We start from the raw sequence: 288,358 nt of genomic DNA on the forward strand, positions 1-288,358 counted from the left end.
AGCTCGGGCTGCGGCGGCCGTGCGCCCCAGGGCGGCCCGTTGTCGGTCTCCAGGCGCTTCCGAGGTTTCCTCGGAGGTTCCCATCCCTGCGCTCCGCAGCCCGCGGGCAGGCGTGGTCCAGCCCAGGCTCTGCGGGTCTGCGCTCTGGAGCTCACATCTTCACCGGGGCTCGGCTTTCGAAGCAAGCACATCACTTTCCAGGGGTGGGGAGGACTGGAGAGAGGGAGCAAAGACCAGCGCGGGCGCCTGAGCCAGGAGGTCATCTCAGCTCCATCTGAGCTTGCCCTTTGGCTGTGACTCCGGGTAATTTAAGAAGAGCCTGCACAAAGTTCGGGGCCGGGGAGGAGTCCTGGGGTGGAATATAAAAAAAAGTCAGCTGTGCCGGCCAAAAACGGAGAAAGGAATTCTACCCTGCACCCAGCCCTGGCTCTGAAATTCTGAACTTGAGCTGGTGGGTGTTATTTCAGGTCAACCACGGTTCTGAGAAGGCAGGAGGGCCAGTTTCTCCCTCTTCTACTTTAAAGAACAAACCATCTGAGCCTCCAGGGCAGTCATTGCTCCAGATCAAAACCCTAACATGTGCTCTAGGGATTTCCACTTGCTCAGGGTAGGAAGGAGGGTGGGGAATAACAACTCTGTAGGTTTGGTCTTATTTTTTCTGAATCAACATTAGCAAAGACTTATTTCATTTATTAGATATTTATTGACCATCAGACACTGTGCCAGGCAGAAGCCTGTCACGGTTCAGGTAGTTTTTAAAAGCGTTTTATTTTGTAGAAAGCAGTGAGTGGCTGCATAACAATACGTAATGTATTTTAAATACGTGCACTCCAACTGGCTGTAATAGTTTCCTTAGAAATCATCTGAACTAGACTGTCACCGATGGTTTAAAGATTGTGGATCTTAGAAATGATCAACTACTAGGTTCTGCCCTGAAAAACGATCTCAACTCCCTGCTTGGAGCTCTAACTTTTTAAATGTATTTAAAACTGTAACCCTTAATAGATCAGAAGCCTGGGAATTCTAATGAGTTTTGACATAGAACATATTTTGACTATACAGGCATCCCTATGTTTGAAACGGTACGTTTTAAGAAAAGAGTTTTATTTGCTTTTTCCAAAAATTGCCAAAGGCCAGCATGTCCATGAGGCAGCAATTTTTCAATTTTGAAATATTGAGTTAAATGTAAACCTCAAAAGGAACAGGAAAGCAACATTTGTTCTGATCTTTGCTCTAAAAATGCCTGAGCCAATATATTTTTTAGTTGTTGATTTTTAAAGGAACACTTTCACCAAGAGGTGGCATGTCTAGGAGCTGGGCCCATTAGGTTTGCATTTTCTCAATCTGAAAGCGCATGTAAAGCAGCAATATTTGTAAATTCGGCATTATGGTGTATGTAAATTGAATACTTAACTTCAAGACCTCGTTAAATATTAATAGTCTGATGTGTAACGTAATATGACAAAAATGCAGATTTATGTTCCTCAGTCTGTTTTTTCTGATGTCAAGTGAATTGTATTGAAGTCTTGTAATACTGAAGATACACTATTGGTACTGAAAAACTGAAGATTTTCTATCATCGGCCTATATTTTCTTGATCTTTTTTTGAAAGTTATGTTCTGTCATGTAAATGTTTCTTCTGGTCTGCATATTGGATGACAGGATTTGGAGAACAGTTGGTAGGAATACAGGCATGTCTCGTTTTACTGTACTTCACTTTATTGCATTTCATGGATATTGTGTTTTTTACAAATTGAAGGTTTGAAGCAACCCTGTGTCGATCATCCTTCCGTGCCATTTTTTTCTAACAGCATTTGTTCACTTCATGTCCCTGTATCCCATTTTGCTAATTCTCACAGTATTTCAAACTTTTGCATTATCTTTACATTTGTTACAGGTTATCTGTGATCAGTGATTTTTTTTTATGTTACTACTACACTCATTGAAGGCTTAGAAGATGGTTAGTACTTTTAGCAATAAAGTATTTTTAATTAAGATATATAATTTTTTTGACTTAGTGGTAAATAATCTGCCTGTAATGCAGGAGATGCAGGTTCAATCCATGGGTTGAGAAGATCCCCTGGAGAAGGAAATGGCAACCCACTCCTGTATTCTTGCCTGGGAAAACCCTTGGACAGGGAAGCCTGGCGGGCTACAGTTCACAAGGTCACAAAAGAGTCGGACACGACTTGGAGACTAAACAGCAAAAGCAATTTTTTTTTTAGACATAATGCTATTGCACACTCAACAGACTACAGTATAAACATAACTTTTATAAGCTCTGAGAAGCCAAAACATGTATCCCCTGCTTTATTGCTGCATTTGCTTCATTTTGGGCTTCCCTTGTGGCTCAGCTGGTAAAGAATCCGCCTGCAGTGCAGGAGACCTGGGTTCGATCCCTGGATTGGGAAGATCCACTGGAGAAGGGAAAGGCTACCCACTCCAGTATTCTGGCCTGGAGAACTCTATGGACTATATAGTTCATGGGGTCGCAAAGAGTCAGACACGACTGAACAACTTTCACTTTTGCTTCATTTCAGTGGTCTGGAACTAAATCCCCAATATCTTCAAGGTATGCCATAACTAAAACGATCAAAAAACAGGTTGCTACTCTCAGTATAAGGCTTACTTCCTTTTCTAGTGGAGTTTTTCTTCCTCCTCTGTCCTTCACATAGGTTTTAAAAATAGCCATGTGCATGAATACATTTAACACACAAATATCACATTCCTTTGCTTTTAAAAATCGAACACTGGGAAATAAGAAGCAGCATTAATGGAGCTGTCACTTGCCAGGTAACTGTGAGAGTTACTTTGGAAATCAGGCCCTGATGGTTCTCTAGGTGAAACATTTCTAAATCAAAAGCTGGCCTGGAAAAAAAAAAAAAAGCTAGTCTGACCATCAGCACCAGGACCAGGAAGCACTTAGGGTCTCCATGAAGGCAGGGCTGTGTCAGTGACACTGACCAGAGAGGAAGCAGGTGTCCATCTGGAGAAGATGAGAATCAGCCAGAAACTCTGCAGAGTGGATCCCACACATCTGAGTTCCCAAGGACGGGGGACCAGCTGCCTGGCAAATAATCATCCATAGAGAGTAGTAGTTCTGCCCTGGGAACATGTACAGAAAACAAATGACACATGTGTTCATGATTAGCCTAGATGAGGGAGTTCTGGCAATCTTTTGCAAGGAGGTAGGAAAATCCATGAAAAAAAAAAAGTATTTTAAAGGTGTGGGTGTAAATTATAGGAATGCTCAAAATTGGATGAAAAGGTAGAGAAGAGAAAAGATATCAGGACTTGGGCGCCTGTTTGTTAATTCATTTGTTCAGTAAACATTTACTGAGCACCTACTAGCTCCAGGCACTGGTCAAGCTTTGGGGATATGGCCCCTTCCTGAAAGGAGCTAATGTTGCATTCATTAAAAGCAGTGCCTCCCATTGGTTGTGTTGCTCAAAGAAAAAAGCAATTTATCATTTATTACTAGGTGCTGACTCTGTGCTTTGCTTTAGGACTGGAGTGTCCCTCTGGTCAAGAAAACCAAAGAAATTCCAAATGGAGTTTTGCCCACTGATTCATTCAAATTCAGTCCCCAAAGGCTGTCCAGACTCATCAATTTTCACATAGAGGAAAATTTACATTTCAAGCCCCTACATCTGCAGTGAGGGTATTAGAAATATTAGCTCATTTAATCTACAAATGACACTTCAAGACTGTTTTTATCACTTTCTCACAGGTGAGGAAAATGATGCTCAGAGATGCTACATTTCTTACTCAAGCCGTACAGCTGTTTAGTGAGAGAAGTACGTTTTGAATCTAAATTGATACTCCCAAAGCTTAACTCTCCTCCAGTGTTAGAACCCATGGAACTGTGTGGAATCACCTTATAAACTGCAAGGTATTATGTAAATATAAGTGAGGAATCTCTATTGGCCATTAGCTCTGAGTTTATTTTAAATACCAGTTCTTCTAGTGATGAAATAAAAGACGTGATTATCATTTCATTATTGTTAGTGAAATGATTCCTAGGCATCTTTCTCTCATGTGAATTTTTTCACTTGAATTTTTGATATAGACATGGATCAAAAATAACTTATCTTTCTATCTATAGATATCTATCATTCCTACCCCAAGATGGCTTGTTCTGAAAAATCTGTGTTCTCAAGCTAATACCTCTGATGTATGCTCTCTGTGTTATTCTACTGTTAAAGACTGGGTTCCTTCTAATTAAGGCACTCCTCCAAAAAGAATTCAAATAGAATGAAAACTTCAGAATCATTTCCAATTGCTTACCAATTGCAACCCCACTAAGTAAATTTTATTTATCATCACCGTCTATAATTCTCAGAATAATTAAGTGTCATCTGAATGCCAAATAGCATTCTTGGGACAGAAGGGATCTTTGCAATTTACTTATCAACTGTAGAAAAGTACAAATGAATCTTTCAGTTCAGTTCAGTTCAGTCGCTCAGTCATGTCCGACTCTTTGCGACCCCATGAATCGCAGCACGCCAGGCCTCCCTATCCATCACCAACTCCCGGAGTTCACTCAGACTCACGTACATCAAGTCAGTGATGCCATCCAGCCATCTCATCCTCTGTCGTCCCCTTCTCCTCCTGCCCTCAATCCCTCCCAGCATCAGAGTCTTTTCCAATGAGTCAACTCTTTGCATGAAGTGGCCAAAGTATTGGAGTTTCGGCTTCAGCATCATTCCCTCCAAAGAAATCCCAGGGCTGATCTTCTTTAGAATGGACTGGTTGGATCTCCTTGCAGTCCAAGGGACTCTCAAGAGTCTTCTCCAACACCACAGTTCAAAAGCATCAATTCTTCAGCGCTCAGCTTTCTTCGTAGCCCAACTCTCACAGCCATACATGACCACTGGAAAATCCATAGCCTTGACTAGACGGACCTTTGTTGGCAAAATAATGTCTCTGCTTTTGAATATGCTATCTAGGTTAGTGATAACTTTCTTTCCAAGGAGTAAGCGTCTTTTAATTTCATGGTTGCAGTCACCATCTGCAGTGGTTTTGGAGCCCCAAAAAATAAAGTCTGACACTGTTTTTACTGTTTCCCCATCTATTTGCCATGAAGTGATGGGCCCAGATGTCATGATCTTCGTTTTCTGAATGTTGAGCTTTAAGCCAACTTTTTCACTCTCCACTTTCACTTTCATCTGGAACCTGGGCAAATACTATGGATGCGGTAAGTTTCTCAGCACGTTGGTCGGTGGAGCAGGCACTGACGACAGCATCACTCAAATGAGGAGCACTGTAAGTCTTATTCCATTATTTCCTTTTTCTGAGGAGGTTGGAATCAACCAAGCTGGTAGAATCAACTGTAGAGATTTTCATTTTACGGAATGAATGGTTTATTAAGGGGAACCCAAGCTTCCATAGCTCAGTTGGTAAGGAATCTGCCTGCAATATGGGAGACCTGGGTTTGATTCCTGGGTTGGGAAGATCCCCTGGAGAAGGGAAAGGGAAATTCCCACTCCAGTATTCTGGCCTGGAGAATTCCATGGACTAAGTCCATGAGGTCACAAAGAGTCAGACACAGCTGGGCGACTTTCACTTCACTTCACAAGATCTCATAGATAATCTAAAAAAGAAAGGCAGCTGCAATAGTGAATGATTCACCTAAGTTATAAGGCATTAAAGACGTAAAAATAAAGGTTAAAATGTTGATTTCCTTCTCTAAAGTCTTCTTGCCAGCTCCCAGCCTCATACAGTTGAGTCCGTGGTGAAAGGTACTTTGTAGGTTAGTTCTTAATCACTGTTGTTGAGCTGTTGAACCTCTATGGAGGCTTCCAAAACCTCTGTATTCCTTTTGCGACATCCATCTGAAGCTGAGTTTTCTGTTAACCTAATAGCATCTTTTCATGAAAGATGTTTTGCAATTTACAAAGGGCTTCCACGAATGTCTTCTCCTCTCGGTCTTCATAACACCACTGCAGGGTAGGAGGTTTTCTTCAGTTTTGCAAATAGAGACAGGAGGCAACTGAGATGCAGAAAGATGCCCTAACTCTTCCATTGCAAGACAGCCAGGAAGTGCCAAGGCCAATGCCCCTCCTTCCAAGGCCAGTAACCCTTCCATGCCTCTACATGGAAACCAATTTGGGTTCCCCATTGAGCTGTCAAATTTCCCGTTGAAAAGTTCGAAGATCTACAGGGACATATAAATGATAGCATGATCGAGCTTTATTAACAGAAAGAGAGAAAGTTCAACACTCCACTTCCCATGAGACCTTCAAAAACGACCTTTAATTCTTCAACTCATTTTTCACTTCTGACCAGATGGCGTAATATACAATCTGGGCTTGATGGAAACATGATTATTTGCAGTCAGCTTAAACTCCTGCTTCTACTCTGTAGGATATTTCAGGTTCATGTTCAAAAGCTGCTTAGCTGCCTAGCTATTGGTCTCTTGGTCAGTGGGGGTGAGTGAATTATGCTAAAATAGTGCCAGCTTAGCTGAATTTTAAGGAGTTATTCACAGGAACAAAATGTTTGCAGCTTGCATTCTACTGGGGGAGTGTATCTGACGGCTAGGTGCTGGTTTGTTTTGGGTTTTTTATGGGTGTTTCTTTTTAGTTACTTAAAGAGATTCTCTTTCTTTCCCCCTCCCCTTAAATATGCATCTTGAGTTGGTCTGTCTTCATCAATTTAACACTTTTGAAGGATATTCCACAGCCCTGCTCTAAGATGATGGACACTGCTGATCCTGCATGCAGCCACATCTGTAGCATCTCAGCCTCCACCCAGGGTGTTAACCAGATTATTTTTCTATCACTCTCGCCCACACTGAATATGCTGAATACTGTATCTCTAAACTGGCCAGCCCACTCTCACAGCCTGAGTCTCTATTATCGGCAGCCACAGCATGCATGTCTATTTAGTTTCTAGTCCTGAGGGAATCCTCTCCATGTACCCTTCCCCAAGTAACAAAATCTTTGGATTTTTCCCTTTTCTGTTACATCTCCTGAAATGCTCATCGTCGTACATGTATTCGGAATGGTTACAGAAAGCTGTCCCACAAGAGTTACGTGTCCCTGCCTGCTTTGAATTCTAGCACACGATGACAATGCGATTATTTAATGCATGCCTGCCTTGTGTCTTCTGGGCTGGTTTCGGTCCCAGTGCATCCCCTGCTGCAGTCTCGGTAAGCACAGCAGCTCACAAGCTATTCGAAAACGTGTGTCCTTCTTTATTTCACATCCTTGCCTTGCTTGCTCTGGATGTGCATTTCCGTGCCAGGCTCCTGATCAGCGCACAAGCTGACGATTCCTTAACTGCTGATATCAGGACAGTTCTGTAAACCAGCCCACGCAAGGCAGCAGATTTATATTCGCACACTGAGCGCCTTAGTAGAGACGGTAACAGAGGTGCTAAAATGCCATTGAGAATGATGGCTTGAGTGTAGTAGATGCACGGTAACTAGGCTGGTTTCCCTGTAAACAGCACACTTCATTGCAGAGGCAAAACTTGGGATTTGGAAAGAAAGGCTGGAGTGGGGAGTACCTACCCAAAATGCCCCTAGATGGCATATGATTTCTTTACAATTGAATCTGTAATAGGATACATTTAATCCAGTGTTTTTCTGTTTTTGTTGTTGTCGTTGTTTTTAAAAAACAACTATTCTTGGGAATTCCCTGGTAGTCTGGTGATTAAGACTATGCACTCTCACTAACAAGGACCCAGGTTTGACCCCTGGTCAGGGATCCCATAAACTTCCCTAATAGTCCAGTGGTTAAGACTCTGTACCCCCGCTGCAGGGGACAAAGGTTCGATCCCTAGTTAGTGAACTAAGATCCCATATGCTTTATGGCCTGGTCAAAAATTTTTTTCTTTGTTTTTTAAATTCATGGGAGATCTCACAAACTGTGCAGCGAGTCCGTAAACAAAAACAAAAACACACACACAACTGTATTGAAAATATCATTTTGAAAGAACTATTCTTTATTCCTACTTATGTTTTCCAAGCTGCTATAAAATTGCTAAAGGCATTTATTTATCCTGATGATTTTGATCCTTGAAAGAGAGCAGTTGATGAGGTAGGATTCTGAGATATGATTTTGTTTCCTCTCTAGAGCAAGATTTTAGAAACGAATGAGCCTTTTGCTGGCTCTGATATACCCAGGAGAAAGTGTGACTAAAAACATCTGAAGTACAAGAAGCTTCTTCTGACTAAACAGAGGAAGCAGGCTTGCTTTTCCACAGGAGCAGACTCACTCAAATGGCCCTGCTTTATCCTCACTCTTCATTGGTGAGAATTTGCACTTAGACCTGGTGAAGAAGGATGACAGGCTTCCCAGGTGGCGCTAGTAGTAAAGAACCTTCCTGCAGGTGCAGGAGACATGAGAGACGTGGGTTTGGTCCCAGGGTCAGGAAGATCCCCTGGAGGAGGGCACGGCAACCCACTCCAGTGTTCTTGCCTGGAAAATCCTATGGACAGAAGAGCCTGGTGGGCTGTGGTTCTTAGGGCCACAAAAAGTCGGACACAACTGAAGCGACTCAGCACACACACAAAGAAGGATGACAAATCCTTGCTAAATCATTATCAGGATTCCCACATTAGAGGCAGAGCACTGAAGGCCCAAGAGGTCAAGGGATCCATCGAAGGTCCTGGAAGAAGCATATCTTTCTCTCGGTGTTTTCATGGCACCCAGCATTGCCTGGGGGACAAGGATGGATTCCCCCTGAGCAGGCAAGGCCAAAGGAAAAGGGGTGCCTTCTGATACAGAGAAACAGGGAAGCCTGGGACCAGAAGAAGGGGGGCCAGGCCAAGTCTGCCTCAGGGAGACTAGTGAATTGACTGGTAACCAACAACTCATGTTTACTTGCAGAAAGGGGATAACAAAAATACATCCTATTATTGAATATATTTTTACCAAGGGGCTGCTGTGTAAATAGCATTGTTCTGGGCATCTAATGACTGAATGCATGCAGAGCACCAAACCATGAAGTTCTAGTACCTAGTGTAATTGCTGAGCCATAGTAGATGCTCAGTAAGTTTGTTGTAATAGTTAGTCACTCACTCAGTTCAGTTCAGTTCAGTTCAGTCGCTCAGTCGTGTCTGACTCTTTGTGACCCCATGAATTGCAGCATGCCAGGCCTCCCTGTCCATCACCAACTCCTGGAGTTCACTCAGACTCACATCCATCGAGTCAGTGATGCCATCCAGCCATCACATCCTCTGTCGTCCCCTTCTCCTCCTGCCCCCAATCCCTCCCAGCATCAGAGTCTTTTCCAATGAGTCAACTCTTCACATGAGGTGGCCAAAGTCCCTCACTACTAAGCCTGAACTCACACTCTGCCAAGGGGGTGGTATGTGTGATTTGACAGGCTAAATTTTATATAGCAGATTTTAGGGAGGTAAGATTTAAGTTGGTTTTTGAAGTAAGCTTTAACAAAATTTTTAATTTTCAAATAATTTCTGGCTTAAAAGAATTGCAAATACAATAAAATTCCTGCATACCCCTCACTCTTGTCTTCTTCAAATGTTAACATCTTACACAAACGCAGAATGATCATCAAATTAAAACCTGCTGTTCTATTAAAGGTTATTATCTGGTCTAGGATCCAGGATTTAATCAAGGATCAGGCCTTGTATTCATCTCTCATGTTTCCTTCTAATCTGAATCAGTTCCTTCCTCAGGCTTTCTTTGTCTTTCGTGATCTTGACACTTTGGAAGAGCACTGGCCAGTTATTTTGCAGAATGTCCCTCCATGTGAATTTGCCTGATGTTATCATCTTGATTAAATTTAAATTGTGTCTTTTTGGCAAGAATTTCATGAATCACTGTTGTGCCCTTATTAGGCACACTGTCACACCATGTCTCATTATAAGTGGTGTTGAAAGTGAAGTGAAAGTTGCTCAGTCTTGTCCAACTCTTTTCAACTCTGTGGACTGTAGCCCACCAGGCTTCTTTGTCCATGGAATTCTCCAGGGAAGAATACTCAAGTGGGTAGCCATTCCCTTCTTGAAGGGATCTTCCCGATCCAGGAATTGAACCTGGCTTTCCTGCTTTGCAGGCAGATTCTTTACCATCTAAGCCACCAGGGAAGCCCATAGGTGGTGTTGCTGCTGCTAAGTCACTTCAGTCGTGTCCGACTCTGTGTGACCCCAGAGATGGCAACCCACCAGGCTCCCCCGTCCCTGGGATTCTCCAGGCAAGAACAATGGAGTGGGTTGCCATTTCCTTCTCCAATGCATGAAAGTGAAAAGTGAAAGGGAAGTCACTCAGTCGTGTCCGACTCCTAGCGACCCCATGGACTGCAGCCTACCAGGCTCCTCCATCCATAGGATTTTCCAGGCAAGAGTACTGGAGTGGGCTGCCACTGCCTTCTCCAATAGGTGATGTTAGTTGTGACCATTTGGTAATGGTGGTATCTGACGGGTTTCTCTACCAGAACGTTACTGGTTTCCTTTTGCAATTAATGAATTTCTCATGGGAAGATATTTTTCTCATGGGAAGATAGAGACCATGTAACATCCTGTTTCTTATTATGCTTTGCCCACTAATTTTATCATCAACCCATGATTCTTGCCTATAACAATTATTACTGTGGTGTTTGCCAAACGGTAATTTTCTATTTCCATTCATCATTCCTTTCATACTTATTAGTCAGCATTCTGCTATTAAAGAGGAGCTGTCTCTTATTCCCTTTACTTATGCATGTGTATGCGTGTGCACAGTCTCTCAGTCATGTTTGACTGTTTGCAACCCCGTGGACTGGACAGCACCAGGCTCTTCTGTCCATGGAATTATCCAGGCAAGAATATTGGAGTGAGTTGCCTTGCCCTCCTCCAGGGGACCTTCCTGGCCCAAGGATTGGACTTGCTTCTGCATCTCCTGCATTGACAGGTGGATTCTTTACCACTGTGCCACCTGAGAAGACCATGTAACCCTTTCCTAATTCACCCATATCTCCTAAGATCATCCTGCATGGCCACACCACAATATATACTTTGTTCCTTTATTTTTACAAGTGTGGTTTAGTTTCAATTATTTGTGATAATTCTTAATAGCATATATTATCCAAATAATGATGGCCTTGTATTATGAGACCTTACTGAAGATCACTGTTATTAAGTCTTGCTGAGAAGTGGGGCATGGTTGCCAAACTTTTTAATAGGAATTATAGGGTTATGGGGCTGAAAGCAAAGTATGGCAGGATTCGGCAGTTCAATCAAATCTGTAAGACTGTTAAAGGTGATTAGTGGCAGATCTGGGAATGAATTCAGTAAATGGAAAGTATAGTTAAGGAGCTAAATGCCAAGAATCTCACAGAATTTCTGAAAAAGAAACACTTGCATGAATTATGGGGCTTCCCAGATGGCGCTAGTGGTAAAGAACCCACCTGCCAGTGCAGGAGACATAAGAGACACAGGTTCGATCCCTAAGCTGGGAAGATCCCCTAGAGAAGGGAATGGCAACCCACTTCAGTATTCTTGCCTGGAGAATCCCATGGACAGAGGAACCTGATGGGCTACAGTCCTTGGGCCCGCAAAGAGTTGGACACGATTGAGCAACTTGGCACGCACAGATGAATTATGAACTATGATTACCTTATACTAAGAGTAAGAAGTCTTTGCCTAATTCAAATATATGCCTAGATTGAGTGAATGAATAAATGTGTGTGTGTGCTTCCTCTAATTACATGCAGAAAATAGAACAAAGAGAGAAGGTCAGAGGTATTGCACTTAAGATTCTTCACCAATAAGTAGTACTTTTAAAAGCCCAACCATGTGTGGAGTTTGGAATCTTGCCCTGAATATTTCTCAGGACTCTATTGAAATATCCTCCTTGTCAGTGAGGTTTCTCTTACAAGCCCTGAGAAGGAATTCAGAGGTACAGTTTTTAGGCCAGTTGATATCTAGAATGACTCTGGGTAGAAAATAGCATGTGCTCATCTCTTTTGTTGTTCAGTCACTCAGTTGTGCCTGACTCTTTGTGACCCCATGGACTGCAGCACACCAGTCTTCCCTGTCCTTCACCATCTCCTGGGGTTTGCTCAAACTCATGTCCATTGAGTCAGTGATGCTGTCCAACCATCTCGTCCTCTGTCATCCCCTTCTCATCTCTTTAGTTCTTTCCTAAAAAAAGTAATTTGTGGGTATACTCTTGCCTAGCTTCTTAATATGTGCCCACTGAGCCTTTGGAGAGTAACAACTTAGGTCAGGCAGATAGAAAATAATAAAGTTTTCATCATTTTATTATATGTGCACCTCCTAGTGGGTGGCAGGGTGATTTAAACTTTCTATGGCCTGATTTATTTTCATCCTGATTTGCAAGGCTGTGTTAGGACTTCCACATTCCTTATAATTTGGGCATTTATGACACACTTTACAAGGCATTTGTGTAACGCAATATCCAACTTAAAAGTGGTATTGTATATACAGAAACTCTATTATTAAAAATTACTAAGTAGCTCTATTTGTTTACAGTAAAAGGAGACTCGCTTATAAACCAGATCGAAGATTCCTCTAGGCATAAAGACTTAATTAGCAACCTGGAAGATAGTCTCTCTTGTTTCGCTATCTAAGTGACTTATTGCTACAAAATTCCTTGGACAAACTTATCTCAATTATTCATCTTTCACTCCCAGATCAGGTGTATATGTAAGTCTTTATTGAATTTGTTACAATATTGCTTCTATTTTTTATTTATTTTTGGCTTCTCTGGGTCTGTTGCTTTTCTCTAGTTTTAGCGAGCATGGGTATCCTTCATTGTGGTGCACAGGCTTCTCAGTGCAGTGCTTCTCAGTGCAGTCGAGCATGGGCTCTAGGTACACAGGCTTAGTTGTCCGTGGCATGTGGAATCTTCCTGGACCAGGAATCAAACCTGTGTCCCCTGCATTGGCAGATGGATTCTTATCCACTGTACCGTCAGGGAAATTTCAAACCAGGTATTTTTGTCTTGGACACATGAGTCTCTATACAAGTCTCACAGGTTTGGATCCAGATATGTTTGAAAATCATCCTACAGAAGGCTGACCAGTCAATGCAAATGTGTTGACTGTTGGAACCATGTCAGCAGCTCTCTCTCTCTCCCCATTAATAAACCAAACGGATCAAGCTGAGCTTGGGTTGTCTCTCTCATGGTGCATCCTTCCAAAGCTTTGTGTTCCTTCAAAGAATTTTTAACATTCCTCTCAGACCCCAAATTCCATGAAATAAGTAGAAAGTGAAGCCATCTCCTCATTTGACTCTATCCACAAGCAATACAATTGCCACCCTTCCCTTTTGCCCATTTTCACTGGAGATATTAAATTAGCAAGAAATATTGAGTGGGCTCTACTATGGCCAGGCGAGTGACCAGGGCCAGGTACACCCTGGATATGATTTCCAAAAACATTTATCTCTTGCACAGTTTCTTATTGTTACTCTCATTAAATCTCTTTGGCAGAAAAGATCTAAAACTCTGGTTCTCAAGGTTTAGTCCTCAGACCAGCAGCATTGGCATCATGTGTTAGAAATGCAGATCCTCAGGTCTCACCCCAGATTTGCAGAATCAGAATTCTGAGGGTTGGGGTCTCCCACCCCAGCACCTGTGTGATTAAGATTCACCCTGAAGTTGGAAAACAACTTAGATGTGCTCAGTCACTTGGTCATGTCCGACTCTTTGCGACCCCATGGCCTGTAGCTCGCCAGGCTCCTCTGTCCATGGGACTCTTCAGGCAAAAATACCACAGTGGGTTGCCATTTCCTCCTCCAGGGGATCTTCCTGATCCAGGGATCGAGCCTGAGTCTTCTGCATCTCCTGCATTCCAGGTGGATTCTTTTACCACTGAGCCACCAGGGAAGCCCAGACTACTAGCATATGGAGAACTACTGGTTGAGACGAATGCACGTGTGCAGGGACTGGAAGCAAGTCTCTCAGTTGTCTGGGCTTTTTCTGATAGCTTCTCTTGATAAGGGAGCGCTTTGCCACCAAAATTTCATGTTATCTGCATACTAACCCTGTATCCAAAACTGAGATTCTAGGATTTTCAAAAAAATTAAATGAGATTTTGTTCATTTGTACATCTTTTTTCTGATACTTGGCTAATCATGCCTAATTCAAATTTGGAGGGAATTCAGCTTGGCCAATTCCTGTGTTTTGAGTTTAAATTCCAGATAAATTGTTACCTAATCCTTTTTTTCTTTTCAAACAATTAAGCATTCACCCATTATTCCTCTTACTAACACAACTCAGAGGAAATAAGAAAACAGAATCAATGTTTAAAAAACAGAGGAAACTGTCAAAGACCTTGTACCTCCCACACACCACTCAAAGTATCTGCCACATTTATCTGTACTGTCCCATGAATTCCGTATCATCTTGCCAGTTGTTTTACATGGTTAGGAGTCATGTATTACCAAACGTTCAGAAAAAGCTGAAGTAAAGCCAGTGAATTGCCAGAGTAGTAATTAGTAAAAGTTTATGTGTATACACCAAAAAGACAGTTTGCAAGCCAAAGCACTCAAATCAAAACATGAAATGAGTCTCAGTGTGATAAAACATGTCGTTATCAAGCAGCTTATATAGTCAGAAAACAGGGACTGCTTATTCTTCTATGTGATTGGTTCGAATATTAGAATTTTCAGTGGTTACCTCATATCAACTTGGGAAACAGTTCAAATTTTGCTTATAATTTCCAGAGGCATACGTGAAAAAATGATCTCGTTCAAGTTAAATAAGTTAAATGAAGCTTTATTTACTTGACTGAACTGGTTTTGTCTGCCCAGGGAATTTTCAAGACTGGTCTCTGTTTTTTATTTCAGCAGCATAAAAATCAAATATTTAGTCATTACATGGCAAACCACTTCAGTATTCTTGCCTTGAGAACCCCATGAACAGTATGAAAAGGCAAAATGATAGGATACTGAAAGAGGAACTCCCCAGGTCGGTAGTTGCTCAATATGCTACTGGAGATTAGTGGAGAAATAACTCCAGAAAGAATGAAGGAATGGAGCCAAAGCAAAAACAATACCCAGTTGTGGATGTGACTGGTGATAGAAGCAAGATCCGATGCTGTAAAGAGCAATATTGCATAGGAACCTGGAATGTCAGGTCCATGAATCAAGGCAAATTGGAAGTGGTCAAACAAGAGATGGCAAGAGTGAATGTCGACATTCTAGGAATCAGCGAACTAAAATGGACTGGAATGGATGAATTTAACTCAGATGACCATTATATCTACTACTGTGGGCAGGAATCCCTTAGGAGAAATGGAGTAGCCATCATGGTCAACAAAAGGGTCCGAAATGCAGTACTTGGATGCAATCTCAAAAATGACAGAATGATCTCTGTTCGTTTCCAAGGCAAACCATTCACTATCACAGTAATCCAAGTCTATGCCCCAACCAGTAACGCTGAAGAAGCTGAAGTTGAACGGTTCTATGAAGACCTATAAGACCTTTTAGAACTAACGCTCAAAAAAGATGTCCTTTTCATTACAGGGGACTGGAATGCAAAAAGTAGGAAGTCAAGTTTACCCCTGTACACCTGGGGTAAACAGGCAAATTTGGCCTTGGAATACGGAATGAAGGAGGAGGACAAAGGCTAATAGAGTTTTGCCAAGAGAACGCACTGGTCATAGCAAACACCCTCTTCCAACAACACAAGAGAAGGCTGTACACATGGACATCACCAGAAGGTCAACACCGAAATCAGATTGATTACATTCTTTGCAGCCAAAGGCGGAGAAGCTCTATACAGTCAGCAAAAACAAGACCAGGAGCTGACTGTGGCTCAGATCATGAACTCCTTATTGCCAAATTCAGACTTAAATTGAAGAAAGTAGGGAAAACCACTAGACCATTCAGGTATGACCTAAATCAAATTCCTTATGATCATACAGTGGAAGTGAGAAATAGATTTAAGGGCCTAGATCTGATAGATAGAGTGCCTGATGAACTATGGAATGAGGTTTGTGACGTTGTACAGGAGACAGGGATCAAGACCATCCCCATGGAAAAGAAATGCAAAAAAGCAAAATGGCTGTGTGGGGAGGCCTTACAAATAGCTGTGAACAGAAGAGAAGCAAAAAGCAAAGGAGAAAAGGAAAGATATAAGCATCCGAATGCAGTTTCAAAGATTAGCAAGGAGAGATAAGAAAGCCTTCCTCAGTGATCAATGCAAAGAAACTGAGGAAAACAACAGAATGGGAAAGACTAGAGACCTGTTCAAGAAAATCAGAGATACCAAGGGAACATTTCATGCAAAGATGGGCTCGATAAAGGACAGAAATTATATGAACCTAATAGAAGCAGAAGATATTAAGAAGAGGTGACAAGAATACACAGAAGAACTGTACAAAAAAGAGCTTCATGACCCAGATAATCACAATGATGTGATCACTCACCTAGAGCCAGACATCCTGGAATGTGAAGTCAAGTGCGCCTTAGAAAGCATCACTAAAGGAGGTGATGAAATTCCAGTTGAGCTATTTCAAATCCTGGCAGATGATGCTGTGAAAGTGCTGCACTCAATATGCCAGCAAATTTGGAAAAGTCAGCAGTGGCCACAGGACTGGAAAAGGTCAGTTTTCATTCCAATCCCAAAGAAAGGCAATGCCAAAGAATGCTCAAACTACCGCACAATTGTACTCATCTCACACGCTAGTAAAGTAATGCTCAATATTCTCCAAGTCAGGCTTCAGCAATACGTGAACCGTGAACTTCCAGATGTTCAAGATGGTTTTAGAAAAGGCAGAGGAACCAGAGATCAAATTGCCAACATCCACTGAATCATCGAAAAAGCAAGAGAGTTCCAGAAAAACATCTATTTCTGTTTTATTGACTACGCCAACGCCTTTGACTGTGTGGATCACAATAAACTGTGGAAAATTCTGAAAGAGATGGGAATACCAGACCACCTGACCTGCCTCTTGAGAAACCTATATGCAGGTCAGGAAGCAACAGTTAGAACTGGACATGGAACAACAGACTTGTTCCAAATAGGAAAAGGAGTATGTCAAGGCTGTATATTGTCACCCTGCTTATTTAACTTCTATGCAGAGTACATCATGAGAAACCCTGGGCTGGAAGAAGCACAAGCTGGAATCAAGATTGCCAGGAGAAATATCAATAACCTCAGATATGCAGATGACACCACCCTTATGGCAGAAAGTGAAGAGGAACTAAAGAGCCTCTTGATGAAAGTGAAAGAGGAGAGTGAAAAAGTTGGCTTAAAGCTCAACATTCAGAAAACTAAGATCATGACATCTGGGCCCATCACTTCATGGCAAATAGATGGGGAAACAGTGCAAACAGTGTCAGACTTTATTTTTTGGGTCTCCAAAATCACTGCAGATGGTGATTGCAGCCATGAAATTAAAAGATACTTACTTCTTGGAAGGAAAGTTATGATCAACCTGGATAGCATATTGAAAAGCAGAGACATTACTTTGCCAACAAAGGTCCATCTAGTCAAGACTATGGTTTTTCCAGTAGTCATATATGGCTGTTAGAGTTGGACTGTGAAGAAAGCTGAGTGCTGAAGAATTGATACTTTTGAAATGTGGTGTTGGAGAAGACTCTTGAGAGTCCCCTGGACTGCAAGGAGATCCAACCAGTCCATTCTAAAGGAGATCAGTCCTGATCTTTGTGTTCTTGGAAGAACTGATGCTAAAGCTGAAACTCCAATACTTTGGCCACCTCATGCAAAGAGTTGACTCATTGGAAAAGACTCTGATGCTGGGAGGGATTGAGGGCAGGAGGAGAAGGGGACGACAGAGGATGAGATGGCTGGATGGCATCACCGACTCAATGGACATGAGTTTGAGTGAACTCTGGGAGTTGGTGATGGACAGGAAGGCCTGGCGTGCTGCAATTCATGGGGTCACAAAGAGTCGGACACAACTGAGTGACTGAACTGAACTGAACTGAACTGGTTCAATCTGGAAGAAAGCATCAGGATTATTTGAAGAAACCAAAAATCTCATAAACGAATATCACAACTCCATTTCTCAGATGAGTTAACTGAGGCATAGAAAGGTTGATTGGATATTAGCCAGAATTCTCTGATAATCAGCTCCAAATGCAAATCCCTTTAAATCAGATTTCCAACTCAAAGATATTTTAATCAAATAAATTATAACAGAAAATCTCCCTTCTATTTATGAATAAAATTCAATCTGAACATAATCCTTGTTAACACCTGCACTTCATAAGCAGCTGGATAGGATAAAGCATTTTACTTTGTGGGAGTGACAAACGAGGTAAGGGTTTTGACCTATGATTTGGAAACAGCTAGAGGAAATGGGGGCTTCCCAGATTGCACTAGTGGTAAAGAACCCGCCTGCCAATGCAGGAGATGTAGGAGTTGAGGGTTCAATCCCTGGGTTGGGAAGATCCCCTGGAGGAAGGCATGGCAACCCACTTCAGTGTTCTTGCCTGGAGAATCCCCATGAACAGAGGAGTCTTGTGGGCTATAGTTCACAGGGTCTCAAAGAGTTGGACCTGAATGAAGTGACTTAGCACAAATGCAGAGGAATTGGGAGCAAATGAAAATTACCCATACACAGACACGCCCACAGACATACACACATGTACACACACACATGCACAAGACGTGATATTCAAATATACGTAGACTTGAGTGGCAAGGAGGTCGTGCTCCCGAATACTCTGGGTCCTTCTCCACTTTGCCAGCCTCTCTTCCAGACACATGATTAATCCTAATTAACTGAGCATGAAGACCAAGGCAGTTAAGACTCAGGTGGTTCTTCCATTCCTCTCTTCCTCTTCTCTGGCCACCTTGGAGTGTATTTCAAACCTGCATGCTCAGTCGTGTCTGACTCTTTGTGACTGTAGCCCATCAGGCTCCACTGTCCATGGGATGCTCCAGGCAAGAATACTGGAGCTGGTTGCCATTTCCTTCTCCAGGGCATCTTCCCAACCCAGGGACCTAACGCATGTCTCCTGCATTGGCAAGAGGATTATTTTACCACTGAGTCACCTGGGAAGCTCATATTCCAAACAAGGAAGCTACAAAACCAGGAAGGAGGACTGCCCAACTCACATAAGTGCTGACCCGAGAGAGAAATCAAACACTATCGTACTAAGCCTTTGTGATTTAGGGACTTTTCTATTGTAGCACCTAGCGTTACATACCCTTTTGAATTCAACCTGGAAACCTGAAGTTGATTTGCACCTGGACTTCCTCTCCAGCCACCTGCTTCATCAGTGATGGGACCAAATCCTAATCTTTAAGTCAAATATTGAGTCATTCATTCATTAGATAAATATTCTTGAGCACCTACCAAGGATTCAACTAAGACACACACACCTGCCCTTACATTGCAGAAGAAAAGAAAGAAAATCTAACAACTCTGAGCCAGCCACCAAACAGAAGTAATTTCTTCCCCTTCTGAGCTCCGGTGGGGTCTGTACACACTTAGGTCTTCCACTCCCAAAATGAAAGTGAAAGTCGTTCAATCATGTCCAACTCTTTGTGACCCCAAGGACTACACAGCCCATGGAATTCTCCAGGCTAGAATACTAGAGTGGGTAGCCTTTCCCTTCTCCGGGGGATCTTTCCAGGTCTACCTGTATTGCAGGCAGATTCTTTACCAGCTGAGCCACAAGAGAAGCCCTTCCACTCCCGGGACTGCTGTAATTAGTAGTGTCAAAGTGAAACTGTTAGTCACTCAGTCGTGTCTGACTCTCTGTGGCCCTATGGACTATAGCCCTTCAGGCTCTTCTGTCCTTGGGATTCTTCAGGCAAGAATATTGGAGTGGGTTGCCATTTCCTTTTCCAGAAACAAGTAGTTCAGTTCAGTTCAGTTCAGTCTCTCAGTCGAGTCCGACTCTTTGCGACCCCATGAATCACAGCACTCCAGGCCTCCCTGTCCATCACCAGCTCCCGGAGTTCACTCAGACTCAGGTCCATCGAGTCAGTGATGCCATCCAGCCATCTCATCCTCTGTTGTCCCCTTTTCCTCCTGCCCCCAATCCCTCCCAGCATCAGAGTCTTTTCCAATGAGTCTACTCTTCACATGAGGTAGCCAAAGTACTGGAGTTTCCGCTTTAGCATCATTCCTTCCAAAGAACAGCCGGGGCTAATCTTTAGAATGGACTGGTTGGATCTCCTTGCAGTCCAAGGGACTCTCAAGAGTCTTCTCCAACACCACAGTTCAAAAGCATCAATTCTTCAGTGCTCAGCTTTCTTCACAGTCCGACTCTCACTAATGTTTTGGAACACTGCCTCTTTTCTCAGTAGGTGTAACCTGTCTGATGGTGGTGAATTTACCATATTTATCTATGCATTGTCTGTACATAAAAGACTCTCATGGGCTTCCCTTGTAGCTCAGCTGGTAAAGAATCTGCCTGCAAGGCAGGAGACCTGGGTTGCATCCCTGGGTTGGGAAGATCCCCTGGAGAAGGGAAAGGCTCCCCACTCCAGCATTCTGGCCTGGAGGATTCCATAGACTGTTATAGTCCATGGGGTCGCAAAGAGTCAGACACGACTGAGCGACTTTCACTCACTCAAGGGGCTCTCCATAAATAATGAAAAAACTTCCCGGGTGACTCAGACGATAAAGAATCTGCCTGCAATGTGGGAGACTTGGGTTTGATCCCTGAGTCAGGCAGATCTTCTGGAGAAGGGTAGTCCTTGGGGCTTCCGTAGTGGCTCAGTTGGTAAAGAAAGTGAAAGTGAAGTCGCTCAGTCGTGTCTGACTCTTTGTGACCCCTTGGACTGTAACCTACCAGGTTCCTCCATCCATGGGATTTTCCAGGCAAAGATACTGGAGTGAGTTACCATTTCCTTCTCGGTAAAGAATCTGCCTGCAATGCAGAAGACCTGGGTTTGGTCCCCAGGTCGGGAAGATCCCCTGGAGAAGGAAATGGCAACCCACTCCAGTACTCTTCCCTAGAGAATTCCATGGACAGAGGAGCAGGGAAGGCTTCAGTCCATGGGATGACAGAGAATCTGACATGACTGTGTGACTAACTTTCATTTTCACTTTCATAAATAATTATTGATGACTTATATGGAGGGATATGTTACGTTTGTGAAAGCAATTGCCAGGATTGTTTCTGAGATGTAGGGACTAGGAGCAAGTGTGTCTAGGAAGGCTTTGTGGTGATTTTCAGGAGCATCTGATTGTGATCTAAGATTTTGTAATTAAGCATTTTCCTCCTGTGTGCGGGCACATAGGGAGCACTCAGTAGGATGTTGAATGGATAAACTAAATGAATGAGGTTCCCACTTTCTATTGATCGGTGGCTCTCTTGATTGAATGAATTCCTACCCTAAGGTACTGTCAGTAATTGAATGAGACATAGCCTGCATTTTTGCAGCAAATAAAGACATTAACAAATCCACAGAATGACAGGAATATTTCATTTTTTCTTAACATCTTGAAAAATCAATAGACTTATATAGTTTCGGTCATTTAAATCATCTCAAATATAATTTTCTTTATAGATTAGAACTCCATTGGCAAAGTTTAGAGGATTTTTATTTAAAGTTTACTGAACTTATATAAAATATAAATTGGTAATCTTAAGATTCTGCTAACTAACAAAATTTTTCCAAGTGAAAGAAGTGTATAGACTTTCATAGTAATTTAAAGAGTTCAGTTTTCCAAAACTTCTACCTTTCATAAAAAGCAAACTGAAGACTAAAGGGAAATGAGATGATCATATTTTTCTTCTAGTTTTAATTCCATTTTAGGAAAATAGGCTACATTTTTAGCAAACTAGAATTAATTTAGCAAGAGATAATTAAAAATTACAAAACATTTTGAGAAAATGTATTTTTATTTTGTTTCCCCTTTCTTCCTATTTTTTTTTCTGTTGAGGAACACCACAAACATCATTGTTTTGTAAGTTATACTTTTATATTTTCTTATATTCTTTTTTGTTGTTATTGTTCTAGCCATGATGTGATATTTTAGATGAAGTTTTTGAACACTATGTAGCAACATCATTTGGGCATATTAGCAAAGTAGTTATCTGCCTGTATTGATTTTATATTTCTAGATACTAATACTTTTCTTTTGAAGTATTATTTTACTCTGCATCTTAAATTTCTATAAGTAGTGATTAAATTATTAAGGTTGGGTTTGCTCTCATATAGAAATAAAGAGATTAATCCTGCTCATAACACTATTCAGTAAACATAAAAGAGAAGCTGCTGGTTAAAAAAAGAAAGAAGGCTCAGAAGCAGCAGAAAGTTTAACCTGGCATAACGAAGCAAATGTAAATTACATTAAAGTACAGAGTAATAGCAGTAACATATGCTAATGACTTGCACCTTTTAATTAATGGAGTTGTTTATCGGGCTCCAGACAGCCAGGCAGGAGTCTCTCCTATTATTTTTGGAGGCGTACAATCTTGCAAATTTAAAGTTGTTACATATGGAACAAATCCAGTGATCTCCATGTAATTCAGAGGAGCCCTTCCAAGCCTGAAGTTTTAATTGCAGATGTTAATAAGATGAGTAAGAAAAGTGACCAAGAAGTAATGATAAAGGAAGAAGCAGAAAGTAAGGCTGTGTATGTAGCAAAATGACAATTGCTTTCTTAAAAAGTCTTTAAATAGAAAAAAGTTAGAAATAATGAAAGTTATTTTGGGCGTATATTTGACCGGTGGTAGTAGCAAGTACAGATGTGAGAGTTGGACCATAAGGAAGGCTGAGCACCAAAGAACTGATGCTTTCCATCTGTGGTGCTGAAGAAGACTCTTGAGGGGCCCTTGGACTGCAAGGAGATCAAACCAGTCAATCCTAGAGGAAATCAACCCTGAATATTCATTGGAAGGACTGATGCTGAAGCTGAAGCTCTAATACTTTGGCCACCTGATGTGATGAGCCGATTCATTGGAAAAGACCCTGATGGTGGGAAAGATTGAGGGCAGGAGAAAGGGGTGACAGAGGATAAAGTGGTTGGATGGCATCACTGACTCAATGAACACGAGTTTGAGCAAACTCCGGGAGATGGTGAAGGACAGGGAACCCTGGCGTGCTGCAGTTCATGGGGTCACAAAGAGTAGGACACGACTGGGCAACTGAACAACAACAAAGGCAAGAAATATTTTCCTTTATTCCCACTTTCCGATACTTCTCAACTTCTTTTTCAGCATATCTCATTTTAAAGTGGAAATGTGACAACTGCTCTGCCATATTCAAAGATAGGTAAGGCTTTCTGCAGTGGGTCTGAAGACATTTTTGGAGCAGAAGATACCTCAGACACAGAGAAGAGCAAGCAATCCCCTGAAGAAATTGGAGTGAGGGTGCAGTTTGCTCTCTTCTCAGCTTGCTTTCATGGGGAACCCAGGTCAGGGAGTCAGGAGAACTCTCCCTACCTGCATGCAGCTTGAGCCCTGGAAGAGAGGAGCAATTAACAGGAACATCCCAGAGCATCTCCCAGATCAGACAAACCAATAACAAGGATCCTCTGCAAGCACCGGAGAGCAGATGTGAACAATACCCAGGAAGGCTCCCGACCTGAGAAATGAGCGCCTGATTGAAATGGGGTAATCCTGTGTATCACTGCACTGCTCAGTCACTCTTTCAGATCATTACTGTGAAACACTACGAAACATCAACTTTCATTAATGCTCTGATGATGCTGACCCAGAACTCCTGTCCTTCCATCACTCCTGTCAGTCAATTCTAAATTCTCTCAAGTTTTGGATTCCCAATAGCTTTCCCATTGGTCTACTTGCTCTCCTAGAGATGGGGGTTGAAATTTCTTTTGTAGTATCGTTACTGAGCCTGAGTTAATAAGAAATGAAGTGCACATTTTAAAAATATGCATTCGGAACAGTTTTGACAGATTTATACAACCAAGAAATCACAACCACTTCTAAGACATCAACATTTCCATCCCTCCCAAAGTTTTTTATTTTTTTTAAATTGAAGTACAGTTGATTTACAATGTTGGGCAAATCTTCTATATAGCAAGTGATTCAGTTATATACATATATACATTCTTCTTTTATATTCTTTTCCATTATGGTTTATCCCAGCAGACTGGATATATTTCCCTGTGCTATACAATAGGACTTTGTTGTTTATCCAGTCTAAATGTAATCATTTGCATCAACTAACCCCAAACTCCCAGTCAATCCCTCTCCCTTCCCTTCCTTGGCAACCACAGGCTGTTATCTATGTCTGTGAGTCTGTTTCTGTTTTGTAGACAAGTTTATTCGTGCCATATTTTAGATTTTATGGGTAAATATCACTCCCAAAGTTTCTTTGTGCCCCTTTGCATGTGATCCCTCCCAGCTCCCTCTAAATCTTTCACCATATCCTCATGCAACCATCCATCTGCTTTCTGTCATTATAGATTTTTCATTCATAAAAAATGTTTTCATTTTCTAAACACTGATATAAATGGGATAATACAGTGTATATACACTCTTTTGTATCTTGTCTTTTTAACTCAGCATAATGGCTTTGATGGGCTTCCCAGGTGGCACTAGTGGTAAAGAAGCCGCCTGCCAATGCAGGAGATATAAGAGATGCGAATTCAATCCCTGGGTCAGGAAGATCCCCTGGAGGATGGCATGGCAACCTACTCCAGTATTCTTGCCTGGGCAATCCTATGGACAGAGGAGTCTGGTGGGCTACAGTACATAGGGTCGCAAAAAGTTGGACACGAAGTGGTTTAGCTCGCAGGCAAAGGCTTTGATATTCATTCAGGTTATTAAGGGTAGTAGCTGTCTCCTCTTTTATTGATGAAATGAAGTGAAGTGAAAGTTGCTCAGCTGTGTCCGACTCTTTGTAACCCCATGGACTATACAGTCCATGGAATTCTTCAGGCCAGAATACTAGAGTGGGTAGCCTTTCCCTTCTCCAGGGGATCTTCCCAACCCAGGGATCAAACCCAAGTCTCCCACATTGCAGGCAAATTCTTTACCAGCTGAACCACAAGGGAAGCCCCGTCAGTATAAAAAATACTGATTTTTACTGATAATCAGTATTTTATTGTGTGAATGGGTATCATTTTGTTTATCTCTGCATCTGCTGATGGACATCGAGGTTGTTTTCATGCAGAGGGTATTACAATTAAGTTGCTATGTAAATTCAGGAAAAGTCTTTGTGTGAACATGTATTTTCATTTCTTGTGGGTAAATATCTAGGAGTGGAATGGCTAGCTTACATGTTAGATGTATGTTTACCTTTATAAGAGCATACAGTTTCCAGTTTTAGTACCCACAGCTGTTTCAGTAGCCCAGGATCCTCACCGTCACTTGGCACGTTCGGCGTTTAGCCCCTCTGGTGAGTATGTCATATACACATAGCTCGCTGTGGGTCACGCCTCTGCATCGCTTCCCCGTCGCCTTGTGGCAGAAAGCCTGGAGAAGAACTTCCAGCTTCCTTCTCTCTGCATGGTTTGTTCTCTGTATCTGAGTCTTCGTTCTGCTCCAGAAACATCTTTAGACACACCATCAAGAGGCTTTGCTTCTGCCTGGAAATGATCCTCACCACTTCCTTTCCAGAGCTTTCTATCCCATCCTGACTGTGAAACAAGGCCACATTCACTGAATTCTTGCTGTGTTCATTTGCTAGGGCTGCTGGAAAAAATTACGGCCAACTTGGGGGCTTAAAAAGACAGAAATGTATTCTCTTGCAGGTCAGGAGGTCAGAGTCCAAAACAAAGGTGCTGGCAGGGTGGGTTCTGTGGGCTCCGGGGGAGTCCGCTCTCTGAGGGGGTTCCAGGGCTTGGAGCCACGGCACTCCAGTCAGGCCTCTGTCGTCACATGCACTGCCCTCTGCGTGCACCTTCTCCTCTGCGAGTCCTCTCTCAGTGCCCCCCCACCCCTGTCGTCTCTCTTATAAGGACACTTATACAATTTAGGGCTTACCTGGATAACCCATGATGATCTGTCCATCTCAAGATCCTGAATCAGAATGGCAAAGACCCTTTTTGCAGACAAGATAATGTTCACAGACTCCAGGGATGTGCCTTGAATACATTTGCCGGGGGTGGGGAGTCATTTTTCAATGTCCCACACTCGGTAAGAAGGAGGCACAATGCTAAACACTGTGTTGACCATATCATTTCCTCATAAAACCTTGTGAGCTGTTTTTCTTGTTTGGGGGTATTATGGGCGTAAGGAAGTGCCTTGGACAGATGAACCTATTTGCAAAGCAAAAATGGAGGCAAAGACCTGAAGAACAAATGTACATACACCAAGGTGGGAAGAGGGGGTGGGATAAGTGGAGAGATTGGGACTGACATACACACCACCATGTATTAAATAGGTAACTAATGGGAACCTACTCTATAGTACGAGGGGTAAAAAAGAAGGCACAATCTGTTTGTAGGACATGTATCAAGTTAACCTTATTACAAATGCATTCTGATATGCATTAGGTGCAGACAAACACTTTGATTCCCCTTATACGAGGTACCGAGAGTGGTGAAATCCACAGAGTCAGAAAGTACATGGGTCGCTGCTGGGGGCAGGGGGACAGAGGGGTGGGCAGAAGGGATGGGGAGTTAGTGTTTGATGGGGGAAGAGTTTCAGTTTAGGAAGGTGAAAAATTCAGGAGATGGATGGTGCTGAGAGTTGCAAAACAAAGTGAAAAAACATTAAACAAAAAAAGAAATATCTTGTCAAAGGCAGGTGCCAGTGAGAGGTAGAATCAGGCGGAATCCTACAGCATTTCCTGTCTCCTGTGTCACCCTTTGCTTGTCCCAGAAATTCTGAAACCGCCAGAATACTGACAGTCTCACCAGAAACATGTTTACTGAGTAATTTCTTAAACTTAAATCTACCAACTTTGCTTCATTATTGAACGTTATAATTGGTCTTTGGGTTGGTGATTCTTAACCCTGGTGACATATCAGATTCACCAAGAGCTTTTATTTATTTATTTTTAACTGAAGGATAATTGTTTTACAACATTGGTTTCATTTCTGCTATACATCAGCATGAATCACTGAGAGCTTTTAAAAAGTGACTCAGCCCAGTTCACCCCTGAAACTTTGAGCCAGATTTGGGGGGAGGGGTGTGAGGTGGGGGTCGGTGCGGGGAATGTCCAGCTTTTGAAAAATCTTCTCAGGTAATCCTTTTGTACAGCTAGAATTGAAGAATCCCGGGATTCTCAATTGAACCTGTGACTTACCCGCTGTATTCCATTTTCCTGGGAAGTCCTCTATAGTAGGTTAATTTAATGATCAGCAATGACCCTCAAGATCTTCCCTTGTCAAAGTCTAAGTCCTATTTTACACTTACCCACCAAGTCTCTGGACACTGCAGGAGAGGTGACTTAGAGTGTCACCACTTAAAGTGCTCATCCATTCAAAGTGTTATATATAGGGATAAATGAATGAATGAGTGAGCTTATTCTACAGCTCTATCCGCCTTCTCTGGTTAGTAACCCCCCAGGAGCTTGCTGAAGAAAGAGATCTTCTGGACCTTTATCTGTAGAAAGTTACATATCAGAAATACATCAGCAAAAACTTCACACACAGAGGCAAAATGAAAGACATCATATTCATCAAAGGAACAATCATAATTTTTTTTCTTTGTATTAAGAAAAGTGTATTATTTCCTTCTTTCACATAATTAGACATGGCTGGATGGATTTCATCTGATTTTTTTTCTCTCTGAAAACTGCCTAAGGATTAAAAGTAAGCATAGAAAGATTTATCCCTAAAGTAAATATTTGGGAGACAGTTATGGCACCTTAATATTTGCTCCTTTGAACACAGTAATTAAGGAATTTAGATACACATGCTGATATACTTCAAGTGTTCACTCGGAATATCTTATTCACCACTCTGTATTTGCCTTTCCCACAGACCATGTGCTTTTGAATATGAGTCTTTGGGACTTTGTGGTGCTTGATGTTTCACTACAATTTCTCCCACCTGCCACAATTTGGCTGAGGAATTTCCAGTTTTCAGGTTTGTCTGTGAAAAACTTACTGTGTACAACGTTATTTGTTTTGCTCTTTCGTATTATACTAGAGTCTGTTTGCATGTTTTCCATAGGGAACTAGAGGCTACTCAAGCCTGTTCTTGGATTTACCTTTTTTTTTTCCTGTGTAATCTACACTCTTTAGGAAGACACAGAAAGATAAATTTAGTGTGGTTGCCAAGTAATCTCTGAGTTTCTTCCACATTGACGTCTCTTTTGCTGATAATAAGTCATAATCAAATGCCTGCATTTAGGTCTTACCAAATGGAAGAAACATTTGACAAACATATGACAAACCAGGACAGTGTGTTAAAAAACAGAGACATCACTTTGCTGACAAATGTCCATATCGTCAAAGCTGTGGTTTTTCCAGTAGTCATGTACAGATGTGAGAGTTGGACCATAAAGAAAGCAGAGCACTGAAGAATTGATGCTTTTGAACTGTGGTGTTGGAGAAGACTCTTGAGTCCCTTGGACTGCAAGGAGATCAAATCAGTCAATCCTAAAGGAAATAAACCCTGAATATTCATTAGAAGGACTGATGCTGAAGCTGAAGCTCCAATACTTTGGCCACCTGATGCGAAGAATCGACTCATTGGAAAAGACCCTGATGTTGGGAAAGATTGAAGGCAAAAAGAGAAGGGGGCAGCAGAGGATGAGATAATTGGATAGCATCCCTGACTCAGTGGAGATGAATCTGAGCAAACTCCAGGAGATAGTGAAGGACAGGGAAACCTGGAATGCTGTAGTCCACGGGGTTGCAAAGAATCATACATAACTTAGCAACTGAGCAACAACAGCAACAACAAGTGGAAGAAATGGTCCCCGAGAGGGCCCTTCTGTGGAATATAAAAAGTCCCCAAGTTAAGAACATGTCATGGATCTGTTCTCTGGCAAGATGCACAGAAAAATGGGCTGAGGGGTCCTGCATGATTTCATACAAACTTATCCTCTAGTGCAGTTCCAGGGAATTTGAGCAGGTACGCAAAAACAATGGCTCCCTAGGGAAATATTTTCTGAAAGAATTGTATAACTTGGTATTTTCCAGAAAGGACTCAGAAGGAAAATTTCTTAAAATTTCCCCTCTGAATGTGTTGAGCCCTCACTTGCCTGAATGGTTAGGAAAATGAGCTCTAGAAAGTTTGAACAAAGGCTTGCCAAGAGAGTCTGCACTATAACTCTGTCCTCAAATGCCCAGTGGGTGGAAGGTGTGGCCTTGAAAAAAAGCTGACACATACCAATTTTCCCTGCTGTCATCATAATAAGTACAGTTCCCACAGTCGGCTGATTTGGATTGTTTGGGCCATTGCTGAACTGATGCAAATGCCACATATTCGGTCTGATTTTGTTATGAAGGCAGAAAGCAAGAGAAACTACCATTTCAGAGATCAGTGATTTAGGGGCCAAATCGATGACTCAATCAATTTCTGGGGAGGGTTAAGGTGACTCTCCGGGCATCAGACTTCATAATGTTGAGCACCACTGATCAACTAGGCAAATTAGCATAGTTATACTCATGACGAGTATAACTCATGAGGAGTGTAACTGAGGAGCCTGGCAGGCTACAGTCCATGGAATTCTCGAGGAAAGAATACTGGAGTGGGAGGCATTTCCTTCTCCAGGGGATCTTCCCAACCCAGGGATAGAACCAGAATCTCCTGCATTGTAGGCAGACTCTTTACTGTCTGAGCCACCAGGGAAGCCCAGTTACGTTCATAATTGATCACAAACTATGTGTATCTTTCCACTTTGTCAAAAAGTGCTAGCCAATGTCTCAGTTCAGTTCAGTCGCTCAGTCATGTCCGACTCTTTGCGACCCCATGAATCACAGCGCTCCAGGCCTCCCTGTCTATCACCAGCTCCCGGAGTTCACTCAGACTCAGGTCCATCGAGTCAGTGATGCCATCCAGCCATCTCATCCTCTGTCGTCCCCTTCTCCTCCTGCCCCCAATCCCTCCCAGCATCAGAGTCTTTTCCAATGAGTCAACTCTTCGCATGAGGTGGCCAAAGTACTGGAGTTTCAGCTTTAGCATCATTCCTTCCAAAGAAATCTTGAGCACTTAATCTGGGGAAACACACTGCTTCCAGGGAGCAATGAATATTCATAAAATGTGGCCTTTGCTTAAGGGGATTTTACTGTCTCTATAAACAGCACACTGTTAGTGCATTGATGGACCGTGAATAAAGAACAAAATGTGAAATAATGCCATTTGCAGAAACATGGATGGACTTAGAGATTATCATACTAAACACAGTAAGTCAGATGACTGTCTTCTTGCTGTGTCCTCAGAAGGCAGGTATTGGGAGATCCAGGGAAAGAGAAAGAATAATGGGAGGGAAGAAGGGGAAGGGGAGGGAGGTGATAGGCAATCTCTGGTATCTCTTCTTATAAGGGCACTAATCTCAGCTTGAGGACCCCACCCTCATGCTCTAATCACTTCCCAAAGGACTCCCCCAAAATTGGGTTTGGGGCATCAAGATATGAATTTTGAGGGGGACACAAACATTCAGTTCATAACTCTATCCCTCTAACCTCAATAAAAGAATGTAAGTAAAGTTCTTTACAATAAGGAAAATAAAGTTCAGGTAATGGAGTGAGACTGGTAACAATGATAGGCCCAGAAATTGGGTAATGAATATTGGTGAAAATTAGCAAATATTTCTTGATAAATTTAACTAATTTCTGTGAAAGAAAAATAAACAATCTCACTGTGTTTTTTAAATAACAGAGCTTTTAATAACAAGATAATAAAATAATCTTTATTTTAGATCTAATCCATGCTAAAATTTAATTGACCACCACTTCATTTTATTCATGGTAGCTATAGTTTTTTAGAACCTCAGGTTTATAGAACCTCAGGCTCTATAATAAACATATCCATTTTCATGACCAGTTGTTTTATATTTTTTGCTTTTTAAATAAAACACTTATTATTGAATAGTTTTAGATGTATAGAAAAAATTTCACAGATTTAGTTTTCCCTGTTGTTAACCTCTTACCTTACCATGATATACACTAGTTACAACTAAGGAACCGACATGAGTACATTACAATTAAGTAAACTCCATACTTCATTTGAATTTAACTGTATTTTCCCCCCAACTCCCCTCTTCTGTTCCAGGACCCATCCAGGACACCACGTTACATTTAGAAGTCATGTTTCCCTAGGTTTCTTTGGCCTCCAACAGTTTCTCAAGCTTCACTTGTTTTTGATGACTTTGACCACTTAGAGACGTACTGGTCAGGTAGTTTATATAACGTTCTATGGTTTTTCCAGTGGTCATGTATGGATGTGAGAGTTGGACTGTGAAGAAAGCTAAGCACCGAAGAATTGATGCTTTTGAACTGTGGTGTTGGAGAAGACTCTTGAGAGTGCCTTGGACTGCAAGGAGATCCAACCAGTCCATTCTAAAGGAGATCAGCCCTGGGTGTTCTTTGGAAGGAATGATGCTAAAGCTGAAACCCCAGTACTTTGGCCACATCATGCGAAGAGTTGACTCATTGGAAAAGACCCTGATGCTGGGAGGGATTGGGGCAGGAGGAAAAGGGGACGACAGAGGATGAGATGGCTGGATGGTATCACCGACTCTATGGACATGAGTTTGAGTGAAATCCAGGAGTTGGTGATGGACAGGGAGGCCTGGCGTGCTGCAATTCATGGGGTCGTCAAGAGTCGGACATGACTGATTGACTGAACTGAACTGAATGCTAGTTTGTCTGATGTTTTGGTTATACTGGGATTGTATGTGTTGGGGATGAAGACCACAGAGGTGAAGAGCCATTGTCATCACATCAGGTAGAGTATACGCCAGAAACATGACTTACCACTGATAATGCTCATCTTAATCACATGGCAGAAGTAGTGTTTCCCACTTTTTCTCCAGTCTCCTTTCCATAATCTCTTTGGAAGGAGGTCCCTAGGCACAGCCCATACTCAAGGAGTGGGAGTTAAGCTCCATCTCCTTTAGGGGGGATTATCTACATAAACAATTTTGAATTCTTCTGTAGTATATTTCTCTCTTCCTCCCTTACTTTTTATTCAGCCATTCATTTCATTCACTGTGGACCCATGGATTTTTATTTTGTACTTTATACTTAAGATATAACCCAACATTGATTTTGTCATTCAAATTGTTGCAGGTTTGGCCACTGAGAGATCTTTCAGGTTGGCTCATGTGTCCATCTCTGTGGCCCCCTTGTTTTGTTTCTGTGTACTGTCTTTCTTTCAGTTACTTCGAGGCACTCCAGGCTCATCCTGTATATACTATGTCCCGACCAGAGAATTAGCCGTATCTCCAAGGAGCCCGGTTCTATTACCATGACCAGTTTTCAAACAACTGCAGTACAAAACAGGGGTGTCTAGGGAATTCCCTGGTGGTTCAGAGGTTAAGACTCCAGTACGTTCACTGCCCAGGGATCTAAGATCCCACATGCCCCACAGTGCTACCAAAGAAAACAAAGAACAGGTATGTCCTTGTTGACAATAGTTTTAATCAAGATCACAGCTCATTCTCGACTCTCTGCCATGTTGTTTCTCATTTAAAACTTTTTCCTTTAAAGCAGCTTGTAAATTACTCCCCATAGTTTGCTGACCACTGGAAACACTTCACCACATTTCATGGTCACTTATTCTTTTCCACAGTAGTTGAAGTAATACACAGTGTACAACTGAATAGCCAAACCAGATTATCCTAGATGTTGACAAATTTGCGGCTAAATGCTACTTACTAGAGAAAGGGGAAAGTTAAAGTGAAAGTGAAGACCAGGGAGACCAGGAGGAAAGGCACCTGAAGCATCATGTACAATGCCTGTGGACAGGTAAGCAGCATGATGTTTACTCACCAGTCACCTGCCTGTCATTAGTCCTATAACCTCAGCACACATTTCTGAGAGTATCAATGTTCCTTGTATATTGCAACATTTATTCTACTTGAATAATTCTATTCTACATCTATTCTACAACATTCTATTCTACTTCTCTCATGGATGAACCTAAAAGATGGCAGTTTTATTTTTTTAATTAATTTATTTATTTTAATTGGAGGCTAATTACTTTACAATATTGTAGTGGTTTTTGCCACACATTGACATGAATCAGCCATGGGTGTACATGTGTTTCCCATTCTGAACCCCCCTCCCACCTCCCTCCCCATCCCATCCCTCTGGGTCATCCCAGTGCACAAGCCCTAAGCACCCTGTCTCATGCATCAAACCTGGACTGGCAAGAAAGATGGCAGTTTGAAACAAAAAGTCAATCTTGTAGCTCTGAACAAACAAAAAGTTGAATAATTCAGAATGAAGATGAATAATTTCAGCCTTCAGATCCTGAAAAACTGGAAGGAGAGCTATCTAAGATGAAATCATTAATGATTTTTGGAGCAGCTTATTGCAAAGATGCCCAAATATTGCAAAACATGCCGTTTGTGTTCTTCACCTCTTTGCCACAACACCCTCTGTGCTCCAACAAAAACAGAATAAATGAAGAGACTTGATGTTGCACCCGATATGAAGTCTGACTCAGCCCTATTGTTCCAAATGTTAATATCTGATAAAGGGAAAGATATAAAATAGAGTTTGTTAAAGATGTATTCAGTATGTTGAGTTATAATGCAAAGTATAAACTGAAAGATGTTTTGTTCTTTATACGGGCTTTCCAGGTGGCATTAGTGGTAAAGAACCTGTCTGCCAGTGCAGGAGATGTAAGAGACATGGGTTTGATCCCTGGGGATCTTGTTCTCAATAAAATAAAGTCATATTTGTATAAGTTATAGTATATGTGAAGTAAAGTGAAGAGAAAGTTGCTTAGTCGTGTCCAACTCTTTGTGACCCCATGAACTGTAGCCTACCAGGCTTCTGTGTCCATGGAATTCTCCAGGCCAGAGTACTGGAGTGGGCAGCCATTCCCTTCTCCAGGGGATCCTCCCAACCCAGAGATCAAACCCAGGTCTCCCACATTGCAGGCAGATTCTTTACCTTCTGAGCCACCAGGGAAGCCATAGTATATGTTAAAAGTATCTAAGTTATCTGTAATGAAAGACAATTCATTAAAAATTGAGCAAAATATTTGAAAAAGTATCTCACTGAAAGAAAATCTGTATGGCAAATGAATAGATAAAAAGATGTGGAACATTACTAGTCATTAAGGATATGAAATTAAAACCAAATGAGATACCATGACACACCCACTAGAATGGCGAAAACTAAAAAGACTGACAGTACCAAGTGTTGGTGATGATGTGAGGAATACGGACTTCTCATTCATTTCTTAGCACAGAAGAAATTTATTCTCTTACAGTTCTTGAGCCCTGAAGTCCAGATTCAGGGTGCAGGCAGAATCACATCCCCTCTGGAGGCTCTAGCAAAGAATCTTTCCTCTTCCATCTTCCAGTGGCTGTTGGCTTTCCTTGGCTCCTGGCTGCATCTCTCTCTGCTCCACCATCATGTCACCTCTCCTCCATTTGTCTATCTCTAAAATCTCTGAGTCTCTCTTACAAGGATACATGTGACGGTACTTAGGATCCACCTGGATAATCCCGGATGAATTACTCTTCTGGAGAGTCTTACTTAATCACATCTTTTGCCACATTAATTTTCACAGTATCAAAGGATTAGAATACAGATGTATTTTTAGCCCCTTACACAATCCAAATGTCTATCAATGAGTGAATGGAAAAACAAATTGTGATATATCCATACAGTGCAATACCACATGGGCATAACAAAGAACTAGCTACTGATAAATGGAACAGCACAGATGCACTTCAACAGCACTTTGCTAAGTGAAAGAAGCAGGATTCAAAAAACTACAGACTGTATGATTTCATGTGTATGATATACCAGAAAGGAAACACCATAGAGACAGAAACCTTACCAGTGGTGGCCAAGGGCTGGAGGTGCAAGGAGACTGACTTCAAAGGGACATACGGGAATTGTAGGGTGATGGAAATGTTACATATATTGGTTATGTGACTATATGGGCTTCCCTTGTAGCTTAGCTGGTAAAAAATCTACCTGCAATGCAGGAGACCCTGGTTCAATTCCAGGAAGATCCCCTGGAGAAGAGATAGACGACGCATTCGAGTATTCTTGGGCTTCCCTTGTGGTTCAGATGGTAAAGAATCTGCCTGTAATGTGGGAGACCTGGGTTCAATCCCTGGGTTAGGAAGATCCCCTGAAGAAGGACATGGCAACCCACAGCAGTATTCTTACCTGGAGAATCTCCATGGACAGAGGAGCCTGGCGGGCTACAGTCCATGGGGTCACAAAGAGTCGGACACAACTCACAGGACACAGCACGTGTGACTTTATACACTTTAAAACTCATCAAACCGCACACTTAAAATTGAAAATTTTTCTTTTTCATAAAAGAAAGTGAAAGTGAAAGTCACTCAGTCATGTTCCACTCCTTGCAACACCATATAGTCCGTGGAATTCTCCAGGCCAGAATACTGGAGTGGGTAGCCTTTCCCTTCACCAGGGATCTTCCCAACCCAGGGATCAAACCCAGGTCTCCCTCATTGCAGGCAGATTCTCTATCAGCTGAGCCACCAGGGAAGCCCTTTTTCATAAAGTATACCTCAATAAGGGCTTCCCTGGTGGCTCAGCAGTAAAGAATCTGCCTGCAGTGCAGGAAGCACAAGAACTCTGCAGTTCTTGTGCAGTTCAATCTCTGGTTTGGGAAGATTCCCCTGGAGGAGGGTGTGGCAACCCACTCCAGTATTCTGGCCTGAAGAGTCCCACAGAGAGAGGAGCCCTGGAAGGCTGCAGTCCATAGGGTTGCACAGAGTCGTACACAACTGAAGTGACTTAGCACAGCACTGCATACCTCAATAAACCCACTTTTAAACTAGCATATCAATCAAATTTTGATAATTTCATGTGTTTAATCTGAGACATCTTTGAGCTCCTGAAAATATTCTTTCCATATGGTATGTGCTTAGTCGCTTAGTCATGTCCAACTCTTTGCAACTCCATGGACTGTAGTCTGCCACGCTCCTCTGTCCATGGGGATTCTCCTGGCAAGAATACTGGAGTGGGTTGCCATGCCCTCCTCCAGGGGATGTCCTCCACCCAGGGATTGAACCAGGGTCTCCTGCATTGCAGGCAGATTCTTTACCATCTGAGCCACCAGGCAAACCCCTCAATATGATATAATTTTTCATTATCCTGTGGTTTAAGAAAAGTTTAGAAACCTCCTTCCTTCCTGTCTCTCCGCTCTGGAATACATTTTCAGCCACTGTGAAGAAGATAAGTAAAACGAATTCTATCGCAAGACCACATTTGTCCAAGAGACATGGAAGGACTTTCAGTTTCTAGAATGTCTTGGAACTCCCCAGACCTACAGAGTTTCTTCCCTAGCCGCTACATCCACCTCTTAATCAGCTTCTGGTGTTCTTCTCTATTTCAGTCCCTTCTCCATAGTGACACCCCAAATTTTCCCCCTGTCAGAGGAATTCTTGTGCAGTGCCAGTTAGGACTCTTAATAATACACTCTTAAACCTGTCTTCCAGCCTCATCACTACCACCTTCAACAGCGTACCCTGTGTTTCTGGGTTCAGAATGTCTCATGTTTCTTACAGACAGTGCATCTCATACTCATGGTTTTGCTTTCATTCTTTCTGGTCTCCTAAATGCCCTCCCTGCCACTCACCTCATCATATGCTGATTGGTTCAGGCCTCAGGCCAATGCTAGTCTCTGAAACAGTCACTATGGTCAGAGGATGAGGGTCCTCTTATGGGTGGTCCACTGGATGGGAACCCTTGTATTCCCACGGGAGCTGCCAGTTGACCTCCGCCTCCCCTAGAGATGATAAGGTACTGGATTGTCGTGGTAGGTACAGGGCCGTCTATAGAGGTGAAGAGCACTAGGCACTCCCTCTTCCTTGCCACTCAGAAGATTACCTGTAATTGTGTGTGTGTGTGAGAGAGAGTGAGTGTGTCTACACAGGCCAGGCACACTCACGTGCACACGTGTGAGAGCACATATGCACCACACACACACACACACACACACACCGCTGCCCTGAGTGCCTGCGGGTAACAGAAGGGGAGGCAGCTCGGGAGCCCACCTACAGCGCGCAGATGAGGAGTAGCTCCAGGTGAGAACCACTGGGCACCAACACAGGCACCTTTGTGGTCAGGACCAGCTCCCTTTAAACTACATCCAAGCCGGCCTTGTCTATTCCATGTGCATTTTATTCTTTCTTTTCTTTTGACCAGGTAACTAATAGTGTAGACGCCCCTCCTCTCCCCCAACTCCCCCGCCAAAAACAATGTTCTAGAAAAGCCTATCACTCGGTGACTACCTATGCAGCGTCTACACGGCCCCTCCTGGGGCCAGTGAGCCCCGGCCTCCCTTTCTCCGGAGAGCCGAGGACTAACCTCCTTTCCCCACGCCGCCTTCCCACCAGGAGGACACCCTGCGGGAAGCCGAGAGAAGCCCTCGCTCAGCCCCGGACATCCCCGTGGGAACCCGCCCGCGATCGCTGTCCCCTGCGGCCCGTGCGCGCCCCGCCCCGCCCGCGGGGCTCGGAGGCCCGGCCTCTGATCGCGTTCCAGGCAGCAGGCGGGCTCCCTGCCGCCCGGCGGAGCGCGGGCGCCTGTGATGTGCGGCCAGGGAGCGCGCGCAGAGTCCCGGGCGCCAACCTGTGATCGCCCGCCAAACGCAGAAGCGCAGCTCGGGCCCGCGCCCCAGGCTGCCGCCCGAAGCGCCCCGGACCAAGGAATCGGGAAACCCGGCTCAGGCCGGCGGCCGTGGTCTGCTGTGGCCCCCAGAGGCTTCGTGCGCCCACCTGCACCGGGCCACCGACCAGATCCAGCGAAGACCCCCAAACTTGCCCCGCAGGGGTCCTTAATGTCCACTCGCTTCCGGACAGAGCGGGGGTCGGGGCGCATCCGGACACAGGACACAGAGCCCGAGCTGCTTGTCACATGAGCTGCAGGAGAGAGAAGGTGGACTCCTGCCTGCTCGCCGTCCTCTGGGCCTCTGCCTGGCTGAGCGTGTGTCCACTTCGGGGAAGACCTCTCTGGAATGGTGTCTTAGCTCGCCACAGGTGGTTATCAGGACAGGTGTGAATAGTTTAGCAAGAAAGAGACGTTTCTGCGTTTCTTAAACGCCTCCCTGTGCAATCTCAAAGCAGACAAAAGCCTGCCATTAGCGTAGGTGGTGCAAAGCCACCTGTTCAAATAACTCAGATCAATAGTGAAAAACAGCCTTAGAAAGAATAAAGGAACCCAAAACCAGTGCAAATACTTGAATACAAGTCGAAGGATTAAGCTTCATCAGCAGGGTAACTAACAGGCAAGGAGCGGGAGAGGTGTTTCCCTGTTTGTAATAGAAACTTGCAGGGGTTATTTTTAGCAGCCTATTTGATTCCATCAGATGATGAGAAAGCAGCTTTCTTAGCCTTGTCAAAATAAAAATACCGGAGAAAAATCCAGTCTGCTCTGATCCAGCAAACATTTGTGTTTGGAAATCCTGATTTCAGGTGAGCAGTAGGATTCTGTTCAGGAAAACAGCCAGGCGCTGGAGAGGTTGTATCTCTGGTTGTTGTTACTGCCTGCTTACATCCCAAGAAAACAAAACCATGATTTCATCAGCATTAATTTTCAATATTTTTGAAATGTTATTTTTACATTTGTTTCTTGGCGTAAGAGAAAATCAGGGGAGGGAGTGGGAACACCGCAGAAAAAGGAGCCAAAAGAAACATGACTTGGGAAGAGTGGGTGGGAGATCAAAGGGCTGCGGTGGCAGAGCTGGTAGGGGAGGACGAGGGCCTGCAGTGTGGGAACAGAGCCCACGGATGCATCAGGACGTGGGCAAAGAAGGGACCAGACCTCCCTTAGAGCAGGGCAAGAGGCCTCTGCCCTGAGACTCACAGTTTAGAGGACCCCAGTCTAACCCTCCTCTAACACCCCTCCCCAGTATACATGGGGTGAAACCTCTGAGAACCAAGAGGACACACGTGTCCAGAGCCCTCTCCTCCAGATGCTCGCTTGACAAGAGTGTGGTCCACAGACCAGCAGCATCAGCATCACCTGGACACTGGTGAGACATGCAGGCTCCCATGTTAATAAGAGTCTGCATTCTAACAAGATCCCTGGGGGGATTACTGGCACCTTAAAGATCCAGAAGGACTAATGTAGACACTCAGGGTACTCAGGACCCAGAATGGCTGTCTCAAATGGCTCCAGCCCACATGAAGAACATGCATGGGCCTGTTGCCCAAGTCCATCCTCCCAAGGTTGATAGCACCATGCAACACCGCAGGTGTGAGTAGTCCTGGGCCTGGAAGGGCCCATTTTTCAGGGTAGGGAGCGGTGGACAGAACTTGCCTGTACCAGCTGGGGTGTCTCTACTACTGTGAGGGAGGCTCTTTTAGGTGTGGGCTGTGGGCATGGGCCTGCTTGCCCCACACCTCCACGTTTCAGCAAGAACTCTGAGAATCCAAGAATTCTAATTCGAATCGAGCCAATTCGAATCGAGCCTTCCAGGTAGTTGGGAAGGATTATCAAGGTGGGAGGATAACACATTATTGAACACTCTGTTAGGTTGATTCTACCTATTTAGACATATGTGGGCCTCCATTTGTGCGCCTGTTCTGGGCTAGAAAATATCAGGAGCAAGCCCTGCCAGCAATAGAAATTTCCTATAGTAAAGTAGAGGGAAAAAAACAAACAGAAAAAGTGTTGGTATAACATAGCACATTGGCCCAGAAATACATTGTCTCTATTCAGTTTTTCTAAAAGTTTAAACTACATCTGAATTTTTTGTTATTGAGATGTAGGTGACATTTGTTTGCCTGAAACAAGTATCAGCTTGTTCAATTAACGCTCAGTATGAAAGCCATTCATTTTCCTCACCAACATTGGTTATTCTTCTATGGCCCAGATGCCATATTTAGCCAGGCTCTGATGAATGAGACCCAGCTGCTCTCAGTAACTCCTTTGGTACCTAAGCTGGCTGCTGCTGCTGCTGCTGCTAAGTCACCTCAGTCGTGTCCGACTCTGTGCAACCCCATAGACGGCAGCCCACCAGGCTCCCCCGTCCCTGGGATTCTCCAGGCAAGAACACTGGAGTGGGTTGCCATTTCCTTCTCCAATGCATGAAAGTGAAAGGTGAAAGTGAAGTTGCTCAGTCGTGTCCAACCCTCAGCGACCCCATGGACTGCAGCCTTCCAGGCTCCTCCATCCATGGGGTTTTCCAGGCAAGAGTACTGGAGTGGGGTGCCATTGCCTTCTCCGCCTAAGCTGACCAGCCCTCTCCATACTAAGCAGGTCTGGTTCTTCAACTTCCTTCTTCCCAGAATGATGAACTCAAAGCCAAAGCCTACAAGATCCTTCAACCAATTCTGCCCCAGGGCAAATTTGAGTGATAATTTGGTTAAATAGGCAAGGCTGAAGGGCTTCTTATATGGCAGTAATGGTAAAGAACCCACCTCCCAATGCAGGAGATGTAAGAGACTCAGGTTTGATCCCTACGTCAGGATTACCTGGAGGAGGGCATGGAAACCCACTCCAATATTCTTGTCTGGAGAATCCCATGGACAGTGGAGCTTGGAAGGCTACAGTCCATAGGGTGGCAAAGAGTTCTACACGACTGAAGCATCTTAGCACACATGCATGTGTGCACAAAGAGTGGGTGGTGCTCAAATTTTTCTATCTGGATCCCCAAAATGAAGCTGAATTCAATTGCCTATGTGTTATCCAGGGTATTGACAATTTCCTTATTGTGATTTGATATTACTGGGCAACCTGGTTGTTGAAATATATTTACTGGTCAAGTTTCCTGTCATACTTAATGAGGATGAGTTCTTCCCTTCCAGGTAGATCACTAACACCCACCCTTACAAACTGTGGGTGGTATCCACTGCTTCTTCTATTAGAGAGAAAGTGATATGGCAAACTCACTTGAGTTAAAGTGTCAAAGACTTAATGTTTTGTACTTTCATGAGACTATGGGATCTCAGTTCTAAAAGAACCTCAAGGAAAGATAGCCACCTGAATGAATCAACAATGACAGCCTTTTAAGCATCAGTGGAAAACATAGTTTGTATAGAAGATCTTCCCCAGAGCTCCTTAAATCACAATGCTTGGGCAGCTACCTGGTCTATCTCTTCAAAAACTAGCCTTGAAGAGAAGCTCCTGGCTCTGATGAAATCAACATAGTGATATCTTTATCAGGTAGGGTTAACTACTGCTGACTCCAACATAGAACTTGTTCTCAAAAAGACTCTACTGCCTCCATCCAAAAGACTAATAGTCAGGAGTTCCAAATAGAAGGGGAGGAAACCAAGATGAGAAAGCAAGAAAGAGGACAAACAGCCGTCTACAAGTAGCTAGTCCTCCTTTGTGGATTGGCTACTGAGGTCCAGCCATAGACATCAGGGCTGGGCTGGCTTGTTGATACAGTTTACCCGCCAGTCCTCACCTTGGCGCCCAGCTGCTGTAGAAACACCTGAAAGTCCAATTCCACCCAAAGAAGTAATTGTCTCAGATTCCCAATTGTCATCTGCATTTTTACCCCTACACATGTAAATCAGAAGCTGGAACATTCATACAATATGGAAAACCACCAACTTTTTCAGGGAAATTTGCCTAACTCTTCTTGTTGCCTGATGACTGATCTTAGGTGCCTCCCCAAGAGACATGTGTCAGCATATCTAGACCCATTGTGTTATTTGGAAGCCAAAATTATCAGTGAAAACTAGATCATATAGGACCATTATGTGGCTGTTCCGGAGCTGCAATGACAAAGTAGTTTGTGTGTATCACTGGGTTTTCTTAACACTTTCACAGTGATATGTATGTATTTATTAAATAAGTTTTCAAAGTTTTAGAAATGAATGATTATCTGTCCTAAGCGTGTCCTGATGGTGTGGGGATATTGAAGCCAGGAGCTTCTGTGAAGGTGGATAAGATATTGTTCATACATAAAACACAGAAGAATTATATAAAAAAGAGCTTCATGAGCCAGATAATCACAACAGTGTGATCTCTCACCTAGAGCCAGACATCCTGGAATGTGAAGTCAAGTGGGCCTTAGGAAGCATCACTACGAACAAAGCTACTGGAGGTGATGGAATTCCAGTTGAGCTATTTCAAATCCTAAAAGATGATGCTGTGAAAGTGTTGCACTCAATATGCCAGCAAATTTGGAAAACTCAGCAGTAGCCACAGGACCGGAAAAGGTCAGTTTTCATTCCAATTCCAAAGAAAGGTAATGCCAAAGAATGTTCAAACTACCACACAATTGCACACATCTCACGTGGTAGTAAAGTAATGCTCAAAAAGCAATATGTGAACTGTGAACTTCCACATGTTCAAGCTTGATTTAGAAAAGTCAGAGGAACCAGAGATCAAATTGCCAACATCTGCTGGATCATCGAAAAAGCAAGAGAGTTCCAGAAAAACATCTATTTCTGCTTTATTGACTATGCCAAAGCCTTTGACTGTGTGGATCACAATTAACTGTGGAAAATTCTGTAAGAGATGGGAATACTAGACTGCCGGACCTGCCTCTTGAGACATCTGTATGCAGGTCAGGAAGCAACAGTTAGAACTGGACGTGGAACAATAGAGTGGTTCCAAATAGGAAAAGGAGTATGTCAAAGCTATATATTGTGACCCTGCTTATTTAACTTATATGCAGAGTACATCATGAGAAACGCTGGGCTGGATGAAGCACAAGCTGGAGTCAAGATTGCTGGGAAAAATATCAATAACCTCAGATATGCAGATAACACCACCCTTATGGCAGAAAGTGAAGAAGAACTAAAGAGCCTCTTGATGAATGTGAAAGAGGAGAGTGAAAAAGTTGGCTTAAAGCTCAACATTCAGAAAACGAAGATCATGGCATCTGGTCCCATCACTTCATGGAAAATAGATGGGGAAACAGTGGAAACAGTGTCAGACTTTATTTTGGGGGGCTCCAAAATCACTGCAGATGGTGATTGCAGCCATGAAATTAAAAGATGCTTACTCCTTGGAAGGCAAGTTATGACCAACCTAGATAGCATATTCAAAAGCAGAGACATTACCTTGTCAACAAAGGTCCATCTAGTCAAGGCTACGGTTTTTCCAGTAGTCATGTATGGATGTGAGAGCTGGACTATAAAGAAAGCTGAGCGCCAAGGAATTGATGCGTTTGAACTGTGGTGTTGGAGAAGACTCTTGAGAGTCCCTTGGACTGCAAGAAGATTCCACCAGTTCATCCTAAAGGAGATCAGTCCTGGGTGTTCTTTGGAAGGAATGATGTTGAAGCTGAAACTCCAATACTTTGGTCACCTGATGCGAAGAGCTGACTCATTTGAAAAGACCCTGATGCTGGGAAAGATTGAGGGCAGGAGAAGGGGATGACAGAGGATGAGATGGTTGGATGGCATCATCGACTCCATGGCCGTGAGTTTGGGTGAACTCCGGGAGAAGGTGATGGACAGGGAGGCCTGGGATGCTGCGGTTCATGGGGTTGCAAAGAGTCAGACATGACTGAGTGACTGAACTGAATTGAACTGAACCCTTATTTAATTTAAGCTTTGTTTTTTATATTGGAGGTGGGTGTAGGAATACCATAGCAATGATTCTATGTAAAGTAATGATTCATTACTTTACACATCAAGAGTCAAGGGTGTCTGTTGGTCCCTTACTGATGAAAATAACTCTGATTACTTGGTTAGGGTGCTGTCTGCCCGATTTTTCCACTTTAACGATATAGCAACTCTTTTATTAACTAATTACTCTGGGAAATCAGTCCATGAAAATTCCCTATCTCTTCCATCCCTCAAACATCACTCTGTATTCATTTATCAGCCAACTGCTGAATTTTATCAGAATTACTTATGACAGCAATGACTGCTATATGGTACTTTATCTGTCAAACACTTTTCTACATTTGTTAGTTGGCATTCTACTGGAAAAAAGACCTTTCCATTCACATTTTTCTATCTCTCTACCTATCTTATATTTTAGTAAAAGTATTATAAACTCTTGGATTAAAAAAAAAAATCATTGTTAGGGAATTCCCTGGTGGTCCAATTGTTAAGACTCTGAACTTCTACCATAGGGGGCATGGGTTCATGCTAAAAAAAAAAAAAAAAAATTCATTGTCATAAAATGTAAAGTTTTAAAATTCTCAATCCTCTGTTGACTGTTTCTTTCTTACTTACAACACTTCTAACATGATATAAACTTTGTCTCAGAGACATATTAATTTTTGTTTAGGTAGTCTGAAAAATTTAATTAAAAAAATGTTTTTCACATAATGTACTCCAAAATTAAATAGCTTTTGGATCAAACACTGTTTTGGAATACTCAAAGCTTCTACCTATTGGGATGGATAATTGTAAGTTGGCTAGTTTTAGGAGCAAGAATTTAGTTGCTGAGTGAAAAAGTAAATTAAGTCAGAACCGTCCAAAGTAAGCTTTCCATAAAGCATTCTTGGTGTATCTAAGTCTTGATCTTGCTTCTTGAAAAATTATACAAATTCCAGTGTTGACCCCTGAGGCGAGTTAGATGGGCCTGGAGTATAGATTGAGGTCTTACAGGGCTGGGGCATGTTATTTCTTCTATTAATGTTCTATTTTCAGTTCTAAATTCAAATAAATATATATTTCTCTCAGATTTTTCAACACATAGACTGCTGTTTCAGTTTTTTGAAAGAAAAGTGAGGTGAATTTCCTTTAGAACATTAGATTTAAAAAGCGGGAGCTTTTTAATCCATATTCTGTTTTTAAAGAAAAATCAACAGCTTACACATAAAGTCCTGTGTTCTCCGAAAGGCTTTTAAAGGGGCCTGCTGTGTTTCCAAGTACTATCTTCATCAGGAGCATGCTACTCATTCACGAATAGAGTGGGTACAAACACACCCAACAAACACACCCAACAAACACACTTAAGAAAAAAGCCCTCCTAATGTTGAGCAGGAATTTAACTTTTTAATGCTATTAAAAACATTGCTAATGTGCAACATGGATGACCTAGAGATTGTCACATTGAGTGAAGTAAGTCAGACAGAGAAGGTGAAATATCATATGACCCTTATATGTGGAATCCAAAAAGAAATGATACAAATGAACTTACAAAACAGAGACTCACAGACTTAGAAAACAAACTGATTGCCAGGGTGGGGGAAGGATAGAGGGAAGAGATAGTTAAGGAGTTTGGGCTAGATATGTACACTCTGCTATATTTAAAATGGATAACCAACAAGGACCTACTGTATCAGTTCAGTTCAGTTCAGTCGCTCAGTTGTGTCCGACTCTTTGCGACCCCATGAATCGCAGCACGCCAGGCCTCCCTGTCCATCACCAACTCCTGGAGTTCACTCAGACTCACATCCATCGAGTCAGTGATGCCATCCAGCCATCTCATCCTCTGTTGTCCCCTTCTCCTCCTGCCCCCAATCCCTCCCAGCATCAGAGTCTTTTCCAGTGAGTCAACTCTTCGCATGAGGTGGCCAAAGTACTGGAGTTTCCACTTTAGCGTCATTCCCTCCAAAGAAATCCCAGGGCTGATCTCCTTCAGAATGGACTGGTTGGATCTCCTTGCAGTCCAAGGGACTCTCAAGAGTCTTTTCCAACACCACAGCTTATGGAATTGCTCGATGTTTTGTGGCAGGAGGGATGGGAGCGGGGTTTGGGGGAGAATGGATACATGTATATGTACTGCTGAGTCCCTTCATTGTGAAACTATCACAACATTGTTAACAGGCTATGTGCCAACACAAAACAAAAACTTAAAAAAAGAATTGTTAATGTATAGTGGGGCCTTTTGAAAGTTTATATGGTCTAATTTTAAACGTAAATATCATGAAACAATGAATAAAGACACTAGTGTTATAGAGAGTTTCTAAACTGTCTGGGGTTAAGAATCAGTTTTATTTATATTTTCATTACATTGCAAACTAATCAATGACCCCACTGTGCATGGCTGGTGTGCGGCTCAGCCACGTGCACCTCCCCTGCAAGTGTGACACGCTGGTCTATGGCCTGTTCAAGATCCGACCCATCCGAAGTATGGCTGTCACTACTTTCTTAAAATTCCTGTACTTACTTCTAACCTGGTTACAAACAGGCTGTGGACTAACATTAGCCCACAGGCCACACTGTGAGTGTCACTGTCGTATTTAATCTTGGCAATAACCCTCTGAGAAACATACTACTCTCCTCTCAACGTTACAAAGAAACTGAGGCACAGTGGGGTTCCGAACCTTAAGACCCAGTGAATATCAGTTAACAGAACTTGAATCCAAATCCAGTTAGGGTCCAGAGGAGCTGGTATGTGCCCCTGGAAGACTGACTCCAGAGCTTGTGCTCCTCCCCGTGTGCTTGTATCATTTTAATTACATGTGAAGGAGGAACAGTCTGGTTTAGGCCATCAGATGAGGACCTCCTCAAATACACCTTCTACAGTCTACACACCTCCTTCATCCACACTCATCTTGTTCTCCTCTCCTGGTGGTTAGGAATCACCAAGGTCAGTGAGTCCACCATGTCTTTGGATGCTCTTGGTTCCTCCATCACCCCAACCAAAGCAATGGTCCAAGGGCAGGAACTGTATTCATTTCCCAGATGAAGGAAGTGAGATTCAAAGAGGTTGAAACACTTAGCCAAGCATGTAACTATGGCTATATGGATATAAGGTGACCAGAGCCCATTTTGTCAAGGATGATGCCAGTTTATTATCCTGGTACCTTTGCTGGTTACTGCTTTCCTTTAACTCTCAAGTGTTCCACTCTGGACAGTACATTCTCTGGACAGTACATTCTCTGGACACCCACGCTGCTAGTGAGCAGTAGAGAAAGAACTGACAGATCAGTGTGACTGATTTCGAAGTCAGGGCTTTTCTGTTATCCTAGGCTACCTTAGAATTTCAAAATTATGAAGTTGAGAAGATTTATTCTCAGTTGTCTATTCATCCACCAAACATTTACTAGGCACCACACCCTCTATGTGACAGACACGGTGCTGAAAGATGTAATTAAAAACATGAATAGGGCACAGTTCCAAGACTTTTTCTCATGTGGTTTAGTGAGAAAACAGACCACATATGAATACTCATAGTCAGCGAAGGCTACATAATTTATAGGACAAGATCAAAATGAAAAGAACAGAGTCCCTTGTTCAAAAAATAAGTTTTCTCAGGACAACAGGACACTAGCCAAGCATGGTTCAGTTTAATGAGAGGTGCTCAGGATATTACAGAAATCTGAGTTACCTAGGATGATGATTGACCTTAAGTTGACTTCCTAGAAGATGTGACAACTGGGCTGACCCTAGAGAATGAGGATATCTCCCCTAGATGGAGCTTCTCTGTTTTTTAGACCATATAGTATTGAGGAGAATGACTAAGTCATCATTTTGACTTAAATGTTAAGTCACCAGCAGTTTTCTGTGACTGTACATCCTAATCACCAACCACTGGAGCTGTGACACATGCTGTGGGGGGACATGGAAACATGCTGCCCTGACCTCCCTTCAAGGACTTGTTGTCCAGCTGCTGGAAGTGCTGCCAGTGGGCAACCTTAAACCACCAGCCCCTATGGGGGCAGCTTCTGTGCAATGACCCATCCAGGTGAAGGTAAAAAGGCCTGGCCGATGGACGTGTCAGGATAACCCTGAAGAGCCATCTTCTCTTCAGAGCCCCCATGGGGACATCTAAGGTCACCTGGCCGGTGTTCCAGCTCAATTTTTTCCTCTGCTCTGTCCCTTCTGATTCCACCAGTGGTGATATTAGGGGTGCCCCTAATAAACATTCCAGCACTAAACTCTATCTAGTACATCCCAGAGAACCAATCTGCAACCAGTATCCAAAAAAATCCCAGTATTTGGGGAGGATTTTTATTTGACAATTATTGGATATTTACATACTTGTAACATTTTAAAATCCCAAAATAGAATACAGAGTGGTGGAAACAAGGACTTTGTGTGTTATGTGGTCCCTCTTTGGCTCAAAATTCTTAATTTGATAAGGATGAAAGCACATATGCCACATAGTTCGTGAATATTAATCTATGAATTTACTGAAATTTGAGGCAACATGCTAACCTTTTTAAAAAAAATTTGTTTTTGAGGGATGATGAAGTCTGTAACTTTTTAATGGAGAATATAAACGGGATAGACTAGAGATTTCTTCAAGAAAATAAGAGATACCGAGGGAACATTTCATGCAAAAATGGGCACAATAAAAGACAGAAATGGTATGGACCTAACAGAAGCAGAAGATATTAAGAACAGGTGGCAAGAATACACAGAACTATAAAAAAGATCTTCACGACCCAGATAATCACGATGGTGTGGTCACTCACCTAGAGCCAGACATCCTGGAATGAGAAGTCAAGTGGGCCTTAGGAAGCATCACTATGAAAAAAAAAAAAAGGAAGCATCACTATGAACAAAGCTACTGGACAAAGTGATGGAATTCCAATTGAGGCCTTAGGAAGCATCACTATGAACAAAGTGATGGAATTCCAATTGAGCTATTTCAAATCCTAAAAGATGATGCTGTAAAACTGCTGCATTCAATATGCCAGCAAATTTGGAAAACTCAGCAGTGGCCACAGGACTGGAAAATGTCAGTTTTCATTTCCGATCCCCAAAAAAGGCAATGCCAAAGAATGTTCAAACTACCGCACAATTGCACTCATCTCACACGCTAGCAAAGTAATGCTAGCCAGGCTTCTGCAAGCCAGGCTTCAACAGTACGTGACCCATGAACTTTCAGATGTTCAAGCTGGATTTAGAAAAGGCAGAGGAACCAGAGATCAAATTACAAACATCCACTGGATCATCAAAAAAGCAAGAGTTCCAGAAAAACATCTACTTCTGCTTTATTGACTACGTCAAAGCCTTTGACTCTGTGGATCACAACAAATTGTGGCAAATTCTTAAAGAGATGGAATACCAGACCAGCGGATCTGCCTCCTGAGAAATCTGTATGCAGGTCAAGAAGCAACAGTTAGAACTGGACATGGAACAACAGACTGGTTCCAAATCGGGAAAGGAGTATGTCAAGGCTGTATATTGTGACCCTGCTTATTTAACTTATATGCAGAATAGATCATACTGAATGCTGGGCTGGAAGAAGCACAAGCTGGAATCAAGACTGCCAGGAGAAATATCAATAATCTCAGATATGCAGATGACACCACCCTTATGGCAGAAAGTGAAGAACTAAAGAGCCTCTTAGACTAAAGTGAAAGAGGAGAGTGAAAAAGTTGGGTTAAAACTCAACATTCAGAAAACTAAGATCAGAGGATATGGTCCCATCATTTCATGGCAAATAGAAGGGGAAACAATGGAAACAGTGGGAGACTTTATTTGGGGGTGCTCCAGAATCACTGCGGATGGTGACTGCAGCCACGAAATTAAAAAGACACTTGCTCCTTGGAAGAAAAGCTATGACCAACCTAGACAGCATACTAAAAAGCAGAGACATTACTTTGCAACAACGGTCTGTCTAGTCAAAGCTCTGGTTTTTCCAGTAGTCACATATGGATGTGAGAGTTGGACTATAAAGAAAGCTGAGCACTGAAGAATTGATGCTTTTGAACTGTGGTTTTGGTGAAGACTATTGAGAGTCCCTTGGACTGCTAGGAGATCAAACCAGTCAATCCTCAAGGAAATCAGTCCTAAATATTCATCGGAAGGACTGATGCTGAAGCTGAAACTCCAATACTTTGGCCACCTGATGTGAAGAACTGACTCATTGGAAAAGACCCTGATGCTGGGAAAGATTGAAGGCAGAAGGAGAAGGGGACAACAGAGGATGAGATGGTTGGATGGCATCACCGACTTGATGGACATGAGTTTGAGTAAACTCTGGGAGTTGGTGATGGACAGAGAAGCCTGGTGTGCTGCAGTCCATGGGGTTGCAGAGTCAGACACAACTGAGCAACTGAACTGAACCGATTTCCTTTAGTGACACATACTGTACTTATTCAGTTTCAATAAATGAACTTCGGAGAATTAGGTCATTTGGAGACTAAACTGGGTTGATTATACGAACATGGATTTTGGAGTTTTGTTTTGAATTTGAACTGTCTCTGTTTTCCTCATTCCATGTGAAAGATTTCCTTGCTTTTAATAAAAGTTCATCCGTTCCCTGAAATACATTAGTGAAATTACAAAGAAATTTTCTCTTGAGATGTGGTATCCAGAATGTCATACACATTTCTAGGTAAAGACCTATTGAGAAAACACTACAAAATAGAATCATAGTGAAAGCCTGACTTACACACACAGGTGCTCAATCTAACACACTCAAGCCCTAAGAATCTGAACATCTTTAAATTTCTCAGAATTCGATATGAAATAAATACTCAGATTTGAGAAGAGAGGCTTCTATTTATCTCTAGACAAACTATCCGAAAGAAAAACCCAGATTTTCATCAATTTACATAAGGTCATATGTACCTTATGTAAAGGTACATATTAATATTTAACTCACCAAATCATCATACTTAGTCTAAATCACTGCCTTGTGGAATTGACTTCAATTGTTTCTTCAGAAAACACATTTATGCTGTTATTGAAAGCAGTTAGCATTAGACTGACGTGCTTGTATCTTTCCTACTAGTGGAGATTAAAAAGGAGGGTGGGAGGAAACTTTTGGAGGTGATTGATATGTTTATGGCATAGATGGTGAGGTTGATTTCATTGAGTGTGTACTATCTTCAAACTTTTAAAGTTGTTTCCATTAACTATGTACAACTTTTGGTATGTCAATCATACCTCAATAAAGTGGTTAAAAAAAATAAAATCTAGAACCACTTGGACAGAATTGGAGAGACGAAGTAGGATTTACTTTGGTTGTTCAGACAAGATGCAGACCTTGAACTCTATTATACCAAGAGCTTCACATGAAGCCATTTGCTATGGGCTAGAAGACAACCGTTGTGCAGAGTTCATATTTTAACAACTCAGCAAAAATAACTCCTCAGGTATAGATTATTCACCTTTAGATGACCGGACCGCTGCATTTGAATGTGATTCTACAAGAAAAATGAGGCCGAGAACTTTCTTTTTAGTTAACTCAATTGTGATTTATGACATGCAACAAAGAAGTGAGGAAAAGAAATGAAGAGCCCAACCAATATCCACCTAACCCCACTCCCCCCAACAAGAGATTTTAAGTAACTCAGAAGCTGACTTTGAACACTATGATTTGATTGTAACTATGTCTGAACTTTGTGTAAAGGGAATCATACATTTTCTTTGGGGTCAGGCTTAAGTTTGTGTTGCACCTGTGTGGTTGATGTTCAACTGCTATCATTGCTGGGTGATATTCTATTACATCACAGCCCATTTTCCTTCTGCTGTTGAAGAGCATATGGATAATGTCTAGTTTGTGGCTACTAGGAATTAGGTTTCTAAGAACATCCTTGAACAAGTGTATATGTTTGGAGCAGAATTAATGGATCTGAGGGCGCACAGTATGAGTAAATGCTGTCAAGTTGTTTTCCAAAGTTTATGTCAACATATACTTTTTTGCACACGCAGCAGTGCACAAGAGTTCCCACTGCTTCATCGGCACTCAATTCTTATTCTCAACCTTTTTAATTTTAGCTACTCTACTGGGTGTTTAGTGGTATCTTGTTGAGGTTTTAATTTGCATTTCCTTGGTAACTAATGAGACTGAGCCCTTTTGCAGTTTTTGGCCATTTGGATATTCTCTTCTGTGAAGGGCCTATTTGAGTCTCTTGTCCATTTCTCTAATTGGGCTTTCTGTGTTTTTCTTAATGAGTTTTAGGAGTTCTTTATTTCCTGTGTTACTGGTTCTCAGACGTTGGACTGCATCACAATCACCCTTAGGCCTTGTTAAGGCAACTGGGGACCACTGGTCCCCACCACCAGTGTTTCTGATTCACTAGATACGGGACACAAGAATCAGCATTTCTAACAAGTTTCCAGGTGATGCTGCTGCTGCTGGCCTAATGACTACACTTTGAGAACATATATCCTGTAGGCAATTTAAATGTAGCAGCAGTAGGTTTCTTGTTAGTTTGGTGCAAAAATAAAAACCCCCAAACTCCAACAATTTAATACTTGATTCAATCTTGGGACCGGAGAAGGCAATGGCACCCCACTCCAGTACTCTTGCCTAGAAAATCCCATGGACGGAGGAGCCTGGTAGGCTGTAGTCCATGGGGTCGCTAAGACTCGGACACGACTGAGCAACTTCATTTTCACTTTTCACTTTCATGCATTGGAGAAGGAAATGGCAACCCACTCCAGTATTCTTGCCTGGAGAATCCCAGGGACGGGGGAGCCTAGTGGGCTGTGGTCTATGGGGTCACATAGAGTCAGACATGACTGAAGTGACTTAGCAGCAGCAGCAGCAATCCTGGGACATAAGCTATGATTTTCCCTTAATGGAAGGGATACAGCTGGGCTTACTTCAGTAGCAACTGTTTAAATCAGTGCCACCCACCTCTCGGCATAGAGCATCTGGTGTACGTTTAACCAAGAAGAGATGGGAACGGATCTCAAGGAAACACACAAGCTTTCAATAGGAAGGACATGAGTCAGACCTCTAAAAATGAAAACACAGATCGTTGGAGATGAAAAAATTTATTTCAACTAAATTTTGTTCCATTTAAAAAGTCTATAATGCCATTGAAGAAGAAATAAAATAGAAACATTTAACTGCCTTTAAAGATAAAAAAAAAACAAACACCCAAACAAACCTCTTAAGGCCAAATAAACACATACATATACATTTCAAATATTTCCACTGTTTTAACAAACCTCAATATTATCCTTGTTGTCATTTCAAAGTCTCCTGAAATAAGAACGATGACTACTACATAATTATTGGACTAAACATTAACCGTATTATTTCTAAATACAAACTACACTCAATGTATTTGGGTAGTTTGCTGAGTATGTGGTTTTTAAGGCTTGATTCTATGAAATATCTGTTTCTCTCTGGTAAAGAGTCCAAATACCAGCTATCAGAAGGCACATATATATATAAACATATGCAATTTGAGGGTGGTTATGCCTTATTGAGAGGTCATGAGAGTACACTTAAAACCAGGGCAGTAACTTTAGTAACTTGAAATCAATACACCATAGCCACCACCATGAAGAAAAGCTAAGGACCTACAGCTCAAATCAAGTACTGTAGGCCCTAGAAGTATTGTGGTTTGTTGATCTACTGATCTGAAAGATCTAGACAAAGTGCAATTAGTGGTCAGAAGTAAACTAACCTGGGCAGGCTCATGAAAGTGAACCTTCCTGATGCATCCTGAGAACACAGGGCATAAACGCAGTCAATGTAGGCAACGGCTTTCTATTTTTCTCACTTTCTATTTTTCTCTTTCTATTTAGACAGGATTTCAATGATGGCTAAACCAAAAGGCTTATGTCAGTAGAGGGTCAATCGTCATGAGAAATCCAGATGAAATCACCACCACATACTCAGGAATTTCAGTTAGCAGCATGGCCTTTTTGAAATATCACCAAGCTGAATCTAAAACTGCAACAGGTATATCAAGTCAGAGCCATGGACTCTAGAAGCTGATCAATGATCACTCATGTGTCTATCATTATCAAATTCCCATAGAGTGGCAATTTTCTGAAAGCATTCCTTTCTCTTCCATCTCTTTTAGAAGATATAATGAAATACTGACCTTCATGTATTTTAACCATTTATCTTGGGGGGTGGGGAGGAGGGGCTCTCCTAGGTAACGCGTCCTATTGTAATTTCAACTAAAGTGTATTTTTTGTTTTCCCTATTTTGTACTAGCTAGAGGTCTTTGGTGGGGAATAGTGGATCCTACTTATGTTAAAGAAAGTGGTAAGGCAAAATGGCAACTTTCACAGAGTCTTCAAGTAAACAGAATCCCTGATATAACTAGAAAGGAATATGTAATTTGGGGACAGTAAAAAACATCTATGACAACTTTGTCTTACACCTTAGAAAATGTGCTTTGGCTCTGGAGTCTCTTTAAGGCACGAAACCTGGTAGACAGTTTTTATTGGTGGCCCGTACCTCTGATTTAGATAAGACAAAAATACTATTAACATATAAATAACAATAATAATTTTTAAGAGCCTGAAACCACTGGGTGAAGTTGCAGGAAAAAAATCCAAATAGACTAACAATATTCTATGTGTAAATATCTGCTGCTGATATAAAAATAAGTAAAATGTAGTTTACACAGTGCAAAAACTATTGGAAAATTGCCTCTGGAACATACTTGACGTCATGGTAGAATCACAGTGCTGTCTCAAAAATCGTTAAGGCTGAGGGCTGTCCACTGGAAGCGTTCATAACCACATGGCCATTGTGAGTAATATCTGGATAATTCCTCTTGAAGTACACCTAAAAAAAAAGACAGGTATAAAAACATGTTTAAAAGTTTTCAAGTCCTCCTGCCTAAGGCAGTGCATTTCTCTGTCCACTTTTCATATGAAGCAATCACTAGCAGAGACACAATATTAAAAACCAGGGATGTATTTATTCTATGGAGGAAGTAGCCCCATTAAAACCCTCAGTGGGGCTGGGCTTAATGCCAAACAACCTGTAGATCCACTACAGTTCTGATCATTCTGATCCACAGATATGCTTTATCAGTACATTAAATTGATAAGCAAAATCATCTTACTGACTCAAAGCCTGGAGAGAAATTAAAAACGTGACAAAGAGGCTGGGAATCTAGCGTCTGCATGAGGCTTTCTCATTTTCACACATAAAATGAGCACAATCGATTTGGATGTTAATATCAGGTTGTAATCCCTATATTTTATAAACTCTGATTGACAAGCATTGAAACGCTGGCGTATATGTATGAAATATCCTGGCGTTTAATTTGTGCGGCAAAGCAGTTATACAGCCTATAGAAATGTGATCTGTGGATAGTGGGTCCCAAGAATGAAAAGAGAATCAAAAGCTTTAACAATGACTCAACCAAGCAACTTCTCTAAAATGCAAGATGATACCAAATAATACGACAGTTCTTTGCCAGGCCTTTGAGTTCTTGAATTCTACCAATTTCTAGCTGAACTGGAAGAGATACAGGTTTTCTGATAAATGTATAATCAGAACACAAAGGAAATGAAATGCTGTCAAGTTTCTCTGTTCCACAATCATCACTTTTTAGTAGCTGTATCGTATCTTGGTTCCTTGACGGATACACATAACAAAATGAAATAATGTCAAGACTTGTGAGCTCTTATCTCCAAATGTGTTTAGGTGAAAAAGGGCTTCAAAAGTAATTTTTTTCCTCCAAGGAAGAATGTGAAAAGTTTTGTTTAAGTCTTTAAAACAGAAAATGCACCATCTAGCTGAGGCTGACTCGTGTCACATGCTGGGTTGCTTAGACACACGATTCTTACTAAACCTCACTCTAAGTCCATTTGTGGATGCTGTCAACAAAGTTATCACGAGAGATGGTGGGCTTCATATTTGAAACAGAAAAGCTCTGAGACACCTACTTTCTTATTAGGTGTACCTTTTCTCTTATTGCCTGCATACTTGCTAATCTCAAAACCACACTGCATATGAAATGCTGTATATTAAAATATCACTTGAGAAAAAGAAGAAATTCTCCAAGAATGCTTGGACCCCACTGGGTAAAATCTGAACCTATTTCCATTATAATATAAGTATCTAAAAGTAAGGGTCTTGGGGGGGCCTAACTGCATTTCACCTTCCTCTGCAATTTTTACAAAAATTGCCATACTTGAGTTGTTATATATTTATGTACAATACTGTTAGTGAAACTAAAAACAGCACTCCCTCAAAGGAAATTAGTTTCAATTTCTAATGCTTGACACACCACCCCCATCAACTGGTTCTTTCTCCAAACCACTTGTCAATGTCACTTTTTATTAAAAAATTTTATTAGCAATTTTTAACCAAAATGGTCTAAAATACTTGAAACCAAATGAAAACAAGCTTCCTGTGTGCATAAGCTCCTTGATTTGATCTTTGTCTCATCTGTTACCCTGGTGGAGCCCACACTCTGACAGCAGGAGTGAGAGAAGGCATCCTTTTCAGGGTGGGTTATGAAGGGAGTTGAGATGACTGAACGCTTGTCAAGCAGAGTCCTTGTGGATGGGCTGAGCCTGGGATGGAAAAGCCCAGTCTCACCTCTCTCTCCTGGGACCACTGCTGACCCTGGAAAAATCACTTAAGCTCTCTCCACATCGGCTGCCTACTTTGTGAAATGAGACAACGACCTACCTCATATGAACTAATTGATGGCTACAAACTGCAGGATGAAAACAGGGTAAGCTAAATGTTGGGTGTGATTACGATGGCGCTCAGAGACATGGCCCCTTAGCCCACGGAAAGTAGCAGCATCATCTGGTTTGAACAATGAAAACAAAACATCTAGGAGTCCCTTGGTGAATCTTCTGATTTTATCGTCACAGTAGGGCAGGCTTGCAGTTGAAACACAGTTGAATCAATAAATATAGTAACCCAAGAGGCAGTAATCCAGGGCTTCCCTCATAGTTCAGTTGATAAAGGATCCTCCTGCAATGCAGGAGATCCTGGTTCAATTCCTGGGTTTTGAAGATCCCCTGGGAAAGAGAAAGGCTACCCACTCCAGTATTCTGACCTGGAGAATTCCATGGACTGTATAGTCCATTGGGTCGCAAAGAGTTGGACACGACTGAACGACTTTCACTTTCAGGAGGCAGAAAGGTAATTAAAAAGACTTAACACTTTCTAACCTGTGACTTTGAGAAGTTACCTAGGCCCTTCTGCCTCAATTTCTTGATCTGAGGAAAAATACTACCAGATCAAAATGGTTTTAATGAAGATTAAAAAGACACAATGCCAAAGAAGTTCAAATTCAGGGCAAGCAAAACCTTAAGGCCAGTGAGTGCTGGGTTTCTTGAGACTTTTCATGTCCTACTCCGGTTTGGTTCATTAGACATCCTCCAATGTAGGTTGAAACAGTGTTTCAACTCCAACATGGAAACAAAGCTATAAACTCTCTCATGCATGGCTAAAGGTCAGCAATGGATGGTTCAAAAATATAGAGTTAGGAGTCAAGACTCTGTCCATTCATTCTCACTGAACCACGTGGCCCTAGTTTAACCTCAGCCACCCTCTAACTCCTCATCTTTAAGTCAGGTATAATGTTAGTACACATCCTGGCAGGTGTATTATCAAAGTTATCTGGAGAATTAGAAAGGATTTCTTCTTTTCATTTAACAGAATTTTGGATTTCCTCTCTTATCCTCTCAGAAGCAAGGACACTGGAGATTAAAAAGTAAGCCCAATATATGATGAAATCAGGAATGATTTGAAATCACAAATGACAAAATATCTGAATGAACTGCCTTATGCAACTGGATCCAATGGGCTGCAGCCAGCCAGACAGAAGGTACCTAAAGAGAACAGATCTGAGAAACAATGGGAGAGCAGGTCTCCAACCACCTGGTGAATTCCAAGGTGCCAATGAGGAATCATAGAGAATTGCTGTCTTTGCCTAAAGCATGTCCTAGGTGAGGTCCTAGGACAAGAGAGATTCTGAAATACAATCAGCATTGTAGCTGCCCAGCTCTATAGGTTAGGGAAAAGTTCAGGCTAAATGAGTATGTATTCTCAGTTTCTCTCTAGCACACACATGCTCACTGTCTTAATCTGGGTCATGGGGAGCGCTTCTAAGTTAAAAGCAGAGGGAATTCCCTTAAGTCTGAAATGATGCGCTAGCCACAACTATCCAGCAAATATATGGTCTTAAAATAACAGAATTAAAAAGTGAGTAGTAGCAATAATAATAAATAAAAGGTAATACAGTTTGTAAAACAAAAAAAAAGGAAAAGGAACAGGATAAGCACATGATGGATGAAAGAAATACTCACTGAACAGACAAATATTATGAAAAAAATAATGTATTGAAAGAAAATGTAGTAGGATAATCATCGGTAAACAACAGAGATCTGAGTACAATGAAACATGCAATAGTAACAAAAGATGAAACATGACAAAGTAAAAGGGAAGATAAAAGTAGTGAATGGAAAATCGGGGCTCTGAAACAACCTAGAGGGGTGGGATGGCGGGGAGGTAGGAGGGAGGCTCAAGAGGGAGGAGACCTACGTATGCCTATGGCTTATTCATGTTGATGTTTTGGAGAAACCAACACAATACTGGAACGCAATTATCCTTTAATTAAAAACAAGTTTAGAAAAGAGAAAGCAAAAAAAACAAAAGAAAAAGAAAAATGATAAATACTTTTTAGCCATTAAATAATGAGATAACTATACACATAGATAGTAATAATGAAAAAAGGAACAGCTATCATTGTGCTTAAAAACAGGAAGGCCAAATATGCACAAGTTCTTACTGGTACACAGAACAAGTCAACAGAATAGTCAAAAATGGTACTGGGGCTCCACCCTGGGAGAGGAGCCCTGTAATGACAGGAATGGTAAAGTGACTTTTTAATTTATTAAGTAATTTTATAAATAAAATTTTAAAACGTTAAGATTTTAAAATGTAAGATTTTTGAATTTTGTAGCATTAGATATATCATTTCTTTAAAAACTGATTATTAAAAATAAAATTTAATTATTTTCTGATGCTACTCAGAAGAACTGTGGGCACATTTTCTTATTGTTGGGAGCTAAGGGTTCAATATACACCCTTTTAAAAAGTGATCCCACTTCTATATTACAAAACACTCTATATTTTCAAAGCGCTTAAGCACCTGCTCTCTCATCTGATCCCTGTAATAAGGGAAGAAGCCGGCAGGGCTGTAATCCCTGCCCTACACACAGGTGAGGACCTGAGGTTCAGAGGCCTTGGGGGACACAAGGCTACATGGATGCTAAGTGCCAACTCTATCTGTTCAGACTGGTCCAGGCTCCTAGATCTAGGATATGACATTTCATAACTTTTGGGTTGTATCTGGTGATAACATGAATAGATAAAATGAAATTTCTGTTACATACTGGGAACACAGAAACTTCAAAAAACAAAACGAGAAAAAGAAAGAAAAAAAAAACCCTCAATCAGGTCTGCTTCATCACAGAAGAAAATGAATGACAGGCAATAATCCTTTGTTACATGATGAACTGGGTCCCCTCCAATTTTACATGTTGAAGTCCTAAATCCACCAGTCCCCCAGAATGTCATTTTTTTTGGAGACAGGGTCTTTAAAGGGATGATTCAGTTATAATGAAGTCATAAAGGTGGGTCCTAATCTAACAGACTGCAGTCCTTATAAGAAGAGGAGAGCAGGACACACGCACACAGAAGGAAGGCCATGTGAGACAGAAGACGGTGCCTCCAAACCAAGGAGAGACCCCAGAGGAAGCCTCCCCTGCCGACACCTTGACCTCAGACTTCCAGCCCACAGCACTGTGAGAAATGTTTCTGTTAAGTAGCCTACTCTGTGGTTCTCTTTATGTAGCTAGCAGGTACTTTTCTTTACTATTTCATGGATCATTTAAAAGGGTCAATCAGACAGTGATTCAGCTCGCCTGTACCAACATTTTCAGATATCAACAACGAAGTCAAGAAAACGTGACTTGGAAGAACCCTTTTGCAGATGTTGAGTTTTGTTTTCAAATGATTGAATTCTGTTAGAGTGAAAAGCTTGTTGACTCAGGCTAATCCTCTTGGTGTTACAGCTCTGAAGTGTACATTGATTTCTGATGGTTTTACATATTAAAAGTTGACAATCTGACAGCCTGTTCTCTTACGAGGACCAGGTATATATGCAGAAATGATGTTAAGAAAATACTCAACTGGGATGGGAATCAGGATATGTATTTATGTCTTTCTGAAGAAAGTGAAAGAAAGTGAGATTCCTGGCTGTTTTGTGACGAGATTACACAGGGAATCCCAGAAGGATGATGGGATCTTAGCAGGAAGTTCTAACCGGGAGACACTCTAGTGGATCAAAGTGTTTCGTGATGTGAAATTTCAGGGATAAGAAAATATAGTGCTCTGAGTACAGCTTCTCTATATTTGCATACAATATAAGTGATTAGGAAAAGTTCAGAACACAGTCTCTGTTGTCCCCAAACTCTTTTAGCCAGCTTGGTGACCCTGCCCAGGTACTGGTCTTCATTTCTAAGAGGATGAATGAGATAAAACAATGACAGAGAATTCAGTCCACAGTGTGAAGGCATTGTGAATCCTGACTTATCCTGATGACAGTTTCATCTTCTAGAAGGCAAAGGAAGCATGGGGGAGTGGGGGGAGGTAGGGGGTGGGGGGGTGGTGGGGCAAATGGACCTAATTCTAAACACTGAAGAATCAGGAGGAAAGTGACATACCATGGAGGAGATTCCCTTACAGATTAGAAAACAGAAGTGATCCACACATTTCCGTGCTAAATCTTTCTAGACTGATAAACAACATTCCATTTTTTTTCTCTTCCAACACTCAAATTTCCAGGATATTCCTCAACAGCACTTGCATCACAAATGTGCTGAGCACCAATCAGAATGAATGTAAAGGGTCTGCAAAATGAGACTATTCTGTGTTCCCTGAGAATCTGAACCCAGAGTCCCAACGTGTGGCCAGTTCAATCCGAAATCTCACTTGTGTGAGCACATCCTGACCCCTCCCCCACCTCTGCTGTAGATTCTCAGCAGCCCTGTCTTCCACCTCAAAAGTATTCTTAAGACCTAGTCATGAAGCTTTGTCTCTGAAGGCTTGTAATTGAAAAGGGCACAGAGTGCTTGTTACCAGACCCCTGGTGCCAGAGCATTTGAGGAGTGAACCATGGAGACGAACTTTAATTACAACTCCCCACAGTGGGCTCACCTGTTTTGCTGTTTCAGTGAGGGCAGCGGCCTCGGCCTTGCCCAGTTGTTGCACCATCTTATAAAATAGGCTGTCTCTATTTTGCAGCAAAACATATGGCTCATCATATTCTTTCAGTCTCCCTGAATCCAAAACCTGTAGATCAGCAGAAAGAAAGCATTAGCACACAATGTTTTGCAGTAACGTATTATAATGCAGACAATATTTCGGAAAGGGGTAGGACAGGGAGAACAGAGAATCTATTTGGGTGGTAGCACTGGCTGGTGTTTAAACGGTTTGATTACCCTGTTTTACCAGGCAGACAAAGGCCTAACCCGACCTTTTATTATTATAATGTTAAAGGAAGAAAATGAAAGTTTCAGACTATGATTACTTGCACTCGCCATATTATATTCTGCCCCATGGGGTTGTTATCATTAGTAAGTGCTTTTAGCTCTCAGACTCTGAGCTTTGAAGGCTGTTTATACAGATACACAGAGTTGGGAAATTTTTTGATTCAAGAAAATCAAACTCAATCTAGCTACAAAGTAGGTTGATGTCATATAAACTGATGGCAGTAACCTGACACCAAATTAATAAACTCCACGTTGGTTTCACAGAATCTGAGCAACACTGGGGGGACAAAAAGTAAATGCTTCTGGAATTTCTTTGGGTTCCTGGAATATTTCAGGTGCTGACTTTGGCTGTAGCTTATTGTTCTGAGTGAAAGACTGACAAAAACAGCTGCTACGTCAACAGCTTTAGCTGAACTGCTCAGCACAGAAACAAATCTCTAGGAATCCAATTTTCTCTTTGGATGAGACTAAAGAAGCAATTAAAAAACTGAGCTCTAAATTCCAGCGATCCCTGCGTGCACAGCACACGAGGACAACCCAATCTGAATTCCCGAGCATCTGAATTTGTTGTCGCAAATTATCTTTCCTTGCTTCTTGTTCTTTCTTCAGCTGCCGGCCTTTTGGGCATTTCATTGCTCATTAATATGTCCACTAATTAGAAACTGAAAGGTAGAGGAAGGGGCTCTTAACTCTGCCTTTCTGCTTATTAGTGGCTTTGCTTAATGGTTTCAGAGGGAAGGAAGAGTCTGAAGCCATTGGCCCAAATGACGTACCTAGGAAAACAGTTCTGATGTTAAGTGGTACTTAGTTCTTCATTTAGGTCATATTTAGAGTAAATGCATCTTTGGAGAATATGCTGAGACGCTAAGCAGGACACAGGTTGTTTTTCCACATCTAGGTATTATAGTTAACTCTGTCCCAGGGTATTTAATCGCAAACATTTTATTAAGTCTCATAAAGGCCATTTTCCTGTTAAACTTTTGTTTACTACTGGGAATCCCTGCTAAGAGGAGGCCCCACAAAAGAGTTCAAAAATAAATGAATCTGTTACATCTACATAATTATTAAAATGTCCTATAATTTGACATGCCAATTTCTTTGCCCTGAATGTGTAATTTTACTTAAGTATAGCATTATACAGCATAACCATTCTTCCTGATGTTGAAGAAAAAAAATGCAATTTTAAAACATAGGTCTCTCTCATGCCAGAGACTAAATTACTTTATACAATGAAGAGCTTCACATTCTTCAAAAGCCACAACTTTTAAAAATCACCTCTGAGTTCTCTGACTATAAAAACTATATATTTTTCAATAGAAAGCAGTAACATTAATATTTTTCCAATGTTCTACTTTATTCAAAGTTCATTCAAAGTGTTCATTCAAACACTAACTCTTTCCATTTTCTTTCATATTGTCTAAAACACACGATGTCATGGACATAGTAGTTCTCAGCACTACTCAATACCTAAGAAAGGGAAAGGCAGGAAAAAAGTAACGCTCTCAAAAAGTAATAAGATTAACAATATAAAAGGCAGAAAGATCTGTTTGACCCTTAAAAGTATTAGCAATGTAATGATTGTGCATAAAGGCAGTTTTTTTTTTTTTTGTGGGTGGAGACAAATCCAGGTGGACATGTGACAATAGTTCCTGGTTTTTGGTTACCAGGAAAACCTTACTAAAACAAGGTTTGAATTGATAAAGAAAAGCAAAGAATATAAAAACCATAAGATTGCCTACAAACAGAAGAGGTGGGATCTGAGTTTCTCGCCTCTTGTTTTTTACATCATAGATTTCCAAAAAATTCTCTAACTGCAGACACTGAAAATACGGGCAACAATACTGTTAGGCCAATAGTAGATTTTCATAGGCCAACTTTGCTCATATTATCAAGGAGAATCTGGGGTGATCTGAAGACTGGAGTATGCAAGGATTGGAGGGAAAAGCTGTGCTACTGGCTGAAGACAAAACAGGACACAAGCAACCAGCTAATTCTAAACGGTATACGAAGGAGCATTTAATGTAGAGATAGTGCTGAGTCGTAGAAGAAAGAGGATTTCTCATTTGTCTGTCTTGCTCCACTGTTTTTTGACAACAGAGAAAGTAAGGAAGATTACATTAGCTGTCATTATGACTCCATCATGTTTAATAAACTTAAAATTGAGAGAACATCTTTGTAAAATAGAATTCTTAGCCTAACACATTAATGGTGCTTAATGAACCAAAACTGGGTAAATCCCTTTGGAGAGTCAACACATAAACAAAGCTATTAATTAGGTCACAGTTGTTTCCCAACAAGCCTTCTGCTTGATGTACTTACAGTAAACAAAACCATATCCATCCGTCTTTGTGCAGAAGTATTCATCAGTGCAACAAAATGTGATTATTACACCGTAAGCGCTTGTAATTACACGACCTTATGGTGACAACACTGTTGGCCCTGCCCTTCATCAGCATCTGTCACTTCCCCAGCCCCTCCCCGACTGAGGCTGGCCGCCCGCTTTCTGGAGCATTGGGCTTTGTAGCAAATTGACTTGTCTTTATGTCCACATTAAAGCTTTAGGAACACTTCCTGGAAAAATTTCCAGAAAGTAGGAATACTTTCTGAAAAGGAATACTTTCTGCAAAGGATACAAGTGGGGGCATCCCTCAGAGAATTATGGGATTCATTTCTAGAACACCATGAAGATGTGAATATCACGATAAAGTGAAGCACTCAAATATTCTGATTTCCCAGGGTGTATTGAAGTTATGTTCACACTACATTGTAGCCTAGCAAGCCTGCAACAGCATTAAGTCTGCCTTAATTTAAAAATACTTCATTGCCAAAAACCTGCTAACCATCATCAGGGCCTTCAGCAAGGCAGACTAATAACATCAAAGATCAGTGATCACAGATCAAAGATCACAGATCACCATAAAAAAATATGATAGTGAAAGCAGTGAATGTGGAATAGAGCTGAGAGTTACCAAAAGGTGACACAGAGACATGGAGCAATAAGCACATGCAATTGGAAAATGGACTTGATAGACTTTCTCGACTTAGGGTTGCCACAGACCATCCATTTGTAAAAACTACAACATCTGCAAAGCACAGTTAAACCAAGTATGTCTATATTTCTAAATCACACAAGAAAAAAACTGTCTCAAAAATGAAAGCTTTGAGAAAGAACATTATTTATGGTGTTTCTTTTTTGCCGAATTGAAAAGTTGACTGGTAATCAGAAGTTTTAGAACAAAACACAAGGTTTAAATCTGGGGTGGGTGGAGCACAGAGGACAATACCCCACCTCTGAAGCTGCGGTATGCGCATCTCTTAGGTCCCATCAAGTCTAATCCTGTCCTGCCTACCAAAGGAGTCAGCAACTGCCACCAGCTCAGACCAAGATGTAAGCAAGTGGCCAAGTTTATACTTCCCCATAGGACCTCCCCGTCACATCACTGATGACCCAACCAGGGAGCCCTAAACTGAAGGTCACCCAACACAGGAGTGGGAAGGGGAGCTCCACAGTGAAGGGCAAGGTCAACCACGGAAAAAAGTCCAGTCACTGCAAAGGGGAGAGGCTTCAAAGAGAATCCTTGCGTTTCCCTTCTCTCTCCATCTTCCCCATTCACCCACGTGCTCAGTCTCCACACCCGGACACTAGCATTGACTTCTTTCTCTTCCCTCAGATCCCACGTTCAATCCATCACACAGTCCACTTGGCTCCATGTTCTTCTCGATCCCAAATCCAACCATCTTACCATTTCCACTGCTACCACCTTAGCCTAAGCCACCAGAGGGCAAAATTATGAGAGCGATGTCTGGAGATCTAACCTAGATAGTTGCTAACTAACACAATTAGCACAGTGTATCTTTTATTTTTCCATGCCTCCAATTCCTATGTAATAAGATTTCCTAAATTAAATGCTATTTGTTGAAATGCTTCGTTTTTCTCACTAGGCCTTTTCTCAAAGACTCCCCTCAGGAAATCTTGTCAATATTCCAAAAGCTGAGAAATTCTGCAACCTAACCTGACAACTTCTAGGCAGTCTAAATGAAAGGCTGATTTTATGATTAAGGGAATCCAAAAATCCAGGGAAAAAAATCTGTGACATAGGGGAAATGACTGTGTTCTTGAACAGTGAAATTTGAAGCCTTGCCTAACATCTGAATTATTTTTCTGGTTTTTCATCTTAATGAAAAATAACAATTCAAACAAACTTTTAATATGAAAATATAAAATTACTATATATGTTATTTAATAGCACATTCTAAAAGTGTGGGTCCATACTGGAGTTACTGTCAAGAATAAGAGGAAAAACTAACTAACTGGACATTACTATCATGTTTTACATGGAAAGATACATTGAAAAATGGAAAATAAATGGAAATAACTGAAATAACACAGGAGAGCGTCTTACCATTATCTTGTCGCTATCAATAATAGTATTCAATCTGTGTGCTATGGTTAGCACAGTGCAGTGGGCAAATTTCTCACGGATTTTTTTTTGTATTAACTCATCAGTTCTAGAAACAAAGAAGTTGAAGTTATTAGTTTGGTAAAGACAGAAAGAGCAGACTTCAGAAAAAATTACCACATAATATTTTCATAAGACTTTTAAAAATCAATACTTTAAGACATAATCTTGCTCGTCAAAAACTGAGTAGAAAAAAGTCTCTTTAAAAGACTTTTTATAAAACAATGTAAAACAGTCTTCCTTAGAAATTTCCTGAAACTATCAGGAGCTGGACTAGAAATCAAACTCTCTTAGGATGCCTCATAACAACATTAACACATTTTGGTATCTTTCTCTGTTTTCTAAAATTAATGTGATCAAGAGATAAATGTGGGCAAAAGAGAGCACTTAGAACATTTCTCAGCAATATTCCTTTATTTTCCTTTTACCACATTTAAACTTCACATTTCAATTTCATGGGCCAAAGCTCTGTACCTTGGATCCACATTGGCCGTGGCTTCGTCAATAATCAATACCCGATTTTTCCTGAGGATAGCCCTGGCAAGGCACACCAGTTGTCTCTGTCCAACACTAAAGTTTGATCCGGATTCTGCTAATTCAGTATCCATTTTACCAGGAAGATCTTCGATGGCTTCCTTCAGTTGCACCTGTGGATACAGAAAGAAGGACATTTTCCTAAAGGTACTACTACTAAAGGGGACAAGCCTCTTAGACTTAGTGCTTTGAGGTCATCAGGACTTCTTACATGTCCTACATGTACAGCCAGGTGATAGGGAGAGCTCCTTCATATCAGCAAGGAAGACAGTGGAGTCAGTGAAGGACAGAAAGGTCTCAGTGACCTATCCTGCCACAGGACACCTACTGGGGACCTCACCTAGGGACTGGTTCAGAAAGTCTCTCAAAAAATGAAGCTGTTTCTCTCAGTGTGATTTAATCGGGATCTTTATGGCTGACTCAAGTTTCCCAAACTACATCCTGCAGTGGAGTCAGTACTTTACAGAGAAAAAAAATGTTTTTAATTCCTACAGGAAGTATGGTTCTCTAAAGACATAATCCTACAAAGAATTCATTTTGGAAGGTCTGAAAGTTTAAAAAAAAAAAACTCAAAACAATGACTAACTGTACAGCTGTAACCCTTAAGCCTATTCAGGGGGCTTCTTTCCCAAGTTTAACACTATACTACTAGGCCACTCAAGGCTGTTTAACTTCAACATCATGAAAGTTTCATAATGAATGAAAATCTTGTGAAACACAAGACACAACATAATGTTTTATTTCCCCCGCCTATGGGAGTGGATAGTGTTTAATCTATTGTTACAAGATTAACCAGTATTACAAAATTAAAAAGAAATAAAAAAAACTTTGACTGCCAAAGATAATCTGCTTTCAGAAACTAGAATTACTGTCAGGAAATTGTGACACCTCAGAATCAAAATGCTCAGAGTCGAATTCCATATAAATTGCAGATTTCAGAGCCTGGAAGACTGACACTAAATGACAAAAGGTACAAATTCAAAACAACAATGTGAGCAATTGGTCACTGGGATTTGTACAACAATGACAAAAATATGACTGTTTTAAAGGAAATAAGCCACACTTTTCTGAAATGAAGAGATCAAGCAATTATTCAGTAACTATTAAGTGCTGACTTTTTAAAAGCAAAAAACTGAGGCTGGGTCACATGAGGAATATTTAAGAACCTCTGTATGGTTTAGAAACCTAGAAAGAGTTTCTGCCATAAGTAGCTTAGAATCAATTTTAGAACTAGGGCAAATATACAAAATAATTAGTATTAAAATATACAAACCATTAGCACGCTAACAGTCAAAATCTATTTCATGCAAGGGTAAGGAAATTCAAGGAAGTGGTAGAAACTCAAACACAAATAATAGAAAATCCTCTAGAAATGAACCTATCCATATAAAAACTGAGCAGAAGCACCAGGCTTCTTCTGTTACCTGTATTCATGTTACAGCATTAAAATAACATGACTCATAATAAATAATTATTATCACAATCCAAATGTGTGATTTACCATTCTGAAAAAAGTTTTCTGAAACTTCACAGCATTTTATTACCAGAATTTCGTTTATCTTTCAGTTAATAATGAAAAATTACTATTGCCCACACTGAGTAGATATTACCTGAACAGAGGAATACAATGATGCTACAGGTTTCAGTTCAATTCAGTGCAGTCACTCAGTCGTGTCCAACCCTTTGCGACCCCATGGACTATAGCATGCCGGGCCTCCCTGTTCATCACGAACTCCCGGAGTTTACTCAAACTCACGTCCATTTAGTTGGTGATACCATGCAGCCATCTCATCCTCTGTCGTCCCCTTCTCCTCCTGCCTTCAATCTTTCCCATCATCAGGGTCTTTTCAAATGAGTCAGTTCTTTGCATCAGGTGGCCAAAGTATTGGAGTTTCAGCTTCAACATCAGTCCTTCCAATGAACACTCAGGACTGATCCTCTTTAGGATGGACTGGTTGGATCTCCCTGCAGTCCAAGGGACTCTCAAGAGTCTTCTCCAACACCACAGTTCAAAAGAATCAATTCTTTGCCACTCAGCTTTCTTCACAGTCCAACTCTCACATCCATACATGATCACTGGAAAAACCATAGCCTTGACTGGATGGACCTTTGTTAGCAAAGTAATGTCTCTGCTTTTTAACATGCTGTCTAGGTTGGTCATAACTATCCTTCCAAGGAGTAAGGGTCTTTTAATTTCATGGCTGCAGTCACTATCTGCAGTGATACTGGAACCCAAAATAACTATCTGCAGTGATTCTGGAACCCAAAATAAAGTCAGCCACTGTTTCCACTGTTTCCCCATCCATTTGCCATGAAGTGATGGGACTGGATGCCATGATTTTAGTTTTCTGAATGTTGAGCTTTAAGCCAACTTTTTCACACTCCTCTTTCACTTTCATCAAGAGGCTCTTTAGTTCTTCACTTTCTGCCATAAGAGTGGTGTCATCTGCATATCTGAGGTTATTGATATTTCTCCCAGCAATCTTGATTCCAGCTTGTGCTTCTTCCAGCCCAGTGTTTCCCATGATGTACTCTGTATATAAGTTAAATAAGCAGGGTGACAATATACAGCCTTGATGTACTCCTTTTCCTATTTGGAACCAGTCTGTTATTCCATGTCCAGTTCTAACTGCTGCTTCTTGATCTGCATATAGATTTCTCAGGAGGCAGGTAAGGTGGGCTGGTATTCCTATCTCCTTCAGAATTTTCCATAGTTTGTTGTGAGCCACACAGTCAAAGGCTTTGGCATAGGCATAGTCAATAAAGCAGTAATAGATAGTTTTCTAGAACTCTTGCTTTTTCAATGATCCAGCGGATGTTGGCAATTTGATCTCTCATTCCTCTGCCTTTTCTAAATCCAGCTTGAACATCTGGAACTTCACAGTTCATGTACTGCTGAAGGCTGGCTTGAAGAATTTTAAGCATTACTTTACTAGTGTGTGAGATGAGTGCAACTGCATGGTAGTTTGAGAATTCTTTGGCATTGCCTTTCTTTGGGATTGGAATGAAAACTGACCTTTTCCAGTCCTGTGGCCACTGCTGAGTTTTCCAAATTTGCTAGTATATTGAATGCAGCACTTTCACAGCATCATCTTTTAGTATTTGAAATAGCTCAACTGGAATTCCATCACCTCCAGTAGCTTTGTTCATAGTGATGCTTCCCAAGACTCACTTGACTTCACATTCCAGGATGTCTGGCTCTAGGTGAGTGATCACACCATCGTGATTATCTGGGTTGTGAAGATCTTTTTTGTACAGTTCTTCTGTGTATTCTTGCCCCCTCTTCTTAATATCTTCTGCTTCTGTTAGGTCCATATCATTTCTGTCCTTTATTAAGCCCATCTTTGAATGAAATGTTCCCTTGGTATCTCTAATTTTCTTGAAGAGATCTCTAGTCTTTCTTTGAACTGATCACTGAGGAAGGCTTTCTCATCTCTCCTTGCTATTTTTTGGAACTCTGCATTCAAATGTGTATATCTTTCTTTTTCTCCTTTGCTTTTTGCTTCTCTTCTTTTTATAGCTATTTGTAAGGCCTCCTCAGACAGCCATTATGCTTTTTTACATTCCTTTTTCTTGGGAATGGTCTTGATCCCTGTCTCCTGTACAATGTCACGAACCTCTGTCCATAGTTCATCAGGCACTCAGTCTATCAGATCTAGTCCCTTAAATCTATTTCTCACTTCCACTGTACAATCGTAAGGGAGTTGATTTAGGTCACAACTCAATGGTCTAGTGGTTTTCCCTACTTTCTTCAATTTCAATCTCAATTTGACAATAAGGAGTTCATGATCTGAGCCACAGTCAGCTCCTGCTGATCATATAGGCTTCTCCATCTCCGGCTGCAAAGAATATAATCAATCTGATTTCAGTGTTGGCCATCTGGTGATGTCCATGTGTAGAATCTTCTCTTGTGTTGTCAGAAGAGGGTGTTTGCTATGACCAGAGCGTTCTCTTGGCAAAACTCTATTAGCCTTTACCTTACTTCATTCTGTCCTCCAAGGCTAAATTAGCCTGTTACTCCAGGTGTTTCTTGACTTTCTACATTTGCATTCCAGTCCCCTATAATGAAAAGGACATCTTTTTTGGATATTAGTTCTAGAAGGCCATGTAGGTCTTCATAGAAGCGTTCAGCTTCTTCAGTGTTACAGGTCAGGGCATAGATTTGGATTGCTGTGATATTGAATGGTTTGCCTTGGAGATGAAGAGAGATCATTCTGTCATTTTTAAGATTGCATCCAAGTACTGCATTTTGGACTCTTTGGTTGACTATGATGGCTACTCCATTTCTTCTAAGGGATTCTTGCCCACAGTAGTAGATATAATGGTCATCAGGGTTAAATTTACCCATTCCAATCCATTTTAGTTCACTGATTCCTAAAACGTTGACGTTCACTCTTGCCATCTCCTGTTTGACCACTTCCAATTTGCCTTGATTCATGGACCTAACATTCCAGGTTCCTACGCAATATTGCTCTTTATAGCATCGGAACCTGCTTCTATCACCAGTCATATCCACAACTGGGTGCTATTTTTGCTTCGGCTCAGTCTCTTCATTCTTTCTGGAGTTATTTCTCCACTGATCTCCAGTACCATACTGCAGGGTAGTTAGGATATTAATTCACTAGGTCACTAGTAGAATTTGAACCCTTAATGTTAACTTCTAGTTCAGTGCTCTGCTAAGGACAAAACCATGTTATCTAGTTGCTTTGGGTTCTAGGGAAAAAGCCAAAAAATGTGAAGCATTATACTGCTGGTTTTCATTATCATCAGTACACATATTTTAAGTGCACCAATGTCATCAACATTCTTCTAGGAGGTAAACAAAGCCTGTTAAACTGATAGGCTCCCATTAATTACCTGCAATGCTACAAAGGTACACACACAGGAACTGATGTTAACATGTTAATTACACTACATAAATTACCTCTTCTAAGGCATTCCACAGTTCCTCATCTGAATGCTCATTGAAGGGGTCCAGATTCTTCCTCATTGTTCCAGTGAATAAAACAGGTTCCTATATACCCCAAAATAGGAAATGTTATTTCAGTAAACTACTTTTGTCTTACACAAATGCTTACAGAAAATAACTTAAATTCAAAAATTACCCAACATTCATTATAATCATTAATAACAAGGTTACGGGACCTTCGCTGTGTCACGTGGCATGAGGGCTTAGCTGCTCCACGCCATATGGGATCCTAGGTGCTAAATTGCAGATCGAAACCACATCCCCTGAATTATAAGGCAGATTCTTAAGCTGGGCCCACCAGGGCAGTCCCAAGAGGTGTTTGTTTTGATGAAGTGATCTGCTTTTCATATTATACTCTAGAGTCATAACTTAAGCTAATCTATGGAATAAATTGGTTTTGAAAGGCAAGACTTTTTGGATGTGCCTAGTGGTCCAGTGGCCAAGACTCAGTGCTCCCAATGCAGGGGGCCAGGGTTCAGTCCCTGGTCAGGGTACTAGAGTCTCACCTGCTGCAACTAAGGATCCTATGTGCTGCAACAAAGCAAGCGCACAGCCAAATAGACTAAATAAATACTATTTTTTAAAAAAAGATAGACCTTCCTTCCTTCCTTGAGCAATAAAAGGTTCCACAGGATCAACATGTTTGGGAACGGTGTTTGGGTGGTTCCAGAGAAAAGGAACGGGGACCCCATTTGAAGTTCAATCACAGATTTCATAATAAGGGCCTCGCTCCATTGTCATTTCCTTCAACTTCTTCTCTTTGGAAATCTTGTTGGAGTGAATGAGTCTCTCCAAATACTAGGGGACTAAAACGAGATTCTTTGCAGAAAGAAGGATCCTTCACTTCTGAACCCTTGACCAAGGCCTGTAGTTGATTTATGCTAAGTGTTAAATGGACCCCTCAGACACTCTATAGGCTTCAGGGGGATTCTGCTAATTGTCACCAATTCACTGTTGACTGTCACAAAAAGAAAAGAAATTAACATCTCAAAATGCTATAAGGGTGCTCACCTAAGTCTATATTGTTGCTCTCAGAGGATATAGTTGGCAGCATCTATTGTTTATTTAGCAGCAATGGAGGAGAAACAATTGCTTTGTACCTAAGAATATTTCTGTTTGCTATGACATGTCAAAAACATATTTCAAAATCAGTAAAATTTCAATCAAAACTTGTGGAATGAAAAGAATGATTGAAGCTATAAAGACAACAGGCAATTTGTGAACAGTGTCTGTTTAAATATGTCAATGTATTTTATGTGTGGTGATCATTTTGGTTTCTACTCACTCTACTTTCATCCACTTGACAAATACGAAACCATTATATTATCTTCAAAAGGTAACAAAAGTGCTCACAGTAGACACATACTCCGAGGGCAGACAATGGTCAGATTAATGATCATTTCTGACAGATATTATTATTAAAGTACCCACTTATAACCAACAGAGTTAATAATCATATAAATAAGTGTTGTAAAACTATTCTGCAGGCAGAACACTTCAGTGCAGAGATTTATGGTAGGACCTACAAGCTTCATGAAAATATACACTAAATTTATTAGGCTAAGAATCTTCTTTTCTGAAGGCACAGAATTAAACCTCACTTAATAAAAAGTAGCTGGCACAGTACAGTTGAAGAACAAACACTCTTGTACAACGTAGTATTTTAAATGAAGCATCGGTTTCCAATCTGTTTTTCATCAAGGTTTAAAGTCAGATGTAATCCTTTGTGCCATATTCAACAGTAACTTTTTCCTTCGTTATGAATATGACACGAGTTCATATTAGGTGTGTGACCCAAAAATGGCCACGCTGAATCACACCATTTAGTTTAGTGATACCCTTGACACAACAGAAAGACTAAAAAACGGCAGTCTTAGTATAGGCTGCTGGAAGAAAGGATTGTCACCTTTGTAGGATAACAATCCTACAAAGAAACCCTACCTACTAAACTTCTAACGCTTAAAATGACCCAGGACCAAGACAAAAAGTGTACAAACGGTAACAAACAAGACAAAATAAAGCACAATCATTTCAGTCCCAAACTAAGACTATCATGAGTGGCTACTACTAAGAAATTAACACAACACTGTAAATTAACAATTGTTGTGGTTTAATCACTAAATCGTGTCTGACTCTTTCACGACCTCACAGACTGTAAACTTGCCAGGCTGCCCTGTCCATGGAACTCTCTAGGCAAGAATACTGGAGTGGGTTGACACCTCCCTCTCCCGGGGATCTTTGCAACCTAGCGATTGAACCCGCATCTCCTACATTGGCAGGCGGATTCTTTACCACTGAGCCACCAGGGAAGCTTCATAAATCAACTATGATTTAATTTTTTTTTAAAAAGTATCTACTGCTGCTGTTTACTGGTGTCCTAAAGCTCTGTTCTCTTTTCGAATCTGAGGACTTTTCATAAGTGGAAACTCATCTCCCTGTTTCAAGAATAAGAGAAGCACCTGAAGTCACTTTAAATTTTGGTACCCTCATCTTTTTTTTTTTTTTAGATCCTGGAGCCTCTGAATGAATTAATCATCATCCATATTCAGAAGAAAAGGACATTGTTTGCCAACAAAGACAGAAGAATTTAAGTCATGTAAAGTCCTCTTTCAGGAGCTCCAGGGAGCAGTTCCAAGAAGAAGACTTCAGTGTCAGGAACAAAGGGTGACTACTTTAGGCTAGAATCCAGTTGTATTTCTTTACTAGTAACAGCATATCCTACTCTTCTCTTTCAGTTTAATTCTCAACAAGATAAAAAGGGAAAGAAAACCAGAAAACCACGGAGAAGTCAAAGAGATAGCTCTGGTTCACCTTCTTCAACTTTACTGAAGAAAACGCAAGGAACAGAAATACCAAAAGAGCAGAGGGGGCTGTTTAGAAAATACCAAGCTTTTGCTTTGACAGAGAGAAAAACTATTAAATATAGGAAATGAATCTAATCATAATTAAGATGATGGCTGCTGATCTGTGCTGACCTCTGGGCTACAATCATAAACACTGAATTGACATGGAATCCCTCTTCAACAGAAAACATTTCCTTGTGCCATTTTCTGTAGGTACAAAGAACCATCCAAAGAGGCTCATATTAGCGATTAGACTCGGGGTAACTTATTATTCTTCCCAAGACCCAAGTTTCCTTACTGGCAAAAGGGGCTACTGGTGCAAGGCTGATGTGTGAAGCTGGAACAACAGTGATTAACACTGACCAGGAGCCCAGCCCAACAGGGGACAGGGAGGGGCAGGATCTATCCAACTGCAAGCTCAGTCCACGGATCAGAAAGTCAATTTTGTGCCTTGTGACTGTCATTTTATCTTTTATATTAGCTGGAACAGAATGGATATCCTAGATGGTTTTAAAATCCATTTAAAAAAAGAGCAAAGCTAATTAGAAGAATGGGGAGTGAAAAGCAGCATAAAGGGTAATAATGTTCTTTTAAATTTTTGTGTGTGTGTGTGTGGACATGAAATCATAATACAAAGCAGTTCTACTGTGGATGACAGTCAACAGGGTATTGAAGTCCTCACAGGGTGATCAGCTGCTCAGGCTCTGGAGTTGGGAATCACCATAAAATACATACGAAATTCAGGCTCTGGTGCTTACTTGCTAAGTGGGTTAAGCTCATAGTGCCTCAGTTATCAAATCTTTCAGATAAGGAAAACAAGAGAATTATGAGGATTAAGGAGGAGAGGGTAGGAAAGAGGCCAACGTGTGTTAAGAATTCCACAAGTGTTAGGAATTATTATTAATACTGTGTAACTTGTCAGGGGCTGCAATAAAAACTAGAGCAATAGAAATAAGAGACAGAAGTCATGTCTTCAAGGAGAGCAAGACAGCTGTCAAGAATGTTGAAAGCATTGAGAAAAATGCCAGAAGTCTTCGTGGGGGACTGAAAAGTATGACTGGGGTACAGGGTGATCGTCAGGAAAGAACCTGGTGGGAGGGGAGCCAATAACTAAGAGAAAAAGTGATATTCTTTCCTCTTGCTCCTTGGAGAAAAGACATTTCATAGATTTTTCAGTTAGGCTTTTCACTAAAACTCTACTGCATTGCTTTTTAATTTTGCTTCGCTCTTTAAATTTCTATAAACAATGTGGTTTACATTATAAGCAATAAAAGTAATGCAAATCACCAAGGACTACAAAAACATGAAAAGAAAGAGCAAAGCCTTTCCAAAATGTGTTAGTCTTTTAGAAATAACACCTGAAAGGTCAGTGCCTTCATTCTTAAGAATACGTATAATTACTATTGACTGACTGGTGCCAAGAATCAGCCATGGGCCACAAACATTTTCTAATCTAAGTTACATTTTTAGTGTTAGTCACTCAGTCATGTCCAAATCTCTGTGACCTCATGGACCATCAGGCTCCTCTGTCCATGCAATTCTCCAGGCAAGGGTACTGGGGTGGGTAGCCATTTCCTTCTCCAGGGGATCTTTCCAACCCAGGGATTATACCCAGGTCTCCCACATTGCTGGAAGATTCTTTACTATCTGAGCCACCAGGGAACCCCACATATTTTAAAAAAGTATTTGTTTAATTTATTTGTTTGGCTGCACCTGGTCTTTGTTATGGCATGTGACACCTAGTTTCCTGAACGGGGACTGAACCTGAGCCCCCTGCACTGAGAGCAGAGTCTTAGCCACTGAAGCACCAGGGAAGTCCTTAGTCATATCTCACAACAAATCTGTGTCACATTAGTTTCTAGACCTGGTTCAAGGACCAGGACGCTGGACCTCCAGACAAGTGACTTCCTCAAGGCTCTACAGTCCTATGAGACAGAGCAGGAATTAAAAGGTGGCTCCTGTTGACACTCAGTCTATGCTCTATCCATGGCTGCCTCCTGAATAATCTCCTGGGACACTTTACACAAACATTCTCTTTTATCAAATAGCATTGCGCCTCAAAAACAAAGACATAGAGAGTGAAAAAATAAAGTTCTGTGTTTACAATGGTTAGTGATCATTATCTACATGGATACAAAGCTTAGCACTGTTTTGTAAGCACGCTCCCTGGAGTGTGTACACAGAGCATGCTCAAACGTAGGGTGGAAACTGATGGAACAGAACCAAAACGTGGTGATGTCAAGGGATGTTTAGTCTTTGCTCAGATGTGCTTCCAAAACATTATTGGCAGAGTCAAGAATCATCTAACGTTATTTCTTTATTTATAGAGTTCTTTTATGTACACAAGCATACAACCTTTTCTTATTAAGAAGCATTAAAAGTAATACATGGCACGTTTCTGAATCCTTTTATCCAAGGACATAAAAGTACTTAACAGACACACCCATTATGTCTTAGAACTAATCTCATTTGGCCCATTTCAGAGATGGGTAAAATCAAAACTTAAAAGTGGGAATCTAGAAACATTTATTTTCTACATTAATCACCAAGTCAGCCACCAAGAACTGACTGCTCTAAGTACTTCAGGTAAGAATCCACCTGCCAATGCAGGAGACTTAAGAGATGCAGGTTGGATCCCTGGGTTGGGAAGATCCCTTGGAGGTAGACATGGCAACCCACTCCAGTATTCCTGTCCAGAATCCCATGGACAGAGAAGCCTGGCAGGCTGCAGTCCATAGCATCGCACAGAATTGGACATGACTGAAGTGACTCAGCACGCACACACACCAGCAATGCACAAGGATTCTAATTTCTGCACATCCTTGTGAACACTCGGTTCTTTTTTTTTTTTTTCTTAAAAATTGTTGACATCTTTAGAGGTATGAGGTGGCATTTCATTGTGGTCTAAAAAGAATATCTTGATTCCAAAAGGACTTATACTAATTCCAGGTATTTTAGAGGACAGGGAGCAACAGTTGTACAGTCATAAGACACAAGTCCATGTTCTCCTTCCTTTGGGTGCCATGTTCTATATGCTTCCTAATAACATTTCAGAGCTTATTATACCCGCATTCCAGGAAGCACATTTGCCTGGCTCTTCATCTCTCTTTTCTATGGTTCTCTTAAAGGTAGCTATTTTTCTCAGCATTCCTTGATGGTCAGCTGATTGTAGAGAATTTTTTTAAAACACCGAAGATAAAAAAATAAACCAGCAGGTTTATCATAGCAGAGGGCAGATTAAAGATGAAGGCACAGGGTCTATGCTGTCCTTGGCTATATACATGGAGGACAGTAACTGATCAATAGACATCCTCTGCATTATTTTAAGTGGATGAAACATAAGGAATGACAAGAGCGTCTACTATGCAAATAATCAAGCACTCCTTAAAAAGCATACATATTTAAGACGTTAAAAAAAAGGAAGAATCAGAAACCAGGAAGAGATGGTTAATTCAATGTTCCACCAACACAGAAGCCATGTACTGGGCCTAAGTGAATCGATCCACAAGAACTTACCTATTTAGTCCTCACAGCAGCTCGAGGAGGTGGTACTGTTAGCTGCCTTGTAAGGGACAGGACATGGAATTCCATGCCCTGTGCTTTTCCTCACTATTCTGTACTGCATACCTGGTTAAAACCATTTACTAACGGCTAATTTCTAAAACTTTGCCTTGTCCATCTATACACACTGTAATTCTCAAAGTCCTACACTTTCACAGAAAGCCTTCAACTCTAAAGACGCAGCTTATTTCCTATAGCAAAATTCCATCATTAAGACATTTAAGATGCCTGTTTTTCCCGACAGAAACCTTTCATATGTTAAACAAACCGTTTATAATTGTGTTCCCAGAATTATGTGCTTATCAGTGGGCAAAATAGTAGTACCTGAAGAAGCTTAAATCCAGAAATCTTATCAGGAAAAGTTATTAAACCATACACACACACAAGAAACAAACTAACAACACAAAAAAACCTGATACCTGAAAAAGTATCTGTGAAAATACCTGTACTTAAAAATATGCTCTACCGGGGGAAAAAGAATCAACACTTTCATCCAACTACAAAACAAGAAATCAAAAGAAATTAAACTTTAGATGGTGTATAAAAAGAACATGTGAAAATGCTCTGATGTGCATACCTGAGGTATAATTGACATTTTCTTCCTTAAATCATGAAGACCAATTTCAGTTGTCAAGATCTTATCAATCCAGATTTTACCTTCAGGCTCCGACAATCTAAAAAGGGCAGCGATGAGGGAACTTTTTCCAGCTCCTGTTCTTCCCACAATGCCAACCTGTAAAGAGATCCAGGAGGGATTAAGAACTAACAATATGCAACAAACCTAGGAAAAACCCTAGTTGCTGAAGATGAATTTTAAAAGTTCTACTGAGTGTAGTCTCTCTAGTTCCTCAACTGTGGCACTGTTGAGATTCGGGGTCAGGTAATTCTTTGCTGGGGAAGGGAGGCTGTCCTGAGAATTGTAGGATGACCAGTAGCCATGGAGTCTACCCACTTGATGACAGGAGCATGCGCCAGATGGTGGAAACCAAAAATTACAGACAATGACAAATGTGCCATGGTTAAGACCCCTGGTTCGAAGAACAGAATCAGTCCACTCACTATCAGCAAAAAGTCAGAAGCTTTCCAAGTGTTCCATTAGAATTCAACTTTTACATTAGTTGTATTCCTAGTGTCTAGATATTTTAAACATTGAGAATTATGTGAGCAATTTTGCAGATATGTCAACAAGTCAAGTCAGAAGTCTTACATACAAACAAATATTCAGATTTCCAGATTTCTTTCAGTTAAGAGAAGTATTCTTTCGTAGACAAACTAAATCACTTCCAGATAATAAATACCTTACTAATGACTAGTCTTGAAAGGAAACATCTTAAAATTTTAAAACCCAAGTCTCAGTGTCTTAAAAGGCAGTAGCCAGGTAGACAAAACACACATAATGAGGTCAACAAAAACAACAACACAAACAACACTTTCTATTTATATGGGACCTTTCATCTCAGGACTTCAAAAGACATTTTACAAACCAATTAATACTTATAATTAAACCCTGGAAAGATACGTGTCAAGTATCAGCCAAGTTATTAAAATCTAAGCAAAGAGAAATTAAGTGCATTAACAATAAGATCAAAGATTCAATATAATGCATGTAAAATGCAGATCGGGAGTAAAACTTCACTGTAAAAACTGGTTAGTTGTCCGAATTCAAACATGTATGCAGAAATCCATCTTTTTTACCAATTAGATGGCAGACTACATATTCCCTGGTGGGGCATATTATATGCTTTCACGTGTGCTAAGTCACTGCAGTCGTATCTGACACTCTGTAGCTCGCCAGGCTCCTCTGTCCGTGGGATTCTCCAGGCAAGAATACTGGAGTGGATTGCCATTTCCTCCTCCAGGGGATCTTCCCAACTCAGGGATCAAACCAGCATCTCTTCATTTCTATCACTGACAGGTGGATTCTTTACAACTAGCGCCACCTGGGAAGTCCACGATATTAGCCAAACCCAGAGGGCATAGCCAGCACTGGCAACTTGTGACCAGCAGTGCCCCCTCTGCGGGCTTCTGAAGTTGGCTTTATTGACGTTTGTGTTTTGTCTTCATCATCATCTCCCTCACCACCAAGCTCGCACTCACACAGAGGGGGACGTGCTTTTCACTCACTTGTAAATAAATTTTAAAAACAGGGCAGAACCAAACCACTTTGAGCACTGATTATACTATGGTAACTTGACTTAGTTTCTCATTAAATACTTCCAAAGTTTCAAACCTTAAGTCTGTAAAGACAATAATTCAATTTCAAAAATTTAACTTTAGACACATTAACAGAAAGAAAAGTGGCTTTTCTTTGTACCTATTTTGTACGATATGATAAATCCCGAGTTATATAATATAGATGGGACACTTTCTGCATCTAGGCAGGTCCTAGGGTCGCAAGAGTCGGACACAACTGAGTGATTTTGACTACTTGACTACTATGCTACTCATATTGGTGGTGGTTTAGTCGCTAAGCTGTGTTCGCCTGTTGTGACCTCATGGGCTGCAGCCTGCCAGATTCCTCTGACCATGGGATTCTCCAGGCAAGAATACTGGAGTGGGTTGCCATTTCATTCTCCAGGGGATTTTCCCAAATCAGGAATTGAACCTGGGTCTCCTGCGTTGCAGGCAGGTTCTTTACTGAGTCACCAGGGAAGCCCATGCTATTAATATCTATCCGCTATACTGAAACTGATGCATCTGTGTAAACTGGGATATTTGTAGACTTTGGGTAAATAGCCAAGATGTGGCAGGGGACACTGAGGGCTGTGCAGGGCTATAGGAATGCAACTTCAACACTCTAGTGAGGAGAAGTAAGAAAAGAACAACTCAAATAAAACCCAGACCAGGCTATCTCTACCGTTCACTTATCAAAACTATCATCTGAAAGTCTTTCCCAGGTCACCAATGGGTTTTCCGAATTGCCCATGGAGAGTGCCACCAGTGTCACTGAAATTTACATTCCTGAAACCAAAGACATTCAGAGAAACTCTTTACAGAGGTCTTGCTCAAATGCAATGCTGAGAAAAGAGGGCTCTTTGGGCCTGAGACTCTGCATTTCTGAGAGGCTCCCAGGTGTTGTAGGTGCTGCTGGCCCTGGCAACACAGTCTGAGTTGCAAGGAATTAGGAAGCTGGGACAATCTGGGAGTGAGGGGAGGGTTTGCTGAGGATATATTATGTAAAAAGGAGAAAGGTAGGAAACTAATATTTTTGCACATTATAGCAAGGTCTAGTAAGCATCTGTAAAAATGTATTATCCAAGTAATAGCTCCGAGCGAGAAAAAAATAACAAACCAAAATCAATCTACCTCTAGAGCTGGAAAATGCTTTAAAATGGCCCAGTACTTTCTAAAATGATCAAATCAACCACAAAATCATCTAAATGAAAAATGCAGCCCGTGTTCAGAATCTACTCAGGAAGTCTACGGTGCTATTTACCTCATTTTGGTTCTTTATTTTTACTTACTATTTCTTCTATGAATTAGAAAGCAGCATAATTAATTTTTATTAATCTTTCCCATTTACTTCTGGGAATCGGGGCAGCAAAGAAAATGAGAGAGAGAGAATTAAAGCCCCAGTTGTGCTGGGCTGGCTCATTCCCACATCCCCCCCATTCCCAGCTCTCAATCAAATCCAGCACGAAAGGGGCATCCTGGAGTGACGGGGGCTGGGCCAGGTGAGCAGGTGGGCAAACCAGGGATGCACGCAGGTAGAGTGTAAGGACTTCATGAGCACACTGCCCGAGTGTCATCTCCAAACACAGAAATGACGCTAACAGTGACACTGACAATGGACTGAGACACCGATCAAAAGTCACATTATTGCAGTTTTTAATTCACTCTCCAGACTCAGTTTTCCTACATACATTTTAGAAGCTCGGATAGACCTATGACTTGGGGATTTTAAGATGGAAGAATGCATGTAGCTGTATTGCAGTTTCTTAGATAATTCATATTTTATGGCATTTGGGGGAAGTTAAGATGGGTAAATTAACAGAAAATATGTATACAACAGGAAATATGGTGGACACAATGTCTGCGAGCAAGCAAACCTCACTTCCTTCCCAACCTACGAGCCAGCTTTTGCTGTGTGACTAACTGAAGCTTCTCCGTGCATATCATTTGGGCGTTAAATTGAATACTCTTTCGCGTCACAAGGGTATCATTCATTAAATTACAGCTCCCGTCCACTAGATGGGTCTGTGGTGGGAAGAGTTTTAAAGAGCAGTTAAATACCAAGTATTTAACACGGTAGGTAATAGGTTATTTACGCAGTTGTGCTGTGTGTGTGTTTTGGTTACTTGGTTGTTCACAGCTATGTGTTACTCATTCACTTTCCCAGCGAGGAGTCTCTCAGCACACTCTGTGTGCCCTGAAAAATACAATTTTGTGGGGGAACAGAGATAAAAATAAGATGCTCTCTGATCTTTAAGAAGCATTAGGGATCTGTGAGATACAGACCCCAAATTACAAAGTGTGTCAAAGATGCCATCAATTAACTGTGGTAAAGTACAGATAACGTAACACTTACCAACTTAGCCATTTTTACGTTTAGTGTTAAGCGCGTTCACTTTGTTGTCCCTCCAGAATATTTTCCTTGTAAAACTGAAACTCTGTATACATTATACAACAACAACCAATCCCCCTCGCTCAGGTCATGGCAACCACCATCCGATTTTCTTTCTGTATGGATCTGAGTACTCTAGGAAATCCCAAGTAAGTGGAATCCCACAGTACTGGTGTCTTTTGTGTCTGCCATATTATCATTTAACCTGATGTCCCGAGATCGGGATTTTCTTCCTTTTTCAGGCTGAATGTTTCACTGTGAGGATACACCACATTTGTTTATCCATTCGCCTGTCACTTTCTTTAGACGTAAGACACTGAGGAAGAACTGAGTGTCTTGCAGAAGCAGATGCGCTAGAGTCAGCTCAGAAAATGAGGAGCCGTTCATCGGGTAGGTGCCGAGGGGAAGGGTCTCTGAGGAGGAGGGCAGCATGTGCAGTGGGAGCCGGGAGGACAGCAAGCTTTGGGAGAGCCTACAGACGACCTGAGTGCTGGGAGTATGTGAACATCAGAACCTGAAGCTAGAGGGGAGGTGGGGCACGAGGTAGGCAGGGAAGAGGTTCCTACCACCTTGTCGACTCTCACTAAGTCTCTTTTCCAAGAGCCTGCCCTGGTTCCCACCGACAGACTGATCGAATCTTCACGCACATAGGATGAAAAGACTTCCCCCCGACACACCGCTCAGGAAGCCAATAGCAGATGCAGGGCTAAATGTTCACAGGGAAACTATTACAGAACAAAGTGGCTGAAGCAAACCTTTTCTTTTGATTTAATGAGTGCTGTCAGGTGCTTCAATACCAGAGGCCCATCTAGGCTATATGAGAAGTTCACGTTGTCAAAGATGATCACGCCTTCATGGGGCCAGGACGGCAGCGGGCGTTTTTGGTATTCCCAGGGCGCTTCCTTTTCCAGATCTGTATACTCGATCACCCTTTCTACTGAAATCATCTGAAACATAGGACATCACACGAGTTAGGAACAGAGGGTCTTTGTAACGGATACCAGGTTATAAATGAAACTTCTGCTTTTGTATCTTTATATCTGCATTTCTATAGTTAACAATACCTCAGGTCTTAGCATCTACAAAAGACAGAAGTACTACGATGATGTGTAACCTTTTCATTGTCTTGTAGCACATTTATCATGGCTACCATGTTCAACGTTATATAAAGACTAAATGACCTAGAGAAATTGAATACTCTATGTGACCCAATTTTCATATATGTTTTTAAAACTTATTTGCATTGACATACTTGTCAATGAAAACAGTATGTATGGACAGAAATCATTACTAATATTTTGCTAGAGAAGGATCATCTGTTGTAGATGAATAGAACTGGATGGTCACTACATCTCATTTTAATAATTAGCTACTTTCTATTCTATTAGAGAGTGAAACAGACAAATTTCAGTTTCATCATTTTTCTCTCTTTAGGAGAAAATGAAAATATTCAAAAAAGGAAGCAATTTACATATTGACTGCTGCTGCTGCTAAGTCGTTTCAGTCGTGTCCGACTCTGTGTGACCCCAGAGACGGTAGCCCACCAGGCTCTGTGTCCCTGGGATTCTCCAGGCAAGAACACTGGAGTGGGTTGCCATTTCCTTCTCCAAGGCCTCCTACACAAACCGAACTTGACACCTTTGATAGCACCTTCCAAAAGAAGGGCCATCGGTAAGTTCAGGCATTCAACACATACAAGGAGACATTCTAAAATGGAGATGGTGGGGAATAATTAAATTAATTGAACAAATAAACCTCAAAAATACTAAATTCTTAAACTATTAAATAACAAATGTAAACAAGCCTCTAAGAAATAAGCTGTATCTTCTGCAGGATGTCAGAAACTCCCTCCTACAGAGACATGGATTAAATTTGAAGACAGCTTGTGATGAATATAAAACCAGCTGACGTGGCATACATAACACTGACAAAAGATGTATATATTTTATTTTAAATAAATGTTAAACAGATGCTGGAAGGATCTAACAAACCCTGTTAGCTATGATGTAAAAAAGTTTTAAGAGTTTTTTTTACATAATAATTGCCTTTATGTCATTTAAGGTTAAGGAAAAGGCTAAAAGGTAACATCACCATATTTTCAACTTCAGCACTTTGCCTGACACACCACTGGAACATCCCCATGAGCGTGAGGGCGTAGGATAGCGCCAGACCAACCTGACCAGCGTCCAAAGCTAAATGAGGAAGAAGAAAGGAAACATTTCAGTCCCACTGTTAACCCTGAACTGGACTCCATCTGTCACTGTGCCTAGATCACTGGCACACAGATAGTGTTACTTTTACTAACTACTGATAGAGACCATGAAAGTAAAAAAAAAAGAAGAAGAAATAAAACAACCACTATGAACACAGAAAACTATTAAAAGAGCATATTAATCCTGACAGGGTTGACATACTCTTGACAGTTACGATGTAGGGAAAGAAACACGTCATCAGGCAGACTTTCGTCACTATGGTTTCAAGGATCATCATGTAATTCCACTTTTTACGTGCAACGCAGCCACAGTTGAAAACCACGAAAAACAAGTCAATTGGTTCTAAGAGCCACTGCTTTTAAATCTAGAATACTGCTCTTGTTGTTCCATTATTAAACCCAATGATTCAGTGTTATTACTATGGAATAGTAATTCACAATAGGGATGGTGAATGCATGCCATGCACACCAACACCACCCGCTCATCTGGTACCCACACAGCAGTGAGGATGGTGTTCTTTCCTACAGACAATGTTTCTCACCGCAGTACACCCTCCGAGCAGTCCTAAGGCCACAAGCTGGACAAAAAGCTTAACAGCAAACTTGTTTCTCTCCTCCCAACCTAAAATGCTATCAGTAATGTACAGAAGGTCAGTTGCTAGGCTGAATTCATCCCACTGAAGACAGATTAAAGGGACCAAAGAACACATCAAGAAGTCTCACCAAAAGCCTCATCAAGACACAAATGACTCCTCTACAGGGGCCACACGGCAGAATCACATGGTGCAAACACTTTAACACAATTCATTAGAACGAAACCGTATATTAGACAAAGGGGCAATAAGGTAAATTAATAACTGCAAATGAAGCTGTAACGGTAATCAAACTACAGTGATGCACTTACTTTTTGCCAGAATCAGGGACCCAAAGGCAACAACAATGACAAACACAGCACAGATGGCATCCAGACGCACAGCGAACCATCGGGACGTCGTCAGAAACAAGAACCAAGCCTCTGGATTTGAGGACAGAAATAAGCAGAATGAATAAGCAGAGGTATCACGTAGGCTGCTTTGATTTGGGATGGGGTCTTCTGCACAGGTGAACCACAGAAGATTTTTACACAAGTTAGGACAGCAAAGTTATAGGCTCAAGCACCTTGAGGATTGCAACAAGCTAGGTTCTGACATGACAGTGTATGGGAACATAGGAATCACTCCAGGAGCCTTGTGGGAAGCAGACACTGGAAACTTCAAGCCACAGGTTATAAAGAGAAATATGATCCTAATGATTAACATACAAAAATGGTCTCATCATTGTGTGTCTTGTGGTACTGGGCTCCACGTGAGGCTTATCCTCTCATAAAGTTGACTGTTCCCAAGTCTATGCTGGCACAGCATACCTGGCACTGTTTCCAGCACTGCCTGCACTTACTACAGGGCCCCACATTGTGTTAATTCTTAGGAGCCAGTATTTGAAGGACCATCAGATAACAGTATCTGCATGTGGCTTTCCAAATGTCATTTCATCAGATGGACCAGGATTTTTTTAATGTAGAGGAAATTCTGGATGCCATATCTGATAATGGAGAAATTATTTTCCTTAATGCTCTGAAAGGATGAGATGTTTAGATAGCATCACCGACTTAATGGACATGAGTTTGAGCAAACTCCTGGGGACAGTGGAGGACAGGGAAGCCTGGAGTGCTGCAGTCCATGGGGTCACAAAGAGTCGGACACGAATGACCAACTACAGCATGCTCAGAAAAGAGTTGGCAAACTAACAGCCTGTGGGCCAATAATGGACACAGCTTGCTTTTTTAAATAAAGTTTTATTGGGAGATAGTCACAGCCATTTGTTGATGTATTCTTTTTGCCTGCCTTAGTGCTATAATAGCAAAGCTGAGTAGCTGCAACAAAGACTGTGTGTGGTTTTTTATAAGTTTGTGGACATCCTTCTTAAAGGAACAAAGCCATAGGATGTGGTGACAGTTGGACAATGCAAGGTAGTAAGAGGAGGAAAAGCAGGGGGTGACCGGGGAAGAGGGGAGCACACACAGGGTTCTGAGAGGAAGGGCTGGGGGAGGCAGGTTTACAGAGGGGAACACGGGGTGGCATAGAGGTGCGGCCAGCAGGGCCACCTGAGAGGGAGGTCAGGCCTCAGAAGGCAGCATATCCCATCCTTTGAAATCATTTCCAGAATTCTACAGACCTGAGTGCAAGTCCTGGTGTGAGTCGAACAGTTCCTGAAACCTCTGTTCGGCTTTGTACGCCCGGATGGTCCAGAGTCCCTGGAGAGAAGATGATAAGTGGGAAAACACCGGGCTCCGAGCTGGGGAAGCAGAGACAGACACACGACAGAGAACGTCAGGGAGGCTGCACGCAAGGAAGTCAACTGTTTCCTGAGCTTGGCTGGTCATTCATCTTCCCCAGGGGCACACCCAGGGCTTCTTGGCAACTGCCTGGCAAAGTACCTACTGTGACCCTCAAATAATTCCTCATCCCAAGCTTCACTTTCACGACCCGCATATAACAGATTCCCTTCAAAGTCATCTTTGATCAAATTCAATTTGGACCTGTATTTAGATAACACATTTCTGTACTAACTCATTCATCAAGGTCCCCCTCAATCTTGCCTCCCTCCCTATTCTTCCCTGACATCCCTCCAGGTAAGAAGTTATAATTCTCTAATTTTTGAGTATCATTTTTAAACTTAATCCTCCATAAAGAGTCCTCACTGCACTGAATTTTGATGAACTTTGTGCTGTCACCACCAAAAGATTAGAAACTTAAGGGCTGGCAGAGGACAGGGTGCGATAAGTGAGGTGAGCGGACAGTCTGCCGTCTCACAGCATCATCCCTGCCCCTGCACCAGGAGTCTCTGGGCGGGTCACAGAGAACCTGGCACTATACCGCCCTTGTGACCGCAGGACCCGGGCAATTAAGGCGTCTTCTTCTCTGGCAAACTGACGGATGTTCTTATAACTGCCCTGCTGAATACCTGAGGAATTTGGAGGTCACTGTGGCATGAGACACTCACATCACCCTTGTAGAATCTGGCATGGCCTCAGTGGTCATTCTCTTTTGAGTGATTTCATGTGGGTTTGGGCCTGGTGGCACATGACTGACCACTTGCTTCCTGCCATCTTTTCAAAGAGCCCAGAGACCACAAGCAGCAGGGTCAGGATCCTGATCATCAGGGAACAGGCTGCGGGCTGCCAGGCAGTGAGGACCACATATGGTTCTCATTTCCATTGTTAACAGGGCTGTAAGCTGTTTTTTTCCATAGGTAGACTGTAACCTGTGACCTCTGTCAGGGACGAGTGATAATCTGTGTTGTATTAATATCATCAGGACATCACTTTGCTACCTGTGCATCTCCTGAAAAAGATCATTACTTCTAACACGATGCACTATTTTCCTTTTTAGAAAAATGATGCAATATTTCCTTTTCCTGAGTGGCTGGTCTATGTTAGGAAGCATGTGATGAGCAAGACAAAATCGGTCCCTATCCTCACGGTGCTAACATTCGTTTTCCTTGTGCTATAATGCAAAGCTGCCATTAACACACTACCCGCTCCGTGTGCCTTACGGGCCACACTGACTCATAAGGCCCCTAATATGCCATTACCAAATGTAGACTTGGTGAGAAATTCCAAAACGGAATCTGCAGGATTTCAGGGTTCTGGTTAATTATCATAAATGGAAGTCAGTCTGCACTGACATCCCAACCTGAGAGCCCCGGTACTCACTTGTAGATTCTAGGCGTTTGACATCACGTGATGTTTCTAAGAAATATCGCCGGAGAACAAAGAAAACAATGCCAAGGGGAACCAGGGGTATGGCAATCCAAGGAATCACTGCCACTGCCACGCCCACCACACCAATCACTTGTAGAAATGTCTGAAAGAGAAAATATAGAAACAAGGGCCTGTTTATCCAGCCTTCTCCTAAAAAATAAAATTTATTGGGTTGTTTTGTTAGGATTAAACTCCTTTTCCTCAAAGGATATGTTGGAAAAAGGTGGTCCTCGTGGTGTTTACTGTACACTTACCATGTGTGAAACACTGGGCTAAGTACGAAGTTTCTAGGTATAAGCTCTTTTGATCGACTAAGTAGCCTTAAAGCGCAGGCAGTACCATTTGGAAAAGATGAGAATATCTGAGGCTCAGAAAACAGAAACTATGAGATAGTCAGCTGTCATCCTATCACAGATGAGGAAACCAGAAGCCTCAGCTATACATGGAGGGATAAAGAAGTGGTTGGTTACAAATTCTGAGTTCAGAAAAGGAAGAAACACTCAAATATTGACCTTTGAAAGTTGGAATTCTTCTTTCGTGGTTTTCTGTCTGTAGTGACTGTTTATGAGTGCTGACTGTACATAGGTCTGCACATTCAAAGTATCACATGTATTAACTCATTATTCATCACAGTAACCCTACTGAGTAACAGCATAATTATCTCATTTTGTAGATGGAGAGCAAAATCAACTTGATGTCGAATGCAAAGCATAAGTCACAGAGCCAGGGGTAGTCTGGGCGTGAGTCACTGTGATAAATTTAATCTTCCCCCAAACCTACAGCCAACTTTCTATCATTATGCTAAAGATTCAAAGTGTGCATTTCAAACAATTATTCGATCCAGTTTTTCACCTGAGAGAATATGGTCATTATGGACAATGAGGAGTGATTATTTTCTTTGCAGCCAAAGACAACCTACACCCGGAAAGCAAAATCCATTACCCAGGTATCGTGCTATCTCAGACAGAGCTTGGGGCTAACCTTCTCAAATACTACCAGGAAGGGTAAGACACTCCAACACTCTTAATCTGAGCAAAAACTCAGCTTTTGTGTGAATATTTAACTGTTATAAAAATGTTAAGCATTTGGGAGACCAAGGGAAAAAGTGGTGTGCTTATCAATCCAAGTGAATGATATTTTCTATTCCATGCAGTATGAATTGGTAGTTGATAGTAAGGAAAAAAGCTAGAATTTGCAAACTTGTGAATCCCCGGAAATTCAACTGTGTCCTCCCTCAGGTCAGCCTTCTTGGAGCAAGCAGCCTGGTTAGGACATCAAGATGACTAAGACTGAGGACCCTGTCACCACCACGTGTGGAAGGGAAATCTGATGAGCACCTCTGAACAGATGCCGTCTCGGGACAGCAGCTGTTTCTGACAAAAACACAGTGGCATCTAAATAAGCTAAGTATACAAACATGGCAGAGAAAGGGAAAAAGAAATGCTTTCTGAAAAAATGTTAATGGCTTTGTGTAAAAACCATTCGAAAAATGTGAAAACTAAAATAACTGCTTTATTCCTACTGCACACAGCAAATTCTCTATCACTGAAGAAATTCCACCATTTCCTAGATTAAGTTGACAACCAAGTAAGTGGTGGTGACTACCTCACCCTCAAATTACCAATAATAGATAATTCATAAGGCTCCCTATGGGTGCCACCTCTCCAGTATTTTACAGGCATTATATAATTTCATTCTCATATCAAATCTGAATAGGAGATTTCTCTTTTAAAAGCTCAGTGAGGTTTAGTAATTTGCTCAAAGTCAGATAATTCATTCATTTTGACTCCAAGCCTGTCCTTTTAATTTCTGCCTGCTATGGTATCCCATATACACATAAAATTCATAATAAAAAAGTTAAGATCTAAATATCATCCCCTATTATATTTTCGCCCATTTATCTGCATTTTCTATTTCTGTTGAATTTCTTAGGGTTACACGGGTCTCTTCCATGCAGGGACCATTCCGTGTTTACTACTTAATTAGGGCATAAGAGCCTGCTCACCTCAAAAAGCAGACAGATCAGGAAAAGGTCTTAAAAAATTGAATGCTACACATTTTAATAAACACTGTTTAATAGACACTTACATATTTTAATAAATACTGTTTAAGTAAGAAAAGTTTCATAAGCGTAAAAAAAAAAATTAAAAAACAACCCAATTTAATTGTCATAAATACATAAACCCCAAGAACACAAAATGAGACTAAGTTTTATAAGTTCAATATATACATTTGGGTTAAAGTTTCCCCAGGAATTCTCTAAGTCTACAATTAACACTATATTCTAATATTGCAGATTTAACGTATTCCTTTCACAAACACAGTTTTAAATATGAGGGCCTGTTTGCCTGTTTAGTATTTAAATTCCAAATTGCTTACAGTCCTGTAGGAATTCCTAGGTATCTACCCACATTTTACTTTCAACTTAATTCCACAGGATTCTATTCCTGCTAGTCTTTGTGAAGCTTGTGCCAAAGAACATGTTTTCTATAAACAGCAGTAAAAATGTATTCTTCTTATTTTATGCAAATAAATATGCAATCCATACTTTTGGCTCACTCCATGCTTATTTGAACTCTCTCTCGCTCATGCTCATATTAGGCACAATGTGAAATATGTATTTAATCATAAAGTCACATAATAAGTAGACATTACTTTTATTATCTGTGTACAGTATTAAAAAATAAAATCAGGGACATTAAGACTGCTAACACCTCAGAAGACTCTCAAACCTTTGAATTTTCCTGTCAGACTCTTAAGAATTTTGTTCGAAGTTGTAATAAGTACAAATCATCCTGACTGCCTTAAACTTCTACTGATTTATATGGAAGATATGACTTAAATGCCATAAACAAGATTCATCTCTTGGCACAAGTTTCTTCTGATTTAGGGAAAGAAACAAATGCTGCCGAGTTTTGATCAGTAAGGTGTCTGCTGATGTGGGTGTAGGAGTGATTCTATTTATTCTGGAAACATGTGAGATAAAAAAAATTACCTTTCAATGAAATGACTATCTCATCAATTGTACTGCTAGGATAATACAAGGTACTTGTTTTAAAATCTTGAACAGGTTACACAAAACTCTCCAAGTATTAAGAAATAAAATGTAATTTCTATGAATCAATATTCAGTAACCTTCAAACACAGGATAAATATTAGTAAAGAGAAAAACAAGGAAAGCTCTTCGGTGTAAGGTCCTAAATCTAATACTGACCTAGAGTTAATATTATTGAGTCTGCAGGTGTTAAGCAAAGATGGTATCTTGAATGCTCACGGGAGTTTAGAGACCAGCTCTGGTTTGGTTCCAGACCCTTCGTTTATCACCTGTTTCTCTTCACCTCACCTAACCCAATTAATTCTGTTAAATCAGAAAATGATGGGAAGTTAGTGTGTCTTATCTGTATGATGAGATCCATACACACTCTAGTATGAATTAAGTTTTCTAAACGTGTGCTGTCCTTAGGATTCATTACCCATCCCTTTCATCCCTAATTTGACTGCCTCAGATCTTTTCTGAGGCATCCACCCTGGCTGTGAAACCTGTGTAATTCTTCAGTTAGCCCTTAATCCTGAGTCACACTTTGCTCCACTGAAGAGTAAATGGTGAGATTTGGTTTACAGTTCCTGACCCAACACAACAGAAACCATTAGGAAAACATAGTGCACTTTTCCCTTCCTTTGTGTTCAGCAAATCTCAATGATCAATACTTCCTGTCTAACCTTTCTCAGGGTCTGAGCTCATTATGAAATTCAAGACACAGAGTCCATCTATTTGCTATTTTAAAAAGGGCCACCTTAACACAACTACATGCCCATATGCCCTGAAGCCTGAGCTCCACAAAAAGAAAAACCACGACAACAGGAAGCCTGTGCACGGCAATTAACAGAGTAGCCCCTGCTCATTGCAACCAGACAAAAGCCAGCACAGCAATGAAGACTCAGCACAGCTAAAAATGAAATAATTCAAAAATCTGAGTCAGTTCTAATGAGGTGGAAAAACCTAGAGCCTATTATACTGAGTGAAGTAAGTCATAAAGAGAAAGATAAATATCATATACAAACATATATATATGGAATCTAGAAAAATGGTACTGAAGAATTTTTTGCAGGGTAGCAGTGGAGAAACAGACATGGAGAACAGACTTATGGACATGGGGAGAGGGAAGGACAGGGTGAGATGTATGGAGAAAGTAACATGGAAACTTACATTACCATATGTAAAACAGACAGACAACGGGAATTTGCTGTGTCCCAGGGAACTCAAACAGGGACTCTGTATCAACCTCGAGGGGTGGGATGGGGCAGGAGAGGGGAGGAAGGTTCAAAAGGGAAGGGATACATGTATATCTATGGCTGATTCATGTGAGGTTTGACAGAAAACAAAATTCTGTAAAGCAATTATCCTTCAATTAAAAAATAAATAAATTTATTTAAAATAAATAAGATAACTAAAAAATTAAAAGGCACACCTTAAAAATAATCCACATAAAAGTGGAAATAAAATGTTGAACAAGGTACCTCATAAAAAAATTAAATAAAAGAAAGCTGGAGTATCTAACTTGAAGTTAGGATGGACTGCTAGAAATAAAGGAACACATTTCATAAGAATAAAGGGTCAAAACAACAAAATTTTGTAAAGCAATTCTCCTTCAATTAAAATATAAATAAATTTTAAAAAATTATAAAGGGCCAATTTTATCCAATAGATATTTTTCTAAACCCAAATTTATATGCACCTAATAACATAGCTAAATAGTGTGTAAGGCAAAATCTGACAAAGCTTAGTAGAAATACACAATGCCATACCCATAGGAGATTTAAACTTACCTACCTCAAAAACTAATAGGATAAACAAGTTAAAAAAAAAAAAAAAAATCAATGGAGATATAAAATCTTTTTAAAACATCATTAACAAACATGACCTAATCAAGAAATACACGATAAGGTAGTCATTAGATGTTCTTTTCAATTATATATCCTATTCTATAAAGCAAGTATCAACAAACTTTAATGGACAGAAAGAGTACAGAATATATTCTGACCTAAGTGTATTTAATAAGAAATCAGTAACAAAAAGGTATCTACTGTATCATCAAATACTTGGAAGTTCAGTAACACATTGGAAGTATCATCTAATTCAAAATTGAAATAAAATTAAAGTATTCTGACATAAAAGAAAATAAAAATCTACAGATATTAAAATTTGAAGGCCGCAACTAAGGCTGTGCTTAGATGCTGTGTATTTCCCCCGCTCCACACACAAAAAGACGATAGGCCCAGAGAGCTTCACGAGTAGCTTGTGAAGAAAGTTTTACCAAATTCATCCAGGGAATTTGAGTCCAACATTATCATAATATAAAAACCAAAGACATTAAAAGAAACAAAAATCATAATCCAAACTGTCTTAACACTAAGGGACACACCAATAAACTGAATCTAACAACACAAAAAAGTAATATTTCACAATCAAACTTGGCTAGGTAAGTCAGAAACCCACAGGACTGGCTGTTACAAGCGATAGGCTGGAACTTTTGGGCAGGAGCCAATACTGTTCACATAGGCAGAATTTCTTTCTATTCACAGAAGCCTTAGCTCTTAAGCCCTTTCAACAGACTGAATTAGGCCCACCAAGACTATCTAAGATAGGATTCCTTACTTAAGTGAACTGATTATGCACTTTAATCATTTTTACAAAATATCTACACAGTAACAGCTTGACTACTTTTTGACTGAGTAACTGTGGAATGCTGCCTGGCCAAACCGACACATAAACTGACCCTGGTAGCTTGGTGGTTAGGATTCCAAGCTTTCACTGCCATGGCCAGGGGTTCAATCCCGGGTCAGGGAACTGAGATTCCCACAAGCTTGAGGTAAGGCAAAAAATGAAAAAAAGAAAATACATTAACAAAAAGATACATTTCTCATGTATTTTTATGAGGTCTGCATACCTTTGATGCCAAAAACTGGCAAAACATTCCAAGAAAAGTATAAACCAATATAATTCATGAAGAAATGAAAATATACTTGACAAAATACTAACAAATTGCATACAGTGATATGTACAGAAAAAAATACGTTACACATTATGACCAGCTGTAGTTTATTTAAGCAATATAAGGTTAATTTAACCTGCAAATATCACTTGGTATAATTCATCACACTTAAAGACTAATGGTGAATAATCATATGATTATCTCAACAAATGTAGAAAAAATATTGGCCAAATTTCAAGACCTAGTCTTGATTTTTAAAAACAGTAAAATTCTCTGGAATTTAGAAATTAACGGAAATATTCAGTCTACCTAAAAAACTGTAGTTAACATCATTCTTGATGGAAAAATATTGAAACAGTTTTGCCTTAATAGTACAAGAATTTATCACTCTTTTCAACATTTTACTCAAACCTCTGCCACAACAAGGAAATAAAACTAATAAATATTGTAAGTGAAGAAGGAAAACTTACATGATTGTGGATATAGAAAATTCTATATAATTAAAAAAGAAAAATCAAGTCCAAGAAATGGAAAGTAGATTCACAAACAAATCATTATATTTCTATATATTAGCAACAAGAAAGTGGATCTTTAGACAATTTAAGTGGATCTTAAAAACAATTCCATAAATACAATTGAAAGACATCAAATATTCAGGAATGAAGTCAATCAAAGCATTATAAGACTTTTATAAAAACTAAAAAACACTTCTAAAATTAAAGATGACCTCAGTAAGTCAAATATATAACTGACCTCAGACACTCCTCAAACTGATCTATAGATAAAAGGAAATATTAATCAAAATTCCAGAAGGCTTTCTTTGAAAACAAATTAAAAGGTTTCTAAAATTTATACAGAAACGTAAGTGATCTAGAATGATCAAAATAATCTTGAAGACGTAATGAATTAGAGGAATTAAACCATTATACATACGATAACTAAGACCGCGGTATCAGTAGAAGGATAAACAAATCAGTGGAACAAAATAAAATATGCCAAATAAATAAGGTATACAAACTCAGACTTGACTACATAGAGTCAAATGATTTTGAATCAGGTGCCAATTCAATCCATAATGGTGTTGTAAATAAATGTGGCTAGCATAACTGGAGAAAAAAATGACCAGTAAGCATGCATGAAAAAGAACTCTATCATTAATCATCAGGAAAATGCAAATTGATACCACAATGAGAGTAGTCATCCACAAAAAGACTAGACACAAAGCCTGATAATATGTGTTGCAAAAATTGCAAAGGTGTGGAACAACCAGAACTCCCATATATTGCTGGCGGGTGTGTAAGATGGTGCAACAATCTTGAAAAGTTTTATGGTAATTTTAAGTTAACAAATGCTTACCTTATGACTGAGCAATTCCACCCGTACATACGCATTCGATGGAGAGGAATGATAACCTATGGCCATATAAACACTTCTTAGAGAAGTTTCCCTGCTAAAAGCTACAAACAACACAAATGTCCATCAACTAGAGAATGGATACATAAATTGTGGCATCTTCATACAATAGAATGACTCAGAAAGGAGTAAGAAAGAAAAGAACCACTGAAACATGCCACAACACGGGTAGGTCTTGAAAATCTTGAAAACATGTTAAGCAAAAGAAGGCAGCGCAGAAAAACCTGTACTGTGTTGACTCCATTTATTTTAGGAGCACAAAAGCAGGAAAACTGACACACGCTGACAGCAATCTATCACAACCGTTGGTCTGTGGACATTTACTCCAGAGGGCCAGGAGAGATTTTCTGAGGTGAGGAGAATACTCTGAATCTGGGTTTGTGTGCTAATCAAAGGAAGACTAAATCAACAGACCCAAAGCAAGAGTTGCAAGACACAAATGCATCCTGAAACTCACAAGGGGAGAACCACCACAAGATAAATACATTACAATAAATGATGTTCCACAATAGACTGAAGCAATATATCCACACGTAAAATGCTAAGTACAGGGTTTTAACAAAAATCAAGGAAGTTCTTCAGCACACACGCTCTTCATTTTGTTAAGAAAACTCATTGGTAGACAGAATTGAAGAAATGTGCCCAAGAATAGAATATGGAGGACTTCCCTGGTGTAGTGGATAAGAATCAGCCTGCCAATGCAGGGGTTCAATCCCTGGTCGGGGAAGATACCACATGCTAAGGAGCAACTAAGTCCAAGTGCCACAACTACTGAAGCCCGAGTGCTCTACAGCATGATAAACCTGCGCACCCCAACTAAAGAGCAGACTCTGCTCGACGCGCCTAAAGAAAGCCCATGCATAGCAATGAAGAACCAGTTCAAACAAAAATAATTAAAAAAAAAAAAACAAACAGCACATGGCCCTCAACATGAGTAAGTTATTTGATGTTTGATCATTTCTAAATATAAAGATGGCAAGGAGGGAAAAGTATTGTGAATGACAGCTGTAGTTTTCGAATGGACGTCATCCAATGATGCTACAATGTAAAATTTTATGCTCTAAACACCACCAGGAGGTTTGATAAAAATGGGGTCCTTATTTTTTTCCTTAGGTCTTAATTAGCTTCTTGTTAAACTATAAACATTATCACTGGAGCACACGTGCTGGCACATACAAAAAGCAACACTTGGTTGCCAGCCTGAGAAGGTCCCCGCTGATTAACTGTCACCAGGCTGACGCTGACGGGGCTGATTTCTAGTGTGCTATTATGCTGGGAAAAAACCCAACCATCTCATCTTTCGTTAAAAAGAAAGGTAAACAGAGCATATGAGTGGGCTTATGTGAAGTATATTACCTTGATATCAGAAACCCAAGGGTCAAGTGTTTGTAAATATTTCCAGTAACCAATATCATTGATTCTCCCTTCTATTAACAAGGAAACCCACTTTAACTCTGCAGTGTGCATAAATCTCTGGGACTAGCATTTCCAGGGAATATTCGATCCCTGCAAATTCCTAACTAAAACGCTTTTGTTGATTTTAAAAGCGTGAAAATGCTGTGACTCAGTTCAAATGAATGAGTTTACTTTTAAAGAGTCCGTAAAACAGAGATCTTTCAAACAGGGCAAGGCTGCCTAACTAACAATCTCTTTTGTCCAACCAGGATTTGAGGGAGGGGTTGGGGGAAGGGGTCAACACACCACAGAAAAGCTCAAAATGACAAAGTCATTGTTCAGTGAAAGAGGCTGGAATGCTTTCTACACACTTTCCCTGACATCTCTACACAATGAAATGCAAGGGTCAGTGGTACCGAGACAAGTAAAGGCAGTTCCACTCTTTGCTTTTATAAAAGCAAGTGACCCAGCCTATTATGCTGAGTCTCAGGCTTTGTTCTCAATATCCAGATGCAATAGCCTGTTCCTCTGCGCTCCCCTCTCTGGAAAGAAATGACTGAGGACACCTTCACTTTTTCTTTTTGGGGGCATTTTCACTTCATAAAACTGCAGTCAGTGCCTTGTGTGTGTGCTGAGGGAATGACAAGGTCCCTGGTGGTCTCACCATGGCCAGCATTGGTGGCTCAAGAGGCCTCAGGATAAGCCCTTTGTGTCCATGAAAGGACCTGAAGAGTCAGTTATTTGAGCCCAGCCGAGCTGTTGTTATGGTGTTTTCTAGGCGGGGCGGGGAGCGGCGGGGAGAGAATAAGGAGTGTGAGGAGGACAGGTTTGGCAATCCAGCTTTCCTCAATAAATTACAGCATTTTGTAGCATGCAAGTTTGCATGCTCAGAGCAGTCTCCCAATTTTTTAGTCTGGATAAATTCAAACTTTATTAATATGCATAAGTTCTTACTGCTCATTTCCACATATTTTGCTATTGGAGGACTTCTTGAAAGTATGTGTGTGTTCCATCCTTTTAATGGAAGTGAGTGTGTGTGAAAGTCGCTCAGTCGTGTCCGACTCTTTGCGACCCCATAGACTATACAGTCCATGGAATTCTCCAGGCCAGAATACTGGAGTGGGTAGCCTTTCCCTTCTCCAGGGGATCTTCCCAACCCAGGGATCGAACCCAGGTCTTTAATGGAAAGAGTTCAGGAATAATTGAGATTCCTTGTTACATGTTACCTGAGATCCTGAAGATTCAGAAATTCTATGGAAATACTTAGCTCTATTCCCCACTGCCCCCCAACCCAATGAGCCTACATTAGAAAGTGTCCATTAGGGCCTTCCCTGGTAGTCCAGTGGGGCTTTCCTAGTGGCTCAGACAGTAAAGAATCTGCCTGCCACGCAAGAGACCTGGGTTCATTCCCTGGGTCAAGACGACGACCTGCAGAAGGGAATGGCTATCCACTCCTGTATTCTTGCCTGGAGAATTCCATAGACAGAGGAACCTGAGAGATGATACAATCTTTGGGATCGCAAAGAGTTGGACACGATTGAGCAATTAACACTACCTTTCACTTTGGTGTTCTAGTGGTTAAGATTCCTCGATTCCAGTTCAGGGGGTATGGGTTTGATTCCTGATCAGGGCATTAAGATCCCATAGGCTTCAGAGTGCAGCCAAAAAGTTTAAAAATCCATTAAAATCTTCAGGGATTACAAACCTAGAAACACTGTGATACACATTCACGTGGTGATACACATGGGCCTGGAAACTGTGACAATTACTTTAGTGCAACATAATGCATTATTGGATTATTTTTCCTAATTAAAAAATATATGTGGCATTTAAAAAAACTAGCCATTATTTCGGAGAAGGCAATGGCAACCCACTCCAGTACTCTTACCTGGAAAATCCCATGGATGGAGGAGCCTGGTGGGCTACAGTCCATAGGGTCGCTAAGAGTTGGACATGACTGAGCAACTTCACTTTCACGCACTGGAGAAGGCAATGGCAACCCACTCCAGTGTTCTTGCCTTGAGAATCCCAGGGACCAGGAAGCCTGGTTGGGCTGCTGTCTCTGAGGTCGCACAGAGTCGGACACGACTGAAGTGATTTAGCAACTTAGCAGCAGCCATTATTTATCATTTAACATGTAGTTAGATGTTACACCAAGAATTTTATTGACTCCATTGTGTCTACAGAACAAGTTTTCTGATATTGGTCATATTATCTCTATTTTATGGAGAAGGAAAGTACAGCTTTTTGGGACAAAGGGAGAGACCTAGGATTCAAGACTGGAAAGGCAGACCTTAGGGTTCGCCACTCCAGCACTTAAAGCTCTTGGCATCATGAATGATTACCAGTTAACATAAAATCTGTATATGCTTCAATATACCCTCAGACCATGAAAACATCAAGTTTGTCCTAGAGATTGAAGAACTCTGCAAAAAAAAAAAAACATTTTCAGGGTTCTCACATCATCAGAATCACACTAAACAGACTTCGGCAACTGCATTTTTTCATGCTCTATAATGAACAGTCAGTAACTATAATTTCACTGGACAGGCAACTGAAGAATCAAATTAGCAGTGTACAAACTTGTGACTGCCCCTCTGTTAGGATATGAGGATAACAATGCCATCACCTGAGGGAACAGACTGTATTGCAGGGTAGAATCCCGATTAAGAACGGAGGGTTTTCATTAGCCACACCTGACATCATGATCTGGCTGTTCCAAAGATGAACTTGGACAAACCAGTGCCTCTTCCTGTCTTCCCTACCTTGTCAAAACCCCAACATTCTACAAACATTCCAAACCAAATTCCTGTGTTGATGACACAAGTCATCCTATGTTCTGACCCCCACTGGGCCTCTCCATCTCTGTCTCCTCCAATGACTGATCTCCAACTTCACAATCCAACTATTTACACTATGCCAGCCACACCAACATTCTACACTCTCCTGGCCTCCCTACCCTTTGTGCCTCATCCATCCCTAAATAAAGTTCTGGAAGCCATTCCCAACTCCCCAGGCAGGGTTTCGGAAGATGCTCCCTTAACTGCTGCAATCTAAATAGCTGGCCAACGCTAGAGTAATTCAGAATCTTAATGTTTTGGTATAATTTCGGAGAAGGCAATGGCACGCCACTCCAGTACTCTTGCCTGGAAAATCCCATGGACGGAGAAGCCTGGTGGGCTGCAGTCCATGGGGTCGCTAAGAGTCGGACACGACTGAGTGACTTCACTTTCACTTTTCACTTTCACACATTGGAGAGGGAAATGGAAACCTACTCCAGTGTTCTTTCCTGGAGATTCCCAGGGACAGGGGAGCCTGGTGGGCTTCCATCTATGGGGTCGCACAGAGTCGGACACGACTGAAGCGACTTAGCAGCAGCAGCAGCAGCATAGGTATCAGTTCAGAGTTTCTCTGTATAAATCCCATCTGTAATGCGTCATCGAGAACATCTACGACAATTGTGAAACTCTCAGCACAGAATTCTCCTTTATTTCTCCAATTCATCCCTCACTCCCACACATCTGCTGTCTCATTAACATATTTTCTATTCAAGCAAAGCCTTTATTTATTAAGACCACCCAGAATATCCAACTTGCCAAACAAACAACTCTTGCACTTGGAATTCACAATTTAACAGTTCCAGTAAGTACTGTCATCTATGAAATTCTAACACCTTTCTATGATATATTAGTCTGTATTTCACTGAAGAAAGTACACTTGATTCCTAAATAAGCAAACATTCGGGCATTTGAAGGAAAAAAACAAAGGTGTCTGCTGGTCTTAGAGAATTGTGGGCAGGGTAATCTATTCAACACAGTGTTCAAGAAGCAAAGACACAAGAAACAAAGAAATAAAACAAAGCAGGTCTTTCATATAACTACAAAATAGTAAATAAATTCTCTTTAGGGAGTGAGAAGGAATAGGACAAGAAAAAGTATGTAGAATATACACTTTAGAAGTAATAAAAATGAAAATTATCAAGTATCTTTCAAGGTTTACCAAATATACCCAAGGATGAGCAGAATCATCAAAAATGAGCTTGAACACACTTGGCACTAACTACATCCTTTAAAAAGAAAACTGAACAACCCGCTAAACACCCCTTGCCATACCTACTCTCAGCTGGTGACTGAAAGAAAAGACTGCTTCCCATTGGGCACTTGGCTTCCAGCCACACCTCCAACCCCACCATCCACAGGGGTCTCATTTGGGATCAAAGGTACCTCCTTGAAGCTCCACCCACCTCCTGACCCAGGACAAGGAGCTGCCTCCAGCTGCACCTCCCCTCCCCGCCCCCGCCTCATCTAGTTTGCCTTCCAGGACTTCCTTCTGAAAGTGATGAATTCTTGGAGGGCTCCCTCTCCTTGGGGGGCTGGAGAAGACTCAAGAGGGGAGGGCTTTGTACCTCAAGGACTCAACTCTAACCCTTGTTTGTTGAAGGGAAAGGGGAAAATATCACCCAGCACAACCCCAATCCCCACCCCATCAATACTTCCATAAGCTTCTGAGGTTCAGCCCTGAAAATCATTCACTCTCTCTGGGAAAACTTGTCCTCCTTCACAGACTCAGTGACTATCTGCTCAGTGACAGATATGCAGGTGCCATGCTCATTCCAGGTTTCTCTCTGTTACTTCCAGTTAAGCACAGGATACCTCCACGTGGAGGTCCAGAAACATCAAGGAAGATCTGAGTGTGTAAATCACATTTGGCTCACACGGAAATAAAGCCTTATCCATTCTCCTAAATAGTACACTCTCACAGTAATACATCAAATACGTTTGTATTTGTATTTGATGTACTTGATGACTGTCTCACCATGGAAGACGGGAATTAGTTTCATTCACCTCCATGGCTCAGCTGGTAAAGAATCCGCCTGCAATGCGGGAGACCTGGGTTTGATCCCAAGGTTGGGAAGATCCCCTGGAGAAGGGAGAGGCTACCCATTCCAGTACTCCGGCCTGGATAATTCCATAGACTGTATAGTCCATGGGGTTACAAACAGTCAGAAATGACTGAGCGACTTTCACTTCACTTCGTCCACATTCCAAGCCCTGCCTGTGCCTACTACATGGAACACATTCAGTGAATGAAGACAAGGGCTTTACTTTTTCCATCCCACATCCCTAGGACATAGAAGTCCAATAAAAGACTGCTGAAAACAAACCAAAATGGAAGATATATAGATATGATGTGAGATATGAAATAGGAAGAACTCATTTTATGAAAAAAAACTTCAATGTTTTCCATTATTATATATCTAGTTGCAAACAGAACAGTACAAATACTGTTCAGTGCAAACTGAAGACTATAACTGCCCATCAAATGTTATACATATACTGTATTATTGGAATGATTAAGCATTATTGGAATGATTAAGCATTATTGGAATGATTAAGCATTATTGGAATGATTAATCACTAAGAATTATTTAATCCTAAATAAAATTAAAATTTAAAATTAAATACGAAAGAAACATTGTAAATATTATGTACGTATGTACCATTAATTAAATTAATCACTGTTAAGAAAATGAGTGGCTATATTTATGTTGCTTGTATTTATGTTGTGCTATTAAAAATATCAGTCATACACTAAGAATGTGAATTTTAATGGACCAGTATTTTGCTTGTTTGTATTTATTCAAATTCAGTATATACTGAAAGTCAAACCCTTCTTCAAAGAATTCCTTCCATGTTGAAATCGCTCACATGTAAGATATTTAGTTTTAATGAGGGAAGAACACCAAGTTGTGGCTTCATAAATGACTTGGTTTTTTAAAAATACTGTTAGTACTCAAAGCTGTTATGATTTTTGAAAAAGCAAACAAACAAACGAGTTTCAACAACACCTTGATAAACCAGATTCGTGCTGCCAACCACTGGCTAACTTATCTGATAAGCCCACGGCAACCCTGAGGTAACCTACAGACTGTTGTCATTTTGTATAAATTATTTATTTCCTATGATACATCCAAAAACTTCCCTCACTTCTGGCCTTCCCTTCCAGAAGGCCTTGGCAGCCAAAAATTTCTGTTCATTCACTCTTGTTCTGTACCTGTGTCAACTCAGGTTCCTAAATCCCCCACGTTAGCCCACAGGGCCTCTGGAATTCTCATGGGAATGCCAGACAGTTGTGAAGCACACTCGTTTTAAAATGAGCTGTGTCACTCATCAGCATGGATATGGATCACTCACTAAAACTAAAAATGAAACAAAAAATAAACCAAAACCCATAAATGTTCACACAAATTCAAACTGAAGTCCAAGGGACAAAGTTAAGGAAATAGTTTCTATCTGCCCAGCAAACTGGTTCACACTTTAAATAGCATTTTCTCATCTTAGTCCCTTTGATAGTGAAATGAATGATAAAATCTGACTTCTGACTTCCTCACTGGAGAATTACCTTTCCTAACCCTTGATGGGATCCTGTTCTCTGTTTCCTTTCCCCAATTCACCAGCAGCAGACTCAATTATACTACAACCCAATGGGCCATTTTCTGAACTCTTACTTTCAAGACCAACAAAACTGTCATTGTCTTACAGAAAAACTGATGAAGCACACATGCTCTGGATTAAAAAATTCCCATGGATAAGTGTAATTACATTATTTCTATATCTATTTGATTTTAATTCTCCTGTAAGGTATTATCACATGCTTATCAGTAAGAAACAAATGTTAAACATGTCAGTGTTGGTTTGAATATTTCAAAAGTGGAAAGATATCTGAGCTTTGAATTTTGATTTGCATTCTATTTCTTGCTATACATCCTACCAAGTTCTTTCTGGCTCAAGCCTCAGAGATGACATGTAGATCAGGAAGGAGCACAAGATAAAACCAAGGTTAACTTCTTGATATGGAAATTCCCAACCCTTTCTAAACTCAGCTGATGGGCTTAAGAGGACTGGCGTTGTGTGAGTTTCCCTGAGCACAGGGGCAGCTGCTAGTCACTAAGATCCTTACCCTAAGAATCCGATGAGAGGTATTAAAACCCAGCTTCTCCTGAGGTCGGCAGCAGGTTTTGCTAAGGACATTAAAATCAAAGGCAGACAGGAAATTTTCAATCTCAGTTAAGAAGGGGGATGACAAAACTCTTTAGACAAGCTGATGGGCCAGACAAGAGACCTTCCATTTCAGATTCCCATGCACTTGAGAGGATGTTACTGGTCACTGAGATAATACTGAGGATAAGTCAAAGTGGATAAAATGTCCATTCAAAAAATCAAACAATTCCTTAAAAAAAAAAAAAAAAAAAAAAACTAGATCAACTTAAGAAAAGTCATAAGGTGAGTCAAGCTGATTGTCATTTTGACCTTCCTTTGCTTTAATTCAGGAGCCTATTTAGAAATGTAACAAGTAACCCTCTTCATTCGGCTCAGCTAGCAGAGCTAATAGGGTTCTAATTAATTTCCAGAAGATTGCTGTTATAACTAACAGGTTTTAAACATTTGGTTGATTGGGGAAAATGAATTGAATATAATGTATTTGATTTGGAAAATTAGTTTTCATTCTATGTGCTTACCATAATAGTGTTTATTTTAAGTTTACATGATTCCATTAAGAGTCCCAGATCACACCTCGGAGTTCTTTTCATCATTACAGAGTCCTACCCAACTTTAAAAAAAAAAATCAATTTACATTTTTTTTTGTTGTTGGCCTTTCATTGAGGTCAGGTTAACTTCATTTTTCTGGCTTTAATAAAAATCTTCTCTTGCTAATACAGCAACAGGCCCAAATACTTCAAAATGATCCCAGTGATACCTCGTCAAAAGCCCACTCATCGAATGCAAATCCTCTGCAGAAAGGCTTCGGCACATAAAGTACGATGAACCAGTTACTGCATTGTTTATTAAGTTTCACTTGATTCCTCCTGACAACCATTTAAACAATGAATGTTGGGAAATGTCCCTCAAAGAATCAACAACAATGGCAGGGATCAGGGCTTTTATATTTAGCTAATACTATTTTTAAAAGGAGAAAATATTTCTTCCTGAAGGGATTATGGCTGCCTTATTAAAGACACCTGCAAACAAAGCAAGTGACAACAGATCTTTATCATAATTGATAACTGAGTCATCTTTTATACAAACACTGCTTTCTTAGAGACAATAATACAGAGATTTACCATTGCTGTTAGATTCAAGAAATCAGCTAATTGGGACTACTGGTATTTAACAATGGTGTGTTCCATCAAGATTAACTGAGACCCTTGTCTCTCAGGTTAAAAAGAAGAACGGTGAGACTAGAATTTTCTCCTCACACCACTGAGAATGTTGGACGCTGACAGCAGGTGGCATCTATCCCTGTTCCTCTCTAGGTCACACTAATATATGTGGTGCATTATCTTTATGAGGACTAATCAACCATGTGCTAAGCACAGAGTGGGCCAATCGGATCTGGAAACCCAATCTTGGCCCGGCTAGCAGTAGCCAAGACACAGAAACTTCCACAAAATCTTCTCAAAGTAATTAACAATCACCCTCACAACACAGGACTCTTTTGGTAAAAAATTGTTTCTGAGGATAACTTATGTAGCCCGGTAGGACTCAAACATATAAGTCTGCAAAAGCAGTGGGCGGGGGGCAGGCGCGTGGGGAGCAGAATCAGACATCTTTGCAGAAAAAACTAGTCTGCCTCTAAATCACAGCCTATTTCACATTGGTTGACAGTGGCAGCTTTCTCCCATAGGCTACACCTTTACAGCCAGATATTCACTGACACATTGTTTGTGACTTACAGGAATGCCTAGAATAATTTCAGACCAAGTACTGATTTTCCTGACATAGCTAGCTTTCTAAATTATGTACTTCGGACTCCTTTTATAGCAATGGCTCCTGAAGAGACCCTAAGTTTTGATTTAGAGAGCATTTGAACACTGAAATAAAACTGGGGAGTTGGGAGCATCAGCACCAGGCCATAATTGCACATCCTCACCACCACAATTCTCTCCTTCCTGGCCTTAAATGGGATCATGTTAACTGGCACTTAGAGAAAGTGAGAAGGGTTTAAATCCAGGAGTTATTAGCAGCAGCAGCAGCAGCAGTAGCAGCTGGGATTTTAGAAAATATACAGCTTTTTATAAATGCTATATATTTGATGAATCCAAAATAAACACTTGACAAGGTCTCTGTATAGCCTGAATAAGTGAAAAGCAGACAGGGAAAAAACAACAGGGAAAAAATCCCAAATAGCAACCGTACTGAATAAGCAGATGAGAACTGAGATGACCTAACACCATTCTTTAGAACCTCCAAGTTGACAGACAAAACAAAGGCTGGAGAGAAGGTATTTCTGTGGGATTATAGGATTTAAAAAAAAAAAAAAAGACACCTTAAGATACAGCAATCAACATGTTAAAAGAAAAGCTGCCTACACAAACAAAAAAATACATTTTCTGAGATGACTTTGATCCCATACTCAAATTATTGGCTTAAAGGTACTTGCTTTTAAAGGCTTTGTATCTTCCATAACTGCTCTCTATTGTCCTTGTTAAAGTATTATTTTCACCTTATTATTACTAATCTTTTCTTTGTAAGTAACCACACCTAGCTTTATATTAAAAAAAAAAAGTGCAGTAAATATTTGTCCTTTGTGGTAATACAATGCATAATTTAGTTAATCTAGGCTATCTTTCCGTGAGAGATGATTATTTCTATATTATGAAATGCACACAGTAAAGGGAATCCACGCCAGACACCTGGAAGGCAGAAGGAGAACCACTTACCCTGCATGTTGCTGCTGCAGACCAACCTTGACGTGACTGTGTAGCCACTCCTGTCCCAGGTGTTACTCATGTTAACTTACTTAGTCTCCCAGTCACAGCCGCACCTTTCTCTCACAAACATAGCATTTATTTAAGATAACAGGACACATCAGGCTAAAATACCCACCCTCAGCCCCTGAGAAAATGCCTTGAGAAAAAGGTACTCTGCTCTTCCCTGGGAGAACTCTAACAGGACTCTTAAACATTACCTGGATGAAATCAAGATATGTCAGCGGCAGCAAGTCATCCATATGCCCAATGTCTTTGGAGAAACGATTTAAAATTCTTCCTGCAAGAACAGGACACAAGAAATTACTTATTTCCCCAGGCAAGCCCTTTAACAGAAACAATTCATGGACAAATCAAAATAGCATTTTAAATGCATATGTATTTAATATATTAGGGATTCACATGAAATAAGGCAGTGTCAGTGATGAAGAAAAAATATACGATATTACCAAAAGAGAATATCAGGAAGAGTTGAAGGATTGTAGAATATTCCCTCCTTTTCTGTTCATACTATTTAAGGATTCAAGTGCTAGCTTGGTAAATTACAAAGTACATAAACTAATAATCCTAATTGTTACACTAACTATGCTACCAGAATTAATTTTGCTAAGTGATACTGTTTTTTTAAAAAAAGTAATTACAACCTTTCCTCAACTTTTTAGCCTCCAGGATGGTGCAAAAGCACTTTACATTTTGGGAAATTTGGGGTTCTTTCAAGCTGAGCATTTACTATTGGGGTGATAAGCTGTTGCTTTCAGAGGTATACCAGATGTGACAAACACACAGCTCATGTTTCACCATCCAAGATGATCAGAGGGATAGAGGCAGAAAACAGAAATATTACTTGATGCCTAATGACCACTTCCTATCATTGCTTCTATTTCCCTTCTCAGAATCCACCCAAACAGGATATCCTAAAGGCTGCAGGATTGGAAGAGGAGAACTGATTTCTGGTCTTTTTAATGATTACAGTCAAAGAAATTGAAGTAATACACAGAGGTATGCATGCACACACATACATGCACTTGCGCACTCACACACAATGCACAGAGGTATGCATGCGTGCACACACACACACGCAGACCCTATTCTGGGATAGTAGCTCGAGAAGTGCGTTTCTCTATGCCCCTAAATTTCTTTTGTAATAAAGACTCCAGGAAGCCAGCCTGTAGGTAAGATGAGGGACCTCTACCTACACTTCCTGATCTCAGTCACAGGTGACTTTCTCCTGAGGCCCTTCACACCAGCCACAGCTGGACAATAAATGAGCCGGGGCCGGGGTTCCACTGCCGGGATGAGCCTGCTCCACTGTCCTCCTCAAGGAGCCTGGCTCACCGGAAGCACAAGTGTGCCCACACCAGGAGCTGGAGGCTACTGCACTTGGCCAGGCCAGACCTACACAGGCTGGGCCTCAACTTTCCTATCTCACCCTTAGGAAACACAGACCCAGAAACTGTCTTTTCGTGATACCTTTGTATGCCCCAGTAACAACTTTTCTGAGCCTCTATGAATGCCTGCTTTCATAGAAGGTGAGTCTCAGGATTAAATGGGCTCCTGCTGTTGAAAGAATTAAGTCACAGCGCCGGGTGAGTTAACAGGTGCCCAACCAATAAGGTGAGACATCATGTCACCTGGCAAAGCCCAGCAGGTGCTGCAGGAGGGCCCACTTGGTAAAATGCAGACTCTGATTCAGGAGTGCTGGGGGAGCTAGAGGGTCTGCATTTCCTCCAAGCGGCCCTTCCTGCTGTTTCCCAGGCCACACTTCGATGGGCTCTCTATCAGTTCTGCTTAAGGACCATTAACATCAGATGGGCAATTTTCCCACACATTCTTACTTGTTTTGTGGCCCACCTAGCTATTTTTAAACTTCTCAAAGTATCAATGCCAAACTCAGGAATATACACATCAAAAAAAAAGTTAAAAGATACAGTTTAAATTTTATGACTTCTTCATTGGAAAAACACAGCTTTTTAATGTAGGCAGAATCTGGAAACAAGAGAGTTTGCTATTTGGATTTAAAAACTTGACCCAGCTTTTTGTTTGGTGTCTGTGGGGGCACTTTGTCATCTGATGCTGTGCAGGCTCGTGGGATACACAGGAGGGGACACAGCAGTTAGAGGGACGCGTGACAGCGGGAGCAAGCAGAAGACAAGCAGCGATGACGGAGTCACAGTGTGGCGGGTGACACCAGAGCGGGTGAACTGCAGGGTTAGGCTAACAACTTTTCATGGAGGAAACACAGCCTGAGCGCTTGGGAGGAGGGCAGGGGATGGACTGATGGAGAGAGGAGTTTGTCCAGGTGGGAGGAATGACATGTGTGCGGACTGAGGGGTGAGAAAGGGCAAAAGCAGGGCAAATATTTGCCTCTTTGATGGAAAGGGCATGACCTCAGGAGTGCTAAGATAGGAGAGAGCTGAGTGTGAACAGGAGTGGAGGACGAGTCCAGTCTTAGGGGGCCTGAGCTGAAAAATTCCCTTCAGTCAGAAAGAAGCCTGACTTCTCTTTTCAAAGCCATGGTTGTGAGAAGGACATCCTGAGGAGAAGGCCGGGTGCAGAGAGGAGGGAGGACCAACTTACACGAGTGACCCAGGGGAGTGACAGTCTGAGTGCTCCCAGAAGGTGGCTGAGGACCAGTTCTGTCTCGGCCACTGTTCTCACAGACCAACCCTGCACAGACTCATCAGCGTGCCTGTGGTACACACCACAGCTTGGGCGGCATTTTTTCCTTGAGGTCGTGCCTTGTGGTCACCCCTGCTTGGTTACAGAACACCACCACCACCACATGAGCACCGAAAAGTGCCAGAAACCACGGATGAATCATCTCATCAAAACTCTTGAGAGCAATGTTGTCCCCATTTTACAGAAGAGGCAGTTTAGGCTTAGAGGCAGGAGGAAATTAACTCACTGACATTCGGCTATAAAACAGGTCAAGACTTGCATCCAGGGTTACAGAGACCGAGAAAATTCATGCCATCACATCTACGACATAGAGCTACTTTAGCAGACACATCTAAAAACTCTATTAGGTATCTACTAATAAGAATGGCTGATTCATGTTGATGTATAATGGAAACAAACACAACATTGTAAAGCAATTATCCTCCAGTTAAAAATAAATAAATTAAAAAAAAAAAAAAAGAGAGAGAGAGAGAATGAGTCAATAAAATTACAGGCAGGGCTGGTGTTAAGGCCAAACTGGCCTCTGTCAGCCCGGCCCCTTCTGACTGGCTAATACATGCTCCACTGGCTGCTGAATGCTTTGAACATTAAAATAGACGAGTTCCTCGGAATTCTCTCCTGGCTAACCATAATTAATGGTTAATATCTCCACCTCTAAATTAAACTGAACAAGTTACTGAAGATTCAATGAATGGAGTAAGAAGTGAATAAGCGCGTGAAAGAATGAATGAACCAGACAGTCTAAGAAAAGTATAACTGATTAAGAAAATTCAGGGCTCGAGAACCCTCTCCAAGCCTCATGCTATCCTGTGACACAGGGCAAGACCCATCACCTACTGTTAACTATGGCATGCACTGACCTTGAAGAAGTAGATACACCTTGCATATTGCCCCAGGAAACCACCTGTAGCAGTCGCCATAAATGTCTTTCTACAGAGAGTAGTTTTTTACATCGCCTAAGCACGGTGGGGGGGAAAGAGGTCAGGAAGCTAGATCAGGCTAGTTCCTTTACCCCTGGATCTTGTGCACATGTCATGTGAGGAGTCTGGCTCACGGCTCATAGAAGGTCAGGACTGGACAGACTAGCGCACAGCAACAGACAGTAAAAAGACAATGGCTCTGAAACACTGTGAGCCTGATAAAAACAATGGAGCATACCCACTGGAAAATGCCTACAGCTTTCATGATTTCTGGGGATTCTTAAACCATGAACCGGGCTTCCCTGGTGGCTTAGATGGTAAAGAGTTTGCCTGCAATGCAGGAGACCCAGGTTTCATCCCTAAGTTGGGAAGATCCCCTTGGGAGGAAATGACAACCCACTCTAGTATTCTTGCCTGGAAAAACCAACGGATAGAGGAGCTTGGCGGGCTACAGTCCATGTGGTTGCAGAGTCGGATAGGACTGAGCAACCTTTACATACATACATACATAAACTATGAACCATAGCAAGTGGGGTGGCCACATTTCTTCTTAGGCAATTAAGAAATGTCAATTCTGAGGGGACAGGACACCACACATCATCACAGGACTCCTCCAATCACAGAAACACACCACTTTGCCTCCAAGGTCTTTTTTCCCGGCACACTGCACCTTTTTCCCGGCACACTGCACCTTGACCAAGTTTCAGGACAAAATGCACAGTTTTCATCTCATACTTCCCGAAGAATGAGAACTGGGGAGTTAAAACACGGAGCAGTCTCGCCTGGGAAACATGCACCCACAGAAACAAAGGTTAAAAGATCTGTTAATAAAGTCATCTGACCAGGGATATCCCACTTCTTCAAAGGCAAGTATGAGGAAGTTGCCATTCAGAATGCAAAATCAACCCTTCCCTCTCCAATATGCGTACAAGAACTTGTAGTGCTCAGAAATGGGACAGCAGAACATTTGGTGTGAGAACATGACTAAACTTGAAGACAATGCTTCCTCCCACAACCCATCCCATGTAAAGTGACAGAAGGTGAACTGGAGTGGGATCAACCAACACCCAGATCTGATCTTGGTGTATCTATAGTACATCATTTTAATTTCTGGGAACCCCCGACAGTTGTTACACAAATGTGGTTGGGTTGTATTAAGTGTGAGAGCATGGGCCTTTGTTGGGAAGGAAAATGAAACACACAAATGGAGAACACCATTAAAAACAAGGGGATAAAAATTATACAAAGAAACTTATTTATAAAAAAGAAGTAGCCCCACAGACATAGGGAAGGGGGAAAAGGGATAGACTAGGAGTTTGGGGTTAACAGATACATACTATATAGAAAATAAACAATAAAGAACTACTGTATAGCAGAGGGAGCTACATTTGATATCCTGTAATAACCTGTAATGGGAAAGAATGTGGAAAACTATGGATATACGTATATATGAATAACTGAATCGCTTTGCTGTACATCTAAAATTAATACAACATTGTACATCGATTGCACTTCAATTTTCTTTTTAAAAAAGAGGGGGAAGGGAAAAATCATTTTCAGTACTGTATTCCTTCCTTTAAAAATTAGATACAAGCTGTAAGAAGTGGAAACACTGCTCAAAGAGTTATAATTCTATATTGTGTACTATGAGTTATAAAAAGCTTTTGGATGGGAATTCTCTGGTGGTCTACTGGTTAGAACTCTAGGCTTTCACAGCCAAGGGCACAGGTTCAATCCTTACTCAGGGAACTAAGATCCTGCAAGTCGTGTAGAGGCCAAAAAAGAAAAGGAGGCAGGAGGGAGCATAGGAGACACATTCCCTCTTGGTCAAACATTCCTCACATTAAATTGTGGGCTATTCAGATATCTCACAAACCCTTCTTCCAGTCCAGCTGCCACCCTCTTCACACATCATCTGGTTTGTAAAACCAGTATCTTTCCCTCCATGCTCATTCATCTTGACTTCTTCTGTGATAGCTAATCCCTGTAATGACTTTTAAAAAAGAAAATCATCCTAGGTGCTGGTTTCCGGGATATAACTATTTTTTAATCCCTCTCTTCATTCCCGTGACCTGGCTTGCACCTGCCCCCCTTATATTTGGAACTCTATTCCCCAAAATGGTCATTTCCCACTGGTTCCGCTATCATCTGTTCTCTAAGGACAGTGACACCTGAACCAGAACTGGCCCCGAGTGTCTCTTCATCAGGCTTCCCTGGTAGCTCAGATGGTAAAGAATCTGTTTGCAACAAGGGAGACCTGGGTTCGATCCATGGAGGACAGCATGGCATCCCATTTCAGTATTCTAGCCTGGAGAACCCCCATGGACAAAGGAGCCTGGAAGGCTGCAGTCCATGGGGTCGCAAAGAGTCCTTTCATTGTTGCTGTGTCCAGCCGGTGGAATCTCTACCCTTGGACATCTCACGTGCATGCACACAGTAATACATTATGCAGTGAGGAAGCTGATACATTTGCATAAAATGTTTAACAGAGCCCGATGAATATATTAAAGAACTTCAACATAAAAGAAAACCTTTACAGGCTGTATTTTGACTCCTAAAACTTTTGCACATTAAAAGAGAAACTGAAATCCCAATCCATATCGCGTTTTGATACTTTGAGACAGCCCCTCGGCTTTGAGCAACCAGAGGTCAGGCCGGCAGCACTGAAACAGGTACACAGCAAGGACAGAGCCGACTTTCCCAGCGCCAGGCAGGTTTATACATCAAATAACTTAATCAGAACACAAACTGTTCTTAGATTTCTGGGGAGGTAATTAAATACCAATTCAATGCCAATTAATCACAGTCAAATAAGAGTCTGTCAGAGAAGAACTCTATACACATGCAGGCTATTTAATGGTCAAATACTTGGCAGGATCTTAGTTAAACAATGATTCATTAAGCCTCCTCTGCCACACAATGGCCAGGCTGAACTCCAAGTGAAAGAATCGAAACTCTTTTGTTCTCCCATAAAAAGACATCAAATGCCTGTGCACGATATTCTTCCCTTCCTCACTTAGCAGGCAGCTCAATTTGCATGATTCCGGATGTGTTGGGCTGCTCCTGGGCAGCAAGGCATCTGTGAGTCTTCCTTGGGTTCTGTGCTCAGTACCAAGGCGAGGCAACTCCCTTCTTCTTCAAGGAAAAGAACTGGACAGCTGACCAAATTCTGAAAATGTCTGTTCACTCTAAGCAAGGAAAGGACTAAAAGACCCTACCTTCCAGCAAGCAAAAGCAAGCTATGATCTTTTTCTCCCTTGGCATCATACTGCCCACCATTAAAAAAAAAATAAACCCTGGATACACATAACTGTCCAGGAAAAATATTTGCGTTTTCTGCACCTACCTTATCAATTTGCTTCCTTTAAATTACTTGTCCCTTCAGAAAACAACCACTCATTAAACTCAGACAGCCATTTTAAGTTTGACTTTTCCCTGGGTTTCTTAAGTGGACTCTATCACCTTTCTGCAAGTTCCTTTCTTCCCATGGAGAAAATATCAAAGAAATGGACATTGGTCCATATTTGCTGGGGGTTTTGCCTACACTAGCACTATAAGCATTCCATAGTTTCAGTAACGCCGCTATTTATTAAATGCATAATTTCTGCCCTTCAAAATTATTTGAAAGTGGGGTGAAAAGAGCTTTTATAATGCTGTAAAATTCTACTTGCCTCTTTAGAGAGGGGTTCTTAGGGCAGCTTTATTAAATGTTTTATCATGCTTTAAAAATAAGCAGGACTTCCCTGGTGGTTAAGCATCTGCCTGTCAATGCAGGGGATATGGGTTCAATCCCAGGTCCAGGAAGAACCCACATGTTATGCAACAACAAAGCCCATGCAGCGAAATTACTGAGGCCGTGTACCCTCAGATCGTGCTCCACAAGAGAAGACACCTCAATGACAAGCCTGCTTATCGCAACTAGAGAAAGCCCATGTGCAGCAACAAAGACCCAGTGCAAACAAAAATAAATAATAAATAATTTAAAAAATCTTTTGAAACTGAATGAATAAAATTAATTATATTTTTATTTAATAACAAAATATGTACTAGATAGTATTCTTAGAAGGGGAAGTAAAGTCTCATAAAAACTATTTTGAAAGATTATATATATATATATATATATATACACACACACACACATATATATATTATCTGAACCCCCAGATTGAATTTATGACAACTGACCAAAGACAAATATATGTGACATTGTTTTTCATAAGAAACTTTAACTTATTAGCAGAATGTATTCTAATTCTGCTCATAAATTGAGTGATACAAACAAAATAAAGATGCACTTTTACTGGGTCTCATTGCATATAAAATATCAAATTCACTTGTACACCATTACAATGAATGAAGGATATACTGCATGCTTATTATTTTAAAAAATACATAACTGAGTCTACAACTGCAAAGTTGTAACACATTAGCAAAAAATAAGTGATTAAAGCATTAAAAATTTGACTGATAATTAAATTATTAAATCTATTTTTGTGATCCCTCAGACATAAAACCCACATTTTTATTTATGTTGCTTTAACAGGACACAGCAGTAACAGCCCTTCATGTGTTTATTTCCATGTAAACTACGACAGATAATGATTTTGTAACAGGGGTGTGAGGGGGGAAGGTCACACTGTCTGCATATAAACATACCATACCATAGGAAAACAAATTTTCCTGCAAATATAACCAATTTTACAGCCTATCAAAGTGGTGCCAAAAAAAGTAGATTTTTTTGTATTAAAGTGCTGACAGGAGAGAAACGTTCCAGCACTAAATAAAGTACACTGTAACCCAATCATCAAATCAATAAAGTCATTAAAAATATGCTACATTCCTCAAGGAAATGGTGAGTTGAAGGTTAAAAAATATTTGGTCGCCATGGAGAATGTCCCTCCAACACAGCTGACAGTTACTGGTATGGACCCTGTCTTCCCCCTACCCCGTGCCAAAAGTCTGCAGGCTTCTTATCTTTCTTCATGTGTATTTAGCCATGTAACCTGCCAGGCAGCATTTTCAGCTTCATATCGGCATCCTATAAATACAAATAAGAAACTATGCCATTTTTCTTCTTCTTCTTCTATGCTGCAAACTGATGAAATATTACCACGTTTGTAGACTCTTACAAACAGACACACTATCAAAGGGCAGAAATGTGCTGAGATTATAATATCCATTCATCTAAACTGTCAGCATATAACAACATTCAGGTGGGGTGCTTGCCACCTAAATTAATTTACTACTTAAACAGATTTCTTACACCAAGTCTGTCAGGAGGGGTTTTTAACAAAATTGTTAAAAGTGAAAGTGTTAGTCACTCGATCATGTCTGACTCTTTTGTGACCCTGTGGACTACAGCCCACCAGGCTCTTCTGTTCGTGGGATTCTCCAGACAAGAATACTGGAGTGCACAGCCATTCCCTTCTCCAGAGGATCTTTCCAACCTAGGGATTGAACGCTGCACTGCAGGTAGGTTCTTTACCTTCTGAGCCATGAGGGAAGCCCCCAAAAAACTGTAAATAAATCTAAACACGGTTTTCATTTTATCTAATTTTCAAGTGTTGGATTAAACCAAAGAAACCTGCACTTGATCGACCAGGGCACCCTCTTTTCAGGGACCTGTTGTCCAACTGTTTTGCGAGGTGGGACACAGGCTTGCTGCCACAGAGGAATGATATCGCAATCCACCTCCTATGATTTACTCAGGAAAGTCAGTCAGTCAGTTCAGTCGCTCAGTCTTGTCTGACTCTTTGCAACCCCATGGACTACAGCATGCCAGGCCTCCCTGTCCATCACCAACTCTGAGTTCACTCAAACTCATGTCCATTAAGTCGGTGATGCCTTCCAGCCATCTCATCCTCTGTCGTCCCCTTCTCCTCCTGCCCCCAATCCCTCCCAGCATCAGAGTCTTTTTCAATGAGTCAACTCTTCACATGAGGTGGCCAAAGTATTGGAGTTTCAGCTTCAGCATCAGTCCTTCCAAAGAACACCCAGGACTGATCTTCTTTAGAATGGACTGGTTGGATCTCCTTGCAGTCCAAGGGATTCTCAAGAGTCTTCTCCAACACTACAGTTCAAAAGCATCAATTCTACGGCGCTCAGCTTTCTTCACAGTCCAACTTTAATATCCATAATGACCACTGGATAGCCTTGACTAGACAGACGGACCTTTGTTGGCAAAGTAATGCCTCTGCTTTTGAATATGCTATCTAACTTTCCTTCCAAGGAGTAAACGTCTTTTAATTTCATGGCTGCAATCACCATCTGCAGTGATTTTGGAGCCCCCAAAAATAAAATCTGACACTGTTTCCACTGTTTCCCCATCTATATGCAGGTCAGGAAGCAACAGTTAGAACTGGACATGGAACAACAGACTGGTTCCAAATAGGAAAAGGAGTACGTCAAGGCTGTATATTGTCACCCTGCTTATTTAACTTATATGCAGAGTACATCATGAGAAACGCTGGGCTGGAAGAAGCACAAGCTGGAATCAAGATTGCTGGGAAAAACATCAATAACCTTAAGGGTGGTGGTGTCATCTGCAGATATGCAGATGACACCATCACCCTTAAGGCAGAAAGTGAAGAGGAACTAAAAAGCCTCTTGATAAAAGTGAAAGAGGAGAGTGAAAAAGTTGGCTTAAAGCTCAACATTCAGAAAGAAGGTAGAGGAGGTTATAAAAAGAACAGAAGGCTAAGGGGGAAAACACCAAAATAAATCCAAAGTGGATCTGAATAGAAGATGACAGTTAGTGTTTACATTCCCTATCCTTCCAGGGCATGTTTCTCCTGGAATTAAAAGCAAAGGTAGATATATCCTGGGACTGTAAGGAGATCAAACCAGCCAATCCTAAAGGAAATCAATCCTGAATATTCACTGGAAGGACTACGACTGAAGCTCCAATACTCTGGCCACTTGATGTAAAGAGACAACTCACTGGAGAAAAGATTCTGACGCTGGGAAAGACTGAAGGCAAAAGGAGAAGGCAGCAGAGGATGAGATGGTTAATAGCATCACTGACCAAATGAATATGAATTTGAGCAAATTCTGGGAGATGGTAGAGGGCAGAGGAGCCTGGCGTGCTACAGTCCACTGTGTAGCAAAGAGTCAGAGGCGACTTATAAACTGAATAACAACAAGAATAACAAAAGATGTATCATTAGATCAAAGGAGGCAAGGATGGGCGAGCCTGGAGTTTAAAGAAGACAAAATCCCACAGAATATGCTAGAAGTGAGCATCTAAGAACTTGTATTAAAGGAAGGATGACCGGGGATCCATTTAAATGATGGAAAGGAGCCTTGAAGCTTAAATGTTTGGGGGGAGTTGAAGGAAGGGACCAAAAAGAAAGCTACAAATGCAGAAGAGAATGCCATGCAGGGAAGACTCCTAGAATGTGGGGCCTCTCTTTTAGAATACAGGTCTGCTTGTTTCTAAACTCTGGATACCACACATATACAGAACTGTCAATATCTTTGCCCTTATGCAAAAACTGAAAACCTCTGAATAAGCCTCAGTAGAACTTAGCAGACATGATGACTTAGCCGACATCGTTCTAAACGTGATGCCATTTTAAAAAGTTTCTATTTTGCTCACATGACATTTAATATAGACCCTTAGACAAAGTAAAAGGGAACAATGATGTCAGAACCAAAGAAAATTAAATGAGGAGCATGGGAATAGAATTCCACAAACTCAACACAAAAGTTTCTCCCCTGAACTCTTATCATTCAGGATAAGATAAACTTCTAATAATACCCATCACTCTTGTCGGAAAAATCAAGATGTTGCCAGCATTCAATTAGAAAGAGAAAATATTTTAACAGTTATTTTTAATTTAGCCTTTTCGGTCATTAGGCATAAAACTACCCATACCTACAGCATGCAATTGTGGAGATCTAATAGTAAACAGTGATCTGAAGCCATTACTGGTCTCACATACATAAAATATAAAAATTCTGTTGAAAAACAAAACCACCAGTTCCCATGGGTGAAAGAACACTAAGTATGAAAGCATCTGTAGCTAAATTTCAACCTGGGCTTCAAAATACATTTAGCAAAACTGAAACAAAGGATTTTATAAAACATTGCTAAATTGTGACTTTTCAGACAAAATTTAATGTGAAACTCATTAAATAGAAAAAGTGAACTAATGATTTTAACAAATATTTAAGGGTTTTATTATTAAGGTTCTCTGGTGGTGAAGAATCCACCTACCAATGTAAGAGATGCAGGTTCAATCCCTGGGTCGGGAAGATTCCCTGGAGAAGGAAATGGCAAACCACTCCAGTATTCTTGCTTGGAGAACCATAGGAGCCTGGTGGGCTACGGTATTTGGGGTTTCAAAGAGTTGGACATGACTGAAGTGACTAAACAACAAGGCTTTTATTATCAGGAAAGGTCTCAAATTGAAATCTGACCAAAAGGGCTGGATAACCGGATTGAGCAGACAGCCAGTTACTGAGGGCATACTCAGCATGAACTGGCAGTGTGGGGAACCTAAGCCAAGTTACATTCTTGAAGTCACTGTTGACAAGGCTGGATTTCTAAGAGGAGATCCAGCCCCTAAGTAAAGGCAAAAGGTTCCTCTCCAAACAGGGCAACCTGGAGAAGATATAGAATTCCACACAATTTGTGCTAAGCTTACTACGCTTGAAGGCAATTCCTTTCAACTCTCTCACCTAAAGGAGGTGGACATGCTGGAGAGAAAAAGGGCGGGCAGAGTCAAACACCTGAAAAGGTAAGGAGGCACACGGAATGCCCAAGAGCAAGAGGCGTGAGGCCCAACCTGCCAGCTCCTTATCTGCTTGGCAAGTCACATGCTGCTATTGGCAGAAGCTTCCCGGGTTAGTGAGGAAAGCACCACAGATTTCTAGATGGGTAAAACCCAGAGTTTGATTTTAAGGTCAAGTTTATACCTTGGCTGGTTTGCTCTGTAGCGCTTGCTGCATCCTCAGAGTAGGTATAAAGGTACGAGAGGTTTCTTTTCAAGGCTGTCGCGTCACAAGACGGCCTGCCTCATCCTCCCACTTCTCTTTCCACCTCAACTACCACCCGGAAGACATCAGCAGTAAGCAGGCCTAAGCAGGAAAATATCTATTGATCAATAACTCCATAAGCTAAATCCATGATCTTTTAAAACATTCAGAAAAGAACTTCAAAGGAGGCCTTCAATGTCTGAGACTCTGTTACGCAGAACACAAGAGCACATGACTGTGCTCAGTCGCTGCAGTCATGTCTGACTCTTTGCGACCCCATGGACTGTAGCCCACCAGGCTCCTTTTTCCATGGGATTCTCCAGGCAAGGATACTGGAGGGGGTTGCCACACCCTCCTCCAGGGGGTCTTCCCGACCCAGGGGATGAATCCATGTCTCACGTCTCCCGCACTGGCAGGTGGGTTCTTTACCACTAGCACCACCTGGGAAGCTCGGCTGCTTCTCTCTCCGGTCTCAACTCCTGAAGGCACCTTCTCTCTCAGAGGTTCTCAACTCCTGAAGGCACCTTCTCTCTCAGAGGTATTAGTCACGAAGGAAGTATGGTTACTACAAAACTCCTGTTGTTTCCCACTGAGATGGTAGATATTATGTGTTTTAAAAGTAATACAGAAAATGAAAACCATACTTTCACAGGAGGGTGGAGAAACAGTTATTCCCTATGTTTTAAAGGAAGAAATAACAGAAAGACCAGTGATAAAATGTGAAAATAGAAGAGGCAGGAGGTGTCCTAATGAGCGATGGAAGGCTGTGCGCTGCAGGGAGGTTTCAAGCAAAGGCCCCTCACTGAGCAGAGGAAGAACCCCACCCTGGATGGATTCTTCACCAGGTGCTTGGTCCGCATCCAGAACATTCCTCAAGATGTGACCTGGACAGTAAGAGCTCTTCTGTGGCTCCTTTCACAGAAATCGTCTTAGGGACAGGCCTGAAGTGCTACAAAGAGTTCCTAAGACACAGGTCTTTGATCTTTGTGGCTTTGCCATGTATGTTTTTAAAATTTCTGGAATGCACCCAGGGAGGCAAATGGCTTGACAGCAAACACTATAAATATCGAAATAAATAAATACATACAAACATCTGGAACCCTGATTAAGCACCAAAGTTTTTTTTTTCAGGGATGAGGGGTGTGGGTAGCAGAGAAGAAACCCCCACTGAACAGCATTTTTATTTTTATGGAAAAATGTCCTATTCTTTCCGTACGATAAACCCCCCTCTGACATGACAAAAGTTTCAGAAAGCTGAAGTCTGTATGTCATGGGGAAAGGAGAGTTTCTGATGTTCTATAGCTACAAAAGAAGGAACTTCAGTACTAGCCCAGAAAAAAGATGGGACCAAAATTCACTTTTTTAATAACTCATCGTGGAATGGTATAAAATAACAGTCATTACCTAGAACTACAAAAATAAATCCAGACAATACGGTAATCTCACTTGAGTTTGATGTGAAGTTTGCACAGATTTTACAAATTACTCATTATACAACAATTTTCCGTGTTAAAAGGATGCTAAAATACATTGTTTTTTTTCCTCTTTATGAGGTCCTCTGAACAATAATAAACAGTGAGAATATAGAATTTGCCATGGTTATGCCTGATAAAATTAAATTAAAAACAAAGAATCAAATGACCACAAACCATGTGGTTAAGTGTGAATTAAGAGTAAGAGTTGGGAAAGTTTAAAAAAAAGAACTGTGTGTGTACAAGCATGCGTGCTCAGTCATGTTCGACTCTTTGTGACCCGTGGACTGTAGCCCGACTGTAGCCAGGCTCCTCTGTCCGTTGAATATTCAGGCAAGAATACTACAGTGGGTTGCCATTTCCTCCTCCAGATCTCTCCAACCCAGGGATCGAACCCAGGTCTCCTGCGCTGGCAGGTGGATTCTTTGCCACTGAACCCCCAGGGAAGTGCCATTTAAAAAACGAAAATGCCCCAAATTCCCAATCTACCCCACTACGAGGTTCCACAACGTGACAGACCTTTGGAAAGCCAGAAAAGTGTATGATCAGTCCTCTCACCAAGCAGATGCTACTGATCTCAGGACAGAGTTGAAAGCCTTCCCATCCTGGCCTGGGTCTGCTCCCTCCATCCTGCCCACAGTGATGCCACTCCAGACAAGCAGCCTTCCCTCCCTGGTTTGCAGGTCCCATGTCCTGGGTAATCCAGACTCATTCTCTGGACCATCCTGTCATCCAACAGCAGCCTCTCCTGAAATCTGCTCAGGTCTCTTGGCACACACTGAGCATCTTTGGCCCTATACAGCCAATCACAGCTTCTTCCACAATCACTACTGTATTCAGCAGAAAACACACAAGTTTGGATGACGCCATGCATGATTTGAGAAATACGTATGGAGCCCTTACCCCAGCAGATGGATTAAAAAAAAAAGATGCATAGTGCTTATAGACTGGCACTAGAGAAGAGATATTATGTGAATCTTGTTATGAGAACTGAGGGCAATGTTGAGCCAGGTTGACACTGACCACCCAAAGGACTGATGAAAAAGGATGTGAAAGGTGGGTTTGGGGACACAGGGACAGTCATTGGTCAAATTCAAAAGAAGAGGAATGCTGCACCTTCTTTACGTTGCACTGCAACACAGACAGCAACTTGTCCCTGTGACAAAAACATGATGGCTAGGCAGAGAGAGATACCTCCAGCTCCAGGAATCCCGCCCCCTGCCTCCCTAGCCGCTCCCTCCCCCAACACTGCCTGAACAACAAAACTAGTCTAAGGACTGCCTGGGCACCTCCATTGCTCATGCTAAATGAGGCCATGTGCTCCCAGAAACAACAGTCACATGTATATGGTGCCTGTCTGCTTCCATCTCAAGGAGAGTAGGATCTATGGAAATTGTGTAAACTCAACAAAGAAAAGAGGACTTCATCATGCCTGTCATTCTAAGTTCCTTCCTAGCAGCTTCAAGATATTTAAAGTTCCAAGGTTGCATTCAATTGTGATTCCCCACTTAGATCGTAGCCAACTTCTCATCTCGGTAGCTGTTCTAAAAGGGAAAGATTTTGGTGCCAACCCTCTGAGTGGTTAATCACATCTATACAAACATGTGCTTCCACAATTGGCACAGCATCCCCTGGCGTGAAGCTGGCAGCAACCCAGATGGAAAACTCTGTCAACTCCATGCTGACATCCTAGCCCCTAGCACTCATTCTGATCTGTTCTACAATCCACCAGCAAAGCTGAATTCTCTGTTGCCTCAATTATCCCCACTCCCCCTCTTTCCTGATGCCACTCAGAATGATTCTGCTACCTCAGCCTGCCTCGGGCTCTACTTTCAAAGACTCTCCTCATGGTGAAGTCAGCCACTAAAAAACTGAGACATCAAAACCAGCCCAGTGCCCTCTCACCAGCTCGGGGTGCTCTGCCCAGCCCTCAGGATGGATACACCCTTAGGCTCTGCCTTTCCTCAACTGTGGGGAGTGGGTGTCTCCATTCTCTGATCTCCTTCAGAAGAAAGGGCAGGCTACAGATCTTCTACAGACTCAAAGGAGAGGCAACAAAGCTAGTCTAAGGACAGGCTACAGATGGCCAAAGAATTTGCAGGTGTAGTAAAACCTGATCAGAAACTGAACCTTTTCTCGCTGCACAAGTGAACAATATGAAAAGCAAACCCTCTCAGTAATTCAGGCTACCAAAGACTGCCACAGAGTACCGGTCACTAAAGTCGGTATACATTTATTCGTGCTACTGGTCAGTCACTAAGTGGTGTCTGATTCTATGACCCCATGTACTGCAGCCTGCCAGGCTCCTCTGCCCATAGGATTTCCCAGGCACGAATTATGGTATGGGTTGCCATTCCCTCTTCCCTGGGGATCTTTCCAACCCAGGGATCGAAGCTGCATCTCTTGGGTCAAATAGATCCTTTTATTACCACTGAGCCACCTAGGAAGACCCTTCATTTCTTAAGGGACAGTCCATAGAACAAAGGTCTCTCATGCATTCTTTCAACAGAAAACTCTAGAAACTAAGGAAAGGAGAAATTTCTGTGTAAGGGGGAAAAGGTTTAAAATCTATAAAGGCATCATTCTGCTGAACTTTTAAAAAAAATTCTCTATTAGGAAAACCTGCAAAAGTAGCAGTCTGTCATTTCTAGTAAAACCCAACTGACAGATCGGCTGGAATATTCTTGGCTTGGTATTTATGGATTTCCACGGCTAATTTTCCCATACTAGTCCTTCTTTTCCATCAAAATACATATTCTGCCTGACATCCCCATAACTCTCAGGATATGTCTGCTATTGTAACCTACGTGAACGAATACTCATCTCCCAAGAGCTATACTGCACAAGCTGTTCATGGATATTAGGGGAAAATCAGGCTTCCACAGGACATCAAAGTCCTTTGAGACCAAGACCTTAACCGTGTTCCTTAACCAGCATTCGAAACTTGGCTGCATTAAATAATGCTGGCGTGTGTTCATAATGAAGAGAAATCACTGCGGGAGCCTCATCTCGTGGGGTCAAAGGCCTCAGATGAAAAGTCCCATTGCCCACTGCTGACAGGCCTCCTCAGTGCTGTATAGATCCACTAGTCTCAATTCCGAAACTGCTAATATTTTCACCAGAAAGGACTAAGAGAGATTTAATTCAACACGACGTTACAACTTGGAAGCTGCCAGGAGGCCCAAGGCCAAATGGATCTCTCCTTCAGATGCTGTGAAATAGTCATCAGAACGTGTATGGAGAAGAGGCCAATAGAACATTTCACTTTTCTCAGATCAAAACACATCATTCCTTATCCTTGTATTTTCTAGGATAATTAAAAAAAAAAAAAATTCACTTTTTATCCAGGTCTTTTTTCTAAAAGCAGTGTTCACCAGCCAATTGTTTTTCCCTAACTTGTCTGCGTCCTCACTAAAGGAAAGAAAAAGTTTTGAAAGTGCAAGACTGCCCTGAAGTGCAACGTGAACACGTGAAGACAGAGAACACAGATTATTACAAGAACAGAAAGCCCCCGACTCAATCTTTCACTGAACTGCATATCATGGGGGGGGGGGGGGGGGGGGCGCCGTGGAATTAATGACATTTTTTGATCAATAAATCTTAGTATGTTTCTGTGTCTGAGCAGCGACTGGGGGAACCAATGACCAGGGACTGGGCCCAGGCCACTGAGTCTCTTTAGACCTTTAACAAAGAAGACACTGGTCCAAGTAACACCCAGGGAGCCTGCCAAGCCCCCAAGAGTTCAAAAATCCTATTTTTGCAAAACACAAATGATACTAGAAACAGGCTTCCTAGGAACAGAGGACACAGTGATACTTACAGGTTATAAACCTAAGCTTATAGCAAAAAAACAAAAAGATGACTAAAATTAGGATTAGGTCCTATAGTTTTACTACTTGAGATAACGAGAATAAGCAAAAGTTGAATTAGCAGAAATAAAACTCTCACTGTAAAATACTGAGCCTTATAGAGACAAAAAGAAATTCCTAGACACTATTTTTCTGAAACTTTCCAAATATTTTTTCACTTCTGTATCAGGCAGTCAAACAAGTAAGAAAGCAAAACACTAACATCACTGCAAAAATATGATGATACAGACAGTAAAACAGACAATAGAAGAATCTCTGTCTTTCCAGTCACCATAAATTTGGTGGGTGGGGGCATGATTGAACCAGGTGCCAAAGCCAGAATAAAAGAAAGAATAAAATGGTGTTTTTAGTGGGATTTCATCTCGATTGATACATCTATGGCTCCCAGTTGCTGTTATCATAAACTCTAAGCTCCTGGTACTGAGGCATGTTAGTAACGGGGTTTAACTAAATATATTAAACCAATGTGAGAAGTCACCCAGCCATCAATAGCCCTGAAGTCTTTACATCTACAGAAGAGCTTCTGAAACATAGGGAGTCATGTTCTGTGGCTCTCCCTATAGAAACCTTCTCAGATCTCCATTCTTTCTACTCCACTTACTAAGTCCTCTAACCATATTATTCTCCCATTTAAAATCAACATGAGCCCAATTAAAAATAATACTACATTTCCAAAATACCCTCCGTAAAGGTAGTTTTATCTTTATGCAAGTTATAAAAGACATCATGGGATGTTTAACAGCATTTCTAATATGATAGGATTAGAGAACTCTTTTCCTCCCTATTTAAGGTACGTTAAAAAAAACAAAAACCACACATGAAGTTGTTTTTACTCCTAGGAGGGGGTTAAATGTCAAAGAAGAGCTTACTATGATACCAACATCCCACATATTCTCCTATAATAGCAAATAATATGAATTGCAGAGCTGACATTTTCTTAACTTATAAGCAGTTATAAAATCACAAAAACTTTAATAAGACAGAAATGGAATAGATACAGAAGAGATATGTGCACTCCTGTTTCTACTGCAGCATTATTCACAGTAATAAAGATACAGTAACAACTGAAGAGTCTATCAACAGATGAATGTGTGTATAGATAAACACACACACACACACACACACACACACACACACACACACACACACACAGTGGAATATTATTCAGCCAGGAAAAAAGAAAATTGTGCCATTTCCAAGAACATGGATGGACTTTGAGGAAATCATGCTAAGTGAAGTCAGACATGGAAAAACAAACACGGTGTGATAGCTCTTACATGTGGAATCTATAATTCTTAAAACCAGACAGTAAAATGAGATGTCTAAAGGTTTATATTTGCAATTGGTCAATAAATAAGCCCTGGAGACATAGCATACAGTACGGTGAGAAGAGACAAAAGTGTACTATAAACATGAAATCTGCTAAGATTAGATCTTACTCATTCCCAACATGAGAATAATTATGTGATGCCATAGGTGTTAGTTACCTAATACAATCAGAGCAATCATACAGCAATATAAATGTATCAAATCAATGCATCAATCAAATCAATACTTCAAACTTATACCACGTTGTACCACAAATATAACTTTTTTTAAAAGTCATGACAAGGCACTAGGAGAAGTCTTAAAAATTAGGGCCAAGAGAACAGGCAAAAAAATGATCATCCAGTTTTCAGAAATAGTGATCTTCCTTGAAGATGAAACATCCACCTCCCATCCCCATGCTGGGCTAATTCATCTTCAAATGCTAAATCCTTTTGAAAATTGGCCAAAGCAAGAAGCTCATGTAAAAGCTAGATAAACAAAATGAGGAAGATGAAGGTCAAAGAAGTACAGACACACAGACACATTCAGACACACATATCGATCTTTCACACACACTGAAGTACCTGTTTGTGTGGATTGTCCAGATCGTGCAAATGTTTTAAACAGTTTCTGATAATGTCCATATTCATTTCATAGGAAATACTGTGCTAAACGTAATTTTACCTCCATGAGAGAGCGGCCATTATTGTGTAATATATAATATGTAGGTATGGGTGCTGAATCTTTCGAAAATGCCCATGGAGATTTCGGAATACATTATCTGGTTACTTCATGTGAAATTTCCAGCATGCTGGCATATAAAGATGCTTTTAAAATGTTGGGTTATGTAACTGTATGATGATTAATGATTTGGGTCAAACTGGTTCTTCATTTTCAATTCTAGGCACCAGAGCTCTATGGTTTCCACATAAAAACCAATGGGAACAGTAACTAGAGGATTCGGCAAGAAGGTAAAAAAAAACATGGCTCTAGAAGCAGAAGAGACTGCAAAAGATTTCTTGTGTTTGGTTGCTATTAAAAATGAAACAATGGAAGTAGAGTATTTTAACAAGTTTAAATTGTCATATAAATTTACAACATTGCCCTGAATTGACAAGACAAAGAGCGATGGTTCAAATTTATCATACTCCAGGCTGATGTTCAATATGATAGGGAACAAGATTATACCTGCCAACAGATGAAAATTCTGTCATGCAACAGATCTCTGAAACATTAGGCGGTGTATCACAAAGACTCTGAACTTCTTACAACTTATTTTTGGTTTTCTTTTTCATCAAATTATTTCCTAGCAAATTCTGCAAAATGAAAGAACAGTTGAATTTCAGAGCTGCAAAGCCTTTCAGACGTGATTGAGGCTGAATGCCAAGACTCAGGAAAGGTAGGTGCTCACAGCTACCTGGCATCCAGGTGTTAATCAAGTAAGTGCAACTGTTTTCACTAAGGTCTCTCCACTCAAAACTATGCTATTTCTTCAACTCCTTCAATGCCACTATACCCAGCCAGTAATTTGTGGTATTTACATGGTTAGTTTATTAACAATAATTGGGAAGTATTTATAAGAACTGAAAGTGAAAGTCGCTCAGTTGTGTCCAAGTCTTTGTGACACCATAGACTATACAGTCCAGGGAATACTCCAGGCCAGAATACTGGAGTGGGTAGCCTTTTCCTTCTCCAGAGGATCTTCCCAACCCAGGGATCGAACCCAGGATTCCCGCATTGCAGGCTGATTTTTTTTTTACCAGCTGTGCCACAAGGGAAGCCCATTTATAAGAAAGTTGTGTTTGTTCTATTGCATTTGTTATACTTTTATCTGCATTAAAAATATAATCTACATTTTTAAAGATCTAACAGGCAATTCTCGTTTGCATCCCAAGCTACTTTCATCATTATATTGTGCAAGAAGAAGTTGTGAAGTATCAAAATGTCCATCTGATAGAAATGCAGGAAGACTGCCTGGAATTAACTGGAGTAAACAAACCACGAAATGTCTCTAAAAACATCCCATGAATAAAATTTGAAGGCCTGACAATCTAAAACTGCCTTAGGTCAACTTTAACTTTCACATGTGAAATTTGTCATTTTTCATGCTTTTTAAAAAAGGTGAATACATTTTGACCAGTTACTGCATTTTCGTAAAAAAATAAAAAGTAAGTTCCTGCTGCTCCTAAGAAGTATAGCTATTCCCTGGAAGAATTACAATGTTCCATTTAAATAGAACTTACTTTATAAAACTTCAAACTGTATTTCTAATTACACAATAGACTTCTGTAATAAACTTCAGCCGTATCATTTTCAAACACACAAAAAAATCCAGATGTTTGGCATTTATATGTAAACTCAGCTCCTGCTGTGAAACCAAATTAAAATGAACTGAGAAATGAAACTTAGGCCCTATGAAAACAAAAACAAAACAAGCAAACAAACAAAAAAAAACATGCTATTGATTCTATTTTCCAGGTTGTTAGTTTGATCATTTATATATTTTTCCTTGTATCTGGGAAGATACATACATCCTTATCCACCATTTTATCACAATTAACATATTTCCTTGGATTTTGTAGGAGGAAGAAAAAGACAAAAAGAAAAATCACAAACTTGCATGACTTAGTCCTATGGTTCATCCCTATAAAATGAATGCTCTACATATACTAAGTCTCTTAATTCTCACACATATAAAAAAACCTTGTGACTATTATTATACCCATATAATCATCCCCAGTATATAACAAAAAAGATTAAATCACTGGACAAAGGTCTATCTGCAGTCAGGCTGTATTCACATTCATTCAGATCGGTTGATTCCAAAGTCTGTTCTCTTTACCACTGGGCACTTTGGGTCCCAAATTATAGTGGTCAAAACCACTATTGGAAAATAAAAGAAAACAACTCAGTGTGGTGTTGGTATGTCCAAGATCACTTTATTCACTAGATTAATTTTCAAATCTTAAATTTCACATCTCTTTAATAGAATCTAATAATATGGATCTTATGCTGGTATAGCAATCTAACTCAAAGAAGTCCTCCTCTCTCTCTCTCTCTCACACACTCTCTCTCTCTCTCTCTCTCTCACACACACACACACACACACACACACACACACATCAATGCTGCTTAAGACAATTATGGTCCAATCCAAAGGAACTTGACTGTGCCAGCTAAATGACTAGCACAGCTCTCTGAAAGCTCTAACATTTCCACCTACATCCCAACTCCCTGTCCATTAATAGCTTTAAATTTTCTACTGATGACACAGTTTTCTCACCTGACATCAAATGAAAAATGGACATAAGAATTAACAGGGAGAAAAAAGATGACCTGCTGCTGCTGGGGCTGCTAAGTCGCTTCAGTCATGTCCGACTCTAACCCTAACCCTACCAGGCTCCTCCATCCACAGGATTTTCCAGGCAAGAGTACTGGAGTGGGGTGCCACTGCCTTCTCCGAAAGATGACCTATATATTTTTAAAAAATACTCAATATTTATCTAAAACCTATAAGGTACTCACTGTGTCACCCAAAATTTCAAACCCTAACCTTAGGTTAGTTAGCAACTTGGTTATAACAAGAAGCAAAAGATACACCTGGAGGCTAGTATAGGAGATTAACTAGTAAAGGAGATTTGAATGGTTAGAAAATTAGATATCAAGGGGTATTAAACCACCATCACTCAAATTTTAGAACTCCCTAATGTATGAGTGAAATCTACTCACCTGGTCTAAAGGCTTGACAATTTATTTAAGAAAAAAAAACAAAAAACAGCAGCTTATCTGATAAACCACTGACTGTCTGGATTACAGAGGTGCTACATTTTATTACCACAGCCATTTGTGTCAACAACTATTTATTTAATCTTGAAGTCAAGGAAGAACAATTTTCTAGCAATACTGATTAATCATCATCTTGAATTATGTGCTTGTTTCCCTTCTGTTTACAGGATTATGTCACGACTAACATTTAAAAGTTGGCACCAATAAGAAATACGTCTGTCTACAGTATAACCCATTGGTGAAACTCATTAAGCCATATTTGACAACTTTCTCATTTTTATGCTAAGTAAAAAGGAAAATAGCGTGAAGATTTATATTAGCATGAGATATACTTTTAAGATGTTATTGCCACTTTATTCCCCAAAAAGGAAGAATAATAGATTTATAGTTCTACCATAGGAAATAAATTTTATGAGCCCAGATCAGTCTGATGAACTAAAAAGTGAAAAAAATTCTAAAAATAATGACTACATAGAGGAAAGCAACTATTTCTTCTTATTCTCTTTTTAAATATTTGAAGCTAATGGAAAAAAAAAAATTATTCCATGATCTTGACGCAGCATTGCTGACCTAGATGGATGGAATTATTCATGTACAAAAATATATTTAAGGACAAATCCACACACACTGTTTAAGTATCTTTGTGTAGAACCAAAGACATGGATGCTCTGTTTTTCTTACCACACCCTTAAAAATCTCTATACATTTTCATTTAATGCCTCACACAGAGTAAAGAATAAGATCAGGGACTGAGTCAAAAGAACACTTCAGTGAAATATCCACTTGAAGTTCAGAGAGTAATCCTTAACTAATTATTGACTTAAACATCCCCAAACCAGGAACTGAGGCTGAAAAGCACCCAGGGCAGACACTCTGGTTTTCACTGATGTTATCAACACGCCACTCTAGCCCTGTTCTCCCCCAACAGCAGACCTGGAGGCAGGACTTTCCCATCAGCGGAAGCATGACTGTATTTGGAGTAACATCAGGGATAAAGGCTCTTAAACACACAACAAGTCTAAAATAGACTTTCCAGGTGTTCAAGAGATTGAAGCATTTCCCTGTGTGATACAATCTATTAAAATACACTTGCAAAAATGAAAGGAAAATATTTCCAGAACAGAGAACTTAATTTTATGATAGCTTTCCATTTAACTGGAGTATTTTAATAAACTTCCACTCAATGTGTACTTTGAAGCTTGTCAGAGAGACTTTCTATCTAAATGATGGGAAAGTTTTTAACAGAATCATCCTGTCTACTGAGAATGAAAAGAACACTCAACAGATGATAGTTGATTTCAAAGTAACACTACTTATGGAGAAAATATCATTGCTCATGTTCCACCTACTGTCAAAGCATTTGTAACATACTTGTAAGAAGCCCAAAGAGAGCTGTGCGTACATATTTGTAAAAGGCAACACCTGAAGTGCCGGCTTCCCTCTTTTTTCCCTAAAATACTTTCAGCGATGTGCATACCACCCAATCAGTCCCTAAAGAATCATTTCCATATTGTCAAAGAGTCTCTTTAGAAGCCAGGATGAGTCTGCTATGAGTTAGTAAGTTAGTCACCTTAAATAAAGAATCACTTACTTTTATTTCCTAATTTCCTCACATTCCCAATGGTGCGATTTCATTTTGAAAACAATGCTTGTTTAAAGTTCCAGGAAAACAGGTTTTGGAAGTTTTATGAAATCAAGGGCAACCTCTTATGTGATTACCATATGCATGTTTTGTTTATACATGGATTGAGCTCCAATCTACAGTTGTATTAAATTCTGAATCTGAATCTTTTCTATAGGGAATAATAGAATATTGGTACTAGATCTAAAAGAAAAAACAACAACAATTCACTGTCAACAATTATTTAAATGAGAAAAAGGCCTAGAAGACAGGACTTTTTCTTCCAATGTTTGGGACGACACCTGATAACCAGTAAATGAGCAATAAATGCTTGATGAGTGAAAAAGCCCCAGTGAAAAGTTAAGTGACTGGCCCAGCTCTTGCAAAGCTATGTTTCCAGCAGAACTGGGACATCATGACATCTCAGCTTCAGTTTAATAATGCCTACTGATTTTTTTTTAATAATGGATGAATTCTTCCTCTTTACTTCTTAAGGGACTGTAATTTATAAGGTAAAAACGACCAGGCATCAAATATTTAACCCATATAAGTCCCAAGATTCATTTTTAAAGCACCACCAAACATATTAAGTGTTGGACAGCTTCATTTCCATGACTATCTGGCATTAGGAGAACTTGGAAACTTGCATAGTCTGGTTTCATGAACTGCACTTTCCAAAGAAACACGGTTTATTCTTTACGCCACCAAATAACAGAAACAAAGTCCACCATATAAAAATATATTACAAACTCAACCTTTGAAAATAAACTATAAAAATTAAATTTATATAAACAACAAGTATGAAGGAAAAAATAGCTCTAATTCACTTGAAAAACTGAAGTTCCACTGTTGTATGAGATCACAGCATGGAGACATTCAAACACATTCCTGAACACCCTTTCTTCTATCCACTCAACAAATACTTACTAAGCAGCTAAAGTTGCCCAATCCTGGAAGTGGAGGCTTTCACAGAAACATCATATACTCTAGGAGGGCATAGCACACAAGGCTACGATAAGAGACAGTCAATACAAAATCACCTAAATAATACTTTACTTTGTGATAAGCATTATAAAAATGAGACTGAAAACACAACTGTGAAATAAGCATCAATATTATTAATATTTGGATTTTTTCCCATTTTCTTGATGTCAAATAATAATAATAACGTTTAAACTAAAAGTGAGGTTGTTGGGGAGCAGGGAAGAAATGGTAACAGAACATGAAGTCTTCAGTTAGAAAATGAAAATCAGGGATTCCCTGGTGGCTGAATGGTAAAGAAGCCACTTGCCAATGCAGGAAACACAGGTTCGACCCCTGATCTGGGAAGATCCCACATGGCTCAGAGGAACTAAGTCAGAGCAAGCAACCTGATGGGTGTGGCCCAACCACTGAACTTGGGCTCTCCAGCCCTGGCGCCACAACTATTGAGCCCGTACAACCTTAGTCCATGCTCTGCAACAAGAGAAGCCACCACAATGAGATGCCCGTGAACCTCAACTGGAGAAAAGCCCGTGCAGAAATGAAGACCGAGCATGGCCAAAAATAAAGATAAGTAAATAATTTTTTTTTTTTTTTAAACAGAAAATGAAAATCAAACTTTGCCTTAGGGTGCCACATATCATGGACAAGGCAATGGCACCCCACTCCAGTATTCTTGCCGGGAAATCCCATGGATAGAGGAGCCTGGTAGGCTGCAGTCCATGGGGTCCATGGGGTCGCTAAGTTGACTGAGTGACTTCCCTTTCATTTTTCACTTTCATGCATTGGAGAAGGAAATGAGAGCCCACTCCAGTGTTCTTGTCTGGAGAATCCCAGGGACGGGGGAGCCTGGTGGGCTGCCATCTATGGGATTGCACAGAGTAGGACATGACTGAAGCGACATAGCAGCAGCTGCAGCCACATATTAATCTTATATTAAATCTTTGAGGGGAAGGACTCGGGTCATAAAGCAGAACCACTCAGAATTTTCAATACAACAAATTGATATGCTTCTCAATGTTTATTGATGTTGACTCTGACCTCAAAGAACTATGCCAATTTCTCTTGAAATGATGAACTACAAAGATGAACTATGTCATAAGGCTACTTTGAGGTATTTTTGGTTACAAACAGCTAAAGGTTGAAGTAATTGTGTGCGTGTGTGTGTGTGAGAGAGAGAGATGTGGGGGGTGGCAATAGATAGCACTATTTGAATGACACTTCCTACCAATGGGTTCTTGAATTCAACCAACCATTGGTCAAAAATATTTGGAAAAAAAATTCCTGAAAGGAAAACTTGAATTTGCTTGTATAAAGCATGAGCAATCTAGAAGGGATCTGAAGTATATGGGAGAATGTACATAGATTATATAAGGAACACTGGGCATTTTCAGACTTTGGTATCCACAGGGGTCGTGGAACCAACCAACAAAGATGCCAAGGGGTAACTGTAATGGCAAATAACTAAGAACACTTATGCCAGAAACTGGAATATAAAAGTGAAGTCCTGGGGCCATACATTGCCTGGCTCTGATTTAGCTGAAGGCTGAGACAATACAGATATTAAAATGAAGAATGTATGTATACATACAATCTATGTATACTATAATACTAGGAAGTATTAGTGCAATCAAATAAAATGTCATCCTTATGATCCCCTGAAGTGGTGCAGTGGTTAAAAAAACTGGCCTGCAGTGGAGGAGATGAGGGTTCAATCCCTAGGTCAGGAAGATCCCCTAGAGAAGGAAATGGCTCCACACTCCAGTCTTCTTGCCTGGAGAATTCCATGGGCAGAGGGCTACAGTCCATGGGGTTGCAAAGAGTCAGCCAGCACTTAGTGAATAAACAACAATAATTAGGACCAGCACTCTGAACATGGTATGAGCTTCTCAAATCTTATTTTTTTAACATTTTGTTGGAGAACTACAGTGCTTTCTCTGTTACTAAGTTATCAATACTTCCATGTATGATTATTACAGACAAAAAAATGAATGAGTAACCAGAACACTAACAGATTAAAAATGTACACCAAAATGGTGCAATATTTACCAGGAGTAGACAAGCACTCTAACAATTACCTTTATAAAGATTACTGACAAAATAACAATAGCAATCAAATATATGTAACTATGTAACTATTTAAACTCCTAACAAAGGCTTTTATGATACTATTAGCAGTAACACTGCAACTCCCATAAAATATGACTTAATATCACCCTGATAAGAGTTTAAGTACATATAGCCATTGTTATGTGAAAAACATATTTTCAATATGTCACAAGCCAACAGGATTTAATTACCACACCTACTTCAGACTATTAGCTATTTCATTGAAACCTGATGAAATAATATTTATGTGGCCATTGAGATTCACTATGATTGATGCGATCTTTTGTGTTATTCCCTTTATAGTCACTCACATTTGTTAAAAAATAACAAGGAAAAATGAAAGGGGAAATGTGTGTTTTTGTTTTGCAACAAAGCTTTTCAGATGGTGACTAACCTCTTCCTTTGAAGACAAAAAAGCCTCTGTAACTAATGTACATACAAATATGTTCTTTACTATGTGCATTAAGCAAAGAAAGGAAAGAAAAAGAGGGGGAGAGGGGAGCTGAAGGACTGAAGCCAGAATTCAAAGCAACGTGGGCAAGATTGAGTCCATGAAAGCTGTCTGGAAAGTTGTTATTCTTATTCTCAATTTCTTACAGCTCACTGCTCTCAAGGAAGAAAACTCGTAGTTTCTTTAAAACCATACCCACAACAGATCTCACTTGAAAGGAAACATAGCGAGTGATTTGGCATGAATGGGTGTATTACCAATTTTCCAGCATCACTACTGAATATTTATGTCGTGACGAATGATGACACTGGTGAAATATTTTAACACGAAGCCTTGCCTTGTAAATCGTCTGAATGATGTTGTGTCAAAACAACACCTACCATAAATCAGAGGTTTTAGGACCAGTATTTCTTGTTCTAACACGCTACCTGCTCAGCAGAATCACTTGTGCGAACAGGCATAGATTAATGTGCGCTAAGCAGAGCCATCTTACCGCCTAACTTATAGAGCTATAATTTAACAGGCCTATTATCATCAAGGTAATTTTGACAGTGCTGAAATATTATCCTTGTTAAGAATATGCATTTAGCACAAACCTCAGTGGTCATTTGCACTGAATAAACAGACATGGATCCCTACAATTATTCTTCTTTTCTACCAATGACTCTCTTTCCTAGCAAGGCAGCAGTCCGTTGACAACTGAGTTTATAAATACTATAGCAAGATAGTTACTCTCAGTAGTACAAAAAGCTCAGCACGTTGCTTTCAATTTACTTTCCACTACTTCATGAGTTCATCAGCAACTTGAAGTGGAGGCTAATGAGTCCCTTTCCAGATTTAAGAAACAGCAATCATTCAAATCTCGACCACCCCTCCTCCTCCTTGTCCCAAACTAAATTCCTCGTTTTTGGTATTTTACATGCGTGAAATTTACACAGCCTCACCCCCCATGCAGTCAAGTAGGAAATATTAATACTTAGGGCAATTCCAGATTTTTCATTATGGAAGATAAAAGAATATGTCTTCTCTTAAACTATAGTACTGCTGCTGCTGCTAAGTTGCTTCAGTCATGTCCGACTCTGTGTGACCCCACAGATGGCAGCCCACTAGGCTCCTCTGTCCCTGGGATTCTCCAGGCAAGAATACTGGAGTGGGTTGCCATTTCCTTCTCCAGTGCATGAAAGTGAAAAGTGAAAGTGAAGTTGCTCAGTCGTGCTCGACTCTTCGCAACCCCATGGACTGCAGCCTACCAGGCTCCTCTGTCCATGGGATTTTCCAGGAAAGAGTACTGCAGTGGGTTGCCATTGCCTTCTCCAAAACTGTAGTACTACCAGAAGAATAAAAATAACAAAAGAAATTAGTAAATTTTTTACAGTGCATTAGCTCTAACTTAACTTGATCTATTAAAAAAAGAGATATAAATTTGTAGTTTTTAAACACTGAATAACGAACACACACACACACAGAGCACAAAAAACAGTCGTGTGAAACAAACATACCAGCCACAACCCAGCTGCCTGCATTTTCCTCAGAGAAGATACACATCTACTCACACCGTGGCTCAGTATCTTAAAGCCAAATTAGCCAATTGAAAGGAAATCAACAAATACTTATCTGGAATCCATTACACGCAAAGCTCTAAGCCAAGTGTTTTGCCATAATAATTAGGCAGGAAGAAACAGGACAACTATCTTCTCATCTTCTCTCCAAATCAAAGCGTGAAACTTTAGACACTTGATAAAGATAAAATGTTTCTACTAACTCTGACTGCGTGGATGATAAGTGCTTGATCATAATATTTTCCAAAGCTCATGTTCGACTCGGGTCCTACAACTGATCATATTCTACTCTTTAGGAATGAAAATAAAATCCAGTAAACATGTCAGCAGTGGCCTATTTCAGTTACTAGGGTAAACCAAATAAATTAAGAAATCCAAATACCATCTTTGAATTGCTAGTTATTTAAGGACAGCAAAAGAGTTTAATGTTTCAGACATAACGAACCTCAACAATGCTTTAAAAACTAACACTACAGAATACAGAGCCTCAGGCCATAAAAATAGAATTTCCAATAAAGCTTTAGTATAAGAACAACCAGATTTTGCAGCAAGGTGCCCCTTACGGTACATCCCTGAAATAATGCAGATCATGCTGCCCTCTTGTGCCCGATGTAGAAAATAAAACAAATTTTGTCCTCACAAGGGAAACAAAATCTGGGTTTTTAACAGAAATCATCTCTGAATTTCTAAATGACTTACTGTTGACTTGCGATTTGTGTTACCGGAGTATGAAGATCTGATGCAAGTGAAAGTTGACTTCAGAGACAGAAGACAAAAGGTTGGCTAGGAAGATGTGGACATGACAAACAGCACACAAACCCGGCCCACATGCCCAAAAGGTACTAGTCAAACCCAGCTGCAATCAAAACATGCAAGAGATGTCTGCTCTGGCTCCTGAAAACTTGTAGCTCTTTATTAAACACACAAAGGAAGTGGGACTTCCCTGGGAGCCAAGTGGTTAAGAACCCACCTTCCAATGCAGGGGGGCATGGCTTCGATGCCTGATCAGGGAACTAAGATCCCACATGCCACGTGGTGCAGCAAAAAAATATTTATAAATAAGTACACATTAAAAATAAACAAATACAATCCATTCATTAAAAATACGACCTCAAAAAAAACTTAATGAGGTTTTCTTGGTGGTCCAGATGTTAAGAGTCCGCCTTGCAATGCAGGGGACACTGGTTTGATCCCTGGTCCAGGAAGATCCCACATGCCTCAGAGCAACCAAGCCGTGGGCTGCGACTCGTGAGCCCAGGCTTAATAGTCTATGCTCCACAACAACAGAAGCCACTGCAAAAAGAAGCCTGTGCAACACAAGGAAGAGGAGCCCCCACAAGCCGTAACTAGAGAAAGCCCACAAGCAGTAACAAAGACCCAGCACAGCCAAAAAAAATAACTAAATAAATAGAATTAGTTTTTTTTTTAAATTAAGAACTAAATAACTCAACATATAATACCATTACCGAGGGGTGTCCCAGGTGGTACCAGAAGACTTAGGAGAAGTAGGTTTTGATCCCTGGGTCAGGGGAATCCCCTGGAGAAGAGCATGACAACCAACTCCAGTATTCCTGCCTGGAGAATCCCATGAACATGGGAGCCTGGCGGGTTACAATTCATAGGGTTGCACAGAGTTGGACAGGACTGAAGCAACTTAGCCCTCACACACCATTACCAAAATACATCAAAGGAAGAAACTGAAACAGAGAGATGGGTGAGATAACGGGAGGTAAAAGGAAGAGAAAAGGAAAAAATGAAACCTAGTTTTGCCATTCTAAGGCCACACACAGATTATAAAACACCAGTAGGCAATGAAGCATCACATTATATCAACAAAGTAAAGCACGTGCATCGAAACACAGGTTCAAAATAGAGAGTAGCCACAGGAGCACTGCTGGAATGTTAAACTGTACGCAGAGAAACCAGGCACTTTCTAGGCTGACGCTTCCTTCATAGAATATGATAAATACAATGAAAGTAAGGGAACTTGCAAATTTGGTAGAGCAACTGGTGTTTTCAGCAACTTCCCATGGAACCCTGGTTCTTAGCACAACCAGTGCAGTTACAACCAGTTACTCCCCCAGTGTCTAACAAAATTCATGAAGATCTGGGATGAAGCATCAGAATGGAAATAGAACATTTAGAGTGGGTCCACCAATGAATGAATGTGTAAGGCCTTGTGACCATCCAGTTCAGGGTCACTGAGAACCCACTGGCACAAGTGGGCTTGGAGACAAGTAGAAACAAGGGAACTCTGGTGAGATGAGTGAAAATCCAGTCAGACTGGGGAAGGTGCAGACCCGATGGGCCTGTGTTTCCCAACTTCACCATCCCAAGCCCAAAGTCCTTCCTTTCATTACTTTTCTAACTCTGGGAGGTTGTCAGGATCCTGAAATCATAGGAAATGAACTGACCCCCTATGATATCCTGGAGAGAGACACCCTTCATGATCACTACATGCTACAGGGGAAACAGACTCTGGAAATCAAATCACCCACAATTTTATGCTGGGAACTTTGTTGAATTAAACCCAGATATTTAAGGTAACTTAGAAGTTGAAGGACTTCCTGGCAGTCCAGGGGTTGAAACTTCATCTTCCAACACAAGGGTTGTGGGTTTGATCCCAGATTAGGGAGCCAAGATCCCACATGCCAAGAAAAAAAATCAACACAGAAGCAAAAAGTTGAGCAAGTCAGTCTCTCTGCTGTAGAAGGGGATTTTTAAAAAAATATTGTAACTATTAGGATACACATAATCAATAATCTCAACTATGAGGTATAATTCTTACACATTACTTGCTTTTCCAAAGAAGAACAAGATAAAACAAGTACTAAAAGTACAAAAAATGAATACAAATTTAAAAGTCATCACTTAAACTTTTTCATTAAAAAAAAGTTTTACTCTATTAACAAAAGAGTAAATAAATCAACTGTGGCTCCTAATTTGGGCAAGGCAGGCCTGTCTTTGCAGTACTATTTGGGCTTCTATTTTCTTGAAGGAATCAGGTCCTATTAATAGTCACAGGACAGGGAGACAAGATACACCCTAGTGTGCCGGCTGCAGTAAGATGAGTGATTTTGAAGATTTATGCTTGGGCCCAAATCCCGAAATAATTAATTAACCAGCATCTGGAGAAGCCTACAGGGGTTGTTGATGCTTCCAACGTTATGACTGTATTTTTCACATTAACTGAAAAGTGGAGCAACACCACAACCATAACAGCACGAACCCCTCCAATTAGTTTGTGTCCACAGCTTTTTAATAAGATGAGATCTGTATGGGCCCCTGCAACTTACCATCCTGTGGTCCACCCAGTGCTTGGATGAAACACGTGCTGGATAAATATACACAAGATGCTGCACGAAGAGCCTCATTTAATCCTCACACAGTGATATAGGAAGGGCGGCAGTTATTCCCATTTCACAGGAGATGAAGTGCCCACATAGCATGTGGTCATTGACTCGAAGAGTCATAAGGCCCTGACTTCGATCTAAATGCTGTGAATATACTCACCTGCTGAATTCTAACAGTACCGACATTCTGGCAAGTGTGGGAATAGCACCCCACTTTCCAAATAAAACTGAGATGCAGAGTAAACAACACATAAGTATTAATTAAAATTTGACCATTAGTAACTAGCACCATGATTGAACCCAGGCAGTTGGCTCCACAGACCACACTTCAAAACCAAGACAGACAACATCCTGCCTTGAGATCTGCCTGCCCAATAGATCTACCTTGCATTGGCCTTGGTCACATGGCTAGCTGATGGCCAGGCCAAGGCTACTTCTGTCCTCCCTGCAGCCCACCTCCCTGCCTCAACAGGTCCTCTCAATCATCACCTGCAAAAACAAAGTTACCCTGGGCCTCAGCACAAGTGTAGTCAACTAGACAGTATGGACACATCCACTGATGAACTTCATGGAAACATAGCTCAGGAGGCTACATTCTGAAGTAAGACAGATTGAAGGCCTCAAGGTGGAGTAACCAAACACTGGGAAACCTCCCAGGACACTCATACTGAGAAACTTACTACTGAGCATCCACCTGCTACGTATGTACCACAAAGCCTCTTACGTGTTACCAAAACTCCACTATAAGCTATACAGTTGTTTTATTTGAAGAGGATATCTACATTAAATTCATCTTGAATGTTAATTAATTATTCATTACCATTTTAGATAGATCTCATACTCAGGGCACAAGCCAAAGGGATCCTAGATATGCATGGGCAATGAAAGAAAAAACCACATAGCTGGTCTTGAGTAGAGATTCAGTGTAACAAGGTTTGAATAGAGACCTACCTAAAGTATGTAACACAGCCTATGTTTTAGCAACAAGCACAAAATATGTAAATATGTTTGCATTAAATGTAGAGAGGTTCATTTGCCACACAAATCAGCTACTGAATCATTCTGCAAAGTAAGCATACATTTCCACACTCATACAAAATTGGAATAAAATTATATTCAGATATACCCTGGTAGAAGAAAAATATCAGTCAAGTTTTTTGCACAAAATGGATCGATATGCACAGAGATTTTCTTCCAAGCAATTCAAATATCAAAAGTAATCAGGCATTGGCAAGGAATGGATACATGTATGCGTGTGGCTGAATTCCTTCACTGTTCACCTGAAATTATCACAACACCGTTAATTGGCTATATCCCAATACAAAATGTTTTTGATGTTAAAAAAAATAAAATTAAAAAAAGTAATCAGGCATTAAGTACGGTAACAAGACATATTTACAAGTTCCTTCACTATTCACTTGAAATCATCACAACATTGTTAATTGGCTATTTCCCAATACAAAATGTTTTTGGTATTAAAAAGAATTAAATTTTTAAAAAAAGGAATCAGGCGTTAATTAAGTACGATAACAGGACACACTTACTGAAAAGTCTGGTGTCTGACCTACCTATTGGATTTCTATCGAAGAACAATACCGGAGCTCTCAAAATGGACTCGAACATTTGATTGTGCAAAGTTTGTGAAGAACTAACAAGGACAAAGAATACCAAGAGAGATCTGACGATGCCAAACAGGACAGTGGATGCAGTTAACCCTGAAATAAAGAGACATCATAAGCCCAAGATCTCTGCCTTTGATACAAGAATGCTAAGCCATGCCAAGCAGCTTATAAAGATATTATATCCTATCCCATCAAGTATCTGGATTCTAGAAGAGTTTAAGTCATTCACGACAGACATTTTAAAAAGAAGAAGACAAAATACACTGTTTTCCTCTCATTAAATATAAACTTCATGAGGGGGAAGGAAATGAAGTATAAAATAAAATTTCATTCCAGTATTTTCTAATTCAATTATAAGTTTCAATAAAACTCAGAAAAATTTTTAAAAGTTGTTGGTCTTCCCTTCACATTTCAATTGTTAATAATTACAATGTCTCATAATCTAAAACGGTGAAAGGCTTTGGTATCGGCATGTTAATGAATAGGAAACACAAGAAATGATTTACTATCATGTCCTTATAGACAAACCCAAGTAGCTTTAAAGAGTATAAAAATACCACATAAATCTGCAAGCAAAAAATCTAACTGAACTGTAGGAAAATACAAATTATAAATGTAAATGAACATCAGCATTTAAATTACATTTTGTTAATGACAGAAATGAGTACCACTGTGCATATAAAAAGTAGAATACCCTCCCAACATTTTTTGAATTCACAATGCTAAACAGAGAGGGGATAACTTCTGTAATAAATATTCCATTAAGTACTTTATTCCCTTCTGATGAGACACTTAAATTCTGAAATTTAAATTTCAGTATTTAAATTCTGAAAGCTATTCAAATTTCTGGGTTCCATCAACAGGCATTTGCCTTAGACCACCATCCTATATGAATATGTAACATAAACCCACCCTTCCTCCTTCAAGCCCCCATAGTCCAATTCAGAAGGTAAATAGCTAATGGATTTAGAGTTCTTAGCAAGAGATCAACAAAATACATAGAAAATTTCAATGAGTGGGTTCTTACAAAGATAACTCATTCTATCTTTGCAGAAAGCTTGTGTATTTCCTGTGCGAATATTTAAAATTTTAGATGAGGATTTCCTCTTAAAAGTATGCAATGCCACATATATTCTAGGCACTGGTGTGAAAACAAAGAGCTGTGTTGATATTAGTAGGCAAGCCAGATGTTAAATTAATCACACAGTTATGGACATAATAACACTGTGATCTCAGGAAAGGAGGAGAAGGAACCCTAATGCCCAGACACTGGATTTCTCCCTGCTTAGCTTCTGCCTTAAGAAATTAGTAAAGCCCAAGAGATGAGCAGTGTGGCGAAGGAGAGTTTGCACACCTGCGAGGCAGTAATGCTTTTATTTGGGACCCTGGCTGCCAGAGGATTTCAACCAAGGTCAATAAAAGCCAAGTTTCATTCAGAAAGAATTGGAACAATCTGAACCATAAGGTGGGGATGTGTTTCTAATCCCCTCACACATCCATAAAATAATATAAGATTTAGCTAAAGCAACCTATTAGAATAGACAATAGTCACATATTTCCAGTGGCTGATTTTCTCAATATGCAATGCTGGTTTAACTTCCAAAATCCAGTACAGAGCAAATTAAGAGTCTTCATTCAACCTCTTTTCTTCTAGCAGATTTTTAAAATAATTATTCTAATTAATTCACAGAATAAATGCGGCTGGCTCAGAAACTTAATCTGTTAAGACATTACTGAATTACTCCTGGAAGCCCTAGTTGCTCACATGGGCTCATTGTAAGCGACTCAGACTCTCGGATAATAGACCAGATGACTCAACTTTACCTGAGTAAATTCCTAAGTACCAGTTCAGATCGAGCTTCTCGGTTACATTTCCTTGTCCATTAACAGTGACATTTAGGGCACTCTGTTGATTGGCCCTAGGGAACAGGGAAGAAAAAAAGATTACACGATAGATACAATTAGGTAAATATTAAAAAAAAAAATCATCCTTGATTTGTGAAGTCACACGCGTCAGTCATGTCCGACTCTGCGACCCCATGGATTGTAGCCTACCAGGCTCCTCCCTCCATGGGATTCTCCAGGCAAGAGTACTGGAGTGGGTTGCCATTTCCTTCTCCAGGGGATCTTCCGACCCAGGGATCGAACCTGGGTCTCCCGCATTCCAGGCAAATCCTTGATTTAGGAGACATGATTTATGCTGCAAAATGTTTCCCAGCTCACAGGGCCCTTTGTTTCTCTACTGTAAAAAAAATTTCAATTTGAATCACGACTTTCAGCTCTCTGAACTGTCTGTGAGGAAGCTGCTAAGGATCATGGGAGGTCACACGCCACCAGCAGGATCTTTACTTTTTCTTCAGGGAAACTGCAAGAGGGTCAGTCAGAAGAGGAGGCTGAACAAGCCTGCCTCCCCCACCGACTCTGTGGAAAGGTGAGGTTCATGTAGATTTCACAGCACTTTGGGTCAGACCAGAAATCACTTACCAGTATGAAAGCCACCAATCCTGCAGGATGTAGGAAACCTGGAGCAGGAAACAACAGTCACTCACACACGGACATCACTGAGCCTCACACCCCGCTCACTAGGATGGGGGACGGAAAGGCTCCAGAACACGGAGACAGTCCTTCCAGCTCAGGTCTGTGCCAAGCCCCACACCCCAGATGACCAAAGGTCAGAGGAGGGCATGCTACATTTTAATATCTCTAAAAGACGCTGTTTATTTCTAGAACCTCTCTGTCATGTACACACACCACCACGAAGCTTCACTTATTTTGCTATGCACATATGATACTTTACAATGCAAATTCCAGTGGACTTCAAAACACAGTGTTTATATACATGTCGGGATTTTTCATAGGATAAAAGCTTGATAGGTACTGTGATAGCTAGTTTTCTGTGTTATTTTGGCCATACCAGTCTCACTGATTCAACAAAACACTACTCCAGATGTTACTGTGAAGGTATTTTGTGGGTGTGGTTCACATCCATCATCAGAACTTACAGGAGATCACCCTCAACACTGTGGTGGCCTCGTCCAGTCGGACGAAGGTCTTAAGAGCAAACCCTGAGGCTTCTTGGAGGAGGAAGAAATTCTGCCTCAAGACAGCAGGTTCAGCTCCTGCCTGAGGTTCCAGCCTGCAGGCCTGCCTTTCTGATTTCAGAATCACTCAGACAGATCCCACAACCTCATGAGCCAGTTATTTGAAAGAAATCTCTTAATTCACATATTAAAAAATAATAATAATACAGTAAGGTAAACACAGTATAAATAGTATTAAAAGTATCAACATTAGGGCACAAATCAAAATAAAAATTGTTCCTTTACAGCTTATTTTATTTTTGTTTAATCAAATAAACAAGAGGGTTTTTTTCCATGGAAAAAATAAAAATCCTTACTTACCTGAGCTGCAAGGTTTACTAGAATGAGGAAAATGATGATAAACCAGTGAGCACCGGCTGTGAAGTAATTCTTATAAGCCTTAAAACCAACTTTTCCTTCCGAACGGGACTCCTCAGTTAGGGTAACCTGTATATTTTCGGTCTTGGAAGGAAAGGCAGAGAGAGACAAAAATTTAAATAATGAACCCTAAATCAACAATAACCTCCACTCCAAAGCTGCAGTGAAATAGACACAACTCATATGCTGGTAGGAGGGCAAGATCCTACAGAGAGAAAAGAATGTGGAAACTCTGAGCCAAACCATGTATGCATTTACCCGGCCATGCCAATTCTAGAAATCTATCAGAAATAAGGAAATGTCATCTGCAAAATGTTACTCATTCTCAGGTGCCTTTGCTTAAATAAACAGCATGATTAACCGCACACGTACAAAGTACCTGATTAAAGCATAAACGTAGATGCTTTCTCCAAAATAATACACGAAATGATATATAACCAAAGTATCCATGTAATTTATTTGTGCCCCTCAGTGACGACAGAGTGGTTCCTGAATGTGGAAGTTGAGGGACTAATCTGAATACTCATCAGAATCATCCCAGAATCCCGGGTATGGACAATGAGAGTCTGGACACTGAGAAAACTGCTAGATGATTTTAAAGGAGACCTAGTGCATTTGTCCATTTTTGTCTATAGGATTTAGAATATATTACACAGTCACATGGGCCAAAGGTTTGCTGCCTACTGTATATGCGAGATGACAACATATGGTTCCACATCTTGAAAAATAAGAAAGGAAGATGGGAACACATTCCAAAGTGTCTGCTGTGTGTTGGGTGCTTTGCACCTTGGTGACAGAGGTGTCCTGTCACAGACCATCTGATGCTGAAGCAAAACAATACCATCAGTCACCTGCAATGTCAGAATATTCCAACACAAAGCAAAAGCAGCTGACTTAATGGAAGTCATAGCAGGCTAGGAATGAGGGATTCTTCAAATTAACCATCTGGATGAATAAGGGAAGCCGGGGTCCACCAGAGCACATACAGTTAACTATGGTAACAAGAGTTCCACTGTCAATACCACATACATCGTGCAAGTCATAGCAGTGCAACCAGGACTTGTCTCCGTCCTACGCCAAAAGGAGAAGCCGAATCAGGCTGGCTCCCCGCATGCTGTTTTAGTTCTACCAATTTCATGGAACAAGGCCGTGGAAATTTGGTGTCTTCTTTGGAACACAGAGATGTCATAAACAGAGCAGACTGAAGGTCCATGAGGCCACCAAGAACGACAGACCCGCGCATGCTGCAGGACGAGAAACTCACGTCTTGGCCCTCTGGAGTGGCCTCTTTCAAGGAGGGTCTGGAAGACTGTTGAGACCAAACCGAAGACTCGGAAAAGGTGCGGTTCCTCAGGGTAGGACTTCCTGGAACCGGAGATGGTTCAGCCTCCTCATTCTCCTTCTTTAAAAGGGAACCAAAATCTATCCCGGATTTCAGGAACTCAGTGTAAGTCCCCTTTTGCACCATTTGGCCCTAAAACAGCAATAAAGAATTTGAGAGTTTGTTAAGGTGTCTAATCATTTATGATATCTATCTTCTTTGTGAATTGTACCTTCTATCATTAAAAATATTCATCTTTGTTTCATTTCAAACAAATAATTAAAAAAAAATTTGAGCCAAATGGATTTTCATTTGATAATACTAACCAATCGTGCATACATGCATGTTATACATGCTAAAGCACTTTAATCGTGTCCAACTCTTTGCTACCCTATGAACTGTATAGCCTGCCAGGCTCCTCTGTCCATGGGATTCTCCAGGCAAGAATACTGGAGTGGGCTACTGTTTGCTCCTCCAGGGGATCTTTCCCACCCAGGAATCAAACCTGCATCTCTTATGTCTCCTGCATTGGAAGGCAGGTTCTTTACGACTAGCGCCACCTAGGAAGCTAATGGTAAACACTAATCAAGAGAAGTAAACTGATATTAAATCATGATGTTTGTAAGAAAATGATCTTGAGGTCTGAATTTCTGGTGGACAAATCTAGTTCAGTTCAACTAGAACAGAAGTGAGCACTGTGCTCTCTGCCAAACCCTGTGTAAGGTTTGGGGACGAGAAAGAAATGTGTGCTCATGTGTTAAAGATGGAGTCCGTTGGGCACTTAGGAAAGCAAGAAATAACAGTTTGGTGGGAGGATCAGCACAATCTCTTAAGACAACATGGAAAGTTAGAGAAGCCTCATGAGACAAGCAGAAATTTTTAAGAAGTCCACTAGGGAGGATATTCCGTAAAAGAAATTTGTTGACACAGAGGTGGGCACTGACTGGCACACCTGTGTAGGTAAGGGTCATTAGACAAGTCTTTGCTGACCACTGCCACAGTACCACATGTCTGACTAGGACAGGGCCTGAAGAAACTGACCCTGCACAGAGAACTCAAGAGATATGACTTCATAGTCTTTAACACCTCCCCACAAACTCAGGAAATTCTCGACTGAAAATTCAGTATTCCCCCGGAAAAACTACCTCAGCAAGGAGGTCATAAGACCGGGATGCTCTAATGCCTTGGTATGCCACAATCAAAAACCTAAGCCAGAAGCAAAGCACTTAAATCCGAGGATAACATAGGCACAACCCATCACCAGCGGCTGGTCTTCCCCAAATTAGGCAACTGCTTAAGCTACAGCCAGTCGACTCATCTTCTTCGAAAACTGTGCGACACATCATTGCAGCGTCCCTCATTTACAAAGTTACATAAAATAAGCTGCAGAAGATTTCTACTTTTTCACCATATGAAACAAGACTCAGCTGATTCACTCAGTGGTGAACAAAATATGAGGAAAAATCCCAGGATGCAAACGAAACAAAGAAGACAGCTCTGGTTAAGGCAAGTCAGGTGGCCCCGCATGCTGGCTAGGACGCCCCTCTCCGGGAGAAACCCAATGAAGCCTTTGGGGACCATTTGATACTGCAGAACAAGGAAATGATTGAGGATATACTGTACATCTTGTCCTCACCTGGGAGACAAGTGCATTTACCTTATTTAAGGAAAGTTGCATACAACGTTCTACTTAGTAAGATGCACTCAGAAACCACTAGTGGCACAAAGACAGCAATTTTACTCAACAACCAAGTATTAACCATTCCAGGGGGCAGCCGTCCCCGCTCTGCTGTGAGGGAGGAACCAGAACAACTGCAAGGATGGTCCCCAACTCATCCAGGTGTGCTCACCAGGAGACAACTGGTCATTCTGACAGTACTGAGTTGGCCAGAAAGTTCACTTGGTGAGTGAGCATATTCTTCAATAAAGTTCTTGGTGACAATGAAAAGTAAGTCTTTTCTTGTTGCTTAAAATTGATCAAACTTTTTGGCCAACTCAATACTAAACCTGAGGTTGTCTTCTCAAAACAAGCCCCACGTAGGCAGGGCCTTATTCTCCTTCTGCACAGGCTCCCACACGTATCAGACACAGAAAGAGATATGGGTCGTAAGAAGAAGAAGGCAAAAAACTGAAAGCTAAGAAAGAGGGCTTTGTCACAAATCCAAGCCGACTGCCCTGCAGGGCAGCCTGGCCTTCAACACACCACAGTGTTAGCAATTCCAGAGACTTCTAGAAATTACTTACATCTTTTAATATCAGAATCTGACTTGCAGCTTTTAGGTACTGCAACTGATGAGTCACTAAGATTCTGATCTTCTCGTGCAAGGCTTGACAAATACACCTACAGATGGAAAAGGGACAGTATGCAAACACACATTAGTGGAAGTCAGCCAAACTGCAAGCATACATTTTGAAAACACAATGAGACAAAGACAAGACAGCAAAGACGTGTAGTTCAAATACCAATATGAATAAAAATACAAATTACATACAAATTGATTAATTCAGCTAGGACCTCAAATTATTTAGCAACAAGTCTGAATCAAGCTCCACTAAAAAAAGGAAAAATTCTAAAAACCAGTCTAGTGAAACATGCATCCGCTGCTGTTTTTCCTAAAACTGATCTTAATTATTTACATATTTCATGATGAAAAACAATGGAGCAATACTGACATTTCAAAAGTTGACTAAATTAAAATACTAATTATTTTATTGTTATGTTGAGAATGAGAACAGTGATTGATGTCACAGAAATATACATACATTTTCCTTAGTTTCTTAAATGTTGCTTTATGATGTACATATTAACCACCCTAAAAGAGTCATATTTTCTCGATAACCTTAGCCATACTCCCTTCCATAGACATTTCTTCCTAAGTAACATTAGATGGAAAATGAATGCAAGTGTGGCCTTTATTAGTCTCTATAACATTCCCAGTCGCATCCAGGAAGTAAATCTTACTTCATTTGCACTGAAAACTCTCTCAATGTGAAAATGAAAAATTACAGGGCCCCGGTGACCACGGGCAGAGGTCCAGACAGGTACTCTGGGAGCCTGAGGCCCTTGCAGAGCAAATCTCAGGAAGCTGGGCCAGAGCTCAGCCTGTGAGTGAGTCAGATGGGGAGTCTGGAGGCCGCAGACTGCAGCTCAGTCCCTCTCATGAGCCTGACGACTAAACCTCACTTTCTTCATCTCAAAATAACGCCAATGACAACCCATTCATATGTTCTAAAAAATCAAACCACCAATCCGCTCAGTAAATGTCAGCCCCCTTCCCTACTCCTAACCACAAGCTGTCATGTGCTTCGGACACAGGACAGAAAAGTCCTAAGGGGACACTGTGTCTGTGGTCAGAAGACCGGGGATGTAGACACATATGCCATCGCTTCATCAAGTTCAAAAAGATTCATTTATACCTTCTGACAAGTCTTAGTTCAGCTTTTGTGCTAAATTTCTTTTTTTGTGTGTGTGTGCTAAATTTCTTGACCAAGCATACCTTTTCAGTTTTCAATGGAATTTTTTGCTACATTCAAAATTTACCTGCTATTAACCACTGAAGGCAGATGGGCTGGTAGGTCCAAGATGGCACTAACCCACAAGTTTTTTAAAGGTTTCCTTCCTGACATTCCACCACAGATAAGGTAATATAAATAAGCACAATAAAGTGATCACTTTTGATGGCTAGGAATGTATTCCTAAGTAAGACTTTTATTCTGAATCTCTAGAAAAATAATCTTCCAAGTTTTGAAGAGTAAAGATTTCTAAGACATACCATAAAAATTGACTCAGCGATGAATTCTTTAAAATTATTCCTATACGAGAGCTGTGTTAAGAAGGGATAAATCCCATAGAATACATCAAATATGAACAAAATAAGAGTCCCTATCTTCATTCATTCAATCAACCAACTTTGGTGAGGTACCAGGCACTGTCCCAAAAGCCATGGATACACCCACAGGTCAAGACAGCAAAGAATTCTCTGCACTGCGCACAGGGGGACACTGAACGAGTACAGGACATGCCTATGGGGCTGTGATGTGTGCTCTGAGGGAAAGCAAGAGGGGCTGCTGTCTTAGACAGGGAAACAAGGGAGCCCTGAGACTGTCTGGGGAAACATCCTGGAAGAAGACACAGCAGGTGCAGGGGTCCTGGGACTGAACACGCAGGGCTGAGGCACCTTCCTGCATTCACAGCGTATGGAGGGTGGGGGGACTCATAAATGGTCAAGGGCACCCACTGAGGGCTGTGGGAAGCCAGAGGGCACAGGCGCCCCCTAGAGGAGCGGGAGGGAACGGCAGGGCCCACCTTCCTTCTGTGTTCTGGGGCACTGCTCCTGGCTCTGGGACAGAGGGACCAGTGTGAACAGACAGACAGGGGTGAGAAAGGACCCCACAGAGCCAGCACAGCTGGACACCGAGTGGGTGTGCGGAAGAGCTGGAAAGGCTGAGGTGGGCAGACGGCAAAGAAGCCTGTTCTCTGTTTGAGGACCTGGAGCTGCTTCCTGAACGGGCTGGGGTGGGGGTGCGGTTGTCTGAGAATGGCTGGAGCGGGAGGGTGAGCTGTGTAGACAGCAGCATGAGAATCCGATCAAGACAGACATGAAGATCTGATGACACAGGAGGCAGGGGTCTGGCAATGTGGAGTTGAAACACATCAGGATCCACAGCGGACACAGCTAGGACTTAATCAGCTCATCTAAGGCCCCTCACCTTCTGTAGCTTATAGAACCCACTATGCTCACAGCATAAAGTTGTAACACTCATGAACCTGAATCACCTTGGATATAGATTCAAGACTAGAGGAAACTGTTAATGGCAAGTAGAAGTGTGAGTCACTCACTTTTAATAGAAAACACTCCCCATTACTAAGCTCTGACACGACCACCATCTCTCATAGCATGTTGTTCCATCCAATTTTCTAACTCGTTGAGAACATCCTCAGTTGCTGCTGAGTGATTTCCTAAATTGCATTCGTGCTCCCTGCCCTAAGTTTCCCCAGAGAATGTGGTTCTGATTGGCAAACAACAATCCAAACAAGCTTGCTTCTATCAAGTTTACATCCAAGGTCATTAAACCCAAGAGCTATAAAAAAAACTTCTCTGTTTGAAGGAGAACTTTTGAGAACTTCTGTGATAAGTACAAGAGAAACGAACAGGCTGAACTGCCAATGATTCCAGGAGTGAGGAATGGCAAATGAAGCTTACAGCGCTCACACCCTGTTACCAAACCCATGACAAGGCACTTTTCTATCAGGTCACAATCAGGAGAGGGTGGGAAAGCCGGATGAGACCACACAGCTGGAAGCAATGCCACATGCCCTGCTCTCCTGTTCTGAACAATTTAATGCTTCTTTGCACTTGTTATCGTGGTGGTGGTGGTGGTTTAGTCGCTAAGTCATGTTTGACTCTTGCGACCCCATGGACTGTAGACTGCCAGGCTCCTCTGTTCACGGGATTCTTCAGGCAAGAATACTGGAGTGGGTTGACGTTTCCTTCTCCAAGGGATCTTCCCAAGCCACGGATCGAACCTGGGCCTCCTGCATTGCAGGTGGATTCTCTACTGACTACAAGGGAAGTCCCTTTTTATTGTGGTTAATAAAACATATCATTACATAACATGAAATTTACCACTTTGCCTATGTTTAAGCATACAGCTCAGTGGTATTAAGCCCATTCACACTGCTCTGTAACCATCACCACCATCTGTCTCCAGAGTGTTTTCATCACCCCAAACTAAGCACAAGTTACACACAGACTTTGGTAGAACCCGCCCCATGACCCTGCTTAGTGGATGTGGTATCCCAGGTCCTCGTATCCAGAGCTCAGCGCTCCTCACACGTCTCTCTCTCTCTCACACATCTGCAGACTCTGCTGAAGCCTCTCTACTTTGCAGTTGCGGCTCTGCTGTAAATCAATCATTTCCCCTCCAATTCAAATGCAGACACCTGAGAATTTGGTGATAAGGCCTTTAAATACATAATTGTTACCCCTAACGACATTAGGTCTAATCCAATCTGACTTGTATCTCCAGAAGCAAAGGAGCCTAACACAGAAGGGCAGGGCACGTGAACAGAAGAAAGCCCACATGAGGAAACCGGAAGGTGGATGCTATCAGAGGCCAAGGAGACAGGTTCCTTAGAGGCAGGAATGAGAGCTGAGCATCCAAGTCTCCTTGTTCTGCCCAGTGTGGGTCCTTTCCCTCTCCTGGCACACTGTCCTCCTGGTAAACTAAGAGGTTTTGTGCAGTAACATCTGTAAGGGCACTGATCTCCGTGCACACAGCAGGGTGTTAATAAGTGCAGCTGGAAGGCTCATTGGCTTTAACAAGGTGAACAGCAGCAAGGGAACTAACCAACCGTGGGGGAGATGCAGATACTGTTTCAGAAAGACAGAGTTCATGAGGCTTTCAAAGAGGTCAGTCTAAACTCCACCAGAGGCCACGGTTAGCGTGACTTAGACACATTATACACAGAAAAACATCAGAGTTGTTCTTCTTCAGAGGTTCAGTGGCCAGACAAGAGCAACAAACTCAACAACAAACAAGAACAAATTTCAGAAACACAACGTGAGAGTCAGGAGTTCAGCCAGATTCTAGATACCTAGTTTCACAATCAAGTTACACATACATTGTGGATTTAAGCAAAAACTCTAGTAAGAATCCATGAAGCAATGAGCAATGACTGAAGACATTCTGAGGTGCAACAAATCATTCTCAGATTCTATACCTTATTCAGAATTTCTGAACCTACAGAATAATAAGCATCATCAAGGTCTTTCCACAGAAGCCCTATGTCAGTCCTGAAAACATCACTTTTAACATGGCTTAAAAAAAAAAAAAAGATGAAGGAAAAGGATTGGCAGCCAAGTACCAGATTACTGAGTCCCACTCTCCGATTTAAAAACTGTAAATCTTCCTGCTTATTTCTGGGGTCTGGATCCATCCACAGTGTCTGGTTATCAACTGCAAGTAGCAGGAGGAAATCAGCCATCTATTCCTCACTCCCTAAGGACAGACTCCACTCTCCTCCACACCCTGGAAGCACCTTCTGTATTTTCCTATCTTGACCTCATCATGATCAAAATTTCTCTACAATGGATCTTCTGTAGAATGAAGGGAAGGGAGAGAGGGATACCAGGGCAGAGCCAGCTGAGTCTCTTGAAGCACAAAGGCTTTCCTGAGCTCTTTTCCCTGATCTTTTAATCGGTTCTTGGAAAGCAGAAATAATAGGAAACAGGAGCAAACTCACAGTTCAAACAAGTGCCTGCTAACTTCTGCGTCCACTGCGCTGAGTGGATCGTCTAGGAGGTAGATGTCTGCATCCTGATACACGGCTCTAGAAAACGTAGAGAGACGTTAGGATAAAACACTTCACACTCCCTGGGTCTCATCTCCGAATCACAATGGTATCTAACAACTCCATGTTCATTCCAGGAGCCCAGGGAAGGGACCAAGACCCTGCTTCACACAGGCCCACCTGGTGAGTGGGGTCTGTGTGCTCACGTCCACTAGGAGTGGCAGAGGAGGAGGGGCAGGATGGCAACTGAAACCCCATTTACCTGGCAAGGTTGACCCGGGCTTTCTGCCCTCCACTCAGTGTGGTTCCCCGGTCTCCTATCATAGTTAGATCTCCATCCTCCAGAAGCTGTAAATCCTACATGGAGACAGAAAAGGGAAAAAAGAAAAAGATTTAAAATGTGTTCTCCTCCTGCCATCCTAACCTTTTAGCCTTAGCTCTACATATAAGTATTTTATGAACAGCAATGAGTATATTTCATAATGACTGAATTGTAATCTTGAATATCAAAAAAACCTCATTTGTTCTGATTCCATAGGTTTTCACTGCATTTATGAATTTGACCATGATAACAAGGAAGTATTTATTGAGGATTGATTATACTCCAGGCATTATTCTCGGCACAGTGAATTCAGGGATGAGGAAACAAAGTCCCTAGAGTTTCTTTCCATGGTATGAGACAGACGATATGGAAAATGAACCTGCGTGCAAGTACTGAGGATGAGAAAGAAAAGGAAGCCAGCTCAGGGCAACAGAGAGTAAAGAAGGGAAGCGAGTCCACACTGCGGTCAGGAGGGCACGGCTCACAGAGTGGGTGTGAGCAGATCAGTGGGAGGCGGGGAGGGGGGCTTCCGTAGACTGCCTGTAACTCAAGTGATGCTGCCATGGCGAGCAGAGTTCATAGAGTTTGTTATCCACTAAACCCTCAGGCATCATCCTAGGATGCACAGCAGCACTTTTCTGCAAATGAAGCTGGAGCTTCTCTGTACTTTAGCAAATTTGGGAAGAACAGAAACAGCACAGTGAAGCCCCCAGGATAAGCAGCTTTCTCACCTTCTAAGTCTCAACTTCTTCTTCTACAAAATGTGCTGCAGAAACAAGAGTCACTAAACTCAAGGATGCGATGAGAACCCAAAGTGTATAAACACCCTCCATAAATGGAAAAAGGACACGGACTGATTATAACTTGCTACTGGTGAATGAGCCTTACTATCTCATCAAACCAACACTGGGACCCCATTCACCGTGTGGATCACAGCATGTAAGGCACATGACCATAAGGAGAAGAAAGAGACTGTCTCCATCATCACCCTCCCTGAAAGCCACAGGCGCGCACACACAAACACACACACACACACAGCTTCCCTGCTCGCTGGAAGCTTAACAGGGGTGCATCCAGTGAAAGGCAGCAATTGCTCTGTTGTGAAAATTCATCATTATTTTACTTTAATTCTTGCTTTTGATTTTCTGGAGATACAATAAGCCGGTTTAAGATATATTCCCAACCCTAAACACACACACACACAGTTTACTTGGTCTCTGTTTTACTGGTGACAGCCCCTGCAAACTCTTTCAGTTTTTAATGCCTAGATTTTATGTTGCTTTGGTTTCCTTCACAAAACAGCACCACACTGTAGCATGGCAATCTCAGCTATGCTCTGGAAAAGGCACTTAAGTCCACTCTTCCATTTCGCACAGCTGGGCTCCAAGAAACAGGCTCTCTCTGAGTCCGGTACCAGGACTCCAAGTATGCTGTTGACTCTGCAAACTATTTATGGGCCAGCCACAAATGGGAAAAGCATTTCACAGGATTTGAAGTAAAAATCCAAGTCAGCCTAATTTTCCAGCCACCATTTTCTGATTAGGTAAAAGCGGAAAAAGTCTGAGTTCAGCATATAATACAATGCCTCCCATGGACAAGAAAGTTTTTATTTATTTATTTTTTAAAACCAATTCCCAATGAAGAGCAGACACACAAACTACAGGGAAACTAGGAAATGGCTCGCTGGTTTGATGCCATCAGCCAGGAGCACATGGAGGGCCCTTCAGGGACGCTGGCTTCTTGGTGTAGAAACAGCACAGAGCAGACTGTTGAGTTTCTGTCAGAGGAAGGCTGGATTCCTGAGTCAAAGCAGGAGGACCCTGACTTTTATCACACCTGTAACTCTATTTCGCCGATGGCAGAGCACTACGATTTCCTTTAAAGACGATGAAACTGGGGCCTTGTTAGGTTCAGAAAAGAAGCCAAAAATCACAGAGAAACAAACTCAATCCCTGAGCCTCATGACTCCTAAGCCTCGTCGTTTAAGCTCGACCCCTCCAGCTGACCAAACATTTTGGCTTGTTCCCTGAACTGTGTTGTGTAACTCACTATACTGTCACCTTGAATAAGGCATCAGCTTAATTCCATGTTGCCAAATGTGATTACTTCATGTTTTATTACAGAAATGTTTGCAGCTCAATGAACTTAAAACGCTTGCTTCAATTAGATCTAGTTATCATGTGTCTAGTTGTTATTAATGCATGTGATACACGAAATGCTCCTTTTTCCTGTTTTATCTTCCAGGTGTGGGGGGGGTCACCTGTTAGAAATATTTTTTTGTCTGTATGTATTTAGTTTGTATGCATGTATTTACTGAAAACCTGGTAGGTTTCCATTTTACAAAAGTTGCCACGTTTACTGCAATAAACCCGTACCCCTCCTCATTTTACAAGCAAGGAAACAGACTCCTCAAATTACAATCCAAGATGATGCTCTCCAGAGGACACACTTTTTTTTTTTCCCTACTACACATGCAATCTGTCTCTACGAGTAAAAATACCCCCATGGCACCTCTACTGTTTGTGACTGTCTTATGTCCATCCATTGAAACATGGATTCCAAAAGGAGATAAGCAGAGGCTGCAAAAATGCATTAAGTGGTTCCCAGGTGTCGTGCAGACCTGGCTGACCCCTTGGTAATCAGAGTCATAGCTGACATTTCAGAGCAGCAACAAAACCTCTTGGAAACACTCTGACCCAACGTCCTCGTTTTGCGGCAGAAATGTGAGATGCCCAGACAGGTAACAGGACGTGTCCAAAGGGACAGCAGCCAAGTCACAAAATCGGGGGAGGGACTCGGCTCCTTTCCTGCCAAGGAGGGAATGGGCACGAGGGGCCCTGCCTCTATGCTCTGACCACGCAGAGAACAGGAGGGCAGCTGATGTTTATAAACGTCACACCACATACATCACTGGGCAGCCCAGTTCTGCAGGGCTCCTTCCCACCAGAGTCTGTTACACATGCAGCCCTGAGGGTGTGTGAAGCCCCAGGACAGTCCCCCACATTACTGGTCCAATCACCCCAAAAGGCTGCAGCAAAGCACTGACCGTCGTGGATCCGAACCTGAACCGCAAACGTAGAGATGGGGTGTTTCATCTCTCTAAGCTTCAGTTTTATCAACAACATAGAAAACACTGGTAAAACATTAATAACTCATACGCCTTTTTATGTATGCTTGCATGGGAATGACAAAGATGATCTGGACATCAACTCTGAATAAATGGGAGCTATTGTTCTTACTGGGACTTTCCAGGTGTCTCAGTGGTAAAGAATCCGCCTGCCAAGGCAGGAGACTCAAGATATGCGGGTTTGACCCCTAGGTCAGGAAGATCTCCTGGAGGAGGAAATGAAAACCTGCTCCAGTACTCTTGCCTAGAGAATCCCATGGACAGAGGAGCCTTGTGGGTACAGTTCACTGGGTTAGAGTCAGGCATGACTGAGTAGAGTTAGCACGCACAGAGGCATTCTTACTACTTTACATTTGCACTTACCCTTTCCTTATAATATTTTTTTAAAAAGCTACCTCAATCCTGCCAACCCTACATCATTTCTGCAAATGAAAAGTCTATTTAAAACAACTCAGGAGAAAGAAAGAGAAAAAAAAAGAACAAGCAAAAAATTCTCTTATGTTCACAAAATCATCAAATGCTACTCTATGATGTTCAAGCCACTGTTCAAGCCGAATAACTATTTCCTCACAGGTCTTCACCCCCACACCTTTGAAAGGCTGTCCAGCCTTTTTCCTCACAGTATAAAAGAACAGTCAGATGTCCAGACTGCACTGAACTGACCCAGGGGGTGCCCTTTAATGCTATTATTCCCTGGTTTTTATAACCAAAGAAAATAACATAGCATCTAATCAGTATTTACCTTCTTTCCTTTCCTTCCATCAAATTATCAATATATTCTCCTACTAGGTAAGCCCAGTTTGCATAACTGATTCCCTAATTTTATTTACTAAATCTCCATGTACAGTAAAATGTTTCCATTTCCATTTTCTGTGAAACCCAATACCGTTTCTGAAAACAATCTCTCCTCCAGTGAAAATAGGCTGTAATTCAGAAGAAATGTTAAAGGAGTCATTTTTCTTTAATTACTAAGGAAAAGCGAAGTGGAGAGGAAAACCTAGAGATAGAAAGGGACCAAGGAGGCATCAACCAAGTGCAGGAGGCAGATCTCATGTGGATTCCAAAAACGGTGAAGGAGGTTTCTCAGTGAGATGATCAACTGCATGTAAGCACTGATGAGAAAGCCAATGATAGTCAGGAATTTGAGTTATTTTTCAGTTGAAATATTGTGGTCTCTTTTCAGTCTCTGAGAGAAAAAGTAATGAAATATTTACTGATTAACTAATCTGAAGTCTAGAATCTGCTCCAGGATAGTCTGGGGTGGGGGTGGGGCAGGCAGAAGGCAGGAGTGGAGATGCAGCAAGACTGGCCACCATCTGAACTGGGGTGAACCTGGGGTGGGTACATGAGGGTTCATTACATGGCGCTATTTTTATAAAGTTTTGTAACTGTGCACTAAAAGAGAAGTAAAAGTGAATGAAACTGCAAAAGACGAAACAATCCCCACCTCCAAAAAGGCATTCTGTGTTACAACATCAGAATTCAAACAGTAGCAATGTGTGTGAATGTTTGTGAGAAAACCAGCTTCAAATATTAAACATTAAAAGACCTTCTAACAGATCTTGTAGCTTAAACCAACATGATCGTCATTTGAAATCTGAGCATATGCAACTCAAAAGTCATTACTCACCTTTTTCAAAGCACAAGCCTTTATTACTTTTTCATATCGTTCCTTTTCATATTTCTTCCCAAATAAAATGTTACTCCTCACAGTTCCTGAGAACACCCAGGGCTGCTGAGAAACATACGCGATCCTCCCGTGCACGCTGACCTGTCCCTGGTTCGGGGGCAGCTCCCCCAGCACAGCGCTTAACAGTGACGACTGAAACAGACAGGAACCCACACGTGTGAACAGGGAGCACTCAGGACAGCACACGCCCCGCAGCACAACCGACCCCACCCTGGTGCTTGATAAATGATAGAATCCTTTCATTTAGAACAGCAGTTGCAGGGGGAAAAAAAAAAAAGAAGAAATAACACTATTGGTCAATATAAACTAATGAATGAATATATTCAGTTGATAAGTCACATTATTATTAATATAATACTGAAACAACCTAAACAGGCTTCCCTGGTGGCTCAGACAGTAAAGAATCCACCTGCAATGCAGAAGACCTGGGTTCCATGCCTGGGTGGGGAAGATCCCCTGGAGGAGGGCATGGCAACCCACTCCAGTGTTCTTGCCTGGAGAATCCCCATGGACAGAGGAATCTGGCGGGATACCGTCCATGGGATCACAAAGAGTCGGACATGACTGAGTGATTAAGCACAGATAACAACCTAAACTGGAGAAACTAAATAGTTTCTCCCAAATGAAATGCTAAACTCAGCAAAGACTAATTAAGAATGTTTAACATCCTTAACCAATAAAACAGCCCAGCAGGGTGCATGGTTCATGTATCTGATGTTTAATTCAGCTGTCCCTGCATCCCAGGCATCCTTTACTTATCAAATATTTGTTCTTAACAAGCTTTCTGTGACTAAACATATCCAAAGATGATTATTTTTTTAAAAAAAACCTCTGGAGTCATGTTTCAAAAAAGTCCATCATATAGGAACTCATCACCCTCTCGTGTACATACCCCTCACTTAGAGCTCTGTGTTTTGTTCTTTCAGACGAGGTTCATGTGCATGTCGTTCAAATCTTGTCTACCACACAGAAGTGGTGTGTCCGTGTCCACACATCACAACTCTACCACACTGGGCTGAAATAATCTGTCTGCCCTGGAACCTGGTTGCCTCTGGAGGGCAGAGACGTTGGAGTCTTGCTCTCACCTGTACGCTCACTACCCTGGGCACGGACGGGACCAAGTCACGTCATGTGAGGAAATGCTCAAAATTCCCAGAAGAGCCTTTCCAACCTCCAGACTCCCTGGAGGGACAACCGTCACAAAAAGAAGACCCCTCTATCTCACTCTGTCCTGAACAGCTGTCAGAACAATAATTTCCTTCACTGACAGGTCAAAAGCCTGACAAGCAGTTTCCAAACGTGCAACGTGAAGCCCCAAGAAGGAAAGCACAGTATGCATTTATCCAGATTCATCTGGCCGTGAAACCTTCTTGAAAAACTAATGTTCCATGGAACACACCTAGAGAAACACTGTTCTAGACACCCTCGATTCAAAGTGAATTATACACAGCTCTGGGCTCTTTCTGAGAATTTAACAGGGGCTGTGGCTTCGCATCAGGCTGACAAAAGGCGTCACAACTTACCTTTCCTGCTCCCACAGGTCCAACCACAGCTAACAGTTCACCGGGTCTGACAGTAAAGGAAAGGCTTTGTAGGGTTGGGGTGTCTGATGCCTGCAAATATACGTTTAGAAAACTTTGTTCATCTCATTAAAATAACACAAGGAACTCTGAAAAGTGTAAAAAAATAATATATCATTGATATGCTAATATAACCCATATTTTCCTCCGTCCTGTTTTAAGATACTGAGCCCTGGGGGCCTTTTATCCCGAAATATCTTTGAAACAGCTTTAATTTGCCTTTAGGGAGGCTCCTACTTTTTACCAGATTTCAATACGACACTGTTCCAGACACTCTCAGGATTTAAGGACTGAAATAACAAGTCACGTGTTCAACATGTACCTACACGTTGCACACTAACTTACTATAATAATATACTTAATTGAATATCCAGTATGGGAGGTTTTTAAATCAACTGTGAATTTTCATTATACCCCTTGGTTATGTCAACTTCAGTATTGTCCACAAGGTGGCAGAATACAAACATATCATGCCTGCTCCTCTACTAATAATTTGATACCTCCTCTCACCTCTGTATTTTCTCTTGGTAAAGAATGAGTCTTACTAATGCTCAGCAAGCAGCAGAGAATTTTATATGATATAGTTGCTCTTGGTAAATAAAGTTGCATAAATGGTAGTCAAGGCTCCAATTTAACCAGAGCTATAGTTTCACACCAAAAACAAAACAAAATCAAAAAAAGGGGAGAGGATTAAGTATAACATCGTGGGTCAGTGATAATGCCTCAATTTTATACCTCTTACATGCCAAACAGAGAGAATAAAGTACTTCTACTGTAAAAGCAAAAACAAACCAGGGAGTTACCTGTGATGGTCAACAATCCAACACAAAGAAGAACAAAGTATTCATCCACAAAGAAGAACAAAGTATTCATCATGCCAATACAGGTCACGTTCATGAACGAACTTAAGGGTGTATATGTGCGTCATTACATATACTGTATTCTTAACTGCTAATTTTTTTTAAAGTAGTTAAATGTCATTACATAAAATGCCCAAAAGACTAATAAAAGATGTTCTATATGAAAAATTTCTCTGGAAAAAACTGAACCGATTATAGATACAGTCACTTACTAAAAACAAAAATAATTATTTATAATCATCAAAATAACTATCCCTAGATTTTAAGAGAAATATCTTTTCACTCCTTTTTTTTAATTGACCCCTGGATTCCATAATTATTTTTCACTCAGAAATACTTCATTATTTTCCTCTCACAACGGTTCGTGATTCTGTGGACAAAATACACAAGCATAGCTTCCTGTTGCAGCCCTTCAGTTGGGCAGGGCAAAAATCATGGACTTCCCTTCCCGTTGGGGCTTGAGGCTTTTCATTACTAAAATACTAGCCCCAGGTTTCATAGCAATTACAAAGCTATCAATAAGAGGCTAGATTTTAATACATAAGAAACATTTTTAAAGCACCCTCCAATTCTTTATTCGTCTCTAACATTTAGGGCTTCTATTTTACTACTTTTCACTCAGCTAAGACTAAAAATAGTGAGCCACCTACAAACATCAGCTCCCTGTCACCAACCCTCACAGTTTGTCAGGGCCAGACACTGAATTCACTCCCTGCTCAGGCTTCAGGATTGGGCACTGCTCTGTTGCGCCCAGAAGGGGGCAGCACTGGACTGCTCACTGCTGCTGGGTCCCCTCCCCTCTTGGTTATCCTGGCACAGGAGATGCTGGGTCGATAAGCATCATCAGCTGAGCCCCACACTCCGGTTTCATGAATGAGACCTGGATCCTGACATATTCCCCCACCTGCCCAGCTGGTTATGGAGGGGAGCAGGTTACAAAGCTCATGTCTTCCTCCGGCCTCCCAGCCCAGCAGGGGTTTCATTCAGACTCAACTTCTCTCTAAATCTCCAATGTCTATGTCCCTCCCCCTACCCACGGGCTCTCTCACCTATGACCTAATCTGACAGCTCCTAATTACTAATGAGCCCAGCAAGGGACATGTTCCTTCCCTAGGCAAGGCCAGAAGGCTGAGATGTACTGTAATGCAAACTGCACAGAAGTATCAGAACATGCTATTAACTTCTTTGGACTAAGAGCAAAAGAGTTCACTTTAAAATGCTGCATAGTTTGGAACAAGATAAGTTTGGTAATGTTAGCATTTACATAGTAGCCCTTATAACGGAATTTTAATGCTGCTTTCCATAAATGTTTCAACTGTATTATGATGAGAAATACAAAAATAGGAGGGAAAATCTGTAATACTAAGCTAGGAGCAACTACCAGGTTGGAAAAGTCACCTTGTTTGAATTTCCATGTGCAAAAGCTGTAGGGGTATATTATTATTTATTTGGAAATATACTACTCTTTTGTAGGTGCAGAGGCAGGTACTGAATCTGAAGTAGTGGCACAGTAAGTCATGTCACACACTCAAGTGGCACGATATGTAGTGTCACAGGCAGGAAAACACACGAGTCTACAGGGTCTAGACACTTGCACTGTGGTCCCCAATGCCACCAGCAGAGAGGCTCTTCCACTGTCTGCACAAGTAATTCCCTGCATGGAACTCCCTCTCCTGGACCATGGGTTCTATTTACCCTACTCTTCCGCACTCTGATTAATTCCCTGATAGCTCAGTTGGTAAAGAATCTGCCAAACCAGTGCAGGAGGATGTGCACAGAAAACCATGGAACCAGGGAGGCGGGAAACTTTCAGTCCCTGGTAAAGGGAGAAGCGCTGCATGTACAAGTCTGAGAGTGGTTCCTATTGTTTTTTTGTTTTTTTTTTTTTTTTTTTAAGTGAAAGTGAAAGTCGCTCAGTCGTGTCCGACTCTTTGCGACCCCATGGACTATACAGTCCATGGAACTCTCCAGGCCACAATACAGGAGTGGGTAGCCGTTCCCTTCTCCAGGGGATCTTCCCAACCCAGGGACTGAACCCTGGTCTCTCTCACTGCAGGCGTACTCTTTACCAGCTGAGCCACAAGGGAAGCCCTTTATTTCATAAATAAAACAAGTGCTGGAAAATTTCCAGTTCTCCCTGTCAGTGTCCACACACTGCAACCCTTCAACTGGCAATCACTGGTGCTCACTATGCCCACCTGCTGTCTCCTCCCAGTCCCTGGCTGCCAACAAAGTAGCCAGAACCATGCAGAAGCTTACGCTGGGGGAGTCCCCACCCTAACTCACAGCAAAAAACCTAACTCAGCAGTAAAGAGATCTGCCTGCAATACAGGAGACAAGGGTTCAAACCCTGAGTCAGGAAGATCTTCTGGAGTAGGAAATGGCAACCCACTCCAGTATTCTTGTCTAGGAAATCCCATGGACAAAAGAGCCTGGAGGGCTACAGTCCATGTGGTTGCAAAGAGTCAGACAGGGCAGAGCACGCAAGCATGGTCTTACTAGGCTGCAGTGATGGTCTGACAACATCAAGGCAAAAAACATACACTGATTCCCAAAAACCTGCTGTCTTTAATAACTGGTTGTGTATTTGTTGGTTAACCCATATCACACTGAGGCATTTTCTCTCCAATGCTGCAAATTCTACCATTACAAACACATGTACTTTAAGTTCCAAATGGGTTAATAGTTCTCTTGAGAGCAACATGCCAAATGTCTTAGGCTGACTTTACACTGAATCTCCATCACATGCAAACCTTATTCCTCATTGAGAATTTTTATAACATACTTTCAGTAAATGAATAAATCACATTTATGCCATATATAAAACCTTAATAGTCTCCAATAAATCTTTCAGCAGTCAAGATCTTATAACAGAAGGTTTGCTACCTTATCCCAAAAAGCAGTGAAATCCTGCACATTCACGATCATTTTACCATCTGATGGCAGCTGAGAGTGGAGCTGTGTTATCTCATCAAGTAACAGGAAGTTCTACAAAAAAAGGAAACACACAGATCAGATTATTTAAACTGTAGGAACAATGAATAAACAAAAAGAATTGCTTCCTTGGAATTTGCAATAAAAAAAACTTTATGCAGCCTATATACTGCTATGCCAACTGTATGTAATGTGTAGTTTACACTAGAACAAACTAGATAATATATACAATATTATATACTATTATAATAACATACAATGAAGTATATGTATATATATATACACACACACATATATGCACATTATAACATATAATAAAGTATATTATATATATACATTATTATAATAACATACAATAAAGTATATTATATATATATATATATATATATATATACACACACACACACACACACACACACACACATGGAAGTTGTTCTGGGGAGGATTGTAACCCCTCACTCAAAAAATATCATAAGGTCCTAACCCTAAATACTTCAAAACACAACTTTATTTGGAAATAGAGTTGTTGCAGATGTAATCAATTAAGGTGAGCTCACAGTGCATAGGGTGGGCACTGGACCCAATAAGACTGGTGTCCTTATAAGAAGAGAGACACAGAGACAGAAAATAACCATGTGATTATAGAGACAGAGGCTGGAGTGATGGCAGTTACAAGTCAAGGAGCTCCAAGGTTTGCCTGCAAACTCCGAAGCCAACAGAGGAGAGGAAATGAGTTACCCTTGAAGGATTCAGGGGGATCCTGACTCTGCTGACACCTTGATTTCAGACTTTTAGGCTCCAAGGCTGTGAAACAACATAATTCTGTGGCTTTACGCCACCAAGTTTGGGGTACTTTTTATGGCAGCCCCAGGAAATCCATACAGCAACTTAAAGGGACTCTTGCATGAGAGAAAAACAAAATATCCTTGTAAGCAACTTCGTTAATTGTAAGCAACTTGTAAGCAGGGCGGGTAATTCTAGGTCCAAGAGGCAAACCGAATCCCCACCAACACAGGTGGCGACTGACACAACACATGAGGACGTCTGAGAAACGGAACAACACATGAGCAGGGACCTTCTCTGCTAAACATCATGAACAGCCTTCAAGTCCTCGACATCCTCATCTATCATGCCACACAGCGACACATGTGTTTGCACCTTCAACTTCAAAAGAATAACTGGTAAAAACAACATAAAAACCTGCTTCTGTGCAGGAAAAGGAAGAAGAGATCCCTGCATCTCTCCAGAGACCAGCTGGTGGGAGTCACAATCCACTTGTTCCCTCCTCCTCCCATCCAGGTTCACCGAGAACCTGGACATGGGGCGCGGATAATCCTCCCTGCCCTGAGCCTGTGTCCAGCAGGAGGAAGGACGGACGGACAGTTGTCTGAGCAGTCCTCTGCGGACTCTCAACCACTGCAGCCTGAGTTCTCTCTCCATACCACCTGTCCCATCATCAGCCATGTACCAGCTCTTGCCTGTTCGGACACAGCTTATCTCTCTGCCAATTCTCCATTCCTCTTGAAACAACATAATTTCAGCATCTCACTCACTATTAATTATTTCAAATACTGATATACATAAATATTTCTTTGCTGGTTCTTTCCCCAGCCCTCCCCACCACCACTGACCCTACTTCAACATCATTCCCTCTTGATCTCTTTACAGCACGACTGAACGTGTCCACCACATTTAAATACCCACAATGTCCCACCAGCACCTAAGCCCACAATCCCCAAGTGGCCTCTGCCTAGACACCCTGAGTACTAATCTCATCCATCCTTCCAGCCCAACTCAAACGCTAACCCTCGTGGGAGCCAGCTCAAAACCCTTGAGGCTGCCACCATCCTCCCCACCTTTGAATCCCCAGAGGGATAGCAAATCATATAGAGAGGAGACACTATGTCATTCATTCACTTACACTGTCCAACTTCAACTAAGACTGAGCCCTGCACAAAGTCAGCCCATCATGGGAATTAGCTAAAGGAAGAGACTGTACCATGTAGTGGCTGCATGGATTTGACTGTTCACTGACTGCATGGCTACAGCCTTACACAGTCTGAGTTCACATAGCAACAAGCAAAAGGTTGTACGTGTATATTATCCAACTTGTCTAGGCAGAAATTAAAATTTTAGCTTAAGAGTGTTACCAAAAAACTCAATATTCAGTGTGTGTATAGTCAACTAGAAATTCATCACTTTCAAAAATAAAACGGACTCAAAAAAAGGAAAAATTATGCCTTAAATGAAGAATTAAATTTATTGAGCATTTGTCCACAAATAATAGGTCTGAGTGGGGAAAGACAGTATAATCTTCCAGAGGTTAAATGAGATTCCAACACACGACCAGCTTGTAAAGGAGCCAAAAGTGCTGGCTGCATTTTTTTCCCCAGGGCTCAGGCTGATGATAAAGCTGGAATTAAATGGCCATTAGAGCCATGAAGTGCAGACCCAGAACAGGTCATGCAGGAAAGTATCAACGTCAGAACTGCAGCCAAAAAGATTGACTTCCCAGTGGCTGGAAAGGGAAAACCTACACAGCTTTCTGAATAATATTAACCTCCGAGACACATTTCATTGGATGTAAAAGACACTGAAGACTTTTGGTACTTTTAAGTTAAGACAAGATATTTATAATCCTATTGCAGTAGCACAATGCCAAGGCCTTCAGTCCCCTTTTATTACTAAGAGAAAAATAAAGGCACCACTGCACCCGCTCTAAGGTGCGCAGGGGTGGTGGGTTTCCTTCCTAGGGCTCCCAGACATGACCTGAGTGGAAATCCTGGGAGATGACCACCCAGTCTACTGAGTCCCAGCCTGCAGGAGGCACTGGGGCAGCAGGACTCAATACCACACCTTGTTCTAAACTCTACATGGCCACCACGCCTCCAGCCCATCTGTGATCAAACCCTGCCCAGCTCTGACCACTTGGGTCAGTAAACTCAGCTGACCTTTTCTTCCACTCCAGCTGTCCTTTTGACCTTCTAATTGGGCATGAACACATCCAGGTGAAAGACAAGGAAGAGAAGGAACCAAGTTCTTGCTCTTCTCCTTCCACGTGACTTGCCAGCCCTAAAACTCAAAGCAGCCCGGGAACTTTGAACACTCCCAGGGAGTCAGCATCACTCTACTGGACATGATGCTGGGCAGTGCAGGGCTGGCCATGCATATAGATGAAGCCCTAGATCCAGGTGAACGAAAGTGCTGGGAGAGGGTCACAGGGCTGCTGGAGGTTCAGCAGCATTTACTTAAATCAAGGACAGAGGAGAAGGTGACCCAGGGGGCCCAAAAGAGTGAGTCAAGAGATTCCACCATTCCACATGCCAGAAGGTACGAACAAGGTTCTGTTAACAGTGGTTTAAAAAAAAAAAAAAAATCAGGCTTTCGGCAGAATCCTAGTTCTGTCATTTGAAAGCTGCGTGAGGATGGGTGAGCTATTTCACCTGTTACACAGGAACTTGTTTCCTTATCTGTAAAGTAGGGACACTAATGTTTATTTCATTCAATTGCTGTGGAGATAAAATTAGATGATGTGTACAGGGTTTCAGAGATTCTGGACCACACAGGGAGCCCTGGCAGCAGCGATAACAAAACCACAGCAACACAACACACATGTGAAGCTTCCATCTGGACAGGTCACCGTGTCACTGAGAACATTACTATGGTCCAAATCCATTCCTAAATGTTCTGCTTCAAGATGTGAAAGCACAAAGAAATTTTATTGAACTACATGGACCATTCCTTAACAGTGTTGTTAGAAGCCCCATCAGAAATAAAGATAAACTCAGGGGACCAAACTGACCTCATAAGTCTGATTTGTTTTAGGTGCAATGGTTTTTTTATACTACAGAAACTTCATAAAATACCTCAGATTTTATGGCAAGACCAAAAAATAAAATCAAAACCACAGCCAAAGCTAATTTCACTAGAAATCTATTATTGGCCAACCATCACTGTGGAGACATGGGAACAAAACAAGTTAGAAGTTTTATAAAGCCCAAACACTTCATGCCCAGGCCGCCTCACAGAGCCAATTCATCTTCGTTTTTGACTGATTCATAAAAACACAAATCCTTAAATATCTACAGGGTCTTATCTTGGTGATGGAAATTATTCATCTCTGGCAATTTAAAGACACTTTTTAAAAAGACAGCAGGACAGACTGTGGGTATGTTGGAATCACAAGTTCGAAAGGAAGACGGCAGCTAGAGAGGATTAAGCAGTAACAGAAAAAGGGCAGAAACAAAAAGAGGCAAATCAAAAGGGGAAGCTCAGAAATCAAGTGAAACAACTATGGAGGAAAGAATCTATTTTAAAAATAGATACAAAGAACTTAGTGAATCTGAGGCCACTTAGTGAGCAGGGACCTCTCAGTAAGTTCCTCCCCTCCTGGCCTAGAGAGGAATCCTATTCACGCCAGGACTGAGCACAGTCATTACCTACTCATTCTGTTTGCAGATGCAATCTGTTTGCTTTTCCTACTTTCAAACAACTTAATCATCCTGCAGTCATCAAGAGCCTGTACCCCTGCGACTCATACTACCACCTATAAGTAAGCAGGGATCATATGATATTAACAATGCACTCTAAATGGCAACCCACTCCAGTATTCTTGCCTGGAGAATTCCGTGGACAGAGGAGCCTGGTGGGCTACTGTCCATGGGGTCGCACAGAGTCAGACACGACTGAAGTGACTTAGCATGTACGCATGCATTCGAGAAGGAAATGGCAACCCACTCCAGTATTCTTGCCTGGAGAATCCCAGGGACAGAGGAGTCTCATGGGCTGCGGTCTATGGGGTCGCACAGAGTCGGACACGACTGAAGCGACTTAGTGGCGGAAGCAGCTGTATCAGAAGGCAGGGGAGTACTGAGACATTTTGGAATGACTGCCAGCCTTGGCACTAAGAAAACTAAACCTCAGCTAACTGGAACACATTGACACCAAATAAAAAGAGGCAAAAAAAAAAAAAAAAAGACACAAAATCCACCTACAACATAATAAATTTACATGTCAGCAAACCTTGATTCTTCGGATGCTGACGAATGCCTCTGACACCTTCTCGACGGCCGAAGGGAAGAAGAGGGTGACTGTCAACCGCACAGCCCCGTACAGTGACACCGCCACAAACACACGGCTGGCTGTGATCACGTTGCCAAGGAACACATAGGTGGTGAAGGTGACAAAAACGATGATTTTGCTCGCAACAAAAAATGATGCCAAATTCATTCCTCTAAGGTAGGAACTTCTCAGAATCTTGGAAATTTCCTTTCTGGGGGAAAAAAAGCATAGGAAATAGGTTTTAAAAGAAGCATCCGCATCCAAGACATGCATTCAGTGCCCTGTGTGAGTGGTCCCTTTCTAGAGAGTGGACACAGATTAAGATAATCCATCCCTCACGTCCTGGAGACACTGCATGCCCAGCGGCTCTGCGCCGAGATAAGGACCACACACTTCATCACCACTTCACTCTTCCAACTAAATGGAGTCTTGATATCACACTATTTTGGGTCAATTAGACAAGGTTTGAACTTTCATTCAACCAGCATTTGTAACAAGTCCTGGGCTAAGTTCTTCACTGATGACAAAAAGACAGAGCCCGTCCCTGCCAGGAGCTCATGAAATCAGAGGAAAGAGAATAAGCAACCCCAAAACTGAGAGACACGAAGACAACAGATAGAAGCAGGGAGCAGAGAAACAAAGAGCAAAGGCGTGTTAACTCGGAGCAGTGGCGTCAGGTCAGGGCAGGTCACAGGGACGAGGAACTTGAGAAGATGAGCTGGAGTCAGTCAGGGCTGGCGAAGGCCAGAGAAGAAGGAAGATGGGAGTGTATCCCCAGCAGAGGGAGGGGCACCCATAAAGGTGCAAAGTGAGAGGTGACGGGAGCAGCCAGAGAATTCTACGCAGCCAGTGCTGGAGTACAAACACTCATCAGATATTTAAATGAAAGACAGAAAAAAACATTCTATAAACATAAAGCAAAGCATAAAAAATATTTTTATGGCTCTGTTTGGAACAATACTGATTCATAAAGTCTGGCCTGATACATGTACACTCAACCTCTATAATCTCCCCATTCGTGCTATATAAGTTATAGTTTCAGTTTAAATATCATTTTAAATGCTAAAATCTTAAATCATTGCTCATTTGGGATGTATGGTATTAAGAAACACTTGTTACTTAATTTCTGTATAAGTAAGAAGCATATATATCTATTCCTTTACTCAAATGACGTCTCTCCTATTCTATTTAACCTTCCTGTCATGTGTATAAAGGGTGAACTAAAGAGTATTTAAATTCACCTTAATCTGAAAACTTGGTAAGACTTCTAAACCACTCAGTAAATATGAAATAAACCAGAAAATAGGTGTGTGTACAAAAACTTACCTTCTCAAATTGGTGATAAGGTCTGCAAAAGACTTTTCCCAAGCATACATTTTTATTATTCTGATGCCCGTTATAACTTCATTCATTGTCCTGATCCTGGTGTCTGTGAAGGCTGCGGTCTTACTCCTAAGGGGACAGACGTGAGAGACGAGCCTTAGTGACCACAGCAAGAATTTCCTTACCGACAGCAGCAGGGGCACAGCCAAGCACCAGGGATCAAATGATTCCCTACAGCTCTCCTGAGCTGACAGCACAGGCAGGTCCTACTCAGAGTACAAACGGAGGAAGACTTCAATTAGGGAGTCAACCATTCAGCCCACTTCAAGAAGTAACCTGGAGAACTTACAGTATTGGCTAAGGAAGACCTGAAATGAGTCAGATACAAACCACCTGCCCAAGGAGGTCGTGGTTGGGTAGAAAAGTCAGAAAGACACCCAAATCTAACAGGAAGACAGTGTCGGTGATGTAATAAAATAGGAGTAAAGTGCTGGGGAGCAGAAAAGATGGGGTTGTTAATGGCACTGGGAAAGGAGAGCAAGAAAAGCTTCAGAGAACTGGTAGCAATAGAACAGGGTCTCGAAGGATAAGGAACAGCTTTTCACAGCAAAGGTAGGAAATGAAATTCCAAGGAGAGAAAAACACAACATGAAAAAGTATACACACACAAAAAAACTTAAATGTGCTTCAAATAGCACAAGATCTCCATCACCTGACAACCTGGACAATGACCCACCTCCAACACTCTGGGACCTGTTTCAGCTCTAATTTATCACCATTAGGTCCTACATCACCTGTCTCTTTTCTATCACAAACGCTGCTGGGTCTGTGGTACTTTACAAAGTCATATTTAAGACTGATCTTGCTCTTTGGGTGCTTATAACGTATTAAAAACAAGATACAGACATATACACACCTGAAAATGGCTCTAATACAAGCATAACAGAAATGTATGCATCTGGAACTGGGCCTCTAAGGTTATTTCTATTTAATAAAGCTTAAATAACATCATTTAAGGTACATTCTGCTTAAGGACTCTACTTATTCAGGTATGGTGCCTTGAGGAGCCAGCAAATGACTTCAAGCAGATGGTAGATGTTAATCAATTACATATTAGCAATTTTTTAAACCAGTGTTTGTCTTACCGGAGTGATGAAAACAACTTCCCGATGCAGCTTTGCAAAGGCAGAAGAATAATGAGAACCGCCATCCCAGCAAGACATGATATTCCTATTTCCATCCACAGCAGGGCGGTCACTACGATAGCCTGCAGTGGCCCTGCCCACAGAAAGTGCAAGAATATCGTTACCTTAAAAGAAAAAGACAAAGCCTTCTTAGGACTATACAAAAACAAAACCCATAAGGACACAATTTAAAACAATCTCCTGTCAAAGAACAGATGGGAGCCTAAAAAGAAATGATTACAGTGGGTTTTAAACCTGCTAAAGCAGAAATCTAAGCATCTGCCCAAGATGATGCTGTTCTAGGGCAGCACAAGGTCAGCTGCAGGAATGTCCAGGGAGAAGTTGACTGGCAGCCCTGGGAAGATTTCAATCTTGTCTACCCTAGAGGTGAGCTCGGGGTTTCCCCAAACTCTGTCTACTTCAGAATTCAGTCCTTGTGTCCCCTCCAGCTGCCCGGCACCCCAGGAAAGTCTAATTCCCCCTCACTCTCCAGTAATTCTTTGTGTATGTACCTCCCTAACAGGTTGTGGCTTCTCCAGGGCAAAAACTAAATGTTATGCATCCCTGAAACTGAGTAGGGGCCTCTGTTTATGTTTGATGAATGAATAACTGAAAGAGAGGTGTCTAATGCAATATAGATTTGTCTAGAAGCTATAATGCCCTGGGTAATGTGATCTATTCATAAAGTGTAAAAAAAGATTGTAATGGGACACTGGAGAGTAGGTTGCTTCTGGCTAGGGACCACCCAGTGGGCATTATTCCTCACAGGCTCCCTATGCAGCAGGCACTGAACAGGGCACAGGGGAAAGAACAACTCCTACCCACCAGGCCTTCATCACCTCGAAAGGAGGAAAACAGATCAGGCAGCAAACTAACATCATGTGCCAAGAAGGGCCATGCCAGAAGGACCCCTAACCAAGGGAGACACCAACCAAGCTGGGCAAGAACTCTGCTGCCTATCTATTACTGAAGCATGTTGTACACAATGTCAGAAAAACAAAATTCTCATCTACAGGGCAATACACATGATTACATCTAAGTTGCACACAGACGAAATGAGTTGGATAAAGAGAACCCTTGTCTTATGTCCTCAACAGAACCGTGGCTGACACCAAACCCTAGAACCTGGCATCCCAATAAGCTGAATGCAGTGAGAAGGATGGAAAATGGAAGAGGATCCCTTGGGCAGCTCACCTGATCAAACTTGTTCACATCGTTGGATAGCAGGTTGACTATCTGGCCTGTGGTGGTCTTCCCCATGGCCGAGTTACTCAAGCGGAGGGCCTGAAATGAAAGAGAGACAGAATTGGATTCCTGTGGTGACACCAAGTCACTCTTGGAATATAACACAACAGAGCCCGTTTTGATGGGATCTTGAGCTATGTCAGGATGAGGAGCGTGACCCCTGGCAGTGGGGCTCTAGGGACCCACGTTTGTCCTTCACCCCTCAATGTGGTGACAGACATGTCCACAAGGATAGCAAACAGCAAAGTCCCCAACCCTGTCTTGTTTTTGTTTTTGTTTGGATGAATTTGGACATGGGCAAAATATAAACAGATATATTAAAAGGTTCCTATTTACTTTTTAAAGGCAATTTTATATACAAATAAATGGTAATTTTTCATGCAGAAAACACATATTTTGAAGAAGTAGATATTTGATCCCTAATTTTAACAACTAAAAGAAGGCAGAAGTGCACACCAACTCTGACTTTAAACTGAATATCAAAGGGGAAAAAAAAAAAATCCACCTAATTGGAATTGACGGACCAAAAGGCTGGTTTTGGAACAAAAGTTAACATGAAGCAATTATAACACTGCAGCCAACACAGAAATCAAGAACTGGTCACAAGCGAATCACTCAGATGCTACACCGGATTAAAAAAAACAGAACATGATGCGACAATAGTATTATTAATGAGGAAGACATGACTTACAAGCAAATCTGCCAGATTTATGCTTCCAACCATGAAATAATAATAGGTACTGGACTTGCCCTCCACTGCAAAACTATAAAGTTGGACAAAATATACGAAGCACCTGTTTTCAGGCAGTAAAAGACCAGCAGTGCAGGACTGTGACCCCCGAGAAGAAGTGTGCCCTGTGGCTGACCTGTTTTCTACCTGGGGGTATATTGTGCCCAAGCAGAGTTAAAGTGTCACTGAACTGAAGAGGAAGAAATGGATGTTGTAAGTTGCAGAAATGGCTGCAATTTGGGCAGGAAGAGCAGAGGTTAAGCCCAGAACATCTTGTGGGGATTTCCCAAAGGACTTTGCCTGAACATCACTGTATGTGAACAGAGGCAGATTCCACGGGGCCTCGCTGAGGTCACTCAGTGCCAGGAGACTGCAGATTCTACCCAACGACAAGAAAGAGATCTTCCTAATAAACAGCTCAGACATCCAGTTCAGCTGTCAGGAAGGACATGACTTACAAACTAGAGTAAGAACCATGTACTTGGACTAAGTTCAAAATGGAAATAACTGCCCCAGACAGACTAACAGAACCAATCTAACAGGAATTCCATATCAGAACAAAACTCAGTTATCATCTAATTCAAGGCTTGCTGTTTTTTAGTCACTCTGCTGTGCCCAACTCTTTGCGACCTCTGTCCATGGGATTTTCCAGGCCCACCAAATAAAACATAATTCTCAACTTCTAGGTACTGTTTTTTCTTCGGTCCACACACTGCTGCCCATTAATTATAGAAAATTAATCTTCAGTTCTAATAAAGTGTGTTCGTGTGTGCTCAGTTGCACTCGTGTCCGACTCTTTGCAACCCTATGGACTGTAGCCTGTCAGGCTCCTCTTTCCAAGGAATTCTCCAGACAAGAATACTGAAGAGGGTTGCCATTCCCTTCTCCAGGGGTCTTTCCGACCCAGGGATCGACCCCAGGGATCGAACTAGCATCTACAGGTTATAGTAAAAACAGTTCACATCCAGTTTAGAGAAAACAACATACAAATTAATGCTATTATTTTAGTTCTATATTTACTTAACATGTTACAATGGGATATTATCAATATTTGGTTAAATTTGTTTTCCTTGTGAAAGCAAAATAGTTCTACCATGAGAACAATAAAAGGAAAATAAACTGGATCAAATCTGCTCTATAAGTCAGACCCTAAATTAGTTAAGTTAATTAATAAGTTATTAACTTTTAATAAATCAAGAACTAAATATTGATTAACAATTATAAAAGCCTACCAATTTTTTTAAGGGACAAAGAACATGTACAGGAAATACACTACAAAAGAAACACAGAATGTTAATGAAAATTTACTAATAATCAAATATACTCAAAATATGACATCTAAGTTTGGCAGCGGTGTAAGAACATCTCATATCATCAAAGAGCATATAAGCAGTTAACTCTTGAAGGAAACCTAGCATATCAAAAGTTTTCCAATGCACACACCCTGAGAAATTAAACATGTCTAGAAAGATTTGGCTTTAATCAGGTTCATTTGCACTGCTATTTGTTAATATATAAATCTGGAAACAATCTACATGTCAAATTACTAAAAATTAGAAAACAATCTAAATATCTAATTACTGATTATGCTAGAATCTGCATGGCCATTAAGAACAATACTACGAATTGTGGAGTATTCATTCCATCAAAGCAGGGATCCATTTATGGGGAGGTGGAGGATAGGCAGTAGAGAAATTACCTATGGGACAATTAAGAGAACTCCATGATGAAAGTGAAAGAGGAGAGTGAAAAAGTTGGCTTTTCTGAAAACATTCAGAAAACTAAAATCATGGCATCCGGTCCCATCACTTCATGGCAAATAGATGGGGAAACAGTGGAAACAGTGGCTGACTTTATCTTTCTGGGCTCCAAAATCACTGCAGATGGTGATTTGCAGCCAAATTAAAAGACCCTTACTCCTTGGAAGGAAAGCTATGACCAACCTAGATACCATATTAAAAAGCAGAGACATTACTTTGTCAACAAAGGTCCGTCTAGTCAAGGCTATGGTTTTTCCAGTGGTCATGTATGGATGTGAGAGTCAGACTGTGAAGAAGGCTGAGCGCGGAAGAATTGATGCTTTTGAACTGTGGTGCTGGAGAAGACTCTTGAGAGTCCCTTGGACTGCAAAGAGATCTAACCGGTCCATCCTAAAGGAGATCAGACTTGGGTGTTCATTGGTAGGACTGATGTTATTTTGGCCACCTGATGCGAAGAGCTGACTCATTTGAAAAGACCCTGATGTTTGCAAAGAGTGAAGGTGGGAGAAGGGGACAACAGAGGATGAAATGGTTGGCATCACCAACTCAATACACATGGGTTTGGGCGAACTCTGGGAGTTGGTGATGGATAGGGAGGCCTGGTGTGCTGAGGTTCATGGGGTCGCAGAGTCGGACACGACTGAGCGACTGAACTGAACTGATAATCTAGGCCAAAACATAAATTTTGTTCAACTTTTTAAAAAATATAGTGTAAAAAAATATTAGTCATTCCATTTGAAAAATAAACAATGTCTCCTTTCTCAACTGTTTTGAATCAGATGTGACACTCCATAACCCACATATGGACACACAAATGTCATCAAAGGAGCAGAGAAAAAAATGTTCTCTGCACATGAATTGAGTTTTCCAGACTAATGAGAAGTATTAATCCTTTAAGAATCCAATGTTCATTTGAACAGCATCTTCCCCCAAACCCTGCTGCAGTCGGCCTTTAAAACCAAAGACGAGAACTCAGTTCACCGTCTTAATGCTGCACTCTCCTCATCACCAGCAAGACTTATATCCAGTGCCGATGACCCTCAGTGCATAGAAGCGCTTCTGTCCCACGGAATGCTCCAAATGGCCATGCTTTTTGGGTTTTTCATACATTATAATTCTATCTTTTCCCCTGCCATCAGGTTATCCCTTCAACTGACTAGCTCACCATTACCTACTGCTATTTCTAAACTAGGTTCTGGCATCGTAATATCATAAGTGAATCAGAGTAGCAGACCCCGAATAAGAACCTAAAGGACTCAGAACAGAAAGCAGACTCAGGCTCTCACCACTTATTTTGCATTTGGCTTATTTCCTGGTTCATGGCCCTGCCCCCCAGAATTGATAATGGGAATTATTCCAACAGGCAACTAGGGTAAGCGTATGTTTAGCTCACCTGAAACAGAATACTGCTGTATTTTTCCCAGAGTGTTGCCTAGAGTTGCTTAGTAATGCTGTCATACCTGCTTACATGATTACATAATATAAAGCCATTCATCTCTGCTTTTGCGGAGAGGACGCAGAAACTGCCTAATATCTTCCCCCAGCATGAACATAATGGCTGACTATTAAACTAATGAAACTGCCATAAAACTAATCACATTGCCTCTATGGTTGTGGAGAAAAAAACTCACTGCAGGAAATAAAAAACAAAGTCAATACAAGATCAACCACCTGCTGTTCTCTCACCTGACAACTCCACTGCCTTTTTCTTGTTGCTGGCCTGATTTTCCATGGCTGGCACCCAAGCCAGCACAACCTACTCAGCTCTCTACAAGCTTTGAAGGATGTAGCAGTTAGCTTCTGCAAGTACCATTAGCTTTCGTCTAAATCCACAGCACCTACTGGAGGCACCAGAACGCCACGTATACAGAGCTGACAAGTGACCCTCTGAGTTTGAGAACCAAAATGTGGACTCCAAGCAATCCAGGCTCTCCTGGTGGCTCAAAAAGTAATCCTGCAATGCAGGAGATGCAGGTTCCATTCCAGAGCTGGGAAGATCTCCTGGTGGAAGGGAATGGCAACCCACTCCAGTATTCCTGCCTGGAAAATCCCATGGACAGAGGAGCCTGGTGGGCTACAGTCCATGGGGTCGCAAAGAGTTGGACACAACTGGGCAACTAACACTTTACTTTAAGCACCACTGGTGGGTGGAAGCCCCTGATAGCCACCATGGGGTCAGGCTAAGGACGTGAACCCTCAGGAGGAGTTTGTGCATATTCTCAGACCTCATCCTCTCCAAGGGCTTTGAGTCACTGAGATGATACCCTTGGAACTGCCCTGCCCCCGGCCTGGGATCAGGGAACTTTTGTCGCAATGGGGCAAAGCTCACACCTGGACACACCCCTCCTAGAGCTACAAAATACAAAGAAACTATATGGGACTAAAAATAACTGTGCTCATGTGCAGTTGGGGCAAATTCTGGACCAAAAGATACAAAAAAGACAAAAAGAACCAAGTGCCATTTCTGAAGAGCTGGGACCTAAACCAAAGGTGTGGCAAAAACAGAGTGCCCCCTCCCCCACACTCAACACCACAAAAGGAAAGGCAGACCACCTGAACTACCCCACCACAACCCTCACCCACGTAAGGAAGGAGCTTGGCCTCCTCACCTGGGGAGACAACAGGAGAGCCCGTTTTACCTCCTACAACCAGTGCAGGAGCCCCAGTACAACCTTGCCTGAATTTTTTTGGGTTCTCTAGGCAATTTCCCTCTAGTTGGGAAAGACCAAGAACCCTGGTCAGATCAACAACAGAAAGGAGGAAAACCACAGAAAGGGTGGAAAACTCCACAATGAAGCGAAAGGAGATCCAAGAACATGCATAAATATACATTTATGGCTCAGCAAGAGAAGAATCTTAATGAGAATACAAATCAACTGTGACCCCAAAAGAAGGAAGGGGAGACTTCTATCAGCATTTTTCTTTAATGAATGTTTTCCTACATCTAAAAAGTAATAATCTATCTTCTCAAATGGAATGCTCAGTGGTAAGAACTTATACATGAGGCCATATGCTGTCTTTTACAGCAACTAAACTGAGAACCATTTTTCCAATTATTTTATTGTTAGTATGCTTCCCTTCAGATCAAAAGAATACAAGGGGAAAACAACATACCCAGTCTAAACTCACTGAGGGTAAATCATTTCACTGAGAATTTATCAAAATGATAATATTTTCTAAGGGTTTTTCCTTTTTCCTAATGTTTTCTACGTAGCAAAGTGTTGAATTTGATTGAGGAGGACAAGCAACAAACCTAAAGTAACCAATGGTGCTCACTTTTATAACGTCACAGAACTAGTTGCATTACCCTTCCCTTAGACATCACCTTGGAAGCTTTCAGAAAATGAAATCTGTGCAGCAGAAAAGAAAAACAGAATGACAAAGTAGGAGATGCTCCCTAAATGTTTTCAATATACAGTTTTACAACCAAACATACCCAGCCATGCCTTAATTTCTCTTACTGATGCAAATGAAGGAATTAGGAGAAAAATGCACAGAGCCAAGAGCACAAGCTCCTCCCAGAAAGCCATCTTTGCACACTCTTTACCCAGTTCCATATCCCTAAATCCCACGTTCTCCCACTCACTGGAGTGGAGCATATAAAATATCAGGCGTTACCCAGAGTTGTGAATTCCCAGAGGTCACAAGCGAAGAAAACGGCCCGGTTAGTTCAGCTAATGAGTCCCAGAGGAAGCAGGGGATGAAGGCTTCAAAACAGAACCAAGGCAGAGCCGATTGCTCAGAAAAGCACCCAGAGAGGATGCAGTTCTCTCTGAAATGCCTTCCTTTTCCTCCATAACTAACTCAAAGTCATCACCACAGCTGAGGGCCTGGGTGAACAGTAAATTGTTTCCAATGAATACTGAGTACAGCTAACCTAGCTTTGAGGACAAAGTGATAAGCCAGCCACCCAAGGATGACTCCTATATGATTCCACATTATGTGAGGTTCCTTTTAAAATGGAAAGCTGCCACTCACGAGGCAGAGACCTGATGATGCATGGTGGTGATGCCTGCATAACAATGTGAATGGATTTAACACCAGTGACTCAATTGTAGACTTTAAAACGGCAAACCTAGTCAATTTTATGTTTTGACTGTTTGAAACAATTTAAAAAACAATGACCTTTGAAGACCAAAATGAAAATAACCACCAAACAAAAACTGTAAACGCAGTGAAATATTTAAAAGAATGGAGACATGAAAACACAGGTAGACAAAAAAATTAGAATGTTTAAAAATAGGTATGAGTCATGATTGCAGCACAAGCCCCAGGGAAAGGCAGAAGAATATACATGCTGTTCGTTCCCTTTCCAGGGAGATACCACATCTCCACCAGCCTGATCTGGCCTGCTGTTCCCTTCACCATTCCCCAGTACAGAGTTTCCAAAACTTTCTCCATGGTTAAGAATCCCTGGGGCACAGATTAAACAATACAGATTTCCAGGCCCCCTCCTTAAAAAATGCTAAGGGAGGGACTTCCCTGCTCCAGTGGCTAAGACTCCATGCTCCCAATGCAGGGGGCCTGGGTTCAATCCCTGGTCAGGGAACTAAAATCCCAATCGCCATAAGATGCAGGCTGGAGGGAGAAGGAGTAGGCGGGCTATATGGAAAGAGTAGCATGGAAACTTACATTACCATATGTAAAGGTAACCAATGCTTTTGTGACTTGGGGAATTCAAACCTAGAGGGGTGGGATAGGGAGGGAGGTGGGAGATATGTTCAAGTGGGAGGTGCGTTGCTAAGTCACTTCAGTTGTGTCTGACTGTAGCCTGCCAGGCTCCTTCTTCCATGGAATTTTCCAGACAAGGATACTGGAGTGGGTTGCCATTTCCTTCTCCAGGGGATCTTCCCAACCCAGGGATCAAACCTGGGTCACTCACACCACAGACAGACTCTTTACAATTTGAGCCACCAGGGAAGCCTGAGATTTAGAAACCCGCCTCTTAAAACAGAGATACTCTAGACTTGTCTTGGAAAAGACGAATAGCTCAGTTGGTAAAGAATCCACCTGCAATGCAGGAGACCCCAGTTCAATTCCTGGGTTGGGAAGATCTGCTGGAGAAGGGATAGGCTAGCCACTCCAGTATTCTTGGGCTTCCCTAGAGGCTCGGGTGGTAAAGAATCTGCCTGCAATGTGGGAGACCTGAGTTCGATCCCTGGGTTGGGAAGATCCCCTGGAGAAAGGAAAGGCTACCCACTCCAGTATTCTGGCCTGTAGAAGTCCATGGACTGTACAGTCCATGGGGTCACAAAGAGTCGGACATGACTGAGCGACTTTGACTTTGACTTTGACTTTCAAAGCCTAAGAGGGCTTCCCTGATGGTTCATATGGTGAAGAATCTGCCTACAATGAAGGGAGATGCAGGAGACCTGGGTTTGATCCCTGGGTAGGGAAGATCCCCACCTGGAATAGGAAATGTCAAGCCACTCCAGTATTCTTGTCTGGAGAATCCCATGGATAGAGAAGCCCGGCCAGCTATAGCCCACGGGGTTGCAAACAGTCAAACACAGCTGAGTACACACAGCACAGCACATACCCAAAACTTAGGAGTTTGTTTACATTGACTTTTGATGGAAGGGTATAGGAGTTTGGTTGTTGCTGAGGAATTTTTCAAAGAAAGCAGGGATTACCAATTAGCTTTCCAGATGGTTACCTAGTAAAAACCTATTACTCCCCATTACGCACAGCCCACCTCCAGGGGTACACATATTGTCACTATGGGACTGGCACAGCTCAAGTGGAACAGTGTGCCACCAAACTCGGTCTTGCAAACAACTGCAACAAAATAAATCCTGTCTGAAGATGACTTTGGCATATGCAGCCAAGAAAAAAACATGGATCAAAAAGACATTCCCTGTAAGGCCATGAACACAAACACCTGTCACCCTAAGACTAGTGAACACAGTGAGTCCACTCGACCATGAATACAGCTAGTGAGGAGGTAAAGGGCAGTCAATACAGTGACTCAGAAACTGAACACAAGCCGTATATATAAACACAGTAACTATATTAATATGTGTGACTGGATAAAGACTGGGAAAGAATCTACAAAAATGATGCCTGCCCTTATAGGATGGTGGTGTTTGGGGTTTCTCCTCCCAAATTTTGCAATAATGGTAAGCAAACCAGCGATGCTTATGAAACAGCCGAAGTTTCAAGGCAGACTGCCTTTGCGGATTCCTAACAGAACCAGGATTTCCTAACGAACACTTTTCTCCCCTTCTATAATAAACCCCTGCGAGCTGAATCCTTTCTTTTCTCCATCTCTCATGAATATTATAATGCATTAGAAAGTCCACACCTAATTTATTTTACTATTTTGTCTAACATGTACTGTACTACATCAGTTCACATATGAGATTAAATAAGACATTATTTTTTTCTTTCAATGACCCACCACTCTCACTAAACTCTTCACTAAATGGGCAAAATAGTAAGAATGAAATGAAGGAATGAATAGCCAGACGTGATGTCCTTTCCAATCATTTTTTCAGCTGACTCACAATTTCACATGTACCCACACACAATAGCCTTCATTGCATTTTCCTAAATCACTACTCTGATCATTTACTACCTTAATCAAAATTTCCAAGGGTTCCCCTTTACCAGCTCAGTAACTCCAACAGCCTTAAGCTCATGATCAAGACCCTGGTCCCAATATTCCTTTCTAGATGTATGTTGGAGCCTCGTGCTATGCCAACTGTGCTTCCACAATTCCCTGAATAAATCATTTTGGCTTTCTACTGCAACACTGCTCCATGCATGGACTGGCCCGCTGCAGGCATACACACTGACACAGAATAACAGACACGCACACATCACCCACCCTTCGAAGGGGTCCTCTCCTAAACCATTAAGTCTGTACACTTGAGTACCACTTAACACCCATATTTCTATTTCATCTAATTGTAGGTATTCTAGCCTTCTGTAACCGAGTGCCAGTAATGAAGATGACAGGAACGTGTGAACACTAGCTAAATGCCAGGCACTACGTTAAACGCTTTACACAGACTGGCTCATTTAATCTTCTCTACAACCTTAAGAGTTGGGTACTATTACAAATGAGGAAATGTAGGCATAGAGCAGTTAGCCTAAGGCTAATGTCTACAAAGAGGGAAAACTGTGATTCATACAAAAGCACTCAAACTACAGAGTCCTATTGTGTGTATGACCCTCCACCCTCCTAAACTGAATACATGATTCTGTAACAGGTGCCCTGCAAAATCAGTGCTCACAAAAACCCCAATGAAGCATATATTGTCTTCTTCAGTGTTTAAACTCAGGACACTGAGGCTCTGAGAAGTGGGTTCACTCACTCACAGTTCAGCAGACAGCGAAATCAAGCCTGGATCTCGGGTCTGACTGCGCTCAGTCTGCGCTCCCAGTCTCTCTCCCATCTGACCTGCCACACTGTCATCTAGCAAGTACTTGTGCACCTGATAAGAACCTGATCACTCAGTGCACAGGAGATTCCCAGCTTAGAATCTGAGCCACGGGAGAACTACAGAATGGCCACCATTGGTCAGGTTTATAGCTGCAATTTCAAAAGGGCATCTCCACTGAGAAATGTTAAACATCTAATCCACATGCTACTGCAATGTACTAGAAGATCTTGGTTATAAGATACAAGAAAGAAATTAAGCTAAAAATGCATTTGAGGCCTATCACTATCACCTGGCACCTTTTAAAACTCCCCCATGCAAAAAAAAAAAAACACTGCTATCCCAGTGGTTAAGCCTCCATGATTAACTAAGATCCAACAGTTCATGTGGTGAGAAATAAATCTGCTCCCCACTCCACCGCCAAGCCATTAGAATGAATTTCCACAGAGAGGGCTCAGGTATCCGTGTTTTTTAAATTTTCATGAATCTGTAGTGCAGCAGTTTGGGAACCACGGAGCTAAGTGTTCCCTTCCAGTTTGCAGCGCACCCCACATAGCAAGTTACCAGGTAGTATGCAATTGACACCTTTTATTCTCAAGCATCAGAAACATATCCTTTGAACAAAGCAGTTTAAACCAAACAGCCTCTCCTTGCTTAACCTGCTTTGCTCAATCTCCTGCCCACAGAAAAGTAAATCCTCACCCAGAGGATCCTTGATGAGATTAACTCTTCACAAAATGCGATTTTATATCAGCAACAAAGGCGGAAAATATTTTTTAAACTGCTAAACAGTGCAAGAAACATTACTAACACATTCTAATTTTATCTGGAAGTTAGAAAATACCATTAGAAGATAAAGTCCAAACAAGGTATCAGATGCTGTAAGAGAGTCATTTTATTTTCATTAATACCACACTGTCTCACTTGAACAATACTCAACATCCTGGTCTCTTAGAAATATAACTGCAAACTCGTAAGCAAGATATTAGATTGACCATAAGAAATCGCTGTTTCATTACCCCAAATCAGTTGAATATCTGTCATTCCCTGTGTAAAATAAACATTAGTCATTCAGTCGTGTCCAACTCTTTATGATCCCATGGACTGTAGGCCTCCAGGCTCCTCTGGAGCACACTTGGTACACAGGTTGTTTTTAAAGTCAGGCTCCATTTATCCAGAGGAGTTTGCAAGTTTGACCACTCCTGGCACCCTGGAAGGGCTCCTACTTCCAGTTCAGGCTCCAGGAGAAAGGATGCCTGCTGTCCTGATCACTGATCTTAAAACATAACTTAACTGAACAAGTGTCTGCAAAAGAGATGGGAAATGATCCGGAGAAGGAAGGGGTCTTAAGAGACAGGATTAAAGGAAAGAGAAAGAGTCCTTCACTCAGACAGATGATGGTTACCTGAAACCATGAAATAGAAATGGTGTGGATACAAGGAGCATGTAAGTTCCCCCAAATTACAAACTTCTGAAACTAGAACTACATTGCTTAGATGAAAACTGAAAACAGATCTAAGGTAAGTAAGAATATTTCTTTAAGATGCTAATGTATAGAAACAACCTCTCTGAGTTGTACTGTATGAATATCAGTAGTCATACTCTATGGTCACTACGAAGGTGAATTAGGGCTTCGTTGGTGGATCAGCGGTCAAGAATCCACCTGTCAATGCAGGAGATTTCGATCCGTGGGTCAGGAAGATCCCCTGGAGAAAGAAATGGCAACCCACTGCAGTATTCTTACCTGGGAAATCACACAGACAGAGGAGCCTGGTGGGCTACAGTCCATGGGGTCATAAAGAGTCTTAGCAACTAAGCAACAACATGAACCTAAGTGAATACTAATTGTTCCTAAGGGAACTACAGGGCTAGGGTTCTGGCCAGCCTTTGGTAAAAGCATCTTCATCAACCTCAACACTTAAATGACCTTCTTTTATGTATGTTTCTATTTAACCTTATTTAATTGCCATTGGTAATTCACAAACACTGGCCTCACACAAACACAGCCAGCAGCACTAAAACACTACCAGAACCAAGCTCACCTACACACATATTTCCCCGAAAGACACATCACAGTCTTCTGCTTAGGAACAAGAGACAACACTTCAGCACTCTTAAGCTGCAAACTCCTCTGAAAAGAACAAAAACACGAAAAGCAAGGCACCAAGCAGACCACAAAAAAGCCATCTGTTCCACAGTATGAAAGCAGAAATACATTCCACCCCACTGGGAGTATGCACGTCAGATGACAAGAAACTTAAGGGACTGTATGAACATGGGCAGAAGACCAGGAAAGTATCCCAATTTTTTTAATGATTTTTAGAATTTTAAGTAAATTTTAGAATGATTTTTAGAATTACACATAAATTTTAGCAAGTAGGCAAATTTCCAAATACAGAACCTATGAGTATTCAGGAATACTCTTGTTTTTCAAACACTACATCAAGTACCCCCATGGACTGTACCCCAAGGACTGTAGCCTGCCAGGCTTCTCTGTCCATGGGATTTCCCAGGCAAGAATACTGGAGTGGGTTGTCATTTCTTCTTCAGGGAATCTTCCCTACCCAGGAACTGAACCCATGTCTCCTGTACTGGCAGTGGGTTCTTTACCATGGAGCCACCGGGAAATCCCTACAGATCTACAACAAAAGATAAAGGCAAATTGGGATGTTTGCAGGGAATCAAGTCATCTTAGAAGCTGAAACAACAAATGACGAAATCTCTCCTGCAAACCACCCTTTGGGTAACAAACACTAAAGAGAATTAGGATGAGATATCAGTCACATTAAGAAGTCTGGCAAACTGATCAGATTCTGCAGGTAAATCTGCCCTGGGTAACAGGCAGCAGAGAACACTCAGTGACTTCCCTGACTATCTGCTCTGGCTTTACCTGGCATTGGGAGCACACCATCCCATTATCAGGACTCACCGTGGGAGACCATGCTTCTTAAAATCTCTGTGCCATATGACAAGACCATCCTGATTAGTGATACTCTCATGCTGCCTGTCCCGCATCTGAACATCCATAGCATTCAGGCATGAAGACAAGGACAGGACTGGCAAACGGGAGAGACATTCTCACTACTGACTTGGGCTGGAGATTGACAACTATCTTCAATGCAGGCTCAGCTTGCTTTAAGTTTTCATCTTTCCCTATTCCAGGTCCACCTCCCATGCTCTAAGCTGGGGGAGTTATTACCCTTTGAGATTTGAAGCTGGCAGAGTACTCCTTCTTCTGTGCTCCAACCATAAACAGACAGGAATTAACACACTGGTCTCACTGTAAAGGTGATAGGTGACTCATGCTGGGAATATCACCAGGGACTCCTGGCGATTTTCTAAAAGGAGACAGTATAAGGCTTAAACCCTGTTTATTTAACCTATATGTGGAGCACACCATGAGAAACACTGAGCTGGATGAGTTACAAGCTGGAATCAAGATAGGAGGGAGAAACATCAACAATCTCAGACATGCAGATGATACCACTCTAATGGCAGAAAGTGAAGAGAAAGTAAACAGCCTCTTCATGAAGGTGAAGGAGGAGAGGGAAAGAGCCAGCTTAAGACTAAACACTAAAAAAAACTAAGATCATGGCATCCAGCCCCATTACTTCATGGCAAATAGAAGGGGAAAAAGGTCAAAGTAGTGACAGATTTCCTCTTCTTGGGCTCTAAAATCACTACGGATGTGATTTTATTTCATGGGACTGCACCCATGAAATCAGAAGACGATTGCTTCTTGGAAGGAAAGTGATGACAAACCTAGTCAGTGTGTTGAAAAGCAGAGACGTTACTCTGCCGACAACGGTCTGTATAGTCAAGGCTATGGTCTTTCCAGTGGTCATGTATGGATGTGAGAGTTCGACTGTGAAGAAAGCTCAGTGCCGAAGAATTGATGCCTTTGAACTGTGGTGCTGGAGAAAACTCCTAAAAGTCCCTTGGACAGCAAGGAGATCAAACCAGTCAATCTTAAGGGAAATCAACCCTGAATATTCATTGGAAGGACTGATGCTGAAGCTGAAAACTCCAACACTTTGGCCACCTGATGCGAAGAACTGACTCCTTGGAAAAGTCTCTGATGCTGGAAAAGACTGAGGGCAGAAGGAGAAGAGGGCATCACAGGATGAGATGGCTGGATGGCATCACTGATACAATGGACATGAACTTGGGCAAACTTCAGAAGATAGTGAGGGACAGGGAGGCCTGGTGTGCTTCAGTCTAAGGGGTCGCAAAGAGTTAGACACGACTAGGCGACTGAACAACAACAAGGTTTAAAACACTATTCCTTTGACGGATCTGTGTTCTTAATGCCAGTTAGCTGACTTCACAGAAAAACACAGCCCATGTTGCATAATCCCGATATTTGATAAGAAGTTCGAAAAAAAATTGCCCTAGAGATCTGAGGAATCTGAATAGACATCCTGAGCTGCTTCAATAGACCACCAATTGGAGTCACTAATCCAAATGAAATGTCATGTCTATAAAAACTTTTCATTTAGTCCTCAAGTCAAACAGAAAGATCAGTGATCAAGTGTGGATGTAAAATAATGTTATCACAATAAAACAGAGTCTGGAAGTTCCTTAAAATACTAAAGATAAAATTAGCATATAGTATAGAAATTCAGCTTCCTGGGGATGCACTCAAAAGAACTGAAAGCACAGACTTGAGCCAATACTGGTGCACCCATGTTCACAGCAGCATTATTCACAACAGCCAAAATGTAGGAACAGCCAAAATGTCCAACAACAGATGAAAGGATGCACAGAATGTTGCATAGACCTGCAATGGAATGTTATCCAGCCTTTAAAAGGAATTGAATTCTGACACCTGAGTCATCTAGAGTCATTAAATTCAGAGCAGTAGAATGGTGGTGAGGCGCTGGGGAGTCAGTGTTTAATGGGTATAGAGTTTCAGTCTGGGATGGCGAAAAAGTTCTGAAGATGAATAGCACTGATGGCTGCAACAACAATGTGAACGAACCTAATGTCACTAAACGCTGCACTTAAAAAGAGTTAAAAGGGGGGCTTCCCTGGCGGTGCAGTAGCTAAAACTATGCGCTCCCAATGCAGGGGGCCCGGGTTTGAGCCCTGGTTAGGAAACAGATCCCACATGCTGCAACTAACACCTGGTGCAGCCAAACAAATATATTAATTTTTAAAAAAGAAGTTAAAGTGGTAAACTTGATGTTGTGTATATTTTACTACAATTTTTTTTTTAAAAAAGCAATGACCAAAAGAAAAAAACAAAAACAAAAAAAATAAATAAATAAATAAAAAGCAATGACCAAAAGTAATTTTACCAAAGCAGTCAAAAGGTAAATTAAATAAGTCACCTGTATATATGATATATTCCAAAGGATCATTCAAAGTTACAACTGTGCCTTAGCAGCCATTTATAACACCCAAGCTGATTTCTTTCCAGGACCAGAGATCAGGAGGTGGGGCCTGAGCATGAACCACAATCGTTCTGAGGGGCCTTTCAGAGCTGTTCAGCAGCACCAGCTTTTGCCCTAATGAATCAGTCTGCCGGTAACCTGCATAGAAGTGTTGAATTTCTCCACCCCAGCGGGATCTTAGATGCAAGGCTGGAAAAAGTTCTTTCTCATGTTTCTGGAATTCCTGGTTACGTCTGTGATTTACCCCAATAATACCTGACTTCATAAAGGGACAATTCTCTTAGCCTAATCAAGTCAGCAAATTAATGGCTTTGGGAGATGTTTACATTCATCCAAGCAAAAGTGCCAGGGCCAGATCGGATTTCCCAAAGGCAATGTTCCAAAGTGTTAGTGCGAAGAGGAAGAAAAACAGGTGGACCCTGGCTCACCTGTGCAGCAAAGAGAAAGCTTTATTTCACTGAACCATCAGACCTAACAAAAGATTTTTACAATGTGGATCTGGTGAAATTTCCTCTTTATTTATGGGAGCTAAGCATGATCTGGAAAGACAAACATCTAGCTAAATTTGGGGAGTCAGAGTGTCTATCTCCTAAATAGTAGATGGTATCATAGAATATCAAAGAACGTGATGAACGACAAGGAAGACCCCTGACCAGAGTGTAGGGGCACCACGGCCATTTCCACATCACCCAGGAGGAAACTGGCTCAGATGCTGCAGCCAAACACAGACAGTGAGATGCCAGGCCCCCGGGGATGACCCAGCCCTGAGATTAACAAGACTCCGCTCAAGAGAAAATGAGGAGACAAGTCACATTTTGCCAACAAATGTACCCTCAGGAAGCAGAAGTCTAAATAAGTAGCAACTAGATGAAGAAGTGATAATTTCAGTTTAAACTGTTTGGCTTTAGACTTCAATGACAATTTTAATTGTTTTGTAATAAAAATTGTATATATATAAGGTGTACAATGTGAGGCTTAGATACAATGGCAAAAATTACTATAGTAAAGCCATTGAACACATTGACAATGTTGTTGTCCTTTTTGTGTGTGTCTGCTATCTCAGTAAATTTCAAATTATCTAATACAGTCAAATGAAAATTCTTTAAAAAGTAAACAGGGCAGAGATACCCAGGATCAAGTTTATAAAGGGCACTTCAGCTCCTGACAGTGGCAATTTCTCTGTAAATCCCCCAGAAATCCTCACTCTCTTTACACTTGTTAAGACCAGGGTAACCTATGGAATAATTTTATGGGTATTTCTCAGCACAAAAGCACTAAAATCATCAAACCAGGTCATACTAAAACTGCTATATTGCTTACTAAAGAAAAAAAGGAAATCTATTATGAAAAAAACTAAATGAATGGCAGCCAACAAATTCTCTTCAAAATTACTAAAAACAATGAAAAATTTCCAGTTTTATCCAAACATCTACTGTCTTTACTACTGTTATTAACGATCACAACTATATAACACGATGAGTGAGCCTATATGTGGCATGGATTCCATTTACATTTTTTTAGTAAACATAATTATAATGAACATGATTAGATGCAATGTTTGAAAAAAAATAAGCATTCCTTTTCTCAAATACATTCCTTTCTCCTAGATTTAATTTTATAGATCCAATTACAGAAGCTTTCTAGTAAATACAACTTTGTGTAAATAAAGGTTTTCATGAACAACAAAATTTCCATTAATACCACTATGTGATTTTGGCATGAAAACATTAAAAATCAACTTCATATCTCTGATGCTTATAGACTTCTTTATAAATTTACTGAATATTATACAAGAGCCTGTGAATAAACATTATCAAAAGCTGTCCTGACCTGATCTCAATACAAATCTCTTCATTATGTTTTCGTAACATTTTCTTAAACAACAAAATGGGCTGGATGCAAAGAGCAAAATTCCATAGCATGGTGTAAATGAGCATAATCATTAAAGGAAATTGTTCTTCTTGGGTATAATGTGTCTTACTTTTTTACTGAAGTATACTTGATGTGCAATGTTATATATTACACGTGTACAATAGTGACTCACGATTTTCACTAGTTATAAAATTTTAATTGACAGAGAACTTTCCCAAAATGCTTCTGGTACTTCATGAGAGGTACACACTTTGGTACCGAGTGACACTTACCTTGCGGTAAATCATGTGGCACATGGCTACTCTCAGCCTCATCCCCGCACACTGGACGTGGTAGAAATACAAGTGGTGTAGAATGGCCAAGACAAGCGTGCAGGCGCTCAGCACCCCGGCATAGCCGTGGGCTTCGTACAAAGCAGCAGAGTCAGAGGGATCGTAGTTTTCAAAATAACCAATAATTTTCCCCAGAATTATGGGCTGAACTACTCTGGTACTTTCCTAAAAACAAATTTTAAAAAATCTTCATTAGACATACAAGCCGAATCAGGTTTTCTTTTAGGCTTTGGTTTGTTGGTGTTTTGTTTTTTTTCCCACTCAACAGAGTAAAGACTTTATTCAGCCCTCAAACCTTAAATCATAAAATCTAGTTGGACGATTGAACCTAATTGGATTCGTGGGTGCTAAGTCACTTCAGTCATGTCCGACTCTTTGCGACCCCACGTACTGTAGCCCGCCAGGCTCCTCTGTGCATGGGATTCTCCAGGCTACGGGTTGCAATGTCCTTTTCCAGGAGATTTTCCCTACCCGGGTATCGAACCCAGGTCTCTTAGGTCTCCTGCATTGGCAGGCGGGTTCTTCACCACTAGCACCACCTGGGAAGCCCCAAACCAGGTTTTCTTAACACATGCTTTACTTTTATTATTACTTGTTAAAAAGGCATCTTGACAAAATACAACATTCCTAGTTAATCTAAAGAAAAAATCCACAGGTACACTATCTTCTATAAGACAAGCAGACAACAGTTTTAACCTAGGCAAAAATGTGGTAAAAACAATAAAGCCTTAGTGCACTGCGGTTAGTACATTGTGGATGCTTGTGGTTAGTACATTGTGGATGCTCAGTAAATACTACAACCAGTGCTTTAGAACCCATTTGGCAAAATACCAAGTGACTCCTGGCTTCAGATGAGCATAAGAAAGGTAAGAAATTTGTTTGCATATGAACAAGCCCTTTTGGCAGCCTGCTCCTGATCCCCTGTATTCTCAGTGTCCCAGCCCAACAGAAATTCAAGGTCATTCACATACAAGAGGACCACTCTTGCCATCTCTGTCAGCTTTAAGAGGCTTTATGGAGGGGAAGCTGAAGACGACAGCACAGGAGTAAGACAGGGAGATCGTCAGCCTCCCCACAAATACATCAGAAACTCATTAAGAGGGACTACCCTGGTGGTCCAGTGGCTAAGACCCCATGTTCCCAATGCAGGGGGCTCAGGTTCAATCCCTGGTCAAAGAAAAAGATCCCACATGTAACAACTAAGAGTTTGAGCAACTAAAGATCCTATATACCACAACTGAGACCTGCTGCAGAAGCCAAATAAATAAATATTAAAAAAACAAACAAACAAAAACAACCTAATCAGGAGCCTTTATAAACTGAGACATTGGCACAAACATAAGATACCCTCTTTCCAACCCTGAACTCTACACATACAGGGATCAAGAGAATGGAGTCCAGCTTCTGCTGGAGTTTCTCGAAGAAATCAGGCTTGGGAGATTCCCAGGATCCCAGGCCCAGGGTACACTGTATCACTGTCTCTCCAGCCCAGAAGTTGCGATATTCCTTGGAGCCAAAAATTAAATACAGCAGAAGCCAAGCTAAAAAAAATGATGTCATCCATGTTTCTTCATCTGCCAAACACTACAGGTACTGGTTTAGAATACATATTACCAATCTTCTTTTCCCCAAGGCAAAAATTACAATTCTAAACCAATGAGTTGGGAAGCATTGGGACTTATATCTTAAGTATGGCATAGGGAAAACAATTTTCTTTCACAAAACTAATGTCAAAAAAACTGCAACACTTGCCCACTCTGCCAAACGGACACTCCACCCCACAATCTACTTCTGCCCACTTGTCGCTCCTTGAAGGTCCCTTTCTCTCTCACCAAGGAAAACCAAACACTCATGAAATCCAAGTCACCAAAAGTAAACACCTTGGCCCTCGACATCATTTCCTCCAGAATTCTCAAAGGACAAAATGCCAGAAAGTTTGGAGATTGTTCCAGAATTCGGTTTTTCCTTTTAAGCAGTCCCTCCTTAATAATACAGACAAGGTATATAATTGATGGGTTTGCTTTTGATAGCTCTGTCTGTCCAAAGCCAAAGAAGCCACATGCAGGACAAAGGGAAGGAGAATCAAAAACTTCAATCAGCAAACAAAACTAACACATATTTTCTGCTCAGTCAACTAATGCCTGATCAGATTATTCACAGAATGCTGTCTCCGTCCTTCACAGGAATGCAACACGGAAGCCCAACACTCATGTCTTGCTCTGCACACACAAACCCACACATTCACTGACGGCCTTGCCTTCCACAAGGTCATGGAAGGTTTCATCTAGTAGGGAAAAGAAGGTGAACACTGTTTAGCTGAATATTTAAGAGTAAGATGATCATATGAGAGTAAGTTTTCCCAAGAACACAAAGGCTCGTTGTTACATTTCCAGCAAGCCCCATGATTCATCCCAAGGGGCATGAAGAGCTTATTTAAAAAGCCCCTCACATAGTATATTGCAAAACACACTGTTTATAGACTTCACTGAGAGAGAAGTCTGAAGAAGTCTTACACAGAGAAGCAAGAATGTCAAACTGTACACAAAGGCAGTCCCAGCCCAGGTGTGACCCAGAGCAGTCCAGAGCTGCAGCCTACAGACCTGGGGCTCTGCACCAGAAGCCCAGTGGTAACAGCCGCCAACCCAAACTTTCCTAAAACTTAAGATCATCTCTGGAATCACTATTGTCTGTGACTCAGCTCTCCACTTGGGCCTAACATTGAAAACCCACCAAAGAGAATACCAACAGAAGTAACAAATTCAGGAAAAATTAGTTTTTGTAAAATAAGGATCACTACTGCCTTAGCATCTTGATTTTTTCCACTGAGGCCAACTTGAATAACCCAGTTGATCAAACAGTCTCATTAAGGAGTATATCTGGTCCATGACCCAAAGTGTCCACACTTCTGTCTGTTCTTGACCGTAACCCTCAACTGAGTGAGAAATAAAACTGAGAAAACATTCAGTATCAAAGTTTTAAGTAGCCAAATGAAAACTTTCCAGATAAACAGGAACAAGGTCAAAATTACTCCTATAATCCCTTCATATTTGATACCCAAACTACAACTCCACAAACCAACTGAGAGGACAGTTTTTATTCCTTCACAAGAATTATTCACAACTGCAAAGCCAAAAAGGATTTTTACAAGATCCCAATATAATACCACAACACCGCATGGTTCGAGGTTCGAGTCTCTGAGGCAGACACTGCTTGGTGGAGTCCTTGGTATTCAGCCTCCGGAGAGCACCTCCCATGTGACCCTATCTCTTGTTTTTAGGGGAACTTCTTACACAGCTTGATGCTAGAAACTCCCCAGTGGGTACAGTTCCTCATCTATGATTCCACATGTGCTGCTTTAAACATTTCTTGCCCAAGTCTGTTATCTCTGATTCATGAGAAAAAAAAGAAAACACAGGAACTAGAAACCATCTAACACAGAAGGAAGTAAGTGGGTGAGCTTATGGGAAAATGAACAGGCAGCTAATCTTTAGAAACTGAGGAGATAACAATGCTGGACTTGAGAAAGATCCAGAGCTAAGAGGGAAAGCAGTGAATCTGGGGAAATTAAACCATCAGTCTTCCATTCTATCAGTTTTCACTCCTCCGTTACACGGTGGACTTCATCCTGAGTGCATCACCCAAGAGGAGCTGAGAGCTCCGATGCCTGTAGCCCAGCCCCCAGAAACTGGTTTGAGTGAGTGAGTCAAAGTTGCTCAGTTGTGTCCACCTCCTTTCGACCCCATGGACTATAGAGTCCATGGAATTCTTCAGGCCAGAACACTGGACTGGGATAGCTGTTCCCTTCTCCAGGGGATCTTCCCAACCTAGGGATCAAACCCAGGTCTCCCACATTGCAGGCAGATTCTTTATCAGCTGAGTCACAAGGCCAGAATACTGGAGTGGGTACCTAATCCCTTCTCCAGCAGATTTTCCCAACCCAGGAATTGAACCGGGGTCTCCTGAATTGCAGGCTGATTCTTTACCAATTGAGCTTTCAGGGAAGACCCCCAAAACTCACAACAAATTAGGAATGGAGACTGAAGTCCCCTCTCTCCCTGGAAGATTCTGGATGCAGAAACTAACCCCACATAAGCATCTGCGATCCTCCTGTCCTACAGTGTCAAGGCAGCTGAGCCTGGGGGGATAACAGACCTATCGTGAATGATTTACAAGAACCACAAAGGGTTTTAATCAGAATTCCATGAGATCTATCATACTTTCAAAGAAAAACCCATATGAACCCAGGTCTTGACATTCCAGCTAAAGGGTACGGCGCAGGAGGGGGGGGCTCATGAGAAGTTAATAGGCAACCCAGAATAAACAAAGCAGAAAGATAGAGTTGGATTCATTATGCAAATCCATTCTCCACTGACAAAATGCTTTTGTGTTTCAGGGCCAACACTCTCTTTCAGGTACAGAGCAGAAGAAGCCCTTACAAATGGAGATTTCTTTCCTGTGTCTACGTCTCAAAAAAGTCAGCTCAAAATAGTCTTTACTCCAAAAAGGCAGATTCTAGGGTAACGCATTCTGCGACCTTGTTCTATTCTTCTATTTTTTGAAATGTTCCTTAAAATCTCCAGGGAAAAAGAAAACCCCACACTGCAGGAAGCAACAGAAAGAGGAGTACAAAGCTGTTGTCAGAAAAAAGTCTTGGCTCTGTGATCCAGTGGCTCAATCGGTAAAGAATCCACCTGTCATGCAGGAGACCTGGGTTCAATCCTCTGGAGAAGGAAATGGCAATCCCTCCAGTCTTGCCTGGGAAATCCAATTGACAGAGGAGCCTAGTGGGCTACAGTCTATGCGGTTGCAAGAGTACAACACGACTTAGCAACTAAACCTGTGACTCTTCAGTGGAGGCTGTGGAAGGAGAGGAAATCTCAGGACAGAACACAAAGAACACTGGTCTAGGAATCAAAACACTGTGCTTCAGAAACCAGGTTGGCCACCTGCGAATCACATGACCCAGGCCCCTCTTGGGCCCTCCTGCACCCCCAGGTCCTCATCGTTGGAAATACCTGCCTTGCCTCCCTCGGAGAAATCCTGGGACAACTAAATGAGTTACAACAGCTCAGAGTGCTCTTAAACTAGAATCAAAACAAATGTAAACTCCGATCACTTTACTATACATAACTTCCAGGAAGAGACCTATTGTATTCTTAATGGCAGAGGCTGGTTTTGGCAGAGGCTGGTTTCGCAAACAGCTTGGACAACTCTTCACTGCTCACAGGCGATCATAGCAGAACAAGAACTCTTGAGAAAAGTCATTCATAAAAGCTCACTCTTATGGACAGTAATGAAAAGTATCAGTTCTAGCCAGATTTTTGGAATCTGATCCATTATAAATGCAGTCTTGTAAAAATAAGTTACCTACTTCCTGACTTCAAAAAGAAAACAGGTTGAAGGGATGCGTAGAATAGGTGATGGAGATTAAAAGGTACAGTCTTACAGGTGTAAAATTAAAAAGGCAAGAGAATGTAATGTACAGCATAGGAAATATAGTCAATAATATTGGAAGAGCTCTGTATGGTGATAGAGGGTAACTAGACTTAATAGGGTGAGCATTCTGTAACGTACAGAAATGTTTAATCACTATGTTATATATGTGAAACTAATATTGTAAGTCTACCATTCTGAAATTGAAAAAAAATTGTTATAATAAAAATCAACGTATGTTTTTAAAAACAAAAACGATTGAAAAGCATTCCCCTCATTTAGGCCTCAAGGTCATCACTGTGGATATTAATAACACCTAATGGCTAGTGCTATGCTCTTAAGAGGGGCTTCCCTGATAGCTCAGTTGGTAAAGAATCTGCATGCAATGCAGGAGACCCTGGTTCAACTTCTGGGTTGGGAAGATCCACTGGAGAAGGGATAGGCTACCCACTCCAGTATTAATGGGCTCCCCCTGTGGCTAAGCTGGTAAAGAATCCACCTGCAGTGTGGGAGACCTGCGTTTGATCCCTAGGTTGGGAAGATCCCCTGGAGAATGGAAAGGCTATCCACTCCAGTATTCTGGCCTGGAGAATTCCATGGACTGTATAGTCCATGGGGTTGAAGAGTCGGACACGACTGTGCGACTTTCATGATGCTCTTAAGAACCCGCAGGGTGCACACAGCAAGTCTGCTCTGCAGGTTCCTGTCTTGCTTTGCTCAATGCTCCCTCCTCCTCTCTCTTGCAGTGTAGTCCTCAGGGGTTACTCCAGCCCCAAAGTTTCTTTGCCACCAGCAGCCACTCCTCAGCCTCCTGGGTGGAGCAGAAGTGAGGGACACATGGAAGGAGGGTTGGGAAATAAATGCAAAGACCACTCAGCTCTTGGGAAACCAGCCCTGAGTTGAGGCACAAAGCCCACTGTGGGACGCAGAACATTCTGTTTACTTCCTGCCCATCAGCTGAGCTCCAAAGTGAAAACGTACACAAATATGTGCGTGTTCCTACAGCTTCCACCTAAAACAGAGACAACCAGCAAAAACGGCCTTGAACAAAGACCAAGTGACAGGACAAGGCCAGGCCATTTCTAAGGTTCCCAGAAAGAGTACATAAACCCTGGCCACTCCTCCCCTCTCAGGGGAAGGGACTGCGTGAACCCACTCTGGCTCTCTGAGGTCACCCCACTTACACACCAGCAGTGGAGACCTCACCTGTCAGTGCGAAGCCCTGATGACCTGGGGAGGTGGTCTCTGTGTCTCTGGTCTAGGCAGAGGTTTCAGGCCCCTCCTTTCCACCCTGAGGGCCCTGGGCAGGCAGAGACCTGTCCTCCCCACCTGCGGTCCCCATGAAGGCACACACAGAGGCCAGGCGTGCTGGGAACTCATTGGCTGTTCTGTTCTGTTCTAATTAGCATCAGCCTGCAAGAGCTCCTCGAACCCTTAAAGTCACTCCTAATACTCATAGGAGAGAGGTTTTCATGGTTTTGAAATCCGAACCCTAAATGCCTCGCCCTGGACTGGCATCACCCTGCCTCTTCCCACTGGTGCTGCTGCCAGTAGTTCAAGGGAAGGCCCTGCCTGTGTTGTGGCTGATCAGAGCACACTGCGTGGGAATCATGGATGATCCATGCAGCATTCTGTGCACCAGATGAACCAAAACAGGGCTGCAGGTCACACAGAAAACATGTTTGCATTTTATAAAATCCTGGGTTGAGTTTAGATCTTCCAGTATCTAACATAGATCAGCAAGCAGCATAGATAGAAGATCAAAAACCGGAAAGCTGCTTCATAAAATCAATTATTTAACTAACGTTCATTGCACTTTTCTCAGTAGCTTTAATCACTGAAAACACAAAAGAGTACCTGAAAATGAGTTCTAAAATCAGATCCTTACTAGCTTCGTCATAAGAAATGATTTCTAATTTCTCCAAAACAGCAGTGTGTCAAAAGGCAAGTCAAGGAAAAGAGGAATGTTTGTGCTGGATTTCAAACTTCTTTTGACTGCCAACAACGACAAACTTCTTAAGCTTCAATGGTCCTGAACTCCCTGAATTCCAATGCATCAGAACTAAGAGTTTACCAGTTCTACCAGTGTCCCAAGGACACAAATTTCGAGTTAGCACTGTATGCCAGTCACCTAGGAATATAGGAACAGTCACCAAGGGAATACAGGCCACTGTCTAGTTTTATGCTTTAAACCACCAAGGTCGCAACACAGCAAGATCAAGAAATCTCCCTCCTGGGAGGAAGCCCAGTTTCACCTGATTAATCTGCTACCCTCCCAGAGATTGTCTGGTTCCCACCCTAAGACCTCAGGCCTGGAACACACCCTGCATGTGGGAAAGTGTATTCAGACACCAGAACAGGAAAACTTCTCCACACTCTGGTAACTGACCTGGGGTTCTCACTCTCACTGAACAGATGCATTCCCAGATTCACTGGGATATCAGCTTTTAGCAAGCAACTTAGCACATGTACTAAAAAAACAACAAAGAAGATTCCACCTCTGTGCAGATTATCAACGTCCTAACACAGCCACTATCTATGACCTCCACCTTTTCCCTGGTCCATCTCAAGGAGCTGATCTGGAATGGTTTCATAACAGCGTGGATGGATGTTTAGAACTTAAAGTCATCAGAATAGTCACAAGCTCATTCACTTGTAGCAAAGGCCAACCCACCTTTGGTCATCAAGAATTAAACCTCCCAGGACCACTCAGTCACCTGGGAGCTGACAGATTCTCTGTCTCTCCAGTTGTGTGGGGTGGACTTTACCTGCCCAGTTGCCCACTGCCCGCAGTGCCCTTCAGTTCAGCTCAGCCTTTAAACAAGAGCCACGCCGCCCACCTGCCACCTGGCCTATCACCTCACCCCAACATGATGGACTGAGGACAACTCACACCTTCTCCACCTAAAACACCCCTTTCACAGCAACTGCATCTTCCATCCCTCCAGCCCTCACACACTCACAGGCCGCCCGTGTCCCTAAGGCAGCACTAAGGAACCACGGAAAGCACGAGCCACCCAGGGGGGTCTGCAGCAGACCCCCAGCAGGCTCAGCCAGAACAGGGGGCTGACGGCACTGTGTCCCCAGGTAGACTGTCCTCTGGGGGATCTTGACCCAGGATCTTCAGGGTCATGGAGGTCACTGACCTAATGGCTTTCTACTCTGGTTTGCCCTGTACATTCCTTCCTCTACCCTCTGCCAATGCCAGGCTACCAGGATCCCCCTTCAACCAGCAGACCAGCCCCACAGTCAGGGATAGAAAACAGCATGGGAAAAAAAGAAAAGAAAAGAGCATGGAGGGTGCACAGAAGTCATGGTGAAGCTGGAGCTCCTCCCCACAGCAGGGATCTGACCTGGGTGACCGGGCCCGTGGGGAGGGGGCACCCTCCTGGGGAAAAGTGTGCTCTTGGAAGTTCTAGCAGCTCCTGCCCAGATGCAGGGCCCTGGGTTCTGTTCCACAAGAAGAGGAGAAGCGACAATCCCTTCTTAGGAAACCATTTATCAGATGTGACCTGGGCAAGTTAACAATCATTTGCTGAGTGCCTGTAAAATGTCTTCTAGGATCAAGGCTTCCCAAGTGGCTCAGTGGTAAAGAATCTGCCTGTAATGCAAGAGATGTGGGTTCAACTCCTGGGTCAGGAAGATCCCCTGGAGAAGGAAATGGGAACTCACTCTAGTATTCTTGCCTGGAGAATTCCATGGACACAGGAGCCGGGAGGGCTACTAGGCCAAAGTTTCCCAAAGAGTCAGACATGACTCAGCAACTGAGTGCACACGCATGCATTCTGGGCTCGGATCCAAGTTTACTTCCTCAAAACCACAGGGTACACATTCTTTGAGGTTGTAGGATCTTCTTTTGATCAAGGACCACTCTTAGCATTCATACTGAACACCAAGAACACTCTAACATGGCATAAAATTCTCCTTTTCAGTGTCATCTTTCCATAACACTGTTTTAATCAGTTAAAAGGAAAATAATAATCCCCGGAGGTCCAGTACTTTAAGCATCTGTCTATTCTAAAGATACATCAACCACTGACTACATCACAGACAAGTTTTCAGACACATTGTATCCTGTGACCTCTCTCCCACAGGTCTCATCCATCTCAGTACTGAACCACATACACTGAAAAGCAATGCACTGTATGTAAAAGCTTTTACCTCAATTAATGTAAAAATTCCCAAAACTACATAGGATTTCCAGTAACACTTTATGATTGCTTTTGTTAAAGAAGGCTCCCGTGCATCTTTCTCGGCTCTCAAAACCTCTTGATCCCAGTACCTGCGATGAGAAACAAAACACAATAAACAACAGGTGTCCACCACAGGGAACGCAGGGGAGGGGCGGGGTGGGAGATAAGCCTTTACCACAGGGCGCTCTGTGGCTGCCCCACAGGTGCGGGCAAGCTGCTCACAGGGCTCCTGAAAGATGAGCGGTGCAGACTGAAGCACCAGAAAAACGCACCTTGAGGGGAGAGCCCCTGCCAAGTTTTGCTGGATTCTCAGCACCATGAGCAGCTCAGAGGGCAGACTCCCTCCTCCAGGGACCCCACCTCCAGGGACAGAGATCGGCCTGCAGGGCCATGACTGCGGGCTCCCTCCACGTCCACAAACGTACAGGGCTCAGCCCTCCAAAGTGGGCTGAGCCCAGGGTCAGCCTGAGGGGGTGAGTGTGCAGGGTCAGGAGAGGAGGCTCAGAAGAACCCAGAGGAAGGCAAACCGCAACCCCCACCTCCACCCCACACCTTCAGCCACACGTGAAAATTCTCACTGTCCTTCCCCTTCTCCCTGCTGTCTGTGCTCACCCTTGCAGCTCTTCTCCAAGGTGCTGGGAGCGATCTTCTGGAAGCACTGAGTACATGTCATCTTCTTCTAATCTCCGTTTGTGACCAATTTTAAACAAGGGGTTTAGCCACCTGTGAAAAATTAAGAGAAACGGAGAATGACATATATCCAAAGTACACATCTTTGTCTAATCAGATTCCGACTCTGACAGGCTTTGTTGTTTGTTTGTTTTTAAAAAGAGGTCTACAGAAATAGGTTCCCAGGTGGCTCAGAATCCACCTGCAATGCGGAAGACTCAGGTTTGATTCCCAGGTCGGGAAGATCCCCTGGAGAAGGGAATCCTGACAGAATACCCACTCCAGTATTCTTGCCTAGAGAATTCCATGGACAGGGGAGTCTGATGGGCTACAGTCCATGGCGGGGTCACAAAAAGTTGAACACAACTGAGAGACTAACACTTTCACTTTCAGTTTTAAATATATAGAAATATGGGAAAAACACAGACACATATACACGTAGTCCCTAACTCTACATGGTGAGACACCCTCGAAGCAATGACACACTGGTATCAAAGATCATTCAAGCCCCCAGACCTTGGTGTTTTGGTTTTTTAACATACATTATTACAATTTGTTCGTTTCTGAGAAGAACTTCTAAGGACAACTCTCAGCAACTTTCAAATATGTGACACATTATTAGCAACAATAGTCACCATGCTGAATGTCTCCCTGACTTATTTGTACCTGAAGTTTCTGCCTCTTGGCCCCCTTCACCCAGACCTTTGCTTTTTAATATTCTTTCTAAGAGGAGCCAGGGTTCCCTGAAGCAATGGCTGATTCCAATGTTGCTGCCATATGTACTGTAAGTCACTCAGTCATATCTGAATCTTTGTGACCCCATAGACTGTAGTCTACCAGGCTCCTTTGTCCATGGGATTCTCCAGGGGAATACTGGAGTGGGTTGCCGTTCCCTTCTCCAGGGAATCTTCCCAACCCAGGGATCAAACCTGAGTCTCTTGCATTGGCAGGTGGATTCTTTACCACTGAGCCACCAGGAAAGTACTAAAAGCAGCTGACAATATGTATTAGCAGCTGACAATTAGCTTTTTTTGGTCATAATGCAAGCGCCTGACATTATGTTTTGGAGACACTCACTTTGGAGACTTCAGCTAGAATAAACACAGGCCACCTACACAACTAGATAAGGAGCCAGGCCACTCCACTCCTGAAGTTCCCTTTTTCAGAAAGCTCTAATTGACCTGCTAACAGACCATCTGATTTCTGATAACAGACTTCTTATTTCTCCGTTCCTATACTTTAATTCTCACTCATGTCTTTAGTTACCAACAGATACTGACTGGAAACCCCAGGTACCCAGCCATTGACCCCAACAAGACAGAAGCACAGGTCCAGGTTCGTTCATGATCCATCTCGCTCTCTGCCTAGGACCTTGCTGTGTGGCCCTAGGCATGCCTTGTACCCTCCAGGACATGTGCATAATAAACTTTGCCATTTCAAAGTTCCCTGATGGTCATAGTCAAGAACCACAAGGACAAGTCCAGCCACAGCATGGGCTCCAATGGGGAAAATGTCTGTGGGGGCTGCTGTAACAAGAATGGGCCCAGGAGAGCAGAGCCCCAGGCATTCCCAGCAACAGCATCACTATTGATAGGCTGAGACCAACAGGCATGGAAAGTGTAAGATAAGCCAGGGACAACTTGCCTCATAAAATAAACAGCTCAAGGAATCATAAACATGTGTCCAGAGGACAAAGAAGCCAGCTTGAGGTACTCATGCTAGCCAAATCTGGGATACTAGGATATTAAGTAAGTGTCAATAAGTGATAACCCATTAATAATGAAAAAATCCATGACTCTTTACTGCTTCATAAATAGGAGAAGGGAAAGCCTGCATTCTACAACAGAAACAAATATAGAGGGAACAATAGAGTCAGAAAATGATCAGTAGAAGTTAAAACTAGTGTGAAAGTTTAATGTGAATCATGATATTTACATAGTCTCAAATTATCCCTCTACAAATTACTTATTATTGATGGAAAAAACAGTAACTGTACAAAAGACTAAAAGACCTTATTCAAACCAATTATGTATCATTTAAATGATGATTAATATGCAAAGACAGCCCAAAGATGAATATCATCTACTGATTTTGACAGGGTAAGGAAATTTCCAAAGCCAGATGATAATCACCCATGAAAGCAGAGACCACATTTCTCTTATTTATTGCGTTATTCCTAGCATAAAACACAGAGAAGGCAATGGCACCCCACTCCAGTACTCTTGCCTGGAAAATCCCATGGATGGAGGAGCCTGGTGGGCTGCAGTCCATGGGGTTGCTAAGAGTAGGACACGACTGAGCAACTTCACTTTCACTTTTCACTTTCATGCATTGGAGAAGGAAATGGCAACCCACTCCAGTGTTCTTGCCTGGAGAATCCCAGGGACAGGGAGGCCTGGTGGGCTGCTGTCTATGGGGTCGCACAGAGTCAGACACGACTGAAGTGACTTAGCAGCAGCAGCATAATATAGGTAAAGAGATGCTCAAGAATTCTTTGTTGAATAAATGAAATGTCTTTCAATTATCAAAGAAGCCATAAGAGAGACTGAGCTTCAGGTATTGCTCACCCTGGCCTCCTGGCATCTCTAAAGAACCCCAGTCCAGGATTCCAGTCCCAGCAATGAATGGTCCTGAAGACCCCAGGTCTCAACTATGGCCTCCCTCCACTTCATCCCCTCCAGTTCAGCATCTCCATGACCCTTAATATCTCTAGGTCTCAATTTCCTTCCAAAACAAAAGTATAGATCTGTAAGCATAACCACTACACAAGTTTGAAACATGCTTGGCCCTTCATCCTACAGTCATTGCCTACACGGAGAAGGTGATAGCACCCCACTCCAGTACTCTTTTGCCTGGAAAATCCCATGGATGGAGGAGCCTAGGAGGCTGCAGTCCATGGGGTCTCAAAGAGTTGGACATGGCTGAGCGACTTCACTTTCACTTTTCACTTTCGTGCACTGGAGAAGGAAATGGCAACCCACTCCAGTGTTCTTGCCTGGAGAATCCCAGGGACGGGGGAGCCTGGTGGGCTGCCATCTATGGGGTCGCACAGAGTCGGACACGACTGAAGCGACTTAGCAGCAGCAGCAGCAGCATTCCCTACAGAAAATGCTCAGGGAATTAGCACTGGGACGTAACCCTGAAAGGCCCTCTTTAAAACTCTGCTTGCCCCGGGGTAAGAGTCTCAACATCGCTTCATCAGGGAAATGCAAATGAAAACTACAATGAGATGCTATCTCACATATATTAGGATGGCTATTAGAAGAAGGAAAGGAGGGAAGGCAGGGAGGAGAGTGGAAGAAAATAATAAGTGTTGGGAAGGATGTGGAGAAACTGGAACTCTTGCACACTGCTGGTGGGAGTGTAAAGTAATGTGGTCACAAAGGACAAATACGGCGGGATTCCACTGACAGGAAGAACTTAAATTCAGGGAGAAACCAAGTGGCCCGAAGGCTGCCAGGGGCAGGATGGGAGTGGGTAGTTATTGTTTAATTACACATGAATGTAGGATGAAGAGAGTACTGGAAACTGACTGTACAACAATGTGAATGTATTTCACACTACTGAACCGTATGCTTTAAAATGGTCAAGGTGGCAAAATTCTTTGTTGCATGCCTTTATCACAATTTTTTTTAATGTAATGATGTTCTCGTTGCAGGAACTTCAACTTGCCATAGAACTTCTCGACAATGGCCTCCAGCAAATGGGGATAACACCTGGAGATAACAACACTCACCTGGGCTGCTGAGAGATCAACTGAAACGGTCAGTGATGCTCTGAACACAACCAAGTCTGGTCAGACAAAGAACAGCCATCGCCACGGCAACGCTCTTGACTAATTCCCATGTAAGCCCCAGCAAAAAAGAGATGACGGTGCTCAACTAGGCAGATTTATTTCCCCACGGTTCTTGATTTAAGGACCCTCACCAAGCCCTTCACCATATCATATCTCAAAAAGCCAAGCCGAGCCCTCTGGGTACCATCAAGGGGTGAAGGTTTTCACTCCCATCACATGGCTGACTGACAGGAGGCTAAAGTGTGTCTCCCCACCTGAACAAAAGAGCTAGACAGGGAGACTTGAGTCAATTCACACCCTGACTCCAATTTGTCACTGACAGCGTTTGCTCAACAATTCCATCTCTGCCAAGTAAGCCCTCCCTCCAATCCAGTTCCTCCAAGAGTGGTCCTCCCCACCAAGGATACCCGTTCCTCCCCTCCCACCAGTATCTCTACCCAGCAGCAGCATCTCCTCCTCACTGTCCCAGAGAGCACACCTCCTTCGTGGCAATGACTACTCACACACTGCATGGACTATCCATGAGCCTCGCGTGCCACGGTGCCTGGCACAGACAACACTGGAATCCATCCAGAATGACATCAGAATACCCACGCTGCTGGTGAGCTATCTTCAAAACATGTCATCACCCTGGCTTTCCCCAAGTGGCCCTCGGCCAAATCCAATTAGCCATACTTGACTGGCAATGCTCAAGCTAGAACCTTCTCTCCTTTCTTCAGTTCAGTTCAGTTCCTCAGTCGTGTCTCACTTTGTGACCCCATGGACCACAGCACTTCAGGCCTCCCTGTCCATCACCAACCCCCGGAGTTTACTCAAACTCATGTCCATTGAGTCAGCGATGCCATCCAACCATCTCATCCTCTGTCATCCCCTTCTCCTCCTGCCTTCAATCCTTACCAGCATCAGGGTCTTTTCAAATGTGTCAGCTCTTCACATAAGGTGACCAAGTATTGGAGTTTCAGTTTCAACATCAGTCCTTCCAATGAATATTCAGGACTGATTTCCTTTAGGATGGACTGCTTGGATCTCCTTGCAGTCCAAGGGACTCTCAAGGGTCTTCTCCAACATCACAGTTCAAAATCATCAATTCTTCATCATTCAGCCTTCTTCACAGTCCAACTCTCACATCCATACATGACCACAGGAAAAACCATAGCCTTGACTAGCCAGACCTTTGTTGGCAAAGTAATGTCTCTGCTTTTCAATATGCTATCTAGGTTGGTCATAACTTTTCTTCCAAGGAGTAAGTGTCTTTTAATTGCATGGCTGCAGTCACCATCTGTGGGGATTTTGGAGCCCCCTTCTCCAAATAAACTCTGTCACTGTTTCCACTGTTTCCCCATTTATTTGCCATGAAGTGATGGGACCAGATGCCATGATCTTAGTTTTCTGAATGTTGAGCTTTAAACCAACTTTTTCCCTCTCCTCTTTCACTTTCATCAGGAGGTTCTTTAACTTTCTTCTTCTTTAACTTTCTTCATTTCCTAAAACTTGCTCAGAATCCATTTTCTCATCCTTGTGCTAAGCTAAGTGATAGTACAGGCTGTGTACCCCTCCCTCCCCAAGGTTCTCCAGCTCCCTGCACATCCTCTGTCCTGGGGCCCACCAGGGTCCTCCCAGCCTGTGGGGCCGGCAAAACCTTCCGGCCTCACAGCTTCCAGGCCTTTTCTATTTCATCCCTGGCCTTCTTGACTCCCTTTTCTTGCCACTGGCTAATCCATGCCTTTCTCATCTTCATAGGGTCCTTTGTCTTATCACCACATACCTTCCCAACATTTTTTCCCACACTACAACCAACACTGAGAATCTACAACTATCGTGCATGGTAACTACCCTAATCCCCTTCTCAAAAAAAAGAAAAAAATTATTTTGACACATTTGGACACAATTCAGTTAACAATGAGAATAAAACAAGGAATCACGAGTAAAATAATACTCACGCTGGCCACCTCCCAAGCTTTTGAAGGGATTAAAACAGTGCTTGTTGGAACTAACAAGTAAGGGACCTCACATCCAGCAGGTGATCAACCTTATCTACTTAGTGCAGCATGAAAGGCCACCACTAGATACAGGACTCCGTCATCACCAAAGTCCCCCTGAGCTCCTGAGTGCCTGGTGCTGACTCGCCTCTGAATATCAGGCTTTCAGGGCCTGATCCAATCAAGCGCTTCCTTCCAAACTATTCAAGTTCTCCCCCCATGAGGAAAGACAGAGCTTTGGTTCCAAGTTCCAGGTATCCCCGCTGACAGTAGGGAGTATGACTGCCTACCCAAGCAAGGCTTTGATGGCTCTTCATTGGGATTTGAGAAACCACAAAGCATAGGAAAGAAACTACCTTACTTAGGTCAAAGAACAATTCCAGAAGCTGAATTAAATATATATGAACATGAAGTCACATTTTCTTAGTCAAAAGGACCCGCCTAACCCAAGGCTACAGAACTGAGGGTCATCTTGATGCTTTTCACAGATTGCTCAAAGTGTATCAGTCTGTGGGAAATAAACGTTGGTGCATTTAGCTTAATGTAGGCTCATAGAGCTCGCGAAGCTGCACCTCGGGCTTCATCAGTGCTCTGGGTCTGCCCATGCTATGGGCACATGTCCCCTGATATTTTCTATTCTATCCTACTTCATTACAAAATAAATGCCAGGCGGTATACCTATAATGACAGAAGCATTACTCACAGTATCCAAAAGGTGAAAGTGACCCAAGAGGACAATGATGAAATGTACCAAAATGTGGTACACGTTTTCTGGTACGTGACACGCACATACATTAGAGTATTGTTTTGTTGTTTAGTAGCCAAGTCATATCTGACTCCTTTGCTACCTCCTGGACTGCAGCCTGCCAGGCTCCTCTGTCCATGGGATTTCCCATGCAAGAATACTGGAGTGGGTTGCCATTTCCTTCTCCAGGGGATCTTTCTGACCCAGGGATCGAACTCGGCTCACCTGCATCGGCAGGTGTGGATTCTTTACCACTGAGCCACCAGGGAAGCCCACATTGGAATATTTCTAAGCCTTGAAAAAAGGAAATTCTGACACAGGTTACAACGCAGATGAAACTGGAGGATATTATGCTAAGTGAAATAAGCCATCACACTGAGAACACCGTATGATTCAACTTATATGCTGTATCCAAAAGAATCAAAATGAGAGAGACAGCAGGATGGTGACCACCAGGGGATCACGGGAGGGGAATGGGTAGTCAGAGTAATAGGTACATTCCATCGCTACTAATGAAAAGAATCCTGTGGATGTTGATGACAGTTGCACAGGGTGAAACATCATTGCAGCGACTCAAGTGTACACTTGAAAATGGTTACAGTGGTACATATCATGCTGCATATTTTACCACAAACTTTTTAAATTGTTTTTAAAAAGAAAGAAATACCAGCTGAAATTGATTAAATTAATTTCCCAGCTGCACTAATGGGTTGTTATGTCTGAACAACACTGGTGTGGACAGCAACGCTCTTAGGGCCACCATCTCCATAACAGACTGGGGCTCCCTTGAGGGCAGACGGCCTCACAGACTCCGTGACCAGCACGGCCCCTGGGACACAGTGAAGCTCAGTGAACACTAAGCCGCATGGTAATAACCTCCTCTGAGGGCTTTCGTCCCTCCCCCCCTCACATTAGGTGGCCACTCTGGGTCAGCTGTTTCCCACAGAGTGAGAAGGAAGTGACATGTAAAAGAAGCCAAGTACTTAAGCTATAAAGGGCAATACCTCTCTGGGCAGGCCCACACTCTCAGGAGGGCTCACGGATGCCCCAGGAGTACACAAAGCCCCAGAAACATTGGCACATCTTCCCAGAAATTACAGTAACTTGTGGAGCATTTAAAAAAAAAGAAAAGCAGACAGGGTGCTCAGGGCTAGTGCAATGGGATGACCCTGAGGGATGGGGTGGGGAGGGAGGTGGGAGCGGGGTTCAGGATGGGGAACACATGTACACCCATGGCTGATTCATGTCAGTGTATGGCAAAACCACCACAATATTGTAATTAGCCTCCAATTAAAATAAATAAATTTTTAAAAATAATTTAAAAAAGAAAGAAAATCAATACTGAATGAAAGGAAAAATTAGCAAAGACATGCTATGACCTTTACAGGTTTTCACCACCCTACTTTGCTCAGTACTCAGTCCCTTTGCTCAGTGTCCAGCCCCTTTATGCAGTGTTCCAGCCATGCTGACCTGTTGTGTTTCCAAGAGCCCGCCTGGCTCCTGACTGCTGTGCCCCTTCCTGAGAATAGACATTTTTTCTCATTTCCCCCATGATTACTTAACACCTTTTCTCTCCCAGGTCTCAAGCCAATTGCTGCCTCCACAGAAAGGCCTGGACTGCCTTGTTTACAAAAGCAGATCCAGCTTTTCTATTTCCTTCTTCCAGCTTTCTTTTTACCCTTTTACTGCAATCTATTTGTTGAGAGAAAAAAATAACGCACTTATGTATTTTGTCCCTCTCCTCGCTGGAATAAGAGCTCCATGAGGGCAGGACCCAGTCGATCCCTGGCAATTCACTGGGCCTGGCACCAAGTGAGTCATTCAGAACTCGGCAGAGTAAATGAATGGATGACCGTCTGGTGGAGAAACAGCGGCGAAGAGCACTCACACACGCTCTCTACGTCTCTTGATGAGAGGGGAATGTGTAGGTCTGCTGAGGCCAGTTTAATCATTCAAGTGCCCTCAACCCACTCAAGTAAGTCATTTATTGTTGAACAAATTATGCATTTTAAAGCACTTTTAGCTGTGGCGAATTATTAACCACTGGTTAATGTTCCCTGCAGCTTCTGCCAGCCCTGATTACTGGAGGCTTTTGTGGCCCAGCCTGGGCAGGGCTGGTGAGGCAAGGGGGCTACAGAAATAGGGAGACCTGGGTCAGCGAGTCTAAAAGCAGGGGCTGGAGGGAGGGACAAGTGAGAGGCACGCAGAAAGATCTCACAGTAAGACCCTGGTGGCTCAGGGGGTAAAGAATCCAACAGCAATGCAGGAGACCCTGGTTCGATCCCTGTGTCAGGAGGATCCCCAGAGGAGGAAATGGCAACCCACTCCAGTATTCTTGCTTGGCAAATCCCATGGACACAGGAGTCTGGTGGGCTACAGTAGTCCATGGGTTTGCAAGAGTTGAACACAACTAGGCAGCTAAACCGACCACCTCACTAGAACCGTTTCCTCTTAGGCAGGAGTTCTCCAGCTCAGCAATGCTGACATCTCAGGCTGCATGGTTCTTTCCTGTGGGAGGCACTTCTGTGCTTTGTAGGAGGGTGAGCACTATCCCAGGACTATTTCCTCCAGATGCCAGTAGTATCTCCTCACCCCAAATTGTGACAACCTACAGCGACAATACCTGGGTAGCAAAATCTCCTGGATCAGAACAACTGCCCCACCATCTTTCTGGAAAAGGGGTAGAACTTTTCTTCAAAGGTTGGCCCCAGAGAGTAGCCACAGGATACTGGCAGGAGGCCCTTAGCCAACAAATCAAGGATGATGACATAAACACATCACTATTAGTGGTGGCTCAGATGATAAAGAATCAGCCTGCAATGAAGAAGACCAGAGTTCAATCCTGGGATAGGGAAGATCCTCTGGAAAAGGAAATGGCAACCCACTCTGGGATTCTTGCCTGGAAAATTTCATGGACAGGAGGAGCCTGGTGGGCTATAGTCCATAGGGTTGCAAAGAGTCGGACACGACTGAGCAACTAACACTTTCAATTGTCCTCCAGCAGTTAAGGCTGGGGAACAAGGGATCAACATTAACATATCATTAAGATATGAAGTGGCAAGTGAGGTTTTGAGCTATGCACACAGGATCTGCTTCTTGGCTTTTGCAGTAGGGATAAAAGGATCAAACCCCCAGTTTACGCATCTTCTGTACAGAACAGGTTCTCAAACTGTGGTCCCCAGAGTAAAAAGATTAGCATCCTGTAACTCCTCATCAGAAAAACAAATTCTCAGTCCCAACCATGATCAACGCTGAGTAAGGCTCAGCCATCCATACTATACCAAGCCTTCCAGGTGATTCTGATGCTGGCTCAAGTTCGACACCCTGCCATAGAGTGTGCTTTGACACACTTCTGGTATTTATACCAACAGTCCCAACCACAGTGAAGTCAAAATCACAAGCTCAGACTGGGTTATTTTTAAATAAAGACCAACAGGTACCCAGAGCCCCATCCCAAATGAATGAATCAGAGTGAACCAAGACGGAACCCAAGGGGTGGTCTTCTTAAAGACCCCACTAGACAGTTCCAATCATCAGCCAGGTCTGGGAACCATTTGCTAGAGGGAGGTTAGGGAGTATTTCTAGGAGAACAAAGTTTGAGTTGAGTTCAGAAGAATCACTTGGCATTCACTAAGGAGACTAGAGGACAAGGAAAGAAGCCTTCCAGAAAAACAAAACCAACAAAAAGTATTTCCATGGAGTATAACAGGATGAAGGGAGGTGAAGTCATTACTGCTTTTTTGACAATTGGCTTCAACCGATAACAAATCTGAGGTTCTGTGGGGTTTGGGTTTTTTTTTTTTTTTTAAACCACACTGCATGGCATCAGGGATAGCTTAGTTCCCTGACCAGAGACCAAACCCATGCCCCCTGCATTTGAAGCTTAGAGTCTTAACCACTGGACTGCCACGCAAGTCCCCTCTTTGTGCATGCATGCTAAATCGCTTCAGTTGTTTATGATTCTGTGTGACTCTATGCACTGTAGCCTGCCAGACTCCTCTGTCTATGGGATTCCCCAGGCAAGAATACTGGATTGGGCTGCCATGCCCTTCTCCAGGAAATCTTCCCTACCCAAGAATAGAACCCAGGTCTCCTGCACTGCAGACAGATTCTTTACCAGTTTCAGCCAATCTTCAAATTGCTCCCTGATTGCAGGGGCAGCTGAAATCTTAAGTGTGATAGCCTATAATTTCTGAGAGCTTTTGTGCATTCCTCACTAACTAATTATCTGTGTTCTGTTGTCAACACTTAAAGTGGTGTCTATATTACTGATCAAGCTACAACTTAAAATACTGAAAGAATTATTTAAATAAGAAAAAAAATGTTGACTTATCCTTAAGTGAAGTGAAGCGAAAGTCACTCAGTCATGTCCGTCTCTTCCCGATCCCATGGACTATGCTGCTGCTGCTGTTGCTAAGTTGCTTCAGTCATGTCCGGCTCTGTGCGACCCCATAGACGGCAGCCCACCAGGCTCCCCCGTCACTGGGATTCTCCAGGCAAGAACACTGGAGTGGGTTGCCATTTCATTCTCCAATGCATGAAAGTGAAAAGTGAAAGGGAAGTCGCTCATGAACACTGGAGTGGGTTGCCATTTCATTCTCCAATGCATGAAAGTGAAAAGTGAAAGGGAAGTCGCTCAGTCGTGTCTGACTCTTAGCGACCCCAGCCTACCAGGCTCCTCCATCCATGGGATTTTCCAGACAAGAGTACTGGAGTGGGGTGCTGTTGCCTTCTCTGCCCATGGACTATACAGTCCATGAAATTCTCCAGGCCAGAAGACTGGAGAGGGTAGCCTTTCCCTTCTCCAGGGGATCTTCCAACCCAGGTCTCCTGCACTGCAGGCAGATTCTTTACCAGCTGAGCCACAAAGAAAAGTAACAGGAAATTGTGGAATCTTCTAAGCCATTTTGTAGACAATGGACTGTGGAAGGCAACGAGAGTACTTAGGCATTGACTTTGAAATATTAAGTAGGTGTGACCAATACACTTACTTCATTAATTCATGTAGCTTCACTGAAATAAATTAGATTCAACTTGATGTTGAAGCTTTCCTCTAGTAACACTAATCTTGGTTGTCCTCTGCTTGGTCCTAATTCTGGAGCTCTGCCGAAGAATTGATGCTTTAGAACTGTGGTGTTGGAGAAGACTCTTGAGAGTCCCTTGGACTGCAAGGAGATCCAACCAGTCCATCCTAAAGGAGATCAGCCCTGAGTGTTCTTTGAAAGGAATGATGCTAAAGCTGAAACTCCAGTACTTTGGCTACCTCATGGGAAGAGTTGACTCATTGGAAAAGACTCTGATGGTGGGAAGGATCGGGGGCAGGAGGAGAAGGGGACGACAGAGGATGAGATGGCTGGATGGCATCACCGACTCGATGGACATGAGTTTGACTGAACTCCGGGAGTTGGTGATGGACAGGGAGGCCTGGCATGCTGCAATTCATGGGGTCGCAAAGAGTCAGACACAACTGAGTGACTGGACTGAACTGAACCAGACTACCATAGAGATAACCCAGGTGAATCAACAATCAGTTTAAAATTCAACATCCTATTACTGGTTAACCCTAGAAAGTCAAATCAATTTAAAAATGCTGCAACTTATTTTATTATCCTATGTAATATAAACTGAAATAGTAACTCTATATCAAATTAATTTCTTTTTTTAAACATTAGTTTGGTTGCAGTGGGTCTTCGTTGCTACACAAGGGCTTTCCCTAATTGTGGCTGGCGGGGGCTACTTTTCATTGTGTACCTGGGCCTCTCTGGTGGCAGAGCATAGGCTCCAGGCACGTGCGTTTCAGAAGCTGCCACACTGGCTCAAGGGTTGTGGCACATGAGCTTCGTTGCTCCATGGCATGTAGGTGGAATCTTCCCAGACCAGGGATCGAACCCATGTCCCTGACACTGGCACACAGATTCTTAACTGCTGGACCACCAGAAGTCCTCAAATTAATTCTTAATTAAATTCCTTAAGATCAGCATGCCAGTGACATATTAAAAACTCTGTAATATATGTTCTATATAATAATGTATAAAAAACTATATCTATGAGCAACTCTGCTCATGAGCAAGACACATTACATTATGTTCATTCTCATTAAAACAAAATGTAAGAAATAGATGGCTCATTGAACTGTTAGTCATGATGCAAACAGCTAACAAAAGAGGGGAAAAACACAGGTAGAGAAGTAACAAATACACATTATATCAGATTTGTAGGATAGACCCCCCTCCCCCTAAAAAAATCAACTGCTTTACTGTATTCTAATGACACTGCAGAGGGGAGTGGCTTCAGCTGGTAAATTATTTAATACATGGAGAAACCTGGCAAACACCATCTTAATCAAGTGACAAAAGTTACCATCCAAAAATGAGGCAAGTGGAGGGCAGGTGCATAAGATTTACTGAGTACTGTATTCTCTCAGTATTCCTACTATGAAGAAATATCAGACAAACCCAAATTGAAGAACAGTCTACACCATAATGGTCTGTATTCTTCAAAAATGTCAAGGACATGAGCGACTGGAGTCATTCCATATTGAAGCATACTAAAGAGATATGACAACTAAATACAACACAGGGACCTGGGCCTGAAACAGCCTGTATGGATAAACCGGCTATGCGTGCAGTCAGAGGCACACTACAGAAAAGCATCAGATCACAGAGGGCAAGAAAATGAGGTACAAAATATAAACAACCAGAAAGCAGTTAACAAAATAGCAACAGTAAGCCCACATCTATAAGTAATTCCTATAAATGTAAACAGACTAAATTCTCCAAAAGACACAGAGTATCTGAATGGATAAAAAAAAAAGACCCATCTTATGTTGTCTGTATATGAGTCACTTCAGCTTACACAACCTAAAAGTGTGAGAATGGAAAAAGATATTTTATGCAAACAGAAACAAAAAAAAGCAGAGTAGCTGTACTTATATCAAACAAACAAAAAACTTGATTAAAATACAGGTGAAGGATCTGAATAGACATTTTTTCAAAGAAAGTAAAAAGATGGCCCACAGACCCATGAAAAGATGCTTAGTATCACCAATCACTAGGAAAATACAAATCAAAACCACTTTGAGATATCACCTCACACTGGTCAGAATGGCTGTCACCAAAATAGACGAGAAATAAGTGTTAGAGAGTATATAAAGAAAAGGGAACCCTCATACACTGTTGGTGGGAATGTAAACTGGTGTAGCCACTATGGAAAACAGTATGCAGGTTCCGCAAAAAGTTAAAAATGGAACTACCATACAGGCCAGCAATCCTACTTTGGGGTAAACATCCGAAGGAATGAAATCTTTATCTCAAAGAGATACCTGTACTCCCATGGTCACTGCAGCACTAACCACAGCACTCAGGGCAAGGAGACGACCTACACGTCCAGTGACAAAGGAATGGATAAAGAAACTGATACTAATATACACGTGTAGGCATGCATGCATACGTGCGCACACACACACACACTCACCCCAACACACATAAAAACAACGGAATATTATTCAGCCTTTAAAAAAGGAATCCTGTTATTTGTGACAACATGGATGTACCTAGAAGGCATTATGTTTTCTTTGTGAAGTAAGTCAGGGAAAGACAAATACTGCATGCAGAATCTTTTTTAAGTCAAACTTAAAGAAACAAAAGAAAAGTGGTTGCCAGGGGCTTGGAAGGAGGCTGGGAATAAGAAGGGAAAGCTGGTAAAAGTACACATACTTTCAAGTTCTAAGATGAATAAGGTCTGACGGTCTAATATAAAGCATGGTGAATACAGTTGCTAACAGTATATTGTACAACTGAAATTTGCTAAGAAAGTAGAATTAACATGTTTTCACCCAAAAAAGGTAACCATGGGGTGAACGATATACCAGTATTAGTTAACTTGATGGAATCTTTCCTCAATGCATACATTTATCAACTCAAACTGTAAAGCAAATATCTTACAATTTTGTCAATTTACTTCAATAAAGCTAAAAAAAAAAAAAAGACTGTGACTGCTACTTGTCCTCATTCCTCTAAGTCCATGGAATTTTCCAAGTAACATTAGTGTGAACTCTGATGATTTTTGCTAACAAGGTGACTCATGCCTGACCCCCTAAAGGTTATGCTAACAGATGATTCAAGATGGGGGCTCGCCATACCAGGAAGACCAACCATGGAATTAGAAGGCTGCCCCTGTGAGTCACATACTTTCAGTCTGATCTTCATAGAGGGGGGTCTGAAGATAAGATCAATCACATACCCAGCGGTCCATTTCGTGATGCATACATAATGAATCCCCAATAGAAACTCTGGATTCCAAATCTTGGGGGTGATTTCCTGGTTGGCCATACTCTGAGTATCATGACACACTGATGTGCTGGGAGGTGACACGACCTGTTTCCACTGGGGTAAGACAAGGAAGCCTAGAGATTAGGACCCTCTCAAACCTCAGCCTTCCAGTTTGAATCTGTTTGCCAGAACAAAACAGTGTTCAGTTATTTCGATGAATTAGTGAACAGGAGGGGGTGGTGGGAACCGCTAAATTTGTAGCCAGTTGGTCAAAAGTGAGGGTGGCCTGGGGACCTCGGGACTGAGAGCTGGTTTCTGAAAAGAGGGCAGTCTTGGGGAGGAACATGCCCTTCACCTGTGAGGCTTGGGTCAGCTCCAGGGAGTTGGGGCCAGACTTCAGCGTTAAGGGGGACTCTTCCCTAGAGCTTATGATCACACATTATCAGCTCACACCTCAGGAAACGTTCTGCTGGCCGAGAGGTCTGCTCACCAACTGCCTCCCCCTGCTTTGACCACCTCTTTCTCCCACAACCTTGCTGTCCTTCCCTCAGCTGACACACAACTGAGGTCCTAGACCTATTTCCGTCACTATGAACACTTCTGCCAACTCTGAAGGAAGAGATTAGGAATGTTTTAAAAGAGCTCTCTCCTCTTGCCTGGTGGCCACATGCTCTAGGATAGACTTCCCACATTTTAATCTACAATGAAATCACCTGAGAAGCTTCTTCAAAATAGACACAGACCCCATTCACTGGGGTTCCGACTCCCCAGAACTGGGGTGGAGACGAAGAATCTGCGTTTTAAGCAAGCATTTCTCGTGGATTTGGTCACGAACCACACGGAGAACTGTCTTTCTAGGAAAGATGGGCGGTGGTAAATGATTGTTATATCAAAGGAGGTGAGAGCTAGAACCCTCTTTGGAAAAACCTAAGTGCAGTCCAAGAGCCCCAGAGAGGAAAACAGGCCCAAGACGCCAAGGTCAGTTAAATGATTGACTAGAAGCAAAAACTCATGCTTTGAGGTACCTGGCCTGAGGAAGCTTACAATAGGTTAAGTCAAAGATCTCTCCCTCACCTTAGAATCTACCTGTGGCGGATGCCTGAGGAAAGGATGGGCAAAGAATTCAAAATACTGCCTAGCAGACCAGCTCCTGAAAGGGGATGCACAGGGCTCCGTCACTGGTGACCCCTCGTCTACCAGTCCGGCCACCACTGACCACTAGCTCAGGAGTGGAAGAGGTCTAAGCCTCCACACAGCGGTGGAAATGGAGATCCGTAACTGGCAGGAGGTAGGAGAAAAGCTCTTGATGAATTCCAAGCACCAGGGACCACACTAGTAAGCAGAAGGACTTGAGTCAGGCACACCTGTGAGGAGAAGACTGGGCCCTGCCTCACTGCTAAGGAGCCCGTTACTGAGTCGCTCAGTCATGTCCGACTCCTTGTGACCCCATGGACTGTAGCCCACCAGGCTCCTCTGTCCATGGGATTTCCCAGGCAAGAACACTGGAGTGGGTTGTCATTTCCTTCTCCAGGGGATCTTCCTGACCAGAGATAAAATCCCCAGGGATCATCTCCTGTAATGGCAGGCAGATCCTTGACCACTGAGCCAACAGGGAAGCCCAAGGGTCCACGACAGAGGGAGAAACAGTCAACCTGTTCAGGAAACCCAACAGTAATCAGTGTTGGGGAAACATCAGCCTTGTTGGGAATCAGAATAATTCGAAGGTACCATGCCAGACCCAATTTTATTTTTCCCTCCAAAGTCAACATAGACCCAATTACAGCATTGGCATATTTCAAATCGATCCAATTTTTCTTTAAAACCATCCAGATAGGTTTCATTAAAGCTATTAATACAAAGCCAGTGTATCCTTTGCCTCAGAAATTTAACTTTTAGAAATTACTCCACAGAGCTAAGCTCTGAAGCTTGGGGGAGAAGGCCAGCACTTTCTCTCCCCAGTGCACAGACCAGCACCTGGGGTGGAGATACGCATTTTCATCTGTAGTTTCAGGATGAATGGGTTATATGGTTCGGAATTAAAGAATCAGTCCAGATATGATGATTATACTTGAAATACTTCCTTAGAAAGTAGCCAAATTGCAAGTGCCCCAAAACAGATATATTGCTAAAATATGCTAACATGCTAGAATATTTTAGAGCTATTTTAAAAATATAGGATCTGTGCTAGTTACCAAAAGGTGCTGCCTATAGTAAATTATACTGCATTCCAAAAAGAGGCAGAATGTGAACCCAGAGTATGCAGACTAACTAAAACTCAAACTAAAAAAATAAATACATTACAGGTACACTGATGAAAAGTTAAATATAGACCCTGAAGAGTTTGAAGCTGAATTTTCTTTTTGAGGAAAGGGAAGGGCTTGTGACTGGAATAGAATACTGGAGGGTAGCAAGCAGAGCTGGCAGAACCTTCTTTCATGACCTGGTTAACTTACAAGGTATTAAGTTTATAATAATTCTCTAAAGCTATGGCTTTGTTTTTCTAATATTCTGTGCCTGTTGCATGACACAGAGCAAAAACAAAAATATGAAGCAAGATGATATACAATGTGATAATTTAGCAGGTCTGTATGAGTGTATATAATCATATTGACCCTTTCCTGCAAAGACTTGTAAAACAAATGTGTGCAGAGACTTATTAAGAAAAGTAGGTTACAGTGCTCTTCCTTTAAAAAGGAAAAGAAACACAGCAACGGTAGGTGTACCATTTGTATTCCATATACCATTTATTCTTTGTTTTCTAGAGCTGCTACAACAAAACGCCACAGACTATGTGACTTAAAATTATGGAAGCTGCTCACAGTTCTGGAGGCTAAAAGTCCAAGATGAAGGTGCTGGCCGAGTTGGTGTCCTCAGAGGTCTCTCCCCTTGGTTTACAGAGGGCCACTTCCTGTGCGTCTTCACAGGCCCTTTTCCTCTATGCATATTCATCACTAGTGTCCAATATTTCTCTTCTTACAAGGACACCAGTCATATTGGATTAGTGCCCACACTAACATCTTAATTTTCACCTAATCATCTCTTTGAAGGCCCAATGTCCAAACAACAGTCACTTTCTGAGGTCCTGGGCACTAGGGTTTCAACACATAAGTTTTACAGGGACACAATGCAACCCATAACAGCATTCTTCACTCATCAGACTTGCAAAAAAAAAAAAAAGGACAGTTCATGTTTAGGACAGGAAGTGAGTCAGAAGTGAGTTGAATCAAGATTTGCCATGAGGCGGTCCGCTTGCTGACACTCACAGATGGGTGCTCCCTCTGCTTTGTATATATGCTTGCCATTTTCCATCATGACAGGGAAGGGAAGACTAGGGGGAAATCCACATCTTACATCAGTCGTAGATGTTGGGTTATTTCCTCTGTGAAAGTGAGTCACCCAATGATAATATTGGTGTTGTATGAGCTTAGCAATAAAATTAATCTTTTCCTCTCATCAGCAATGAGCATATTTTTTTTTTTAATCTTTTGGTATAATGAGTTAAGAAAAAAAATAAAAGGAGTAACAAAAAGAAAGCTGGGCATAAAGTTTACAGCTGAACTCCATCCACAGCATAGCTCAGCTAATCCACTGCTTTGCCCATTTCTGAATCTGATCCTTCCTTTTCTTACTCCTGTTACATGGTCTGACTCTATTTCCCAAGCCTCCTGCAGCTAGGTGAGACCATGTGATGTGGGAGATAAAAGGGCTGTGTGTGACTCACACACAGGACCCAGACCTTAAAACCATGATGAGCGCACCTTCTCCACGCTCTCCTCTTCCACCCTCAGAACCTGCTTCAGCGAAGCAGAAGACAAGAGGAGCCTGGCCTAGCCCCATGGATTTCAATCACCTGGAGACCTTGGTCAAATACAGATTCTGATTCACTAAGCCTGTGGCAGGACCTGAGAGTACATTTCGCCCAAGCTCCAGGTGACGGCAATACTGCTGGTCTGCAGAGCCACCCACCGAAGAGGTTCTCCTTTCTGATGCCTCAGAGATGGCAGTCCAATGATGAGCAGTAGAAGACATGCCAAAATAGACCCACCAGAAATAGCCGGCTGGCCTTTCTCTCCTGACCCATGACAGAATTTAACTCAGCTCTATGATTAACTCTGGTCTCAAAGTGCAGCTAGCAAATGAATTCAGAGACAGCTGCAGACAGATTGCTTTAGTATGTGCAACGTGATACTAGTTGGCTGGGTTCTACTAAAAACAGTATCTGCCACCCTGAGTCAGAGCACAGGGCTGTCAACAGTGAAATCTCCAGAGCACAGAACACCGACAGCTAGCCAAGCAGTAGAGGACAAGAGGGGCACACACGGGCCTTGGGTTCACACACAGGCCCCACCAGCCATGCCAGTCTCGCACAGAAGTCCATGTGGAAGTTGTTTACTCTCTGAGACCACAGATATCGTTAACAGACTGTCTGTATAAAACCTGGGCAAATATTTGCAGCCCTGGACATCCTAGCAGTCCAGGGTTTATAAGACCTACATATAAATATCAACCTGTTTGTCCAAAATTTTGCAAGAAGCAGATGAGAACTTGGCAATAACTCCCACGATAGCTCCAGTTTGCAATGGAACTTCTTTGAGGTTTAAGGTGAAGCTTACTTAACTTCATGTTCCTTTGCTATTTAGCGCAACAGACATTAGGCCTAAGAGAAACAGGGCACAGAACATGACATGGCTTTGCATGAAACCAGGAGAAGGGACAGCGTTCCCTCAACCTAAAATCACCATTAAACCAAAGCCTGGGTAATATTCAGGAAGCTCCAACCCTTCCCCTCAGCTTTCCCCAAGAACTCTCATCGCAAGCCTCTGCCCACGAAATCTAACAAAAAGCCATCTGAGTTGGCATTCATGGGTGTGTATGTACACGCACGCTCAGTCACTTAGTCAGGTCCACCTCTTTGCGACCCCATGGACTGTATGTAGCCCACCAGACTCCTCTGTCCATGGGATTCTCCAGGCAAGAATACTGGAGTCGGTTTCCATGTCCTCCTCCAGGGGATCTTCCCGACCCCAGGAATCGAACCTGTGTCTCCTGCATTTGCAGGCAGAGATGCTTTACCACTCACTCAGCTACCTGGGAAGCCCGAATTGGGATGCATGAGAAATCTAAATTATTGGATGACCTCAAAGAGGTGCAGACTGCTTAATATCAGGGACCTGAGACAATATCTCACACTGTTCGTGTACTTAGGAAAAACCTTCCATAGCCAGGAAAGAAAGCACCTTCCAGCCAACCGCTGTTGGAATTGCCACAAATTTCAGCCAAATAAGAAATCTAAATCAACCCTCTCTACTTTCAGTGGAGGGTTCAAGCCCCATGAGGCCACAAGCTATCTTTACTGTGTTCATTTCCCCAAATCCCCTAATACATATTGCAAAGTCTATTCTAGGCAGAACTAAATTCTTGCACAAAATACTTAACACAAAAACAAACCTATGTGTCATATGTGTCCCCACTGATCTTATGTCCCCAAAAAGGAGAAGAAAAACAGATACTCTGCCATCAAAAAAAAAAAAAAAAAAAATCAAGAAGATGCATCAAAAAAAAAAAAAGATGCATCAATTCCAATTATCTCTATTTCAAACACAATTTATTCAGAACACTTATTTGGAGCTTCCCCCAAATTTCCAAACTTTTATCCCCCAAAGTCTCCTCACAGCATAGTTCTAATTTTTAGACATTCTCATTCTCCGATGATTCATTCAGAAGGGACAAACAAGGGCCCCCTTCAACACAGGAGTGAATCTCAGGGTGCAATTCTGTCTTGTGCAGATTTTCGGTAGCTTTCAACTTGGCTCAGGTGTGAAGTCTGGAATAACACCCTCTGTTACTGCTTCTTTTTGTTCCTAGTCCCTTCCCCTGGGGTCATGACTCTTCAGGTCCACCTATCAGACTCGCATTGTGCCTTCAATTCCCCAGAGGAAGACACTGAAAACACAGTAAGTTGACAAAAAAGGCACCCTGTTCACCGAGGCAGCATCTGATGCATTTCCTTCTGTTCCACTGGGAGGGTAGAGGACTCTTGGTGCAGCACCATGACCTTCTTGTTCTGTCCAATGCCATGGACCTTCTTGTTCTGTCCAATGCCTCTTCTAACTGGCTCCAGGGTTTTCTTAACAACCTACTTCAGCTCTTCAAGTTTTTGCCCAAGCTTCTTTCTCCTCAGGCATGATCATCAGATGCTTCTATAAGATGACCTGACCTGGTGATTCACTCAGTCATGGCTGACTCTCTGACACCCCGTGGACTAGTCCACCAGGCTCCTCTGTTCATGGGATTTCCTAGGCAAGAATACTAGAGTGGTTTGCCATTTCCTCCTCCAGGGGATCTTCCAGACCCAGGGATCGAACTTGCATCTCTTACATTGGCAGGCAGATCCTTTACCACTGAACCATACAGCATAGCAACTAATTTTTATTTATTTATATTTTTTGCAACTGATTTTTAATATTTAAGGCAGGAACACTGACAGAGACTTCAGCCCCTGGCCGATGTTGCCCTACAATCCAAAATATTTTGTGGCAAATGGTATGAGGTTTGAAAAGAAGTGCAGCTGATAACACAGCTATGATTTTCCTCCAAGTAAACAGAATAACTAATAAAGTAGTTGAGCCTACCTTTTCACTGAATTTCTATGTCACCAACCTACATGATTAGGAGAAAATGCAGTTATAAAAAAAAAAAAAAGGCAGTGATTTTTTTTTTTTGTAAATGTAGGTACAAAGTTTATTATTAGACACAGCGTTACAACAAGAGGGAAAGCACACAAAGAAACAGTTTGTTCAGTTAAGAGAGGAGCAAGGCAGAGATGCACACACACTTGGAGAGAAAGGGTGTGGGCATCCCCCTGAGAAGGGCAGTAAAGAGGCAGTTAAGTCATTTATACAGGATAGTTCTTTGCTTGCTGCTAAGTCACTTCAGTTGTGTCCGACTCTGTGCGACCCCATAGACCACAGCCCACCAGGCTCCCCCGTCCCTGGGATTCTCCAGGCAAGAACACTGGTGTGGGTTGCCATTTCCTTCTCCAAAAAGCAGTGATTTGAGTTCATATTTGGAGAGTGAAAAAGTTGGCTTAAAGCTCAACAATCAGAAAACTAAGATCATGGCATCTGGTCCCATCACTTCATGGCAAATAGGGAAACAGTGGCTGACTTTATTTTTTGGGGCTCCAAAATCACTGCAGATGGTGACTGCAGACATGAAATTAAAAGATGTTTACTCCTTGGAAGGAAAGTCATGACCAACCTAGATAGCACACTAAAAAGCAGAGACATTATTTTGCCGACAAAGGTCCATCTAGTCAAAGCTATGGTTTTTCCAGTGGTCATGAATTAATGCTTTTGAATTGATGTTTTTGAACTGTGGTGTTGGAGATACCTCTTGAGAGTGCACAGAGATCCAACCAGTCCATTCTAAAGGAGATCAGTCCTGGGTGTTTTTTGGAAGGACTGATGCTGAAGCTGAAACTCCAGTCCTTTGGCCACCTCATGCGAAGAGTTGACTCATTGGAAAAGACTGATGCTGGGAGGGATTGGGGGGACAGGAGGAGAAGGGGACGACAGAGGATGAGATGGCTAGATGGCATCGCCGACTCGATGGATATGAATTTGAGTAAACTCTGGGAGTTGGTGATGGACAGGGAGGCCTGGCATGCTGCGATTCGTGGGGTCGCAAAGAATCGGATATGACTGAGCGACTGAACTACTGAAAGATGCTTAAGCTCCATAAACAAAACAGACAAGGCCCAACAGCCCTAAGGCAGAGGGTGTGATGGAAAAACCCCCAGCACCCACACTGGCTTTGAATATAAAACCACTCTTCCGCAACAGGTCAGTCCTTCTTTAAGACTATTCTGTCCGTCTGTCTTCTAGGCAACTCGTCTCTCAGCAGAGACTCCAGACAGACAATGTGGAATTCTTTACACAATATTGAGAACAGCTGTCCAAAATTTAACACCAATTTAAAATCTAATAGCCTTTCTGCCTATTACTCAGAGTTAAAGGGGGAAGGCTAATTATAAATCATACACTTTCTATCTGGGCAATACAAAGTCAACAGGACTGACTTTAGGAAAATTCCAGCTAAACCAGTTCATTCTTTGAAGTATTATAGGTCAATTATGAACATAACAACCCTTAGCTTGAATAGCTAACTGTATATCCAGAAAGAACAAAAACATCTTTTGAAAAGCCTCTCTGTATGTGATCTATTATTAAAGAGCTTATTTGATTGGAAGTTAAGTAGAGAGAGAGAAAACTCCCTAGTGAATCTGAGGACAGGCTAAAACAGCTTCCTTAATAATTTTGGTACATTCTCCCATTTGCTTAAAAAAAAAAGTTTCCTATAAGCACAAAAGCTTGCAGAGGTGGGAAAAAAGCAACCAAAAACAACAGAAACAGGTTTTGTCAGCAGGGAGAATGCTCTGCAGGAGATTCTTTATGGATGCCCTGTGACTCAATGGACATGAGTTTGAGTAAACTCCGGGAGTTGGTGATAGACAGAGAGGCCTGGTGTGCTGCAGTCCATGGGGTCGCAAAGAGTCGACACGACGGAGCGCCTGAACTGAAGTGTCACCTTGGCTCCAGGCCGTTCTGTCTCCCAGCCCTAAACCAGCCCGTGAGCTGAATGCCATGGTCAAGAGAGGCATATCCAGATGAGACCTTTCTCCCTCAATCCCCTGGGAAGTAGCCCTCAAACCATAAGATATGCATGACCCCTTTATTAATAAAAAAGGATGCAACCCACAAGCTTTTTTTCACTAGGAATCTCAATCACAGGACTATAGGGAAACCAGAATTATAACTTTAATTCAAATTAATCTTCATCACCCATTAAGTAAGACACTTTTCTAGTTTCTAGACCTTACTACTACTACTACTACTACTAAGTCGCTTCAATCGTGTCCGACTCTGTGCGACCCCATGGACTGCAGCCTACCAGGCTTCTCCGTCCATGGGAATCTCCAGGTAAGAACACTGGAGTGGGTTGCCATTTCCTTCTCCAATGCATGAAAGTGGAAAGTGAAAGTGAAGTCGCTCAGTTGTGTCCGACCCTTAGAGACCCCATGGACTGCAACCTACCAGGCTCCTCCATCCATGGGATTTTCCAGGCAACAGTACTGGAGTGGGGGTGCCATTGCCTTCTCTGAGACCTTAGATAGGGTCTTTTTTTTTTTTTTTTTTACAGAGTTCAAACTTGAGAAGAGGGATGATAATCAAATTATAGAGACAGGTCAAGAACAATGATAATAACCAGACAGAAAATAAAACAGGAAGACACAACTGAGGGTGGGGACGGCCACTTTAGACGGGGTGAAGAACACAGCTCACCAAGGAGGCCAGGTGAGGACCAAGACCCGAAGGACAAGTGGTTCATCCTGTTCCAAGCCAAAGGAACAGTGGGGCAGAAGCCCAAAGGCCTAAAGCACTTAAAGAAAAATCCTGAGACGCTAAGTGTTTGCCTCTTAAGCAACAGAGAGCATAAAAGAATGTCCTGTAGGAGGGAGAGAACCAGGGAACCTGGGAGAGAGTAGCTGGGCTTGAGGTCCCCGAGGAAAGCAGCAAAGGTGGCTGACATCTAATATCTCCTTTCCATCCACCCACAAGGCTAATGCTAACATGTTCAATTGGGCGAATAAAGAAACTGGCTCAGATTGGATCTGGACCAAGATCGAGATCACACAGCTGGTTACCAGCCAGGACAGTCAGCACAGAGTTCAGAGTCACTTACTGAGCCTCATCTCAGACATGGGGTCCTTCCAACAGGGCAGAGGGGTCCTCAGCCTTGGCCGAGCCCAAGGGAGCCCCCACACCCCTCAGAACCCTCGGCCTATTCTTCCTCCAACCCACTGCAAAAGCAGTGTAACCAGTCTATCGTCTTAGCTACCTAAGACGGTGAGGGTGCGGGTCATCTGGGGAACTGCCAGCCTCTCCACCTGACCCAGGGCTTCCCTGGTGCCTGGCTGCTCAAAGTGCCCTCGTCTTGGCTTTCTGTTCAGCTGGAGATAAGCACCTTCAATGGCTGGACTTGCATACACCTTCAGGAGACCCCTTAGGCACTGTGCCTCCAGCCCCAGTGACTCTGTGCATTCCCCGGGGGCCCATGGCTGGAAGGACCAAGCAACCCAGATGCCCAAGTGCCACCTCCAGGAGCACACACTCTCCTTGCAGCTTTCACAGCCATCACTCTCACGTACAAATCACAGGTCAGGGATTATCTTAGAAGGATACCTGCTCAAGTGGTGACAGTAACAGGATTTCACTTGTCATTACTCAAATACATCAAAGTTTAGCTGAACTCTGTCCACAGTTCCTGCCCATACTCCACAGGTGTGTGTGTGTGTGTGTGTGTGTGTGTGTGTGTGTGTGTTAGTTGCTCAGTCATGTCCAGCATTTTGCGACCCCATGGACTGTAGCCTGCCAGGATCCTCTGCCCATGGGATCTCCAGGCAAGAATACTGGACTGGGTTGCCATTCCCTTCTTCAGGGGATCTTCCCCATGCAGGGACTGAACCCACTGGTGAGGGAGGAACATATTTTATGGAATATGAATTTAGCTCTGTTAGAGCGACCATATTATTTATCACCCAACCTAAGATACTGCTGGGCTTCCCTGGTGGCTCAGATGGTAAAACGTCTGCCTGCAACGCAGGAGACCCGGGTTCGATTCCTGGGTCGGGAAGATCCCCTGGAGAAGGAAATGGCAATCCACTCCAGTACTCTTGCCTGGAAAATCCCACGGACAGAGGAGCCTGATAGGCTACAGTCTATGGGGTCGAAAAGAGTTGGACATGACTGAGTGACTTCACTATCACTAAGATACTGCTAGGAGTAAAACAGGGTGCTGTTAATAATTACAGTGTGATTAAGGAGTGTAAATCAGGACTGTCTTGGGCAAACCAGGAGTTGAGGCAGGCCAAAAGGAGCAACTTTTTGAAAACAGACTGAGAACAGCTCTACAACTTCAGGCAATCAAAAATTTTACTATTAATCTGATTTCCTATCAAATCAAGGTTCTTTCCCCCCCCCGCCTTTTGTTGGGGAGAGGAGCAGAAGGGAGGCTGCCATACCATATAATTTCCTTCCAAAATAAAAAGATGCAGGAATTCCCTAGCTACCCAACGGTTACAACTTCATGCTCTCACCGCTGAGAGCTGGGGTTTGATCTCTGGTGAGGGAACGAAGATCCTACAAGCTGCATGGCCCAGCCAAAAAAAACAAAAATAAACAAAATAAACAAAAATCTTAAAATAAATAAAACAAAAAGATGCAAGCGCAAGAATACTAGGATCCTGGCCTGTCAAAAGACCAGGATATAAGGAACACAAAGGTTTTGCTTTGCTCTACAATCAAGTCAAATGCTAACATCCATTAGGAACCAGGGGACACGTCAGAAATTTAAGACTGAACCAACACCAGATTGTTAAATGTTTAGGAATAAAGGCATCATTTGTAGTGCAATATGCTTTTGGAAATGGACTTGAGAATTTCTGCACAAACGAAGATACAATATAGCTTTTTTTACAAGCACCACCTGTTGTCTTCTTGGCTCACACCACTCTTAGAGCTGTATGTAACTCATTCTCTGCCTTCCAAGGGTCTCTGGCACTTGACTTTCAACATCTGAAGCTGAAATAACAGCCTCCTCCCCATTTACAAATTTGTGTTGCTTTGGACATGAAATTTTTTTAACCTCTCTGCACCTCAGTTTCTTCAGCTGGAGGCAAAGAAAGTGGCTGTGCTTGGCCAATCTTTTATCGATACAAACGTTAATCATGGTTGTGACAGCCTTCTACCTGGTAGTATAGAAATGTGCTTAAGGTAGCAAGGTATTCTTGAATATCTCAGCGAGTCCAGGAGTGCTCAGCGTGGCTGTGCCCACAATGAGAGGAGACCCTGCCTCTTACTTCAGCAGGAGGGGAGCTGAGAGAGGAAATGGAGGGAGGCCAGGCCCTCCACTGATAATCCTCAACCCACATCTTCAAAGATCACCAAACCTCACTGCGGACTTCTGTGGGACTACCAAGTGGGGCTAATTTTCTAAGGAGGGAGGGAGGGACGGCAGAGATAAAAAACAAAACAGAGGGACTTTCCCTGGAAGTCCAGAGGTTGAAATGCCACACTTCCAGTGCAGGGGGCAGGGGTTCAATCCCTGGCCGGGGAACTAAAAATTCCACATTCCCCACAGCGCAGCCAAAAGATAAAAACATTTAAAAATAAATTTAAAAGTTTAAAAATGAGCTACAAAATAAAGCAGAGAACACAGAAGGCAGGGGCAGGAAGCAGAAAGAGGCCGGAGGAAGTGAGCACGAAGGAGGCAGGAAGTGTGGAGGATGACCCCTTCCTGCCTGGAGGCCGCCGCCAGCCTGGAGGGGCTCCTGACCTCACTCAGGCCCACACGCTTCACCACGCTTGGGCCGGTGGCTTCTTCCACATACAGGGGGCTGCAGCGGCGCTCATGTTCACCTCTGCCTGCCTTGACATTCTTGCCAGAATTTAGCCTAAACACGTGAGCAGGAGGAAACCACAGTGCGGCTTTAAACCACAGACAGGCTGTCTGTGTGGCTCTGGGCCAGCTGGATTCAACCTGTGTGTGGACACCCCACCCGCCGTTCGCCTGCCACCAACCTCTCAGAGTAAGACTTTCCAGAAGAATCAGCCGGAGATGACTGGGAGTCACAGAATGGCGAGGCCGGCCTCGGGTTCACCCGCAGTTTGCAAGTGGAGTTTAATCTCACCCACAGGAACCTCACCCAACCCCAGCCCAACCTTTCCACACATGTTCAGCACTAGGTACCACTCCCTAACTTTGCTCTGCCCTCACTAAAGAGGCCAGTTCCCAGAAATCAAAGGCAACTGATTCCCTCTTTGTGTCCATGAGCTGGCGGCTGGCTCTGCAGGATTCCTTCCAGTGGCACTTCATCCTTCCTGTAAGGATTTCTAAGAAGGTCTCCCCCCTTTACAGGAAAGGAATCCCTCCTGAGGAACGGGGCTGATGAGAAGGCGGCCCTGCGGAATTTCCCTTCAAAATACTTCAACTTACTTTCTGAGTGGCTCCTAGCAGAGAAGACCAAATCCACTCGAGAGAGGGAGGGAGGGAGGGTCTTGCAATAATCTTCGGTGTCCCCATTTATTGAGGGCTTGATATGCCGGAGGCACTTACCTGTGCTATTAAAAATGTATTATGTTTTACAAGTGAACAAACTGTGTTGCTCAACGAACATTCAGAACTCATATAAACGCCACCTGTGTAATCTGAGGCACCAATACACCAACCCCTACAGGCCCAGGCTTAAGGTTTAAGCCATCTCCCTTCTATTTAAGCAAGCTCCCAGAGTTTTTGAGCAAGCTCTGGGAGTTGGTCAGAGAAGGCAATGGCACCCCACTCCAGTACTCTTGCCTGTAAAATCCCATGGATGGAGGAGCTGGTAGGCTGCAGTCCATGGGGTCGCTAAGAGACGACTGAGCAACTTCACTTTCACTTTTCACTTTAATGCACTGGAAAAGGAAATGGCAACCCACTCCAGTGTTCTTGCCTGGAGAATCCCAGGGACGGGGGAGCCTGGTGGGCTGCCGTCTATGGGGTCGCACAGAGTCGGACACAACTGAAGTGACTTAGCAGCAGCAGCAACTAGGAATTGGTAATGGACAGGGAAGCCTGGCGTGTTGCAGTCCATGGGGTCACAAAGAGTCAGACATGACTGAGCAACAGAACTGAATTTCTGTTTAAAAACAGGACAATTGGTGGTAGAGAGAAGGAAGTGAGGTAGGAAATGGTTCAGGCCAAAATGGTCATATTTAGAAGATACCACAAATTATAACCATTATTAGGTGTGTGCAATTTTATTTAACAGTACCGTGTACATAGTGGATAAGTAAGTTCATATATGAAATATCTAGTCTTTCTAGATATTTAGAAGTGTTTAATGAATTTAAAAGTAGAAGTAGTGTAATAATCAGAGAAGGCAATGGCACCCCACTCCAGTACTCTTGCCTGGAAAATCCCATGGATGGAGGAGCCTGGTGGGCTACAGTCCATGGGGTCGAGAAGAGTCGGACACGACTGAGCGACTTCACTTTCACTTTTCACTCTTATGCACTGGAGAAGGAAATGGCAACCCACTCCAGTGTTCTTGCCTGGAGAATCCCAGGGACGAGGGAGCCTGGTGGGCTGCCGTCTATGGGGTCGCACAGAGTCGGACATGACTGAAGCGACTTAGCAGCAGTGTAATAATGCTTCTTGTAAATAGCTTTTTAAAACTGATGGGAAATACTGTAATTAGAAATGGAATTGTTAAACCTCCTCTCTGAACAGAAAAAAAAAAAAAAAAACCAGGACAACTTTCTCTCTTTACAGAAAGGGAAGAAGGTACACTGCCGAGTTGAGAAATCTCTTCAGAGTTGAGAAATCTCTTCAGTAGAAGTTTAAAGTAGTAGCCAGATGGGTTTATCACATAATCTGTCACATCCTCACCAACAAAACACACCAACAAGGGTCTGAAAAATAAAAGCAATTTATTGGGTGAGCAACTTTATGTTCACGAGCTTTCTGTTGACAAATGTGAGATTTCCACTCAATCACCCTTATAAGCTCAGTCAATCCAGGCATTCTGTGTGCCCTGGGTGAGGAAATACACACAGCAACACAGAGGTCATAGCCCATACTCTGGAATTTGTCACCTTGACTTAACTCTGAGCTCCTCAATGTCCTACTTTGGTAAAAGGAAGACAAAACCAGGTGCAACGAGGGTTTACTATCCAAGGAGTCAAGGACCAGGTATATTTATCTCCAAACACAGGAAGCCCCCTTCCTCCCCAATACCTTGTTGAGTCCCCACAAGAGTGAACAAGCCAGCTGTTCTCATGCTTTGAGAGGAACTTAAAAACAGGGTGCAGATCTTGAAAATATGTAGGTTATTTTCAAGTATCTTTTGATATTGGTTTCTAACATAATTCCACAGTAATAAGGGAACAGACTCTGTATGATTTCAACACCTTTAGACCATGAAAGTTCTGCACCTTGTTTCATGACCCTGGATATGTATCAGTGTCTCCTCGACACTGGAGAGATTTATCATCTATGGGAACGCGAACAGAATTTGCATCCTGCTGTTGTGTGAAAATTGTATAAATCTTAACCATGTTGAACTGGTTCATAGTGCTTTTTGGGTCTCCTATATCCTTCTATTTTTCTGTCTATTCAGTCTATTAATTTTTGAGTTTGACATTGAAAACTCCAACAAAAAGATCTTAATTTATTGATTTAAAAAATAAATAATATAAAGTGGGAGGGATTAGGCATTCAAACTTTAGGGCCAACAAGGTGAGTCAATCATATTGAGGGCTGAGAAACTGCTGTATACTCACTAGTAAGAACAGCGCTGGCAAGTTTAACAGATAATGTTAGTTGCTCAGTTGGGTCAGATTCTTGGTAACCCATGGACTATAGCCCACCAGGCTCCCCTGTCCATGGAATTCTCCAGGCAAGACTACTAGAGTGGATAGCCATTCTCTTCTCCAGGGGATCTTCCTGGAGCAGAGATCAAACTCATTACAGAAAACACTCAAAGAGGTTTATCTTACTCAAACCCATAGTAATAGCCTCATGGTAAGAAGGACAGTGTTCTCTGGCTCCATTGAAACATTACAGGCAAGATTTAGGATGAAAATGTTCCACACATCACAGAGGAGACATAGTCTGGGGGAAAGACACACAGGTGTAAAAAATTAACACACAGAGAAACCTCAATTACATAGTTGGGAGACCAGGAAGGGGAGCTCTCCTGACTGCAACAATATCAGAGCCCAGTGGCAAGAGGTAACAATCTTCCTTTCCTGGCAAGGATTCAGCCAATGAAAAGCCATGGATTCTGTTCACTACAATAACTCTGCCAAGTCTCCTTTCCCTCTATAAGAGTTCTCCTTCCTTCTCCTTTGTAGACTTGCACATGGCTTCCCATGGCTGCAGACTGCAATTCTCTGCTGTTCCCACATAAACCCATCTTTGCGGGAGAAATATCTTGACAGTCTGTTTCAGGTCAACAAAGGGAAGGGAGTCAACACACCGGGGGACCCGTGGATGACTCAGAAAAGCAAATTACTCACTTGACACATCTGAATGGACACTAGTTGCCATCTCTCAGGCTGACCAGATGTGGAGTATAAAACCCCAATATCAAGAATAAACTACAGGAGTTAAATCTGTTACACTATTTCACGGTAAGGACTTAGTAGCAGTAGTAGTAGTTTAGTCGCTAAGTCATGTTCGACTCTTGCGACCCCATGGAGTGTAGCCTGCCAGGCTCCTCTGTCCAAGGGATTCTCCAGGCATGAATACTGGAATGGGTTGCCATTTCCTTCTCCAGGGGATCTTTGCAACCCAGGAATCGAATCTGGGTCTCCTGCATGGCAGGCAGATTCTTTACCGACTGAGCTATGAAGGAAGCCCAAGGACTTAGTAGTAAACTTTAATACACCTTTAGGGTGATCCTTCTGCATCTTCCTTGGAGCTGGAGTTATTGTATAAAATCACCAAAAATAATCGAACTAAATGCCTAGGAGGACTTCCCTGGGGTTCAGTGGCTAAGACTCCACACTCCCAATGCAGGGGATCCAGGTTTGAGCCCTGGTCAGGAAATTAGATCCCGCCTACCCGAACTAAGAGTTTATATGCCCCAACTAAGATCCAACTTAGCCAAATTAATTAATTAAAAAAATTACATATGTGTCGAAAAAGGCAGAACAGAACAAAGCCAGAGAAAGAGCCCCGGAGAGCTCACCCAGACTCCATCAACAACATGTGGATTTCTGACTGTTAATGAAGAACAACAAGATTCATACAAGTGGAATTCTGAAAATGGTGCCAAGAATCCTAGTTTGAAATTAAACATTTATATGTATTCACCATCGATAGTTACTGAGAACCTAACAGAACCAACCTCCCTAAACCATCTCAGCACTCAGCCAGTTCACATCCCCCTCATGTCATCAGATTCTCTGACACGAGTCTCTAGAGAGTCTGTCTTGACATCAATGGCAGTTTCCACAACCACACTCCCTTTGCAAGGGGACAGTTCACTAACTGAAATGTGGTCAGTGTCAGGGGAATTACGATTTAAGGCAAAATGGTTGTCTGAGAATGCCTTACAAATAGCTGGGAAAAGAAAAGAAGCGAAAGGCAAAGAAGAAAAGGAAAGATATATGTCCATCTGAATGCAGAGTTCCACAGAATATCATGCAGAGATAAGAAAACCTTCCTAAGTGATCAATGCAAAAAAAAAAGAGGAAAAACAATAGACTGGGAAAGACTAGAGATCTCTTCAAGAAAATTAGAGATACTAAAAGACCATTTCATGCAAAGATGAGCACAATAAAGGACAGAAATAGTATGGACCTTACAGAAGTAGAAGATATTAAAAAGAGGTGGCACAGGAGAACTACACAAAAAAACATCTTAATGACCCAGATAACCACGATGGTGCGATCATTCACCTAAAGCCAGACATCCGTGAGTGTGAAGTCAAGTGGGCCTTAGGAAGCATCACTATGAACAACGCTAGTGGATGTGATGGAATTCCAGCTAAGCTATTACAAATCCTAAAAGATGATGCTGTGAAAGTGCTGCACTCTATGTGCCAACAAATGTGGAAAACTCAGCAGCGGACACAGGACTGGAAAAAGTCAGTTTTCATTCCAATCCCAAAGAAAGGCAATGCCAAAGAATGTTCAAACTACCACACAACTGTACTTATCTCTCCCACTAGCAAAGTAATGCTCAAAATTCTCCAAGCCAGGCTTGAACAGTACACGAACTGAGAACATCCATGTGTTCAAGCTGGATTTAGAAAACACAGAGGCACCAGAGATAAAGTTGCCAACATCTGTTGGATCATCAAAAAAGCAAGAGAGTTCTAGAAGAACATCTACTTCTGTTTTATTGACTATGCCAAAGCCTTTGATTGTGTGGATCACAAAAAACTGTGGAAAGTTCTTCAAGAGATGGGAATACCAGACCACCTTACCTGCCTCCTGAGAAATCTGTATGCAGGTCAAGAAGCAATAGTTAGAACCAGACATGGAATAACAGACTGGTTCCAAATTGGGAAAGAATTACAACAAGGCTGTATGTTGTCACCTTGCTTATTTAACTTATGTGCAGAGTACATCATGCAAAATGCTAAGCTGGATGAAGCACAAGCTGGAATCAAGATTGCTGGGAGAAATATCAACAACCTCAGATATGTAGATGATACCACACTTATAGCAGAAAAGGAAGAGGAACTCAAGAGCCTCTTGATGAAAGTGAAAGAGAGTGAAAAAGTTGGCTTAAAACTCTATGTTCAAAAAACGAAGACCACGGCACCCAGTCCCATCACTTCATGGCAAATAGAAGGGGAAACAATGGAAACAGTGACAGACTTTATTTTCTTGGGCTCCAAAATCATTGCAGATAGTGACTGTAGCCATGACATTAAAAGATGCTTACTCCTTAGAAAAAGAGCTATGACAAACCTACCCAGCATATTAAAAAGCAGAGACATTACTTTGCTGACAAATGTCCACATAGTCAAAGTTATGGCTTTTTCAGTAGTCATGTTTGGATGTGAGAGTTGGACCATAAAGAAAGCTGAGCACTGAAGAACTGATGCTTTTGAACTGTGGTGTTACTGAAGACTCTTCAGAGTCCCCTGGAGTGCAAGGAGATCAAACAGTCAATCCAAAAAGATATCAGTCCTAAATATGCATTGAAAGGACTGATGTTGAAGCTGAAGCTCTTAAACTTTGGCCACCTGGTGTGAAGAACAGACTCATTAGAAAAGACCCTGATGCTGGGAAAGATTGAGGTCAGATTGAGGTCAGGAGAAGGGGATGACAGAGGATAAGATGGTTGGATGGCATCACAGACTCGATGGACATGAGTTTGAGCAAACTGCAGGAGATGATGGACAGGGAAGCCTGGTGTGCTGCAGTCCATGGGCTCACAAAGAATTGGACACAACTGAGCGACTGAACTGAATGACTGATGGAACAAGTGCATCTGGTCCAAGACCCTACTCAACCCTCATCTCTGTGGATAGGTCCTGTACTAGCCCTCAACCTGCTGGCCTCTGGGACCAAGGTGGTTGAGAAATGCAGAGCACACCCCAGGGGGCTGAAGTGCAGGACAGCAAGGACATCGCCAGGGAGAGTCTTAGCAGACTGGAGAATCCATTCCCCAGCTGGAGACAGTTCGTTAACTGTGCTCTTTATTTTCAATAACAGGGATGAGCAAGAATTATTCAATAAACCATGACAGGAAAATGGGCTGTTTCAGGAAAAAATGAAATTCTACTTGGCTTTATTGTTAGAAATGAAATAAGATTAAAATAAAATGCCTACAGAGATTTAAATGATGCTGGGATTTTACAAAGACATATTATAAAAGCAACAGGAGAAACCAAAAAGCTTGATATACTTAATCACATATCATTTAAAACCTTTAAATTCAGAGAAATGAAAATCTGTAAAATTATAAGTGCTTTTACAAGTTATTTCAAAAATATAAATGCCTATGAAAAAAAAAATCTATTAATACACAATTCAAAAAAATAAATAAGCGGTCAGTAGGCACCAAAAAAAGGTTCTATTTTTACAAATCAAACAAACTGAAATTAAAAATGTTTGATATTATCGGACTTCCCAGGGGGTCCAGTGGTTAAGACTCTACTCTTCCACTGCCAAGGGACACAGGTTCCATCCCCAGCCAGGGAACTAAGATCCCGGATGCCTCATGGCGGGGCCAAAAAGCAAAGACCGTTTGATATTAACCTTAGACCTAGAAGAATTAATTTAGGTATTCAAAGCTGACACTTAAATAAGCTCACAAACAGCTGTGAAGAGGGCAAATTGGTCCGAACCTTATGGAAAACAATTTGGCCTTTCACTGGTCATTTTATGTCTGAGAATATAGAAAAAGCAAAGATGCACCACAATACAAGGTCATGGATATTCATCACATCATAACCAGCAATAAACTGTTAACAAAAGTGAAAGACTGCGTAAATTGCAATTAAATACCATGTTTTGAAGATTTATATTAAATGTTAACCAAAGAAAATTAAGAAAGCTTCAATACTCAAAACGATTTTGTTTTATACAAAAGACGAATACTCTGTTTATGGGTGAGCAGGTGTGCATAAAAATTTCTAGGGGAAAGACTAAGAAACAATCAAAATATCATTAAGTGTACTTGGCTAATAAAAACAAATCCTTATTCTTCCTTTCTTGCCTTATAGTTTTAAATTTCTTACAAAATATAAAAAAATGTATATTTTTCTATAAAATCCACAACAATACCAACACCCATATTGGTAAAATCACCAATATCCATATCCTTATACCCTACCTGCAAACTGCTGTGAAACACTAAACTGCAGATGAAATTTAAAGTATATACCCAATGAGAACATGAAAACTTGGTTTTTCTCTACAAGGTGAGCCTTCTCTCTGGGCAAAACTTCCTGGCTGGGCTCAGTTCATCATTCCCTTGGTAGTGAAGTTGGGTACAGAAGGAAATCACTAAGGTACTTCAGGCTTTGAATACAAGACAGCTATTATGGTCAACAACTAAGTCTGCAAACTCTGAAACCCCTCTCCTCTGGATCGTCACCCCCCTGCACTACAAGAGCAGAGTCTTAACCACTGGTCTGCCAGGGAAGTCTGGACCCCTTTTTAAAAGATTATATTGAATGCCAGTGCAAGGAGTGGCTTAAAGCAGCTGCCAGAAAAAAAAAAATTTAAAAAGCAGTTGCCAGCATCAACCTGCCATCAGAATCACCTGGAACGCTTCTTTAAACCTCATCCCAAGAGCTTCTAATTTTACAGAACCGATCTAGAATGAGTGCAGGAAAATTTCATTTCTAACAGGCTCCCAGGTCCACATATATAGTCAAAGCTATGGTTTTTCCAGTAGTCATGTATGGATATGAGAGCTGGACCATAAAGAAGGTTGAGCACCGAAGAACTGATGTTTTTGAACTGTGGTGTTTAAGAGTCCCCTGGACTGCAAGAAGATCAAACCAGGCCATCCTAAAGGAAATCAATCCTGAATATTCATTGGAAGGACTGATGGTGAAGCTGAAGCTCCAATACTCTGGCCACCTGATGTGAAGAGCTGACTCATCATTAAAGACCCTGATGCTGGGAGAGATGGAAAGCAGGAGGAGACAGGGACGACAGAGGATGAGATGGTTGGATGGCATCAGGAACTCGATGGACATGAGTTTGAGCAAACTGAGGGAGATGATGATGGACAGGGAAGCCTGGTGTCTTCCACACCATGGGGTCACAAAGAGTCGGACACAGCTGAGCGACTGAACAACAACAGGCTCCCAGGTGAGGAGGATGCGGCAGGTCTGAGCCCTAAAGCTTGATTATAGATGTTTCACATGCATCATCTCCCAAGCAAGAACCTGAATTGTCTACAAGAACAAAGGTGTGTTTGGAATCACCTTCTTTGTGCATTTAGGAACAAGTAAGCATACCAACAGAAACAGTTGGTTAAACAGAACAGTTAAACAGAACTGGAGTTACACACAGGAATCACAGGCTCAGAAGTCAGACTGCCTAGTTCAGGATCCCACTCCACTACTTACTCACCATATGATGTAGGCAACTGCCTCAATCTCTATGCTTCAGTACCTTCAGCTGTAAAAGATAATAGCTCCATCTGCTCCCACAGGAAAACTGGAAAAGGGTGCCTACCACAATCAATGAGGTCCTCACTTTCCATTTCCATGCATACATTTTTAAAATCCACAAAAACTGTCTTGGAGAGTTCCTTGCCCTGCCTGCCCTGCCTGAAGTTATAGGAACAACCACAAATCGCTTCTCTGAAGGCTAGAGATCTGGACAAGACCCCACAGGCTTCAGGGACCCCAAGCCCAGAGTAATCCTCAAAGGTGGAAGGGTAAATAAATATTCACAATAGGAAAGCGGTTGGTCAAAAGACATACTCCAGTCGTCGCTGTGTCCCAGGCAAAAGCAAAACATGTTCAAGAACAGTGTCCCCATTCATTACAGAAAAATTGTTTCTTTACCCATTACAAATTTGCCTTAATTAGGTACAAGACGCACACAGACAGAGAGGGAGGGAGAGAGACACGGTCACAGACAGACAGAGAGCCGGGTGCAACTGGCCGGCAGATGTCACATAAGGAATATGGTTAAAGATGGAGACATTATTGGAAGACGGCAATTGGTCCAGAGCGCTAATTACTAAAGGAAGCTGCTCATGAGCTGCTTGCTTAGGGGGCGTAAAAAACTAAAAAAAAGTGCAGCTCTAGCTCGAAAGAGCAAATTCCCAGAGCAGTATTGGAGAAGCTGGCTAAGGGTAGGGTGGAGGAGGGCAGCGGGGTGAGGGGGAGGGTCCGGTCCATTCTCCGGCGGGGCGGTGACTCCCCATGGGCAGCCTCCGTTCTCCGCCTCCGGCTCCAGCTGCTCCCCCTGCTTTGGGAACCGGAGGCTGCCGGAGCGGCGAGCAAATATACTGGGATAGCCGGCAACCCCGCGACCACGTCCCCCTCCTCGGCCTGCTCCCCAAACCCCCGCAAGCCGGCGAGCCGACGGGGACCACGCGGCCGGCGCGGGGCGGCCCCACCGGCGGCAAGAAGCCGGGCGGCCTGAGGGAGAACGGAAAGCGCCTCTGCCCCCGAAAGGCGAAGGCGGCATCAGGTACCCGCCCCACGGCGGCGGGGGTATCACGGCCCAGGCGGGGCGCTCACCAGAAGAATATGCGCGAGCAGAGGTTCGCGTTCCGCAGCGGGTTGGGCTTCACCTCCGGGTACACCGGTTGCATCTTGCCGGCCTGGGCGAGCGTGGTTTGGGATCCAGCCGCTGAAGCGTCGGTGCCGCCCGCTGCTCCGGGAGGTGTTGGCCGGGATGCTGGACTTCAGGCCGCCGCGCCGGTCCGCGCAGCGGGAGCCGGAGAACCACTGGCTTCCGGAAGCCGAGCGCCTGCGGCCCGCCGGGTCCCCGCCTCCCAAGGCCGCGCCGCCTCCCGGGCCCGCCCGGAGGACGCCGGCAAAGCTCCGCGGCCGGATCGCCGGGAGCCCAGAGCCACAGGCCGCGAGCAGGGGCGGCGGAGGCGCCTAACGTTGGCCGGGGCTGAGGTTGCCCGGAGGCGGGCGAAGGTACGAGGCGAAGGGAGGAGGGTAAACGGACCGCCCGGCAACACAGAGCTCAGCGCCTAGGCGTCCACGTGCTCGCACCTGGCTGCGAACGCGGCCTTAGTTATTGCTCCCAGCCGGGTACCCGCCCCCCGGCCCAGAACGTGGAGAGGGGAGGCGCAGTATCTGCCCGCCCCCCGCTGCTCGGAAACGCCCCTTCGGCTGCGACTTTGCAAATACCCTGAAAAAGCTGACAGAAGGCGTGAACAGTTGGAGCTCCAGGCACCCTGTCCTCTTAGTACCAAACTATGGTCCTCTGAGAAGTCCTCCGACCTGCGGCCAAGCCTTTGACGTCGGACAACAGCATGGTTTAGCACAAATTACGTTTGCCGAGTGTCAAGAGCCAAAGAAAAGTAACAGGATTAGAAGAACTCAAAACGATTTTGGAAGATGAGTGGATGTGGCCACTGGGGACAGGCTGTTGGCACTCGTGTTGCTGCATTGTGTAGGGACCTCTGCGCGTTTCGCTGCCCTTTTAGATTGGGAGGGATTCCCAGGTGGCGCTATTGGTAAAGAACCCGCCTGCCAAAGCAGGAGTCCTAAGAGACCGGGCAGGGGATGGGGGTTCGATCCCTGGGTGGGGGAGATCCTCTGGAGAAGGGCATAGCAACCCAGCTGCTTCCAATTCGCCAGTATTCCTGCCTGGAGAATCCCCAGGGACAGAGGAGCCTGGGGGGGCTACAGTCCTTAACGTGGTACACGGTCGGACAGGACTGAAGCACACACTTAGATTGGGAAAAGGGAATCTGCAGAGAGACAGACTCACTTATGATTTCTTTCATCATATACTCAGTTCCTAGTGGGTTAACAGTGACATGTGTGACGAAACATGAAGTTGGTTCGCATTTCTGGGGACCTGACCTGACTTTTAACTATGTTGTTGTGGTTTAGTCGCAAAGGCGGGTCTGACTCTTTGTGCTTCCTAGACTGTAGCCAGCCCTCCAGGCTCCTCTGTCAATGGGCTTTACCCAGGCAAGATTACTGGAGTGAGTTGCCGTTCCCTTCAGGGGATTGTCAGGATCCAGGTCTCCTGCATTGGCATGCCCATTCTTTACCACTGAGTCACCTGGAAAGCCAACTTCTAACTATAAGGATGCCCTAATTAAGTACTTATAATCGTCCCTATTTCACAGATGAGGCTTAAGTACAGAACTTGTCCAAGGTCTTAAAAATCAATAAATGATGAATTCTGATTTGGATGCATAGTTCAGCCTGGTCTGGTGGATGGACAGTGTGTGTGGACGGGTGTCTAGAATACACTGAATGAGTAACTTGGGCTGAATGAACAAAAACTTTTGACTCCCAGTAAGTGTTTAGTTATTTGTGTGGCCTTCTTACCAGCTCAGCAGTTTCTGGTCCCTTCCACCCTAAATGAGGAAAGATCAAAGTTCTTGGTGCTTATAACAAGATCACTTTGATAATTTCCCATGTACTTTGACTAAAATCATGTTTTTTATTAATAATGACAGCACAACTTTGTAAATCAACAATGTGTGCATGTGTGTTAAGTCTCTTCAGTTGGGTCCCATACTTAAATTAAAAAAAAAAAAAAAAAAACCACAACAAAACAGCTTTTAGCTTCAGTTATTCAGGTTGAATAAGTTTGTAACCAAGCAAAACCCTGCAGGGGCCTCCTGAGCACAAAAGCCTTTCTTTTTTTATCCCCCATTTCTAATTTGTTGGATACAAACTTCAGACTTCTAAACCTCCCTGTTCCAAAAAGCAAATTCAAATAGTTGCTAATAGAATCAGGAGGAAACCAAAGTGCAGTGATTAAAGCAGGATCCTGGTTCCTCCTCAAGGTATAAACATAACAATCCTTATCTTTGAGTTCTTGCATAAGAACTAAGCCCCCCACCCACCCACGTGGAAGATGGTTACTTTAGGCTGAGCCCAGGATTCCTGGAGCGCTGCTCTGTTAGGTCACCAGCAGCCAATCAGAAGAAAGTCACTCACCCTGCAGCCCTCACCCCAAATTTTGCCTATAGAAATGTCGACCCCAAAACCATCTGGGAGTTTGGAGTTTTTGAGTATGAGCCATCCATCTCTGCCTATAAGTCAATTTTTCGATTTTCATAAAACAACCATCTCTACCTTAATGACACTTCTTGATCCATTTGGGGGTTTTATTGCATTTTCCTGCATTGTCTAAGGAGAAGGCAATGGCACCCCACTCCAGGACTCTTGCCTGGAAAATCCCATGGACGGAAAAGCCTGGTAGGCTGCCGTCTATGGGGTCGCACAGAGTCGGACACGACTGAAGTGACTTAGCAGCAGCAGCGTTGTCTAAAACAAATGAATGGAAAATGGAGAAAATAGTATGCTAACATTAACAATGCAATTAATACAAACATGGAGAGAGCATGAAGTAGAAGAAAGGAGATGCCTCTTCAGTCTGGTTTGGATGCATATTGGAAGTGAGCTGGTTCATTATATGTTTAATTTTAAACGAAAAAGGAATTTTTTTGAATCTGTGAAATGTCTATAACAGCTTTATTCATAACTCCCCAAATTTGGAAATAACCAAGAAGCCCTTCAGTAAATGAATGGATAAATAAATTGGCCCAGCCAGACAATGGAATATTATTTGGCACAAAAAGGACACGCATGCACCAAACCATGAATGCAAGGGAGGAAACAATGCTTACTACTAAGTGAAAGAGGCACAAGGGGCAAATAACCCACCTGCCAGTGCAGGAGACATAAGAGATGTGGGTTCAATCCCTGGATCAGGAAGATCCCCTGGAGGAGAGCAAGGCAACCCACTGCAGTATTCTTGTCTGGAGAATCCCATTAACAGAGGAACCTGGTGGGCTACAGTCCATAGGGCCAAAAGAGTAAGATATGATTGAAGCGACTTGTTAAGTGAAAATTCAATCTGAAAAGGCTACATACTGTGTAATGCTAACTATATGACCAAAAAAGCAAACCACGGAGATAGTTAAAAGATCAGTGGTTGCCAGAGGTTGGGGATGGGAATGAGGGATGAAGAGTGGCACACAGAGGATTTTGGGACAACAAAAATACCTTGTATCATTCAATAATGATGAAAATGTCATTATATATTTTTCCAAAACCAATCAAGAAAATTGGAAGGGCAGACTTAGCTTTTCTCATGTCAACTTTTAAAAATACAGTATATAACATCACCAAAGTTATCATCATAATCTGCTTTCCATCCCTTTAAAATTACCATCATCAGTTCCATATTTTCTTCACTAAAAATTATTTGGCTTATTAAATATTAAGCCAAAATAAATACAACTTGAGGTAAGAAAGATATTTATAAAATTAACTGGTATTGCATAGTGTTAATGTTTAATCTTTGTTTTCGATAGTCATAGATAGGCTTAGACAGTAAAGAATCTGCCTGCAATGCAGAAGACCTGGGTTCCATCCCTGGGTCAGGAAGATCCTTTGGATGACTGCATGGCAACCCACTCCAGTATTCTTGCCTGGAGAATCCCATGGACAGAGGAGCCTGGTCAGCTACAGTCCATGGGGTCACAAAGAATCAGACACAACCGAGAGACTAAGCACAGCACAGATATATAACATTCAGGGATTTAAAAGCAGAAACACTCTTCCCAAACGTAATAAACTTAACAATTTTTGTTTGTTTTCTGAACAGACTTCCTTTCGTTCCTTTTAGATATGAGCTCTCAGGGAAGCTGTAGGTGTAAAAGTAGCAAATTGCATCTAAATGAAATGTATGTTGGTGCTTCCCTGGTAGTCCAGTGGCTGGGACTCTGAGCTCCCAATACAGGGGACCAAGGTTGATTCCTGGTCAGGTAACTATCCCCCGTGCCACAACTAAGACCAACCACAGCCAAATAAATAAATAAAAAGAACTGTATATTCCATACCCTCACACAGCTTCAGTCAGTCAGTTCAGTCGTTCAGTTGTGTCTGAGTCTTGCTACCCCATGGATTGCAGCATGGCAGTCTTCCTTGTCCATCACCAACTCTCAGAACTTGCTCAAACTCATGTCCATCAAGTTGGCGATGCCATCCAACTATCTCATCCTCTGTCACCCCCTTCTCCTCCTGCCTTCAATCTTTCCTAGCATCAGGGTATTTTCCAGTGAGTCAGCTCTTTGCATCAGGTGGAAGTTTCAGCTTCCAACATCATTCCTTCCAATGAATATTCAGGACTGATCTCCTTTAGGATTGCCTGGCTTGATCTCCTTGCAGTCCAAGGGACTCTCAAGAGTCTTCTGCAACACCACAGTTGAAAAGCATCAATTCTTTGGTGCTTAGCTTTCTTTATAGTCCAGCTCTCTCATAGAGCTTACAACCGAGCAATTTCCATCCTTAGAGTCCAAACTTTGAGTGAAGACGTTCATTACAATATAAATAATGGAAATAAAGTTCACTGTGTTCTAGTATTAAAACAAAAAAATGTTGTTGGCAAAGTGATACCTGCTTTTTAATTCACTATCTAAGTTTGTCATAGATTTTCTTCCAAGGAGCAAGCATCTTTTAATTTCATGACTGCAGTCACCGTCCACAGTAACTTTGGAGCCCAAGAAAATAAAATCTGTCACTGCTTCCACTTTTCCCCTTCTATTTTTCCATAAAGTGATGGAACTGGATGCCAAGATCTTAATTTTTTTAATATTGCGTTTTGAGCCAGCTTTTTCACTTTCCTCTTTCACCCTCATCAAGAGGCTCTTTAGCTCCTCTTCAGTTTCTGCCATTTGGGTGTATTATCTGCATATCTAAGGTTGTTGATATGTCTCTCTGCAATCTTTATTTTGGCTTGAGAGACGCTTCTGAGAAGTTAGTAATTTGAAGACAGAAGAGTAACAATTACATCTGGCAAAGATGAGGTATTTGTTGACTTAGCAAAAGCAGTATTTTAAAGACAGTGGTCAGTTCAGTCAGTTCAGTCACTCAGTCGTGTCCGACTCTTTGCGACCCCATGAACCTCAGCACGCCAGGCCTCCCTGTCCATCACCAGCTCCCGGAGTTTACCCAAACTCTTGTCCATCGAGTTGGTGATGCCATCCAACTGTCGTCCCCTTCTCCTGCCCCCAATCCCTGCCAGCATCAGAGTCTTTTCCAATGAGTCAACTCTTTGAATGAGGTGGCCAAAGTATTGGAGTTTCAGCTTCAGCATTAGTCCCTCCAAAGAACACCCAGGACTGATCTCCTTTAGGATGGACTGGTTGGATCTCCTTGCTGTCCAAGGGACTCTCAGGAGTCTTCTCCAACACCACAGTTCAGAAGCATCAATTCTTTGGCGCTCAGCTTTCTTCACAGTCCAACTCTCACATCCATACATGACCACTGGTAGAAACGCTATAAGATGTGTTGAGCAGAAAATGGTGTGTAAAAGTGTGGACACAATGGTTGTACACAGCTCCTGTGAGAAATTTTGCTCTAAGGAGGAACAGAAAATAGAAGAAGTAACTACAGACTTACAAACATGGGGAGAGGGAGGAGAGGGTGAGATGTGTGGAGAAAGTAACATGTTGGTTTCTGGAGAACTGGTTAGTGTGGGGAAAAATTGCACCATTTGGTGGCCAGAAGTATTGAAAGTCACCAAGTGACAACTATTCTGAAATGGGGCAGGATACTGTGGGGCCCCTTCCCTGTCCCTCATTTCTTGTTTGCAGGAAAAAGACTTCAGCCACCTAGGCTTTCCTCAATACCAAAGAGAAGGTGGCAACAGTTACTATTCAGGGAGTTCAGTTCAGTTCAGTCGCTCAGTCGTGTCCGACTCTTTGCGACCCCATGAATCGCAGCACGCCAGGCCTCCCTGTCCATCACCAACTCCTGGAGCTCACTCAGACTCATATCCATCGAGTCAGTGATGCCATCCAGCCATCTCATCCTCTGTCATCCCCTTCTCCTCCTGTCCCCAATCCCTCCCAGCATCAAAGTCTTTTCCAATGAGTCAACTCTTCACATGAGGTGGCCAAAGTACTGGAGTTTCAACTTTAGCATCATTCCTTCCAAAGAAATCCCAGGGCTGATCTCCTTCAGAATGGACTGGTTGGATCTCCTTGCAGTCCAAGGGACTCTCAAGAGTCTTCTCCAACACCACAGTTCAAAAGCATCAATTCTTAGGCACTCAGCCTTCTTCACAGTCCAACTCTCACATCCATACATGACTACAGGAAAAACCATAGCCTTGACTAGACAGACCTTTGTTGGCAAAGTAATGTCTGGGCTTTTGAATATGCTATCTAGGTTGATCATAACTTTCCTTCCAAGGAGTAAGCGTCTTTTAATTTCATGGCTGCAGTCACCATCTGTGGTGATTTTGGAGCCCCCCAAAATAAAGTCTGACACTGTTTCCACTGTTTCCCCATCTATTTCCCATGAAGTGATGAGACCGGATGCCATGATCTTCGTTTTCTGAATGTTGAGCTTTAAGCCAACTTTTTCACTCTCCACTTTCACTTTCATCAAGAGGCTTTTTAGTTCCTCTCCACTTTCTGCCTTTGACTTTGCCTCTGTCTTTGACTGTGTGGATCACAATAAACTGTGGAAAATTCTGAAAGAGATGGGAATATCAGACCACCTGACCTGCCTCTTGAGAAATCTGTATGCGGGTCAGGAAGCAACAGTTAGAACTGGACATGGAACAACAGACTGGTTCCAAATAGGAAAGGGAGTACGTCAAGGCTGTATATTGTCACCCTGCTTATTTAACTTATATGCAGAGTACATCATGAGAAACACTGGACTGGAAGAAACACAAGCTGGAATCAAGATTCAGGGGGTAAGGGGATGCAAAGACACAGGAGGAACAATCAAAAAACTATAGTGCAGAGATTAAAGCAGAAGCCCGGTTCTTCCTCAAGGAATATACTTAACGATACCTTTGAGTTCTTCTAGGGAAACTAGGGCCCCCATCCAGGTGGAGCTGCTTCTGGCTGAACCCAGGATCCCTGGAGCACCTTCCTGTTACCTCACCACCAACCAGTCAGAAGAAAGTCATACCACCTGCAGCCCTCACCTCAAATTTTGCCTACAAAAACTCCCTGACACGCATCAGGGACTTTTTGTTTTTTCAGCACAAGCCATCTTCCTGTTTCTTGGCCCTGCAGTAAACCTTTCTCTGCTCTAAACTCTGGTTTGCATTTGTTTAGCCTCACTGTGCGTTGGGCACGTGAATTTGCCTTTGGCAATAATTTCATGTATATGAATGGACTTCCCTGGTGGTTCAGATGGTAAAGAATCTGCCTACAATGTGGGAGACCTGGGTTCGATCGCTGGGTGGGGAAGATCCCCTGGAAAATGAAATGGCAGCCCATTCCAGTATTTGAAACAGGAAGTAGAATGGTATTTGCCAGAGGATGGGGGTTTGGGATGGATGGGGAGCTGTTTTAATCAGTACAGGGTTTCAGTCTGGGAAGATGAGAAAGTTCTGGAGATGGATATTGATGACAGTTGTACAACAATGTGAACAGCACACTTGAAAACTGGTAAGGTAAATTTCAATGTTATTTACATTTTACCAATTAGAGGAGGAGAAAGTTGCTTTTTCTTCTACCCTTCCAAAATACTGGGGCCCTGGAAGGTCAACTCATAGAAGACAGATGAACAAGAGAAAGACAGTTTTATTGACATGTGCAGCATGCAGGCATGTGAGAGAAATGCAGTGTTAACTCAAATGGGTCCTTAGAACTTAGGGTAAGTATAGCATCTTAACAAAGAAACATAGATTCATGATGTTACAAGACAAAGGAAAAGGAGATTAGGTTTTGTGTTTTTTTTTTTTTTTCAGAAATGCAAACTATAGGGAGCTAAATACATTGGAGAAATTACTGGGAGTTGGATTTAGAAAAGGCAAAGGAACCAGAGATCAAGTTGCCAACATCCACTGGATCTTAAAAAAAGCAAGAGAGTTCCAGAAAAAGATCTATTTCTGCTTCATTGACTGTACTAAAGCTTTTAACTGTGGCGAATCACAACAAAGCTATGGAAAATTCTTCAAGAGATGGGACTACCAGACCACCTTACCTGCCTCCTGAGAAACTTGTATGCAGGTCAAGAAGCAACAGTTAGAACTAGACATGAAACAATGGACTGGTTCCAAATTGGGAAAGGATTATGACAAGGCTGTATATTGTCACCCTGCTTATGTAACTTATATGAAGAGTACATCATGTGAAATGCTGAACTGGATGAAGCACAAGCTGGAATCAACATTGCCGGGAGAAACATCAATAACCTCAGATATGCAGATGACACCACACTTATGGCAAAGAGGAACTCAAGAGCCTCTTGATGAAAATGAAAGAGGAGAATGAAAAAGCTGGCTTAAAACTCAACATTCAAAAAGCAAAGATCATGGCATCCAGTCCCATCACTTCATGGCAAATAGATGGGGAAACAATGGAAACAGTGACAGAGTTTACTTTCTTGGGCTCCAAAATCACTGCAGATGGTGACTGCAGCCATGAAATTAAAAGACACTTGCTCCTTGAAAGAAAAGCTATGACTAACCTAGACAGTGTATTAAAAAGCAGAGACATTACTTTGCTGACAAAGGTCCATCTAGTCAAAGCTATGGTTTTTCCAGTCATCATGTATGGAAAACAGAGCACTGAAGAATTGATGTTTTTGAACTGTGGTGTTGGAGAAGACTCCTGAGAGTCCCTTGGACTGCAAGGAGATCATAACTAGTCAGTTCTAAAGGAAATCAGTCCTGAATATTCATCGGAAGGACTGCTGCTGAAGCTCCAATACTTTGGCCACCTGATGCAAAGAACTGACTCATTAGAAAGGACCCTGATTCTGGGAAAGACTGAAGGCAGGAGGACTCAGTAGTTGAAGCTCATGGGCTCAGTAGTTGTTGTGGCATACTGGCTTAGTTGCTCCACAGCAAGTGGAATCTTCCTGAGCCAGGGACCAAACCAGTGTCCGCTGCATTGGCAGGCAGATTCCCATCCACTGTACCACCAGGAAAGTCCCCCATCACTTTCCATAATACTGTTCAGCTTCTGAAGGGCTATGTCTGATATGTCCTAATCTCTTGCCTCTCAGACCAGACCCACCTTCCCCCATTTCCTTCACAATAGAGGTCTGCAGCCACTCAAAAGAGAAGGTCCAGTTAAAATTTATTCCCTCACATGGGACTACTAACATTACATAGCAATTTATATGGCTCCAAACTGAACAGTCAAGGTTACAGCAAGACAACTCATGTTATAGGAGGCCTATTCACCATACATTGACATAATTGTGACTCTCCCCCAAACAGTGGAGATAATTCCAAGGTAAATAATCTTTCCCCCTGGACAGTGGAGCCTACCTGTTTACCTAAGCAGTAGGCTTGCCCTACAGAGCCAAGTCTCCATCAGAAATCTCTGACAGCACATGTCAGGAATCCGAAAATAAATTTGGGGTAAATACTAATCCATTAAAGCAACTATGGCTTGTCTGAAACAAAAGCTCCAAGAAGAAATCTAAGGACTTAAGGAATAAATGTATGTAAGGATAAGGATAAGGAATAAATGTACATAAGGATAAAGATAACGTGAAGTCACTCAGTCGTGTCTGACTCTTTGTGACCCCATGGACTGTAGCCTATCAGGCTCCTCTGTCCATGGGATTTTCCGGGCAAGAGTGCTGGAGTGGATTGCCATTTCCTTCTCCAGGGGATCTTCCCGACCCAGGAATTGAACCCGGGTCTCCCGCATCGCAGGCAGACACTTTACCATCTGAGCCACCAGGGAAGCCACCAAGGAAGGATAACATAGTAGAAAGGAACTAAATACAAGTTGAAGGACTTCCCTGGTGGTCCAGTGGCTAAGACTCCACACTCCCAATGAAGGGGGCCTGGGTTCGATCCCTGGTCAGGGAACTAGATCCCACATGCCACACCTAAGACCCAGCACAGCCAAATAAATAAATAAATGTTAAAAAACAAACAAAAAAACATGAATTGACAACTTGGAAAATAAATGCAAAATAATTAAAGTTTAGCACCAGCACAATAATAAAATACAACAGACTGGACTGAATAAATAGCATTAAATTGGAATTCCCTGGTAGTTCAGTGGATAGAACTCAGTGCTTTCACTGCTGAGGATGTGGGTTCAATCCCTAGTTAGGGAATTAAGATCCCACAAGGCAAGGCCAAAAATATTTTTTAAATTTTTTAAAAAGGAAAAAAAAGAAGCAATAATACATGGTATTAAAGTAATAGGTTATTTGGAAAAGATAAAACTTGGTACACATGTCATACCTTACACCATATATATATAATATATATGAGTCCAAGATTTAGATATTTTAAAAACAGAATCTATAAAGGTTATAGAAATAAACATAGGTGATCTCTTTCTAATAATCTTGACTCAGAGAAAACTTTCTTTAAAAGTCATAAACTCAAGGACTTCCCTGGTGGTCCAGTGGTTAAGAATCCATGCTCCCAACTCAGGGGGCCTGGTTCAATCCCTAGTCAGGCAACTAGATCCCACAAGCTACAACTAAAAGAGTCTGCATGCCACAACTAAGACCCAGAGCAGCCAAATAAATAAATAAAAATAGTTTGTTAGGAAACCAAAGTCATAAGCACAGACACCAAGACACCATGAAGAACAAGACTGTTAAAATGGATTTATTAAAAATAGAAGTTTGTTGTACGGCGAAAATCACATAAATGAAAATGACAAGCTAGGAAAACAAGATAATTGCAATCACTATGCTGGAGATACAGAGAAGGCAATGGCACCCGACTCCAGGACTCTTGCCTGGAAAATCCCACGAACAGAGGAGCCTGGTAGGCTGCAGTCCATGGGGTCGTTAAGAGTCGGACACGACTGAGCGACTTCACTCTCATTTTTCACTTTTATGCATTGGAGAAGGAAATGGCAACCCACTCCAGTGTTCTTGCCTGAAGAATCCCAGGGACAGGGGAGCCTGGTGGGCTGCCGTCTACGAGGTCGCACAGAGTCGGACACGACTGAAGCGACTGAGCAGCATGCTGGAGATAAAGGGGACTGTTCCTTTCATTTACAATGATATCAGATAAACCAGTAAGAAGAATACTAACAGCCCAACTGGAAATTGAACAAAAGATCAAGGCTGATCATAGGGGAACAATGCAAATTTCTTATGAACCACAGATAAGATGCTCAATATCTTGCTCAGAATTAGGGAAACTCAAAACAATAATATGCAATTTTTCACCTTACAGAGTGCAAAAGATAAAGAAATGTGTTGGCTAGAGAGTCAAAACAGGCATCTTTACACATCTCGGTGACATTTTATGAAAAAAGGAAATCTAAAAATTTTGACAGACGTGTGTTTCAACACAGCATGTATTTCAGGGACACATCCTAAAGATACGATCAAGCCTGTGTGTTGACATCTCTGAAGAAAGATGTTGTCACAAAATTGATTGTAAAAGCAAGGGCTACAACGATATGTCTGCTCATCAGTGGAGGACTGGTTATATTAATACAGTGGAATACCAGGGAAACAAAAAGAATGAGGTAGAGCTCTATCTGCTTTATCTAATATCAAAGATTATCCAAAATATATCCTGAAATGAAAAGTACAGGACAGAAAAGAATACTGTTATATGTTTACTTTGTGGAAACCCTCAAACAGTAGCATGCATCATCCCTGCATGTATGTGGATACTTAATAGTTTCCACTCTGGAGAGGGTTACCAAGGAGTCTAGGATGACTGGGAAACTTACCTTTCCTTCAACAGTGTCTTGATGCACACAAAGGGCCTAAAGTGAATAATCTCTTTAATCTAGAAAAAAATGGGAATATGTTTTTCTGAAACCATCTTGTAGCAACTACCCAAATATAAGTATTTTGATCATGCCTATCTGTATCAAAAGTATGTGTGTGGAGGGATCTGGGGCCAGGGAGATGGGATGCAGTAAGAGCATATGCTCCCCCACACCCCCCCCGCCATAAAAGAACATATGCCCAATTATGCTAAGTGAAATTAGTCAGACAAAGACAAATACTGAATGATATCACCTATATGTGGAACCTAAAAAAATGCAACAAATTGGTGAATACAACAATAACAACAACAAAAAAAGCAGATTCACAGATACAGAGAACAAACTAGTGTTTACCAGTGGTGAGAGGGAAAGGGGGGCAATACAGGGGCAGAGGAATAAGAAATTAAGAGGTACAAACTACCAGGTGAAAAATAAGCGATGCTGTGCTTAGTTGCTCAGTTGTGTCCAACTCTTTGCAACCCCGTGGACTGTAGCCCCCCAGGCTCCTCTGTCCATGGGATTCTCCAGGCAGGAATACTGGAGTGGGTTGCCATGTCCTCCTTCAGAGGATCTTCCCAACCCAGGGATCGAACCCAGGTCTCCCACACTGCAGGTGGATTCTTACTGTCTGAGCCACCAGGAAAGCCCAAGAACACTGGAGTGGGTATCCTATCCCTATTTTATATCGTATTAATATTTTATGATAACTGTAAATAAAGTATAACCTTTAAAGACTGTATCAGTATATTGCATACCTGTAGCATATAATATCACTGTACATCAACTATACTTCAATAAAAATGTTTAAAAATTTTAAATGTGAAAAAAAAAAAAAAAACTGTATGCCAAGAAAACAAAGGAATTTGGAACAACTATGTTGTAAAATAGACACAGATAACCAAATACAGGTGCCCTGGATACAGATAACATGTAACTCTTGATAAGTACAGTTTATCTGCATCCTATGAAATTTAATACACAATATTTTCATTTTTATTCAGATCTTATGCTATGGATTAAGGATATTTTGTATAATATGACTATGGCTACCACTTTCTTTTAGCTAGTATTACCTGGTATCTGATAATGTTCTTTTTTTTTCTTTCAACTTGATAGATTTTCTGGTTTAGTTTCATTTTTGGTACAGTATAGGTCTGGCTTTTGTTTTCCTCCAACATGATATTTTCTTTCTCTTATTTTGTAAAACTAATCATTATTAACTTACTATAAAAACTGATATATTTGGACTTAATTTGAATCATCTTAGTTTTTACATTATTTATCCTGATTGTGTTGTACCATTTAAGAGGAAAAAAGAAACAAAATTTTATATGTACAATATGAACATATATTTTAAACAGTAAATGTAAAAATATACATTACTGTGGGAGACCAGAAAGAAAGGTATCTAAGTATTAATGATGTAATAGTTTGTCTTAAAGAAGTAAAATTATAGGTGGTTTCTTCTATTTTTTTCTGTTTTTTAATGTTGCATGATGAGAAGATATTATTTTTAGAGTAAAAAAAATTGGCCAGCAAATTAATATAAATTTTATGTAATGAATAAAACTGATGAAGAAGCTGATGAACCAGTCCCTTCCCGCTGGTTCTCCTCCCCTCATCCTGTCCAGAGAGCACTGGGGACTCCTAGGGAGTGTGTGTCTCCACTCAACAGTCTCCGGATTGAGGTTTCCTTTTATGTCTACCAATGGCAGTGTCCTCACCTGGCCCTTGACTCCCCAGGGCGTGGGAGGAAAGGGGAGGGTGAAGTGAATGCTCAGGGCCTTATCCTGCCATTGAGTCCCCTTGAATATCAGCAGGATGTGGCCCTGAGGTTTTTCCTCCCCTGATTTCCCCAAACAGAAAATGCCATCCTCTGTCTAGACAGCACTTTGATGGATTGTGAACACAACTATATCACAACTTTATCTGAACTAGCTGAAAATGTCCTGCAGCCAACTTAAAATTTAATCTGTGGAGGTAAATGTTTGTTTACTCTTGGTTCCCAGCCTAGATGCAATTTGGCCACCAATCCCTTTTGAAGTGCTTAGTCTGAATTTAATTTTGAGGCACCCGTTATTTTTTTTGTAAATTCTTGGCACTGTTTGTAATGCCTTCTGATCTTGGTCTGTGTCTCTGATTAATGGGAGTTTTGTCTTTTCATGTAGTTTAATATTTTCCCAACTTTTAAAATATATAAAATCTCATACATTTTTCAAATGAATTAAACACAGTACTTAAAAACAGCAAGCAAAGGAAGCAATAGCCTTATTGTTTTAGAATGATGCATAGCTCCACCCAGGGCTGTTTTGAAATCGTATTAAGTTCTGGACTGAACCAGCTATACAATTTGTAGGGCCCAGTGACAAGTGAAAATACTAGGTTCCTTTTTTTTAAATTATCAAGACTTCCAAGATAACAACAGCAAATCATTAAACCAATCTCAGGGCCCTTCTAAAGAGGTGTGCTCAGTCAGGTCTGACTCTTTGCAGTCTCATGGATTGTAGCCCACCAGGCTCCTCTGTCCATGGGATTTTCCAGGCAAGAATCCTGGAGTGGGTTGCTATTTCCCACTCCAAGAGATCTTCCTGACCCAGGGATCAAACCCAAGTCTCTTGAGTCTCCTGCATTGATGGGATTCTTTGCCACTAGCACGACCTGGGAAGCACCTTCTAAACATAGGGGCCCTGGGCTAATGCCCTGGCTGCATGTCCACAGAACTGGCCTTGCCTCCGAACATTTCTGATAAGTCCCACCCCACATTAGTTTCCATGTCAAAACACACTCACACCCTACTGAAGGTATTTAATGTTGGAATCATTTGGGAAAGGATTTTGCTTTGAAATTTTGTATGTATGTGAAAGTCGCCCAGTCGTGCCTGACTCTTTGCGACCCCATGGACTGTAGCCCACCAGGCTCCTCTGTCCTTGGGATTCTCCAGACAAGAATACTGGAATGGATTGCCATTTCCCCCTTCAGAGGATCTTCCCGACCCAGGAATCGAATCCAGGTCTCCTGCATTGCAGACATATTCTTTACCGTCTGAGCCACCAGGGAAGTCAAATTTTGTGGCTACAAGCAAAACATTTCCTTGATTGACTCTAATATCTCTATCCACAGATATCCTTACAAACAGTGTATATGTTTAGAAATTCCTGTGTGGTGAGAAAATCAGGCCTTTCAAATCACTTTCACTAACATGTTTATAAACATCAGAATTGGCAATGAAAGGAGTTGTCATTAGTTGTGTTGTATGAATATTTAATTAAATAACTGTCTCAATATTATAGTTTTCTTTTGATGTTTTTAAGCTGATGACTGTTTTTTAGACCCAGGTATTGGCATGTGTCCTGGAAACACTCAAGACTCCATGTACTATGACTAAAGAACTTAATGGGGGGAAATGGTGCTAAGGATCCCACCCCTATTCTGATCCCACCCCTATTCATATCCCCTTGTGAGAGTAGGCCAGCTCTCTCCCGATACCACACACACACACACACACACACACAGTAAAGAGCACTGATGAAACACATGAGATTATGAAGCTCTCTTTGGTACAGAGAACATTTAAGGCCTTGTTTTCTCTTGTTCACCTAAAGTTAGAACTGAGTGTCTTGGTATCTATATTACTTGTAACAGATTTATCCTCACATCTTACTGGTTAAAATTGGATGCACTGGCAAGGCAATGGAATCCCTAAAAGGTCTAGATTCAACTCCTGAGGTAGTTGAATTCATCTTTTCTGAATCACAGGATGGCATGGAGTATAGACATCAGAACAAAATTTGGTCGGGGTTAGAAGGGGAAAGGGGTCACGCCTAGCAGTGCCCTCTTTCCTACCCACTTGGCCAGATACCTACTTATTCTCTGTCAATTGAACTTATCCACACAAGAGTTTGACCTAGGAACTACTAATGCCACGAGAGCAACCTAGACAGAATCCACCTGGCTTAGGTAGTACTACTGCAGTCAGTTTCCAGAGATGTGGGGGTCATGGTTCTAACAACAAGGTCCAGGGTCTAGAGCAAGTGTGGCCAGTGGCAGTAGCAAGGGTATCCTCACAAGCCTAGCTTGGTGGCAGGATTTCAGACATATTTTTCCTGTTGACGGACATAGCTTTCCATCCTAGTTCTTATCTCTACTGGATATTCTGTGAATTTGCAAAAGCCTGTAGTAACTTTTACATCTGATTAAGTTAGTACTCACTGACTTCAGTTGCTCAGTCATGTCCAACTCTTTGAGACCTCATGAACTGCAGCACGCCAGACCTCCCTGTCCATCACCAACTCCCGGAGTTCACCTAAACCCATGTCCATTGAGTTGGTGATGCCATCCAACCATCTCATCCTCTGTCGTCCCCTTCTCCTCCTGCCCTTAATCTTTCCCAGCATCAGGGTCTTTTCCAATGAGTCAGCTCTTCGCATCAGGTGGCCAAAATATTGGAGTTTCAGCTTCAACATCAGTCCTACCAATGAACACCCAGGACTGGTCTCCTTTAGGATGGACTGGTTGGATCTCCTTGCAGTCCAAGGGACTCTCAAGAGTCTTCTCCAACACCACAGTTCAAAAGCATTAATTCTTCGGTGCTCAGCTTTCTTTATAGTCCAACTCTCACATCCATATATGACCACTGGAAAAACCATAGCCTTAACTAGACAGACTTTGTTGACAAAGTAATGTTTCTGCTTTTCAATATGCTGTCTAGGCTGATCATAACTTTCCTTCCAAGGAGTAAACATCTTTTAATTTCATATCTGCAATCACCATCTGCAGTGATTTTGGAGCCCAGAAAAATAAAGTCAGCCACTGTTTCCACGGTTTCCCCATCTATTTGCCAGGAAGTAATGGGACCGGATGCTGTGGTCTTAGTTTTTTGAATGTTGAGCTTTAAGCCAACTTTTTCACTCTCCACTTTCACTTTCATCAAGAGACTCTTTAGTTCTTCTTTGCTTTCTGTCATAAGGGTGGTGTCATCTGCATATTTGAGGTTATTGATATTTCTCCCGGCAATCATGATACCAGCTTGTGCTTCCTCCAGCCCAGCATTTCTCATGATGTACTCTGCATATAAGTTAAATAAGCAGGGTGACAATATACAGCCTTGATGTACTCCTTTTCCTATTTGGAGCCAGTCTGTTGTTCCATGTCCAGTTCTAACTGTTGCTTCCTGACCTGTATACAAGTTTCTCAAGAGGCAGGTCAGGTGGTCTGGCATTCCCATCTCTTTCAGAATTTTTCACAGTTTAGTAGGTTGGATTCTATTTCTTGTAGATCTGAACCTGATTATCTGTCCCTTTCTGAGAGCCTAAGTCAGATAACCATGTGTGAAACACCATGCAGAATTCAGATACACTAGTGAATTTCATTTCACTGGTGCTAATTTATAGCTTCTGTGCATGCTTGCTTGCTGAGGTGCTTCAGTCATGTTTGATTCTTTGAGACTCTATGGACCATAGCCTATCAGGCTCCTCTGTCCATGGGATTTTTCAGTGAAGAATATTGGAGTGGGTTCTGGTGCCCTCGTTCAAGGGATCTTGCCAACCCAGGGATCCAACCTGCATCTCATACATCTCCTGCATTGGCAGGTGGGTTCTTTACCACCAGCGCCACCTGGGAAACCCAATTTATAGCTTATTTGTCCAGGAAATCTTCAGTTTCAGCTTAGACTTTCTCACTTGAATGACCCAAAACTGAACTCAGAATCTTCAATTGTGCTTTCTTGGGAGTTTTGCTTTAAATCTTGCAAATGAAGGAGTGGCCTGGTTCACTTAGCAAGACAACTCCTTCCTCATGGTTTGTAATGTTCCTCTCTTCCTCTCTTTGAGGGTAGCTTCTCAGGGAACTTCCTGGGAAGGTGGGAGGGGGAGGCTGCATGCTGAAAGAGATAGTTCCACAATGGATGAAAGACAGGCTTCTCCTGTTTCATAATCAAGCCAAGTTCCATCATCACAACCACCCATTCAGCGAAGATATGGCTGCCTGGTACTAACAAATGGGTTATTGGGGGACATCTCAGGATATGATGAATCTTAGTGTTTGGATGCTGTCGACAAACATGATACAGTATATGCAGACTACAGATACCAGACTCAGAATAGAAAAGGATAGAAGTCTCTACTGGCCATTGGTATTCATGTGTGAGTATTATAGGTTGCATTCTTGACTTGGCATCCTCAGGTCATCTTGAGTGAACTTCCTAAGAGTATGAGGCAACCATACACCTGAGAAGAAATACCCATGTGGAATGGTCACGGAATGGTCTGAAAGCCTTCAGACACCTGGAGACTTCTATGAGCTAGAGTGTGGTGAGGGGGCAAGGATGCCTGCGTATGCTACAGGAGCAGAGTTGTGGGTCTGAAGATCCCTTCTGCAACTCCTTCCTGGGCTTAGTCCCCTATCGGTGCTGCCAGGAGGTAGACTTTCCTTTGAAGTTACCTACATGTAGAGCTCAAATCCATTTATTCCATCATCATTTTTCTATCTTGGCCAATCCTAGTAATCAGAGCAGTGTATCTCCTTGTTTCAGTTCTCCATCTGGTCTATTCGCACCCTACCCCCACACCCCCGATTCCCTTTATTCCTTCTACTCTAGAGGAACCACATGGAAAAACATATTAATAGTTCCTAACACTGTGGAAGTCACAAGACCAGTCCTTGAATAAACTGTTTAGAGTTGCTATCAGGCACAGACATTTGGCAAAGACTCATGTGGAGCTTTGAGTGCCAGAAATGTCCTCATTCTTCATGGAAGCGACTCAGAAGCCTGGACCAAAGAAGAATCATATAATACCATCGCAAGTTTCAAGTCACTGTAAATAGCTCTAACATATCACTGCACATGCTGAGATCTGCAATATTGCTGTGAGTTTGTTCTCTTTGCCAAAGAATGTGATAGAAAAGTTTGGAGCTGCCCCAGCTCTTTTTTTGGGGGGATCCACACGACTGGCAGAAATTTAGTTCCCCAACAGGAATGGAACCCATGACCCTGCAGTCGAAGCACGTCTTCTTAACCACTGGACCTCTAAGGGAAGTCGTTACAACAAACTATCAACGCACATAAAGGAGAATCTGATAGTGACTTCTTGTTCTTTACTAAGGAAACTGGAGACTAGGCAGATATGGACCATTTTTCATATTGTATTTGGGGTTCTGCTGATTCTACTCTGTGGATCTTGTGCTGATCACTAGGGTTTTATTTTATTCTTTCAGATTCATCCTTATTCACAGCAGAATGATTTCTTGGGTCTTGTGTACAATTGCTCAAGGGTGGAACTAAGAACAAACTTTGACTTAGTGGACTCTTAGGGAGGGTTTGCTTCTGTCCAACACTTTGCTAACAAGCCTCTCCTTACATTTTTTGTGTCTCAACCAGGAACGCAATGTGTCGGCCTTGTGTTCATGCAGACTGTTTGCCCCAAACCTTATCCTCACAGCCTGCTGCCCTTCTCTCATGGTTACAATGGAACTGGGTACAGAATCTTATTCATTCCTCAGGAAGAGTTATTTCCAAATTAGGTTTTAGCTAAAAACAGATTTCTACCTAATGCCTAAACATGGCTACCATGATCCTCTTGGTGTTGCCCATTGAACTTCAAGACCCTCAGGATCCTTGATTTTACTCTCAGTTAGTCGGTCCAGTTAGGACTCCAGGCTCTCTCACTGCCAAGGACCAAAGTTTGATCCCTTGTCAGGGACAAAAGACCCCACAAACCAAGGGTGTGGCCAAAAACAGCTTTTAAATCTTCCTTCAAACTGAAGATCTGAAAACTCAAAGTGACTTGTTTTTGCTAATTCTCCTAACACATAAATGATTTCAAAGTAAAAGTAAATGTGTATCTAAAAAAATCTAAGTTATGCAAGATCTAAGGAGAACAATTTTGTAATATTAACAGTATCAGTTGTATCTTATATGAAATAGGTATTACGTTAATGTATTAATTGCATTGTTCCAAAGGTGCTTTCAGGAACAGATATGTGCCTTTATTATATATAATAATGTAAGATTACATACATAGTGCTTCACAAGCTTTAATATTCACATGATCTGGGAATCTTGTTAAAATATTGATTCCAGTTCAGCGGGTTTGGGTTGAAGCCTGAGAACTTGTATTTTTCTCTCTCTGTCTCTCTTTCCTTTGTTTTGTTAACCATGCTGCATGGCTTATGGGATCTTAGTTCCCCAACCAAGGATTGAACCTAGGCCCTTGGCAGTGAGAGCCCTGAGTCTTAACCACTGGACCACCAGGATACTCCTGAGAACTTGTATTTCTTCCATTCTCCCATGTGATGCTGCTGCTGATTCATGGGCCACACAGGGTATAAAGTATTCAGTCTGCCTTCAATCATTATTTCAATTGAATTTGTAAAAAATGCTCCAAAAAGTAAAATAGTGACATTTTCTTCTTGCCACTAGGATGTCTTAGTTTATTTAGAATATACTCAATACATTTTTAAAATCTCTCTCTTTCTCTTTGGTTATCAGTCTCCTGCTTACATTGATAGTACTTATTAGCATAGGAATCTGAGAACTTCAGCTGATAAATAAAACCTTTGTTTACTTGATCTTCAGAAATCGGGCCAGGAGCCAGCATTTGTAAAGCAAAATTAGGTTCCCATGGTAACTTCAGAGCTTGGCTGCTATGTAGGATAGGAAAACTCCGGAGGTGGACTTTAAAGCTCTTTGTGAGTTAAATCCTGTTTGGCAGCTTCTTAACTCCTCCCTATTATGTGCCTGTTGTATCCGAGGATTCCTCTTCCCTTTCAGTGGTTTCAGATGAGATCTTCTGCCTCCTTGAACAGCTTGTGAAGTCCTTGGGGCCCGTTGTCTGATTCCGTGTGTCACACGTTCATCTTTATAATCCCTCTTGTCTTCTGGAGCAACAATGGGAATGGTCTGGTGTTGGAAACTTTTGTAAGACGGTCACTCTTACATAACTGCACGATGTCATTTTTGCGCCCCTGTAATGCCTTTGTTATAGCGCAGCCCTTCCTCCTTTAACACTTGACATGGAAGAAATAGGAGACCACACAAAGTACAAAAGGAATGAAGGCATGGAGTTCCTGGAGTTTTCAGCACGGAGGGCACTGGTGCTGGCAAAAAGAGCACAGTCTTCAAGAAGACTTAGCCAACCAAGTTATCCTCCACAGAAGAGAGACTGAAACGCAAGTCACAGGAGACCAAAGGTCTGGGAACAAGAGGCAGAGAGTTGGAGATCTCTGTCCCCAGTGGTCACCATCCTCAAAATAGAGGGGATACTGGATACTGTCAGGCAAATGTATTCCTCGGTTTTTGTCTCATCACAACAAAGATTTGGAGTGATGGACATTAAAGCCCCCTCGGCGTGTCACAGCTCTCAGGTCTTGGACAGACCGTGTTATAGCTCTCAGGTCTCGAACGGACCGTGTTATAGCTCTTAGACAAATCAGTGTTACAGCTCTATTTTATTTAGAAGATCTCAGGACAATCCATCTTCGAGGCGTGAGGGCACGTCGATCCAAAGATGCGAAGAGAAGAGCACCCCAGCGAGCGGGGTGGCGGGGGCGGGGTGGGGGTGGGGGAGCTAGCTTTGGCTCCTCTTTTTATGCTTTTCTCTCCTTGGGCCTGTCCTATGTAAATTGGGCCAGCCAGGAGTGTTGTTTGTTTTACCTGAGGTCCTCACTGCGGTCCTTGGACCTTCCTTTGTTGTATTTTCGCGGGCTTTTCTCTTATCTTTTAGCCACCGCCATTCTGTACACCTTTTCCCTATTCTAACTATCTAACAATACGATAGAAACCACTTCAAGTATGGCTCATGCCTTACCTCCTGCTAGAAGCCAGGTGAATTGGCAGCTTTGTAGAGGAGACTCCCATGCCATCAGCCTGTGTTACGAGTGAAGTAGAAAACTCTCACTTCCCACTTGGGAAAAATCAGAAAGTGAAACTGTTTTAGGACCCCCTTCCAGGGTCCAAGCTCTTGTCTAACATTTGGAAATGAACTGTCCAAAGAGACACATGTGCTGATAATGCAAGAGATTTATTGGGAAGGGGTGCCCGGGTGGAGAGCAGGCAGGTAAGGGAACCTAGGAGAACTGCTCTGCCACATGGCTCACAGTCTTGGGTTTTATGGTGAGGGGATTAGTTTCTGGGTTGTCTCTGGCCAATCATTCTGACCCAGGTTCCTTCCTGCTGGTGCACACATCACTCAGCTAAGATGGATTCCAGCGAGGAGGACTCTAGGAGGTTGGTAGTGCTGCCGGCACATTTGAGGTTCTTTATTAGCTCAGAAAGAATTCTGAGATAAAGCAGAGAGGTTAAGAAAGTAAAGTGAAAGCTTATTTAAGCAAAGATATGCTGAGAGCAGGCAGACAGGTGAGGGACTGTGGCCCTGGGTCTTTGGCAAGCTGGATCTGAGGGGTAAACAAATAAGGGGCAGAATATTCACTGAGGAAGGAGGGGTTTGGAAGTCAGCGTCCATTTTTCATCCCAGCTCCATTTTCCTAAGGAGAAGAGGGATTTCTCTTGTCAACTACAAATTGGCACTTGCCAAGAGCATTTGCCCTGGCCTGCTGCCTAATGAACTTTGACATTTCCCAAAGGAAATCCCTCACTGCCTCTTTGGAGCAGACTCTCAGAGCTATCTGAGGTGCTGTCTCCCAGGCTGCAATCCTCATTTTGACCCAAACAAAACTTAGCTGACAACTCTCCATGTTGGGCATCTTTCTAGTTGACAGCAGCTTTCTTATAAAGGTACCAATACAGGAAGGACAGGTGGTTGGTGCTCTAAAACCCCTAACTCCTGGATGGTTTCTTTAGGGGAAATTTTCTGTAGGCAAAATCTAGGGGGAGGGCTGCAGGTTGTGTGGGTTTCTTCTGATTGATTGGTGGTAAGGCAACAGGGTGGTGCTCTGGGAATCTAGTGTTCAGTCTGAAGTTACCTCCTCCACCACTGGATCATTGAAAAAGCGAGAGAGTTCCAGAAAAACTTCTGCTTTATTGACTATGCCAAAGCCACTGACTGTGTGGATTACAATAAACTATGGAAAACTCTTCAAGAGATGGGAATACCAGACCACCGGACCTGCCTCTTGAGAAATCTGTATGCAGGTTAGGAAGCAACAGTTAGAGCTGGACATGGAACAACAGACTGGTTCCAAATTGGGAAAGAAGTATGTCAAGGCTGTATATTGTCACCCTGCTTATTTAACTTATATGCAGAGTATATCATGAGAAATGCTGGGCTGGATAAAGCAGAAACTGGAATCATGATTGCCGGGAGAAATATCAATAACCTCAGATATGCAGATGACACCACCCTTATTGGCAGAAAACAAAGAAGAACTCAAGAGCCTCTTGATGAAAGTGAAAGAGGAGAGTGAAAAAGTTGACTTAAAGCTCAACATTCAGAAAACTAAGATCATGGCATCTGGTCCCATCACTTCATGGCAAGCAGATGGGGAAACAGTGGAAACAGTGAAAGACGTTATTTGGGGGGCTCCAAAATCACTGCAGATGGTGACTGCAGCCATGAAATTAAAAGACGCTTACTCCTTGGAAGAAAAGTTATGACCAACCTAGACAGCATATTAAAGAGCAGAGACATTACTTTGTCAACAAAGGTCCGTCTGGTCAAAGCTATGGTTTTTCCAGTAGTCATATATGGATGTGAGAGTTGGACTATAAAGAAAGCTGAGCACTGAAGAATTGATGCTTTTGAACTATGGTGTTGGAGAAGACTCTTGAGAGTCCCTTGGACAGCAAGGAGATCCAACCAATCCATCCTAAAGGAAATCAGTCCTGAATATTCATTGGAAAGACTGCTGCTGAAGCTGAAACTCCAATACTTTAGCCACCTGATTCGAAGAGCTGACTTATTTGAAAAGACCCTAATGCTAAAGGCAAGAAGAGAAGGGGGTGATAGAGGATGAGATGGTTGGATGGCATCACTTACTTCATGGACATGAGTTTGAGCGATCTCTGGGAAATAGTGGGAGACAGGGAGGCCTGGCATGCTGTAGTCCATGGGGTTGCAAAGAGTAGGACACCGTTGAGCGACTGAACAACAACAACAAGGGCTTCCCTGGTGGCTCAGTAGTAAACAATCTGCCAGCCAATGGAGGAGATGAGGGTTCAAAGCCTGGGTCAGAAAGATCCCCTGGAGAAGGAAATGACAACCCAATCTAGTATTCTTGTCTGGGAAATCCCATGGACAGGGGAGCCTGACAGCCTACAGTTCGTGGGGTCCCAAAAGAGTCAGACATAACTGAATGGCTGAGTACACACACACACACACACACACACACTACTCAGCATGTGGTTAGCCTCAAGGGATAAATTAAGCACTATGTGAGCTCATGTATGGTTAGACCCACTCCCCAAGCCCAAGAGAAGGGACACTTTAACCCCCTTGAAATATGCCCTCCAGGTAGGAGAAGCCATGGTAACCATGTGCTACCCTCCCTCAACCTGCCCTCCACCCCTTTTGGCCAGGAGACCAGAAATGTCTTAGAAACATGGAAAACCTGGAGCCTGCAAGGTGAGTTATTCTAAGAGGAAGGGATCCCACTCGGTGATGCCAACCACCCGTCTGCCTTGAAGCTGCAGGGGCTCACTCTGTGGGGACATCACACTCGAGTGAAAGGGGCTCTGATCCCCAACCTGTGGGGAGATAACCTGGGCAAACGGATCTCCTTGAGTACTGGTGTGAACCACTCTCTGACCTGAAGCCTCTCTTCCAAAAAGCAACATAAGTGTTTCCTGAAAGAGCAGACTAATTGTAGGAATCATTGTGCTCAGAGGGCGGCCAGTGACCTTGGCTGGGGGAACCATACATAGCACTGTCACCATAAAAACAGTAACCGCCACCATGACCACGGCCACCAGACCCATCTCCAGGAGGCGGGAGAAGTCCTGCCCCTCCCCAGGGCCCTGGCGACCCCACACTCACCAGGAAGCTGCAGGAGCCAGACCTTCCCCATCAGTGACCTCAGGGCGGGAGTCACAGGAGGGACGTGTTACCCGCAAAGCCCATCAACAGTTCCCAGGGAGGAAACAGATTCTGCTCATAAATAAAATCTAGACTTTTTTCTTTTCCTTTGTGCTTTGAGGAGGTTCCTGTTCAAAGCAGAGGCTTTGTACCTAGGCCTTCAGACCAGAGTCCCTGGTGTGAAATGCTTGCACCTTGGCTTGGTGGGCTATATGCAGAAACATTATGTCCTGCACTGTAATTCAGATTGGCATCTAGGGATGCCAAGTGTGTGCAGAGGCGTTGCACCCATCACTGTAATTCAATAGGGCAGCGAGGGGGCCATGTGCAGAGTCACTGCACTAGCACTGTGATTCGAGATGGTGTCCAGGGGGCCATGTGCAGAGATGCTGCACCTGGCAGTGTGATTTGGAGCTGTGGGGAGCCATGGGTGCACATGTGTGCTTGACCTACAAGAGCTCCAACTGCCTCTTGGCGGGTTGGAACCAAATAAAGCAGCGAGTCCAAGTGCCTTCAAGGGGAATGAAGGTGAAAGTGTGAGTTGCTCAGTCATGTCCAACTCTTTGCAATCCCATGGACTATATATAGCCTGCCTGGCTTCTCTGTCCATGAGGTTCTCCAGGTAAGAATATTGGAGTGGGCTGACCATTCCCTTCTCCAGGGTATCTTCCCGACCTAGGGATCGAACCAGGGTGTCCTGCATTGTAGGTGGATTCTTTACTGTCTGAGCCACCAGGGAAGCACGCCTTCAGGGGCAGTGTATGCTAAAGGGTAAACTCTCCCCCTCCTTTTCTTATCAATGACTGAAACTTTCCTGTGCATCTCATCTGATCTTTCTGTGAGCACCAGTGGAAGGACCTCTGTTGACGTCTGACTCGGGAGGGTCAGTAACATAACAGAAAGAAATCAAACCCTCTTCTGCCCAGTAACGGTGTGTTAGTCTCCTAGAGACCTAGAGAAGGGAAACACGCTGGAATAGCTAAGAAAATTAATTCTTGATATGAGTGTGGTCTGCATCGGCCCCTTTAAAAGTGATATTTACTTTGGGGAATTCATGCCTCCCCTTCTGATAGAAGGCAGGTGAGGATTATAGACCTATCAAGAACCTGACACTCAGGGACCTCTCGGAGATGGGATTCTTTTTTTGTTTCTTTTTTGTTTTTTAGAGGTGGGATTCTTGGAAGGAAATCTATTGTCCAGGAGACCCAGGCTCACACTAGAGCCAGGAGCCAACTGTATCAGATGTTTTCTCCTTCAGACACTCCCACCCTACTGACCTGAGCCCTAGGAAACACCCCTGTCACTCAACTGAGTAATTTAGACTCAAGACTTGGTGACTGGGCAGGGAAACGGAGCCTGATTCAGGAGATGAGACCTCTATGGGGATGAAGTTTTCCTATGAGGATTGGTCTCCTGTAGGAGACAGGTAGAGATTCATGTGAACAGAGTGGAAGGGGGCTCTCAGTAAAAAAACAAGGGCAAGAGGGATGGTGTTGCCCTGGGGAGTTCCCATGAAGGGTTTTTTTCTGCTAAATGACCAACTGTTTATGTGATTTCCCTTTTAGAACCTGAGAAAAGACAAGTTGTGAAAAACTTCAGCCATTTCCCTTCTGCAGTGAAATAAATACCCTTTTGACTTTACTCCAGCTCTTGAGTTAACTAAATGAGAACACCCCAGCCCAGTGCAGGGCTGCAGTTTCAGGGAGATGGACAGGATGGTGAGATGGGAAGGGGAACAGTCTCCCCACCTCCACTCACTGACCTACTGGGGAGAGAGTGTCATCCTGTCAAGTGGACCGTGACTCAGAAACTCAGGTTCTGAGAGCAGTCCTGTGAAGACAGAGCAGGAGGTGAGGGGGGAATTCCCCACAGTAGCAGGGAGCTTTTCTTAGTGCACAGCTCAGGAACACCAGGGAGAATGAATCTGCTGTCTGTCACTACATAAACAACCTGAGACATAAGCGGCCTAAAGCAGTGGTCACTTATTCATTACTCAGTACAGTTGTGAGGCTGATGAGGCAGAGTTGTTGCTGGCCTCCTGGGCTCATTCACAGGCCTGCTCACAGCCAGGGCCCCGCTGGCACTGGGTGTCCAGACGGACCTCATTTCCACCGTGGGCTGAGCCGGGATGGCTGGAGGACCTGGGGTGGCTTGGGTTCTCTCCCCACATGGCCTCTCACCTCAGACTGCTGACAGCTCAGAGGTCAGGGAGGGAGTCTCTGATGGAGTCACCTGTGAGCTGAGGTCTCCTAAAGGATTATAAGGCAGCTGTGAGCAGGAAAAGGGGGGAGGGGCTGGTAAGCCGGAGAAAATGATATATGAGGGAATAGCTGGTGCCAAGACCCTGTGAGGTAGGAAGAACCACGACACTTTCTAGAAAAACAGGAATAAAGTTAGTTTGGTTACTGCACAGAACACAAGAAAGGAGGGAGGCTAGGTCATGCAGGTTCAAGGAGTGGAGGATTTTTTGGTTAATCTTAACAGGAAAAAATGGGGAAGATTAAACAGTTTTAAGGAATGGCATGGCATGATACAAGTTGCCTTTTAAAGAATGAGCATGGTTACGTTTTTGAGGTTTTGCAGGGAGACTGAATGCGGGCTTTCTCAACCTCAGCACCACTGACATTTTGGATTAGATAATTCATTATCAGTGGTGGGAGCTGTCCTATACATTGTAAGATGTGTAGCCGTGTCTTTAACCTCTACTTACTAGATGCCAGCACTCTTTGCCCACCCACCGCTTAGTTGTGACAACTAAAAATGTGTTCAGATTTTGCCAGATGTCCTTGGGGAAGCCAACTTCTTATTGAGAATCACTGGGCTGGAGTGAATTCAGGGCTCTTTTGGTCACTATGACTGTGTCTTCCAAGAGAGAAATACTTATCACCTGGGCTTGGGTGGTGGAGGTGGAGTTGAGATGAGCAGGTGGGATTAGAGATTCAAGAAGATCAACACATTAGTATTTGGGTGGACAGACCTCAATACCCCCTCTCCTTTTTTTTTTTTTTTTGTGAACCAGTCCTTAATCTCCTCTCTATTTGCCTCCTTCAATGTTCTTGCTGCTCAGAGAAAAGAATCTGGTCTTGTTTGTGTCGGGAAGTACTCATAGTCAGAGGGCAAAAGGATAACATGTGAGATATAAAATTCATTTTCACTCCTTTGTCATTTGTGGATACAAGACTTACGAAGGGTCAAAGTCTGATCAAGGAATTGATTGAAGATCAGGAAGGCAGGGCGTTTCCAGGGTTATTCTGAATAAGGGGAGTCTAGATATTTGCAGCGGAGAAGGCAATGGCACCCCACTCCAGTACTCTTGCCTGGAAAATCCCATAGATGGAGGGCCCTGGTGGGCTGCAGTCCATGGGGTCGCTAAGAGTCGGACACGACTGAGCGACTTCAGTTTCACTTTTCACTTTTATGCACTGGGGAAGAAAATGGCAACCCACTCCAGTGTTCTTGCCTGGAGAATCCCAGGGACGGGGGAGCCTGGTGGGCTGCCATCTATGGGGTCGCACAGAGTCGGACACGACTAAAGCGACTTAGCAGCAGCAGCAGCAGCAGATATTTGGAGAGCAAACCATGAGACAGTAGAGAAAGGACTCTGAAATGAACTTGCGTGAGGCACTGGCGGCAAACCTCAGCAGTGAGAGCTGCAGCTGTCCAGTGTTCCAGCCATCAGCCCACCTGTCTGCAGAGGCCAGCGTGTCCTTTTTTATTACAGCAGTGCCCTCCTCCCCTTGGTTTTTATGCAAAGACTAATAATTCTCTATCCTGTGCCTGTTTGTAAGGAAGCATTGTGAGAAACAGTGAGTTGCCAACCCTAAAACACTTGGAATTCATCTGATAAAAGACCCTGCCCTGATTTTTCCATCAAGAGAGTACAGTTTTCTGTAGGAGACGAAAGGTTGTGTCCTCTGCTCTTGTAAGGAAAAATAGAAACCAAAACCCCTTTCAAATCAAAGCATTTTTCTCGAGTCAATAGCGCCTCCTGAGCCTCCAGCCAAGTCCATGAAAAGGCTTTGTTAGATTATCTAAAGCATCCAGGGTTCATAAAGGTCATCATATCATTCACGCTGAGCTTGAGAAGTCTGTCCTTTCTCTGCTTCTCACATGCAGAGGACATTGAATGAGAATTTTTTATTTCATTTCTACCCTCTTCCCACTCTTTTCTTTCTGACTTAATGAATGTAGTCACCCAGAAGGTAGTCAGTCATGTTATGGTCTATTTTACTGTAAACTGTGATTTTTAAATTCATGAAAATATAATCACATAAAATTTAGAGAACAATATGAAGAAATGAAAGTCAATTCTTTTCTTCATGGTCAGAAGGCTGGTGCCTTTCCTTCCACTCCCCAATTTTTCTCCTGGACAAAGGAGACCATGAACCATCTCCACAAACCACACAGCCAGCAGTCAGGACACAGTCCTACCAATTCTCACTTAGAAGTGAGCAGAAGACTCTTTAATTACATTAATAATTACATTACATTAATAAATTACATTATATTAATTACATTAATAAATTAGATGGGTTGGCAGAAATTTTAAAAATTACCATGTGGTAAGCATCACAGTAATACTAATTACAAGTAAGAATAAATGCTAAAATTAATAGGCAAAAAAACATGAGAAACAGGATATCTCCAGAGTCTTAAAGTATTAACACAGCCCCACAAGACCCTTAGTAAGTTGAAAGAGAAATAGGACATTTACAGTGAAGAAACCTGTGATCGAGTTAACAACACCGTGTAGAAACATCTATATCATGTGTCTCCAACAAGATGTCAGCTCAACTGGCTACAGAGTGCCCAGATTACACATTTCTGGGTGAGTCTGTGAAGGACTTCTGGATAATCAACATTTGAATAAGTGACCTCTGTAAAGTAGATTACTCTCCCCAGGGTGGGTTGCCATCATCATCCGACCTATTAAGGGCCTGAATAGAAGCAGGCCAGAAGACAGAGGAAATCCCTCCTTTTTTTTTTTTCCTGCCTCACCACTTGAACGGATGTCTCATCTCATCTTCTCGGTCCTTGGACTGATATTTACACCTTTGCCTCCTCTGGTTCTCAGGCCTTCTTGCGACTTGCACTGAATTACGCTACTGGCTTTCTTGGGTTTCCAGTTTGCAGGTGGCAGATAGTGGGACTTCTCAGTCCTCATAATCATGTAAGCCAACTCTTCATAATAAATCTTCTTTATAAAGGTCTATATACATATAGGTATATGCCGATGAAACATAGATCAATAGTTGATTCAAGAAAGAACTGGAAAATTCTGTTGGTGCCAACTTGGGTATTATAACCCTAGAAGACAGTCTTCTAGAAAACAATGAGGACTCTTCTGCACCATTAGAGATCAATGCACAGTTATGTGTGTTTTTGAGGCCAAGGGCAATTTGTCAGATGACGTATTGACAGTTACACAATCCAAATCTGCTGGTACAAAGTTGTGGGTCATCCTGACTCTTTCCAAAATTAAGAAGGCAGGTTATCTCCTAAGGAGGTCTGCATGATACACACTAAAGGGGAGGGAGGTGGTTCAAACATGCAGAGAGAAATTTAAATTTTTCTTGTCATAAAATATGAATTTTATTTCATCTTCTGTTAGTTCTTTTTCTCTAGAAGGGCACAATATCATTTCTGTGATGTTCTTGCCAAAAATGTGTAACCTGAATTTAATCATGAGAAGACAGTAGACAAGCCCCAAAGTCACCAGGAAACTTCTTGTTGCCACATTCAATGATCATTTCTCATTCCAAGTTTTACTCAACCCGTAAGCATTGTGTACTATTGTTGAACAGCTGTCTTTGAATCACTTTCTTCTCTTGCTCTCTGGGGCATAACTCTTTCAGTTCTCTGCCTACCTTATAGTTAGTCATCTCTTCTGATTTTTTTTCACTGTCCTAACTTTTCTTTTCATCCTCTGTACTGAGACCCACGATGATCTCATTCACTCCCACGGCCTCTCAGCTGTAGGAGGACCGGTGATTACATAGTCTTTCTAGGCAGCAGCAGTAAAGGAGGGCGATATAAGGTCCCCAACAAATACTCTTAAATCTTATAAGCACAGAACTCGTCCACTTATATTCCATCAGCCAGAATTTAGTCTCATGGCCACTCTTAGCTGGAAGGGCCGTGTACCAAGCTGGAAACAAGAGTTCTATTATGATGAAATAAGAGAAGAACAACCATTGGAAAATTAATAACTCTTCTATGCTGCTACTGGAGAAGGCAATGGCACCCCACTCCAGTACTCTTGCCTGGAAAATCCCATGGATGGAGGAGCCTAGCAGGCTGCAGTCTATGGGGTCGCTAAGAGTCGGATACGACTGAGTGACTTCAGTTTCACTTTTCACTTTCATGCATTGGAGAAGGAAATGGCAACCCAGTCCAGTGTTCTTGCCTGGAGAATCCCAGGGATGGGGGAGCCTGGTGGTGCCACCCCGTAGACGGCAGCCCACCAGGCTCCCCCGTCCCTGGGATTCTCCAGGCAAGAACACTGGACTGGGTTGCCGTTTCCTTCTCCAAACTCTTCTATAGGTAGCAAATATTATTATTCCCCATGTTTAGACAGTGCAGAAGTCAGATAGATCTGGAATAAAGCAAGTGGCTTATTATAAAATTAATCAGAAAGTGAAAGTGAAGTGTTAGTCGTTCAGTCGTGCCTGACTCTTTGTAACCACATGGACTGTAGCCTGCCAGGCTGTTCTATCCATGGGGTTTCTCCAGGCAAGAATACTGGAGTGGGTTGCCATTTCCTTCTCCAGGGGAGATTCCCAACCCAGGAATAGAACCGTGGTCTCCTGCAATGCAGGCAGATTCTTTACCATCTGAGGCCCCAGGGAAGTCAAAATTAATCAGATGGTAGCTCTAATAACAGCTGCTGTTCTAGATTAAATTCTTTCCTAGAGAAAATTGACATAGCACCTGCCACCTGATATGTAGCTATTGAGGGGACAGTTTCTTTGTTCTCACCCAATAAACAGGGAACACAATAAGCAGTTGACTTATCTTGATGTAGAATGACATAAAATGACAGAAGGCATTTTGCCACAATAGTCTGCAGTGACTTTTATCATCTCCTTATTACAGAGGGTAGCAGTTTGGTCCACTGCATTGATAACACCCTGCTGATAGTGCCTGCAGAGTAGGAAGTAGCAGTCTTTGCACCAAATGCTTATCGCGGGGAAAAGTGACCTGCTGTACTGTATTAGCCACACTCAGGGATAGAACTATATAAGTTGATACGAAATAGTCCCTGTTAGCAAAATTTTGAGTGGTCTGTACACTTTATTACCCACCTTGCCTAGAAGGCATAGCCTGAGAAAGATGAACAGACATGAATGTATATCCCCTTCCTCCCTTCCTTCTAACCTCCCTCCCTCCTTCCTTCCTGTCTATCTCTATCTATCTATCTGTATGTCGGGGGAGTGTATAATTTCCTTGGTTCTGTCTTGCTATAGCAAAATTTGAAGCAACAGATGGACCAGTGTTACAGCTGTTTTATTTGGCAAGCAAAGAAAAATACATCCTCCAGGCATGAGGACAGGCAACCCAAAAGATGGAAGAAAAGAGAGGCCAGAGGCTCAATTTTGGCTCCTCTTTTTATGTGTTCTTTCTCCTCCCCCTGAGCCTGCCCTATGTAAACTGGGCTAATCAGGAGAGCTGTTTGCTTTACCTGAGGTTCTCACTCCGGTCCTCTGACCTTTCTTTGTTCCATTTTCAAGGGCTTTTCCTTTCTTTGTCTTTTAGCCACCGCCATTATGGACTCCTTTTTACTGTTCTAACTACCTAACATATCTGTCTATCTATCTATCCATCTATCATGGCTGCAGTTTTAGCCAGATTGTAGGAATTAATGGTTGGAAGATTTTTTTTTAATAGATTTATTTATTTATTTATTTATTTTGGCAGTGTGCAGTCTTCCTTGCTGTGCAGGCTTTTCTCTAGTTGTGCAAGTGGGGACTTCTCATTGCAGGGGCTTCTCCTGTGGATCACAAGCTCTAGGGTGCTTGGGCTTCAGTAGCTGCAGCACGTGGGCTCATTAGTTGCAGCTCCTGGGCTCGAGAGAACAAGCTCAATAATTGTGGCACGCAGGCTTAGTTGCTCTGTGATATATGGGATCTTCCCGGATCAGGGATCAAACCCATGTGTCCTGCATTGGCGGGCAGATTCTTTACCACTGAGCCACCAGAGAAGTCCCTGGTTGGAAGATTTGTAACAAATTCTAGAGGAGAGACGTATGCATGAATGGATGGATGGATCTCTGACATCATCCCACAGTGAGATAATATTTTTGTCCCATGTGATTGCTTGCTGGGAGTCCCTCACTGCTGAGCGTGTTTTCAAATCGGGTATTTCCACTCTACAATGGCTCTTTGATCAGCCTCCTTAAGACCCGCTTAATGAGTTCATGAACAAAGTGGCGAAGGTGCTGGGGATGGAAGCCATGCCTCGACTCCGTAACACAGATTCCTTCCCGTCAAGTTAGCTTGGCTGCTATCACTATGGAGTGTCTAGCTTGCCCACAACTGTAGCAACCAACCCCAAAACCTCAGTATGGTTCCATACTGTCAGGGGAGTGTGTAATTTCCTTGGTTCTGTCTTGTTGCAACAAAAATTTGAAGCGACAGACGGACCAGCGTTACAGCCCTCGGAGGGACCAGTGTGACAGCTCTTGGACAGGCCAGTGTTACAGTTCCATCTTACAACTCAGTTTTATTTAGAAAGTAAAGGAAAATACTTCCTCGAGACACAAGGAAATGCTGACCCAAAAGACACGAAGAGAAGAGAGGCCCCAGCCCAATTTTGGCTTCTCTTTTTATTGTTTTTTTTTCCTCCTCCCCCTGGGCCTGTCCTATGTAAATTGGGCTAACCAGGACTGCTGTTTGTTTTACCTGAGGTCCTCACTCTGGTCCTCGGACCTTCCATTTTTCTATTTTCACTGGCTTTTCCCTTCCTTATCTTTTAGCCACAGCCAGTCTGAACTCCTTTTTCCTATTCTAACTACCTAACAATACCACCAAAGGATACAAAGCCACCCCAGCTGTCTCCTGGAATGTGATGCCTTGGGCCTTTCCAGTGTAACTAGGGCAGCACCTTGTCTGTAGTGGGATAGACACGTTCTGGATTTGGAACTGGTTTCCTTGTGAGCCACGCTAGTGCCAGTCCCACCATCTATGGCATTAACTGAATGCCTTTTACAAAGTCATGCATTCCACTCCAAAGTTGATTCTGATCAAGAGAACTTAACCATGTGCATGAGCTATGGGGCTGCAAATTCTCTACATCAGTTTCACTAGATTAGGTCTGATGAGCCCAGGGTCCTGATCTCCTCAGTATGGACTTTCTTCCAGTTTTATCCCATCATCAACCAGACCAGACTTTTTTTCACTTGATGGTTTTGCTTCCTCCTAGAGGGAGCACTTTCATTTATATTTCTACCCCCTACCCCTGCCCCCTACACTGAGAACTGGTGCTGCTTCTAGTTTCCAGAATTGTGAAAGAATTAATTTCTTATATGTGTGGTTGTTGCACACCACCCAATTTGTGGTAATTTATTATAACAACCCTAGGAAACTACAGCCATATTCATTCATTGATTTCAGAAATATTTATTGGGCCTCTACCATTCACCTAACAGTCTTAAAGACGTAAAGGAATACAGGAAAAAAACAAGCGAACAAATAGGGTCCTTTTCAGCTTAGTAGAGGATGACATATAAAGAAGTGAAAATACAAACAATAACTTCAGATAATAGGGAGAGCTCTGAAATATATATAGCAATTAGAGGTTTCCTTTTAAGGATACCAGTGCTTGATTTAGAGTCCACACTAATCAAGTATGACCTTATCTTTATATTTTATTTTTTTGGCCATGCAGAATGGCTTGTGGGATCTTAGTTCCCACCTCAGTGAAAGCACTGAGTTCTAACTACTGGACTGAGTTGTAACTGAGTTCTCACTACTGGTGAAATGAATGTTTCATAATGGGCTTATGGGTGTAGATGTAGACCCTCACTGGTGACTTAGTGGCACTCAAATGACATGAGTATAGTGAAATATTTTAGACAGCATCCTGTCAACCACACCTTACGTGAACAAGGTAGAAATAAGACTTTGAGAGATTTCCCTCCCTCTTTTTTTGGACTGGATCTCAAGGCATGTTTCTGAAATGGTCTTGTGTGCCCAGCTATGACCTCAGAGAATTTTGACTGCCAGTGGGTTAACTACTTCTTATCTCTAGACTGTGTATCAGTCTCAAATCAAAACTTTCACAAGGGTAGTTAGAGCACATATGAGGACAGGGAGCCAGGACTTCACAGAGTTTACAGAACAAGTTATGTGAACTGTTTTTATGCTTATGTGTGTGTGTGTGTGTGTGTATGGTCACTCAATCAGTTGTGTATGAGTCTTTGTGACCTTGTGACACTAGCCCGCCAGGCTCCTCTGTCCATGGAATTCTCCAGGCAAAAATACTGGAGTGGGTTACCATTTCCTACTCCAAAGGATCTTCCTGAACCAGGGATTGAACCTGCGTCTTTTGTGTCTGCTGCACTGGCAGGCAGATTCTATTCCACTGTGCCAACTGGGAAATCCTTGCTTGCTCATAAATGTTTGCTAAAAACTGACTCTACTCGTGACAGAATTCTGTCTGAAATCAGCTCTCATTAAAATTCTATAGCAAAAATTAAAAAAAAAATTCTATAGCAAAATTATTGGGGGGTAGTTAGCCTTTTTTTTAAAACAACTTTTGGCAGCTACAGAATCTACCAAGAAGACCCTAATAGCTGTACACAGGCAACTGCCTGGGTAGTTCTCAATACCATGGGAACAGTGCAAGGCAAGGCATGGACCGTCACTCGGTTTACATTCTATCTCTGGTTTTTTGTTGTTTTTTTTTTGAGTCGAAACTGCTGGACTGCCAGGGAAGTCCCTGAACTCTCTTATTTGAGCCTGATTCTGAATGTTTCTGACCTCATACTGGGCCTGCACTTTCTGCTTTTCTCTTAGTCCCTTTGCTTGATATCTTGGGTGGCGCTGTCTGTCTTCTACTTCAGTTTCCTTCCAGATACTGCCTTTTGGCACATCCTTGACTCTAGGTGTTGCTGCTGAAATCAAGGCCTATCCACCTAGGAACAGCACAGGTCCCAGGAACTCTGCTCGAGACCAATGCCCCAATTTCTCTTGTCTAGTCAGATCACTTGGGCATTTTTTAGAGTCATGGGAAACCTTCAAGCCAGTTCCTATCTCAGTTGTTATATATACCACATTAGCACTCAGCATAATATGACACAATCATTAACTTGGACTGCAAACTGAATTGAGAAAAACAAGAAGGTCTGACTTTAAATGATAAGCCTCAAAAGCTTGCTAGGAGGGGTATATTGAATAGCACCGTGACCATTGTAGAGGTACATTGGAATCTGAATAGTTAGGCTCTCGCCTGGGCCAAGCCGTCAGTTCCTGAGCTACAAGAGTGCATTCTTTGCCCTGGAGCTCATCCAACTTGGAATTTGGAAACAACCAAGTTGAGTCAAGATGTAGTTTGTGTTCCCTTTCAGAATTCAAAGGTAAGGATGACTTAGCAAAAATATTTTGATGAAACTTTTTTTTTAGTACAAGTGATAAAAATTTATTGACTTAGTTACAGATTTAAATCCATGTCCTCTACAAAGTATAGGCAGAAGACAAGCTGTGGCCTGATATCAAGTGTATAAATATGGATGTAAACTACAAGCAACGTTGCTAAGATGTTAGCAAGACTGTCTTACAGGTTCCATGAACTGCGAATTCTTAAATACCTGGAAATACAGCCAGGTATTTCTGAGTCACTAAAGGGGCCCAAGAGAGGTCTCCAGGGCTGGGATTAACCTTGGGCCGCAGAGTAAACCTGATTCCTCCTGTTGACTGACAAGACCCCAGTCCTCACCCTTCCGTGGGAAGGTTCAAAGACCTGCCCTCCTAGCTGTGTTATGTGTTTGCCTTTCTATCACCTCTACTTGGTGATATGAAGGACCATCCCAGAAACACCAAGACTTCACAAGAAGGCAATTTGAGAGGGGTGTGAAGTGCAGGAAGTACTCCAGCCCATTGATTAGTACCTTGGTCTGGTTCCTGGAAGGCTGCACTGACACGGGAACGAGAGGGCCACACTGCAACAAAGGTCCGTCTAGTCAAGGCTATGGTTTTTCCAGAGGTCATTTATGGATATGAGAGTTGGACTGTGAAGAAAGCTGAGCGCTGAAGAATTGATGCTTTTGAACTGTGGTGTTGGAGAAGACTCTTGAGAGTCCCTTGGACTGCAAGGGGATCCAACCAGTCCATCCTAAAGGAAATCAGTCCTGGGTGTTCATTGGAAGGACTGATGTTGAAGCTGAAACTCCAATGCTCTGGCCACCTGATGCGAAAAGCTGACTCATTGAAAAAGACCCTGATGCTGGGAAAGATTGAGAGGAGGAGGAGAAGGGGGCGACAGAGGATGAGATGGTTGGATGGCATCACCGACTCAATGGACATGGGTTTGAGTGGACTCCGGGAGTTGGTGATAGACAGGGAGGCCTGGCATGCTGTGGTTCATGGGGTTGCAAAGAGTCGGACACGACTGAGCGACTGAACTGAACTGAACTGCCTGGAAGCACCAGGAAACCCTCTCTGGAGTGTCTTCTCACGATGCCCAGTGCACTGACAGGACAGTGGTTCTCCCCACCCTTGAGTGAGATTTACCTGGAGCTGTTGTCCTGGAAGAACAACAAACACCACACCCCTGAGAGACATGTGGTGTTTTCAGTTCACCTCTTACCCACATGAAGAGAGCCACGGCTGCTCATGAACGCAAGAGAGGCTGCCCACGGGCACCTGCTGAAACTTGGCGTAGGAAGGCTCCATTGATTTCACAATTAGGGGCTCGGCTGGGGACTGCTGCCAGGTTTCCATGCTCTTACTTTATCCCTGAGTCAACATGACTGGGAAGTTTACTCAGATAAGTGAGCCTTGGGTTCCTTGCACCCTCTCTCGTCTCATAGTTTCATTATCTCTCTATAATGGTGCCCAGTGATCCCAGCCTTAGGTGCTGGAGGTGCCAGTGCCAAAGTTCTGGGAAGTTTACAAGAGAACATGCTTCCAAAGCAGGTGCTAGCATCAGGCACTGGCTTATCCCTAAACTCCGGGATACCTGTAAGAATCCTAACTGTGGGAGCAAGACCATGCGGTTAACTTGCTAGAAGGTGTCATTTCTTTTGGACTTTACAATTCACACTGTGAGGAGAAGATCAGGCATTCCCCTCCCTGTTGTAGACATCTTAAACTTCTAAACTGGCTTTCCTACCACAAAATGCAGGCCATTCTTCTTAATTAGTTAAATTTTCTAATTTTTTATTGGAGCATAGTTGATTTACAATGTTGTGCTAATTTTAGGTGTATAGCAAAGTGATTCAGTTGTATGTATATGTATACCTACTCTTTTTAAGATTCTTTTCCCATATAGACCCTTCCAGAGTACTGAGTAGCGTTGCCTGTCCTCATTAGTACTGCGGGCCTTTCTTTTTTAAAAGTTTTTTTCTATTTTTAGCTGCATTGTGTAGCATTAGAGATCTTAGTTCCCTGACTAGGGATCTTAGTTTCCCGACCAGGGATCGAAACTGTGCCCCTCCATTGGGAACAGGGAATCTGGCATTGGGAACACTGGACTGCCAGGAAGTCCCTGCTGGCATTCTTAAAAAACTTGTCTTTCTCCTCCTCTCTTTCCCTCTACCTTTCCTTCCCTCTCTGTCTCTCTTCCTGTCTCTCCCTTTTTCTATCCATTGCTGAGCTGCTCTCCTAATTCTATAGTAGTCATCTTTGACACATGCTTCTCCCTTCTCCCTAATTTGGTTAAGCAAGTAGTCTGTTTATTACCCTGTTTGCAAGTCTTTGGGCTTCCCTGATAACTCAGTTGGTAAAGAATCCACCTGCAATGCAGGAGACCCTGGTTTGATTCCTGGGTCAGGAAGATCCCCTGGAGAAGGGATAGGCTACCCACTCCAGTATTCTTGGGCTTCCCTTGTGGCTCAGCTGGTAAAGAATCCACCTGCAATGCAGGAGACCTGGGTTCAATTCCTGGGTTGGGAAGATGCCCTGGAGAAGGGAACAACTACCCACTCCACTATTCTGGCCTGGAGAATTCCATGGACTGTATAGTCCATGGGGTCTCAAAGAGGCAGACATGACTGAGTGACTTTCACTTCACTTGCCAGTCTTGGACACTGCTGTATTTTAAGCTCTTGAAGTTGGATTTAACTAACAGTCTACATATGAACACCATGCTAGCTGCAGAGATAAAAGTAAATATAAGATTTAGTCCTTGTCAGCAAGTTATCATTGTGTGTTTTGGGCAAAACTTACAGATGGGGAAAGCTATATAATTTCTATAGAATATTGAATGTGTTGCCTTAAAAAAAAATTGTGCTTGTTCGAAATATTTTTGCTGATAAGTGCTTTGATGGGACACTCCCTGTGATCCTCAAGTCTTTCCCAAAGAAGTAAGTACCCACTGAAACCAACCAACCAACCAAGGCCAAAATAGTTCCTGTGCTAGAGTTCATTTATTCTATCTCAGGTAATGACCCAAGTGATTAATAAAAATTAGCTTGTGTTATAAATAGAGTTCACAACCTTTGAGTCAGTTATTATGATTCTTCCCTTTATAGAGATTAAAAAATTGAGCACGGAGAACTTGAGTACATTCCCCAAACTTTTATGGCATGAACTGCAAAAGGAGTATTCAGTTGTTGGTGGAAGACCTGACTATAGATCTTAGGCTCTTAGCTACTACATCAATGGCTTTCAACATATTGGACTGGGACCCATGGTTAGAAATATATTTTGCATTGTGATCCAGTGTTATCTAAACTATTCAGACAGTGAAAGTGAAGCACTGAAGGTTGAGTAAAGTTTTTCAAGTAAAGGACAGAGCTAGACTTTGAACACAGAACTCTAGTTTCAGAATCTGTTCTCTTATATCAGTCACGTGGTGTCATGCAGTATGAGCTCACTGGATATGTTTAATGCTCATCCCATTTTGGGTTGTAGGATATTTGCTTTAGCTTTGCCATTTGTAATTTTCTGAGATGGGAAGCAACAGACTTCTCTTCTGAAATCTCCACAGAGGTGATCTGGCATCAAGGAGACAAGATGGATGTATTCTGGGGCCAAACATCCCATTTTTCTCCTTGTTGAACAAGTTCTGTGAATTCTCACAGAATTGACCAATGAATGCATTTTGCCTTAATTATCAGTTTCTACAATTTCAAACCATTAAGCAATTTGTAGAATTAAATGCAGCACCATAGGTTAATGGACATTTAGAAATGATGTTATAATCTTATGCTGTGCTATACTATGCTAAGTAGCTTCAGTCATATCCAACTCTGTGTGACCCTATGGACTCTATGTAGCCCGCTAGGCTCCTCTGTCCATGGGATTATCCAGGCAAGAATACTGAAGTGGGTTGCCATGCCCTTCTCCAGGGGAATCTTCCTGACCCAGGGATTGAACCTGCATCTCTTTTGTCTCCTGCATTGGCAGGTGGGTTCTTTACCACTAGCGCCACCTGGGAAGCCCTATAATCTTATAGTCATACTTTTTTTTTGGCTGTACTGGATCTTCAGCTTGTGGGCTTAGTTGTCCCAAGGTATGTGGGATGTTAAGTCCCTAACCAGGAATTGAGCCCTTGTTGCTTGCATCGGAAGGCAATTCTTAACCACTGGACCACCGGGGAAGTCTCTAGTCCTATCTGTGTTTTTGGCTACTGTGCATGGGATCCTAGTTCTGTGACCGGGGATTGAACCTGGTTTCCCATGGCAGTGAAGGCACTGATTCTTAATCACTGGACTGTCAGGAAATTCCCTATAGTTATATCTTGTTATTACTTTTCACAAAATTATCTCAATAGACCGCAAAACAATTTATGAGATATTGGAAATGGTACACAAGAATGTTTCACTAGGTGTTTAACAATTTTGTTGATCTTCTCAAAGAGCCAGTTTTGGATTTATTTTCACACTTGTTTTGCTGTTTGCTATTTCATCAACTTATACTTTGATCTTAATTATTTCCTTTCTTAATTTGGGTTTGACTGCTTTATCTTTTCTAGTTTCTTTTCTTTTTTTTTTTTTTGGTGTACTTTGCAGCTTGGGGGATCTTACTTCCCTGACCATAGCATCGAACCTATGCCCCTGGAAATGGAAGTGTAAATTCTTAACCACTGAATCACTAGGGAAGGCCCCTTTTCTAGTTTCTTAAGGGAAAATTTGAGGCTGATTATTTGGGGCCTTTTTTTCCTTTCTAATATAGTGCTGTAACTTCTCAAGGGTTGATTTGCTGGCATTCTACAAATTCCAACATACTCTGTTTTCACTTTCAATCAGCTCAAAATATTTTCTAATTTCCTCTTGATTTCCTCTCTGGTCCAAGGGTTATTTAAAAGTATATTCTTTTATTTCCAAACATTTGAAGATTTTCCTGATATCTTTTTATTACTGATTTCTAATTCAATTCCATCATGGTCAGAGAATATTTCTGATATGACTTGAATGAATCCTTTCGAATTTACTGAGACTTATTTTATGGTCTATTATTGGCTAATCATGTTGCTCAGATCTGCTATATTCTTGCTGATCTTCTGTCTACATATTCTTTCAATTACTGGAAGAGAGATTTGAAATCTCTGACAATTGTGGATTTATCTATTTTTCTTTGCAGTTCTATCAGGTTTTGCTTTCATGGATTTTTGAAACAGATATTCAGGGCATTAATATTAAAAATTATTAGGTCCTTCCATTGCAGAGAAGAAGCCAATTGTGACTCTATGTTGGAACTGCTTCTTTGACTTGCTATTTATTGCTTTTGTTATTATAATCAAACAGAATGGCTTGTTTTCAAGGACTCTGCCCCTCTCAGTTCAGTTCAGTGGCTCAGTCATGTCTGACTCTTTTTCGACCGCATAGACTGCAGCATGCCAGGCCTCCCTGTCCATCACCAACTCCCAGAGTTTACTCAAACTCATGTCCATTAAGTTGGTGATGCCATCCAACCATCTCATCCTCTGTCGTCCCCTTCTCCTCCTGCCTTCAATCTTTCCCAGCATCAAGGTCTTTTCAAATGAGTCAGTTTTTTGCATCAGATGGCCAAAGTATTGGAATTTCAGCTTCAACATCAGTCTTTCCAATGAATATTCAGGACTGATTTCCTTTAGGATTGGCTGGTTGGATCTCCTTGCAGTCCAAGGGACTCTCAAGAGTCTTCTCCAACACCACAGTTCAAAAACATCAATTTTTTAGCACTCAGCTTTCCTTATAGTCCAACTCTCATATCCATACATGACTATTGGAAAAACCATAGCTTTGACTAGATGGACCTTTGTTGGCAAAGTAATGTCTCTGCTTTTTGTTATGCTGTCTATGTTGGTCATAGCTTTCCTTCCAAGGAGCAAGCATTTTTTAATTTCACGGCTGCAGTCACCATCTGCAGGGATTTTAGAGTCCAAAAAAATAAAGTCTGTCACTGTTTCCCCATCTATTTGCCATGAAGTGATGGGACCAGATGCCATGATCTTAGTTTTCTGAATGTTGAGCTTTAAACCAACTTTTTCACTCTCCTCTTTCACTTTCATCAAGAGGCTCTTGAGTTCTTCTTCACTTTCTGCCATAAGGGTGGTGTTATCTGCATATCTGAGGTTATTGATATTTCTCCCAGCTTGTGCTTCATCCAGCCCAGCATTTCTCCTGATGTACTCTGTATATAATTTAAATAAGCAGGGTGACAATATACAGCTTTGACGTACTCCTTTCCCTATTTGGAACCAGTCTGTTGTTCCATGTCCAGTTCTAACTGCTTCCTGACCTTCATACAGATTTCTCAGGAGGCAGGTAGGTGGTCTGGTATTCCCATCTCTTTAAGAATTTCCCACAGTTTGTGGTGATCCACACAGTCCTGCCCCTCTGCCTGACTGTTAAAGTGCCTTTGTTCAGAACCCCGGCCACCTGCAGATGGCAGGAAGAAAGAAATTAACACATCCCCTGTCTGAGGCTTGCCATGCTAGGAGATGTTTGCAAGATTAATGGCCTTTTTACCTTGCTTCCTCACCTCCTCCCATCTCAAGAACCTGGCATCTAGACCGTGATAAGATACTATTTTGAGGCACTATCCTGCCAAAGTCAGTGGGCTTTCTGAGTAAAGTCGTTTTCCTTGCTGCAACATCTCATCTCTGGGATTCATTGGCCTATCGTGTGGAGAGCAGAGGGAGCTTGGACTCTTCTGATTAGTTGACGTTCTTGTCTTTATCCCTGGATATCCTTTGCTCTAATATAATAAAGCTACTCTGTCTTTTGACTAGTATTAGCATGGTATATCTTTTTAATCTTTTTACTTTTATTCTGTATACATCTTTATATATAAAGTGCATTTTGTTTCTTATAGGGAACATACAGCTGCTTTTTAAAATGTTTTAAAATTACTCTATTTTATTCTTTATTACACAACACATTCAGTACAAACTTCCAGTCTTTTTAGCATATTAAAAAGTTGTTAGGATAATTAGACTTTCACATACAATTCCAAAATCACTACAGATGGTGACTGCAGCCATGAAATTAAAAGATGCTCACTCTTTGGAAGGAAAGTTATGACCAACCTAGATAGCATATTCAAAAGCAGAGACATTACTTTGCCAACAAAGGTTCGTCTAATCAAGGCTATGGTTTTTCCTGTGGTCATGTATGGATGTGAGAGTTGGACTGTGAAGAAGGCTGAGCACTGAAGAATTGATGCTTTTGAACCGTGGTGTTGGAGAAGACTCTTGAGAGTCCCTTGGACTGCAAGGAGATCCAACCCGTACATTCTGAAGGAGATCAGCCCTGGGATTTCTTTGGAAGGAATGATGCTAAAGCTGAAACTCCAGTACTTTGGCCACCTCATGTGAAGAGTTGACTCATTGGAAAAGACTCTGCTGCTGGGAGGGATTGGGGGCAGGAGGAGAAGGGGATGACAGAGGATGAGATGGCTGGATGGCATCACTGACTCGATGGACGTGAGTCTGAGTGAACTCCGGGAGTTGGTGATGGACAGGGAGGCCTGGCATGCTGTGATTCGTGGGGTTGCAAAGAGTCGGACACGACTGAGCGACTGACCTAATCTGATCTGATACAATTCCTTTGTGGATATTTAAGGCACAGACACACTTTTATTTAGGCGACAAATATGCTAAAACATTGGTATAAAAGGTAGATTGCTACAATGATAAAATATATAGTTATGACTTCAAGTTGCTTTTTGTGACATTTTATACAATAAGATATTAAAATTGACCCTTCTGTTAGTTTCCTAAGGCTGCCATAATAAAAATACCTTAAGTCTAGGTAGCTTAAATAGCAAACATTGATTTACTCAGTTCTAGATGTTATAAATCCAAGATTAAGGTGTTGGGAGGATTAGTTTCTTTTTTAAAATTAACTAATTAAAATTGTAGTATAATTGGTTTACACCGTTGTTTTAGCTTTTGCTGTGCAACATTGGTCAGCTGTATGCATACATACATCTTTCCCTTCATGCACCCTCCTCCCACCCACCCTCATCTCAGCCCTCTAGGTCATCACAGAGCACAGGGCTCCTTGTGCTATACAGCAGCTTCCCACTAGCTCTTTTTTACATGTAGTAGTGTATGTATGTCAGTGCTAATTTCTCAATTCGTCCACTCTCTCCTCCCCTTCTGTACCCACAAGTTTGTTCTAGATATCTGTTTCTCTAGGCCTGCCCTGCAAATAGGTTAATCAGTATCATTTTTTCTGGATTCCACACATATGCATTTGATTGTTGTTTACTCAGTTTACTCAGTGAGTTGTGACTCTTTTGCAACACCATGAACTGCATAGCCCACCAGGCTCCTCTGGCCATGGAATTTTCCAGGCAAGAATACTAGAGTGGATTGCCATTTTCTTCTCCAATATATGTGTTTCAGAGGCAGAAAGCTTTTCCCATGCCCACTCACCAGCCCCACCCGGAAAGCACCAGTGGTTGCATCTATCTATCAAAATAGTCCAATCAGTCCAAGCAAATCACAGAGACTCTCACACGGGCAGAGGAAACCGTGGCCAAATCACCTGATGTTTCTGGTTTCATTTGCTCCTATTTCTAGCTACAAACACAAATCTGCTCAGTTACATTGCTTTGAGAATAAAATGTAAAGGGGTTGGAACTTAAACTCTGCATTCTTCTCCAAGATAATGAAATCGTTACTCCGTAATTTTAAAATGAATTGACACTGATCCCTTGCCTCTAATATTTAACGTTTTTATTGTTTCTACCATTACAGGAGTTAAGTTATGGAAATCATCTGTGTAATGGTTTAGCAAATAGAAACTCAGTACATGAAGACCAACTGTGCAATATTAATTGGAAACTGAGTAAATACAAAAATAGATGAAAATTGAGACTCACTTTTCAAACAAAAAACCTTAACTAGTTTGATTTTGGTAATATATTTAAGACTTTCTTTCTGCTAATCATTTACTATTTTGTGACTTCTGTTACTTAATATGTTTTTAATCGGTAATTTTAGTTCTCTGAGATCAAAGGGATGACTAACAGGGTGAATGAGTTCACCTCTTCCTGTCTCTTCAGGCATCACTGTGTTTTAAGGTTATGCATCTAGGAAAGAAAATAGTTTCTGGTTGTGTCATTAGAGCTTGAAATCTCACTGGGGTGGTAGGATATGTTCACAGAAAAATAATCATGGGTGAAGCACCAAAAGCTGGAAGAGATGGAAAGAGCAGGGGAAATTTACATGAGGGAGCCATCTCCTTGGTCTTCGGGTATTTATTTTTTTTATTTGACTGTGCTGGGTCTTAGTTGCAGCATGTGGGATCTAGTTCCCTGACCAGGAATCAAACTCCAGCCCCTTCCATTGGGACCTCAAAAATCTTAGCCACTGGACCACGAGGGAAGTCCCCGGCCTTCTGTTTAAGAAAGAGGTCATGTAAGCCCTTCAGTATGACCTACTTCATCTAGTTCAAGTACAAGCACAGTCACCACACTTTCATTTTTCCAACAAAACACTCAAGTACGCACATGCCTTAGTCATAAAAATTCAGCATTTCCCTCTCTCCTTGAAGCATCTTCATATATGCTCCTCTACCCTCTGTGTTTATGAAGCCTGGGTCTCACTCAGTCTTCCTCAGTGCAGAAGAATGCTTTTGAGAGTCGTATTTCTCTGGACCAGAGACTGACTGTTGCAGTATGTGATACTAGGATAGGATCACACACACACACACACACACACACACACACACACACACCAGATCCTCAAGATGGGAATCTGAGACTGGTCATCAAATTGTTGGGGCTGGAGTATAGTGGCAACTATAGGCCAGTGGAAACTAGGACGTGGGTAGGGTGTGGCATAAGCAGCAAAAGAGGTGTTTGAATTATGGCCTTTGATTGCCTAGGAGGAACTGCCTTTCAAAGACAAGGCTATGGGACACTAAGCAGTTGTGGCATTTAATGTTTCCTTGGGAATGATGGTGCAAGGACTGTGAGGTTGGATAACTGCTCATGACTATACCAAAGAGCATTAACAAAAGAAAATGACAAACCCAGAACATTAAATACTGTTTAAGGCCACCAGAGAACCCAATAACTTTGATGCTGGCCCTAGAAAAATCACTAACCCTTTGTAGACACAGAACTGATAGAGACCCACATCTGGATGATTTGGGCTGAAGAATTACCAGAGAAACTGATTCAGCAGTCTCTCTACTTTTCTGTCATAAACCATAGGGCCTTAATTAAGCACTAGGATGCTGATAATTGAAACGGGGACATTCGTGTGGATTTGAATAAATAAATTATTTTGACACCAAAGGTCCCTAAGTCACCATTACAAGTGGATTCCCCCTCTTCGTGTCCAGGGAGACTCCCTTCCCTGGTTGAAAGCACCTTGTTAAGTTGGAGGACTATTCTATAGGATAAGGTATATGCTTTGGTTCAGAAATGAAATTAATATTTCTCCCACAGTCAGACACTGGTCCAGGATTCAGGTGGCAGAAGTTAGAATAGCTGCTCTCGTATACCTAAAATTTGCTTCCCATTCCTGCATTTTTAACGAAGGCAATGGCACCCCTCTCTAGTACTCTTGCCTGGAAAATCCCATGGACTGGAGCCTGGAAGGCTGCAGTCCATGGGGTCGCTGAGGGTCGGACACGACTGAGCGACTTCACTTTCACTTTTCACTTTCATGCATTGGAGAAGGAAATGGCAACCCACTCCAGTGTTCTTGCCTGGAAAATCCCAGGGACGGGGGAGCCTGGTGGGCTGCCGTCTATGGGGTTGCACAGAGTCGGACATGACTGAAGCGACTTAGCAGCAGTTTTAGTGGGCTTTCTTCATTTCTGAGAGGAGAATGCATCTACCAGGAGACACATCAATGGTTCCAGGTGAACTGGTTTTGGAGGCTTCCCTGCCACTAAATCAATATGCAAAGAAGAAGGTAAATTATAGACTGGAGTAATTGATTCCTATTATAAGAGAATGTAGGGTTGCTACTACATGGGCGGCGGCAGGGGTGGCCGGTAAGACTAGGTCAAACCAGGGGCTCCCTGAAATGCTTCTTTATAACCTGAAGTCTAGTAGTAAAGCTTAAGAGAATGACTGTATGAATCCAATTAAGGCAGGATTCTGATCCTTTAGGAATGAAGATTTAGGTCACAACAGCAGGTAAACAATCCCAACCTGCTGAGTTTCTGGCTGAGGTGAAAGGCAAGATAGAGTGGGTAATAGGAAAAAATCTACAGCAGCTAGGCATGTTTTCTACTTTGTTGTTCTGTATATGCTGTTTATGTGAGGATTTTCGATGGTGTTTAAATTTATGATTTATTCTTTAGCCAACAGATTAGCCCAGAGTGACTGTGACTGAACTAGATAAACATTAACATAAACTAGAGAGAGACGAGGACTGTTGGAAATGTATCTTGTTTTTGAGGAGAGGATGAAAGGATCTTTACATGTATGAAGGATAGGACACCTTCCTAGGCAAAAACACATAAGCACGCAAGTTACAGCATGGGTGAGCCTGAGGACATTATGCTAAATAAGCCAGTCACCAAAAGACAAATACCACATGGTTCCATTTATATGAAATGGCTATTTGTGCCCTTGTGCCACGTGCTCAGTTCAGTGCATTTGCTCAGATGTGTCCAACTGTTTTCTAACCCACAGACTGTAGCCCACCAGTCTCCTCTGTCTATGGGATTTCCCAGGCGAGAATACTGGAGCAGGTTGCTATTTCCTTCTCCAGGGCTCTTCCCGACTGAGGAATTGAATCCGCATCTCTTGTGTCTTCTGGATTGGCCAGGAGGGTTCTTTACCAGCTGAGTCAGCTAACTGTTACTGGAAGGGGGACCTCTTCCAGGGCCTGAGAGTGGGCTCTTGTCTAAGACTCAGAAATGAATTGTCCAAGGAGACACACGTGCTGACAAAGCAAGAGGCTTTAATGGGAAGGTGTGCCCGGGCAGAGAGCAGTAGGGTAAGGGAACCCAGGAGAACTGCTCTGCCGTGTGGCTGACAGTCTTGGGTTTTATGGTGATGGGAGTCGTTTCTGGGTTGCCTTTGGCCAATCATTATGACTTAAGGTCCTTCCTGGTGGCCCATGCTTTGCTCAGCCAAGATAGATGCCAACGAGAAGGATTCTGGGAGGTGTTAGGACACATGGCATCACCTTTTGACCTTTCCTGAATTCTTCCAGTTGGTGGTAGCTTATGTGTTTCGTGTTCCTTACCAGGACCTCCTGTCATAAAATAACTCACAAAAATGGTTACTATGGTACCTGGCCAGAGTGGTTGGTTTCATTTAATGTTCTTCCCCTAATAATCACCATAATCACCTTAACTAAATCAAATATCTATACGTGTGTGTGTTTGTGTATGTCTGTATCAAGGACATCTTAAGAAACTTTTTCAGATGCCTGCTGAAATCTTTATACAGGGTCTACAGTTTTCTTCAGATCCATCAGTTTTTATAAGCATATGCATTTACTTTGGCATTCTATTTCTTTATTTATTGAACCTGAGAGGTCGGTTCAATGATCACTGCTTCTTTTTCAAAATCATCATAAGCCATTGGTTTACTACTGCACTTTGGAATTTTACACCATGGCAGTTTCCAGAATGATTCATTTCTTCCCTTTGAAACATTAGATAAAGATCTTCAGTCTTATCTTGAACCCACTCCTTTTCTTTTGTCATTATTATGCAATAAGCACTGATTATGCAATAAGCGCTGATTGGAAGGACTGATGCTGAAGCTGAAATTCCAATGCTTTGGCTACCTGATGTGAAGAACTGACACTGGAAAAGATCCCGATGCTGGGAAAGATTGAAGGCAGGGGGAGAAAGGGACGACAGAGGATGAAATGGTTGGATGGCATCACCGACTCGATGGGCATGAGTTTGAGCAAGCTCCAGGAGTTGGTGACAGATAGGGAAGCCTGGTGTGCTGCAGTTCACGGGGTCACAAAGAGTCAGACATGACTGAGTGACTGAACTGAACTGAACTGATGCAATAAGCTAGTGAGATAACTTTCCATTCAACACCTGAAATCAGAAATATGATTCTGAGGCAGGGTGCCACCTCCCTGGTGGCTCAGATGGTAAAAAATCTGCCTGCAATACCAGAGACCCAGGTTTGATCGCTCGTCGGGAAGATCCCCTAGAGAAGGGAATGACTACCCACTCCAGTATTCTTGCCTGGAGAATTCCATGGACAGAGGAGCCTGGTGGGCTACAGTCCATTGGGTTGCAAAGAGTTGGACACAACTGAGCGACTAACATAGTCAGAGTGGTGGGAGGGGCTGCCTCATGGAGGTCACGACCCACAAGGGTACATTTTCCTCCCCATCACAGTTGTAGAGGACCTGGTGAAAATGCTGTGATATTTGCCTTTCCTGTGTGTTATATGCCCCATACCCTAGTTTGGAAGCTGAGAGAAGAAATTAATCAATACCTCAGACCCTCCTGCCTTTATTATCATCATCCTCACCTCCTTGTCCTTCTGAGTAAAGCCACTCAAATATCAAGGGATAAGCTTTTAAACAATAGAGAGATTGGCTTAAGGAAGATTTCAGCTCTGAGATAGAACTCTGGGAAGACCTGAATGGATGGGAGGGAAAATCCAAGGGCAGGTACAAAGGCAGAGGGAAGAGAAGGGAGGAGGTGGGGGGTCAGGCAGGGGGAGGACTGGCTGTGGGGCCGATGGACACTGATTCATCTCACCCTCCTCCCCACCTCTCAGTCATGGGCTCACTCAACAGTCAGGGGAC

General features: G+C 42.3%; 1 protein-coding gene across 2 annotated transcripts; it reads right to left on the bottom strand.

The window, feature by feature from the left end:
- Positions 1-52,416: 52,416 nt before the first annotated feature.
- Positions 52,417-238,432, bottom strand: LOC147361858 (ATP-binding cassette sub-family C member 4). 2 transcript variants are annotated; one of them, XM_086328622.1, is made up of 31 exons: positions 237,892-238,432; positions 200,271-200,381; positions 199,627-199,747; positions 189,973-190,197; positions 172,507-172,596; positions 171,274-171,437; positions 170,132-170,257; positions 168,767-169,016; positions 163,697-163,798; positions 159,894-159,983; positions 158,311-158,502; positions 153,494-153,588; positions 153,184-153,270; positions 148,182-148,278; positions 145,881-146,090; positions 144,560-144,700; positions 143,643-143,680; positions 142,983-143,077; positions 141,105-141,251; positions 106,650-106,729; positions 87,832-87,982; positions 86,292-86,411; positions 84,985-85,095; positions 83,960-84,060; positions 82,624-82,815; positions 77,882-78,037; positions 70,856-70,945; positions 65,872-66,044; positions 65,341-65,446; positions 60,603-60,737; positions 52,417-54,191 (listed from the first exon to the last, which is right to left on the bottom strand). In XM_086328622.1, exons 1-31 carry the CDS (start codon positions 237,963-237,965, stop codon positions 54,084-54,086), a joined length of 3,978 nt encoding a protein of 1,325 aa, XP_086184748.1. In that variant the 5' UTR covers positions 237,966-238,432; the 3' UTR covers positions 52,417-54,083. The 2 variants fall into 2 exon arrangements, with proteins under 2 accessions (XP_086184748.1, XP_086184750.1); XM_086328624.1 differs by lacking the exon at positions 189,973-190,197 and having other exon boundaries at positions 237,892-238,196.
- Positions 238,433-288,358: the final 49,926 nt, after the last annotated feature.

This window comes from Bos grunniens, chromosome 12 (genome assembly GCF_055505025.1).
Source record: "Bos grunniens cultivar Pamir isolate PY7600 chromosome 12, Bosgru_T2T1.0, whole genome shotgun sequence".
NCBI lineage: Eukaryota > Metazoa > Chordata > Mammalia > Artiodactyla > Bovidae > Bos > Bos grunniens.

Coding starts and splice junctions, on each gene's coding strand:
- LOC147361858 (XM_086328622.1), bottom strand. CDS start 237,965: ATGCAACCGGTGTACCCGGAGGTGAAGCCCAACCCGCTGCGGAACGCG. Junction 199,748..200,270: donor CTTGGAGAAGAGCTGCAAGG/GTGAGCACAGAC, acceptor TTCTCATCGCAG/GTACTGGGATCAAGAGGTTT. Junction 148,279..153,183: donor AGCAGGCACTTGTTTGAACT/GTGAGTTTGCTC, acceptor TTCCATCTGTAG/GTGTATTTGTCAAGCCTTGC.